At 38.9% G+C, this 239235-nt stretch overlaps 1 protein-coding gene and 2 pseudogenes across 4 annotated transcripts; 2 read left to right on the top strand and 1 right to left on the bottom strand.

Moving 5' to 3' along the window:
* RPS6KC1 (ribosomal protein S6 kinase C1) lies at nt 1413-214047 on the bottom strand. Of its 4 annotated transcripts, XM_013970383.2 has the most exons (16): nt 213801-213871; nt 193840-193875; nt 192201-192316; nt 187835-187955; nt 161683-161798; nt 150540-150633; nt 135767-136129; nt 97629-97744; nt 84463-84555; nt 55184-55231; nt 53855-53987; nt 37238-38815; nt 36877-36966; nt 19517-19599; nt 18360-18455; nt 1413-2758 (listed from the first exon to the last, which is right to left on the bottom strand). In XM_013970383.2, exons 7-16 carry the CDS (start codon nt 136056-136058, stop codon nt 2648-2650), a joined length of 2640 nt encoding a protein of 879 aa, XP_013825837.1. In that variant the 5' UTR covers nt 136059-136129; nt 150540-150633; nt 161683-161798; nt 187835-187955; nt 192201-192316; nt 193840-193875; nt 213801-213871; the 3' UTR covers nt 1413-2647. The 4 variants fall into 4 exon arrangements, with proteins under 4 accessions (XP_013825837.1, XP_013825835.2, XP_017916227.1 ...); XM_013970381.2 differs by lacking the exon at nt 192201-192316 and having other exon boundaries at nt 213801-214047; XM_018060738.1 differs by lacking the exons at nt 135767-136129; nt 192201-192316 and having other exon boundaries at nt 213801-214022.
* LOC102176252 lies at nt 155480-156045 on the top strand (annotated as a pseudogene).
* LOC102176545 lies at nt 162288-187821 on the top strand (annotated as a pseudogene).

Genomic DNA, 239235 nt, shown 5'->3' on the forward strand with positions numbered 1-239235 from the left:
GCCAAATTACTGGCAACCTGCTGGAAAAGCTCTTTTTAAAGAATGTAGTAAAATAAGTCAATGGCATTGGTAATTTCATACAAAAATATAAAATCAAATGAGAGTAAAGACTCAAACAGATGTCTGTACACCAATGTTGGGACACTGCTTACAACAGCCAGAAGGTAGAAATATCCAAATGTCCACTGACAGATGAATGGATAATAAAATGTGTATGTACATATAATGGAATATTATTCAGCCTTAAAAAGGAACGGAACTCTGATATATGATACAGCATGGATGAACCTTGAAAACACTATATCAAGTAAAATAAATCAGACAAAAAAAGAACAGATATTATATGATTCCACTTCTGTGAGAGACCTAGAAAATAAGATTCATACAGAAAGTAGAACAGTGGTTACTAGGGGGTGGAGGGAGGAGGAATGGAAAGTTCTTGTTTAATGGGTTAAGAAATTCAGTTTCAGAGATTTAAAAGTTCTGAAATGCAGCGGTAATGGTTGGAGGAAAATGTGAATACACTTAATGGCATTGAATTGCATACTTTAAGGCAGTTAAAATGATAAATTTTATTATGTAAATTTTGATACAATAAAAAACTAATTGAGAAAAAATATATTAAAAAAATCATGAGAAATAGTAAATGGTAAGTTCTCTGATTTGGATTTTTCTAATACATGTCATCAAGTAAAAACAGACTTGGGTCCACCACCTCAAAGTCATTTATCCTGTGTGTTTATTACTCTATAATTCATGTCCACCATGATTATGAATGATGTATTTACATTAAGTACAAGTTCCAAACACAGAAATAGAGAAACTGAAGCAACGGATTTATGTCAACACAATTCCATCTGTTAACACTGTCCTTTGAACCCAGGGATGAAAGTCATGTGGTAGGGCTGGGAGCGTCACCTTGGCTGTGAAGTCCTACTTTCATGCCATAGGGCACTTCTGGAAGGAAGCTCTGGAATGACCAACTCTGACTACTTGCAGATTTCCTACTAGTCCTACAGAGGAAGTCATTCTTGTGTCTCACCTGCATGAGTTCCTGTTTTGAGACCTGGGGGCTGGCGAGTTGAAATCCAGTTCCAGGGAGTGATGTCATCTCAACTGAGCTATGATCCTGGTGACCTGCTCCCCATCCTGGTGTTGTTGCAGCCCTTCAGCTGGGGTTCAGGTTATAAGGGGACCAAAAAGGAAAATGCGGGAGTAGGATAACAGAACAAGGAAAAATGCTTGCACATTTCCTTCGTTCCACTGAAGCATTTTCTGCTTCCATTTAATGTGATGGGCGGACCTGGCCAATGGCAGCTGGAAGCTGCACAGAGGCTCTCGGGGTGGGGATAGGCTCTGTCACAGATCTTGAAATTACAAAGAATTAAAACATACAGAAAACTTTCATTATGTTTGTGGCACCATTTGGAAACGGTGATTTATTCTTTCATCTTTGGATAAGTTTAAAAAAAAACAGGCATTACCTTAAAAAGTTTGTATTCTGTTGTAAACACAGTATGATTACAGGAGCAATAGTAGCAACAGAAAGAAATAACAAACACAAATGTACAAATACTCACGTTCTTTTGACACAATGTCAAGTAGATGAGAAGGTCAAATCTAGAAATCCTGTCAATACGTAACAAAATAGGATTGCCATTCAATCCCACTGAGATGAGATCCTTTGGTTCTTGGGATACTCAGCCAAAAAACTAAAACACAGTCAAACACAGTAAGCAGCAGAAATTGCTAACCTTTCAAAATGAAAGGAAGAGAGGTCTTTGAATAGAAAAAAAAAAAATTGTAAGCAATTAAAAGAAAGAGAGACTTCAATTTTTAGAGCATTTATTTTACATCATGATTCTTTAATTCTTATTAAGTTGATACAATTTGGGGAAATAAATACTCCCTTCCCTTTTTTGCTGCCTATGTATTAGTAGCGGTAGAAAGAACAGAATATGACAATAGGCAAAGGGTGTAGAAAGTGGAAAGAGAGAGAGAGAGAGAGCTGAGAGCTCATATGAACCCTACTGTTAGCAATACCAACCAAGAAAGTACAGAGTTGACAACACAAAGTGCTTTTTTCTTACATGGACTTCTGAAAGAATGAATATGGGACCACATTTGATATACATTAATTATATAGCATTGTGGTTGAGGTTCCCTATCAGACATGATGCGTATCTTCTTTTTTTCCTCATTTTTTAAGCTTCATAGATGACATTACGTGTGAAGCACTTTTAGTCTATATATCTTGGTCAGCGAAAAGCACAGTCAGCTGCCAAGTAAGGGTCGTCCTTCCAAGTAACACTTCATTCTACACTCGGAGCTTCATCTCAGAGGAAGTTCTTAAAGGGCATTCCTCTTTTAGTTGGGTTTACAACTCACCTGCACCACTAAATGCAGATAAAATAAAGATCACACCTTGGTTTGCATATAACAGCCCCTTGCAAAGGCAGCCAATATCTTGTCCAGACACTAACTGTAAAGGAACTGTTCTCTCGCAGGCCTTTTCTCTCCATTTCCTCTAAAGCTCTTCATCTTAATGCTTCGTGTCCCGTAAGTGAGCGTGAAGCAGAGCTGCCTCCGTGCTAGAGATGCCTTTCGCAGAGGAGGCCAGAATGTGTGCAGAGAACCCTGCGTCTGTTCATCTCATCAGTTCTGCCCAATCCACAGGGGTAAAAAATGGATGAGATTTGATATCTTCAACACCAGCAACTCCAGCACCAAGCCGCTCCACAGGGTTGAACTGTAAGAGCTAAGAAGGAAGGATTTAAGTGAGTAGTGGGAATCTAACTACAGGATCAAAGGAAAATAAAAACAGAAGGAAAGGAAACGACTTCTAAATTCAACCTCAATAACGAATGGACTTGATGACATCCAACTGACTCTATTTCCTTGAAAAAGGGTTATGTCTGTAACACTACTCTAGCTATGGAGTGGTGGGGAATATATCTGAGTTTATGGCTTTTCAAATGATATCACCGTGAGTAACTCACTTTGTTACTATATACTATATAGCTATAGTATATCTAGTAGTATATATCTAGTATATCTATACTATTTATCTATATATATACTATACTATATATCTATATACTATAGGATAGTTACACCTATCAATTTCCTACTCCAAAAGTATGATCATGACATTAGTTAGATATTGCACCACATTCTGAGAGATCCAGCTACTCCTTTCATGGTTAGAAAGTCTGAAAGGCACACTAAGTGTTTCAACCTCTAGTGAATTATATATGCCCCGGGACTAAACTTTATCTGAGGTCTGAATGTGTGTGTTAGCCACTTCAGTCATATCCAACTCTTTGTGACCCTACAGGCTGGGGCCCATCAGGCTCCTCTGTCCACAGAATTTCCCAGGCAAGAATGCCCCCCTCCAGGGGATCTTCCCAACCCGGGAACGAACCTGCATCTGTTATCTCCTGCATTGGTGGGTGAGTTCTTAGCACTAGTGCCGCCTGGGAAGCCCAAGGTCTGAATAAGCCAATTCATATTCCAAAATTGCTTTCTTTCAACGAGCTGACTGAAACACATGTGATCCATGGATCACATGGAACAATCTGATCCAATGAGGGAAATGTGTTTCAACTTCTTCACTAATAGGAATCAGGTCTAAAATAAGTTAATAATGTTATTTGCAACACGATTTGTTAAGAGTGGGAAAATAAAAGTAGTCATACACAATAACAGATGATGCTGGTCATACTGAAAGAATGTGTTGCTTAAGACATTCATGTATCCTCAAATTTTTGTTTTAACAACTTGACTGAGAGATAACTTATATAGCACAAAATTTATCTATTGCAAGCGTACAACCTAATGATTCTTAGCAAATTTGAAGAGCTGTGCAACTATCGCCACAATCTAGCTTGAGATCACTTTGATCACCCTAAAAAGTTTCTTCATGTTGTTTGCAGTCAATCTACATTTCCATCCCGACCCCCAGGCAACCACTGATTTGCTTTCTGTCTCTATAAACTTGCCCCTTCTGCATATTTCATATAAATTAAATCATAAAACAGCTGCCTTCTTTCACTAAGATTAATGTTTGTGAGGTCCATCTGTGTTGTAGGTGTTGTAGAAGGTGTCAACAGTCTGTTCCTTTTGGTTTCTGAAGAGCATTCCACTATTTGGATATAACTACTTGGGCTTCCCTGTAGCTCAGATGGTAAAGAATCTGCCTGCAATGCAGGAGACCCAGGTTTGATCCCCAGGTCAGGAAGATCCCCTGGAGTAAGGGCATGGCAACCCACTCCAGTATTCTTGCCTGGAGAATCCCATGGACAGAAGAGTCTGGTGGGCTACAGTCCATGGGGCTGCAAAGAGTTGAACACGACTGAGCAACTAACACCACTACTACTATTTGCATGTAACATATTTTGTGAATCTGTTCACCAGTTGATGGACATATGGACTTCCCAGGTTGTGGCTACAATTAATTGTATTGCTTTTAACATTTACATATATGACTTCCTGCAGACATGTATTTTCATTTCTTTTAAGGACATTCCTAGGAGTGGGAACAGTCAGTTGTGTGTTAAGTTTATGTTTAGCTTTTTAAGAAACTACCAAACTTTTCTAAAGTATCTGTACCATTTTACATTCCTGTCAGCAATGTATGAGAGTTTCAGTTTCTCTATATCCTCATCAACACTTGATACTATCTTCTTTAGATAGTCCTTCTAGTGGGTATTAATGATATCTTATTTTGGTTTTAATTTATATTCCCTAATGACTAATAACTGTTGAGCTTCACAGTTGGGAGGTTGTGGCTGGATGGCACTGGCTTACCTGTAGTGTTTGTGTTGGGTTTAGGAGACTGTGAAGAGCCTAGGGGGAGGTGAGGTGTGTTTGGAGCCTATAGGCTCTGAAGAAGATTTGTAAGAAGGGTGAGTCGCCCTTAGGCTCCTCCATCAGCCAGCCGAGAGACAGAGGTCATCATAGAACCGACTTCCAGCCCTGGTACCACATCCGAGACAGGGGACTCGGAAGAATACACAAAGCTGCCAGCGTAGGCAGTGTAGCCAAAGTCCATGAGGTTCTGTTGCTTGGACAGAATGAGCTGAATGACAGGGACAAAATGAACAACTTTTGCCAACTGACTTCTCAATATACAGAAAAGAGATCTAAAACTTCTCCTGAAATAGCAACACAGCTTGAACATCAGGAAGTTCACGGTCCACGTATTGCTGAAGCCTGGCTTGGAGAATTTTGAGCATTACTTTACAGGAGCTACCCCACGTCCGAGGTCAGGGGCAGCAGCCTAGACTGCCAGGCTGCGACGGCGCAGTAACGGCCAAGAGGAGCTATCCCGCGTACAAGGTCAGTGGCGGGCGGGAGGAGACACACCGCGTCCAAGGTCAGGGGCGGCCGGAAGGAGCTATCCCGCGTACAAGGTCAGTGGCGGGCGGGAGGAGACACACCGCGTCCGAGGTCAGGGGCGGCGGCCAGGAGGGGCTACCCCGCATCCAAGGCCAGTGGCGGCCAGGAGGAGACACCTCATGCCCGAGGCCAGGGGTGGCAGCTGGGAGGAGCCATGCACGCCCGATGCCAGGGCCGGCGGCGGCCAGTTCGGCCGGGAGGAGCAACCCGGGGAGCGGTGGCTGCGCAGGCGCAGGAAGGCCTAGAGGAGCTATCCCACGTTGAAGGTCAGAACAGCGGCAGTAAGGAGATACCCCTCGTCCAAGGTAAGGAGCAGCGGCTGTGCTTTGCTGGAGCAGCCATGAAGAGATACCCCACGCCCAAGGTAAGAGAAACCCAAATAAGATGGTAGGTGTTGCAAGAGGGCATCAGAAGGCAGACACACTGAAATCATACTCACAGAAAACTAGTCAATCTAATCACACTAGGACCACAGCCTTGTCTAACTCAATGAAACCAAGCCATGCCTGCAGGGCAACCCAAGACGGGCGGGTCATGGTGCAGAGGTCTGACAGAATGTGGTCCACTGGAGAAGGGAATGGCAAGCCACTTCAGTATTCCTGCCTTGAGAACCCCATGAACAGTATGAAAAGGCAAAATGATAGGATACCAAAAGAGGAACTCCCCAGGTCAGCAGGTGCGCAATATGCTACTGGAGATCAGTGGAGAAGTCTAACTCCAGAAAGAATGAAGGGATGGAGCCAAAACAAAAACAATACCCAGTTGTGCATGTGACTGGTGATAGAAGCAAGATCCGATGCTGTAAAGAGCAATATTGCATAGGAACTGGATGTCAGGTCCATGAATCAAGGCAAATTGGAAGTGATCAAACAAGAGATGGCAAGGATGAACGTTGACATTCTAGGAATCAGCGAACTAAAATGGACTGGAATGGGTGAATTTAACTCAGATGACCATTATATCTACCACTGCGGGCAGGAATCCCTCAGAAGAAATGAAGTAGCCATCATGGTCAACAAAAGAGTCCGAAATGCAGTACTTGGATGCAATCTCAAAAATGACAGAATGATCTCTGTTTGTCTCCAAGGCAAACCATTCAATATCACAGTTATCCAAGTCTATGCCCCAACCAGTAACGCTGAAGAAACTGAAGTTGAACGGTTTTATGAAGACCTACAAGACCTTTTAGAACTAACACCCAAAAAAGATGTCCTTTTCATTATAGGGGACTGGAATGCAAAAGTAGGAAGTCAAGAAACACCTGGAGTAACAGGCAAATTTGGCCTTGGAATGCGGAATGAAGCAGGGCAAAGACTAATAGAGTTTTGCCAAGAAAACGCACTGGTCACAGCAAACACCCTCTTCCAACAACACAAGAGAAGACTCTACACATGGACATCACCAGATAGTCAACACAGAAATCAGATTGATTATATTCTTTTCAGCCAAAGATGGAGAAGTTGTATACAGTCAATAAAAACAAGACCAGGAGCTGACTGTAGCTCAGATCATGAACTCCTTATTACCAAATTCAGACTCAAATTGAAGAAAGTAGGGAAAACCACTAGACCATTCAGGTATGACCTAAATCAAATCCCTTATGATTACACAGTGGAAGTGAGAAATAGATTTAAGGGCCTAGATCTGATAGATAGAATGCCTGATGAACTATGGAATGAGGTTTGTGACATTGTACAGGAGACAGGGATCAAGACCATCCCCATGAAAAAGAACTGCAAAAAAGCAAAATGGCTGTCTGGGGAGGCCTTACAAATAGCTGTGAAAAGAAGAGAAGTGAAAAGCAAAGGAGAAAAGGAAAGATATAAGCATCTGAATGCAGAGTTCCAAAGAATAGCAAGAAGAGATAAGAAAGCCTTCTTCAGCGATCAATGCCAAGAAATCGAGGAAAACAACAGAATGGGAAAGACTAGAGATCTCTTCAAGAAAATTAGAGATTCAAAGGGAACATTTCATGCAAAGATGGGCTTGATAAAGGACAGAAATGGTATGGACCTAACAGAAGCAGAAGATATTAAGAAGAGGTGGCAAGAATACATGGAAGAACTATACAAAAAAGATCTTCACGACCCAGATAATCATGATGATGTGATCACTAATCTAGAGCCAGACATCTTGGAATGTGAAGTCAAGTGGGCCTTAGAAAGCATCACTAGGAACAAAGCTAGCGGAGGTGATGGAATTCCAGTTGAGCTGTTTCAAATCCTAAAAGATGATGCTGTGAAAGTGCTGCACTCAATATGCCAACAAATTTGGAAAACTCAGCAGTGGCCACAGGACTGGAAAAGGTCAGTTTTCATTCCAATCTCAAAGAAAGACAACGCCAAGAATGCTCAAACTACCGCACAATTACACTCATCTCACATGCTTGTAAAGTAATGCTCAAAATTCTCCAAGCCAGGCTTCAGCAATACGTGAACCGTGAACTTCCTGATGTTCAAGCTGGTTTAGAAAAGGCAGAGGAACCAGAGATCAAATTGCCAATATCCACTGGATCATGGAAAAAGCAAGAGAGTTCCAGAAAAACATCTATTTCTGCTTTATTGACTATGCCAAAGCCTTTGACTGTGTGGATCACAATAAACTGTGGAAAATTCTGAAAGAGATGGCAATACCAGACCACCTGACATGCCTCTTGAGAAACCTATATGCAGGTCAGGAAGCAACAGTTAGAAGTGGACATGGAACAACAGACTGGTTCCAAATAGGAAAAGGAGTACATCAAGGCTGTATATTGTCACCCTGCTTATTTAACTTCTATGCAGAGTACATCATGAGAAACGCTGGACTGGAAGAAACACAAGCTGGAATCAAGATTGCCAGGAGAAATATCAATAACCTCAGATATGCAGATGACACCACCCTTATGGCAGAAAGCGAAGAGGAGCTAAAAAGCCTCTTGTTGAAATGAAAGAGGAGAGCGAAAAAGGTGTCTTAAAGCTCAACATTCAGAAAACGAAGATCATGGCATCTGGTCCCATCACTTCATGGGAAATAGATGGGGAAACAGTGGAAACAGTGTCAGACTTTATTTGGGGGGGCTCCAAAATCACTGCAGGTGGTGATTGCAGCCATGAAATTAAAAGACGCTTACTCCTTGGAAAAAAGTTATGACCAACCTACATAGCATATTCAAAAGCAGAGACATTACTTTGCCGACTAAGGTCCGTCTAGTCAAGGCTATGGTTTTTCCTGTGGTCATGTATGGATGTGAGAGTTGGACTGTGTAGAAGGCTGAGCGTTGAAGAATTGATGCTTTTGAGCTGTGGTGTTGGAGAAGACTCTTGAGAGTCCCTTGGACTGCAAGGAGATCCAACCAGTCCATTCTGAAGGAGATCAACCCCGGGATTTCCTTGGAAGGAATGATGCTGAAGCTGAAACTCCAGTACTCTGGCCACCTCATGAGAAGAGTTGACTCATTGGAAAAGACTCTGATGCTGGGAGGGATTGGGGGCAGGAGGAGAAAGGGATGACCGAGGATGAGATGGCTGGATGGCATCACAGACTTGATGGACATGAGTTTGAGTGAATTCCGGGAGTGGTGATGAACAGGGAGGCCTGGCGTGCTGCGATTCATGGGGTCACAGAGTTGGACACGACTGAGCGACTGAACTGAACTGAACTGAACTGAATGACTAATAAAGCTGAGCATCTTTTCATATACTTATTAGCCATTTATATAGCCTCCCTGGTGAATCTTTGACCATTTTTATACTGAGTTGTCTGCTTACTGAGTTAAAGGGTTTCTTTATACATTCTGAAAACACATCAGTGCCTGGATGTCAACGTATTTTCTCCCAGTCTGTGGCCTGTCTTTTCAATCTTTTACTGTTAGCTTTTGAAGTGCAAATGTTTTTAATTTTAATGAAGCCCACTTTACCATTTTTTTCTTTTACAGATCATATTTTGGTGTCACATATAATAATTCTTTTCCTAACCCAAGGTCATGAAGATTTTCTCCTATTTTTCCCTATGATTTTATAGTTTCAGCTCCACATATAGGTCTATGAGCTACTTTGAGTTAATTTTTGCATATGATATGATTAAGAGTCTTAGTTCATTTTCATTTTAGCATGTTAATATTTTATTTTTCCAACACCATTTCTTGAAAAGACTGTTTTTCACCAAATTATCTTGGCATTTTTTATTGAAAAATCATGGGATGCAGAGGGGTGTGAGAGGGGGGTTCAGGTTGGGGTACAGTGCACCTATGGCTGATTCATGTCAATGTATGGCAAAAACCACCACCATATTGTAAAGTAATTATCCTCCGATTAAATAAATAATTTTTTAAAAGAAGAATAAGGAAAAAGAATATTTAAAAATGAGTATGGTTAATGCAGGAAGCCTAACATCCAACTAGTAGGTGTTCCAGGAAAAAGAAATACATGGAGGAGTGAAGAACTGTCAAATAAATAATACTTTAAAAACTTTCCAGGACTGAAATAAACACATCTACAGATCAAAAAAACAAAACAGTCTACTACTCAGTTCCAGCCAAAGCCATACATATCGTAATAGAACAAATTTTGAAGTATGAGTATTTCAGTAAAAAATTATCACTATAAATTTGTATTAAGCATTTTAAGTGCTGACTTTTAATTGATAGTATAGTATACAATTTCTCATCTGCTATCAGCTGTTAGGTTATTTCTATAGTCTCTAGACTGTACATACTCTGTACTAAATAAATGCTCAGTTCCAATTGAAAAAAAAAATTGTTTCGGATACTCTAGGTCCCTTGTCTTTTTAAAAAAATAATTTATTTATTTTAATTGGAGGCTAATTACTTTACAATATTGTAGTGGCTTTCCCCATACATCGACACAAATAGCCACAGGTGTACAGGTGTCCCCCATCCTGAACCCCTCTCCCACCTCCCTCCCCATCCCATCCCTCAGGGTCATCCCAGTGCACCAGCCCTGAGCGCCCTGTCTCATGCATCGAATGTGGACTGGCAATCTATTTCACATATGGTAATATATATGTTTCAATGCTATTCTCTCAAACCATCCCACCCTCGCCTTCTCTCACAGAGTCCAAAAGTCTATTCTTTATCTCTGTGTCTCTTTTGCTGTCTTGCATTTAGGGTCATCATTACCATGTTTCTAAATTCCGTAAATATGCATTAATATACTGTATTGGTGTTTTTCTTTCTGACTTACTTCACTCTGTATAATAGGCTCCAGTTCATCCACCTCATTAGAACTGATTCAAATGCACTTTTTTTAATAGCTGAATAATATTCCATTGTGTATATGTACCACAACTTTCTTATCCATTCGTCTGCCAATGGACATCTAGGTTGCTTCCATATCCTGGCTATTGTAAACAGTGCTGCGATGAACATTGGGGTACACGTCTCTTTCAATTCTGCTTTCCTCGGTGTGTATGCCCAGCAGTGAGATTGCTGGGTCATATGGCAGCCCCTCCCTTGCCTTTTTAAAATACTCATTTCTGAAGTCAGCTAAACATTTCCCAATTTTGCTAATCTTTTCAAAGAACCAACTTGAGATTTAATTTGTTTCTTATTTTTATCTTCTAGCCAATGAAGATTTTCTCTTCACTGATTTCTGCTTTCTTTCTTCTGCTTGTTTTGGATTTATTTTGCTTTTTATAGTTTCTCTTTCTAGTTTCCTCAGTTCAAAGGTGAGATTTTCGTTTGAGACCATTCTTTTCCTATATAGATTTCTACAGCCATACATTTTTCTCAAGAACTGATGTACCTGTATCCTGTAAATTTTGATATATTGTGGATTTGTTTTCATTCCATTTAAAACATTTTATGGCTTTTCTTGGGATTTCTTCTTTGACTCAGGCTATTTAGAAGTGTGTTGTTTAATTTCTAAACATCTGTTATGGACTCACCAGATCTCTTTCTGTTGATGATTTCTAACAAAAAATTGTTACGGTCAGTGTATGCTATGTGATTTCAAGCCTTTCAAATACTGAAACTTGTTTTATGGCACAGCAAATGATCCACCACAGAGAATATTCCATGTGCATGTGATAAGAATGTATTCTACAATCACTGTTCTATACATGTCCGAGTTGTTTGATAGTGTTGTTCAAGTCTTCTCTATATCATTGCTGATTTTCTATCAATGATCATGAATAGGGTATTGAAGCCTCCATTTATTATTGGAATATCTACTTTTCCTTCAATTCAATTGGGCTTTGCTTCATATGTTTTGAAACTGTTATTAGAGCATATATATTTATAATTGTTATATCTTTCTTTGTATTGATCCTCTCATCATTATAAAAAATCTTAGTCTCTGCTAAGTCTCATCTTCACATCTATTTTACCTGATATTTAATAAAACCACTTCATCTCTCTTGTGGTCACTGTTTGCATCGTTTATCTTTTCCCACCCTTTTTCTTTCAACCTATTTGTGTTTATTAATTTAAGTATGCCTCTCATACACTGATAATTGGATCTTTTTTATCCAATGAACAATCTTTGTCTTTAGCTTCATATGCTTAGAGATTCACACTGACTGTTATTAACACGGTGAGTTCACATTTGCCATTTTGCTATGCTTTCTACAGTTACTGCCTTTTCTATTGCTCTTTACTGCCTTGTTTTGTGCCAAATACTTTTTACTGTACTGTTTCAGTTCCTCTATTAACTTACTATTTTTTGAGTGGTTGCTATCAAGACTATAATATGCTTCTTGATTTATCACAGTCTACTTCAGATTAATACTAACTTGCTTCTTCCAGTGAAATGAAGAAATTTTGCTCTACTCTGGTTCTATCCCTTCTGCCTTCCTTTGTCTTAAATGTTGTATGGTTGTTGCTGTTTAGTCGCTAAGTCACGTGTGACTCTTTGGTGACCCCATGGAGTGTAGCCCACCAGCTCCCCTGTCCATGTGATTTTCCAGGCAAGAATACTGAAATGCGTTGCCATTTCCTTCTCCAGGGGATCTTCCCAACCCCAGGACCGAACCCAAGTCTCCTGCATTGGTAGGCAGATTCCTCACCACTGAGCCACCAGAGAAGCCCTAAATACTGTATATTATATCTATATGTCATTAAGTACTACATATATAGTCATTGAATACTATATATTACATATGTTATAAACCTACCAGCATGTTATAAATATTGCTTTGCTCAACCTTATGTTTTTTAAAAGAAGTTGAGCAGAGAAATGAGAAAAAAAATATTTAGTCTTCTCTATTAACGCATATTTATCTTTCTAACACTCTTCATTTCTATAAATTTAAGTCACTATACAGTAACTTTCAGCCTAAGGACTTCCTGTATTATTCCTCATAAGACAGGTTTGCTAGGAATGAATGCTCTGTCTTTACTTGGAAATTTCTTTATTTCATATTTATTTTTTGAAGGATAATTTTGCTGGATAAGGGATTCTTGGCTGAAAGTTACTTCAACATTTTAAATATGCCTTTCCACTAACTTGTCTTCCATTGTTTCTGATAAGAAGTTAGACATCAATGTTCCTTTGAATACAAGTTGTTCTTGGCTGCTTTCAAAATTTTCATCTTTGTTTTTGTCTTTCAACAATTGAAAGATGAAATATCCCTATGTGGATCTCTCTGTATTTTCCAACTTAATATCCACTAAGCTTCTTGAATGCATTTTAATGTTCTTCATCAAATTTGTGATGCTTTTAGCTATTATGTCTTAAACATTTTTTGCTGCCCTTTTCTCTATGTCCTCTCTTTCTGGAACTCCCATTATATGTATTTTGATGTATTGGATGTGAGAGTTGGACTGTGAAGAAGATGAGCAGTGAAGAATTGATGCTTTTGAACTGTGGTGCTCGAGAAGACTCTTGAGAGTCCCTTGGACAGTAAGGAGCCACCTCATGCGAAGAGTTGACTCATTGGAAAAGACCCTGATGCTGGAGGGGATTCAGGGCAGGAGGAGAAGGGGACGACAGAGGATCAGATGGCTGGATGGCATCACCAACTCGATGCACATGAGTTTGGGTGAACTTCGGGAGTTAGTGATGGACAGGGAGGCCTGGCGTGCTGCGATTCATGGGGTCGCAAAGAGTCGGACACGACTGAGCAACTGAACTAAACTAAAATATCATCTTACAGCTCTCCATATCCCTGTTCATTTTTCTTCAGACATTTTTAATCTGATTTTCAGACTGAATAATTACTGTCTCCTGGTCTTCAAGTTCTTTGACTTTTCCTTCATCTGTCTCAAATTGCTGTTGAGATGCTCCAGGGAATTATTTTCACCTATTTAATTCTTCATTTCAATTACAGTGCTTTCCAACTTGAGAATTTCTATTTGGCTCTTTTTTTTAAAAAAAATATGATTTCAATATCATTGAGAATCTTTATTTATTGATTCATTATTATCTCAATTTCCTTTAATTCTTTTCTAATTAATTATTTTCAGTTGTTCTGGGTCTTTGTTGCTGCGTGCGGGCTTTCTCTAACTGCAGCAAGCAGGGGCTACTGTCTTTGTCGTGGCACACCAGCTTCTCACTGCGGCGACTTCTCTTGTGAATCACAGGTTCTAGGCGCACGGGCTTCAGTAGTTGTGGCACGCAGGCTCTAGACTGCAGGCTCGGCAGCTGTGGTGCACAAGCTTAGCTGCTCCACGGCATGTGGAATCTTTCTGGACCAGGAATCGAATCTGTGTCCCCTGAATTGGTAGGCAGATTCCTATCCACTGTAACACCAGGGAAGTCTTCCTTTAAGTTACTTATACACAGATTCCTTTAGTTCTTTGAATATAACTATAATAACTGCTTTGAAGTCTTCACTATATCCAAAATCTGGGGACACCCAAGAGCAATTCCTATTGACTGCTCTTTTTCTCTGCCTATTTTGTTTCTGTGAATATCTTACAATATTTTGCTAAAAATGAGACATCTTAGACAATATATTTTAGTGACTCGAGTCATTCTTTCCATGAAGACAGTCACCATTGCTGTTTGTTGGTTCATTCTTTGTTTGGTAACTTTTTCCAGCTAGATCTGTAAATCTGCTTTCCCCCACCCCCATCTCCAACTATAATAAGCAGAGGTTGACAGACCTGCTCATTTTTTTTTCCTTTCTTAATAAAAAAAAGTTTTTTTTTTCATTTTTAAGCTTGGTTTCCTAAGGGTCACTCCTGTGCCTGCATAGCTTAGGGGTCAACCAGTGATTGAAAAGGGTTGCCAAGTCTGTCTAACTTTTTAATTTCCTTTTTTGAGAAGAGAACTTTCCAACCTTCTCATATATGGCTAGTTATTCACATATAAGAATATCCCTAAAGCATATAGTTTTTTTCTTCAGAATTTAGTCAACTGCAATAAAATATCTGGATGATTACATTAGTGGTTCCACAACTGTAGGAAATCCCACTACTCAGATTAAACCTACACATTTGTTTCTTGTTTTTCCTTTATTTCTATTTTTTTTCTTTCATTCACTAATCATTAATTCAATTATTCATATAAAAATATCAGTTGATTTCCTATTGGGTGCCAATCCACTACCTTTCTAGACCTTCTCAACATGTATCACCAGTAGTTGCCTCCTCTTACACTGGCAACCCTACACTATAATTCAGCTACATACTTCATCAAATTATAAATTACTACACGTCATGAGCTCCCAATGCTGCTCTATCAATAATAATAATACAAAGTTTTTATGTGACACTTACTGTGTACTAGGCATTATTCTAATTGCCTTGTATAAATTAGTTCATCGAAGTCACAACAACTCTATGAATAGTTACTATAATTATTTCTGTTTTATAGATGAGAAGATAGAAACTTGTTTAAGGTCATATTAGGCAGTAGACGGCAAGGATACGATCTGAATTCAGGCACTAAGTCTCCAGAAGCCATGCTGTTAACCACAACACTACACTGCCTTATGAGTGTGTGATCTACAAATGCCAAGAATCTATTACTTCACTTTGATATTACCAAATCCACAAGGGCAGTGAAGTATATACTTCAAAAGACTGTACTCTCAGTCTTTTCACTTGACATTATTGTATCCAGCATTCAAAATGAATTTTTATTAAAGTGTATTGAGTACAAAGACTTTTTATATTAGAAGTTGCTAAAGTGTGTTAAGAGAAAAGCTGTTATTATAAAACAAACATCTAAGAACATTCTAACATAGCAAATCCATTTTCAAAATCAGACAATTCATATCTACTGATTGAGGCTTAGAAGGCATCAAACAGTTGAATATAAAACTAAAATACTACACATTGGTAAGAATTAACTAAACGATAGCATGTTTTTTTAATATTTCAGCAAATATGTAAACATGTAAGTTCTCTCTTTCTTGTTACAATTGGTTTTTCCACCCCCATTCTCTCCAAACCATGACCTCATTATGAAATTCCAATGAAAGTTCATATTTTGACTTTTACTAAAGTCAGTTTACCTTAGTTCATGAACTCTTCTATAAACTTGTAAGTATAAATCCACAGGCAAAAATATAACTGTTTTACCCATAACTGTCTTGCTTATTCTGCCATTTAAAATATTAATACTATCCCAGATCTTCTGAGAGATTTCACAAAGATTCTTCTCCTAAGAGAATGTGTTGACCAGTGGCAAAACCAGGACAGTCACTGCCAACTTTCTTTCTCTTAAAGAATAGACAGTAACGCTGAGCAATGGAAGCAGAGAAGTTTGTTTTGATGGTCTTTTTCTCATATAATATCTTTCAACTGACAAAGCAATTGTGTCATAAAAATCTAAATGTACACTGTGAAGTACAAACATACATGCTCTGAGGATCTGTAAATTGTAAATATATATTTTTTAATTGCATTCAAAATGTAACTATGCTTACTTCAGCACCATTCACTTGGACTGAGATGACTAAACCATGGGTACAGGGAATTATGAACTCTAGGAAGAAAGCAAGCAGCTAAAAAGACCAAAGAGAGGAAAATCTCCTCAAAGTGGACTAATTCTTTCCATATAAATCATTTGATGATTTTTTAAAATAACCTCTATGAACTGTGAGGTAGTGGAAGAGGAAAGTCAAAATGACAGATTGCTAATCATGACAAGAGACCTCTTTCCCCTTTCCTGATGATGTTTCCTTAACGTGAGTGGTAGTTTCCTTAGGCAGGCCAGGGACAGAATGCCGCTTTACTATGTAAGTATGCTCTATAAGATATATACACATCTGCATAGGGAAACTTAACATACCCTAAGCTCAGACTCCTTACAATATAAATTCTGATAGACAGGAGCAGCAGATCTTTATTAATTACTGTGGGGAATTCTATTCTCAGTATTTGTCATGATGACTATCTCTTTAAGAAAGAGAAACAAACAACAGCAGTTGCTAGCCTTCCTTAAATTAATAGACAAAAGAAAAAGACTTTGAATTTACCTTGCTGTTCCACAACAAATAAGAGGAAAATAGAGGAGGAGATGTCCTTTCTCTCCATTAGAATGAAATGTTTTATGAGTCTTTACATTACCTCTTAATCCTTGTACAAAGTGCTCAGGGTACTCTCATCTCACTATTTTCAACCTAATTATGTTTCTTTACATTTTACATACTCTGGACAAATGAATCTTCCTGAAGCACAACTCTGATCCTTTCATTCTTTGTGCACAAAAACTTCAAATCTCAGTTTTCTTTACTGAATTAAATACTATCATTCTCCCCTGGTATTCATGATAAGAGAATCCCAGCTTCTCTTTCCACACTCATTTACTACTATTACTCATCCCTATATTCTCCCTGTACTCTAGGTAAACCAAACTTTTGATTTCCCAAATTGAGTCTTTCTGACTCAGTCCTCGCCTTCATTCAAACTTTTCATCCCTCCCAGCTATTCCCCCACATCTAACCTTCTGGCTAAAGCTCCACGAAAGTAACACTCATTACATAAAACCTTCCTTAACACCACCACTGTATCAGTTAGAACACCTCTTTATCCTGACTTGCCAAAGTATTTTTTAAACCTCTCTGATAGCCTTTATCAAATCCATCTGTGATATAGCTATTTGTGAGTCTCAGGTTTGCAGCTTATGACACCATGCCTTTATATATATTTGCTGAATGGAACCAAAATCACTGCCTAAGAAAATACTAGGTAATCTTTTCTTAATATATTATCCCTCCTCCTTTTTTTTCTCTCACTTTTTTTCTTTTTTACAAATTTTGTTTTCCTTTATTTAAAAAATAATTTATGTTTCATTAAACAAAAACTTTGGTTCTTCATCTTTTTCAAATAAGTTTTCCATTGATATTTTCCCAAAAGTGAAAGGGATCGCAGTTCTGACAACTCTTGCTGATCTGTGGTGAGTCTGCCATAAAGCTAGACAAGCATTTTAAATGCAGGGAATCAATTTAAGGAGCTCACTAGAGTAAGCCTACCTCTGGGATACCAAACTTTAATTATCAATAGTCTCTTTCTCCAAAGCCACCAGAGATACACTAACTGACAGCAATATTCCAGTTCCATGAATGGCTCTAAAGTGATTTAACTTGGCAGGATTTTCTACCACTTCTCTCCCAACCAGCCAATTCTTAAGCTTATCAATATGAATCAAAGATTTAAAATAGCCATTTATGAAATGCCGAGACTAGCTCTAAGGAATAAACGCTTCAATAACTTAAAAAAAAAAAAAGGAAAAAAGGAGCCATTCGTATATGGTTATGAAATATAAAGCAGCTACAGACAGGCTTAAAAGCAATACTTAAATCTCACGCCTACACAGATATATGGAATTGACTAAACATTAGCCTGGATTTCAGAAATAAAAAAAAAGTAATACAACTTTTAACTGTTCTCTTTGACATCACCAATACTTAGATAATAACAGAAGCCTAAAGATACACAGTACTAGTTCTGAATGTGCAATTACTAATGGGTCCTTCTTGCCCAAAACTAATTTCTTTAAGGTTTTAGAGGTGTGGGCTCTGCCAGTCTGCATGGTTGATATACTTGGCCAATAGGTCAATTCAATTACCTGTTGAATGAGTGAGCGAGCCTCTTCAGAGACACATTCTGGCATGTTCAAAGTGGTGTGAGTATTTATTCCTGCTGGATGGCACTCAACCAGAGTCTGAAACAATCAATCACATACACTTCTTATCCGAAATAACATCATCTTCTGTTCCATCATAGGGTTTACAGACAGCAAAGACAGACAGCTCAACAACCACCTTCGCCGCAGTGCCCTCTAAGCAGTCTAGGACAAAGGCTATGAGCCTAAAGCACTTATAACTGGAAAAAAGACAGTCATCAAAATCACATCATAAGCTTATGCCACTTGCCCCTTTCCCTTAGATATAAAGAAAACAGTCCATAATAGAAAGATTCCATTGCAGCCAAAACCTAAAACAGGATTCTGTACCTCAGAAATTTTTTAATGTTCTTAAAAACGTCCAAAGTCGAGAATTTGATAATAATAATGTTTTTTATATGTATAGCACCTTATGCCTCAAATGTATTATCTATAGGTGATTTGTATATTTCACAACAATGTTAAGAGCTCAGTATTAACTACATACTTAAGGTAGATGACTGCTTACAAAGGTATGACTGTTCATTTCTTCTATTTTACTCCCAGGAGGCAATCTGCCCAATGCTCTATTAGAATCTATTAACGTCAAATATCTCACTTAAAAGGTATTGATCAGAAAGAGTATGAATTCTGTATTTAAGCCAGAACAGAGAGGAACAATTTAGCGTTGAGAAAAAAAATCATGCTACCTTTAATATCTACATCAATTTTCTAAAGTGCTAATTCCCTCCTGATTTCAGACAGGTGTTTAAAACAGAGAATTCTAACAAATTATTACCCAACCCTTACAGGTTTAACTCTGTTAAAATTGAATCACAGAAAAAGAAGAGAAAGAATGTCTAGTCTTGTATCTCGCTATGTACTAACACTGTGACATAACAGAATTTTACTATCAATTTATTCAATGTAATACAATTCTACTTTTTAAAAAACCTGGAATCTTGATAAATTTGCATTTTTCTGGTGTCCCATCCCTTTTGATATCAAGGTTTTCTTACTTAGTCCCCAACCTAAAAACTAAAGGCAAAGGCTAAATATTCTCAATTTGAAATCAAGGTAGCATCTGGATAAACTTATTAAACCTCCAGGTCACTGCTTACCTTGCCAGTGAGAAGTTCAAAGAGGACAGCACCCAAACTCCACCAATCACAGGCTTCAGTTTCTTCCGTGATTGCTCCAACCTCTAAACACACCAAAAAAGGTTGATATTAAAATTCCAAAGGTCAATTAAACTCTCAAAATTAACATGTATTAGCAAGGTGACCTTTTTAATGCTGAGAGAGCACATACTAAATACTACTGGGCTTTCAAAATTCCTGAAAGTTACTTATCCCTTTGGTCACCTACTGTGGTTGCATTTTTTTTTCCTATGCAGTCATATATTAAACTGAGACATTTGTTCTTTAGCTGATAGAGGGACACCTTCAAGATGCTATACTTAAAAGCTACATGAATCTACTAGATCAGCATTTTGCTTAATTTTTCAAATTTGAGAATATACAGTCAACTCTATCTCAGAGGTCATTTTTTGTTTTAGGAATAAAGACTCTAGGTTTCAGAAGGAACTTCGAAAATTATCTAAACCAGTATTAATTATCCTTTGAGTTACAGACCAGAAACCAGAAAGGTGAAATGTCTTGTCCAATGTCATACAGTAAATCAGCAGCAGAACTAAGACCCAGTTTATAGTATCACCCCTCTCCTATATAATCCATTGTTTTCAACTAAAGAAGGAGCATGTGAAATGCAAATTTGTTATTCAGAAGTACAGACAGATATGGTGTTTCAAGCCACAACTGAAAGTACTGGCTAAGATAAGGGCTTTTAGAATATCTCCAAATTACAATTTTATCTTTGTTATCCCTATCTCTCACCAGCACAAGTTCCTGAAATGTAATCATTTTCAAGTGTAATCTTTCAGGTTTCTCCACAAATCAGCAATAACTCCTCATTTCACCATTTTTGAGGTTTTTAGCTAACTCATGTTTTGATGTCTTCTTGTCCTTTCCTAATAAGATCCAACTAGTCACTAAGCCTGAATGTATCTGCCCTTTCATTTCCATTAGACTGACAAAACATGCTTGATATTTGTCTGCAGGTAGCCCACAACTCACAATAATCATGTTGAAAAGGCTTTGTAAGTAGTCAGGTTAGAACCTGGACAATAATAATAAGTGGAAGAGGTGCTCAGGTGCCCAGTGTTTTAACAGATACTTTAGCGAATCTACTATCAACTATGTCGGAAAATCAAGAAGACTTGTAATACAGCTTGAGTTTTGAGTTTTAAAGTAAAGGTCACAGGCATCAGAAAAAGAGCCATTTCTATACAGAATACTGAAATTATTCCACTGCAGCAACCTTCTTCCTTATCCCTGCCCCATTCTGGGTTGCCAAAGGCCTATGTTCAACTACACCCTCCACACTAGCGCCCACTCAGTTTTTCCCCGAGTTGTGCTATCCACCAAATGACAACCTCTATTCTCTAACTCAGCTGCTCTCAGCTAGGTGGTAAGAAGAAAACATAGATATGTAACTAACTCAAATTATTCTGTGAATGACCAAAAGTCTCCTAATCCCCTGAGAGCCATTTGCATTCACAAAGTAGCCAATTTGTTTGAAAAACTGAGAACTACCTTACTATCTGACAGCAAAGGGTCAGTTACTCATATATTGGCACATCATGAAACATTACCACATAAGCATTTTAAATGATGTATTCACACAAGGTTGAAGTATGTAAGTAAATGTCTGGATATATTAAATTCTAAAAAACAAGCTATAAAACAATAGAATCTTAATTTTTAAAGTATGTATTTTTTTTCTAAGAGACTGGTGAGAAAATACAACCAAATGTTTTAGTTTTTGCCTCTGGGATAGTGAGATCTTTATTTTCATTCTATACTTACTAACCTACACGAATATCTAAGTGGTATAATTTTAAACACATAGTGAAATGACATGAAAACTTCATTCAGGCTTGTTGGAGCAGGACAGATGAAGCTATTATAGGTCAGTCCTCCGTAAGAATCTGTCTGCCTACAGTTTGCTCTTGAACTTAGCCAAAAGCCTGAGAAGCGATCCTCTACTTTAACGTGTTGTAGAACATATTTGAGACAGTAAAAGACTAGGAACCAAGATTCCTGGACTAAGAATCTTGAGAAATTCACTTGATCTCATCCTAACATGAGCATTAGATCTGAGGGCCTCTAGGTTAAATTCAGCTGTATAATCTACAATTCTGACACAGAGTTCCTGAAGGAGATTTTCTTGAGGGACCATTCCTTGGGGGCTCTCATTCAAAGTACTTACACTAGCCCTCCCAGATTCAAATACACGACCCCCACCCCATTCCCAACAACCACACAGAGAGCCACCATCACCTTCAGAAGAGTGCTCTAGAAACTCTGGAAAGGATGTGTGTTCTTAGAAACGTTTGGAAAGTAGAAGAAATTTACCACAGCCCTGTCATCATATATAACCTTTTGCACATTCCCCTCTAGCCTAAGGCAGGCAATGCATTATATCACTTACCTATTCAAAATTCTGAAATGGCTTCTCGCTAAACATTCAGTAACATTCAAATGTCTTGCTTAACCAGGCATGTATACATTCAGGTCTCCATAATGAGGTCTCAATGTATTTGATTCATTCAAACCAACACTTATAGGCAGTACTAACTAGGTCCCCTGCTAGGCACTATTGCTCTGCAGAACTCTGTGTACTTACTACGTTGCTAAATAATGTGAAGCTAAAGTCAGCTTCCCTCCTAGCAGGGTTAATGGCTTTCTTTTTAAATATCTTGCTCAAGAATATGTTACGTCATTTTCTTTAATCCTATAGCAAGTACTATATACTCCTTACTTTTATAAAGGTGTTATATGTTCACAACTCAAGACCCCAAGTTAATGACCAGCCATCTGTTTTGAATGTGGCACCTCCAAGTCTCACTTTCTGTGTATGAATGTTGCTAGTGGGCATGTATTGCAATAATGATGGCTGCAACAATAAAGCAGTAGCTAACATCTGCTGACTGCTTGCTATATGTAAGGAACTGTGTTTAACATTTTACACCAATTATTTAAAATTTCCAAGCATCCTTATGGAGAACTTACTTGCATAGAAAGACTCTGGAGGAGAAAGAATACTATATTTGTGTGCTCAGGCAAAGTGGGAACACCTGATCCTGTCAGCTCAGATTAAGTTGTGAAAATCAGACATGTGTTGTAGGGTCTAACAACATGGCCTGAGGAGCTCTAGACTAGAATCACACCCCAAGCCTCGCTCCCAAAGGTTTCCTGTCACAAATGAGCAAAGGGTCACTGGGGTAAGTCTTCACAAGGTAATCAATGGCTAATACAATTTATAAAGGGACCTTTCAAATTCAGCTAAGGTCCAAACTGCCATCACCAGTGCAGCCTAGACAACCAAGCACTATGTGTTTGCCTGCTTCCCAGATCACTGCTAGGAAGGTGACTGGGCGTGAAATGTTACCACGTGTGGGGATGGGGCGGGGGGAGGGCTCCTTGATGCCACCATAAGAACGGTGCATCTTCCCGAGCATCAAAGATTTTTATGTGTGGGAGGGGGCAGGATGTTGTTTTATTATTAAAAGAAACACAGACCCATCATGGAACAGAATGTAAACCTTGCATGGATTTGCAAGATAAAAAGACTTCAAAGCAACGTCAGGATCACATGACGAGTCTCAGGGGTCCCCATTTCACCACCTCTACAGGCAGAACTACTTGGACAGAAAAGTTTGAGAGGCACTTGTGGAGACAGACACGGTGCTCTGCCTCTATTGGTTTTCCGCAACCTCGCTCAACTAAGGCGTCTAAGAACAAGGTTCATTGGTTTTTTATGCTGCTTTGAAATCTCTCACAATTTTCTGCCCGAGTCCTTAACAGGTAGGTAACAACCAACGGAGCGCTTCGAAACGAGCCTCAGGCTGAATGTGAGACAACACAGACAGTAGCAAGAGACCCAGACAGGCCCTACAGCCAACACACTTCCCACTTTGAGCGGGCTCACTGTACGGTCCAGGATGCGCTACACGGCACCTCGTGTGACCGCTGGCGACACTCTGGCACCATCAACCTTAGTCTACTTCATCTACTCCCCGTTACTTTTCCCCTCTTCCTTCTTCCACAAACAGCCTGCTTCTTTTCCCCTCCCCTAAATTCTCGCTTTCCTCCCCTCAACCCCTTGGCCACCACTGGTTAAGTGGAATTTCTAAAGCACTTGAGCCTAAAGTAACTACTGAAGCCCCAATCTAAGAAAAAGTGTACCTGAAAATCTGGAGGCAGCTAGGCTGAATATCATCTTTAATCTGACTGGACTAAGACAGCAACTTTGAAAAGTTAATTTTTTTTCTCATGGAAACCTGGAAAAAGACACTAAACAATTTTAAATCCATCCCCTTAACAATGCAGCTTGAACGACTTCAAAATGCGTTTATATTAAGCAGGGATTCATTAATTAATGTGAAATTGACATCGTAACCACCTGTCCTTGATTTTAATGGATAACTCTGAACTACAACAGAGTTTTGTATTTAGATAAGATACAAAGAACCTCCCAACGGCTAAGAAAATGTAAATGTTAGAACAACTGGAAGCAGAGAGTTATAAAATTTCTCCTTTAGGGTTTTAAAATAGAATCTCACTTTCTTTTAATAATCAGAATAAAATATTTTGATTGTCTTTTTAACATTCTTTATAGATCGATAATTCTTAGATTAAAATTTTGAAGGTACACTCTGAAATCTCATTGCCAAAAAGAAGACTGAGGTTGTGCAATTGTCAAAACTAATATTCTAAGACTGATTATTTGTAAAGTCTATACAAAATTTCAAGCATTAAACAAGAGTGTCAATTCATATATAAAGCTACATGATAGCTACTACAAACACAAGGTGAATAGGTATGTATATCTAAAGTCAAACACAGAGAATATAAAGAAATATCAAACAAATCTGTGAGGCTTCTTTTAAAAGTTCTTATACTCTTACACTCTTTTAAAGTATAATGTAGTAACGCTGAGAAATTCCTTTAAACTCCCACCTTGAATTTTTTAATTCTCGGGGGGGAAAAAAAGCAGAAAACAAAAAATTTAAAGGATAAATTCTACCACTGCTTTGTCAATTTTCAAAATATCTTCCCTAAAAAACCCAGTGTGTTGAGTTTCCACACGGACCCCTCCCCCGACACTACAGCCTGTATTTGCAGTTTCCAGGGTGGTTGAGCAGTCTCCCTAGTCTCCATAAGTATGGCAGGGCTACAGGCATTAAGCAAAGTGATGGGGTGCGGGGGGCGGGGGGGCGATGGTGGAGGAAGTAAACTATTTCCTATAGAAACAAACAAATTCTCAGGTTATTCCCATGAAAACTCAAACAGTGATATCAAAGGATGCTGGATTTTTGTCTTCCAGTCAAAGAAATGTACCGATGGGGCTCTAGCTCTGTTACTGTTTGAGCCCAGCTGGGTATTTCAGCTTCTCTGAAAATGAGGACAGCCAGACTTCTAACATTCTTTCTACCTGTAATTTTATGATCCTGAAAGTGTTTTCAAAAGCACTCATGAGCCTTTCTCATAACTTCTCTCTCCATTAACCTAAGACGGCAGAAGAGTGGGATTATGCTAAAATGAGCCAGCATTCCACAGTCTTTCTTCTCCTTTCTCTCCACAGTGACTCTTCCCTTCCCCTGAGACCTGATGGTGAGCAAAATGAATCAGTGTCACTAAATCTAACCGCTATTATCATTTAACGTAATGGAGATACAAACTCAGCTCCAGATTACATTTCAACTCATCCAAATTTTTTGGAGGACAGCAAATATCTAAGAACTCTTCAGTAAAATTCTAGAACTCCCATTTTAGCCCTATCAATACTCATATCCTAACAATATAAAATCTAACTGATTCACACTAATGATTCAAACCAAACTTCACAAGTGAAATAAGTTTAAATAAAACAATAAAGATATCACAACATAAAAATTGTGTACCTCTGTTTCACTCATGTTTAACTCACAGAACACTTCAACAAGCTAGGATATTTTTCAGAAAAATAATGCTGCTTTAGTAACCCATATTGTCAAAAGGCTTGCTAAAACACAGAATAAGAGTTTTATAGTTCTCATGATAGTCAGTTAATTGTCTCCTTCTTACAATCAAAAATAATAATGTTAACCTGCCCCCAAAACTGTGTTATAAGCAGCCTCACTCCAGAAAAGTAAGGAAAGCAGAAACCCTGGACTCGGGAGACAAAAAAAATATCTCTACGTGTATAAGAAGAGAAGGGAAAGACGCAAAGAACACACTCTTAGACTATGTGAAGTCTGAGGCACTGGAGAGGCCAGGTGATCCCAACATTACTGAAATCACAACACGTACTGTCTACTGACCGAGGCCCTGCCTTTTAGGGCTATACAATTGAAGCCACGTGGATCTGTCAAAGACATGACTCAAAAGTAACTGTAGCTAATACTAAGCGAGAAATTGTACAGAAAATTTTAAAAGCTAGAAAATGTGTCTCAAACCCAAGCTTTAAAAATGAACACCAACCTTCCTATAAAGCTTTATGAAGAAGGAACTACCTTGCATTTAAACTGAATTCCCAGAGTTAGAATTTACGTTTCTTTAAGAGACACTACTGCTATGGTGCTTGATAAAGAAGGGAATCTGATATTCCACATTTAGGTTTTGATGCATTTGTTAAGGCACATTTTCAGACTGGTGACGTCACTTGATTCTGTTCCCTGGTTTTTCCACTAAGGGAGACCCACACATGTCATCGCATCCTTCTCCTTACCTCTACTGATAACAACAAATAGCTACTCACCCACATTCCAAAAATACTAAGAGACAATTCCTTGACCTCCCTCTGGCAGTATATTCTGTTGCTGCTCTCTTCCATTCAGGATATGATAGGAAATACAGTATGTTCACATATAGAGAAATTCTATTTAAATTTAGAGTATTTAAATATCTCTGCCAAACTCTTTCCCTTAACTACACTTCTTCTTAATAAATAGAATCTTAGACGCTTCATTTCTCTTCACTCTCGAAGTTACAGTAATTCTGGAACTGTTACTAAGAGGTCATATAAAACTCAATTAAAAAGCAACTATTGTTGCAAATAAATAGTCAAACCAATATTTAGATGCTAAAAGAATTAGTCACATAAATGATGGAGCACTTGATCCAAATATCAAAATGATGGAACAATTTTAAAAGTATACACCTATAGAATACATTAAAATGATAATCAATAGTAAGTACACTTTGAGGGGAGGTGGGGGGGAGGGTAAATGCAGTTCTCTAATGTCACAGGATTTTCTTCCCAAAACAATTCTTTAAATTTTGAAGTTAATTATATGACTCAAGGATTCCAAGTCTCTCTTTTGGGGGAAAAAAAAAAAGTAAGAAAAATATATAAGCTTTTAGAATAAAAGAGAGATCTTTGGTGAATAGGACAATATAAAAATTAAGCCACATTCTTACGAACCTTAAAATTAAGCACCACATACACTTTTACAGTATCAAAAAAAAACCTATGGTGTTTAAGTTTCCCATAAATTCTGTTAAGTGTTCAGTAAAATTTAAAACGAATAGTTTGTTAACTTTCTTCCAAAAGAGTCAGACTTCATTAATGGCCTTGGAAATTTTTATTTTAATGTGATCTATCATTAGTGATATATGTGAACCAAGGAAAAGAATATCTTTCTTCTGCAATGAGCATTCCATGTCAGCTAGAGCATGGAAATATTAGTCCTGTGTTTCTACAGACAGTCTTTCCCTGCAGCATCTGTTGCTAATTGAAAGGAACTAGAATTACAAAATTCTAGTCAATTTCTCTCACCAGCTCTTGCTGTGTATAAAGATTTTCTATGCAGGGGCTGAGCATTAGTCTTCCACTACAGATAATGACTAAAGAGCTAAGAGAAACACGGAAGAAAACATTTCTTTTCTCTTTATATATCCAACAATACATGGAACTAAACTGTGAGAAGAGGGACAGCTAAGCATATCCTTTGTTAGCTTGGTAAATTATAATTCTGTAAACATAACTATTCACCTATAAAGTCCATTAGTGTCCTAGTTAACCAACTGTGTATGTCTACTGTTTGGGCTGTCTCTTCACACAAATCTTCAGAAGTAACTGTCAATATCAAACCAAATCTGTCTTGTTTCTAGCTCCGAGGCACAGCACCTGGCACGTGGGCAGCACATTAATAGATGTGTGTTGAACCACTATCTCCACCTCATGTTTTGTAGCACGATGCATTAAAACATCTGCAAAGGCTGCCCTGCATGCATTTTCTTTAAGTCTCATTGAGCACAGAGATCTACAGCAAGTCTTTCTGCATCTTTCATGCAGTAGGCCAGAAAGTTTTAAACGTTATCAAAAGCATCACTCTGGCTGCTAGATGAAACCCAGATTAGAACAAGGTAGAAATGGAGGTCAGTGAGCTAAGCATGAGGACTGCAATAGTCCAGGGAAGAGATGATGGTGGCTTGAAGAGGTGTGGTCAAATGGGCACCCTCCAGGGCTCCCCTCTGCAGAGTGTGACTACAGTCTGTCCTGGCATGGACAGCATGTGGTAAGGAAAAGGGACTGGAAAGCTCTGGGAGTAGGAAGGAGGGAGAGCTGGGAAGTAAACTGAGCTTTCCTCTGCCTGCGTTCAATGGAAGGAATCCAGACACAATTACATGCAATGTGCTGCTAACGGGTCAGCTGGAGATAACCCCTAACTAGAGCCTGGAATCTGCATTTCCTAGCCCATCCTTTCAAATGGGCATTTTGCTCCTTTGTTATTTAATAAAGTTTTATCTGTATTTCAGAAAATGTAAGCTGCCCAGTTATCTGGCTCCATATGCCATAAAGTCCTTCAACACTGTATTCAACTGATTAGTCAAATACCTTACTGTCAAGTAGAGCGTATGAACCGCTTACAAGTTGCTGCTGTTGCGTCACTTGGACTTATTAGAGTGTCACCAGACAAGACCAATGACAGGGGCTGGCACTTTCCAGAGGGGAGAGTTTGCAGCGCCCGGGCTCTATGCTTCTCCTCATGCCCCAGGTGACGGGAGGGAGGCGGGGCTCCTGCCCTCTCTTGGCTCATCCCAGTCTCTAGCCTTGCTTCCTGCCACCACCAGACTAATTCGGGTGGTTTCCAGGTAATGTCATGATATGAAACCCTGGGCCCTGGGTTGTATTGTGGAGACTTGAACATAAGTAACACAGCACACTAAGACAATTCAGGGGAGGGCTGACAGACTTCTGCCTCTCTCACTACCCATATTTTAATTCCTTGTTGTCGTGGCGACCTGGCAACCACGTTCTGAGCTTTTACACAGTTATCTGCACAACTTGGGTCAGGACTCCTTGATTTAACTAGATGCAGCATTCCAGAGCCAAAAATTACTGGTTCAAGGAGTTTATAGGTACCGTTACTATATCATTTTCTTGTGAGATAAAATAAGAAACAGGTAACTACCAGATGACTTCTGGCTGACTGACTGTAATTCTGAGCTCTGTACAGTCCTGCTTACTTAACTCTCACCCTGCATTTCTGGTAGGAAAAAAACCAATAGCATGCTCCACTTTCCATTGATCATATCACAACAACTCCACTCTGAATAGCCATCGGGTGTCACAATGTTACCCAACCAAAGCCATTACAGTTGATTGATGAGAAAAAGGCTAACTGGGAACTGTGACTGTGACAGGCACGGTTCTCCCTCTCGCTGCTGCCCTGTTGCTGTGTCAGGCAGAGCTACATGCACTGCTACGAAGGGAGTTTCAGGAATTCTATTTGCTTTATCATCAATTTTTTAAAACCTTAGGATTTTTAAACATGTATTGGAAGGAAGTATTTATGAATAACTGTTTAGAAGGCATCAGACCTGGTTACTTCCTGGCGATTCAAACTGACAAGACTTTACATGCTATAAAAATTGAGGATTTGGTCAAAGCAGCTTGGCAAGAGTTCTGGTATGTAATGCTGAACTCAGCTTTCATCTTCGTGTTAAGTATCAGGAGTAAAAGACAGCTCCCTGTCTTCTTCAGAATAATATGGTGGTAAGGTCAATTAACTGAACAATTGCCAGAAACACATCTGGTCTTAAAATTAAGAAGCATTACAATGCAGCTATTACTTAAGACCATTTAAGAATCTAATCTCATGTTCCTCTTCTAAAAAAGAAATTTGTCTAAGATCATAAAGAGAAAGATTAGGAGGAAATAAGAGATGAAAATTAACTTTCTTTTAATAATTTGAAGCTTGAAGTAAACCCCTTATTTCCCAATATCAGGTAGTACTAGGAAATGGACAGCGACTTTGTTTTTACACAGAAGAGGTGAAATACAGTATCAATTCGTTTACCCTTATCAATTTTCTAGTTCTAATAGCCAAAGAATTTCTTCTCTTAAGAGAGACTAATAAATTATTTACTCAAGTGCCAAATAACAAGAACTAAACACTCTATTACTCTGTCTCATTTTTACCACTAGATCCAAATCACATTCTGATCTGATAAGAAGTATGGTTTCAAAATGGGTCTATTTCAACACAGAGTGACCTTAACGCAGAGGTGAAGGAGACTGGCCCATGATTAAGGGATTCATGAAGGCTTCAGGATATACCCTGCCTAGGGATTGATCCCAAGGTTCCAGACCCTCAAACATACATAAGTGAAAGTGAATGTCGCTCAGTCGTTTCTGACTCTTTGTGACCCCATGGACTAAGTCCATGGAATTCTCCAGGCCAGAGTACTGGAGTATGTAGCCGTTCCTTTCTCCAAGGGATCTTCCCAATCCAGGGACTGAACCCAGTTCTCCTGCATTGCAAGCAGATTCTTTACCTGCTGAGCCACAAGGGAGGCCCAAGAATACTGGAGTGGGTAGCCTATCCATTTCCCAGCAGATATTCCCAACCCAGGAATCAAACCAGGGTCTCCTGCATTGCAGGCAGGTTCTTTAGCAACTGAGCTATCCACGAAGCCCAACAAACATAAAGTAACCCTTTAATCTTCCTTCCATCAGAAAGCTCTTGCCCTCCTGAACACGGTTAAGACTTAAGCTGAATTGAACCTTTTTTTGCCTAACCTAACATACTCAGGGCACAAGCTTCATCAGTACACAGGGGTACTGGTGGGGGTGTAGTGCACTGACGGAGGGAATTTTCCTCATGTAAAATTTCCACTATTCTATGGCAAACTTGAAAAGATACTGCTTCTCTCAAAGAAGATATAGATTTAGTTTTATAACATTAGGAACTAAAGGCAAAAGATTAAAAGTACTTGCTAATCATTCGAGAAAAACATTAAGACATTTACTATGTACAAGAGAGCTACTGTTGAAGTTTTGCTTAAGGGTAAATCAAACAAAAGAGCTTCTGTTTGAAACATTAATGTTTAAATATTAACCACAGATATTTCACTCTTTTAAAATTACTTCTATGATTCCCTCTTGCCTTTTTCTTCCTTTTCCTATGGGGTGGAAGACTAGACCAGAAATACAGCCATACTTCCTGGTTATAACATTATTATTTCAAAATATACATCTATATTCGTCTGCTTTCTCTATCAACTTCACATGCTTAAAATGAGATTCCTCACTCATGGTGAAGTTACCTAGGACCAGAAATTCTGAGATCTAAATGATCCTTCTTTTAGACAACTTTGTTAAAAATCCTGGCAGTTAAATTTCACAGTATTCAAGAGCTGTCTTGGCTTTTTTCCTCCAAATGAAAATATTTTCCATAAACTCCTCATTTCCATATTGCATATCATTTATGTACAAATGATATATGAGTACAAACAGAATACTTAGAAAGTCCTCCAAGTGAAATAATTTTTTAACTTACTGATGTTAGACAAGAAATCAGTATTTATTCCTCAGGGGAAAAGTTCTTGCCTTAATAAGATGGACTCCAGTTTTGACTAAACTTTGTATAAGAAGGCTATTAGATCATCTGACATCTGGCATCTCCTCAATATTCAATAAATCTACTTCAGGTAGATATATGATAAAGCAAATGTTAATATTATAGGATGTTAACTGCAGAATCTAGGTGACAGATAAATATGGGTGTACAATTCTTCCAATTTTTCTGTATGTTTGAAATTTTTTCAAAATAAAATGTTAAGAAAAAAGTTCAAAAATCTATTTTACTACTGAAATATTAAGGCCTAAAAAGTTTTAAATAATTTGTCTAATGTCATGCAATGAGTTAATGGCTGATTTCAGAATATTGAGTTTTGATAATTCTCAATTCCATCATAATATTCTAAATCTTAAACCTATGACACCCTCATGGTATTTTTAAACCATCCATGTTCTGAGTCTTAGATCTAATTATCAAATACATAACTGTCACACAGAACACCATGCTTAAAAGGCAACTAATCGTGTGTAAAGCATGCTTGTGGAGAAAGGCAGGAGAGACTATGCCCCAAAAACATATTCATGGATTATTTGACAAAATCAGGCAAGAAGAGCAAAGAGTGGTAGTAAATAAATGTCATGCTTTAAAAGTGAATTTTGCAGATAGTTTTCAGCATGGTTTTTCTGTTTCACTTTTCACCGTCAGCTGTGAGCTGTTTCCAAGTGTGAAATCGCCTAAGAGAGGAAGCAAAGCTGTCATTTGACATCTGGGAGCGTGGAGATTGGGCTGCGGTAAAAAGCACTTCAGACTTCTTCAATTTACACACACATTCACCTATAAATTCTCAAGTGTGAAAAGTATTCAATGAAAAATATCAATGTAAATCTCAAGCATTTATAAAGGCTCATAATAGGCTGGAAAATAAAGGTGAAGGACACACTGACAGGATACCATATCAACTTGTTAACACTAGAATGGGAAACTTAAGTGATTATGTTACCATAAAAACTAACATATAAACAAATTTTACTCACTTGTCTTAATTGCATATTAAACTTTCAAATCTAGTCTTTTGTGTTTTTATGTGCTTAATATTCTAAGGACTATTTTCTAGCTGCTTTTTTATGATAAAAGACGAGACCACTAAGAAAAAAATACTAGTAAAAGAAAAAAATATTTGACATTTTATTTTTCCTCTATATTTAAAATACTGTAACAAAAATTTTATTCTATATTATGATAAGCTAATAGCTCCAATGATAAAGCACATAAAATCTTTTACATAAATCTGTGTTTGTAGGTGTGTATATACAAACAAATAAAATCAGAGTAACTATAAGGAAGCCCTCTGGAGAAGAATAACCAATTAACTCCATTTTTTCTATAATACTCCAGATTATTCTAAAATCTCTCCTAACAAAAAACAGGAGACTGATGTATAGCAGAAACCAACACAATATTATAAAGCAATCATCCTTCAATTTAAAATAAATAAGTTTAAAAAAATAGAAGAATCTGTCTAGACATCTCTTAATAAATATCTAAAACTCTTCTCAGATGGGAACTAGATAGTGTTATATTTATATTGTCATGCTATAAAATCTATTCCCACTTTGGAGACTATTTCTTCACTCTTTCTTTTCCTGAACTCTGTTCTGTGTCTCTATGGTATGAAAGGAACCCATTTGCCACGAATGATGTTTATTTAAAATAAAACCTTTCTAGTGAATCATCCTAGATAATCTAAGGATACAAAGTGAATATAAAAGGAATGGCTTCTACTTTGAAAACAGGGCTGGGTTTGATCAGTGAATTCGTATTCTCAAGACCCTCTTGATGGGCCTGCAGCTGCAGCCATTTATTTGCTGGCTTTTTCACAGATGTAGACAGAGAAAGCTCCATGGTTTTTGTCTTTTTGTTGTTGGATTTATTTTCTTTAATATAAAAATGTGACAACTTTTTTTTTAAGGTTTTGTTTCACTGTAGAAACTTGTGCACACCGGACATCCTTGGTAGTATATACATCGTTGAAATAACTATGACTTTTTAAAATCTAAGATCTCAAAGTTGGCAGAAACTATACTTAAATAACAGAAGGTGATCATTTGCATTTCAAAATTTATCTATCTTGCTTTTCCCCTCAATTAGACCAAAACATGTTGATTCACAGGTTTCTCTGTGTGTGTTTTCTTTTTTAAACTTATTTATAGAGCAGAATAATGGCCCCCCTGCTAGTTTGGCATTTGCTCAAGTTTCTGTCGAATCTGTTACTGGAAAATTTTCTCAAAATATAAAGGCACATCATCCACAAGATAAAAAGATACACTGCTGATATTACAGAGTACAGGGCAGGTGGGCAATGTTTTTAGGACAAATGTGTGATAAGGATTCCCAGGAGAGAGGAGTGGCGAGGGAGAGGCTGCACGCTGTTTACACAGAAGTGAGTCGTTCTCATCACAATCTTCCGACAACTTTACTTTCTAACCAAACATCAGCTGCTTAACATGCTTCAGAGTTACTTGGGCAATAATTCTAAGGTCAGAGCTGGGAAACAGGAGGGAAGCGGGGACATGGGAGACGTACTTCAACCCTTAGCACTACAAGGGGCAGATCAAAAGATAACTTGGTACTCTATGTCCCCGTGTAGTCACTGATTTGTGATTTTAACCACTGAAACATCAGCTTCTTATCACTGCTTCCACCCCTCTGAGAAGAGGAGCAAAGTCTACTTGTATTTTTATCAGCAGCACTGCTATTCAGTTTTGAAAGAAACAGTAAATCACAAATTTTTGCTCCTTACAAATGCAACTCCCCTTCATTATAAGCAATGGGCAGGAGTCTAGGTTTCAAATCATCTAAACTAGAACACCAGCGTTACTTTTCAATTAAGGCCATTACTGATCTGAGTTTTATCCTATTGGTAAATTAATAGGTCCAAGGAATGAAGAGACTTCTCACATTGTTCAATATATGCCATAATACAAAACACTTTTGTAACTCATACAGCTTTAAAGTGCAATTCTTTTATACAAATAATTAAAACAAAGCCCTTCTTCAGATGACAGCTTTTTTCAAATGTTAGAGGACAACCTAGACCATGACAGCAAAAATCCATTAATGGTAGACTGCCACCTGCTGGTAAACTTTGGGAACTGTGCTTTCTGGGAAAAGGCTTAAAAATTACAACTTGGAAACTGATCTGTGTTAAATTCAGTACACAAAACTGTATTCAACTGAGCACAGAGCCAAAAGTATGTACCTGCTGATGAACGTCACAGGGTTTTGTTCCACATGTATTAGAATTCTCAGGGGGTCAACATACTATGGATGTTAAACATGTCTGTAGTTTGAAGAAAAATAATCTGCTAGAAAGCCAAAGTACAACCCTACGGATAGTTTTCAACAAGAAAGTGAGAAGAAAAATAGGAAATAAAGAGTCAGTTATAAACATTAAACTACTTCACAAACATCTGGTTTTGATGCGAGGTTTATACTACACTTATACTTAAGGATTTAACAGGTTTTACATTAAAAAAAAAAAAAACCTCCCAGATTTAATGTTGACCCTAAACCCTTGAATCTGAGCAAACTCTAGGAGATAGTGAAGGACAGAGAGGCCTGACATACTGCAGTCCATGGGGTCACAAAGAGTCAGACACTGCTTAGCTACTGAACAACAATAAAACCTTGAAATTCATTATATTAACATACATATTTATATACACTGGTACCTAAAATATTATTTATCATCAAATTAGAAAGGGGGAAAGTCTGTCAAAAAATAAACCAGATAACCATAATAAAGTGATTTCACTATGAAATTTTTTTTGTTATCCCATTAACTAAATCATACTAATAAGATCAACAGCCAGCATAATATTATCTATTTGTGAGAAACAAAAAAATGTAGGCATGTTCTATGCTCTATTGCCCCTGGGAAGAAACAAAATCAAACAATCCTAATTTGGGGGACGAAAGAGGAAAGAAAAGAGTATAACAGTAAGAAGAAAATCTAAATCATTGTTTTCAGGAAATAGTTTGAGGATATCTGCTTGGCATATTGAAAAACTTTTCTATTCCCCAATAAAGAAATAATTCTTAACAATGAAAATTATAACTAAAAACCATATAGCTCTTTCAATCCTAATTATAATCATTTCCCATTATGCAGGGAAACAATGTTAGCATAAACAAAACGCTGGTTTGCTAGTAAGCGTTAAATACTGTATTAATCAACAACTAAGCTGATCATGTCAATACAATCCAGAGTGGTGACGAGTAAAGCAACTTTGGCCATCTAAAGGGGCTGAAAGTGAAAGTCGCTCAGTTGTGTTTGACTCTTTGCAACCCCATGGACTATACAGTCCTTGGAATTCTCCAGGCCAGAAAACTGGAGTGGGGAGCCTTTGCCTTCTCCAGGGGATCTTCCCAACCTAGGAATCGAACCCAGGTCTCCCTCACTGCAGGCGGATTCTTTACCAGCTGAGCCACAAAAGAAACCCAAGAATACTGGAGAGGGTAGCCTATCCCCTCTCCAGCAGATCTTCCCAACCCAGGAATCGAACCTGGGTCTCCTGCACTTCAGGCGGATTCTTTACCAACTGTGCTATGAGGCAAGCCCATACTAGGCAAAAGGTGAACAAACTTTGGATTCAAACACAGCCCCATCTGCACTGATGACAGAGAAAGTAACTCAAACCCAATTCATATGCTTAAGAGACCTGTAATTATCAGCAAAGGACCTAACAACCACAGAGAGTCTCTAATAAATCTCTAATTTTAGAAAACAAAGATAATACAGTAAATATCACAAAGATAATACAGTAGATAATACAAAGATAATACAGTAAATATCTGACCCAACATTTGGGTCAGATATTTGGTTATTTCAAAACAAGAAGAATACGCTTCCTAAAATTTCTCAAATATGGAAAGAATTATTTAAAATCTGTTCTAAAATGTCAGGATGGCTCATTACTGAAGTCACAACATTGTATTTTTTTTTTATTATTTCAAATTTTATCCATTTATAGCCTTAGGAATTTTATTGTTTTAGTCATCTACCTCTCACATCATAAAAATGATCCATTTGAAGAGGTTCAGGAGGACTTCCCTGGTGGTCCAGTGGTTAATAATCTGGCTTGCAACACAGGGGACAGAGGTTCAATCCCTGGTAGGGGAACTAAGATTCCATTGGCCATGGGAAAAACTAAGCCTGCCCGCAGCAACTAAGACCCAATACAATCAAACAAATAATTTTCTTTTCAAAGAGATTCAGGATACTTAAAGGTCTTTTTAAACACTAAGAAGTTAAGACATTTCTACAAATTCATTGCCAGTTCTAAGAGAAGTATAAACCCATTTAACAGCATACACTAATAAATATACATATACACATATGCTATGGACCATATAATGATTTTATCCCCCAAATAATCTTTTTTACAGGGTTAAAGAGATAACCAGATCCAATATTTTATCAATGGCTAGTGAAAATATAACTTTGATAAAGAAATGAGAGCTGCTGAACTACTTTTGCAAGTGAGACATTTAGGAGATGGCTCTAACCTGGGGCACAGTACATTCTCTCTATGGCATCGCTGTCACAGGAATCTTCAACCTCACTCCACCTGCTAAAATACGTTAGCTGAATGTGTCCTAAAAACAAAACGACAGGAGAAATCAAAACATTTTTCTCTTCCATTTTCTGCAGAAGTGAACTGTAATTACTCCTTTTGTAGCTAAAAACAGTATCATTAAGAATAATGGCATCATTAAGTACTAGAAGCTATTACTGGGGGTGAATTTGCTGCACTGATAATGAAGCTCTAGACAGGAAATGAAGATACTAATTACAAGATAAAACGCCTACTCAGTTAATTGGAAGCAACAGCGAATAAAAAGAAATGCATTTGCAAAAGTTCCTGACCTCTATCATTCAATAAGATGTTGTTTGGGTTCAAATCGCGGCACACAATCCCCTCTCTATGTAAAGCATCAAGGGCTACCACCATTTCAGCTGCCCATCTTTGAATGTAGCCCTCTGGGATGTAAAACCTGGAGTTTAGTGCTAATTTTTTATCAAGGTCCTCAAAAATCTGATGTATTTCCTTGTCTCCTTGTGCTAGCCCACTCGCTTGCTTAGGCTCCAAGTCTCTCTGAAATATAGCGGGTTCCTCTTTAGCCAAATCATCAGTTTGATCTGTAAACAGCAAGACTTCTTCAGTTTTTAAAGTGTCTGTATTTACGTTATATTCATTAGCACCTGAGAGTGGGTCAGAAATGTGGGCTAAGCTTTCTTCTGTGCTGTTTGCAGTTCCTGGTGACTCAACCACGCGAAGTCCTGGGAACTTAGACTCTGAACTGTGTAACAAAGACATGTCTCCCGTATTACTATGATCAACAGCTGGTAAAAATAACATCCCAAGATCCCCCTGTATGTAGTGTTTCTCTGTTATACTGTGGGCTTCAGGCCCACAGGGATCACTCAGTTCCTCTGTGCCTTTTTCTTCCTGGGCTTGGCACTGTTCAGTACTAAGCCTGAGGCATAAAACATCAGGGGTTTCCAACAGTTTACTTTCTAATATGCCTATATTAGTCTGTGTGAACTTGGTAGGTCCCATTGCCACGCCATCTTTCATTGGCTCCAGTTCACCAGGTAGATTTACAAGAAGATCAGGCCTTCCTTCATCAGCACCACTGACATCATCAAAAGCAGCATCTTTAAAAGAAATAACGGGGACTGAGTCATCTGAGCCCCTGCTAATAGTGTCCTGAGCTATACACTCTACCTTGCTTTCACTAGTACTAACACTCCCGGGAGTGCTTTCTCCGTCTGACAGAGTGAAGAACGGTTTCAAAGGTTCTGACTTTAGACTATACAATTTTTCTCCAAAATCAAGTCCTAGGAGTTCACTAGTGCTGTCCTTACTATCTATCCTAAAGAATTCCATGGGGATGTTTTTAGATCTACTGAGGGAATCTGATGTTCTTGGAGAACTAGCTGCTTCAAGGCCATCATCTCCAGGGAAGAACTTCAGCTGTCTGCTGGGGCTGTCGCTGTCAGTAGCAAGCTGTCCTGGGAAGTTTTCTATAGCTTTGGTATCAACATCATTCCTTTCAGTCTTCATGAAAGGTTCCTCACTCAAAGACCCTGGTTCAATTTTCTCTTGCCCGTACTCATTGCATAATGTTAAATAACTAGTAGTACACTCTTCTTCGGAACTTGAGCCAGAGTCTGGCCATTTTGGAGAGCTGTCTTGCCCACCATCATCTTGGTTGCTATCATCCTGAGAGCTTGGAGTAAGACTAGTCTTCAAAGGCAGGACTTGGAGCGAGGCTCCACCATCACTTCCTCTGGATTCAAAGCTGGTGCTGTCCTGGGGACTACAAGCCGGCTGTTGCAGATGAACTTTAGCAACTGGAGACTTTTTCACTTCTTTGATGTCAAAGCTTTCTTCAGGACTTCTGTTGAGAAACTTACTGATATATGACCAGAGTTTGCCACCTGTGAACAAACACAACCAAAAAAAAAAAAATTAAGAACCCCAAATTAATGGTTATATATTGAAGCCATTAGAAAAACAAAGAAGTATTCTAATAATCAAAAGCAAGTCAATGATACCCATTAACATCAAGTATGCTGTAAGAAGCATTTTAATTAAAATGCCTTCTTAAAGAACCGTCACGCATGGATTTGGGATTCATGACAACAAAGAGTTTAAATAGAATTTCTACAATGAAAAAAGAAACTAAATATTTTATTACTGGTGAGTACAGTTTCAAGCATATCGCCTAGTATCAATTATTTTATAAATATCAACCTATTTCTTCCTTTGAAGAGCTGGTTATAACAAAAACTAAATATGAAATTTCACAGCTATAATTCTACTTACAAATAATTAACTCTAGAAATATCTATGTTCTGCTTTGTTAATAATTTTTTCAAGCATGGCCACTGAAGCTCTCCTGACAAGAAAACAGTATTACAAAAAGAAAGAAAAAGTCTGATCTATAAATCTTAAAAACAGTAATTATGGGAACATACAAATAGCTGTGAAAAGAAGAGAAGCGAAAAGCAAAGGAGAAAAGGAAAGATATAAGCATCTGAATGCAGAGTTCCAAAGAATAGCAAGAAGAGATAAGAAAGCCTTCTTCAGCGATCAATGCAAAGAAATAGAGGAAAAGAACAGACTGGGAAAGACTAGAGATTTCTTCAAGAAAATTAGAGATACCAAGGGAACATTTCATGCAAAGATGGGCTCAATAAAGGACAGAAATGGTCTGGACCTAAGAGAAGCAGAAGATATTAAGAAGAGGTGGTAAGAATACACAGAAGAACTGTACAAAAAAGATCTTCATAACCCGGATAATCACGATGGTGTGATCACTCATTTAGAGCCAGACATCCTGGAATGTGAAGTCAAGTGGGCCTTAGAAAGCATCACTACGAGCAAAGCTAGTGGAGGTGATGGAATTCCAGTTGAGCTCTTTCAAATCCTGAAAGATGATGCTGTGAAAGTGCTGCACTCAATATGCCAACAAATTTGGAAAACTCAGCAGTGGCCACAGGACTGCAAAAGGTCAGTTTTCATTCCAATCCCTAAGAAAGGCAATGCCAAAGAATGCTCAAACTACCGCACAATTGCACTCATCTCACACGCTAGTAAAGTAATGCTCAAAATTCTCCAAGCCAGGCTTCAGCAATACATGAACAGTGAACTTCCTGATGTTCAAGCTGGTTTTAGAAAAGGCAGAGGAACCAGAGATCAAATTGCCAACATCCACTGGATCATGGAAAAAGCAAGAGAGTTCCAGAAAAACATCTACTTCTGCTTTATTGACTATGCCAAAGCCTTTCACTGTGTGGATCACAATAACCTGTGGAAAATTCTCCAAGAGATGGGAATGCCAGACCACCTGACCTGCCTCTTGAGAAATCTGTATGCAGGTTAGGAAGCAATAGTTAGAACTGGACATGGAACAACAGACTGGTTCCAAATAGGAAAAGGAGTGCTTCAAGGCTGTATATTGTCACCCTGCTTATTTAACTTATATACAGAGTACATCATAAGAAATGCTGGACTGGAAGAAACACAAGCTGGAATCAAGATTGCTGGGAGAAATATCAATAACCTCAGATATGCAGATGACACCACCCTTATGGCAGAAAGTGAAGAGGAACTAAAGAGCCTCCTGATGAAAGTGAAAGAGGAGAGTGAAAAGGTTGGCTTCAAGCTCAACATTCAGAAAATGAAGATCATGGCATCCGGTCCCATCATTTCATGGGAAATAGAGGGGGAAACAGTGGAAACAGTGTCAGACTTTATTTTGGGGGGCTCCAAAATCACTGCAGATGGTGACTGCAGCCATGAAATTAAAAGACGCTTGCTCCTTGGAAGAAAAGTTATTACCAACCTAGATAGCATATTCAAAAGCAGAGACATTACTTTGCTGACTAAGGTCCGTCTAGTCAAGGCTATGGTTTTTCCTGTGGTCATGTATGGATGTGAGAGTTGGACTGTGAAGAAGGCTGAGCACCAAAGAATTGATGCTTTTGAACTGTGGTGTTGGAGAAGTCTCTTGAGAGTCTCTTGGACTGCAAGGAGATCCAACCAGTCCATTCGGAAGGAGATCAACCCTGGGATTTCCTTGGAAGGAATGATGCTAAAGCTGAAGCTCCAGTACTTTGGCCACCTCATGCGAAGAGGTGACTCATTGGAAAAGACTCTGATGCTGGGAGGGATTGGGGGCAGGAGGAGAAGGGGACGACCGAGGATGAGATGGCTGGATGGCATCACCAACTCAATGGACGTGAGTCTGAGTGAACTCTGGGAGTTGGTGATGGACAGGGAGGCCTGGCGTGCTGCGATTCATGGGGTCGCAAAAAGTCGGATACGACTGAGCGACTGAACTGAACTGAACTTTGTCAAGATGTAACTACTGCTTCCAAAAATAGGAAATAATGCACTAAAAATGAAACCCTGTACTAATAAGAAGATGGCAATTTTTTCAGTACATTTTTAAATGTCGTTATTAAACATCATGTAACAAAGGTAACTAAATCTCAGGGAAAATAATCATTGACAGTCAATTATATGTGTAAAAAGTCAATGGAAGCATCCAAAAACTCTTTCTCCTTGGCATTTCACTTCATTTAAAGGACATAAATATCCAACATGGTGCCCAGCACAGAGTAAATGCTATGAAGGGTAGTTGTCATAATATTATTCCTAGGATATTCAGACATCTTCTACCAGTGATTTAGTTTACAGACTTATCCCACTTTTTAAATTCAGAACATTGTGGTTTTTAACTTTTCCCTGTGGCTTTTTCTTAGCTAATCTTCTGTCATCACTAGATTATATGCAAGAGTCTCATTTCCCCATATTCAAACTACTTTAACGATTCATATATGGCTTTGAAATTCACTCATTCACACACAAAATAAGCCATGCATCGATTCCATCTTTTTTATTTCTTTGACAACAACGATGGCATTCCTCTGATCACAGATACCTTCCCTGGGACACTGATAATAACGCCTACCGTGGGACTCTCCTGGTGGTCCAGTGGTGAAGAGTCCACCTGCCAACGCAAGGGACATGGCTTTCATTCCTGGTCTGGGGAGATCCCACATGCCACAGAGCAACTAAGCCCACGAGTCGCAACTACTGAGCCCCGTGCTGCAATTACTGAAGCCTGAGGGCCCAGAGCCCGTGCTCTGCAACAAGAGAAGCCACTGCAATGAGAAGGCTGCGCATCACAATGAATGAATGTGTGCGCACCCCACTCGCCAAAACTAGGGAAAGCTCCGGGGCAGCGATGGAGACACAGTGCAACCAAATAAATAAATAAGCAATGCCTACCCTGAAGCTGGGATTCTTGCGTGAAATCCAAAAAACCATGTCATCTACTGTTTTCAGTCCTCTTAGATGATAACTACCGTAAGGACAGGACCAAGTCTTTTTCATCTTTATATATCTACTGCCGATATGGTGTACAGGAAATGACAGGCATCACTCAATGCTTGTTAACTCAGATGGTTACTCATTCGTCATGAGATACACCATCACGAAGTGGACACGATCCATAGCTGTAACGTTCCAGTAATCAGCAAGGAACCTAATAAAGTTCTTAAGAAAAGCTGCATTTATTTTTAGGCTAATTGGGCTTCCCTAGTAGCTCAGACAGTGTAAAAAAAAAAATCCACCTGCAATGCAGAAGACCCAGGGTTGATCCCTGGGTCAGGAAGATCTCCTGGAGAAGGAAATGGCAACCCACTCTAGTATTCTTGCCTGAAGAATTCCATGGACAGAGGAGCCTGGTGGGCTACACAGTCCATGAGGTCGCAAAGAGTTGGACACAGCTGAATGACTAACACACACATGCACACACACACACACACGCACACACACACACACACACACACACACCCTGGATGAGCTGCTCAAATCTAAAACTGAGTGTGCTTAAATTCTTTATTTTTGCTCCCCAGATCACTTCCTCTTTCTGACTTCAGAGCTACTGAGGCACAAAAACTTTGGACCATCTTGGACTGTTTTCTGTCCCTGTTCTTCCTACATCTGACAAGTTTCAATGTCCTATAAGATCTACACATGCTTCCCACAGTCCTCCTCTTCTTTCAATTCCTCCGATCACTCTGTGTTTCCTGGAATAATGTTACAGCTACAACTAGACCCCTACTGTCAGTCCTTCTTGTGGCACCCTGCCATACTAACTGCTACCCAAGTAAGCTTTTCACTTTAGCACAGATCTTATCATGTCACCTCTCCAAAAACCCCAATCCCCCTGCTGCCCACCTACTGAATGATGTACATCCTCAGTCATTTCAGTCGTGTCTTTTTGTGACTCCATGGACCGTAGCCTGCCAGGCTCCTTTGTCCATGGGATTCCCCAGGCAAGAATACTGGAATGGGTTGCCATTTCTTCCTCCAGGGGATCTTCTTGACCCAGGGATCAAACCCACATCTCCTGCATCTCCTGCATTAGCAGGTGGATTCTTTACCACTGCGCCACCTGGGAAGCCTCACTGAATGATGTACCAACACCATATGGGCATTTAAACCCCTACTAATGCAGTATCAATCCATGACTCGGTTTTCTCCCTCAAATTACTATGGCATTTTACCTGAACAGAATTTCTCCACATATAACCCATGCTGTGTTTTTGCTCAAATGAAAGCTGAGTGCCAAAGAATTGATGCTGTTGAACTGTGGTGTTGGAGAAGACTCTCGAGAGTCCCTTCGACTGCAAGGAGATCCAACCAGTCCATCGTAACGGAAATCAGTCCTGAATATTCACTGGAAGGACTGATGCTGAAGCTGAAACTCCAATACTTTGGCTACCTGATGCAAAGAACTGACTCATTTGAAAAGACCCTGATAACCTGGAAAGATTGAAGGCAGAAAGAGAGAGGGACGACAAAGGATGAGATGGTTGGATGGCATCACTGACTCAATAGACATGAGTTTGAGTAAACTCCGGGAGTTGGTTAATGGACAGGGAGGGCTGGCGTGCTGTGATTCACGGGGTTGCAAAGAGTCAGAAATGACTGAGCAACTGAACTGAATTGAACTGATATTTATACCACTTAGAATTTTCTTCCCTGTTAGTTTCCCCAATATCTGCTTGTCAAAATCCTATCCATTCTTGAAGGTCTTTCAGAATTTGTTTTCTTTCATCAATTTTGTACATGTCCTCACTGGATACAGGGGGCTTCCCTGGTGGCTCAGAGGTTAAAGCATCTGCCAGCAATGCAGGAGACCTGGGTTCAGTCCTTGGGTCGGGAAGATCTCCTGGAGAAGGAAATGGCAACCCACTCCAGTATTCTTGCCTGGAGAATCCCATGGACAGAGGAGCCTGGTAAGCTACAGTCCACGGGGTCGCAAAGAGTCGGACACGACTGAGCAACTTCACTTCACTTCACTGGATACAATTCCTATTTTCTCAGAATCCTCTGTATCACTTCATCCCTCTTATTACATTTACAACATCCTATTTCCTACTAATATTACTTTTATGCTTTCATCAGCTCCTTTACCAGAGTGCAAGGTCTTCATAACTACAAAGAGAGGATTCTGTGTAGAAAGTAAAATAATAGGAATTAAATATTTATTACAGTTTTAAAACAATGATATTTTTACAAATTTTTAAAAATCTTTCAAGGAAAAGCTTATGACACTAAAAATGTCATTTTTTTTGGTCATACTTTCTTCTTATTCTAAAACAGATACATGTCATAGTTTTACTATGAAAAAAATTTAAATACAGAAAAGGACAAGGAGAACAGCAAAAAATTCAGCATATATAATTCAACCACAAACACTATTAACCATTAGTATATTTTTTTTCAGACTTTTCATAACTAACCTCTAATTTTCTAATTTCATGAGAATACAAACTTGAATGCCTACAGAGCATATCCATGAGATAAACAGATAGGTGTTTAAATGTTCCTCTACTGTTGAACATTTGCTTCCAGTCTTTTACTATTAGAATTTAAATACTGTATATTCATAGTTTAACTTATAAATACTTAACACCTCTGACTATTTCATCAGGACAGAATATCAGAAATGAAAGTGGTAGGTCAGGAAGTATGAATATATTTAATGCTCCTGATATGTGTCATTAAACTGCTTTAAAGGCTATGCCAGAATCCCCTCCCGCTACGACGTGTACCGGAGCCATCTTCACGGCATCTTACCTGCACTGAACATTAGCATGTTTACTGATTCGATTAATCAACTATGGTTAGATAAAATTTTAATGTGATTGTTGGCATTTTCTTTACGAAATTTGTTACTAGCCTAAATGAGTACCCTAACACAAAATATAAAAACTGCACGTTCCAGAGAGAAAAAAACTGTTTCAGCTCATCTCCATTCAATGTGGCCCCAGTTAGATCTACAGAATATAATACAGAGCTACAGAAACAAAAATTTGGTCCTATGACATATTTTTTTTTTAATTACAAAATCATGAAAACCACATAACTTACAAAAAACATATTATTCCATGAAGTTCCTGATCCACAGAAGCTGAATGGGTTTTACTTTCTACAGAGTTAAGATCAGGCCTAACACACAAGCTTACACAAACATTAACATTATTATTGTAACATTAATGACATTAACCTAGAAAATCTCATTATTGCTAAATGACAAATATAAATAGAAAATACCTAAAATACTTAATTTTTAATATTCTAAAAATATAAATTATACTTTTTTAAGCCCTGTTGAAGCATATAAAATTGTAGATATTAGCTATTTTACGCTACAAAAATAGTAATCCATAAAGTTTAATAAAAATTGTCTCTCAAGATTTTCATCTATTGGTTTTCTACAAGAGTGCAAAGAAAATCTGTTCAATTTACCTGATCAGAATTGGAATTGTTTTAAAACATATGATAAAATATTTCTGAACAAATGATCAAAAATTATCTTTTGACCCAGAAAGTCTACTTCATGAAATTTGTTCCATAAATAAGCAATAATTTATTATTAATTAATTCAATTTTAAATAAATATTTATACACTTATGTTATTTCATTCAATTCTAATAAATTACTGGTTATTTAAATAATTTATTCTAATAAATAATCAATAATTAGAATAAACTACTATTTAAATAACTCTCAAAACAAAAATGTACAAAGATGTATAGGGACAAGTACTGGAAACAATTTAAACAACAATTGACAGAGGACCACTTAAATCAATTACAGTAAATCAGCACAACCAAATAAATACCCTGTGTCTATTAAAAAATAAATAGAACAAGAATACTGCAAACATGTTCTAGGCACTATTTTAAGTATTTTACATATATCAACTACTTAATCCTTACATCAACCGTATGTAATTATTAGAGTCAACTATGTAACTATTATATAATTCTTATTATGGCTATTTTACACATAAGGAAACAGAGGCATAAAAAGGCTAAATAATTTGTGCAAGGTCACCACTAGTAAATTATGAACCAACCTTCAGTCTAATGTGGTCTGGCTCTAAGATCCTGGTTTTCAATGACTATACTATACCGCCTCTCTGAGTACAGACAACTATACGAGGTACTGATGAGGAAAGATGACCAAAGTACACTATTAGGATGGGGGGAAAGCAAGCCATAGAACAATATGTGAAATCCATTTATTTTTAAAAATCAGAAAGATGAAGAGGGAGTTCAGTTCAGTTCAGTTCAGTCCTGTCTGACTCTTTGCAACCCCATGGACTACAACACGTCATGCCTCCCTCTCCATCAGCAACTCCCGGAGTTTACTCAAACTCATGTCCATTGAGTCAGTGATACCATCCAACCATCTCGTCCTCTGTCGTCCCCTTCTCCTGCCGCCTTCAATCTTTCCCAGCATCAGGGTCTTATTTTTCAAATGAGTCAGTTCTTCGCATCAGGTGGCCAAAGTATTGGAGTTTCAGCTTCAGCATCATTTCCTCCAGTGACTATTCAGGACTGATTTCAATTACAATGGACTGGTTGGATCTTCTTGCAGTCCAAGGGACTCTCAAGAGTCTTCTCCAACACCACAGTTCAAAAGCATCAATTCTTTGGCGCTCAGCTTTCTTCACAGTCCAACTCTCACATCCATACATTACTACTGGAAAAACCATAGCCTTGACTAGATGGACCTTTGTTGGCAAAGTAATGTCTCTGCTTTTCAATATGCTATCTAGGTTGGTCATAACTTTCCTTCTAAGGAGTAAGCGTCTTTTAATTTCATGGCTGCAGTCACCATCTGCAGTGATTTTGGAGCCCCCCAAAAATAAAGTCTATCATTGTTTCCCCACCTATTTGCCATGGAGTGATGGGACCGGATGCCATGATCTTCGTTTTCTGAATGTTGAGGTTTAAGCCAACTTTTTCACTCTCCTCTTTCCCTTTCATCAAGAGGCTCTTTAGTTCTTCTTCGCTTTCTGCCATAAGGGTGGTGTCATCTGCATATCTGAGGTTATTGATATTTCTCCTGGCAATCTTGATTCCAGCTTGTGCTCCACCAGCCCAGCATTTCTCATGATACATATAAGTTAAATAAGCAGGGTGACAATATACAGCCTTGATGTACTCCTTTCCTGATTTGGAACCAGTCTGTTGTTCCATGTCCACTTCTAACTGTTGCTTCCTGACCTGCATATAGGTTTCCCAAGAGGCAGGTCAGGTGGTCTGGTATTCCCATCTCTTTCAGAATTTTCCACAGTTTATTGTGATCCACACAGTCAAAGGCTTTGGCATAGTCAATAAAGCAGAAATAGATGTTTTTCTGGAACTCTCTTACTGGATGATCCAACGGATGTTGGGAATTTGATCTCTGGTTCCTCTGCCTTTTCTAAAACCAGCTTGAACATCTGATGAACTATGGATGGAGGTTCGTGACATTGTACTGGAGACAGGGATCAAGACCATCTCCAAGAAAAAGAAATGCAAAAGAGCAAAATGGCTGTCTGAGGAGGCCTTACAAATAGCTGTGAAAAGAAGAGAAGTGAAAAGCAAGGGAGAAAAGGAAAGATATACCCATTTGAATGCAGTTTCAAACAACAGCAAGGAGAGATAAGAAAGCCTTCCTCAGTGATCAATGCAAAGAAATAGAGGAAAACAACAGAATGGGAAAGACTAAAGATCTCTTTAAGAAAATTAGAGATGCCAAGGGAATATTTCATGCAAAGATGGGCAAAATAAAGGACAGAAATGGTAGGGACCTAACAGAAGCAGAAGATATTAAGAAGAGGTGGCAAGAATACACAGAAGAACTATACAAAAAGATCTTCATGACCCAGATAATCATGATGGTGTGATCACTCACCTAGAGCCAGACATCCTGGAATGTGAAGTCAAGTGGGACTTAGGAAACATCACTATGAACAAAGCTAGTGGATGTGATGGAATTCCAGTTGAGCTATTTCAAATCCTAGAAGATGATGCTGTGAAAGGGCTACACTCAATATGCCAGCAAATCTGAAAAACTCAGCAGCGGCCACAGGACTGGAAAAGGTCAGTTTTCATTCCAATCCCAAAGAAAGGCAATGCCAAAGAATGTTCAAAGAATGCACAATTGCACTCATCTCACATACTAGCAAAGTAATGCTCAAAATTCTCCAAGCCAGGCATCAGCAATAAGTGAACCATGAACTTCCAGATGTTCAAGCTGGTTTTCAAAAAGGCAAGCAGAGAGAGTAGTGTATGTTTATATACAAAGGAAGTTTCTGAAAATACTCCCCCTGTTTCTTGGGCATCAAAGTGAATACGGAAGAATTTTCATTTCTATTTTATAGACTTCCATCTAGTGTGAATTTCTTTCTATATTCATTTATAATATTTTTTAGAAACTAGCTAATAAGAATCATTTCATCCTTTGGGTTCCCAGGTATCTTGAGGAGAAACTCTTTCCTATCCCCCACCTAATTGGTATGTTCATGTTCAGATGCTTTTCCAATCACTTTCTTATAACCTAATCATTCATCTTTTCTTATTCAGTATTGAACAGTTATACACTGAGCACCTTCTATGTACCAAGCATTCCTGTAAGTGTGGGTATCTGTATACACAATGAATCATAACCCTTAATCTTAGGAACCTAAAGTTTTTAATGACACACATAGCCTTGACTGAATATATTTGTTTCTCCCACCTTTCCTTCTTCAAACTGAATTAAAGTAAAAGATCCATTCATAGGAACAATACCTGTTTTAACCCTCTCTCCTAAAATCCTGTCTGGCATTTCCAACTGCCTACTCAACACCACCTAGAAATTTAATATAATAAGCATCTCAAACTCAAAAGGGGCTTCCCAGGTAGCTCAAATGGTAAAGAATCTGCCTGCAATGTGGGAGATCTGGGTTCGATCCCTGCATTGGGAAGATCTCCGGAGAAGGGAAGGGCAACCCACTCCACTATTCTCGCCAGGAGAATTCCACGGACAGAGGAGCCTGGTGGGCTACAGTCCAAGGCGTTGCCAAGAGTCAGTCACTTTCAAACTCAAATGTCCAACACTGAATCTCCAGTTTTTCTCCCTAAATCTACTCTTCCCAGAGCTTTCTTTATCTTAGCAAATGGAAACCATTCTTTCGATTATTTGAGCCCCAAACCATGGAGTCATACAAGGCAGAACCATGCCAGTTCTGTCTTCAAAATACATTCACAATCGAATAACCATTTCTCACCACCTCCACCTCTATGTTCATACCAGCGTCGACTTCTCCTGGATTGCTTCAACAACCTCCAAAATGGTCTCCCTCCTAAATTCTATTTTTCCTCCTAGATTCTGTTTTTCACCAAGCAACCAGAGTGATCCCTACCTTGTCATTTCTCTGCTCAATATCCCCCAGCAACTTCCTATCCACCCAGAATAAAACTATGTTCTTAACGTGTCTTAGGAGGCCATACCAGATCTGTCCACGTGTGTGTGTCCCCACTTCTACGAGACCATTTCCTATCACTCTTCCCATTCTGCTCCAGCCACCGCTGACCTTGCTGTTTCTTGTACAGCAAATACACTCTTGCCTCCAGGCCTATGTGCTTGATCTCTTTGCCAAGATACTCTTCCCTCCCACGTGCACATCTGCTCCCGCTCTCACTTCCCTCAGGTCATTTGCCAAATGTTCCCTTCTTAATGAGACCGACCACTCTGTAAAACAGAAACCCTCAACTCACCCTTCTGGCATTCCCTCATATATTTACCAATGTATTTGCTTATTGTCTGCTCTGCCTCTATACTATTAACTCCGTGAGGGCATATTCTTCTTTTTGCTCATTACCATGTTAGAACTGAGGCTTCTCTGGTGGCTCAGATGGTAAAGAAACTGCCTGCAATGCAGACCTGGGTTCAATCCCTGGGTTGGGAAGATCCCCTGGAGTAGGGCATGCATGACAAGCCACTCCAGTATTCTTGCCTGGAGAATCCCATGGACAGAGGAGCCTGGCACCCTGCAGTCCATGAGGCTGCAAAACATTGGACACAACTGAGTGAGTGAGCACAGCACATGTTACAACTAGGGCTTCCCAGGTAGCGCTAGTGGTAAAGAACCTGCCTGCCAACGCAGAAGGCATAAGAGACGAGGGTTCAATCTCTGGGTTGGGAAGATCCCAGGGCATGTCAACCCACCCCAGTGTCCTTGCCTGGAGAATACCACGGACAGAAGAGCCTGGTGGGCTACAGTCCATAAGATCACAAAAGAGTCAGACACAACTGAACCGACTTAGCATGCATGCACACATGTCAAAACTAAGAGCCCAGAGCGTGCTCAAAATATTTCTAATTGAATGAATTAAAATGTTAAGAAAATTAGTCCATGAGACTCGTGTGAAAAATGAATAGTTCTGTAAGCAAAGGGAAGTTAAAGCCGAAATCATTAATATTCAAACATTTATATTATGGAGAAAACAATTCTTCAATGTTTACTTTTTCAGTAATAGCTACTCATGCATATGAAAGTGGTATTTTTATGATAAATGCACAACCTCCTGTTTCACAGGGTAACAAAGTACCAGTGACACGTAAAAGATAACACACTGTCCAACCAGTTCACATGACTGCTCATGCCAAATCCAGGGAATTATCCTAAATTCTCTCCCTAACTTTAAACCATCACAGGGCCCACTGAAAGTGAAAAGTGAAAGTGAAAGTTGCTCAGTTGTGTCCGACTCTCTGTGATCCCATGGACTATGCAGTCCATGGAATTCTCTAGGCCAGAATACTGGAATGGGTAGCCTTTCCCTTCTCCAAAGGATCTTCCCGACTGAGGAACTAAACCAGGGTCTCCTGCATTGCAGGTAGATTCTTCACCAATTGAGCTATCAGGGAAGCCCACATAGGGTCCCATTGATTACCCTCAAAGCAACGCCATAGTATCCCAGAAGGCCATGCCATCATCATCTCTTGCCCAGGTTCCTTTACTAGCCTGCTCACTGCGTCTCCTCATGACTTTCTATAATCCATTCCACATGTAACAGTCAGAGGGATTTTCTTGAATGTGAACCAGATCTTGTCACTGCTTAAAATGTCCAATCATTTCCCAATGCCCTTGAATGAAAGCCAAAGTCTCTACCTTGCTCCTGCCTGCTTCTTCCGTAACTTCATACAACACCAAAGCCGTCAACTGCTGGATCCAACTGAATGGTCTCCATTCTTGTTCATCAGACCAACCAAGTTTGCTTCTGCCTTCGATTTTTCACACTGATCCCTATACCTAGAATGGGCTTCCACCTTACATTCAAAGGGTTATTTCTTTTGTCATTCAGAACTCCTCTAAAATGTCCCTTTTTTAGAGTAGGCTTCCTTGAATAAGTAAAGTTGTCACGCAGTCACTCGCTATTAGATCTCTCTATGTTAAAAATGAGTATGAGTGAGTGCTAAGTCGCTTCAGTCATGTTCAATGTTTTGTGACCCTATGGACCATAGCCAGCCAGGCTGCTCTGTCCATGGTATTCTCCAGGCAGGAATACTGGAGTGGGTTGCCATTCCCTCCTCCAAGGAATCTTCCCGATCCAGGAATCGAACCCTTGTCTCTGGCATCCCCAGCACTGGCAGGCCAGTACTTTACCACCAGCACCACCTGGGAAGCCCCACAGATGAGTACAGCCCCTGTTATTAACTGATATTATCACTCTTTCATTTTCTGTTTGACTCTCCACAAGAAGAATGTAAGTTAATTTTTCTGTCTTGTTCATCGAAAAGAAAGCCGAATAGATAGTACATACTCAATAAATTCGCTGAATAGTAAGTGAATCCAGAGTCCCTATTTCTACTATAATCTATCTGTATCATAAAATCTTTTTAAAATTAAACAATAAACACCTGAAATAAACTGTCAAAAGCAATTCGTCTCCTCTCCCCACCCCCATCCACCTACCCCCCCTCATTTAAATAATCCAGGACAAATTCCATGGCCACGTGATCGTTCAAAGCCAGGCATGGTCAACAGCAAAGGAAGAGATTTGGTGAAGACAATCTAAAACAGTGAAAAATTTGAAAGCCACATGTCTATGGCTTTAAAGCAGATTATAAACATCTCCTATAGTAACAAGGTAAATCACTTGAAACATGAGCTTTAAGAAGTATAAAAAATGATAAGAAGATGGCATAAGAAAAAATTAAGTATTTGGAGAAGGAAAAGGAAAAACAGGAAGAGGAAGCTTCAAATAGCACAGGTAAACTAGGATTGAAAATTTACCACAGATTATCTCCAACATGAATAATCCACACTGGGTAATAGAATATTGGCTATAATTACATTCATCCTACTGACCTTGTTCTAAATTATTATGGATTATTACTACGCAAGTTATTTTGTTCCACACCAGAGGTGGCTGTATTTCGCTATCAGATGACATGACCTCTAATTCAATAATGTCTGTAATGCACTGGTATCCTCAGATAAAAGCTGTCTATAATGTCTGAACAAAGGTGAATTAGTTATCCAATTCACACACGCAATTAACTCTCTTAATACCTGAGAGACCATGGAGCCCCTTCTGAATTTCCTATTAAATACTACATATGGAGGTCTTCCCTCCATCTGTAGTTATCTTGTGCTGTACTTCATAATAAACAATATTAATAGTTTATTGCCCCTGTCAAAAATCTTACATTAGTTATCATGAGAGACCTCATTCCACAAAGCAATGACTCATTTTCCTAGCAAAATGCATTCAATTCAAATGTTACGCCTATTACTAAAGCACAACAGTTCTTTATTCTCAGTGACATAGAAATAATAACAACACCTTCTTGAAATATGGAAAATAATTTAATTTTCTTTACCATTTAAAAAATATCTCTCAAAACCCAAAAGGTAATGCTTATCTTGTGCATTTATATTTATATGCTGTGTTCATTTTAATAGAAGACTAATTATTTAAACTCAAGTGTTAAAGGGCAAAAACAAACCAAAATGTAGTATTTTTTTTTGCCACCTGTTCCCTTTACTAAGAGCTGAAATCTCATAAAGAGTCTGAAGGCAGAGCACTGCGCCTCTGCTTTGTATCCATATGTGATGCCAATGGCTGTATTCATAAAAACCCAGATCAGAATAACTAGTTAATGTCAAACGTTAAGCAAATACCTACGCCTTCTAAAAAAGGAGGTAATTAATTAATTCTTCAGGGGATGCTTTTCATTTTGTCATCTAACATTAATGTATTTTTTTCAGCAAAGAACAAGAGAAATCCCTAAAATAAAACCTAGTCCTCTTAGCACATGGCCGCATTAAACTTCTCGTCATATTGGACCCATCCTCAGAGTAAGGAAGCAGTTAAGCGTATCTAAGAATGTTCCTACAGTTCAAATGAAATCTGCTGCTCGCCTGGGCTTTCATTGTCCCTCACAACTCAAAGTTGGGGGTGGGGGGCAGGGGGCGAGCAGAGGAATAAGGAAACAGTTTCTTACATGTGTTTCGTATGTTTTATCCACTCAAGTAATGACAGAAGGAACACGGACATTATAGACACCAAAAAGCTGAGAAGGCTGCCCAGCTTTCAGTGCATAAACAATTTAAGCTGCAAACCAACCTTCTGCGTGCTGCAGCACAAGAAACACCGACTCCTCAGAAACGATGTACTTGTGCAGGCACACCATGTTGGGCACGCAGCGGGGGACGATGGTCTTTCTGTTCCTGCTGTATTCACTGCTTTTCCTTAGACCCTGACAGAGAACAAAAAGGTCAGTTGTACCCTCAGTTGCCTTTGGAGCCTGCTGTGCTCTGTGTTTATCAACCAAACTAATCTATCCGAGTTACTCTGGGCTTCAGAGAAACCACTCATCTGCTGCTCTATGCCCCTCGGTCCCTGGAGGCTCTGCTGATGGCATCTGGCGTGAGTCCAGAGCACTGAAGATGCCACAAAGCTGCCATTAAAATCAATTACGTGGGTCAGTGTTTTTATTAGAGATGCTCTCAAACTAAGTCATCAGGATGACACACAGTTATTTCTCTATGACCTTTTCTTAAGTTTTATTTTACTTATGTGTATCTTCAAAGCAGCAGACATCGTGAGATCAATTCAAATTGCTGAGACACAAAAGGTATTCCGAGATTAAACGGGCAGTTTTGAAATTCTATTCCAAAAAAAATACGAAGATCATTTTAAGTTTTCTCCAAAGGAACAAGGTATGTGGAGTTTCTCACGTCACGCCCTGGTTTAAAAACCTGAGGACATAGCAGCAGTAAAGTACACGCAGAGAGAAAAATTTATTTCAGTGTATGTCAATGTGACCTACTGCCATGCTGATAAGTAAAAGGAAAAAATCAGAAAAATATAACACTAATTTGAAATTCATTAATTCTGGATGTTGAGGAAATGCTTAAAATTAGGATACTTTTAGAATATTGCACTAGCAAAATCCACTTCAAATACAATTTTGAAATTAAAAAATTGAGGGGGGTTTCTTCCCTTATTCCCTTAATTACAAATTGAGTAATACAGGGAATCAAAATTGAATTTAGGTAAAAGACACGGCCAGGGACGTAGATAACACTTTTCCAAATACGTTTAACAAAAAAATTTCAGCTCTTAAGAACTGTAATCATAATCAAATGTATGATTGCATGTGGTCTTCATAAATTATGCAAAATATATTAGAGATGTATTTAAATTATACAAGATACATTTAAACAGCATAACATGAGTCTTCAACTTATCCAAAGTATTTCCTCCATACTCTTTTTAAATGTATGCTACAGAGTATTTATCAACTGTGATGGAAGGACACACAGTAAAGTGAATCCAGATGACTGTAAACACATACACAAAAATTCAAACACCCAAAAAAATATACTTTCTTTCAGAAGCATAATTTGAAAATACATTTCTAAACTCATTAAACAGAAAAATTCTACTTACTTTTAAAATAAATGTCTGTTCTGTCCTTGTGTCCATTACAAGTAAAACCTACAAAAAAGACATGAGGAATAAATTATTTACAATACAATGAAATACGAACTCATAACTTTCTAAAACCATACTAAAGGTTTGGGGGGAAAGTATTGAAACTGACTCAGCCAAAACCGATAATTTCTGAGCAGGCTTTTTTTTAAGTCACCAGATCACACAGTGAAAAATCTTATCCAAAGGGTATTTTCTTTCTAAAAATGCCATATTTTACAAACTCTACCATGTTTCCCCAGATTTGTTTTAAAATATAATTCTTAAAAGGAAAAATTATTTTAGAAAAAGAACTTTTCCTTATGAAACATTGAAGTGGCTAAGTAAAAAATAAATAAATAAATAAATAAATTGTTTTACAGAAATTGAAGTCTTAATTTTCTTCCCAAAACCTCAAACGTAGCCACTTGCTACAATGTGATCTCAATAACTCAGGCTCCAACCCAAGGCACCCTTCTGGTGCTACTTCTCCATCTTGGACTCATCCTTAAATCCTCTTTTCTCATCAGCAAATCCTGCCAGCTCTATCTCCAAACTGGATCCAGAATCTGAAACTCACCTCACCCCTTCCACAGGTATTACCCTGAATGAAACAAAGATTTACCTGGATTATAACAATGGCCTCCCAACAGATTTCTCTGCTTCCATCTTTGCTGCCCTATGCTCTATTCTCAAAATAGTAGGGAGGTTTTCTTTTTACAACATTCAGTTCAGTTCAGTCGCGCAGTTGTGTCCAACTCTTTGTGACCCCATGAATCACAGCACGCCAGACCTCCCTGTCCATCACCATCTCCAGGAGTTCCCTCAAACTTACGTCCATCGAGTCAGTCATGCCATCCAGCCATCTCATCCTCTGTCGTCCCCTTCTCCTCCTGCCCTCAATCCCTCCCAGCATCAGAGTCTTTTCCAATGAGTCAGCTCTTCGCATGAGGTGGCCAAAGTACTGGAGTTTCAGCTTTAGCATCATCCCTTCCAAAGAAATCCCAGGGCCAATCTCCTTCAGAATGGACTGGTTGGATCTCCTTGCAGTCCAAGGGACTCTCAAGAGTCTTCTCCAACACCACAGTTCAAAAGCATCACTTCTTTGGTGCTTAGACTTCTTCACAGCCCAACTCTCACATCCATACATGACTACTGGAAAAACCATAGCCTTGACTAGACGGACCTTTGTTGGCAAGGTAATGTCTCTGCTTTTGAATATGCTGTCTAGGCTGGTCACAGCTTTTCTTCCAAGGATTAAGCATCTTTTAATTTCATGGCTGCAATCACCATCTGCAGTGATTTTGGAGCCCTCCAAAAAATAAAGTCTGACACTGTTTCCACTGTTTCCCCATCTATTTCCCATGAAGTGATGGGACCAGATGCCATGATCTTCGTTTTCTGAATGTTGAGCTTTAAGACAACTTTTTCACTCTCCTCTTTCACTTTCATCAAGAGGCTTTTTAGTTCCTCTTCACTTTCTGCCATAAGGGTGGTGTCATCTGCAAATCTGAGATTACTGATATTTCTCCCGGCAATCTTGATTCCAGCTTGTGCTTCGTCCAGCCCAGCATTTCTCATGATGTACTCGGCATATAAGTTAAATAAGCAGGGGGACGATATACAGCCTTGACGTACTCCTTTTCCTAGTTGGAACCAGTCTGTTGTTCCATGTCCAGTTCTAACTGTTGCTTCCTGACCTGCATATAGGTTTCTCCAGAGGCAGGTCAGGTGGTCTGGTATTCCCATCTCTTTCAGAATTTTCCACAGTTTATTGCGATCCACACAGTCAGAGGCTTTGGCATAGTCAATATGTTATATCATGCCACTTTTCTTATTCAGAAAAAAAGCATACATCCAAAAAATGACGTCAAGACCCCTCATAATTTCACACATCACCCCCTCAAACCACCTACTCCCCCTACCCATCTTGATGAAAAGAGTGAACAGAGATAGTAAATTATCCTCTCATATTTACATTTATAGTTTATAAATATATTTGATATTTACATATTTTATATCATGCTCATCTTATCATTTTGGAGACATTACAGCAGAGGCTGGCAAACTATTCCTGGAGAGATACAGACAGTAAATATCTTAGGCTTTGCAACCCATGTAGTCTCTGGTGTAGCGACTGAACTCCACTGCTGTAGCACAAAAGCAGCAGAGTCTGAAATGGGCCGTGGCGGGAGAACTTACACAGAGAAATCTGTAAACACCTGGCAATCTGTAAGCACTGTATACAAGGCCTTCTTTCCTGCCCTCTTCAGTGAGTTGGGAGCCAAGGGTAAAAGAAGATATCAAGCTTGGGGAAATAAAAGAATGCTGAGAAGAAACAGGCAAGTTAAAATGAGGAATCTGTTTAAGACCTGATGAATCTGAAGTCACAGCGACAACTTCATCCTTGACCCCTCTTCTCAGTGCTTCATCGATCCTATTCTGTTCCACCTAATCTCAAACCAATACTTGCATGGATGCCTCCTGAACTCCCATCCTCTTCCCAAAGCCCTCTTCTCACTAAAAACAAAACCCAGTTTCACCTCTTAACAGTATTAAATAATATTATCACCCATGAAACCCCCTAAATCCAAAAGCTCCCTAAGTCCTGTGAGTTCTCCCCTGTCCCCACCTTCATGACCAGTGGCCTAGCAGCCTAGTCAATTCTACCCCCTAAGCATTTCTCTTCTCCACCCTCCACTCTCTTTCGCCGACCATGGTTTCAGTGTTTACTATGTGCTATGCTTCAGTCATGTGTAATCATTGTTAATTCTTTCAATTACCCAGTAAGATAATTTTACCATTCCTACTCCATATGTGAAGATATTACAGCTTCATCTGTAGAAGATATAATGGTGAGGTGAAGTGGAAGTCGCTTAGTCGTATCTGACTCTTTGCGACCCCATGGACTGTGTAGAATTCTCCAGGCCAGAATACTGGAGTGGGTAGCCTTTCCATTCTCCAGGGGATCTTCCCAACTCAGGGATCAAACCCAAGTATCGATTTGAAAAACTCACATTGCAGGCCGATTCTTTTACCAGCTGAGCCACAAGGGAAGCCCATAATGGTGGATAATAATAGTATCTACCATTTGTGAGAATTTCAGTGAGATAATCTTTAAAAGTGCTTGGTACAGCCAGTTGTTACTATTACTGCTGTTACCATTATAGCTTCTTCTCCCTGAAATGTTCGCCCAGACCCTTATCAAACAAACACTCATATTTCCATATTCAGCTCAAATGTCACTGATGCTCTTCTTCTTATGTTTTCCTACTATATACAACACCAGCCTCTTCAATATGGTTTTATTTGGTCACTTTGGTCTATATCCCAACCAGATTTCAAGCTTTTCATCAGCATGTTGTAAGCAGAATAATAGTTGCCAATGATGCTCATACCTTAATCTCCATAACTTGTGAATATGTTATGATATTGGCCAAAAGGACTCTGCAGATGTAATTAGGACACAGACCTTAAAACAGATTACCTTGGATTATCTGAGTGGGCTCAATCAAATCACATGAACCCCTAGAGAACTGTCTCGGTCCAGAACTGTAATGATGCACAAAACTGATGTGACAGAAGGGGAAATCAGAGGGATTCACAGTATGAGAGAGAGGTGCTGCTTCTGGCTCTAAGACACAGAGGTCCACATGTAAACACAGGACATAGACCTCTAAGGAGCTCACAGTAACCATGAGAAGGAACAGGCAGCTTTTAGGCACAAAGACCAACCCTTGGCTGAGAGCTAGCAACCACAGTCCTACAACCCCGAAGAAAGGAATACAGCCAACAACCTGAATGAGCTTGAACGTGGATTTTCCCCCAGAGTCTCTGGGAAAGAAAGCAGCCCTGCCAGCACCTTGATTTCAGCCCAATGCAACTCATGTCAGACCTCTGATCCAGAGAACTCTGACATAATAAAGTGAGTTGTTTTAAGCTGTAGAGTTTGTGGCAATTTGTAATGCAGCAACAGAAAATTAATACAGGGCAGAAACCGTATTTCCTGCAACACATAACCTATCCACCTCCCAAAGTAACTGTTCACTAAACATATGTGAATGAATTTAGGCATAAAGTTTGGAAGGTAGATAGCAATGTGGGAATGGAGTTTAGAAAACAAGTCAGGACTAGAGATGTATATGAATAGCTAAGAATTCTCCATTAAAAACAATAGCTAAGACAGGAGAAATTATCCTACTAGAAGGCTTTGAGCAGGCACTGTGATGGGGTTTAAAGAATCAAGTCACATAATTCATTCAACAATCTAATAAGGAAGGTATTCTTTTTCCTTTTCTCTTTGATCACACCGTGCAGCACGTGGGATCTTCGTTCCCCAACTAAGGATCGAACCCATGCGCCTGGCGGTGAAGTGTGGACTCTTAACCACTGGACTGCCAGGGAAGTCCTGAGCTAAGTATACTTCTATTAATCATCTATAAAAGATGAGAAGGCCTTTCCTGGTGGCTCAGATGGTAAAGAATCCACCTGTAACGCAGGAGACCTGGGTTCAATCCCTGGGTTGGGAAGATCCCCTGGAGAAGGGAATAGCTACCCTCTCCGGTATTCTGGCCGGGAGAAGTCCATGGACAGAGGAGCCTGGCAGGTTAGGGTCTATGAGGGTCACAAAGAGTTTGACATGAATGAGCGACTCTCACTTTCATAGATGAGAAAACAAACATAAAATTGTTAATGTGCTCAAGCTCACAAAAACAATTAGAGGAAAACAATAGAACAGGAAAGACTAGAGATCTCTTCAAGAAAATTAGAGATGCCAAGGGAACATTTCATGCAAAGATGGGCTCGATAAAGGACAGAAATGGTAGGGACCTAACAGAAGCAGAAGATATTAAGAAGAGGTGGTAAGAATACACAGAAGAATTATACAAAAAAGATCTTCATGACCCAGATAATCATGATGGTGTGATCACTCACCTAGAGCATCCTGGAATGCAAAGTCAAGTGGGCTTTAGGAAGCATCACTATGAACAAAGCTAGTGGACATGATGAAATTCCAGTTGAGCTATTTCAAACCCTGAAAGATGATGCTGTGAAAGGGCTGCACTCAATATGCCAACAAATTTGAAAAACTCAGCAGTGGCCACAGGACTGGAAAAGGTCAGTTTTCATTCCAATCCCAAAGAAAGGCAATGCCAAAGAATGCTCAAACTACCGCACAATTGCACTCATCCCACACGCTAGCAAAGTAATGCTCAAAATTCTCCAAGCCAGGCTTCAAGATCACATGAACTGTGAACTCCCTGATGTTCAAGCTGGTTTTAGAAAGGCAGAGGAACCAGAGATCAAATTGCCAACATCCGTTGGATTATCGAAAAAGCAAAGGAGTTCCAGAAAAACATCTATTTCTGCTTTAATGACTATGCCAAAGCCTTTGACTGTGTGGATCACCACAAACTATGGAAAATTCTGAAAGAGATAGGAATATCAGACCACCTGACCTACCTCCTGAGAAATCTGTATGCAAGTCAGGAAGCAACAGTCAGAACTGGACATGGAACAACAGACTGGTTCCAAATATTGTCACCGTGCTTATTTAACTTATATGCAGGAGATCAGCCCTGGGATTTCTTTGGAAGGAATGATGCTAAAGCTGAAACTCCAGTACTTTGGCCACCTCATGAGAAGAGCTGACTCATTGGAAAAGACTCTGATGCTGGGAGGGATTGGGGGCAGGAGGAGAAGGGGACGACAGAGGATGAAATGACTGGATGGCATCACTGACTCGATGGACTTGAGTCTGAGTGAACTCCGGGAGTTGGTGATGGACACGGAGGCCTGGCGTGCTGTGATTCATGGGGTTGCAAAGAGTCGGACACGACTGAGCGACTGAACTGACCTGAACTGAAGAGTACATCATGAGAAATTCTGGAATGGATGAAGCACAAGCTGGAATCAAGATTGCCAGGAGAAATATCAATAACCTCAGGTACACAGATGACACCAATCTTATGGCAGAAAGCGAAAAAGAACTAAAGAGCCTCTTGATGAAAGGGAAAGAGGAGACTGAAAAGTTGCTTGAAGCTCAACATTCAGAAAACGAAGATCATGGCATCTGGTCCCATCACTTCATGGGAAATAGATGGAGAAACAGTGGAAACAGTGACAGACTTTATTTTTCTAGGCTCCAAAATCACTGCAGATGGTGATTGCAGCCATGAAATTAAAAGACGCTTACTTCTTGGAAGAAAAGCTATGACCAACCCAGACAGGATATTAAAAAGCAGAGACATTACTTTGCCAACAAAGGTCTGTCTAGTCAAGTTTTTCCAGTGGTCATGTAGGGATGTGAGAGTTGTACTATAAAGAAAGCTAAGCACTGAAGAATTGATGCTTTTGAACTGTGGTGTTGGAGAAGACTCTTGAGAGTCCCTTGGACTGCAAGGAGATCTAACCAGTCCATCATAAAGGAGATCAGTCCTGAATATACACTGGAAGGACTGATGCTGAAGCTGAAACTCCAATACTTTGGCCACCTGATGCGAAGAACTGACTCATTGTAAAAGACCCTGATGCTGGGAAAGATTGAAGGCAGAAGGAGAGGGGGATGACAGAGGATGAGATGGTTGGATGGCATTACCGACTCAGTGGACATGAGTCTGAGTAGGCTCCGGGAGTTGGTGATGGACAGGGAGGCCTGGCGTGCTGTAGTCCATGGGGTCACAAAGAGTCGGACATGACTGAGTGACTGAACTCAACTTAACTGAACTGAGAGGTGAAATTTAAACCCTATCAATCTGGCTCCAGGGTTCTTCCTCTTTAACTGCTAAACTATACTATTTATGTCTGTATATACATAGCTAGAACACTGAGGGTATACAAGACAATAACCACCATAGTACCATAAGAAATGTACCCCAAAAATGCAGAAAATACAGTAGTTCAGACATCAGGAAAAGAGACTGTAAGACTTTGTTGCTGGGAGGGATTGGGGGCAGGAGAAGAAGGGGACGACAGAGGATGAGATGGCTGGATGGCATCACTGACTCAATGGACGTGAATCTGAGTGAACTCCGGGAGTTGGTGATGGACAGGGAGGCCTGGCGTGCTGGGGTTCATGGGGTCACAAAGAGTCAGACATGACTGAGCGACTGAACTGAACTGAATCACCTGCCTGTGCCAAACAACAAAGAGAAATCATGAAGAATAAGGACTTAGAAAGGACTACAGCCTACGGCAGTTAGGGAGGCACTGATAACTTTCAATACTGCGCTATGCAGTGACCTGGGGACAGAAGCAAACTGCTCTGAGTTAGTAATGGGGGATAAGAAAATGGAGGAAACATATACATATCTTTCCATAGAGAAGTATATCAGAAGAAGGAAAAACACTAAAATGAAAGAGTTGGTAGGATCATCAGGTTTGTACTTTCTCAGAGAGGGTCAAACTGCTCTCCCTTGGAACCTGTATTCACCACCAATCTTGAACCTCCAAGTCAAGGAACTATAGTTAAAGAACCTGAACCTTGACAGTCAAATTAATATCATGAGTGCAAAAGGAGGCACACCCCTGTAAAGGAGAGCTCAATAAACATCTACTGAGTCTGTAAAGACATTCAGTGTTCCTTAAATCTCATTTGTTTTCATATCGGTTTGTGACTCTTTTAAGTCACTCACCAGATTCCAATCCAAAACATTTCACCAGGTAAAAGGTATGGAAGCTGTACAAAGCAAAGAACTTTTTTCTACCAGAAGCTTCTTAATCGACTGGACAATATGTATCTGTGTAAATCAGCAGTGATATCTCTTTGATGGTCTCCCTTAGCCATGAAGCATGAAGTATAGATAAAAAGGCCAAAGTAAGATCGATAAACATGGCTGAGAAGGGCTTCTTTGTTTACATTTACTTTCTTCTCCTACCAAGTTTGTTTGTGACTAGACAATGTTCACATTGAGGCAATAAACACAAGAACATATGTGATTTTTTTTAAATGTGCCCTTTGACTGTCAATTTCTCCCAAACAGGTGTTGGCTAAATGATTATAAATTGGCCTCTGGATACACCTCTTCAACTGAGCCGTACAGGGCTGGTGATAATATAATTAGACCTAAAAACATCAGGCTGGTGAATGCTTTCCATCTGTTTGGCAATAATGTTTAGTTAACAATAGTCTTTAAAAGAAGCACCTTCAACTTTAGTTCTTAAAGTTATTTATAGAGCCATTCTTAACACACCAGCACTCCTGCTAACAAGAGCTTTAGCCACTTGGAAATTATTAGCCATACGGCTGTATACAAAGAGAAACGACTGCATTTAACATCTGTATCTTTCCAAATTTACACGCTTCAACCTCATTTAGAGTCATTTCTTAATGAACAGTGCTATGGCACTGCATTAATATTATAGTTGCATGCACAAAGATCATAAGGAGCCAAACATTTTTTTAATGCCAACAGTAGGCCAATCTGTAATGAAGCTGTCAGCATAAAGGACAAAATAATAGCTTCTTTAACCCTCAAACAGAATTTGTTCATTTGTGGACTAGAACACATCAATTTAAAAACTGCTCATGGGTTTGCTCACCTTTATAAAGACAAAAATCTAATCTAGGACTAATTTGATACAATTGTCTTTCCAATAAAAGGCTCCTAAAACCAGCTTTTATTTCATGATAAAACAAGTTCTATAACTCAAACTGTCATGAAATAATTATCTTGGATGGCATACCTTATTGAGAGAATACAATTAATGTATTTTTCCCTTTCATTTTTCACACTTACTTATCAGCACTATATTAGCATATGGTCTAACAGGAGAGATTACTCCATCTTTGCCCATGGTAATATATAGAATCACTGCTCCTAACTGGAAAAAAAAAAAAAAAAGCAAACAACTTATCCCTCTAGGATTAGCTTCATCTGTTCTTCAATTCCACCAGCACAATGAGACTTGCCTACTTTCCTTTCACAACAGTAGCAAGAAAAGCTCCAGTTGATTATCAGTAAATTTTGTTAACTAGAATGGGGAAGACTTGACATTTAACTAAGTTTAACTAGGTACTGCCTCTGGAAAGAGGGGAGGTAGGAGAGCATATCAAAAGCATCAAATGACAATTAATTTTTAGGCACATGAAAAATAAATTTAAAGAAAAGAAAAGAGACAAACAGCAATAAAGACATGATGAACGTGGTGAGGAATTGCAGAAAGTTCCCTTCGGTGACGATTATATGTCATCTATTTTTGAATTTTTTTAGATACTTAATTTAAATGCTGACATTCAAAGTCTATAAGCCTGTAGAAGTAACTTCAGCTCCAATTCCTTTAAGAAGAAAGATTACCTGGGTAATCCAAGGGAACATCTCTCACTACTTTGGTGCCACTTATTTCACAGAACTCCAAAACAGTTAATAAAAGTGTGTGTGTGTTTTAATGTTTAAGAAAAGCCTACAGAGACAGCCATAGTGGGGCAAACAGCCTTTCCTTTAATGGTTGTCACAGTACTGTTCGTGTTGTCTGGATGTCATCTAAATGGACGTCAGTTGTGCAAGTTATACCATTTAGAATTCACATATAAATACACCAGAGAACAAGGAGATCAACATAAGAAAGAAGGCAGAGAAAATAGAGAAGCCCAATCACACAAGTTAGCCAGTTTTTCTCAACATAGTTCTCAACACTTGACCATTATTAGATTCACTAAACTCATCTTGGCAGCGTTGTAGGTACTCGTAATGTTATTCTTCTGTAGAAATAGTCACAAACCTAAAGTACTAAACCGTTGCTTTCCCCGTCAATACCACATGATGATAATCAAATGTTACTTACACTTATTGCTAAAACTCATCTCATTTCATAGGCTTAGAATATTCAAAATGTATTTTGACTGTTAATTCCATACCTTATTCTTATGCGAGATATCTTATAAAAATTCAACAACCAGAAAACAGAAAGTACTTGGTGAACTTTAATACCAACAATTTTTCCAATTCTCCCCACCGGGGTCTAACTTTCTCTTTCTTGGACATCAGAAACTAGCAGTGCTCCTTGTACCACCGCCCAGCAACTAAAAAACAAAGGATGCTCAGCCTACCACTTTTTTCCATGAGAAACTGCAGCACCAGGGGCGTCAGCATGGACAGTGGAGAGACACTTCTTGCCCTTATGCCATGAAACCAATCTGTTCTTGATGGTCCTGTGCTCACAGAAGTTGTTTCACTGATAAGAACTGAAGTATGAAGAACAGCATTTGACATGGATACTTACAACTCTATCCTAAAAGATGGAGAGTTCAAGGATCTGTTTTCAGTAAAGCATAAAAAGTACCCTTGTGACTGAAAGGAAACAGAAAAAAATTCTTTGGCATCTTATTAGTGTTTTGTTGGTGCTAGAATTTCCAACATAACACAACATCATGAAGTAAGTGAACAAACAATCGAAAAGGATACTGCTCTGTGGATTGATGGCAAAGCCAAAAACATCACCAAGCAGCTTACAGCAAGGTGAGATATCATTTTGAAGTGGGCTGAGTTCTCTAGGCATCTATATAGCCTAGAAATATCTTCAAAGGCAGGAAACAATGGAACTGATCTACCAGGATTATATGGAAGTAATATGCAAGATCCACATTGTTTTCCAGTTATTAAATTCCAAATTATCATAAATAAAAATACAGTTTAAATGTTTATCCAAACACATTTAATTCCCCAAAACATCCCATTTCAGTTTACCTAATTTTCTTATCTGCCTTAACTACAAACAAATTGGGGCAGGAACAAGGGGAAAGAATGACATTAAGACAAGCAAGCAACACAAAACTAAGCTGGTAAATAACTAATTTCTCTATGAGAAAACAACTGATCTTAGACTTCTTTAAATGCCCACACATTTGCAAAGGTTTGAGTATGCTAATTTTTTAATTAAAAGATATTTCAGCAGTGAAAGCTCTTTCATATGCACTACTGATTCTTCATCAAACGTTAACTTTCCAACTTAACACCAGTATAGCCGGTGGCAGCCTGAAGGTTCACCATCTGCTGCTACCCAAAGTCACTATAGCCACCTTCAGAACATATGCATCAAAGCCTGGAGATAAGAGACTGAAGGAATACTGCCTAAGTCAGCATAAGGGCGATGACAAACCCAGAGGCAGGCAACAGGCAAGCTACCAGAAAATTCAGAACATCACGAACCAGCAGTCACCTCTTCGAATACATACCCAAGGTCACAAGGGACTCTAGTGGCTGAACAAACAGCCAAGAGAAATACTACCACTAGTGGAATTTACTTAAGTAAATAAGTGTGATGATTTTTTCCTTAAAAGAGAGGGGATAGTTATTTTTTAAGTCTCCTATAATTTTATTCAAAGCAAGCATATGGTAAATAAAATGAAATATAAAATTGAAGTTATATTAATGAATAATATATATTAATATATATATTAATGAATAATAATAAAGGTATAAGTATATATTTTAGGCAGTCATAAAATAAGGTACTTTGCTTTAAAAGATTTATTTTATTTTCTGTGTACCATCATACCTGCCATTCAAATACTAACAAAGTACTTTGAGATGAGATTTTATAAAATTCACAACCTGGCAATTAAAAACCCTGATTTCTGGCTACTGAAAAATGTCATTTATTTAAGGTAATAATCATATTCACTACAATACTACATATAGAAACATAATATTGTGGTGTCTTTTAAAATACTAAAAAGAGAGAAACTCAAAAACCTGGCTATATTCAATTATAATACTGAATAATTGACATATTCATCTTAAAAGAAATTAACTAATATGAAATTTTCTTATACATCATCTTTCATTTCTACGTTGGTTATTTTGGTTTCTTAAATGTAGTTTAAAAAAAGCAATATAGAAAATATCTTTTAGGGTATATAAAGCATCTTTCTATTCTTAATTTTAAACTGGCAACAGATACATTTACTTAGAATTCATTCTAATCTTAACCCAGATAGTTTAAAATTCTTCCAAACGTCCACAGCAAATTAGTTATAAACTAAATCTAGGGCATTATTAAGCATTCATATACCATAGGAACTGTCATAATGAAGCCCATTTGTCCTGCCCTCTATCAAAATTGAACACAACCTGTTGAGCACAACTATCTACAGCTTCTACAACCGAATACAATAGTGTAGTGTGTGTGTGCGTGTCCCAGGTAAACACAATTCATACCTCTGTATACTTAGTAATTTCAATAACAATCATGATGATTTTTTCAAGGTTCATAGTCTGTCATTGTGAGAGCTAAAAATAGAGTTCAGTTCACTTCACTTCACCTCAATCGCTCAGTCGTGTCCGATTCTTTGCGACCACATGAATCACAGCACGCCAGGCCTCCCTGTCCATCACCAACTCCCGGAGTCCACCCAAACCCATGTCCATTGAGTCGGTGATGCCATCCAACCATCTCATCCTCTGTCGTCCCCTTCTCCTCCTGCCATCAATCTTTCCCAGCATCAAAGTCTTTTCCAATGAGTCAGTTCTTCACATCAGGTGGCCTAAGTATTGGAGTTTCAGCTTCAGCATCAGTCCTTCCAAAGAACACCCAGGACTGATCTCCTTTAGGATGGACTGGTTGGATCTCCTTGCAATCCAAGGGACTCTCAAGAGTCTTCTCCAACACCACAGTTCAAAAGCATCCATTCTTTGGTGCTCAGCTTTTTTACAGTCCAACTCTCATATCCATACATGAACACTGGAAAAGCCATAGCCTTGACTAGATGGACCTTTGTTGACAAAGTAATGTCTCTGCTTTTTAATATGCTGTCTAGGTTGGTCATAACTTTCCTTCCAAGGAGTAAGCGTCTTTTAACTTCTTGGCTGCAGTCACCATCTGCAGTGATTTTGGAGCCCAGAAAAATAAAGTCAGCCACTATTTCCACTGTTTCCCCATCCATTTGCCATGAAGTGATGGGACCGGATGCCATGATCTTAGTTTTCTGAATGTTGAGCTGCTTTAAGCCAACTTTTTCACTCTCTTCTTTCACTTTCATCAAGAGGCTCTTTAGTTCTTCTTCACTTTCTGCCATAAGGGTGGTGAGGAGAGCGAAAAAGTTGGCTTAAAGCTCAACATTCAGAAAACGAAGATCATGGCATCCGGTCCCATCACTTCATGGGAAATAGATGGGGAAACAGTAGAAACAGTGTCAGACTTTATTTTGGGGAGATCCAAAATCACTGCAGATGGTGACTGCAGCCATGAAATTAAAAGATGCTTACTCCTTGGAAGAAAAGTTATGACCAACCTAGATAGTACAGTCAAAAGCAGAGACATTACTTTGCTGACTAAGGTCTGGCTAGTCAAGGCTATGGTTTTTCCTGTGGTCATGTATGGATGTAAGAGTTGGACTGTGAAGAAGGCTGAGTGCCGAAGAATTGATGCTTTTGAACTGTGATGTTGGAGAAGACTCTTGAGAGTCCCTTGGACTGCAAGGAAATCCAACCAGTCCATTCTGAAGGAGATCAACCCTGGGATTTCTTTGGAAAGAATGATGCTAAAACTGAAACTCCAGTACTTTGGCCATCTCATGAGAAGAGTTGACTCACTGGAAACGACTCTGATGCTGGGAGGGATTGGGGGCAGGAGGAGAAGGGGATGACCGAGGATGAGATGGCTGGATGGCATCACAGACTCAATGGACGTGAGTCTGAGTGAACTCCAGGAGATGGTGATGAACAGGGAGGCCTGGCGTGCTGGGATTCATGGGGTCACAAAGAGTCGGACACGACTGAGTGACTGAACTGAACTGAACATCTGCATATCTGAGGTTATTGATATTTCTTCTGGCAATCTTGATTCCAGCTTGTGCTTCCTCCAGCCCAGCGTTTCTCATGATGTACTTGCATATAAGTTAAATAAGCAGGGTGACAATACACAGCCTTGACATACTCCTTTTCCTATTTGGAAGCAGTCTGTTGTTCCATGTCCAGTTCTAACTGTTGCTTCCTGACCTGCATACAGATTTCTCAAGAGGCAGGACAGGTAAATATTATCAAAATAACTTTATCTTCCAAGAAATGTTATCAATATATTATGAATCATAACATTTTTAAAAAAGTAAGCATATTTTGGTGGTCCTAAAAGAATTTGCAAATACAAGTAATGTACGCAAAATTCAAAAACCAGTCATTCTCACACTATTTCATTGCTCCAAAGGGCACTGAAATATGGCTGTCAAAGTGTGTTTTCTTTGACAGTCTAATATCAGGATCAGAAAAGATATAAAGGATTTTAAGGATGTTTCTCTACTTCCCATCTGAAAGTCATTTGGCCAACACCTGGATTATTCATCCTTAAGCAAATAGCTAAACCTAGTCCTGCCCTACAGCAATACAAAACACATGTGATTCTCTGGAAAATAACCCAGGGAGTAATTATTTCAACCACAAATATGAATTTTAAATCTCTTATATTCCTATTAGCCGAATGTCAATGAATGTGAGCCATTCCTCAGTGATATCTCGTATTAGGATGTGAAGTGAATGATTTAGTGAACAGTAACCTATATATATATACACACACACAAACATAAATACATGAAAAAAATTTTACTTTGTATAATTTTTAAAATCCTAGGCCTATACATCTATTACTTCATAAAACATGCTTCTAAAGGACATGGTGTGTCTTTGTAAGAAAACAGGATATAAATACAGCAGAAGGCAGAATATAAAAGACAGAAATCAGGTTTAAAACGGAAAGGCTGAACAGCTAGGAAAAACATCCACTTAAATGCTTTAAAAGCTAGATCTCTACACCTTTGTCATTCTCATTTTGATTGTCTGTCTTCGGTTTTTGTGAAGCAACTTGCCCAAGGCCACAAAGAGATTATGCTAAAGAGAGGTTAAAACTCTGAAGTTCTGGGTTTATGGGCCCAAGTTCAGCTTATGTCATTCAATTCCATAATGAAACCATTTATTTTTTTGGTTTGAATTCTGAAGTTCACTTGGGATAATGATTTGACACTGTTAACTTTAGATGAAAATTAACTCAAAAGTATGATCTGTTATACTTAGCTTTAGATACATTTTTTTTTGTATTTGCCAGAAACATCTAATACTCTAGTGCTGATAAAAAATATCTATGAAAATTAAAAGACACTTACTCCTTGGAAGAAAAGTTATGAGCAACCTAGACAGCATATTAAAAAGCAGAGACATTACTTTGCCAACAAAGGTCCGTCTAGTCAAGGTTATGGTTTTTCCAGTGGTCATGTATAAATGTGAGAGTTGGACTATAAAGAAAGCTGAGTGCCAAAGAATTGATGCTTTTGAACCATGGTGTTGAAGAAGATTCTTGAGTCCCTTGGACTGCAAGGAGATCCAACCAGTCCATCCTAAAGGAAATCAGTCCTGAATATTCATTGGAAGGACTGATGCTGAAGCCGAAACTCCAGTACTTTGGCCACCTGATGTGAAGAACTGACTTGCTGGAAAAGCCCTTGATGCTGGCAAAGACTGAAGGCAGGAGGAGAAGGGGACGACAGAGGATGAGATGGTTGGATGGCATCACCAACTCAATGGACATAAGCTTGAGTAAACTCCGGGAGTTGGTGACAGACAGGGAAGCCTGGCATGCTGCAGTCCATGGTGTCTCAAAGAGTCAGACACAACTGAGTGACTGAGTTGAACTCAACTGAACTCCGTCTTCACCTGTCTGATTTTTAAAAACAAATGGATTTCACATATTGTTCAGTAGCTTGCTTTCCGCCCGTCCTAATAGTGTACTTTGATCATCTTTCCTTATCAGTGCCTCATACAGGTGTCTATATTCAGAGAGGCAGCATAGTATAGTCATTGAAAACAAGGAGCAAAGAGTCGGACATGACTGAGCGACTGAACTGAGAGACTGACAGTGATTCATACTCTGCCTTAATATTTTCATTCGGCTGCTAAATGTGCTGTCAATACACTCCAATAAATTTATAGGTTCTGGAAATTGAAATAAGTTCCTAAAAAATAGCAAATATATGCACATAGTTTGTATACGGTGTTCAAAATTGGAGTAGTGTGTACTCAGCAAATGCTACGTTACAAAGGTAACAGGCTGACACAGAGCCTACATCTTCAAGTCAATCATATGTATCCAACCAAGTTACCAATGTCAGAGACAGCCTGATTCCAATGCAGAATAAAATGCTTCAAGGGCAAGAAAGCTTTAGATGCTATTAAGTGTTTTAAATGGGTTCTGCACTTTTAGAGCAGATGGAGTTGAAATTTTGGTACTGATTAAAATTTAACAGTGTTTTCATATCACCTAGAACATTTATTTAGTTTAAAAATCCAAGTGTTGATGTTCTTAAAAACATTCCAAAATATTTCAAAGCATATACGAAACACAAAGACACAACACTCATTCTCAAACTGACAATTTCATTGACTGCAACTATTTCCCTGCCAACAATCTACACGTGTATTCCGTGAAATGGTGCAAAAGAGAGGGGGATGAATGCTTGGACAGTTTTCAAAACCCCTCTCTTGCTCTGATCCTGAACATGCGGTATAGTTTGAGGTGCAGCCTCACAGAGTATGTGAAACCTTAAAATACACGTATTATTTCTTTTTGTCCCCTTTATAACTATCCAGCAAGCATTTATTAAATCCTTACTGGATAGACAGCAATATATCTAATCAGGCATTATCAAAGACAGAAAGAGAGGTAAATAAGGTCTACTTTCTGCCCTCTAGGACAGGTTAACAATATATTTAAGGCAACTAAAGTGAAAATAAGACACAAACGAATGCTAAGTTTAATTCAAAGAAAGGAAACATGAATATTACAGTTGAGGAGGTAAGCTTTCAACTACATCGTGAAGACTGGACTATACATAGGCAGGCAGGAAGGAAAAAAGGAGAAAATTCACAGTTGAAGAAGCTAGAAAGAAAGCTCTGAGTCTGGCACATCTCTATACTGGCATTCCTTTAGCCTTCTATGAGTAACCCTACTCATTTCTCACGTCTTTACTTTCTTTAAAAAGCCTCTGGAGAGCCCCAAGTTAGGTACCTCTCTTACATGTTCTCATAATACTCTAGTGTACTTCCCTCACTGAAACAGCTTCACATTGTATTCTAACTGCTATTTCCCACTAAATTATAAACTCTGAGAGAGTAGAGATGAAGTGTTTTATTCACCATTATATCTCCAGTGGCTATTACCACATTTGACATATAGCAGGAGCTCAACAAAATCACTGCAGAGGGTGATTCCAGCCATGAAATTAAAGGATTTGGAAGGAAGCATATGAAAAAGCAGAAACATTACTTTGCCAACAAAGGTCCATCTAGTCAAGGCTATGGTTTTTCCAGTAGTTACATATAGATGTGAGTGCTGAAGAATTGATGCTTTTGAGCTGTGGTATTGGAGAAGACTCTTGAGAGTCCCTTGGACTGCAAGGAGATCCAACCAGTCCATCCTAAAGGAGATCAGTCCTAAGTATTCACTGGAAGGACTGATGTTGAAGCTGAAACTCCAATACTTTGGCCACCTGAAGTGAAGAGCTAAGTCACTGGATGCTGGGAGGGATTGGCGGCAGGAGGAGAAGGGGACGACAAAGGATAAGAAGGTTGGGTGGCATCACTGACTCAATGGACATGCGTTTGAGTAAATTCTGGGAGTTGGTGATGCACATGGAGGCCCGGTGTGCTGTGGTCCATGGGGTCACAAAGAGGTGGACACGACTGAGAAACTGAACTGAACTGAACTGAGGAGCTCAACAAATATCTTCTGAATTAATGAATGAATGAGGAAATAGAAATAGAAAAGACCTGGAGAGAAATGGTGAGGAGGTAGGTCAATTAGAATAAATGGTCCCTACCTGTTTTTAAGATAATGTGAGTAGAGAGGTATCATTCATTTATTTATTCATTTTTTTAACACATATTTATTGAGTATTGCTGTTTCTAAGTCACTATGCTAAATGTCAAAAACACAAAATTAAATAAGACATAGTCACCAAGCTGGTATTTGACATCTTATAGAGGCTTCCTCTTCAAAGACACATTATCTTCTGCCCAAGATTTAGACTATCTTTCCTGTCTAAAATTAATAGATGTCTATGATACTGTATCAAAATCACAAAAATGTTAATTTTTAGTAAAAAAATAAGAAAAATACCTGGTATTTGAGGCATGTGAAGGCTTGCTGGAGGAAGCATAGAAATAGTATCAAAAACTACCACACAGGGACTTCCCTGGTGGTCCAGTGGGTAAGACTCTGCACTCCCAACGCAGAAGGCCTGGGTTCAATCCCTGGTCAGGGAACTGGATCCCATATGCCACAATTAAGAGTTCGCATGCCACAGCTAAAGAGCCCACACACCACAATAAAGATCGAGGATCCTGCACACTGCAGTTAAGACCCGGAGCAGCCAAATAAATAAATATTTAAAAAATAAATCTACCGTATAATATGGATGAATGCTATGGCAGAAAGGTTCAAGGCATTAAAAAGACACAGCAAAAGATATTTTAAAATATCACACAGTAGAGGTAAGCAAGGTAGCCTTCCAAGAGAAGATAATAATTCAGAATGAAACAAAATTAAGTGAGGAAGGGAAAAAAAAGTCACTCCAGGTAGAGGGGTACATCCTGTGTAAAACTGTGTACCCTGTGTACCTTACAAGTTCCACAGGGCTGTACCCAAGGAAGCATGCTGAGGTGGTCTGGGAATGGTCTTTGCAGGCTTAGATAAGAAGTGCAAACATTATCCTAAAAATCTATGTGATGGTATTAAAGACTTATTAGCAAGAGAGTTATTAGCTTTAGAAAGATCACTTTTCTAAAGCATCCATTTTATGAATTATTCTGACAGTAGTGTCAACAATGAACTGGAGGAAAATCAGATTAGAGGCAAGTATAGTATGTATTAAAAGGGGGATAAAGAGAATAGTGTATGCCTTTAAACTTACAAGTAACTTGGGATGCCTAAGTTTTGATTTGAAACAGTTGAAGGTTAGTTGTAACTAGCAGTGCTCAGAAGGTATTGGGTCAACTTGAAATAATTATTCTAGCTATATGTCATCTACAGGATTCTTTGTCCTATTTTGGTGAAAAAAAAAATTGTTAACTTGAAAAAGGTCAACAAAGACATGTTGATCAAAATCATGGACACCATGAAGCTGAGAGGTCCACACAATGTGTTAAATTTAACATTCTCTGAAATACAGATCACTATCCCCTATAGAAACTGGCGATGGACAGGGAAGCCTGGTGTGCTGCAGTCCATGGGGTCGCAAAGAGTCAGACATGACTGAGCTGCTGAACGGAACTGAAAGAAAATTTTAAAGCTACATAATAATGACTACAAAGAAAACAAGAGAGGAGATGAGAAAAGATGGAAGACAGAAAAGATAGAAGACAGACAACAGAATGAACCAGACACTACAGACAGCTAAAGCAGGGATTGAAGAGCGGCAGTGAAAACAGGGCTTATATGAAGACCTACACACCAAACGGATGAGGACAGTGGTCCTCCTTCAACCACTGGGCTCCCAGAATCCTGGCTGGTCTAATACTACATCCCTCAGTAAAAGACTGGAAAGTTCTTTTCTAAGAAAACCAAGTAGCCTAAAAGATAAAGACATATAGATACTGAAACTATTAGGTTTCCTAATAAAATATCTGTATCATTTCCCAAATTGAAGGTCACCAAATGCCCAACTCAACAAATTAAAATAAAATAAAATCCCACGTAAAACAAATCACTGTGAAATTCTGAAACAGTAGGGTCAGAAAGAAGAGCCTACAGGCCTCCAGCAAGCAGAAAGAAGGTGGGGGTGGGGGAAAGGTCAGGAACTGGAATTCAATATAGAATACTGATGGAAAGAATTCCCAGGAAAACAAGTGAAAGTGTGATGAGGGCAGCTATGCAGAAGACCAAGAGAACAAACCAGTCCAGACTTGAGAAGAGCAAAGAAGGAATCTGAGAAAGAAGACTACGAGAAAACCACTGATCCAAAGTACTGTCTGAGGCACCGGATGGTACTGAGACATTTTAAAGTTTTATCAAATGGTTTAGTAATAAATGTAAAAAATAAGAAGGACAGGGACATAGGAAAAAATAAGAGGAGCATGACGGGGAGAGAAGGAACCAATCTATTAACCCTAAGGAACAAAAAGTGTGTACAAGGAAAGTCTGAAGATATTTCAAAAGATTGAAATTTTGGTCAAATTTAAGCAAAATAAAACTAGAAGAAACAAAAAGAAAAACAATACCAACTGGAAAGACAACACACTGTCTTGAAATAACTAAAAAATGGTTATTGGAGAAGGGCAGTACTAAGGACTAAAGCAGCAGTACTTGGCTCAAGAGTAAACAAAAAAGCCTTTCTACGAGTTTCAACTGTGTGAAATGGAATGACCGACTGAGACACTGAGTAGCTCAGTCCTTACTCACACTTCTTTATAGTCCTTCCCATGTTGTTTTAGAATTTACATACTGACCTGTATCTCTCCTGCTAGACTAAAAGGAAGAGACAAGTCCTATACAGCACCCAGCAGTGGCTGTCACATGGCGGCATTCAAAAGAAGCTTGTTAAATTAACAAATAAAAAGAGCCTAAAGCTGAGCAGCCATTCAGTGGGGCACTACAGATGGGCCACAAGATCTGTAATTCATTGGGTCAGATGACCTTAAAGTCCTTTCTAACCCTGAGCTTGAATAGCCGTTAGGAGGTAAAATGAAACTAGCTCCTTGATCCCAAAATTACTTAGGTTATCATATTATAAAACTGCCCGTACAAATCTATCCCTAAAAATACATTAAATAATCATACTTTAAGTACAAAAAGAATGAGTTCTTTAGAATAAAAAAATACTCTATTAATCTAATATTAACATTAATATCACAGATAAAGGGTTTTGCAAGTATAGAATTCATTTTTATATATTCAATTACAGTTAAGACATATGTTTCCAAGAGAAAGAACAAGATATTAAAGTAATGAACATAATGAAACAACCAAAATGCATGTGTGTGTGTGTGTGTGTTTATCAAACATGTAGCTGTCCCTTGTTTTAAAAAACAGGTCTATTAGATGTCATTCTTTAAAGATGATATTACTAGCTATAATCAAAGTCTATTTTGATTTCATGTATAAAAACTGTGGCTAAACTACATGCCCTTCAACAATATGCATAAATCAGCTTGTGGTTATCATGTTATCAGCACAATCCAACTCTATTGTTAACTATTCCTTAGCTTCTTGAAGCAGTTTTAGGTTCACAACAAAATTGAACAGAAAGTACAAAGTTTCCATACATTCCTCCTGCCCCCAAACGCCCTACAAGCTCCTCCACCATTATGAACATCTTGCAGCGGTGGTACATTTGTTGAAACTGATGAACCTACAGTGACACGTTATTATCACCCAAAGATCACAATTTAGAGTTCACTCTTGATATTTCAATGGTTTTTGACAAATGTACAACATGTATCCACCATTATATCCAGCAGAATAGTTTCACTGCCCCCCAAAATTCCATCTCTACCTGTTCATCCTTCCTTCCTCCTCTTAATCCCTGGTAATCACTGATCATTCTCCTGTCTCCCTGACTTTGTGCCCTTTCCAGAATGTCATATACTTACAGCCATACAACACGTACCCTTTTGAGGTCTGTATCTTTTACTTGTTTGGGCCTCCCAGGTGGCACTAGTGGTAAAGAGCCCGCCTGCCAATGCAGGAGACAGACGAGATGCAGGTTCAGTTCCTGGGTTAGGAAGATCCTCTGGAGGAGGAAACGGCAACCCACTCCAGCATCTTTGCCTGGCGTCCCACGGAGAGAAGAACCTAGAGGGCTATAGCCCACGGGGTTGCAAAGAGTCTGACGCAGGCAGCACGCACATCTTTCACTCAGTGATATGCATTTAAAGTTCCTCCGTGTCTTCACAGTTTGATAGCTCATTTCTTTTAAGCGCTGAGTCATTTTCCATTGTCTAGATGTACCACAGTTTATTCATCCCATGAAGGGCATCTGGTTGCTTCCAACTTTTGGCAATTATGAATAAAGCTGTTATAAATATACACATGTAGACTTTTGTGTGGATGTTAACTTTTCAGCTCATTTGAGTAAATAACTAATAAGCACCATTGCTGGATTATACAGTAAAAGTATGTTTAGTTTGGTAAGAATCTGTCAAATGTCTTCCAAAGTGGCTGCACCGTTTCGTACTCCCAGCCAGCAATGAATGAGAGTCCCTATTGTTTCACATCCTCGCCAGCATTTGGCGTTGTCAGTGTTTCAGATTTTGGCCATTCTAATGGCCTCCCTGGTGGCTCAGCAGTGAAGAATCTGCCTGTAACTCAGGAGACCTGTGGGAGACGTGGGTTCGATCCCTGGGTCGGGTCAGGAAGATCCCCTAGAGAGGAAAATGGCAGCCCACTCCAGTATTCTAGCCTTGGAAATCCCATGGACAGAGCAACCGGGCAGGCTACACTCCATAGGGTCACAAAGAGTCCCACATGACTGGGCAACTCAACAAGTATCTAGAGGTATTTCATTGCTGTTTTAGTTTACATTTCCCTGATGATGTAGGATGTGCAGCGTCTTTTCATATGCATACTTGACATCTGTATATTTCCTTTGGTGAGGTTCCTATTAAGGTCTTCAGCCCATTTTTAATTGGGTTGTTCATTTTCTTATTGTTAGGTTTTAAAAGTTCTTTGTATATTCTGGATAACATTCCTTATCATATATGCTTTGACAAATATTTTTTCCCAGTCTATAACTTGTCTTCATTATCTTTACAGTGTCTTTCATAGAGGAGAAGTTTTTAATTCTGATGATGTCCAGCTTATCAAATATTTCTTCCATGGATCACGTCTTTGGTGTTATATCTAAAAAGTCACTGTCATACCCAAGGTTATCTAGATTTTTTCCTATGTTGTATTCTAAGATTTTTATACCTTTGTGTTTTTCTTTAGGTCTACAATCCACTTTGAGTTCATTTTTTTTTCAATGCGTCTATGTCTAGGGCCCCTTTAAGGCCTGCGTCTAGGGCCCCTTTAAGGCCTGCGTCTAGGACCCCTTTAAGGCCTGCGTCTCGGGCCCCTTTAAGGCCTGCGTCTCGGGCCCCTATAAGGCCTGCGTCTCGGGCCCCTATAAGGCCTGCGTCTCGGGCCCCTTTAAGGCCTGCGTCTCGGGCCCCTTTAAGGCCTGCGTCTCGGGCCCCTTTAAGGCCTGCGTCTCGGGCCCCTTTAAGGCCTGTGTCTCGGGCCCCCTTAAGGCCTGTGTCTTGGGCCCCTTTCTTCACTGGCTTTGGTGCTTCAGTACCATCTGCTGATGCAACTATCTTTTCTCCATGGTACTGCCTTTACTCCTTTATCAAAGACCACGAGACTATATTCATGTAGATCTATTTCTAACTCTATTCTGTTCCATTTATCTGTCTATTCTTTCACCAATCCCACACCACTGTCTTGATTTCTATAGCTTTACAGAAAGTCTTAAATTCAGGTAGAATCACTTCTCTGAATTTGTTCTTTTCCTTCAATATTATGTTAGATTTTCTGGAACATCTGTTCCTTTATTAAAACTTTAGAATCATTTTCTCAATATCCACAAAATAACTTGCTGTGATTTTGACTGAGATTGTACTAAATGCATAAATCAAGCAGGGAAGAACTGACATCCTGACAGTAACGAATTATCCTACATATGAACATGGATTATCTAGCCATTTATTTAGCTCTTCTTTAATTTTTTTCATTAGAGTTTTATAGTTTTCCTCATATAAAGCTGTATATATTTTGTTAGATTTATGTCTAAGTATTTCATTTTTTTGGAAGTGCTGATATACGTGATATTGAGTTTTTAAATTCCCCTTGTTCACTGCTGGTATCTAAGAAAGTGATGGACTTTTATACATTAACCATGTATCATGCAGCCTTCCTATAATACTATTTTGGGGTGCATTTTTCATATAGACAATCATGTCACCTTCAAATGAAGTTTTCTTTCTTCCTTTCCAATTTTTGTATCTTTATTTCCTTTCCTTACCTTACTGCAATCGTGAGAACTTTCAGTAGGATGCTGAAAAGGAGGGATGAGAAAGGACATCCTTGCCTTGATCATGATCTTAGAGGGAAACTTCAAGATTCTCAGCATTAAGGATGATGCAAACTATAGGAGCTCTATAAAAGTGCTTTATCAAGTTGGGGAATTTTCCCTCGATTCCTAATTTGCTGAGAGTTTTTATCATGAATGGGTATTGGATTATGCCATATGCTTTTTTATAGTCAATTGAGAGGATGATGTGATTTTTCTTCTTTAGCTTGTAGATATGCTGGATAACATTAATTGACTTGGAAATGTCAAACCAGCCTTGCACACTTGGGATAAATACCACTTGGTCATAGTACATAGCTCTTTCTATACATTATTAGATTCAAAATTCCTAATATTTTTTTAGGCTTTTTATATCTATGTTTATGAAAGATACTGGTCTATAACTTTCATTTCTAGTAATATCTTTACTTCTGTTTTTAAGCTAACACTGGCCTCAGTGATTGAGTTAGGAAGTATGACCACTGCTTCGATCTTCTGGAAGAAATTATAGAATTGGTTCAATCTCTTCCCTAAATGTTGGTGGAATTCACCAGTGAATCCATCTAGGCCTGATGCTTTCGACTCTAGAAGCTTATTAATTATTGGTTCAATTTTTTTAAATAGATATAGACCTACTCAGATTGAATATTTCTTGTGTGAGTTTCAGCAGACTATGTCTTTAAAGGAATTGGTCCATTTCATCTAGGTTATCAATTTTGTGTGCATAGCACTGTTCACAGTATTCCCTTATTACCCTTTTGAGGTTTATGCCTAAAGTGAGGTTCTCTCTTACATCTCTGATCTTAAAAATTTGTATCTTTTCTTTTTATTAGTAAACCTAGTAAAAAGCTTGTTGACTTTTTAACAGAACCAGGTTTGAGTTTTTCTTTTTTGAGTTCCTGTTTTTCAATTCTTATGATTTCCACCTTAATTTTTATTATTTCTTTTCTTCTGCTTGTGCATGCCCGCTAAGTTGCTTCAGCCATGTCTGACTGTTTGAAATCCCATGGACTGTAGTCCACCAGGCTCTTCTGCCCGTCGGATTCTCCAAGCAAGAGTACTGGAGTGGGTTGCCATGCCTTCCTCCAGGGAATCTTCCTGACCTGGGGATTGACCTCATGTCTCTTACATCTCCTGCACTGGCAAGAGGGTTCTTTACCACTAGTGCTACCTGGGAAGACCCAGTGTTAGTCACTCAGTCATGTCCAATTCTTTGCAACCCCATGAACTATAATCCGCCAAGCTGCTCTGTCCACAGAATTCTCCAAGCAAGAATAATGGAGCAGGTAGCCATTCCCTTCTCCAGGGGATCTTCCCAACCCAGGGATCGAACATGGGTCTCTTGCATTGCAAGTGGATTCCTGAATCCATGCCTGGTGGACCACAGTTCATGGGGTTGCAAAGAGTTGGGACATGACTGGGCGACTTCCTATTTATTTTGCTCTTCTTTTTCTCATTTCCTAGGATGGAAACTTAGATAACTGATTTTAGATCTTTCTTCAATTTTAATATATGCATTCAGTGCTGTCAATTTCCTTCTAAGCACCACTTTCACCATATCTCACAAATGTGAAATTGTTTATTTCTCCTTTCAGTTATCAGTTTTTTGTATTATCAGTACAGTACTAATAATATACCAAACCTAAATTTGGTGAGTACATGTCTAGGACTGCTACATATTCTTAGTGGATTAACCCTTTGATCATTATATAATTTTCCTGTCTCCAGTTAATCTTCTTTGCTCTGAAGCCAATTTTTACATTTTCTGTCTGTATTCTTTGTTTTTTCTCTTTTCTTTTTCTTGCCTTCCTGTGAGTTACTTGAATGCTTTTCAGAATCCCATTTGGTTTATCTAGAGTGCTTTTTAGTGTCTCTCTCTCTACGTCTACCTTTTTTACTGCTTACTCTAGCCATCAGATACAAACAACATCTCTGCCTACTGGTGTCATCATTCTACCATTTCAAATGAAGTGCAGAAACCTCACATTCCTTTATACTCCTTCATTTATAATTATCGTAAATATTTTCTCTCTACACTTTTAGAACTACATCAGGCCCGCATGAAGCAGGGCCCCCAGGGCTGGTGCTCTGTAACAGCCTGGAGGGATGGGGCGGGGCGGAGTGGGAGGATGGGGGACACAGGCGTACCTGTGGCCTACTCATGCCTATGTATGGCAAAAGCCATCGCAATACTGTAAAGTAATTATCCTCCAATTAAAATAAAGAAATGATTTTCTTAAAAAAAGAACATCAGACAGGATAGTTTTTGTTCAACCATAAAACAACTTAGAATACTCCAGAGGGAAAGAAAAACATCCACTCGTATTTCACTCTTTTGTTCTTTCTTCCTTAATATTTCAGAATTCCTGCTTTTATTATTTCCTTTCTGTTTAGAGAACTTACTTAAGCTGTTCTCTCACAGCAGATTATCAAGTGACAAATTCCCTTAGTGTTGCTTCATCCTTTTCTTCAGCCTTCAAAAGGGCTGATTTCCCCTTCATTCTTGACCGCTATTTTTCAAGACATAGAAACGGGGTTGACAGCTCTTCTCCAGCACTCCAGTGTTGTGCCATGTCCGCACGGCCTTGATGATTTCTGGTGAGAAAGCCACCGTCATTTGAACTGTTTCTCCACAATAAGTAAAGTGCTGCTTTCCTTGCACTGCATTAAAATGAAAGATTTTCCAATCCCAGTTAAGGAACATAAAGTCACTTATTCCTCTTTGAATTCTAGACCAAGACACAACTATGTAATTACTGTCCCTCTGGATAAGGACATCTAAGTGTCTTGAACCACGATACTAGATAGCAGTCTCATGTTATACCAGTAGGTGTCACTCTATATATGATACATTAAAAGTCACTTAAGTCTCAATTTCATCCCTTCAACAAATATTGACTAAGTGTCCATTATGTGCCAGGCATGATTCTGGATGTTGAGATTATAAAGGTGAACAAGAACGACATGATCTTATTTTCATGAAGCTTATGGTCTAGATATTAATGAACAAATCTGCTTTACTTGTTTTCATTATAAAAGCCTGTCAAATTCTATTCCAAAGGAAATTTTATTTTCCTAAGCTATTAGAGAATAACATTTTAAATAGCTCTTAAAGAACGTATCATAAGGAAACAGAATTAGAGAATCTATGTTCAGTACAGGTAAGATTGGGGCTTCCCTGGTGGCTCAGTGGTAAAAAATCCACCTGCCAATGCAGAAGGCACGGGTTCGAGCTCTGGGTCAGGAAGAGCCCCTGGAGAAGGAAACAGTAACCCACTCCAGCATTCTGGCATGGGAAATCCCATGCAGAGAAGCCTAGTGGGCTACAGTTCATGGGGTCGCAAAAGAGTTGGACACAACCTAACAACTAAACAACAGCAGGTGATGATTAATGTATCTAGTGTATTTTCTAGAATTGACACAACACTTCTCTTCCAAACTTTGAAGTTTCTAAAACCCAAATATTAGGTATCCTTCATTTCAATGGAGAAGAATTCATCTTTAAAAAAAATTCAAAGTTTTAAAAAATCTATCTATTCATGTTTTTACAATACAGACTATTACAAATTTTTAAAGATTATTTGCAAAGTTTATTAATTCCAAAGTACAGATTTCTTTATTTCTACTTAGAAAAGTTAAAACGTCCCCTTCTAAACACCAACATACTCCCCCCGTTAACAGAACAAAGATAATAGTGAATTATCATTCTCAGCATAGAATTTAGGGATTCCTCCACAGTCAGCATCCTTATTTGGATAAATATGTGAGACTCATAGCTATTACCAGGACTTAACAGTGACGTACTCATGATTAGAGTCGAGCAATGAAAGGTCATATTTGTCAAAATAAACAGATCTAAGAGAGGGAGCAGACACAGTACCTCAAAAAAGTACATTTGCCTGCACAGAAATCCAAGAACTTTTAATTAATCCAAGAACTATTTAACTGCTATTTTACTTCTCTGAATTCTCAAACAGAATTTTCTCTAATCTGGGAAGGCTAGAAAAAAATATGGTTAAGGAAATATTTCAGGATTAAAAGTTCTATTGCTTAGAATTCTTTAACTTCAAAATTCAGTCAAATAAATTTCTCTGAGACAAACTGATGCTGATAAGAATTTAAAAAGACCACAACAGCTTCATGTAATATCTAACCTAATATTCCTTTTGAAATACCTCAAATTACCTGAAATATATTCCACATTATTCAATTTTAGCTTAGAATCACACACATACTTTAGAACACAAGAAGCAGTGAATGAATGTGAAGTTATAAACACACACTAAGGTGCTTCATAAAGGATTGACTGACATTAAAAAGATTAAATTAATTTCTATCTAATATTAAGGCATTTTCTTTCACTTTGAAAGGTATTAAAATAGTGGCGGCTGACCAAAAATATTTAAAACTGGCTTACGGGGTATGATTTTACAATTACTCAAAAACTTTCTGGCGCCCCAGCACTGTTGTTTGGCATACCTGAGATGTCACCAAATCTGGGGAAACTGAATGGCAGAGACACCTGCTATCGCAATACTTGGATTTCAAATATAAAAATGTGAGTGTGTAAAGGGGGATTTAGTATACAGGGGAAAAACACAGTTCTTGGTGTTACAATGATCCTGGTTTGAATTCCAGTACTATAAATATTTCTATGTGACTTTTGGGGCAAGTTACTTAAACTGTTCTAAACATCACTTTTCCACCAAGATGCAAATAACAGGGTTGAAAAAGGATTATGTTCTTTATACTGTAAACATGCAGAAAACATTGTATTATGTTGTTTATATTACATAAATTGCCTAATACACGGTCTGATACATAGCAGGTACTCAAGAAACAGTATTTATTAGGAGAGCACCATACTTCTTTTTGACCATTAGACTGACTATACCAGTTAATGCTGAACAACTACTGACTCACTAGTGTTTGTAACTAACACACAGTGTATCTTTATCTGCTATAACAGGTTTATAAAATCAAACTCTTTACTAGACTGAATGCCAACAAATAAGCACCTTCTCCTTTAACATAACATATTTTGCATGACCTTACATGAATTGCTTAGATAAAAGCTTTTTCTTTTCTGCTTTTGTTATTTTAAAGTGCAGATGCATTTGAGTCATTTTCTCCTTTTGTTTCATATCCTTAAGATCCAAAGCTTCAAAGACATAATGTCAGCATGCAGTCGATTTATTACTGAACTCTTGAAGAGACACTGAAGAATTACCTTGTCAATCACCCCAAGGACTCTGAAGGCCTTCAGCTCCTCGGCAGGGCTCCTTAGGTTCCAAGGGGGCCTTGAACTTAGTGATCCTGGAGGCTAATGGAAGATATCAAAGATTACACATCAATCAGGGAGGTACTTGAAGGAAGACTGCCTGCTGAAGCAAATGCCAGGCCAAAGGAACTAAATTTATCATAAATCAGAGAATGGAAAGATGAAAGGAGGAAGTTTCTGTTTGTCTGTAATATAAAGTAAAAAAAAATAATAAAATCAAAAATGAAGGAAATCAAAAAGAAAAAGCAAGAAAAAAGTTGCAAGTAAATAAATCATGATAACACTGGAAACAAGATTTTAAAAAGAAAAATTAATGAGCTGATACAGTTTCCAAAGCAACAATTCAATTCAGAACTGTACAGCTATAATGAAACTTTGTAACAAATGGATAACTGAACCGACAATCAATCACAGCCTTATATTTGTCCCAGAAGGCTCAAGAGTAATTTAGAAGAAAAAGACTAAAAAACAATAGATAAACTTGGGGAGAGAGGGAACATAAGTCATTTTCTCTCATCATAAAACTACAGTTCTTTAATGCTACTTTTAAAATATATACTATGTATGTTAAGAGGGATTGGCAAATTTAAGGTCATCCAGAATTGCTAATAATGGTGAAGAATTAAGAAACTCTATCCCATAACCAATAATTATTAGAACTGAGATTGGTTAAGCCTAGAAAAGAGATGATTTACAGCAGAAAATGTCTTTTAAATATTTGAACACCTGTGATGTGGAAAACTTCATCTGTTCACCATAATAAAAAGTGCAAAAAAGATCAATGAATACAGAAGGGATATTTCAGTACCACTTACAATAAAATAATAATCCTAACTTCCCATCCATTGGTCTTAGTTTTTCACTACCAGTCATACAAAACATTAGACTAGATAAATTCCAAAGACCTTTCCATTTGGCATCTACAATCAGAAAGCAATCCTTTATTAACCTTTATATTAAAATGGTGATGCGATGACAGGACACACAAAGCCTTATTATATCTTCAAAACAGACCTTTCTGTTCTCAACAATCTGTTAGAATACAGAGGAAACATTTATCACCCCACTGAGTGGCTACTGATAAATAACCTGGTTAACCAAATGTTATGATTACTGGAGTTACTGAGTTACCATTTTCGATACTTCAAGTCCTAGCGCAGCCCAACATCACTAGACAAGAAGCTCCTTGAGAACAGGAAGTATGCCTTATTCACCTGTATATTCACAGTGCCTAGAATGCTGGTTGGAAGCCAAGAGGAAGAGCAGAAAAGAAAGGAAGGAGGAAGAGAGGAGAGTGACAAGTGAGGGAGGTCACACAGACAAATCAGGTGTCTTTAACAGCTAGGAAAACTATCACTTTGTGCAATTAGCTTTCAAAATTTTTTTTGTTTTTTCTTAGGTTTAGCAAGCAAACACTAACTTCAATATGCCTAAAGAGGTGATATTTTAAAAAGATAACTCTTTACTTTTTAAAGAAACTTGAGAATGTTGGTGATAATGGAAACTCAACAGGGTAATAACAATCTTTTCAAATCTATGTAATTTCCACTTCTAGGATGTTTCAAAAAAATTATATTTTTAATATCTCACTTATATTAAGTGCTGAGCTAGATGACATAAAACACAGATACATCTCTGTCTCCCTAAAGCTTAAAATCCAAGGCGAATTTTTAAGGCTAGAAAAACACTGAGCAGGGCATTTTAATAGAAATAAAACAGAAATACAGACTCTTCTCTCTTAATCTATGTTATATTATTTCATCCTCATACCTCACCCTGGTCTGAGTGTAGTACTTACGAGAAGTTATCATTATAATCCCATTTTACAGATAAATAAAAGGAAGTTCAGAATGGTTGGCAGTTTACAGTCCAGAATGGTTGGCAGTTTACAGTCAGAAAGAGCAGTGAAAGATCCCAGACTAGATCCCAATTCCTTACTTGATTGCTTGCAGTCCTGCTACACAACACATTCTGATGATTAAAAATTCGGCTCTCCCTACTCTATTATCAAGGAACCCTCAAGAACTGCTTGTGATTTTTGTAAAAGGAATGGCTAGAAAACATTATAAGAGGAAAAAGAATAACATGGCCAAACATGTCCAACATCCCTATCTCCTACTCATCCCTCTTATTCACTGATGTCACAGGATCTTTCAGTTTCCAAGGAAAGTTATCAGTTCACTTGGTCAATCTCAACAGCAGCCAGAAAACCACAAGCTCTCTACTGTGTCTTTCAATAAATTACCATGCCCACTATGTGCATGATAACTGAAAGGGATAAAAATCATCAAAAGACACAGTCCCTAGTTTCAAGACATTTACAATTGACTTGAAGAGATAAGCTAAACACATGAAAATTTAAATAACAGTAAAACATTTTTTAAAAATATAAGACAATAGAGATAAGTCATTAGTCAATGTATGATAAACTGCGGTCTCAGAAAGAAGTGAAATCAAAGGGGATTTTAAATGTTATGTAGAAATAACATCAGGAAAGGATATTATACATAGGACTGGGGAAAAAAACTGGCTTAGTAGGGGGAAAAATGTTGAAATTGTAGAACAGAGGAAAATAAAATTACACATTTAAGGTTGGTTGGTTTTACTGCTTTTAACAGGCCTTGAATGCCAAGAAGAAAAGTCTGGACTATGTTCTCCAGAATCTAGAAAACAAGTTTTTGTACAAGAAGCAACTCAACGAAACAGTATTTAGTAAGGTTACTTTTGCAAAGACAGGAATGGTGAAATTGTAATGGGGAAAGACCAAAGGCAAAGTGATCATTCAAGTTCTCTTTCTACTTTAACCATCTATAAAAGTCTAAGATCAGAGAAACGAACAAAGAAAGATCATGAAATAAAATCATCAATAAAAAATCCTGTATTTCTGATATGCAGTGTTTAAATTGGGTAGAATCCCTATAGATCTATTCCTTTTTTTAGATGGCAAAAGGAAACATAAATCCACAGAATTTTAAGAACAGAAGAGGCAGAGATCAAGTCCAACATTCTTTTTTTTTTTTTTCAGATGAGAAAACTGAAAAGCAGCAAGGTTTAGCAATCTGGCTAAGATGACAAAACTAAGTAATAGATAAGAGGGGATTAGATCTTATTTATATAATTACATAACACTGTTTAAAGGAACTTTAGCAGATACTGTTGGGGCAGGGTAAATGGAAATATTTCTAGGCAATATGGCTCATTTCCTTAAGGAAGAAAATAAAAATTTTACTTCTCTGTATCGGCTACAATATCAGAAGATGCCTAGAGAAACAAAAAGTTCAAAACTAAATACAGGAGGTGTGGAAGCAGGGGGGAAACACGAGAATAGGTGATAATCCACCAACTTTCAGAAGCAAAGATGGCACGTATGTATCACGCAACTGCTCCAGCCTATGGCAGACTCTCTTAGTCCACACTCTGTCTTGCACGTGGCGGCCACCACCAGTGGACCAGAGTTATCAGCACACCAGCGAGACCTATTTACTATCACTGTCTGACACTGTCTACATGGCTAAAGTGAAGCTTGCCTTTGTTTTCATTTGGGTTCTTTTTTTTTAAGTTGTTACTTATTCAGCCCAAAGTGTTTTTTACTTGATATTATTCCCTTTTCTGAATGAGATCTATCTCAATTCTTAACGATCTGTTAGTGAGGTACTTTTCAAACTTTAACATGCATGCGCATTACCTGAGGACTTGATGAAAATGGAGATTCAGACTCAGTCCTTCCGTGGTAGAGCCCATGAATCTGCATTTCCAAGAAGCTACCAGGTGATGCTGAGCTGCTGGTCCACCACCTGTATGTGGAATAGGGTTAGCTACTTGTCCTTAAGTAACCTGAGAACTAAGTCAGCATTATCTGGGTGGCAACAAGCAGTCAAAGGTAGAAGGAAAGTTCTACCAAGAACATATCAAGAATCCACACTCTGAAACCATGATAGCTAACTGCACTAGTTTCTGAACTTGGCTTCATCTATAGATTTTTGGCTTTGCTGAGGCTTTCCCTGGCAACCTACTAACCCCCAGTACTCAACCTCCTAAACAAGTCTCTCTTAGGTCACACAAGCATGACTCCTAACTGCAGTCCTATTACTGATCTGGAGCGCACCTGACTGCCACCCTTGCTTTGCCCATGTCTCATTAAGGGTGACACAACACTCGTTCTAAAGTATTTGCTGAAGAAGAATTGAGACATACCAGTGACACTAGTAAACAAAATGTACAACAGTGAAATACCGTCAATACTATAGCAACTATACTTAGACTCTATGAAATACTCAGGAAATGCATACATTCTACGCACAACTGTCCCTGGAACCAATGCACAGGAGACTGATTCCAGGATCCCCATGAATACTAAAATGCACAGATGCTCAAGTCCCTTATGTAAAATGGTGTGGTGCTTATATAACCTACGTAATCCACCCATATATTTTAAATCATCTCTAACTACTTATCGTAGAAGGCAATGGCACTCCACTCCAATACTCTTGCCTGGAAAATCCCATGGACGGAGGAGCCTGGTGGGCTGCAGTCCATGGGCTCGCACAGAGTCAGACATGACTGAAGCGACTTAGCAGCAGCAGCAGCAGCAGCAGCGTTTTGTCTCCCCAACTATTTTCAGTTTGTAGTTGATTTAATCCACAAATGTGGAGCCCATGTGTATAGAAGGCCCACTGTTTCCATTCATACCTTATAACTGCCAGTAAAAACTGCATTCATACTTTAGAAACTACACAGTCTTTCACGTCCTAAATTTAGACCATTTACTTTTTCTAAATTTCATTGATCTTGAGTTTTAAATTCCTAGAGCTAAAAATAGCAAATGAGCTATTCCATGTCTTTTATAGGGAAATCTCCTCTAAAACTACTAACTCTTGAATCATTCAAAGTCATCTACAGTTCAAAAAGAGGAATAAGAAATCCATCTCCTTTAGTTAAAACTGCAACTTTAAGTGAAAGTTTTAGTCATTCAGTCGTGTCCAACTCTTTGCAACTCCATGGACTGTAGCCCACGAGGTTCCTCTATCCATGGAATTCTCAAGACACGAATACTAGACTGGTTTGCCATTTCCTTCTCCAGGGGATCTTCCTGACCCAGGGATCGAACCCAGGTCTCCTACACTGCAGGTGAATTCTTTATCATCTGAGCCACCATATCTTTAGTTTACGCAAAGTTCTTTTTTCTTTTTTTTTTGAGATTTGGTCTTTAAATTTCCTCGGAGCTTTTTAGTAATGAAGAAAAGAAAGAGTAGGATAGTGCTTTTGCTCCTTTCTGTCCTTTTTTTGAAAAAGATATTATCAACAACAACTGGAAAAATTTGGAACTTTTTATTTACTGCATGAGAGTCTCAAATAAATTCAATAAAGCGAAAGCTTGAACCATCACAGAAAACTCAGGTAAAGTAACTCATGACCTAGACTGCCCCAAAGGAAAAACACTGATCAACAAAAAATTCAAAACTGAAAAGGAAAATTCTTTTATTTTCTTAATAACCAGGTTAGAAACAAATGTTTGTTTGTGTATTCAAGAAAAAGATCTGCTCTGCAGAGAATTAAAGACTTGCCAAAAATCATTTAAATCAATTCACTTGTTGTACTGGTTGACAGTATGGTCCAAATATGGTTAAAGAAGAGAAATAAATTCATCAAGCTAATCAAGAACCTCCAAAAGACATTTACAGTAAAGTTCAGACAAGAAATAATCAAGCATGACTCTAACCTAAATAAAGGCCAGGTTTAATAGAGTAAGGGCTTCCCAGGTGGCACAGTGATAGAACCTGCCTGCCAACGCAGGAGACATAGGAGATGTGGCTTCAATCCGTGGGTTCGGAAGATCCCCCTGGGGAGGAATTTGCAACCCATTCCAGTATTGTTGCCTGGAAAATTCTACAAATGGAGGAACCTGGAGGTCCATGAGGTGACAAAGAGTTTCAGAAAAGATTGAGCCACATGTATGCGTGCGGAGGCACACACACACACACACACACACATATTAATACAGTAAAATACAAAAGTGAAAATAAAAAGTAAATGCTTACTCCAAAAGAAAAACACCTTGCTCTTAATTGCCTAAGAACTGGGGGAAAAAATCCTAACATATCAAATCTAACTCACTAGGTACCCCTTTTTAACCCCTGCTGATACAGGTTTTTATTAGTCTACATGGCTCTTACAATTCTAACGTTCATCACCTCAATTATGCACACATACTGGCTCCCCAATTATGCTTTAGGGCAGCGGTCCCAAACCTTTCCGGCACCAGGGACTGGCTTCATGGAAGACAATTTTTCCATCGACCGGTTGAAAGGGGGATGGTTTGGGGACAATTCAAGCACATTACATTTATTGTGCACTTTATTTCTTTTATTATTGCATCAACTCCATCTCAGATCACCATGCATTAAATCCCAGAGGTTGGGAACCCCTGCGTTAGGGTATGCAAGAACAGAGATTGTGTTGAAATAACTCCAATGCACACCTAGTTTGATAGTGTATACACACTGAGTCTTAGATGCTAGTGAATTTATACAATCTAATACAATCAGCTTCCCTATACTAAATCTCTTTTATTTTCATTTAAAGCTATACCTGAAAGAAAATTCTGACTGATACACATCATGGTTCCTTTCTCAAAGTCAAAAGTTACACGGCAGGCTTTATATATTTATTTGCTTAGTAAGTTATTGCCTTATAAAAGTGATTATGGGGAACTGTAACAGAGAATGTATAAACAGGGAGCTTGAATGAGTAAGGATGAGTAGAAATGCCAGGCTGGATGACTCACAAGCTGGAATCAAGATTGCTGGGAGAAATACCAACAACCTCAGATACGCAGATAATACCACTCTAACGACAGAAAATAAAGAGGAATTAATGAGCCTCTTGATGAAGGTCAAAGAGGAGAGTGAAAAAGCTGGCTTGAAACTCAACATTAAAAAAACTAAGATCACAGCATCTAGCCCCATCACTTCATGGCAAATAGCTGGAGAATAAAATGGAAACACAGTGACAGATTTTATTTTCTTGGGCTCTAAAATCACTGTGGACGGTGACTGCAGCCACAAAATTAAGAGACGCTTGTTCCTTGGAAGAAAAGCTATCACCAATCTAGAGAGCATATTAAAAAGCAAAGATATCACTTTGCCGACAAAGGTCCATACAGTCAAAGCTATGTTTTTCTCCAGTAGTCATGTATGGATGTGAGAATTGGACCATAAAGAAGGCTTAGCACCAAAGAATTAATGTTTTCAAATAGTGGTGCTGGAGAAGACTCTTGAGACACCCTTAGACTGCAGTCTATCCTAAAAGAAATCACCTCTAGTCATTGGAAGGACTGATGCTGAAGCCCCAACACCTTGCCAACTGATGAGAAGTGATGACGCACTGGAAAAGACTCTGATGCTGGGAAAGATTGAAGAGGACGGCAGAAGATGAGATGGTAGGATAGCATCACCAATTCAACGGACACGAATCTGAGCAAACTGGAGGACACAGTGGAGGACGGAAGAGCATGGTGAGCTACAGTCCATGGGTCACAAAGAGTCAGACACAACTCAGCAACTGAACGGCAGATACTACTGCAGTGCTACTGCTAAAAAATCACATCTAAGTACACCCGCACTGTCCAAGCCCACGTTGTTCAAGACCAACTGTACTGACATACAAGACGGAGTTAGTTAAAAAAAAAATTAAGTTCATAGAGGCCCATCCTATTTAATATGCTTATCAGTGTCCCCCCAAAATAGATGGAGAATATTCACACTGGACTGCACATAGGGCCAGCTGCCAACTCCACAGAAAATAGGAACTGAATTCAAAGCAACCTTCAGATAAACAGTCCATTTAAAAATGCTTAAATGCAATCCTGCCATTTGCAACAACATGCTTGGACTTAGAGGATATTAGGCTAAGTAAACTAAATCAGACAGGAAAGACAAATAGCATATGATTTCACTTATATAATCTAAGAAAACAAATGTATAAACATAACAACATAGAAACAGACACAGATACAAACTGGTGGTTGCCAGAAAGGAGGTGGGGAGAGTTGAGTGAAATAGGTAAGGGAGATTAAGAGGTAAGAACTTTCAGTTTAAAGTAAATAAGTCAGCACAAGGAATACTGTTAATAGTACTATAATAACTTTATATGGCAATAGATGATAACTAGACTTACTATGATGCATGTTTTGCAATATATAAATATACTGAATCACTATGCTTTACACCTAAAACTAATACAATATCGTTAAGTCACTTATACTTCATTAAAAATAATTTTTAGTTTTAAAATTAGATAGAATAATTCAATAGTAAAGAAATAATAATAGTAAAAGAAATAATATAATTGAAATAACAATGACAGAAAGCAGGAAAAGGTTAGCAAACAGAACAGAGTTATAACCATTAACAATCTGAAAATGACTCAGCAGGTAACTTACTTAAACACACTTATTATGTTAGAAGTAACAAAAGTGTATACAGTTTGTCCTAAAAAGAATGGTCAACTGCTTAACAACAGAAATTCTTACACTAGAAGTATAGTTCTGGTAACTGTACGTTTTAAAGGCCACAGAGAAAATGAAAAGGACTCAGAAAAGCAGCAGAAAAATTTCTAGCGGTCTGATGAACCAAGATTACAGTCTGTTTCTAAACTAGAAACTGAAACCTTTTACAATTTTCAAAAGTATAAAAAGCATTTATAAATGTGCAAAAAGGTATATAAAGTAAATATATGAGGGGAGATGGAAAAAAGGTTAATGCTTATTAAGCTAGTCTTAAAAGCCACCTCATGCGAAGAGTTGACTCATTGGAAAAGACTTTGATGCTGGGAGGGATTGGGGGCAGGAGGAGAAGGGGACGACAGAGGATGAGATGGCTGGATGGCATCACTGACTCTATGGACGTGAGTCTGAGTGAACTCCGCGAGTTGGTGACGGACAGGGAGGCCTGGGGTGCTGGGGTTCATGGGGTCGCAAAGAGTCGGACACGACTGAGCGACTGAACTGAACTGAACTGAAAAGCTTCGCTTATCAGCCAGTCTTTTTACAAGGCAGGCGCTTGATTGTTTACATGAGAGTGTGTGCATGCATCCACATACGTGAGCGATTTTTTTTAACCTATTTAATCCTAACAACAGGGAATTACTATTATCCTCATTATTCACATGTAGAAACTGAAGCGAAGAGGTGGAGTTAAGTATCTTGTCCAATCTTCCATAGCTTCAAGGGACAGATCTGAGACGTAGATAAGTCTGCCTTAGATTAATTAAGAAACATTTTCACTCTAGAAGATGTAACTCTTAAATTGCATCATAAAAATAAAACCTTAGTTTAATTAAAAAAGACAATTTCTTCCAGAAATATGCCACATCTAGATAGATGTAACATAAAAACAATCACGATAAACCACAATGTTTCTAACATTTTAAGTATTCACCTGCTTTCTTAATAAGACTAAGGGTAGCCCCAGATAAACTAAATATCCCTGTTAGAATTATGCCTTTATAATTCCAGGTGATCTCTAGCTGCCACTTGTAGGGCTTATGCTTAAATTATTAGTTTTAGCATGAATCAATAACACTGTATGTGAATGCTAAAAGAATCATAATTTTAAATTTCAAATAAAATAAAGTATAAAATTACTGTCCATCTACACATGGCGATATTAGGGATGGAATTCCTGCCTGGAGAATCCCCAAAGACAGAGGAGCCTAGTGGGCTACAGCCCATGGGGTCGCAGCGAGTCAGACACGACTGAGCGACTAAGCACAGCACAGAACAGAGAGCTAAGGGCCAAGAAAAAGGAGGTGGTGAGTCTCATTTTATTTCATCTTTGGTGGTTTGCTTTAATGCTTTTCACCCATCAATAACTTTTAAGAAAATCATTAATGGAAAAGGTAATGGTAACCCACTCCAGTATTCTTATCTGGGATATCCTATGGACAGAGGAGACTAGCAGGCTCCATGGGGTCACAAAAGATTCAGACATGACTTAGTGAGTAAACAACAACAGCAAAATAAAGTCATAAACAATTAAAATGACAAAATTGATAAAGAGGAACAGTTGTTATATACACCTTGTTTAGACTCATTTCCTTCTTTGGATCCCAAGCCTACGCTAATTACCTTCTAACACTGTGCAGGCCAAAATGAGCAATCAGAGGTCCTCTAAGCCCTTTTAAGAACTCTTTGTTTAACAAAAAAGTTTTCTTGACACTCACAGAGTAAGCTGCTTAAAAGGGACTGATTCAATATTGTCGGTACCAGTGTGAGTGAAGAGAAACTGAACTCCTGGCAAAGAGATGTTAACTTAGAAGGCAGGAAGTTGTCGTCTAAGAAGTACAAATAATTTTGCACTGCATGAGAGAGACGTATATGATGTGATTTACATTCCATTTTATAGATTGCCGGGAGAAGTATCAATAACCTCAGATATGCAGATGATACCACCCTTATGGCAGAAAGTGAAGAACTAAAGAGCCTCTTGATGAAAAGGAAAGAGGAGAGTGAAGAAGTTAGCTTAAAGCCCAACATTCAGAAAACTAACATCATGGCATCTGGTCCTATAACTTCATGGCAAATAGATGGGGAAACAGTGGAAACAGTGACAGACTTTATTTTGGGGGGCTCCAAAATCACTGCAGATGGTGACTGCAGCCATGAAATTAAAAGACATTTACTCCTTGGAAGGAAAGTTATGACTAACCTAGACAGCATATTAAAAAGCAGAGACAATACTTTGCCAACAAAGGTCCCTCTAGTCAAGGCTATGGTTCTTCCAGTCATGTATGGATGTGAGATTTGGACTATAAAGAAAGCTGAGCCCCAAAGAATTGATGCTTTCGAACTGTGGTGTTGGAGAAGACTCTTGAGAGTCCCTTGGACTGCAAGGAGATCCAACCAGTCCATTCTGAAGGAGATCAATCCTGAGTGTTCACTGGAAGGACTGATATTGAAGCTGAAACTCCAATACTTTGGCCACCTGATGTGAAGAGCTGACTAATTTGAAAAGACCCTGATGCTGGGAAAGATTGAAGGCAGGAGGAGAAGGGGACGACAGAGGATGAGATGGTTAGACAGCATCACTGACTCAATGGACATGAGTTTGGGTGAACTCCGGGAGTTGGTGATGGACAGGGAGGCCTGTCGTGCTGCAGTCCATGGGGTTGAAAAGAGTTGGACACAACTGAGTGACTGAACTGAACTGAACATTTTACAGACACCTCTTCAAAAGGAAGAAATAGATTTCCTAATTAGTGTTATTTATGTTTACACTTCAGAGAAGGCAATGGCACCCCACTCCAGTACTCTTGCCTGGAAAATCCCATGGACGGAGGAGCCCGGTGGGCTGCAGTCCATGGGGTCGCCAAGAGTCGGACACAACTGAGCGACTTCACTTTCATTTTTCACTTTTATGCACTGGAGAAGGAAATGGCAACCCACTCCAGGGTTCTTGCCTGGAGAGTCCCAGGGACAGGGGAGCCTGGTGGGCTGCTGTCTATGGGGTCGCAGAGAGTCGGACACGACTGAAGCGACTTAGCAGCAGCAGCAGCAGCAGCAGCAGCAGCAGCAGCAGGATGCTTACACTTAATATTTCACCCTGAACTCTTCTGAATTTCCCCAGGCTTTGGGAATTCGATATGTGAAATTTTGATCATGGTGGAAAAAAGAATGTCTCGTGTCTCCTACTGTCACTGAACTCAACACGATTTACACTTCCAGGCTCAGTAAATGTCTGGTTAACTAGTAAGTAAATACTGTAGACAGCGGTGGATATACAAGTAAGGTAAAACCAGTAATTTACTGTTTATTACAGAAGACAGCTCATCTTTCCTATGGCATTTTTGCACAAATAAGTGACTTTATAACCACTTTGGCCTTTTCTTTCTCAAGTAACCTTGTAAGCTGCTCCTTTATTTTAATATAGGAATAGTGGGAATATAGAGACGTTTTCCATTTTGCATGCTGGGTTGGACAGGAAATTGGTAGAATTGGGACTGTGGAACGTGGGTCACTTAAATTTTTATATCTTGTATAGCCAAATTTTTAATATAGGAAATTACCATATTCCTATTATCTAGTACTTTAAGGGCCTGTGTGTAACATTCTATTTCATTTATCCCAGGTATATTTTCATCCAAAACTCTTTCAAAGGTATATCTTGAAGGTGCTTCTATAAAAGCAGCACTACCTGTATTCATTAAGTGATCTAATATTCCTAGAATAGTTTTCATCTTCTCTTTTTCCCCCCCTAAATAATAAATTTTCATAGAGCTTCTCTTTATTTCTTTGGGTTTTACTTATTTTCCATCTCTTTCATTGTTGCTGCCAATGTAAAACTTCTCTTTTGCTGGTGGAAAAAAAAAGTTTTATTTTGAATTTTAAGTATCATGTATCATACATCAATTAGGCTCAATAAAGTTGCCATTTTGAACTAGAGGTATCCTGTCAAGAGCCTGCCAAGTAGTCTCACTGCTTCCTCTAAGAGCAGCAAATCAGTGATATATCTGCCCAAGCAATATTTTGCCCAAACGTTTGTGAGTCTGATCAATAAACAGAATGGGTCTTCTGTGTCAGAAATACTGTGAATGAAAAACTGCCAAATCTTTCTTGTATATTTTAAACACCCCTACAAACATTTTACCTATCTGTCTTTAATGGTTTCTAAACACATGGCCAAGTTTGATCTGGGTTTGACTTCTTTGGTGAAGAGGATGTCATCAAAACAATTCTAAATAAATGTCTGAATACACGGCTAGGTTGAAATGTCAAAGACTATGTTTTAATTTGGTTTGAATATACTAGAGTGAGCAATTATGATTTCCCTAAGAACAACACAACAAGCTCATATTTTGCTTTTTTCTAACTGAAGATATTCACGTATATATTTTAACCCCAAACGTATTTTAAAAAAATAATAAATGATTGAATCAAAATTCTTCCAATAAAATTTCTGCTAAAAAAAAAGAAAGAAAGAAGGAAAGAAAATCATTGATAAAATTCCAAGGACCAAAATTCTCAAACATCCCAGTTAGAAATAAAATCAAGAGAAAAAAAAAAAAAAACCACAGCAAAAATGGCTAAAAGGAAATGCACAATGAAACATAAGACATACCTGAGACGCATCATCAAGCTGAGGTTTCGCACAAAGGCTAGAGAGACTCTCTGCTCGCATGAGATATTCTGCGGTTCTTCTCTTCACAGCTTCTCGCCGGGTGGGGCTTGACTCTCCTAAAAGGAAAAAACAAAAGTCAGGACATGTGAAAAGTAAACTTTCATTTATGCAAACTGAAGATTAACTTCCTTTTACCCAATTTACCGCCCGTTCACATTTCTAATTGAAAAGACGAGAGAGGCCAAAATTGGAACAGACATCAAAGTCACTAATATCAGCAAGGTCTAAACATTACCCAGATAAATTGCATTTATCTAAATTCTGAAATTCCCATATTTAAATATGTACAGAGAACTTGATGTATTGTATAAGAGGAATCAATATATAAAGAATGTGATATAAAAAGCTCTGTGGACAAAAGATTAGGCTAGTCCAGACAGTATACAGTTGTCCAACTCAACAAATAGCACCAAATGGAAGAGATGTTTAATAAGAGCTGTGGCATGGATGTGAGAGGCTGTAAAGTACCACCAAACCGGAGAATAAAAGTATTCAGGGCAACTCCAATATTTGCAAGTGTCATGGTTTAGTTGTTAATAACAAATTGTCACCCACCTCACAACTGAACACAAGAATGTGACTTCAATTCTTTTAACATATAATTATCTGAAATTGAAATAAGGTCACTACCCTGTCTGGCTCTCAGTTTCCCTGACGGAAGGGTATTCAAAGCAGCCTTTAATGAACTCAGGATCTCAAAGAGGAGGCGGTCCACTCCTGGATCTCTCCTCTCCAGAGAAGGATGATCTGATGCTTTTATCCATTTTATATACTCGACTATAACATTCCATTTGAAGAAAGGATTCTAGGGCTGAAAGTCAAAAAGTTTGACACCACTGTACTATACGATGTCTAAGGTTCCGTTCATAAATACTATTCAATACTGTGCATGACTCATTTTTATCAAAGCACTTAATAATACACAGTACTGTTTTCATAATTCACCCTATGCACCTTCTGAATGAAGCTGTTAACCAAAATGTACGTATCACACAGTGCAAAGTACCCGCGATTACATCCCAGAAACGCTGGTTATCTGAATTCTGGCCCTGCATCTCATTAGTCATGTGTCCAGTGATAAGTCATTTCAACTCTGAACCTCTTCCTCATTCCCTAAAGTGGGAATGCATACCTCAAATGACTACAGAGATTACAGGAGACCAAATACATAAAAGGCGCTACAACAGATCTAGTAGTGAAGGAAGCAATGAAGTATTAAAGTTTTCGATCTTGGTTTTCCTTTCAAAACCAAATCCTATGTAATAATGCCACCTAGTTTACTGAATTAGAATAAAGCAGATATTTCCCCCCAAAAGACTACAGGTAGAAAAAGCTCTTCTTTTTTCTGCCTGGAATAACATCTACTTCTTCTGGGAAATGTCCTTTTCTCCTCCCCTTCAGACCCCTCCATCTCCTGAGAACCACTACCAACTTTTAGTTCAGTTCAGTCGCTCAGTCGTGTCCAACTCTTCCCGACGCCATGGACCACAGCACACCAGGCCTCCCTGTCCATTACCAACTCCCAGAGTTCACTCAAACTCACGTCCATCGAGTTGGTGATGCCATCCAGCCATCTCATCCTTTGTCATCCCTCTCTCTTTCTGCCTTCAATCTTTCCAAGTATCAGGGTCTTTTCAAATGAGTCAGTTCTTCACATCAGGTGGCCAAAGTATAGGAGTTTCTGCTTCAGCATCAGTCCTTCCAATGAATATTCAGGACTGATCTCCTTTAGGATGAACTGGTTGGATCTCCTTGCAGTCCAAGGGACTCTCAAGAGTCTTCTCCAACACCACAGTTCAAAAGCATCATTTCTTTGGCGCTCAGCTTTCTTTATAGTCCAAATCTCATATCCATACATGATCACTGGAAAAACCATAACCTTGACTAGAGGGACCTTTGTTGGCAAAGTATTGTCTCTGCTTTTTAATATGCTGTCTAGGTTAGTCATAACTTTCCTTCCAAGGAGCAAGCGTCTTTTAATTTCATGGCTGCAGTCACCATCTGCAGTGATTTTGGAGCCCCCTAAAATAAAGTCTGTCACTGTTTCCACTGTTTCCCCATCTATTTGCCATGAAGTGATGGGACCAGATGCCATGATGTTAGTTTTCTGAATGTTGGGCTTTAAGCTAACTTCTTCACTCTCCTCTTTCCCTTTCATCAAGAGGCTCTTTAGTTCTTGTTTGCTTTCTGCCATAAAGGTGGTGTCATCTGCATATCTGAGATTATTGATATTTCTCCTGGCAATCTTGATTCCATCTTGTGTTCATTCAACCCTTAACATGGTTTGAATGAAAGCTTCTACCTTATTTCAGATCTCAGCCCCTCCAATCACTACTTGTTAGCCAAGGGTGAGCCTCCCTGTTACAGCAGAGCCAATCAGAACCCCACCCTCCTGGTCACAGTTGGAGAAGGGAGAAGTTGACCCAACACAAACTGGGCCAATCTTCTGTGTAATTGATGCTGGAAGTAAAATGAGTGGGACTGCCAACAGCCATCGTTTCTGTCAAAGGAAAAAAAGACCGACAAGAAGGAACTTGACAGACGCAAATATGAGAGACAAAAAAAGAAACTATAATGTGCCTGGGGCCCATGATTTTAGCTGGACCTACAATCCTAAGGAAGTAGACTGTATCACATGTAAACCAAAGAACCCTAAATGAATACAGACCTCAAAAAAAAAAATGCAGGAAAGCTGGGATTGCAATTTTGCTTATGCGTCTTTCCTTTCACAGCTTTTACCTTACAGTTCCATCTCTTCTCTCCTTTATGGTTGCTGTTGTTCGGCCTCTCAATCACGTCCAACTCTTTGTGACCCCATGGACTGTGGCCCACCAGGCTCCTCTGCCCATGGGATTTCCCAGGCAAGAACACTGGAGTGGGTTGCTATTTCCTCCTCCAGGGGAATCTTCCCAACCCGGGGATTGAACCTCTTGTGTCTCCTGCATTCACAGGCAGATTCTTTAGCACTGTGCCACCTGGGAAACCTTCAGTGTAACCTCTAATAAAACTTCAAAATATTCTTTTTTCAAAAGAAAAAAAATTAACTTGTCTCACAAAGTAATCTGAAATTCAAAAATGTCAAGACTATAGAACACCTATTTAAAGCTAGAGCTAAAACCCTATTTTGTAATCAAATTGCTGCTCTTTAAACTTTTGGTATTTCTGTCGCTTTCTAGGCAGTCACCATAGTAACAGAGAAAAAAGAACCGGAAACTAGCAGTCGAAATGGACTCCTGCTGATGATAGTGGTTCCGCTTCCATGGAAACAACAATGAAGTGATGGAAATACTAGAAGCCTTTTTAAATGTAACCTTAAATATACATACTAGGACTCCTTCCTTATCAGCCCCTTAAAAGTAGGTCACAAGCACTGCTGATCAACAGCAGCAGCCCAGGATGAAAACCACCTCTTACAGACTGCTGCTGCAAGATCCTTGCTGAGGTCTGTGAGTCCCAGAAAGAAAAGATCAATCTATCGATTTCCAGAATAAGTCCAACTAATCACATTATTTATAAATGTGACTTTAAACAGATTTTACTTGATCAAAACTTTTGACTTTAACCTTCTTAATTTCTTAATCTTCAAGACATACACAAAGCTTATGATTATTTTGGGGGGAGACCAGGCTACCTGGAATTTAACTGCTAATCCCACACTAGGTCATGTAATATTATTTCTTCAGTAATCTAATAAATGCTTTTAAAACTGGATCCATATTTAACATGCTAAACCAATACCTTCAGTAAGTTCTCTACATTTCTGTTGATCATTCAGAACAAGAATTTCCACTGTGCTTTGGCAGTCAAGACAGAAAAGCTGCTTCCGTTATTTTTTTAACAACCATTAGGTCAAAAAGTTCTGGTGTCCAATAAAAGACGTTTTGTATATATTGAGTCAACCCATATTTCTTTACCTCAAATCAAGAGAGAGGATAGAATCAGGGTGATTACAGAACACGTGAAAAAAAGAAACTGTAGCTGAATAGAAATGAGGAGAAATTTTGAAGTTGTTGAGGGACTTCCCTGGTGGCTCAGTAGATAAGACTCCAAGCTCCCATTATAGGGGGCCCAGGTTCTATCCCTGGTCGGGGAACTAGATCCCAAATGCCACAATAAAGAATTTGCATGCTGCAATGAAAAAGATCCCACATGCCACAGGGAATTCAGATCAAAGCCCCTGTGGGCTGCAACCAAGACCCTGTTCAGCCAAATAAGTATTTTTTTTTAATTTGTCACTGACAATTTTAGAATCATTGGCCTGCCTATCCTGCATTTCTCAGAGCACCAACTCTCACTCAGCTTCCTCAGAGAAGTTTTTATAGAAGGCACCATCTACAGATAACAGAATTGTGAAATTCTTATTTACCCAAGAGACCATCACCATCTGGCCACTCCCTGATCACAACAGTAAATTCATTTACTGTATTACCTTCTTTTTATAACAAAGGAAATGGAGGCTTGGAGATGTGAAATGCCTTTCTCCGTCACAAAGTTAATTTAAGAACCTAAACCTAAACCAGGTCTTATGCTACCACACTTCACATAATTGAATCTGAAAGATTATTGAGTAGAACAAGAAAAATACAGAGCGCAGAGCAAGTACAATACAAGTGAGTATGGGAACAAAGATGAGGAGAAAATAAATGTAAGGAGTTGAGTCTGAGTCAGAGAAGAGCGAAGAGACTGATGAAATCAGACAGCAAAAAAAAAAAAGAAAAAAAGAAATCAGACAGCACACGGTGAAATCACAGCTATGAAGAGGTACACACATTCCACACTATGTAAAAGAGAATGGGCCTCTAGGAGAAAAACCAGGCTCTCAAACATCCTTCTTACCCAAGCACTTCTTTGGAAAACAAAGGCCACTCATTTATCCGTTTCTTAAAAAGGGCATTTTTATTCACAGAAATAATGAAAATCCGTTTCAAGAACTAGAAAAGTTAATTCTTCCAGTTCTGTTATTCTACGCCTGGACACTAAAAAAAGAATATAGCTAATGCCTCATCACTGAGTCAACAGAAGAAAAGCAATGCTAAAGGCAGAACTGACCATGCTGAGCTTTTTTCAGTAGCCTTATGCATTCATTTTTGGCTGTGCTGGGTCCTCGCTGCCACACCAGCTCTGCTCTGATTGCAGGGAGCAGGGGCCGCCCGCCAGGCGCACTGCATGGGCTTCTCTTTGGGGAGGTTCCTCCCGTTGAGGAGCACAGGCTCTGGCACATGGGCTCAGGAGATGTGGGGACAGGCTGGGCAGCTCCGCAGCATGTGGGGTCAAACCTGTGTCTCCTGCGTTGGCAGGCGGGCTCCCCACCCCTGAGCCACCCGGGAAGCCCCACGTTAGACTTCTTGAAAGCCAGGGTGTCTACATTTGTACTTCATGGGAAATTTTAGGGGATTTTCAAGGGCATTTTGATCATACTTGATCGTCTCCACATGCACAGAATTTAATTCCCATATAAGATTGTCCTTAATCACATCTTACATTCTGATCTCTACTCCTCTACTCCACACTGTCCACCAGGCTCTACGCCACATTACCCTTGGTCAAGGGTGCCTGGTTTTCATTCAAATTTATCACATTAGAAAGAACATCCAAATCAACCTGGGTTTGCTGCAATAATTTTTGTTTGTTAGTGATTCTTTTTTTAAACAACTTCAGTCACATAAAAGAATATGCCTATTTGAGATGGCCTTGGTGGTGAGAGTTTGTTTTTTTTTAAGTGCTGATTTATTATATTTAATGGGTTTTTTTGTTCTTTTCAGGGAAAGCCTACCATTTCTGACTTACGCTAAGTGTTCTGACAACAAAAGGAAACCTTGAGAAGAACTGTAATGTATGGTTCTACACAAGATCCACAAACATGGAGCCATCAGCCTTTCCATGAATAACACAAACCTGGTCAAGAAAGGGAATCTGCTTCCCATTTGCATTTAGCCAACCTTCTACTGATGTTTTTTCTAAGCTCAGTGTTAGGTGAACCCTAGAAGTTCAAAGAGTCACCAAAGAACAGTAAAAGCAAAAGTCACAATAACATTCACACCCAGGCATTGCCTCGATTACAATTGCTTTCAATGTGTTTCACAGTTTTTCTGTCCTTAAAAAAATGAAACAAGCAGCCCAAAATGGAGCCACCTGAGCTAAGCCCATGTCACCAAACCAAGACTGAAGACCTAAACTAACTGTGGCTTCAAACTTCCCCAGGACTGGAATCTTAACCAGTCAGTCTGGAATTTCCAGGTCAGCACCAGGAAGGCCAATAAATATTTTTGTCTCCCGAAGGAAGGTGCCTTGCTCAAATAGTTCTTTTCTGTTTACCACTTCCTTGTCCCATCCCCTCTCTGGCTTTAACAACCTTTCCCTTTCTGGAGTTCCCTGGAGCTCCTTTCTACTTGCTGGATGGGAGGCTGCCTGGTTCATGAATCAACTAATAAAGCCAACTAGATCTTCAAACTTACTAGGCTGGATTCTTTTAATAGATAGGGTGCCAGTGTCAGGATCCAAAGTGAACAAACTTCTGATGGCATTCCAGGACAAGACAGACAGGTTTGGAACCTGTGGAGCCCTTTTTGCAGTTGCTGTCTTTCTTGCTATTTTCAAGGACCAGGGGTAAGTTTCTGTAAATACCAAGCTCCTTTCTCTCTGCATCAAGCTCCACATCTGATTGGCTTTCCTTTACAGAGCAAGACACCTTGAGCTGATGGACACTTCTGCCTGGAACTCAAATCCCTCGCTTTATTATGGATTGTAATTCCCAGGCTTTTGAGCAGAACCCTCAACCCTTAACTCTGTCCCAAGATTCACTTAGGAACTGTTTGTGGTAATGTGCAGTTCCCTATGTATGTGGGGCCCCCAGTCCACCGCCCTCACTTATTGAGATCTGCTGGTTTAATCCTTTCCCCAGTCCAAGGTCCCACACTGGGGCATTGGTGTGGTACACACAGGGCCTCTTCTTGGCTGGAACTCAGTTACCTTAAGGTACATTTTTTTGGGGGGGGTCTTATTTTATGTAGATAAAGGCTAAATGCTAATAATATCCCAGAATTCAAAACAGCCTCAATATTTAAGGTTAAGGATTAAGGATTTAAGATCTGTTAGAGCAACTACCACCTAACTCAAAAGACTCCCAAATTAGGATAAGCTGGTCACAGAATGGGATATTGACACTCAGTCACCTGCTAACCTCAAGAAAATTTCCACACAGAGGTAGACTGTAAAACACTACATAATCCCCAATGCTAGGACACACCCCTCTTAGGAATCAGTTTGATTCCAAGAGATCCAAAGGCTTAGCTAAAATAATAAAAATAATAATGGAATCTTTAAAATCCAGAGTTAAGCAAACCCTTCCGACATACCTGCTGATTTCATGTCTAACAACTATAATCCTGGAAATCTACAAAAGTGGCAAAAATCTTACTGAAAACAACCTAGAATTATGATGGCCATTATGGGGAACTTTGCAATTAGACAAGATCATTCACTTGAGACACACACTTAAGAGTGCCCCAATTAAATTACAAACAGAAGGGGATACATATTTTAATTGGTATGCAGAAGCTTCTAAAGGCTTCAAAATGCCAAAAAGAACTTTAAAGTTTCATTACAAAAAACTAATAAAAAATTAAAGACACAAGAGGTATCTAAAACAAAGGATTATAAGACAGACACAACTCCTACTGCCCCCTATCGACCATTATCTAGTACTCACTCTAGTAGTCCTCTGTTTGAACTGTCTTTCTACTCTGAAGAGACCTACAGGGCCATAAACAAAAGTCTATGAGGTTAATGGCCTTAAAGGTACCCCCCCCCTCCATGTAGCTCTGAAAGAAGGACCCTGTAAAGACCCCTCTCAGAGATGATGAGACCGAGGATTTTCTGGTAAACTGCTACACCATTCCCTTAAACAACCAAGGGGAAGCTAAAATCAAAAATTAATTTTAAACCCTTGACAAATTCTGGTTAACATCAGAGACACATTCTTTCCACTTAAACCCCACTTAGAACCTGCAGATAGGACCTTGGAAATAAACTGGCAAAAGTTAGCTAAGGGGAAGAATTATTATAATTCTTCTGGATCTCTGTCTGTAGTACCCAATAAAGAGAAAAATATGTTTTTCATCCCATTACAGGATGCCTCTTAAGTCCAAAGGGCTGTTCAATACTGTCAGAAATATTTACTGTTTATTCAAGCTGAAAACTGATAAGATTTTATTTTTAAAATTTTAAACAGATCTGTGGTCAAAAGTTGGCCAAATTGGAAGCTGATATACAGAGCCTGGTAAGAACTTTTTAAGGCCTTCTCCCCTAAACTAAAATAATGTACCCAGCAGCAAAGAAAAACTTTCTATAGCCCTTGAAAGGACTTATGGGTGGATCAACTTATGATGTCATTTAAGTAACCACCCAATTCCTTGAGTAGTTGAGCGCAACTGTCCTTATCCTACAAATGTTTGCAAGACTAGAAATGCAGCTCAAGGCAGTCCAAAATTCACCTATTCCTTTTCCTAGTCCCATAACCTCCCTTATTTACTTAAAATTCTTATAACTTGCATTTTTTTCTTATGTCTTTGGGATGTAAATATTAACGTACAAACTTCAGAGAGGTAATTCTTATCAGTAAAAAAAAAAAAAAAAACAGGAGAGGGGAGCTGGGGGTAGGTCATTTGGAACTTGAGTTAGTGAGAAATCTTACATGTAGAGAAGCTATGCAGTCCCTGTTCGCGCCTGTCTATACATTCACATGTGCCTATACCTGTGTTACAGATATATTTTCTACCTCTGGATTGTACAGCCAAAATGAATTTATAGAAGAGCTCTATTTAATTGGCTTACAAAAAATTAAACACTTCATGTATTCATAAAATTCTTTAAAAAACAAGAAAAATTAACTCCAATCCTTTTGAGGTTCACATGATCTGAGATAATATTGAGTAACTAAGCTTATTTTAAGTTTGTTGATTTAATTAAAACAGAAAGACATGTCTTTAAAGTTACTGATATTAAAAATAATGAAAGTATACACCTTTCATTCAACCCAGGCTCACTAAAGATCAAATAAGTTCATGTTATCTATTACAAATTTTTTCAGCAAGAAAAATGGCTTAGAATGAACACTGACATTGCCTAATGTCTCATGAAGCTTTTGTGGGCAGTCTAAGCATAATTGTTAAAAACAAGTAAATGAAATAGATGTAAGGAGGATAAAAGGTTTTTAGGTGAACCGTCTAATAGTGTCTCCAAATCTTTATGGTAACCTGAAATTCCATTAAGTTAAATGATAGTCATTAAATATCCAGATCATTTCCAAACAAGGTAGAGCACTGAAATATTAATTACTGAACACAAGTTTATTTTTGTTTTCTTTTATAGAGAAATTAAAGGTATTTTGTTCTTTTAATAAGCTTGTTTTTGCCACACTGAGAAACTATAAGAAAACACATTTCTAGAAATTTTAAAAGTATTTATGAATCTGCCAATCCATGGAATGCTAATGTGAAAGACAGTTCATAATTGCTTACTTCCCAGTTTTCACTAGAAACAAGTTTAAAAGCAAGGTTTCTAAGGGTTAAAAATTCTCACATTGATAATTAAAACTACTAGAAATAATAAGGAAAAGGAATTTTATGTGTTATCAGGACTGGCTAAGATGGGAATGAGTCTGATTAAGTGAGTTTTAATATCAAAAGTAAGCTGGTATAACATTAGAATTTTACTTTCTCCCTGTTGAAAGGGACAAAGCTTTCTTAGACTATTGGTCTGCTTTTGACAATCAGAGATTATAAAAGGTTTTTCTTTACCTTTTGAACAATCTGCCAGGGAGGAGGTGGAGGACACAAAGATGTTGTGCTTTGTCAAAATAAGCACCTATGTTCCTGTTGTCTATATCAGACCTTTGATTTCTTAAACCTAGTCCTCTCAATATTAAAAGAGCTAATTTTCACTCAGAACGATGTAGTCTATATTTGCCTGTAAAGTCTTTGTCACTTTGGTTAAATACATAAGTACTGTTTCGCAGTGTCCTATGACCCTATGTGACCAAGTATTTTTAAACCTTTTAATATTTTTGACAAACTTCCCCAAAATCAAATTCTAAAAGAAGGCTTTCTGACCTCAAACTAACTTTGGGATGTTTTTAAGAGGGCCCCAAGCATATTACAAAAGATTTCGTTTGCTCTTCTCTTAAAAAGATAGATGTTAAATTAATTAGACTTATTTGATATGTTAAGTTACATGTGAAGAAGCATTAATAAAAATACTAAGCTTTATGTTGTATTTATATAGGATATAAGTACTTTTAAAACTATATGAAGTTCCTAGAAATTAGTATCTGGTAATGTTGTGGTAAAACATTATAATACACATAGTGATATTTTATTTATAATAGTAATATAATAATAACTCTGATAATGTTATCAGTCATAATTCTAGTTACTGTCTTAGAGTGCTATGTATCATAGAAATAATCAAATTTCCCCGTCAACTACACTGTAATGAACTCTAATCAGATCTTTAACCATGGCATTTTAAGTCTTTTGACATTTACAGACAGTTATTGCTTTACTCTGAGGTTTTTCCTAAAGCATTCCTAAGAAGTGTTCTTTCTTCAGCAAAATTTCTAAAAAGCATTCTGACAGGTACTCTAGGATACAAGTTTATGGGAACTTTCAGATCATCATACCAACTGGGTAAGGATTTATAGAACTCTAAGGAAAACCAGATTCATAAAACTGCTAACAAAAGATGAAGATCAAAAACTAACTGCATAGGACTGAATGAACTGATAAAGATGTGTAGAATTTTTTTATGATTTTTTTGTTTAAAACATTGCTGGTTCTTTTATGTTTTGTTTTTCCAGGCTTAAGGAAATCCTCTTTTCTCTTAAAAGCTTTCAGCAATTTGGTAATAATAACATTTGTGAACTAAAGTGAAACATTTATTTTTTCTCCTTACTTGATCTCACCAAAATTCAGAAACTCTTGAGTATTCTTTCCATTGTAATAAATGTCATTATTTGCATAAGTTCAATAAGAATCTGTTCTCATTATACCAGAACATAACTGGAAATACTCGCTATATCACAAAGGCTTTAAACAGAATGTCATATTTGAGAGAAATGTGTATAGACCCAGATATGACCAGACAACTTGGAAAAACTGGCCTAGTCCCTTACTTAACATGTTTACCATCAGCCTTACCAGATGAGTATGGACGGTTACACTTCCTGGCAGGCCCAGCAACCTCGAAGAGAGGAGTTCACTCAGACTGTAGGTGCTGCAAGGAAAATCTTGTGATGATTCTTAGATTGGCTTTCGAGTCTCAAAGGATTTTAAGAGTTCAGTCTGAGACCCCTTATGAAAATTTCTACCAAAGCAGTCTTAAAAAGAACTTACACAATCAATCACTATTCTTGCCGCATTTGTGTAAATAATCAAGCCAGTCTAATGCAAACTAACTAGTTTTACTGTAATTATCCTTAAAAAAAAGAAGTGGAGATTACTGTATGCAGAAAAATTATGCCTGGACTTTTGTCTATTTTAGAGTCTAACCCCATCAACTGTTTTTGAGGTTTTGTGATACATCTAGCAACTGAACTAGACCCTAAATTCTTCTAGTTTCCTCAAATATCTGGCTACAACTGTCCAAACTAACATTTCTAATTCTCTCTGACCCTTCTAATTTAAAATTACCAAAAACAAAGACTGCCCTTGAACCTTCTTGGAAGGGACTAACTGTAACAACCAGGTCCTCTTCCCTGCCCAGATGGCAGTCAGGCTTCAGGCACCTGAGCCATGGAGATGCGTCTCACAGCTGAAGATGGCTCCACCTGACATCTGGTCCTGGACAGGCACAAGGGACCTCTGAATCAACTGTCAAGGGAGAGCAGTAGCTGACATCAGGGTAGACTGCTTCTGCCCATGATGTCAGATCAAGACAAAACATGAAATCCTTTATTCTTCTCTTTCTTTCCTTTACTCTGGAATTGGAAAGACATTTACACATCTCTCAGTCCAGTCCTAAGTAGGGTAACATCTCAGCCTGCTGGGTTTGTCTCTAAAGATTCTGAAAGATCTAAATGTAAGATCAGAAACTATAAAACTCCTAGAGGAGAACATAGGCAAAACACTCTCAGACATAAATCACAGCAGGATCCTCTATGATCCACCTCCCAGAATACTGGAAATAAAAGCAAAAATAAACAAATGGGATCTAATTAAAATTAAAAGCTTCTGCACAACAAAGGAAAATATAAGCAAGGTGAAAAGACAGCCTTCTGAATGGGAGAAAATAATAGCAAATGAAGCAACTGACAAACAACTAATCTCAAAAATATACAAGCAACTTATGCAGCTCAAGTCCAGAAAAATAAACGACCCAATCAAAAAATGGGCCAAAGAACTAAATAGACATTTCTCCAAAGAAGACATACAGATGGCTAACAAACACATGAAAAGATGCTCAACATCACTCATTATTAGAGAAATGCAAATCAAAACCACAATGAGGTACCACTTCACACCAGTCAGATTGGCTGCGATCCAAAAATCTGCAAGCAATAAATGCTGGAGAGGGTGTGGAGAAAAGGGAACCCTCCTACACTGTTGGTGGGAATGCAAACTAGTACAGCCACTATGGAGAACAGTGTGGAGATTCCTTAAAAAATTGCAAATAGAACTACCTTATGACCCAGCAATCCCACTGCTGGGCATACACACTGAGGAAACCAGAATTGAAAGAGACACATGTACCCCAATGTTCATTGCAGCACTGTTTATAATAGCCAGGACATGGAAACAATCTAGATGTCTATCAGCAGATGAATGGATAAGAAAGCTGTGGTACATATACACAATGGAGTATTACTCAGGCGTTAAAAAGAATTCATTTGAATCAGTTCTGATGAGATGGGTGAAACTGGAGCCAATTATACAGAGTGAAGTAAGCCAGAAAGAAAAACATCAATACAGTATACTAACACATATATATGGAATTTAGGAAGATGGCAATGACGACCCTGTATGCAAGACAGGAAAAAAGACACAGATGTGTATAACGGACTTTGGGACTCAGAGGGAGAGGGAGAGGGTGGGATGATTTGGGAGAATGGGAATTCTAACATGTATACTGTCATGTAAGAATTGAATCGCCAGTCCATGTCTGACGTAGGGTGCAGCATGCTTGGGGCTGGTGCATGGGGATGACCCAGAGAGATGTTGTGGGGAGGGAGGTGGGAGGGGGGTTCATGTTTGGGAACACATGTAAGAATTAAAGATTTTAAAATTTAAAAAATAAAAAATAAAAATAAAAAAAATTTAAAAATAAATAAATAAATAAAGATTCTGATCTACCCAACACTAGAGGTCTCCTGGTCCTCCCTGTGACTAATTTCTCTTCTATCCCAATGCCTATGGGAACTATGATCAACACCACCCCCTCAACCTAGAAGTCTCTTACCAACTTCAACTCTTGTGGTCAGAATACCAAATAGTGTTTTTATCTTTCTCCAATTATAATACTTACCCAGTTAGACACAATCGCCTACATTATTTTAGGTCATTTGCACCCCCACATTCCCATGATTATCTAGATGAATCTGCCCCCACTCACTAGGAGATCTCACCAGCAGCACCCATCTTTGCAAGGTAGGTGCCTCTTTCTTTCAGACTAAAAGATTTTCTTTCTGTATGCACTGAAATCCTAATTGACTCCTGGTTTGAACACTAAAAACAGCAATCCCTGTGAATGATCCATTAGCAGCATCCCTTGAACAGGAATATAGTTCGTGCCCCAATAGGGCTAGTCTTTGTTTGTGGTGGTTATAGTTCTCCTTGGGCCCATGAATGCCGAGATGGCTGGCATACAAACCATGTGATGCCTCTTAGGTTATCTAACAGTACCCCTAACTTTCCATGAATGAACAAGTCCCCTCATTGGTTAACTCCCATAGATTTACATCAGAAAGTTAGACAAGGCCTACCAGGAGGTGTTCATGACTCAGAATTCACTTCCTTTGGCAATGCCATGCCTTCCTGGTGAGGAGCAAATGTAACTGAGAATGTGATTTTAAAATTATCCTTAGTTCTTGAAGATATTCAAGAATCTGCTGCTAAAACAACAGCTGTCCCCAAAAAACTCCTCGGACTCTTCAGCCAGAATTGTTCCTCAAAATAGAAGAGCCCTTAATTACCTTTTAGCTGAGCAGGGAGGTGCTGTGGCCAACACAAACTGCTGTGCCTAGATTAACACTTCAGGGGAAGCTGAAAACAATTATGTAAAATCACTGAGCAAGCCACATGGTTAAAAAGGTGACTCCTTCAGGAGGGTTGTTCTTTGCTTTATTTGGTCTCAATTAATTTGGATCCTGGGGACCATGGTTCCAATATTCATTCCAAATACTGGGAATTATCCTGCTTTTGATTATTATAATCATAATAATCTCCCTGGTACATTATACTGAACCTTAAACTTTGATCACATTTCTCAGTTAAGCTAAGGGTTTGATCAAAGGGGGAGAATTGTTTAAAAAAAAGAAAAAGAAACAACATGTCTGGAATGGAGTCACTTGTGCTAAACCCATATCACCAAACCAAGACTTAAATTTCAACTTTCCCAAGGACTGGAATCTTAACCAATAGACCTGGAATTTCCCAGTTAGGACCAGTGAGATAATATGCATAATAAACCCTTTTGGGACTTCCCTGGTGGTTCAGTGGCTAAGAATCTGCCTTCCAATGCAGGAGACACAAGTTCAATCCCTGGTCGGGGAACTAAGATCCCCACATGCCATGGGGCAACTAAGCCCATGCACCACAACAAAGAACTAGAAGAGCCAAAAAATAAAAACAAAAAATCATCCTTTTGACCCCAAAGGAAAGAGACCTCGCTCAAAATAATCCTTATTTTTATTTTAAAGGTGAGAATCCAAAAGACAAATCATTCAATTCCTTCAAAAGAATCTTACCTGGACATTTTCTTTCTGACAATAAACTCTTCTAAGTAAGAAAATAAGTAAATAAACAACCCCCTAAATGTTCCAGAAGATGATAATCCCCTAAGGATTCTGTTCTAATTAAATGACTTCTAAAAGATTAAGATAAAAAGATTAAGAGAAGGAAAAGGGAATCAAGAATTAAAACCAAGGAGTTAAAACCTTCTCTTAAAAGATGGAATAAAAATAAGATAGGAGAAAATTTGGAAATCAAACTCCACATAAACTTAAGAGTTTTTTTATCTGCCACACAGATAAATATGGAAAGTCCCTCAAGCCATACAAAAGCTTTTACTCATTTTTTCACTGCCTATAGGAGACATCTTAAAAGAAGTAGCAAATCTATGGAAGATTCAGTTCAACAACTGTTTTCTTGATGTCATGATATGGAATCACATTTTTTTTCCTTAGATGATATAAAACAATAAACAGAAATACTGACTACAATCTGTAAATTCTTCTCAATTCTAGAAGCTTCACAGACTCTCTTAATGCATCCCACTGGTGGCTCAGGCGGTAAAGAGTCTGCATGCAATGCAGGAGACCCAGGGTCTATCCCTGAGTCAGGAAGATCCCATGGAGAAGGGAATGGCAACCCACTCCAGTACTCTTGCCTAGAGAATCCCATGGACAGAGGTACCTGGAGGGCTGCAGGCCTTGCTATCACAAAGAATCGGACATGACACACTTTCACTTTCACCTTAAAAATTAAATTGATTTAGTGAATACTAGAATTAGAACAGAAGCTATCCCATCTTTCTTCAGACTGATCTAAGGTAAAGATATACATATCACCATGTTTAAACAGTTCAAAGTATGTATAAAGCAATACTCCCAGAATATATCACATGTGAAGCTCATTTCAAGATAACAATGAAAATCCCCCTAGCAACTGGCTTTCTTTAAGTAAGCCATCAAAGTGAAAAAGTTCTCCATATCACTTAGTCCTGCCCTTCCTACCCCTTTCAGAAGGAAAGATATCTACTAGTTACTAATCATATATTACATTCCAGAAAATCATCTCAATGTTTATAGTCATTTCAGTGTTATCACTGAATACTACATATAGAAGACTATCAATAAAATTTTGTTAAACAAATGAATGGAAAAGTAAGTGAATGATTTTGCACCAATAGTACACAGTCTGATAACAATACCTTCCCGCCTACAGATGATCCAACTATAACTTAGTGCCTTTCATAATAGTCATATAAATGCATTTCAGAAATATGTATAATTATTGTCTTTATCATCTGTGTATATAAAAGGAATATAAAGGAATATAGCATAGACGGGCCATGGCTGAACTAAAGAGAGAGTCTGTATTTGGTCTAATTTTACATTATAACTATCAGTGAGGAAAATACAACACAAATATTCTAAGTAATTATAAATCACTGTGAAGTCTATGAACTCTCTATTGTTTGACAATTTTGGAAAATGTGTTTCTTAACAGTTTATAAAAGTATGATATGTCTGCACAGTGATCTGGTTATTTTTTATTTTTCAAATAAACACACTTTGAGACCACAAACAGAAACACAGTGTAATCTTCTGAGAAAAAGCAGAGCTACATTTTTAATACTCCCTAAAAAGGAATAAATAGGCTGAACTTCCATGCAATTTATTAACAGCTCTATGTTTAAGATACAGCTGAAGCTCTAAATTATATAAAAGTACATAACTCAAATAATAACAAAATAATGATTAACTCCTTGCCCAAGTGCCTAACAACCTGCCAGAATTAAAATAGTAGTAGTAGTGTTTCCACCTAGAGTATTTTAGTTTTGTTTGGTTTATTTTAAAATACTCATAGACATATACAATTCTTCCAATCAGAATCAAGGTTCCCCCCCCCCACAATAACCACAGGGATTAAACCAACCCTCTCATTTTAATGTTTTTAAATTGTGTTGCTAAAGATATAAAAATGTGGTGATACTGATGACAGAGACCATCTAATAAAATAAAAAAACCCTTCGAGAATCCTCATCTATCTCACTGATTTTGCTGTGGAGCAGCTGTGCCTCACAGATTCACATGAATGAAAATATTTAGACGAGAAACCACCCACTTAGTTTATTTTCCATATGACTTTCCTGTAATTATTTTGTAAACTGTTCACACAACAATACATAAAAACATCTGCAAAAACAGGTAATTAATGTGTCAAGCCAAACTAATGCATTTTTTATGGTGTCCATGCTTCGTCAACTGTAATTATAACTCTTTTTTAAGCAAATGATGATGTGTTTGTTGCAATGTGCAAGTGGTTATTTTAGATGCTCTGTTTACTCTTCATACAATCTGAATATAAAGCTCCTCAGCTACTTTACCCCACATCGATGCTTTACCTAGCTTTTTGCAGAAGCAGGAAAGTGGCTCTCTTTTCCAAGCTATAATTTCCAGTAAACATTTTTGTCATTAAAACATGAAATTCTAACATAAAAGTCATTACCAAAATAGCCAACAATTCAAGAAATAATATGCCCACAGATGATTCAACAGGACTTTCTTCCTTCAGTTGTAACCACCTGAGAATGCAGCACTTTTTGCCAATTGACTACAGTATAAGCCTTCTGAACATCAGAGATTTAGAAGGTGCATTGTTTTTTGAATGCATAATATTCATTCCATCGAGACCACCAAATATACATATCTTCGACACGAGACCAACAAATGAAGAATCAAATCCTGCCCAGTACACTGCTTCATAATCAATTCATCCTGCTTGAGTTCTAACTATGTGAAAGATCATCTTAATTATCATTATGATTATTATACATTAACAATATTGTTAATAATAATCCTTCTATGGACATTCTTCTAGGCCTAAGGTATGTGATCTGTTAAATTCTGTTTCCAGGGGAAACAAAATCTAAAATTAATGAAGAAGCACAACAATATAAGATTTTTCTGGGGTTCCTTCTTTTCTTAAAAAAGGTAGTTTTGGGGATTTCCCTGGTGACCAGTGTCTGGGAATCCACCTGCCGATGCAGCGAACATGGGTTCAATTCCTAACATGCCACCGAACAACTAAGCCCGTACACCATAACTACTGAACCTGCACTCTAGAGTCCATAAGCTGCAACTCCTGAAGTCCACACACCTAGAAACCATACTCTGCAACAAGAGAGGCCACCTCAATGAGGTGCCCTGCAACAAAACAGTAGCTCCTGCTTGTCACAACTAGAGAAAGCCAACACACAGCAATCAAGACCCAGCACAGCTATAAATAAATAAATAAATAAATATTTTTTTGAAAGAAGAAAACTAATTTTTAAAACATCTATGATTAAAACCCACAGTATTTTTTAAAAAAGGGTGGTAATAAAGAATTCTTAGTACACAAGGTTTTTCTGCTTATTTTCACAATCAAAATTTTGAGAGATAATATAAGAATTAGCCCTTCTGAGTCCAAACTTATATAACTCTTAATCTTAATATAAATATATCTAAACCGAGTTATTCCATTCTTCCCCTGACTATCAGCTATGACAGGTGATATGATAGGTGATATGATACTGTGATATGCTACAGGTGTCTTCTGGAACACAGTGTAGGTGTCTGTCTATCCCTACCTTGTTCTCAAAAAGAACATGAGGAAAATATTAGAGTAAGTCAAATGACAGTTTCCCAGCTGCCAAGCATGTGTTTTAGGCCGAATGCTAATTCTGGACAAATTAGTGAAAGCATTCAGTTGTGTCCAACTTTGTGTGACCCCCCTGGACTGTAGTCCGTGAAATTCTCCAGGCCAGAATACTGGAGAGGGTTAGCCTTTCCTTTCTCCAGGGGATCTTCCCAACCCAGGGATCGAACCCAGGTCTCTCACATTGCAGGTCAGTTCTTTACCAGCTGAGCCACAAGGGAAGCCCAAGAATGCTGGAGTGGGTAACCTATCCCTTCTCCAGAAGATCTTCCCAGCCCAGGAATCGAACTGGGGTCTCCTGCATGGCAGGCAGATTCTTTACAAACAATTTAGGGTTGAGTCTAATTAAAACAGAACAGAGTCCTAGTTCCAAAGATGCTGGGACAGGAAACGTAAGACCAAGACCTGGAAATGTGCCAAGACAAAAGTATATTTATTGAAGCTAGAAATCAAACTTAGGGTCAGATTAGCAGAAACTCTCAATACTGAGTTCTCACCATTTATGTAGCAACAAACATTAATGTAATAATGCATATAATTAATGTCATTTCAAATGGTTGCATTCTACACATTGTCAACCTTTCGGGATAAATAACACTAATGTCTGTGTGGAGTACTGACAGGACAGGCAGAGGTCATTTTAAACCTATCTGACACTTTCACAATCTACCTTAATGCATACTGGCTATTTATTATACATACTTTAAGATTTCACTGAACTATCACCTCTTCCAGAAGCCTTTCCTATAAGCCTTCTCCTTCCCCTTGGTCAAGTGCCCACTTCTATGTATCTACAGAAGCACTCTCATTCAAAATTATTTACAGGGAATTTTCTATGGAAAAGCTACTATGCTAGAAGATACAACAATGAATAAGAAAATTCCTCGCATTCAAGGACATCTACAAGTAAACAAAGAGACATTAATTCAACAAATAATTAGATGAACAAATATTTCACTGTAAATATAAGCACTTGAAACAAAACAGTGTACAATGACCACAAGGTTCAAGGAATCTATTCTGGTCTAAACAGAGGTAAGGAAAGGCTTCCTTGAGGAACTGTCACTGAAACTGCGACCTGATGAACAAGGAGGTATCAACTGAGGAGACACAGAAAGCCGCTCAAACACAGCCCAGCTCACATGACGGTATTAACACAGAAAAGACCTTGCTGCCTGCCAGGAGGCAAAGAAGCCACTGCGGCTAAAGAAGGTGAGGTGAAGAGTGGTTCAAGATGAGCCTGGAGAGGCAGGCAGAAGCCACAGCATCCACAGCCTTGGAGGCCATAATATCTGTGGATTTTGTCCTCAAAGTAATGAGTTTAAGGCACAAAAGTGACATGATTAGACCATTTTTAAAAGATCACTCAGGCTACTGGTAGAGAAAGAATAAATTAGAATCAAGCAAGAGCAGAGCAGGGGAAAAAAAAATCACAGAGTTGTTAGAAAAGCAATGATGGAAGGTGGGACTTCCAGATTATTAGAGAGAGGAACTGGAGAAAACATCTTCCCAGACAAAACTGGTCAAAATTATCAAAAAATCACAGCTCTGGAAACTGACTATAGAGAAACAGAAAATTAAGAAATACGTATGTAAGAAAAAGTGCTGAACTGCAACAGAGAAGCAAGGGTGTTTTAACACGCAGCTACTCCTACCCATCCCTAGCCAAATGCTAATAAGGGATGTGGGGATCAACCGTCTTCCTGATGCTGGAGGGGACTAGTCTGACATCCACTGGAGAAAGCTCCAGGCTATTAAAATCAACAGCAAACAGTGAAAACGGGCAAGGCAAAAATTTAACAGAGAAATCTGAGCAACTAGGGAAGTCAGTGTGCTTTGATAAGCTCCCACATAGTCATAGGGATCCTGAAAGTTATGCACATGCACAGAAGAGATCACAGGGGTCATAACTACCCACTCACTCTCAGTGAACAGGAGACCCTGCAAAAACAGAAAGTAAAACCAGGGAAGACTTACAAACCACCTGAATTTTTAAAGCCTCAGCCCACACACAGTCTCAGTAAATGGCAGAAGCCTCACTAACTGAGGCAGTTTAAGCATCATCTCTACATAATCACTGACTGGCCACAAACAACCCTAGGTAAATGGAAGGGAGGAGGTAGAATCTTAAGAGTTGCTCTGTTATCTAAGATGTCAACTTTTCAACAAAAAAACACGAGACATGCAAAGAAACAAGAAAGGTATGGCCCATAATCAGAATAGAAAGCAGTCAGTAAAAACTCTCTCTGAAGGGCATGCGTGCATGCTAAATCTCCTTGTGACTCTATGGACTGCAGCTGCCAGGCTCCCCTGGTCACGCTATTCTATGGGCAAGAATACTGGAGTGAGTTGCCATGCCCTTCTCCAGGGCATCTTCCTGACCCAGGGATCGAACCAACGTCTCTTCTGTCTAACCTGCACTAGCAGGCGGCTTCCTTACCGCTAGTGCCACTTGGGAAACCCATCTCTGAAGGGACTCATATCTAAGAAGATCAACAAATATCATGGATACAACAAATATCAGCAAGGATAAACGTAAAGAGTCTCACACCCAAATACATAACAGCCAAACTGTCAAAAGCCAAAACAGAAAATCTTAAAAGTAGCAAAAGATAAACATTACTTATCACATACTAGGGGATCTCAACAAAATTTAACAACTGACTTATTATCAGAAAAATGAAAACCAAAAGGCAGTGATATAGCATATTCAACATGCTGAAAAAGGGCATAAAAACCTGTCAAACAAGAATCCAATATCTAGGGAAAGCATCTTTCAACAATAAAGACAAAACAGAGACCTCCCTGGTGGTCCAGTGGTTGGAAGTCCACCTTCCAGGGTGGGACACATGCATTCAATCCCTGGGCGGGGAATTAGGATCCCACGTGCCATGGGCAACCGAGCCCACAAGCTGCGACTAGAGAAGCCACACACGACAGCTAGAGAGGCCTGCACACAGCCACTACTGAATCCAAGTGCTCTGGAGCCCTGCGCCCCGGCAGGAGAGGCCCACATCCTGCAACTAGAAAACCCGCTTCGTGCCACAACTGGACAAACTGTGTGTGCCCTGAGGACCCAGCGCAGCCAGAACTAAAACGTAAAGACAAAATGAACATTCCTACAGAAACACTGAGAGAATTTGTTGCTAACAGACTTGCTTTGGGAAAAATTTTAAAAAGATAGCATATTTCTTCTCATTTCTTCTCCAAAGTAGTTTCAAAAACAAGCAAATTTAATCAGTAATTGTAAAACTGCACTGTAGGGCTTATATAAAGATAATACATATGAAAATACTAGCAAAAGGAAGGGAAGGAAGCTATACTGAAGCAAAGTTTCTCTATATCAGTAGAATTAAGGCAGTTTTACTCTCAAGCAGAAATGTTTTAAGTTAAAAGGCTTATTACTTTAATCTTCAGAAAAAGCATTATGGGGGGAGGAAGGAGAGGGTGGGATGTATGGAGAGAGTAACATGGAAACTTCCATTACTATATGTAAAATATATAGCCAACGGGAATTTGCTGTGTGACTCAGGGAACTCAAACAAGGGCTCTGCAACAACCTAGAGGGGTAGGATGCTGAGGGAGATGGGAGGGAGGTTCAAGAATAAGGAGACATATGTATACCTATGTCTGATTCATGTTGATGTTTGGCATAAACCGACAAAATTCTGTAAAGCAATTATCCTTCAATTAAATAATTTTTTTAAAAAAACCATTATGGAAAATCAGTCAAATCAAAGTCAAAATGATATAGTCTAGGGAAAAAAAAAAGATAATAAAGATAGCCTAGAAATATATCTACTTGCCACAGAGGAGGCAGTAAAAGCAAAAAGAAATGAGACATATAGAAAACAAATAGTGAGACAGCAGACATAAATCCGATGATATTATTAAATACATTAAATGAATATGGGTTAAACATGCCAACCAAAAAGTAGAGATTATAAGACCAATTAAAAAAAATCTAACTACATTCCATCTACAGGAGACAGACTTTTATTCAGACAATATAGGTTGAAAGAAAAAGAATGGAAAAACGTATCATACAAAAAGTAATCATAAGAGAGGTAGATAACTATACTAACATCTATTGAAATAGATTCTAAGAAAAAAAATTTACTAGAGACAAAAACAATGTTAAAGTTAAATTAATCTAGGTTTATTCATGATAACTATTTTATACCAAGATTTTACTTTAATCATGAACTTTTACCCACAGCCAATAAAGCAGGTATGCTTTCATTAATCAGAGAATAACTTAACGACACCTCATATAGTTCAAAAATCAATTTAATTATAAGTTCCTAAGACTAGTCCATAATGGCTGATTATCAAAAATTACAGAGACTACTAAAATGTGGGAAATGTCCTACAAACATAAATATGATAGCCATGTTATAGAAAGTGTCCTGAAACCTTCAAATAAAATAATGTATCAAGCATCCCCATTTCAAGTCCCTGTGTTAGAATGATTAAATAGTATGACCTGGCCATAAAGAAAGTCTCAACAATTTTCAAAAAGTTAAAATCATTCAGACAAAGTCCCCTGGACACCATGGAATTAAGCTAGAAATAGAAGCAAAAAGATAATCAGAAAAATCTCAATTGCTAGGATATTAAATAGTACACTTGATCTTTCCAACCCAGAGACTAAACCCAGGTCTCCTGCATTGCAGGCAGATTCTTTACCATCTGAGCCACCAGGGAAGCCCTAGAAATATATTACTTAGAAGTAATTCACAAGTGCAGCAGGTAGACTAATGGACCCCTAAGATGTCTGTGCCCTAACAAAGAAACCTGTGAATATTCTACTTTACTTGGCTAAACAACTTTACAAAATGTGATTAAGGTTACATATTTTGAGACTGGGCAATTTTCCTGGATTATCAAGGTGGGCCCAACCAAATCACCTGGGTTCTTAAAATCAGGTAACATTTCCTTGCTAAGAATCAAAGTGAGATATAACTATGGAAAAATGACCAGGCAGATACAAAATTGCTGGTTTTCCAGGTAGAAGACATGCAGGTGGCCTCTAGAAGCTGATTTCAGCCTGTAAGATTCATGGCAGATTTCTAACCTAGAGAACCATAAAATAATAAATTTGTGTTATAAATCTGTAGTAATTTTATATAATAGAATCTAACTCTTTCTTGACAAAACCACCCAGAAAACTAGAAACAAATGGGAACTTCTTCAACATTATAAAAGACACCTATGAAAAACCAATAACTAACATCATAGTCAATGGTTAATGACAAAGTTCTCCCCCTATGATCTGGAACAGGACAAGAATGCCTACTTCCCCAATGCTCCTGAACACTATACTAGAAGTTCTAGCCAGAGCATTAGATAAGAAATAAAAGGCAACCAAACTGCAAAAGAATACATAAAACTACATCTATTCACAGATAAAATAACCCTATGTGTAGAAATCCCAAGGAATTTACAAACACCTACCTAGAGCTAACGGATGAATTCAGCAAGTTGTCAGATACAAGATAAACACACAAAAATCAGTTGTGTTTTAACACACTAGAAGTCAACAATCTGCCAAGAAAATTAATGAAACAATTCCATTTATGATAGCATTGAAAAATATAAATATCTAGGAACCTATTTAACCAAGGAGGCAAAAGACTCATATGCTGAAAATCACAAAACATTGCTGAAAGAAAGATCTAAATAAATAAGACATCTATGTTCACAGATTGAAAGACTTAATATTGTTAAGATGGCAGTATTGCCCAAATTTATTTAGATTTAATTCAATGCCCAGTAAAACTTCAATAGCTTTTTTTTGGCGGAAATAGAAAACATGATTTCTACAATAATAAAAACAAACTTTGAAAATAAAATATGTCAATTATATCTCAGTTTTTCACAGTGATTTTCAAATTCATATAGTTATAAGGAGACCCCACAGTAGAAACAACATTGACAATGGAAAAAATTCTCAAAGAAGATCACAAATCAAAAAAGCTAGGAGCCAATGTATTAGATGGCTAGACAATCACGCCACTATTGCTTGTGAAAATAGAAGTTTGGGGATCTCCTTGGTGGTCCAGTGGCTAAGAACCCACCTTACAATGCAGGGGACGCAGGTTGAATCCCTGGTCAAGGACCTAAGATTCCCACATGCTGCGGAGAACTAAACCTGCGTGCCACGACCGCTGAAGCCCCCACATCCTGGAGCCTGCGCGTTGCAACTAAAGAAGCTGTGCACCGCAAGGAGAATTTCCGCATGCCTCAACTAAGACTTGACGGAGCCAAGTAAATAAACAAAATGTTTCTTAAAATACAGGTTTCTGTCTTGTTAGCCTTATAAATATGCTTTGTATTGAACTGGGCAATCCCTTAGAGAAAAAGTGGGCCGAATAATATTTTCGTAAGATCATCAGAGTTAACACCATAAACAGCCAAACAAAGTTTAAAGCTACATATTTTCATTCCTGGAATTCAGCAATAAGAAATCACGTGACTTGCTTCTCTTCATCAAACATAAACTTACTACTACCTTTCTCATATATCCATCCATTCTAAAGCAAAGTTACCCTTTGAGTGTCCTCATATTTGAGTAACTCATTCAAAGGAATAAACTGATGGTCAAAACTATTTTATAAAGCATGTGAATATATATTATTATGACTGCACAGAGACTAGCCACATTCATAGAGCCTACACATGTCCTAGAACCAGCCCTGTAATTCTGAGCTAGTCCAAGTGACTGAAAGGAAACCTAGACATACATGTAGATTTATGATTTCTCCAGAAATTCTATTCCTCACTGTAGGAAGGGGAAGAAAAACAATCAAGACCCAGTAAGAGACCCAGAATGATGTAGTACCTCTACACTAGTTCAGCTTTTGAAATATGTCTGGACATCCCTGAGAGCCTAGCACACATAAACCCAGGGGATGGGTAAACCATGAAAAATGGTTTGGTACTGCTTATTATACCATTTACCAAGAGGAAAACTGCAGAAGACTGTTTGCATCTTTCAGCTGAGTGACAGCATCACAAGCAGTCTCACATGCCAAAAATATCAGCAAGTTTGACAAAAAAAAGACACCAACATCATCAAGAAACTCTTCATCAGTTCATTCACTCAGTCATGTCTGACTCTTTGTCACCCCATGGACTACAGCACACCAGGCTTCCCTGACCATTACCAACTCCCAGAGTTGACTCAAACTCATGTCCATTGAGTCGGTGATGCCATCCAACCATCTCATCCTCTGTTGTCCCCTTCTCCTCCTGCCTTCAATCTTTCCCAGCATTAGGGTCTTTTCAAATGAGTCAGTTCTTCACATCAGGTGGCCGAAGTATTGGAGTTTAAGCTTCAGCATCAGTCCTTCCAATGAATACTCAGGACTGATTTCCTTTAGGATGGACGGGTTGAATCTCCTTGCAGTCTAAGGGACTCTCAAGAGTCTTTTCCAACACCACAGTTCAAAAGTATCAATTCTTTGGTGCTCAGCTTTCTTTATAGTCCAACTCTCACATCCATACATGACTACTGGAAAAACCATAGCTTTGCCTAGATTGACCTTTGTTGGCAAAGTAATGTCTCTGCTTTTTAATATGCTGTCTTTTAATATGCTGTCATAACTTTTCTTCAAAGGACTTTTTTCATAGTGATATTCATAATGCATGCAGGAGACTTAAAAAGAAAAGAGAGGGGAGAGAAGAAGAGGGGAAGAGAAAGGAAAAAAAGGAATGAGACAAAGTAGAGGAGGTCTCATTTTGAAAGGCCATCATTCAATTTTATATTTTTATAAGAAACTACTATATAGTCACTATCACAATACCTGGTACATACAAGTAGTAAAAGCTTGTTGAACGGTCAACTGAATGAACAGATGGCTGAATGAGCAAAGAAATAAATGGGTAGAATGAAGAAGAAAAAAAAACTCGAAGTTTAAAAACATCTGATTGTAAAGAAGATATATGTCTCCATTTTTAAAAGTTAATCTAATAGGAGAGATATATGTGAGAAGTAGCATGGCAAGGTGGAAAGAAGGCAAGATTTGAACTCAAAAGGACCTAGATTTAAATACTGGATGAAACTTTTACTGGTCTGTGCTGCTAATATTTTATATAAGCCTTACTTTTGACTGGTTCAGGAGTGAGAAATGAGTACAACAGGGCTGTACATTGTCACCCTGTTTCTTTAACTTATACGCAGAGCACATCATGTGAAATGTTAGCTGGATGGGTTAAAAGCTGGAATCAAGACTGCCAGGAGCAACATCAACAACCTCAGGCATACAGATGATACCATCCTAATGGCTGAAAGAGAAGAGGAACTAAAGAGGCTCTTGCTGTGGGCAAAGGAGGAGAGTGAAAAAGCCGACTTAAAACTCAATATTGAAAAAAGTAATAAGATCATGGTATCCAGTCCCATCACTTCATGGCAAATAGAAGGGGGAAAGGTGGAAGCAGTAACAGAATTCCACTTGGGCTCTAAAATCACTGCAGATGGTGACTGCAGCCATGAAGTTAGAAGACGACTGCTTCTTGGCAGGAAAGCTATGACAAACCTAGACAGTGTGTTAAAAAGCAAAGACATCACTTTGCCAATAAAGGTCCATATAGTCAAAGCTATGGCTTTTCCAGTAGTCATGTATGGATGTGAGAGCTAGACAGTAAAGAAGGCAGAGTGCCGAACAATTGATGCTTTCAAACCACAGTGCTAGAGAAGACTCTTGAGAGTCCCTTGGAAAGCAGGCAGATCAAACCTGTCAATCTTGAAGGAAATCAACCCAGAATACTTTTCAGAAGGACTGATGCTGAAGCTGAAGCTCCAATTCTTTGGCCACCCTATGCAAAAAGCTGACTCACTGGAAAAGACTCTGATGCTGGGAAAGACTGAAGGCAGAAGGAGGAGAGGGCAACAGGGGATGAGATAGTTGGATGGCATCACCGATGCAATGGCCATGAAATTGGGCAAGCTCTGGGGGATGACAAGGGGCAGGGAAGCCTGGCGTCCTGCAGTCCATGGGGCCATGAAGAGTCAGACATGACTTGGCGACTCAACTAGTTTTCTCCATCTGTAAAATGGGGATTCCAGTAACCACCTTACAAACACAATAAACCAGAAATGTTGGCACCTAGAACAAACTGAACAAAACCAGCTCTCAAATCAATTCTGTAATTCATAATGTAGCCCACAGATGGGTGTTACTAACAATGCTCGCCATCTGGTAGCTTCCTCTTTTAAATAATTATTCTTGCTAACTAGGTGCCAAGCTTTTAGAATCATTATAGTGAATGTTTGCACCCTCTAAATTTTGGTGTCCTTAGAAAAAGCCCAGTATGACTAGCCATAGCTCATAGTAGACAGGTTTGCTCTGAGGATTAAAAATAACATTAAGAAAAACCCGTTGTACAGTGACAGACATGTAATCAATAATAAATTATTGTTATTTAAATATTTCATGAATATCTTTATGTCATCCATTTGCCACTCCACATTATCACAATTATTCCAATAAGCCCACACTAAGAATACAGATTAATCATATCACTCACTTGCAGAAAAACATACATTAGGCAGAAATGAAAGGTTACAGAGACAGAAATGAAAAATTATGAAACATTCTCTTCAAAGAGTCAGTTTGATTCCTTCAATCTTGACTTTTTGGATTTTCTCTCTTAAATCCAGAAAAACCAGAGGACTTAGAAGAGTAGAGGGACCCTAATTTCAACAGCCACTTCCAGACTAAGGAAATAACCGTTGGATTCAAAAGGAGAGTTCAAAGATACCACTCAGTGTGTGCTTTTTCTCTGCTGGATGGGCAAAGAGAACTGCTGCTATTGTGTTCTGCACTTAGTCTCAGCTGTGCAAACACCAGCTAAGTAAGAAAAACATCAAGCCATCTTTATAAGATCTACAAACAACCTAGACAAATTCCTTTAGAAAGCATAGTTAGTTAAGCTGACTAGTTAGTATGCAAAATAACAAAATTTGTCAACTCATAAGAACCCCTGTATAAAGTACTCTTACTTAGCTCTGAAAGATTATTTCTTTGGATTATCAGATATCCAGAAATAGTTATTTTATTTTAAAGCATGTCAATCCAATCCAAGGTCACAGGTAACAATTCTCCAGCAAGAGTTAAACTAAAATGACTCATGTTATAATGATGTCTCAGCAACAGTTTTTCTCCAAGAAAACATCTCTTCTGCTCCTAAATGTTAAGTTAGTTCACAAGCTAGAGCCCCTAGTTTCCCCACAAATAAAAGAACAAAGTCTTTATATTCAACTTCAAACAACAGTAATAAGTTGAAAACTTTTTCTCTAAGATCAGGAACAAAACAAGGATGCCCACTTTTGCCACTTTATTCAACACAGGACTGGAAGTCCTAGCCAGAGTTAATCAGGCAAGAAAAAAATAGAGCAGCGGGGAGAGCATCCAAATCAAAAGGAAGAAGTAAAACTGTCTCTTTTTACAGATGACATGATGTTAGATATAGAAAATCCTAAATTCCTCCCCCAAAACTGTTAAACTAATAAACACATTCAGTAAAAGTGCAAGATACAAAATCAATACACAAAAATCAGTGTGTTCCTACACACTAGCAACAAAGTATCAAAAGATAAATTAGGAGAGCAACCCCACTTAAAACTGCATTAAAAAAAAAATACCTAGGAATAAATTTAACTGGGGAGGTGAAACATAAGTATACTAAAACCGACAAATAACTGGTGAAAGAAACTGAAGAGAATGATGAAAGATATTCCATGCTCATGAACTGGGAGAATAAATAATGTTAAAATGTTCATACTCCTCAAAGTGACCCATGATTTAAAGCAATCTCTATCAAAATTTCAAAAAGCAGAAAAAAAAAAAAAAACTCTAAAATTTATACAGAACCTCAGAAGACCAAATAGGCAAAGTAATCTTAAGAAGAAGAAAAAAGCTGGAGGTCTCACATTTCTTAATTTCAAACTATATTATAAAGCTATAGTAATCAAAATAGTACAGTATTCACATTAAAAAGACACAAACGTCAATGGAACCAAATAGAGAGTCCAAAAAAAACCCCATACATGCATGGTTAACTAATTTTCAACAAAGGAGGTAAGAATATTCAATAGGAAAAGAATATGTACAATAAATGGTGCTGGGAAAGCTGGGCAGTCACTTGCAACAGAGTAAAACTGGACCCCTATCTCACACCATACACAAAAATAAACTCAAAATGGATTACAAACTTGCAGGTAAGACTTGAGACCGTGAAATTCCTAGAAGAAAACATAAACGGTAAGTTCCATGACATGAGTCTTGGGAATAATTTTTTGGACTTGAAACCGCAAAAAAAGGCAACAAAAGCAAAAATAAACAAGTGGAACTACCTCAAACTAAAAAGCTTCTTCTGCAGAGCAAAGGAAACCATCAACAAAATCAAAAGGGAAACCAGAGGGGGAAGGACAGTTGGGTTTGGGATTGACGTGTGTACACTGCTTTATTTTAAATGGATAATCAACAAGGACCTACTGTGTAGCACATGGAACTCTGCTCAATGTTATTTATGTGGCAGCCTGGATGGGAGATGAGTTTGGGGGAGAATGGATACATAAATATGAATGGCTGAGTCCTTTTGCTGGTCACCTGAAACTGTCACAACATTGTTAATCAGCTATACCCAATACAAAATTAAAAGTTTAAAGGATTTTTTAAAAAAATCAAAAGGCAAGCCCAGGATCAGACGGCTTCACAGGAGAACTCTATTAAACATTTAGAGAAGAGCTAATGCCTATCCTTCCAAAACTCTTCCAAAAACTTGCAGAGAGAGGAACATTTCCAAACTCATTCTACAAGGCCGCCACCACACTGATACCAAAACCAGACAAAGACAACACAGAAACAGAAAACTACAGGCCAATATCACTGATGAACATAGATGCAAAAATCATCCACAAAATTTTAGCAAACAGCATTCAGCAACACATCAAAAAGCTCATACACCATGATCAAGTTGGGTTTTTTCCAGGGATGCAAAGATTCTTCAATATACACAAATCAATCAATGTGATACACCATATCAACAAATTGAAAGATAAAAACCACATGATAATCTCAATAGATGCAGAGAAAGCCTTTGACAAAATTCAGCACCCACTTATGATTAAACCTCTACAAAAAATGGGCACAGAGGGAACCTATCTCAACATCAGTTCAGTTCAGTCACTCAGCCGTGTCCGACTCTTTGCAACCCTATGAATCGCAGCATGCCAGGCCTCCCGGTCCATCACCATCTCCCGGAGTTCACTCAGACTCACGTCCATCAAGTCCGTGATGCCATCCAGCCATCTCATCCTCAGTCGTCCCCTTCTCCTCCTGCCCCCAATCCTTCCCAGCATCAGAGTCTTTTCCAATGAGTCAACTCTTCGCATGAGGTGTCCAAAGTACTGGAGCTTCAGCTTTAGCATCATTCCTTCCAAAGAAATCCCAGGGTTGATCTCCTTCAGAATGGACTGGTTGGATCTCCTTACAGTCCAAGGGACTCTCAAGAGTCTTCTCCAACACCACAGTTTAAAAGCATCAATTCTTTGGTGCTCAGCCTCCTTCACAGTCCAACTCTCACATCCATATATGACTACTGGAAAAACCATAGCCTTGACTAGACGGACCTTAGTCGGCAAAGTAATGTCTCTGCCTGTGAATATACTATCTAGGTTAGTCATAACTTTTCTTCCAAGGAGTAAGCGTCTTTTAATTTCATGGCTGCAGTCACCATCTGCAGTGATTTTGGAGCCCAAAAAGATTAAGTCTGACACTGTTTCTACTGTTTCCCCGTCTATTTCCCATGAAGTGATGGGACTAGATGCCATGATCTCAACATAGTAAAGGCCATATATGATAAGCCTACGACAAACATTATTCTCAATGGTGAAAAACTTAAAGCACTCCCCCGAAAATTAGGAACAAGACAAGGGTCACCACTTTTACCACTATTATTCAACACAGTTTTGGCAGTCCTAGTTACAGCAATCAGAGAAGAAAAAGAAATAAAAGGAATCCAGATTGGAAAAGAAGTAAAGCTCTCACTGTTTGCAGATGACATGATACTGTACATAGAAAATCCTAAAGATAATAACAGAAAACTACTAGAGCCAATCAGTGAATATAGCAAAGTCGTAGGATACAAAATCAATACACAGAAATCACTTGCATTTCTACACACTAAAAGTGAAAAATCAGAAAGAGAAATTAAGGAATAAATCCCATTCACCATTGCAACAAAAAGAATAAAATATCTAAGAATAGACTTACCTAAGGAGACAAAAGAACTGTACACAGAAAATTATAAGACACTGATGAAAGAAATCAAAGATGACATAAACAGATGGAGAGATAGTCCATGTTCCTGGGTAGGAAGAATCAATATTGTGAAAATGACTATACTACCAAATGGAGTCTACAGATTCAACACAATCCCTATCAAATTACCAATGGCATTTTTCACAGAACTAGAACAAAAAATTTCACAATTCATATGGAAACACAAAAGACCCCAAAAAGCCAAAGCAGTCTTGAGAAAGAAGAATGGAGGTGGAGGAATCAACCTTCCTGCCTTCAGACTATACCACAAAGCTACAGTCATCACGACAGTATGGTACTGGCACAAAAACAGAAACATAGACCAATGGAACAAGATAGAAAAGCCTAGAAATAAACCCATGCACTTATGGGTACCTTATTTTTGACAAAGGAGGCAAGAATATACAATGGGTAAAGGCAGCCTCTTCAATAAATGGGGATGGGAAAACTGGACAGCTACATGTAAAAGAATGAAATTAGAACACTTCCTAACACCATCCACAAAGATAAACTCAAAACGGATTAAAGACCTAAATGTAAGACCAGAAACTATAAAACTTAGAGGAAAACATAGGTAGAACACTTGATGACATAAATCAAAGCAAGATCTTCTACTACCCACCTCCTAAAGTGAGGAAAATAAAAACAAAAATAAATAAGTGGGACCTGATTAAACTTAAAAGCTTTTGCACAGCAAAGGAAACTATAAGCAAGGTGAAAAGACAACCCTCAGACTGGGAGAAAATAACAGCAAATGAAACAATGGACAAAGGATTAACTTCCAAAATATACAAGCAGCTCATAGAACTCAATACCACAAAAACAAACAACCCAATCCAAAAGTGAGGAAAAGACCTAAACAGACATTCCTCCATAGAAGATATACAGATGTCTAACAAACACATGAAAAGATGCTCAACATCACTCATTATTAGAGAAACACAAATCAAAACTACAATGAGATATCACCTCACACCAGTCAGAATGGCCATCATCAAAAAGTCTGCAAACAATAAATGCTGGACAGAGTCTGGAGAAAAGGGAACGCTCTTGCACTGTTGGTGGGAATGTAAATTGATACAGCCACTATGAAAGATAGTATGGCGATTCCTTAAAAAACTAAGAATAAAACCACCATATGACCCAGTAATCCTACTCCTAGGCATCTATCCTGAGGAAACCAAAACTGAAAAAGACACATGTATCCCATTGTTCACTGCAGCACTATTTACAGTAACTAGAACAGGGAAGCAATCTAGATGTCTATCGACAGATGAACGGATACAGAAGTTGTGGCACACATACACAATGGAATATTACTCAGCCATAAAAAGGGACACATCTGAGCCAGTCCTAAGGAGGTGGATGAACCTAGAACCTATTACACAGAGTGAAGTCAGTCAGAAAGATTAATATCGTACACTAACGCATGTACACAGAACCTAGAAAAATGGTACTGAGAATTTATTTGCAGGCAGCAATGGAAAAACAGACATAGAGAACAGACTTATGGACATGGGGAGAGGGGAGAGAGGGTAAGATGTATGTTGAGAGTAACATGGAAACTTACATTACCATATGTAAAATAAATAATAGCCTACAGGAATTTGCTGTATGTCTCAGGAAACTCAAACAGGGGCTCTATATCAACTTAGAGAGGTGGGATGGGGAGGGAGATGGGAAGCAGGTTTACAAGGGAGGGACTATATGTATACCTATGGCTGATTCATGTTGCGGTTTGACAGAAAACGACAAAATTCTGTAAAGCAATTATCCTTCAATTAAAACATAAATTTTAAAAAGTCAATAGGCAATATACCAATGGGAGAAATATTTGCAAATTATATACCTGATAAGAAGATAATACCCAGGGGCTTCCCTGGTGGTCCAGTGGTTAAGAATCTGCCTGACAATGCAGGGCACACGGGTCTGACCCCTGGTCAGGAGGATCCCATATGCCACAGGTCAACAAAGCCCAAGCACCTCAACTACTGAGCCCACGCTCTAGAGCCTGCAAGCTGCAACTGCTGAAGCCCGTGCTCGGCCACAGAAGAAGCCACCACAGTGAGAAGCCCAGGCACCACAAGGAGAGTGTGGTCCCCACTCGCCACAAACACAGGAAGCCCAGGCACAGCAATGAAGCTGCAGTGTAGCTATAACATTTTTTTAAAGTTAATATCCAAAATACATACAGAATTGTCATAACTCACAAGGAAAAAAATCAACCAGATTAAAAAATGGGCACAGGAAGAGAACAGACACTTCCCCAAAGTAGACATATAAATGCTTAAAAAGTACATGACAAGGTACTTAACATCACTCATCATAAGGGAAACCACATTAATTTCCAAAATATACAAGCAGCTCATAGAACTCAATACCACAAAAACAAAAAACCCAATCCAAAAGGGAGGAAAAGACCTAAACAGACATTTCTCCAAAGAAGACATACAGATGTCTAACAAACACACGAAAAGATGCTCAACATCGCTCATTATTAGAGAAACGCAAATCAAAACTACAATGAGATATCACCTTACACCAGTCAGAACGGCCATCATCACCTCACACCTGTCAGAATGGCTATCCTATCATCAGAAAGACAATAAATAACAAATGTTGACAGGGATGTGAAAAAAAGGGAACCCTCATACACTTTTGTAAATTGGTACAGCCCCTATGGAAAGTGGTATGGAGGAAAAATTTTAAATAGAACTACCATATAATTGAGCAATTCCATTTTTAGGTATATATCCAAAGGAAACAAATCATTATCTCAAAGATATATTTACATGTCCATGTTCACTGCAGAACTATTCACAACAGCCAAGATGACACAAATCAACCCAAGCATCCATCAAGAGATGAATTGATAGTGTGGTGGAATATTATACAACCATAAAAATGTATTTTATGATATATAGTGAATAATATACAGTGGAATATTATTCAACCATAAAAAATAAATTCTTCAGGGTACTATGCTAAGTAAAATTAAGTCAGAGAAAGACAAATACCATATGATCTCACTTATATGTGGAATCTAAATGGAACCAAACTCAAAGAAACAGAACAGACTGGTGGTTTCCAGAGGCAAGGGGTGAAGGTGGTCAAAAAATACAAACGTTCATTTATACGATTAATAAATTCAGGGGATAAAACATACAATATGGGCTTCCCAGGTGGGTCAGTGGTTAAAAAAAAAACCCCGCCTGCCAGTGTCAGAGACTCCAGTTCAATCCCTGGGTCAAGAAGATTCCCTGGAGAAGGGAATGGCAACACACTCCAGTATTCTTACCTGGGAAGTACCATGGACATAGGAGCCTGGAGGGCTACAGTCCATGGGGTCACAAAAAGTCAGACACAACTTAGCGACTGAACAATAACAACATACAATATGGTGACTACAGTCAATGTTACTATATTCTATATTTGAAAGCTGCTAAGAGAATAATCTTTAAAGTTCTTATTACTAGAAAAAAATATATAACTATGTGAAGTGATATATGTTAACTAAACTTACTGCAGTAATCATTTCATAATATATACATATATCAAACCATTATGATGTCATATGTCAATTATACCTCCATAAAACTGGGGAAAACATTTTTCAAAAATAATGTCCATGTGTGGTGAGTGGTATGTTTTAAACAGAATCCACAGACTAGAAACACTGCCCTAACGTTACATTTAAACATGGTTAAATGTATAACTACGTGCCTGAAACAGACATTATTATACATTTTGGTTAAAAGCTAGAATTGTGACTACAGTCACCATGGTTTGTATGAATTAAATTGATCACATTATGGATAAACAATAGAAGGCTAAAAGCAATTACTTGACTATAACTTTTTAGACTTGATGGCATATTAACCACAAAAACTAATCCAGGCAGAAATAGAGATTGCAGTTTCAGAAATATGTTAAGCTAAATAGGAAAAGTATATTTAAATTGTAACATTCCTTAAGACAGAGGTCTAGTAGGTTTACAACTAGCCAGTCTGATCACATGGACCACAGCCTTGTCTAACTCAATGAAACTAAGCCATGCCCTGTGTGGTCACCCAAGACGGACGGGTCATGGTGGAGAGGCCTGACAGAATGTGGTCCATTGGAGAAGGGAATGGCAAACCACTTCAGTATTCTTGCCTTGAGAACCCCACGAACAGTATGAAAAGGTAGGACACTGAAATATGAACTCCCCAGGTCGGTAGGTGCCCAATACGCTACTGGAGATCAGTGGATGACAGAGGATGAGATGGTTGGATGACATCACAAGACTCGACGGACATGGGTTGGGTAGACTCTGGGAGTTGGTGATGGACAGGGAGGCCTGGCATGCTGCAGTTCATGGAGTCGCAAAGAGTCGGACACAACTGAGCAACTGAACTGAACTGAACTAGGAGGTTTGGTATCAAGTTGCAGTGGAGAAATAACTCACCACCAGAATCACAAATAACAACATTATTATTATGAACTAATGAAACAAATGAAACAATATTGGTATTGTTGGTATTTGCTGATATGTATCCATAATTCTCATTTTGAAGAAAAGATTTTTATTTTTCTGGTGCCATCAAGTGGTAACATTATGAAGTGTTCTAAGGTTTAAATACTAATAACTTTTAGACAGAAAAGTAACACACTGATATGTTTTATATATGTCAATTTTGTGTTTTAGCAAAAAATTACATAGAAAGAAAAGGGGGTAACATTAAATCTAATTGTTTGCAACTCATCCCCATTTTAAAACTCCAAATGAGAATTAAGACAAAGAAGAAAAATGAGTAAGTCATTAAGACTGGAATGTTCCACTAGCAGACAAAAAACCCAAAAGACAATGAAACTACTTGAAAAACAAAATTTATATCAAAATTATATATCAATCAAATCATAAGAGATGCTCCCACCTGAAGTTCCATTAATGTGGCAGTAAAAGAAATTATTTTTAAGGCAAAACCTTTCAAGAACAAAAAGAAAGAAAACAACAGCAACCAAATTTTAGAAGCTAAAAAGTAGATGAATGAGTGGTTACTGTGTGATCAACTCAGGGAAGCTGCCTTACTCACAGAGCAATGTCAGTCTCTCCAAAGTTCAGGAACTGGTGGTTTTAGATAGCTGTGGAAGTGAGTGTGAAAGCTAAAACCAAGAAAATTCACCGAAATCCTAGTTAAGAAGTTGTTAGGACTCCTACACACTCCTTCTTCCACTCCTTATGGCCAATATCCATTTTTACATCACTCACACTAGAAGATGGAAAGTTTATACTCGAGGAAGAGTAAACAGAAGGCTCCTGACTACAGTGCACCAAGCAGAGTGAGGGCTGAAGTACTGCAGTTAAAAGGCAAAAACTGTCAGCAATCCAGGAGACTGTGATAATCTACACAGTACTGACAAGCCGAAGACCACAGAACAACAACAACGGTGCTTTTCCTGAAAGAAAACCACTGGAAGAAGGTCCTGTTAACCTCTGACTATTGTGTCTAGGACGTCAGATGATGAATCGCAGTACGCTTCAATCTGCTTCCCTAAGAGAAAGGCAAATGATGAAAAACTGATGCTTAAACATAAATAACAGGCTAAGTTCTACTTACAGACATTTAGCAGCATTCAGCTCTCTATGTCCTGTATCACCCCCATTAATTGGCTGAGAATTTATCACAACTAACAAAAACAGAATAGTAAGCAAATCCAAGAACCCTTTACGTTCTCAGTTTGAAAGCCCATTTCATCTTGCCTCTTCAGGCCATCAAGAGTAAATGTACTAAAGAATCTCTGGGAATACTCCTGACAGAATCAGGTGAACATGGCAGGAAAAAAAAAAAAATTATTATTCAAACAGGGACTTAGAAGCTTGATTTTTAAAAATTCTCTTTGTGTTGATTAATTAATCAAAGCAGAGACTTAAGTATATTGTCTTCCACCACGTAATTAAAAGCTAAATTACCATATTTAGGTAATTTAATCTCCAGTAATTTATTTTCAGTCTTGTTTTTACACAAGATTATACATAAGAAATTGCTACATATGTATGTGTGTGTGCGTGTATTTTCCCCCAAGTATCAACATAAGAACATGCCAAAATATAATAACACAGATAAAATTGTACCTTGAACACCTTCCAGGAGTAAATCAACTCCCTTCCTATAAAAATCAGAGGCAGCTTCATAGTCATCTTCTTCTTCCTTTTTTAAAGCCAGCTTTATTAATTCTCCTGCTTTCTCCAAATAATCTCTCTTGCCAAGCTTGGATTTTAAACTGCCAGGAAAAAGGCTACGACTTTCCCGTTCTTCTTCTGTTTTGTTCTGTTCACTGTCAGAAAAAACAGCCCCTAGTGCTGAAGAATCCGAAGAAAGATTGGGACCAAAAGTCCTGATGGGAGAATTTTGATTGGAAGCCATTCCATCATCCAGCTCAGCAAGAGAATCCACATCAACAGTGAGGGATACCAGATCACTGTCACTGGAGAAACCTAGAAATACGATCACAACAGTGAGCAGATATTAAATTGAGAATCAGCCAAAAGAGTGCAAATCATACTGACTAAACATTTTTTCACACTACCCATGCCAACCAGGAAGACTGCAACTCACGGGTGGAAGTCAGTGTCTAGCAGTTTGTCTCAGCTTAGCTCATTCATTCTTGTACTGTCTCCCCACAGTTCTGGAAGACAATCTCCTGCCTTAACCATCAAACTAAAACTGAAGACAAGTCTTTATCTAGCCCTGTTGTTACAAGAAGCCTTTACCACAGGATCTTGTATTTACAGAAGGTTGATGCTTACATACACAGCTTCTGTGAACAACAGAATTATGATAAAAGGAAAAGAGTAAGTGCTTTAGAATAGAAAAGAGAAGTGCTTGAATCCCAGCTCTTAAAACTTACCATGCGACCAACCACACGTTACTTAATAATAAAACTTATTATGTGGGGCTTTAAATGAGAAAAAGAGCTAATGCATATAACAGGCTAAGATTAAATTATAACTTTTATAGCAATTACATAATAATAATTTTACTATATATAATATAATGTATCCTCAGAGATGTGCTTTTAAGTAACCATCCATATCTGGAAAATGTATGCCATGCAGCACTCTTTTAACTGAATTTTTTGAAATTCCTGTTTCAGCTGCTTCCACAAGCTTTTGGCAAAAGCTTTGGTCAGTATTTGCATCTTAGTTTTCTGACAGAAAATGAATAGTGGATGCTACTGAACATTTACTCAATGAAAATTACTTCTTCCATTTCATATAACTGACTTCATGATACATGAGCTTGAACTACAATAACCATTACTAAACCTGCTCTACTTTTACATTCTTAAAAATGATTAAGGACCTCAAAGAGCTTTTGTTTATATGGATTACATCTGTAAATATTTACTAATCTTGGTATTTTAAAAAGACTGAATTTTTAAACACTTAAAAGTCCATTATATGTTAAATAATTTTTATAAAAATGATTAAGAAGTACCATTGTTACATATTTGCAAACCTTGTTAACAGAAGATGGCCATATTCTCAGGTCTAATTCTGTACTCAATCTGTTAGATGTCATTCTGGTTAAAAGAGTTGAAGAAAATGTCACATTGCTAAGTAACTGAAAATGGGGTATTTTAACAGCCTTTTCAAATAACTATAGCTATCATTTTTTTGATACTATAACAAAACTTAACAAGTAGTAGCTTCTTAAAGGTTAGTTTACATGTGGAATATAAATTTCTATCAATGTCATTTCTGTTTCTGTTACATTCAAATCCATGGGTCTGTCTCACACACAGAGTCTATAACATCACACTCTGGTCATTTTGAAAATATTAGTTTCCTGAGTTACACGGAGCCTCCAAATGGTGATAAATTTCATCATTACAATATCTCCAAGAAAATCACATTTGCTACTTATCACCACCGACCTCGTCCAAAAATTGTTTACGTATTGTGAAACTGTTAGGCTCAAAGTGGCTGATACAGGTTCTCCAAAATTCTATTTTGGTGTTGAGAACTAGAATATCATCACTATTTGGCAATAAATACTGTTAACTGTTTTCCTTGAAGTGCAAGCTTCCTTTTTGCATTAAAAAAAAAATTTGCTAAATATTCAAGTCTGAAAATGAGTTGTCTGTCAATCATTCTCTCAAGCAAAAATGGGGTCCCGGGAAAAGAGTAGCTAGTTTATGGTTCAAATAACTGCAAAGGCGCTCTTTTTTTTTTTTTTCCAAGACAACCAGGGCAGTTCAGTATGTAAAGTGTTTTTTCATTTTCATTTCATCCCACATAATAGCATATAAGAGACATATATCCAAGGGTTGAGAGTCAGTAAAATTAACTGTTTTTACTGCTTTATCAAGGGTCTCCTAGGTGAAATAAGCATTGGTATTACTGTAAGTATGTGCAACAAATACTGTTACAGTCTCATATCACTGTCTTGATTCATGCTCAAGTACAGCAGTTTTACTGACCACTGCTTTTGGATCGTCAGCACAATAGAAACAGAAAATAACTTCCTAGATTATCATAAAAAAAAGTTTCTTACTTGGAGAGTCCCTGAAAAGATCTCAGGAATGAAAACCCAGAGATCTGAAAACTATACTTTAAAAGCCACTGACTTGTATCATTAAATAAGATTCACAACAGGGTTAGGCAAAACTTAGGTTTGGGAACAACTATGTGTTCTACATCACCACTGAATACATACTGACTGCCACGCTTCTCAGGAAGGAAAATACTGGGTTGGCCAAAAAGTTCATTCCGGTTTTTCCATAACTCGAACAAACTTTCTGGCCAACGTAATACATAAAGAAGAAAATGATCTTCCCAGCATCATACACTAAGTCAAAATCAAAGGTGGATCTGAGTGTACAGTTGCAGATCAAGGGTCCGCAAACTTCTTTTCTGAGGGCCACAGGGTGAATTATTTTAGGCTTTTCAGGCCATACTATCTCAGTCACAACCAATCAACACTGCTGCTGTAGCTTGAAAGCAGCCACAAACAACGCCCACACGTCCAAGTTTGCCTGTGTTCCAACAGAGCTTCCTGCATGGAGGCTGAACTCTGAATGCCGCATAATGTTCACGTGCCACAAAATAAGATTCTTTGGAATTTTGTCAACCATTTAAAAATGTAAAAACCATTCTTGGCTTGTAGGGCAGGACATATAAAAACAGGTGGAAGGCCAGACTTGGCCCATGGGCCACAGTTTGTCAACCCCTACTATAGACTCAAACTGCTTCAGTTCAGTTCAGTCGCTCAGTCATGTCCGACTCTTGGCAACCCCATGGACTGCAGCACGCCAGGCCTCCCTGTCCATCACCAACTCCTAGAGTTTACTCAAACTCATGTCCATTGAGTCGGTGACGCCATCCAACCATCTCATCAAACTGCTTACTTCATACTGAATAAAGTTAAGTTGGGATAAAAACATTTATTGGCAGCTAAGCTCTAATTTCAAATCAACTTTAGACACTGTTTTGGCACCCTTGTCAATATATCCTGTTTCCAGGGTTTGGCACTTTTTTTTCCCACAAATCCTTGGAATGCCCATGAAATACTAATTTTGTTCCATGAAAGCAAGAGACTTCATTAAAGCCACGATATCAGATGAAATTCATTGGATCTATTGGAAATATCTTCAATTCACCACAGTTCAACTCTATAGACAACACTTAAAATCAAAATCTCTTTATAGCCGTCTACAAATTTATGTGCTGCTCTGAGAAATATATAAACTTTCCAAGATTTTTTAAAATAATTTTAAATATTTTCTATACTCAATACAAATTTACTTCCTTCAATGGTTATCACTGTATAACCTGGTCCTCCGAAATTAATAAACAGACAAAAAAATGCTGTGGTTTATACAGCTAATCACAAATGGAAGGAAATGCTGTTACGGATCTCTGTGTGCTCTCTGGTGTCTTGTCACCATAACCTCTACATCATCTATCACATCACACTGCTTCATGCTTTGCTTGATTTTCCTTTCTAACAAGAACAATCATACCAAAGGGCAAGAGGGTAAAGTTATGTGTACTCAGTTTCTTGGCTTTTGACCATGAAAATCTCGCCACACAGTCATATTTCCTCTTACTCTTCCAACCTTATTTTATTAGCAAAGAAACCATGATTACATGAAACTAGATCCGAAAAGTCAGATCATAAAACATCTAGGGAAAAGTCAGATAGTAAAATAAAGGTCCTATACAAATGGTTCCCTTTTCAAATTCTACCTAATTCTAAATGAGAAATGTTTCAAAATAAGCAAACAAATAAGAACTAGCAGGTTAGGAAGAGAACATTTTTTAGCCTAAGCAAGAGAAGCAAAAGGAAACAAAATTACTTCTTCTGGTTTATGGAGGACAATTTTAAAATATATGTCAGAGGGAGAGGGAGAGGGTGGGATGATTTGGGAGAATGGCATTGTAACATGTATACTATCATGTAAGAATCAAATTGCCAGTCTATGTCCGAGGCAGGATACAGCATGCTTGGGGCTGGTGCACGGTGATGACCCAGAGAGATGTTATGGGGAGGGAGGTGGAAGGGGGGTTCATGTTTGGGAACGCATGTACACCCGTGGTGGATTCATGTCAATGTATGGCAAAACCAATACAGTATTGTAAAGTAAAATAAAGTAAAAATAAAAATTAAAAAATAAATAAATAAAATAAAATAAAATATATGTCAGATGCAAAAATGCCTATATCTTTAGTCCAGAAATTTAGTAATATATACCAGAAACAATCAGAGATGTAGGAAAAAAAGACATACACATAAGAATATTCATCACAAAAACTAGTGCAATTGAAATAACAAATTTCTAACAATAGGAGAATATGGCATATCCCATGAGGAGGCCTTACAAATAGCTGTGAAAAGAAGAGAGGCGAAAAGCAAAGGAGAAAAGGAAAGATATAAGCATCTGAATGCAGAGTTCCAAAGAATAGCAAGAAGAGATAAGAAAGCCTTCCTCAGCGATCAATGCAAAGAAATAGAGGAAAACAACAGAATGGGAAAGACTAGAGATCTCTTCAAGAAAATTAGAGATACCAAGGGAACATTTCATGCAAAGATGGGCTCGATAAAGGACAGAAATGGTATGGACCTAACAGAAGCAGACGATATTAAGAAGAGGTGGCAAGAATACACAGAAGAACTGCACAAAAAAGATCTTCATGACCCAGATAATCACAATGGTGTGATTACTCACCTAGAGCCAGACATCCTGAAATGTGAAAGTCAAGTGGGCCTTAGAAAGCATCACTACGAACAAAGCTAGTGGAGGTGATGGAATTCCAGTGGAACTATTTCAAATCCTGAAAGATGATGCTGTGAAAGTGCTGCACTCAATATGCCAGCAAATTTGGAAAACTCAGCAGTGGCCACAGGACTGGAAAAGGTCAGTTTTCATTCCAATCACAAAGAAAGGCAATGCCAAAGAATGCTCAAACTACCGCACAATTGCACTCATCTCACACACTAGCAAAGTAATGCTCAAAATTCTCCAAGCCAGGCTTCAGCAATAAGTGAACCATGAACTTCCAGATGTTCAAGCTGGTTTTAGAAAAGGCAGAGGAACCAGAGATCAAATTGCCAACATCCGCTGGATCATCGAAAAAGCAAGAGAGTTCCAGAAAAACATCTAGTTCTGCTTTATCGACTACGCCAAAGCCTTTGACTGTGAGGATCACAATAAACTGTGGAAAATTCTGAAAGAGATGGGAATACCAGACCACCTGACCTGCCTCTTAAGAAACCTACATGCAGGTCAGGAAGCAACAGTCAGAACTGGACATGGAACAACAGACTGGTTCCAAATAGGAAAAGGAGTACGTCAAGGCTGTATATTGTCACCCTGCTTATTTACCTTATATGCAGAGTACATCATGAGAAACGCTGGACTGGAAGAAGCACAAGCTGGAATCAAGATTGCTGGGAGAAATATCAATAACCTCAGATATGCAGATGATACCACCCTTATGGCAGAAAGTGAAGAGGAACTAAAAAGCCTCTTGATGAAAGTGAAAGAGGAGAGTGAACAAGTTGGCTTAAAGCTCAACATTCAGAAAACAAAGATCATGGCATCTGGTCATGGGAAATAGATGGGGAAACAGGGGAAACAATGTCAGACTTTATTTTGGGGGGCTCCAAAATCACTGCAGATGGTGACTGCGGCCATGAAATTAAAAGATGCTTACTCCTTGGAAGGAAAGTTATTACCAACCTAGATAGCATATTAAAAAGCAGAGACATTACTTTGCCAATAAAGGTCCGTCTAGTCAAGGCTATGGTTTTTCCAGTGGTCATGGATGGATGTGAGAGTTGGACTGTAAAGAAAGCTGAGTGCTGAAGAATTGATGTTTTTGAACTGTGGTGTTGGAGAAGACTCTTGAGAGTCCCTTGGACTGCAAGGAGATCCAACCAGTACATTCTAAAGGAGATCAGTCCTGGGTGTTCATTGAAAGGACTGATGTTGAAGTTGAAACTCCAATACTTGGCCACCTCATGCGAAGAGTTGACTCATTGGAAAAGACCCTGATGCTGGGAGGGATTGGGGGCAGGAAGAGAAGGGGACGACAGAGGATCAGATGGCTGGATGGCATCACCAACTCGATGAACATGAGTTTGAGTAAACTCCGGGAGTTGGTGATGGACAGGGAGGCCTGGCGTGCTGCAATTCATGGAGTCACAAAGAGTCAGACAAGACTAAGCAACGGAACTGAACTGAAGATAAAATATTACAGAGTTATTAAAAACTTTTATCAATTCAGTCGCTCAGTCATGTCCGACCTTTCGTGACCCCAAGGACTGCAGCATGCAGGCCTCCCTGTCCATCAGCAACTCCCTCAGCTTGCTCAAACTCATGTCCATTGAGTTGGTGATGCCATCCAACCATCTCATACTCTGTCATCCCCTTCTCCTGCCACCTTCAATCTTTCCCAACATCAGTCTTTTTAAATGAGTCAGTTCTTCATATCAGGTGGCCAAAGTATTGGAGTTTCAGCTTCAGCATCAGTCCTTCCAATGAATATTCAGGACTGATCTCCTTTAGGATGGACTAGTTGGATCTCCTTGCAGTCCAAGGGACTCTCAAGAGTCTTCAACACCACAGTTCAAAAGCATCAATTCTTCGACGCTCAGCTTTCTTTACAGTCCAACTCTCACATCCATACGTGACTACTGGAAAAACCACAGCTTTGCCTAGATGGACCTTTGTTGGCAAAGTAATGTCTCTGCTTTTTAATATGCTGTCTAGGTTGGTCATAGCTATTCTTCCAAGGAATAAAGAATCTTTTAATTTCATGGCTGCAGTCACCATCTGCAGTGATTTTGGAGCCCAAAAAATAAAGTCTGTCACTGTTTCCATTGTCTCCCCATCTATTCGCCTTGTAGTGATGGAACCGGATGCCATGATCTTAGTTTTCTGAATGTTGAGTTTTAAGCCAACTTTTTCACTCTCCTCTTTCATTTTCATCACTTTAGTTCTTCTTTGCTTTCTGCCCTAAGGGTGGTGTCATGTGCATATCTGAGCTTATTGATATTTCCCCCGGCAATCTTGATTCCAGCTTGGTGCTTCATCCAGCCTGGCATTTTGCATGGACATTTCACAGACTGGTTCCAAATAAGGAAAGGAGTACATCAAGGTTGTATATTGTCAGCCTGCTTTTTTAACTTATATGCAGAGTATATCACGTGAAATGCCGGGCTGGATGAAGCACAAAAATTGTTATAGGAAAATATTTAATGCTAAAGTATTCATGCTTTATTAATCAAAACCAACAAACTCCAAAGCAGTATATATAGTATAATTCTAGTTTAAAAAAACACACACACACCAATGGTCATAGCAGCACTATCTACAATAGCTAGGACATGGAAGAAACCTAGCTGTTCATCGACAGATGAGTCTATCAAGAAGTTGTGGCACATATATACAATGGAATATTAACCACCCATAAAAAGGAACAAGTTTGAGTCAGTTGTAGTGAGGTGTATGAACCTAGAGCATGTCATACATTGTGAAGTAAGTGAGAAGGAGAAAAACAAATATCATATATTAATGCATATATATGGAATCTAGAAGAATAGTACTGATGAACCTATTTGCAGGGCAGGAACAGAGATACAGATGCAGAGAATGGACTTGTAGACACAGTGGGGTAAAGAGAAGAGGGGATAGACTGAGGGAATAGCATTGACATACATATACACTACAATGTGTGAACTAGAAAGCCTCGTGGGAGGCAGGTGATAGCAGAGGGAGCTCAGCTCAGGGCCTTATGATGACCTAGAGGGGTGGGAGGGAGGCTCCAGAGGGAGGGGATGTACATATACTTAGAGCTGACTCACACTGTTTTACAGCAGAAACCAACACAACACTATAAAGCAATTACCCTCCAATTAAAAATACATAAAAAATAAAAAATTAAAAACACAAACAGGAAGAAAGGTTAGAAAAGTACACGAAACATTAATAGTACTTCTCTCTGTGTGCTGGAAGTACAGGTGACCCATCATATTTGCTGTATGTGTGACAAGCCCTTAAGACTATGAATGTAAAGGGTATCAAAGAAGACACAGCAAGAGCTGAAACTGGGGGCTTGTTTGTAAATCAAGATATGTTATACAGACGTGATTTATAAACCATAGACCTATGTGAGTCATCCAGCAGCCAGTGCCAAGAAATTTCTAACTTGAGAGAAGACAGAGATGATTATAAAAACAGATCTGTATTAAGCAGACTAACCCTGACACTTCTTCCTTCCTTATTTTCTTCCTTTCATCTCCTCCTAGGATGCACCCTAATGTTTCTGAAAAACCTAGGCACTAGCATAGTTCCTCAACTATACACTGCAACTAACCTAGTATTACCTGATGTGTTTCTCTTCCATACTGAAGCAATTGCTAACTCTCCTTCTTTTCATTGAAGAACTCCCCAACCAGCTCAAGAAGAACATTCCCCATCACTACCTCAACACTGAGTACAAAGATACAGAGAGAGGCACGCAAATACTCAGTACCTATTTTATTCATCTTATATCTTTAATATATCTGCTTAATACAGTGCTTGCCCAACTCCTTGAAACCACGGTCTTGTCATTCAGTCTGTTTTTTATAAAGCTACACATAATGGACACTAGCTCCCTGAAACCCGGAAAGTTAACAAGTAAGATGAAAAGAGCTGCAAGCAAGAAAGAGGTTCTCAGTTAAAGTGAGTAAGAAGAACATTGTGGATAATGCAGGGCAACAACTGACAATACAGAGGCTATTTGTCAAAAGTTAAACCAACCTGAAGTCCATCCATGTTTAAAGGGGCCCTCTGGGCCATCAGAAGAGTAAAAGGTGCATCCTTTACCAACACCATCAAGTCAAAAACCTAAGCCTTTTTTGGAAAGGATGGGGGTGGGGGGGAGTCAAAGGTTCTATGAAAGTGTTCAGCCTCCAGGTTCATATCACAGAGATTCAAGTCTCAGGGCTATTAGAGGACCCCAGGTGACTGGTTAAAAAGCAGCTACAGACATGAGGGGTTTGTACAGCGTCCCAGTTCACCTACCTACCCTCACCTTCTGTGCTTTGAACTGCTCAGAGTAGGGCAGTGTAGTGTAATCTGTCTAGGACACCATCTCTGAAAGACAGGCGCCAGGGGAAAAGGTTGAGTTGCCATAGAATAAATCTTTATACTATAAGCTATCAGAAATCTGTATTTGAAGACCTTCTGCAAAAAGAGATCAGTTTCCTTTAGAACAACAGGTGGTCTCTCATGGCTGACTATGCCTAAAATACATGGCCTCATTATTATTAGCTGATAGCTTTCACTGAGCCCTGAGGTTCAAATATTGCCATAGTCAATGAAAGGGAATTTCTACTTTTCCTAGTAGCGATGACTCAAGCTTCACACACAAAGCAAGGTATCTAGCTAGCAGAACAAAGGTCACCCTGAGGTAGAAGACATACATATCAATCTCCATTAAGAAACAAGTCTTTATTATAAATGTGATTTTAAGTGACTACATAAACCTAAAAGTTGATGTTAGTTAAGATTCCTCTATTTGATCACCAACTCATCACTCAATAATAGCTACTGTTACTAAAAAGAGCCATTCCTCTGACATTTCACGTTTTTATAATGTTTTTGATACATGTCTTGCTTCACCCTTGAAATTTTATAAAAAGAACATCAGAATATTTACTACATATTTGGTTTAAAAAAAAAGAATAAGCACAAGAAAAAACACATCAATCACAATTACAACCCTGGTACTGTTACCTTATCATGAACAACAAAGATCCATGAGCTGGCTTCCATGTTTACTTAATGAACTTTTTATGGTACTCCATAATCTACTCTGCAAATCAAATCTGTGACCAGCACACAGCAGTTCATACTGAGCTCTCTATACCAAATTAAATCTCATTTCAGAATACAGGTCTGGGATTGCTATTAAATATCTGGAGGGTTTTGACTGCCTCAGGCATCTGTCTTAACTTTTCTGAAATTCCAATTTTTACCTATAAAGTAAGGTATTTATCTATATCATTCCCAGTGTTCCTTCTACTCTAAAATCTATTCCCACAACATATCGTGAAATTTTTATTTGCCCCATCAGACTCCTAAACTCTTAATATACAATGTTATCCTCAATAGTCACAGAATTGTTAAGGGTCAATTTTTGTAATTTAGCGTCAACTGTTTTATATCCACGCATACACACAAGGACATGTTCTCATTTCTGCTTATCTTAATAATAACAACTTATTCTTTTTCTATTTATTTTAAACTTCCCCACAAAGAAAATTCACCTAATAATGGACAGTGAATAAAAGTTAAGTAGATAAGCACTCAGGAGAAAAAGGAACTTCAAACTGAATAAACACACTCTGAAGTAGTAGAGAGCACATAGAATTAGCCCAGTAACAAGATTTAGCGTTCTTGTGGTGCCACCTGGTGGACATTTGCTATAAATTCTACTTTAAAGTGAAAATCTTAATTTTGTCATCTTTGTGCTTTTCTATATAATGAAAAGAATTATTACCCTGACACCAAATAAATACAAAAATTTTGAACTGAAAGTGATTTTGAAAAGTTCCCTTACATGGACCAGCAACAGATTCTATTCTCAAAATGTACATCTCATTTACTTTAAAATAGCTAATTCAAGACAGCTTACTTAATAGACCCTTTCTTGTGTCTACAATTGCTACAATGAGCACTTAAGAGAGTTCCCACTCCACAACTTACAGGCAAAAAGAAAAAGGAAAAAGAAAAGGTAAATTTGACTAGTTTAGGAAACATTTAAGAATATTTACTCTTAAGATATGCTACATATAAGAAGCTGATCTCTCAATTTGTATCTGTGGTTATGATCACCTAAATACTTTTTCTTACTTGCTGCATACACCTGGAAAATGTCCCTCCCAAAACTGCAAAAGAAGTCAAGTAATGTACTGCGAAGAGGAAATGACACAGTTTACCAGATGAGCTTACACAAACATCAAAGGCTCCAATATTAAGACCAGCATGCAGTAAAGCAACCTATATCCTTCCGAAAGGCCAACAGACGAGAGAAACATGCCAAGAAGCTCAATTCCCACCCACCACTTTGGCCAGGTCCCCACAAATGCCACAGGAACTTTATGGCTAAGTTTAATTCAACAAAAAGATGGAATTTTAAAAAGGAAGTAAGATGTTAACAATCAACTAAATCTTCTTTCATCTTTGAGAAAATATACGGTTTAATTTCACTGAACAAAAGAGATGAAGAGCAAACCAGCACTTCATTTTAAAAATATAAAACGTTTCCTCTAAAAACCTACTGAAAAATTTTATAATTCTTAATTTCATATTAGATAAAAATACATTAAGCAGTTAATCAGTAAATTGCTGGGTTTTCTAAAACCTTAAAGGGGTTTCCTCTATCACACTATACTATATAAAATACTGAAAGTTTTTAAGAATCCTCGAATCCAACTCTTTATGCTTTCCTTAGAAAACTTTCTTTCAAGGTAAAGACTTGTTGATTGCATTTTATGCTACTAATAAAAATAATGATCACTTAGCCTCTGCATCTGTTCTCTGAGAGCTGATGTACCTGCCATGTGTCATTCTGACTCTAACTGAAGGGCCCTGGCACAGCAGACTATACGTATTAAGACCCGCCCCGCTGGCTCATTCCACTGGCAAACTAAATGACAAGTATGAAAAATGAATCCACCTTCAAAACACCATTTAAAGCCCTGCACTCAGAGGAGCTGTTACACAGTGCAGCACCTCCTCACGCTCTGGCTCTAAATCCGCTTCGCCAGCATGTGCCGCCACAGTCCCTCGACAACCTTCCCTTGCCCTGCACACCTGCGGGGCTCGGCTGGCTGCGAGCTGTCCTGCCCCCTTCCTACGAGAGGCCCTCTCTCTCGGTTGTCTCTGGGACTGGCAGGCCTTTTGGTGTGAAAGTAAATCCTGCACTTACCCAGGATCCCAGGCAATCTCATGGTATTTAAAAGTCATTTTTCCTCTCAAATACCAGCAAATTCGTAAGATGTCTGATACTCAAACCTGTATTTGTTAACAAGGTATCTGGGCAGGATCAATGAGCCATGCAAAGAGGTTTTTAAAGGGAGGGGGTGAAAAACATAAACATTAACGGCTTTTCCAGCTCCCTGTTTTCCATTCTTCATGGAGCCCAGGGTGTTTCAGAGGTGGTAATGCAGTTAGAAAACTAATTTACGCACTGGAAGGATAAAATTTCAGTATTATTTTTAAGTACCATTAAGTCTTTTTCTGTGTTTTTTAACAGAAATGTTGCCCCCAGTTTCTCCCAGAAAAGCATATTCCTAACATGATAATTGCTTCCAAGGAAAACTCATCGTTTTGAAATGTTAAAAGATAAACTCTGAAACAAATACACCCTACCTCTACTGTAGGGAGGGTGGCCCATTCACCCAGAGAGCAGTCCTGGTCTTGGTGAACAATAAGTACAATAGCATCTTCTTTCATTCTCAGAAGTGTCTCAGTTGGGACAATAAATTACAAACTCACCCTATCCTATAAGTTTAAGGTTATAACCCACCTTAGGTTATATCTCCTTTAACATGAATACCTTTTTATTCTGAAGAGCCTTCCACATTTTAAAACACCATCCCAAGAAAAAACTTCCTAATAACAACTCTTCCCCTTCTCTTCTAAACTTAAGCAAAGGACAAAAGATCTCTGCACCACTCCTATCCTTGATTACTTTCTACTAAAATAGGCTCCTGAGACACCCTTCTCTCACCATGGCTGACACCTACCTAGGTAATAAAGACTTATCAAGGATATAAAAGAACAGAGTCATCCTCAGGTCACATACCCTTCAATTCCTGAACCAAAAATCAAAGAGAGGAAAAAAAAGATTCCATAATTTTCAGGAACTGTACTCCTCACTGAACACTCTCCCACAAATCTTTTCTAAGTCTCCTGCTTGGCCTCTCTTGGACATCACCAAATCTGCCAGTTTTACAAGGAGAAAATGTTGACTCCCTGTTTCTCAAAAGTAGGAGGGTGTCTCTGAGGCAACAGCGAGATCAGGTTATCCCAAAAGAGTCATCCTCCAAAGAAACTTGTTCTAAAAATAGTCATCTTGGGATCCCAAGAAGTGGTTAGATTTTTCCAAAGCCTAGCAAGAATTTCAGATCAAAACAAGTCATGGAGAATAGATGTATTTTTCCCCCAAAACACCTGATGGACTGCAAAGTAAAATGACTATCAATATTGTTTTTCTATGATCTTAGCTGATTCAGGATGGAGTTGAAGATACCAAGGACCCAAAGGAGACCCCAGCCTAAGGTCCCCCATACATTACACAGAACACTGGATGTAAGTTAATGGACTGTGCTTTTAAGTCAATGGGAGCTACCATGAAAAATAAAAATTTTTAATTACTTCTCAGTGTGGATTTTCTTCACCAAAAGAAAAACAAATTTTAAGTGCATCAGCCCACAAAATGGATGGGAACTTGTTGCTCCTACCAAACCATGATGAGAATTGACTGCAACAGATCTATGTTAGCGTGGCAAGGTATGATATCAGTACACATTCCAACAAGACCATCACTACAGAGAGATCATGACCACCTCTCATGTCAGTCATAAACCATTCTCCTCTACCATAAATTCTTACTCGTGAAACAGATCAAGAAAAAGCCTCTGGTGTATGATTTTTCTTTTATATAAACCAAACCTAAGCGACTTCAAGCAAATCTAATTTACCTATTTTTAAAGACTCTCCCCAGCCCTGTCCCCACATATATCTTTCTTTTAAATCTAAAATACTTTCTGGAAGAAAACTAAGGAAATTTTTAAAATCTTCATTAAAAATTCAAGAATGGCTTAATAGAGGAATAAAACAAGAGATGACGCATTCTTGAATTAAAGTGATGAAAAGTACAAAAATTGCTTTGGTTTAGACTCATGCTACTATAATGAATATCAAAAATACTAAAACTGCCTTAGATTTATTCTTTCTAGTACATGACTAAACTTTCAAAGTCCCTTTTGAAATTAATTGTCTGAAAGTCAGATCCAGCTAAATAAACTTCAGAAAGGCACTCAACAATACCAATTCTGAGCACTTACTATACCACATTTCAACAAACCTAAGAAGCCATTAATTGTAGGACAAATCATTATTTTATGTATCACTAAGAAAGAAAAAAGCTGTCAATGTATCATCAACCCAATACCATGTACTCAATAGCAATGATGTTAAAATGTGAAGAAAAAAGTACCTTAGAATTAGTGCAGTACTCTCAAACTCCTATATCCATCTGATTTGGGCAATGTAGATATGATTTATAGTCTGCAGCAATCAAAACCACTGAAATGAAAAATATATATATATAAATCTCTTACCTTCTGTGCTGCACTCAGGAAAGCTATCAGTGAGGGAATCCGGATAAGCTTCAACGGGACCGATCAATTCAGAGCCGTCATTGATTATCCCACCCTAAAAAGATTAGAATAACTGTGTTTCATGGTCAGGATGACTATTTTAAAATATCAGTAATGAATGAATGATAGTTATCGCAACTATTTAAAAGAATTACAAAAATGTTCATCTATTAAACTAGATTACAACTGCTTTTAAAAAATCAGCAGGAATAGCTATATTGGTTTATCAAAAGTAAAAAATGTACCACACCAAGGCAAGATGCTAACAACAAGAGAAACTGTGAGGGAGAAAGGTGAATATATGGGAAAACTATACTTTCTCCATAATTTTTCTGTAAACCTATACTGTTCTAAAACTTTTTTAATTCAACAGGAATTTTATGTTTCTAATAATGCGTGGCTTTTTACAAAAGCATGTTATTTGAAATCTATCAGAAGTGCTCATCTTTTTAAAATGCAGAAAAAGAAAAAGCCCACCAGCTAAAGTGGGGGATGTCATTCAGTTTCTTTAGAGTCACTAGTCTTTCTAATTAGTGATAAATGAAGGACTCCATTAGGGAGTCATTTAATTTTACCAAATTAAAAACTACCACATGCCATACAGTACCTCAAGTGATCCAAAAAGTATACTTGAGAATTATTTGAATACAATGCACACAACATGAAATAAATTTATTAAGGAAATTTTTTTTTAATATGTATTTGGCTGTATCAGGTCTTAGATGCAACATGCGGGATTTAGTTCCCTGACCAGGGATCGAACCCAGGCGCCCTGCTCAGGGTCTTAGCCACTGGACCACTGGGGAAAGTCCCTAAGGAAACATTTTTAATAAACATAAACTGATTTATCCGAGTGACCACCATTTTAATTAAATATTTAAGTTTCCAAATTCATGCCAAAAAGATTATCTTACTTTGTGTACAACTAGAGACTGCTCTGTCAGGCAAGTGGTGTAGTGTGATTTTGTGCTGTGGCTTTATGGACTGAATGCTCTAAAGGCTTATAACCCTTAAAGAACTAAATTAACGGGCTTCCCTGGTGGCTCAGTAGTAAGAATCCGCCTGCAATGCAGTAGGCCCAGGTTTGATCCTTGGATGGGGAAAATCCTCTGGAGAAGGAAATGGCAACCCTCGCCAGTATTCTTGCCTGGGAGACACCATGGACAGAAGAGCCTGGAGGATTATGGTCCATGGGGTCGCAAAACAGTCAGTCGGACACAGCTTAGCAACCAACCAACCAACAATTAAAATGACAGCTCTTCTGCTCTTTAACCTTCCACCAACAGTTCTATACCCCCAACCCTATTACCAGGATAGCAAAGCCAAAGAGAAATATAAGCCCCCTATTTCCTCTCTGGTTCGGCACTCAGAACTCAACAAGCATCCTTCCCCCAACTCTCAACAACATCTTTACCTCATCAAGTCTCCCTGCCAGTTAAAGGAAGAGAAATGTGAAATGGTCCCTCTCAAATTATCAAATTTTACTTCCTTGAGTCTTAAGTGAACTGAAACTCTGAAAATGTTTGAATTTTTATCACTTTATTGTATGTACTCAAATATTCAAATAACAGATTACAATTGACTTTTTCTCCAAAAAGAAGAGTATCTATCCGACTCTAAACAACATCCAAACCAAATCCTAAGAAAATCTAAAAGTATTTTTGAGCATTTTAATAGACAAAGTTGATTTGACCTACAATCTCAAGTAACAGAAAGTGCCTTTCAAATGTTAACTACCTCTTCCACTATCAGGTACGTGACTTTAAGTTACCTACCTATAAAACAGAAATAACATGTATATAACTAACTCAGGGATTTCCCAGGACTAAAAGATTTCATGCATATGAAGTGTTTAGAACAATGTAAGTACTCAGTAAATTATTATTTGCTATTATTACTAGCTGATATAAAGTCTGCTTATAAAAAAATTAAAACAAAATACTAAAGAATACAAAAATGTTTTAGCTCATAATCCTATGGAAATTTTACTTACCTAACTTAATAAACAATTTAATAAAAAATAGATAATAAAAAATAAATCTTTAATGAAACAATAACAATAAAAACTGTTCTAGAGGAACTTAAGTAGTAGGAAAATATGCCACAATTCTATTTTAAATCTTCAGTTCAAAAATATTAACCTTTTAGTGTTTCTGAATATGTAGTAAAAAGAAACTCTTATACAGCATCTCAAAGGTTTTGATTAATGAAGAGTCAATTTGGAGGCGGTGGGGAGGGGAGTTCAGATGTGCCAGAATATTCAAATATGGTGGGAAGTTAGCAAATGCTCTCCCTGGAGAAGGCAATGACAAAGCTAGAGGAAACAGTCAAAGCAACCATTCCAGAGCTCTGGAAACTGACAAAAAAACACAGAGCAAATGAATAAGTGGCTACTCATGAAAAACTATAGAACCAAAGGTAAGAACTGTGGGAGTTTGTGGCGTTCTTGCCTGGGGTTGTTTCCATCTTCCATCCCATCTGGGTTGCCATGGTAATCATACAAGGAAAGACAAACCTTAAAAACTAGCAGATTCACTTGCAGATGAGGCTGGCATGATTCAGATTTAAGCAGAGAAAGAGGTCCACTCCAGTGTCATCAACAACAGTAGTAATCTCAGTGCCAAACATGGCAAGAACACAGAAACAGTAGCAGCACAAAGCTGCAGTTGGCAAAGGACCAGACATTTAGCAGGAAGATCCAGAAAATGGCAGAGCTGTAACGGTTCTTATTCTTAATAAACTCTCCACCTATCCATGAAGGAAAAACCAGAGAGGGATCAAGCTATCTGCAAATCCCTGGCAAACCATGAGAGGGTGCACATGCACAGAGGAAATGCAAGAGATCCCAGAGGAAAACAAAAGCCAGAGCAACTTAAACCATGCCGGAACCTTTAAAACACACAAAGAATCATCACCATCAAGGGAGAAATAGAATGAAACACAGTGTACAAGCAAAGAACAATCACTGGCTGACCCAAGCTATGCTTACACAGGGTTAGCCAACGCCAAGCCAGGTTTAAAAATACAATAAAGATATTAGGTTGAGCAGAAATAGTAGCAGTCACACACTGCACATCAAACAGACTCCACAGATTTAGTACAGACATGTTACTAAACACACTGATAAAACTACAGCAAGAACCCTCAGGGGAAACAAATCAGAACACAGATTTGCTATATTATCCAAACTTTTCGGTTTTCAACAACAAAATTACAAGATATTCAAAGAAACAGAAAAGTGTGATGAAGCGTGAATACACAAAATGTGATATATTTATATCCACTTAATAGATATTATTCAACCATAAAATGGATTTAAGTACTGATACATGCTACATATAATACAGATGAACCTTGAAAGCACTAAGCTATGTGAAACAAGTCAGATGCAAAAGACCATGTATCGGATGGCTCCATTCATGTCCAGAATAGGCAAATCCATCAAGACAGAAAGCAGATTAGTGTTTTCTACAGGATAGGGCAAATGGTGTAGGAAGGGTGAACGCTAATGGGAATAAAGTTTCTTTGTGTGTTCAGCCGCTCAGTCGTGTCCCACTCGTTGATTTCCCATGGGCTGTAGCCCACCAGGCTCCTCTGTCCACGGGATTTTCCAGGCAAGAATACTGAAGTGGGCTGCCATTTCCTCCTCCAGGGGATCTTCCTGACGCAGGGATGGAACCTGCATCTCCTGCATAGGCAGGCAGATTCTTTACCACTGAGTCACGTGAGAAGCCTCTAAGGTTTCTTTAAAGGTAAAAGTATTAGTTGTTCAGTCGTGTCCGACTTTTTGCGACCCCATGGACTGTAGCCTTCCAGGCTCCTCTGTCCATGGGATTCTCTAGGAAAAAATACAGGAGTGGGTTGTCATTTCCTCCTCCAGGTGACCTTCCCAACTGTACATAGAGGAGACTTCATTAATGTGCATTCTTTATGGGGTGATAAAAATGTTCTGGAATTAGGTAGTAATAATGGTTGCCTAACCATGTGAATATACTAAAAAAAACACTGAACTGTACACCTTAAATGGTGAATTTTACGTTATGTGACTTGATCTCAATTTTTTTAAAAAGTACCAGATGAAAATCCTGGAGTTGAAAAGTTTAGTAACAAAATTTTTAATTTACTAGAGAAGTTCAACAATAGAGCTGAGAAAGACAAATAGTCAGTGAGCTTGAAGATCAATATAAACTATCCAATATGAAGATCATAGGGAAAAAATGAACATTATAATAAAGAGAATCAGGGAGAGCTACAGGACAATATCAAACATACCAATTTATATATAATGGTAGTACCAAACAGGAGAGGGGAAAAAAGGGCTAAAAAGTATTTGAGGAGATGAGGACAGAAAACTTCCCAAATTTGATTTTAAAAAATCAGTCTACAAATGTAAAAAGATAAACCCAAAATAAAATAAACGGAAAGAGCTCAACACCTAGTCACACAATTGAAAGACAAAGGCTAAATTCTGAAAGAAGTAATAGAAAAAGACATATGCAGTGGAGCCATAGTATAATTAACAGCTGACTTCACATAAAACACAATAAAGGACAGAAGGCAGAGGAATGATGAGTTCAAACTGCTAAAAGAAACACTGTGGGACCTCCCTGGTGGCACAGTAGATAAGAACCCACCTGCCAATGGTGAATTTTACGTTATGTGACTTAAATCTCACATAAAACTCTCACAAGCCAGGACACATGGGTCCGATCCCTGATCCAGGAAGACTGCACGTGCCGCAGGGCAACTTGAGCCTGTGCGCCACACTACTGAGCCAGCACTCTAGAGCCCTCGAGCCGCAACTACTGAGCCCACGTACTGCAACTCCTGAAGCCTGTGCACACCTAGGCCTGCGGTCCACAACAAGAAAAGCCACCGCGAGGCGAAGCCCACATACCACGATGAAGAGAGGCCCCTGCTTCCGGCAACTAGGGAAGCCCACGCAAAGCAACGAAGACCCAGCACAGTCAAAAATAAAATAAAAGAACTTTTTAAAAAAGAAACATGTCAATTGATAATTCTCTATGTCCAGCAAAAAAAGAAAGAGAAAGATAGCGCTACGTTGTGTCCAACTCTTGCAATCCCATGAACTGCAGTCTGCCAGAGTACTCTTTAAAAATGATGGGTAAAGGCACACCCTTGCAAGAGACAGTGCCGTGAGTATGACGTCCAGCATACAAGCTGAATGGACTGCTGCAGTGACCACTGCTGCTGGGACAGCTGCAACTGGTTATCTAGCTTACAAAGGATTTTAAAGATCATCACAACAAATCTAGGGGAAACCCTCTCATCCAGAAAGACAACCCCAAGGTAGTACGTGCTTTTGACATGGCAGATAAAGCTGGGTACTGATGACGCTGCTGAACGTCCAAAACAGTTCCCATTCTGTGTTGGATCTGACACAAAACACAATGAAGAAACCAGAGACAATATGGGGCCTCTGATCATTAAGAAAAAAGACACTTAAATGGATGCTTTTGATGCTGTAGACCAACTTGTCCGGGTGTTTCCTGACTCTTTAACTAGAACGACTACCACTTCTGTCAAATTCAGCTCCTCTGAGTTCTAGATGTGGTATATTGCAAACTACAGCTCTCGTATTCACCACATCTGCCTTGTATGCTAAACCACTGTATGCACAATTGTTGAAACAAAAAAAAAAGGAAAAAGGAAAAGCCAGTCTCATGCCCCAGGGGTTACTTTGGTCCTGTAAGGATCTGTTTCTTTACATTTAAAACTGACATTATTATATAGTTGTATGTCAAAGCTAACATATTAAATTATTCTTAAAATTTAAAAAAAGATGGGGGTGATAAAAACATTTCCAGATAAGGACTAGAGATTCTATTACTAGCAAATCTGCCTTACACACACAAAAGAAAACTACAGTCCTCCAAGCTGAAAGAAAAGAATAACATATGGTAATTCCAATCCACCCAGACAAATAAAGAACACCAAAAAAAAAAAGAGAAACAAGGCAAACAGAAAGACTACATATATATGTGGTCTTATTTTTTCCTCCCTTAACTTTTTAAAAAGACACTGTAACACTGTTTTGTTCTGTTTATATATGAGGTATCAGTTCAGTTCAGTCACTCAGTCCAACTCTTTGCGACCCCAAGGGCTGCAGTATGCCAGGCTTCCCTGTCTATCACCAACTCCAGAAGCTTGCTCAAACTCACGTCTATTGAGTTGGTGATGCCATCCAACCATCTCATCCACTGCCGTCCCCTTCTCCTCCCGCCTTCAATCTTTCCCAGCATTGGAGTCTTTTCCAATGAGTCAGTTCTTTGCATCAGGTGGCCAAAGTATTGGCTTCATCATCAGTCCTTCCAATGAATATTCAGGACTGATTTCCTTTAGGCAGGACTGGTTGGAGCTCCCTGCAGTCCAAAGGACTCTCAAGAGTCTTCTCCAACACCACAGTTCAAAAGCATCAATTCTTCAGTGCTCAGCTTTATTTATAGTCCAACTCTCACATCCATACATGACTACTGGAAAAACCATAGCTTTGACTAGATGGACCTTTGTTGGCAAAGTAATGTCTCCACTTTTTAATATGCTATCTATGATGATTATAATAAAAAAGGAGAAGTAGATAAAGCAAGTTTGCACCAGAAAGCTCTACGTGACTAGAATTTAGTATTCTTCTCAAGTAAATTGTCATAAATTAAAATGCATACATTAATACCTAGAGCAAACAGTAAGAATATAACTTTTAAAAGCACATACACAAGGGACTTTACTGGTGGCCAGTGGTTAAGAACCTGCCCTGCAATGCGGGGGACCTGGGTTCAAAACCTGGTGGGGGAGCTAAGACCCCACAGGAGGCAGAGCAGCTAAGCCCACGCCCATAACTGCTGAGCCTGTATGCCACAACTAAGACCTGGGGCAACCAAACAAATAAGTTTTTTTTAAATAAAAGCAAACACAGGGAAAAAAAAAGAATTTAAGTGGTACAATAAACAATACCTATTTAATACAAAAGGTGGCATAAAGTAGAAATGAAAAAACAAAAAATATGTATGACATATAACAAATAGCAAATGACAGACAAAAATTCAGTCTTATCATTAATTGAATACAAAAGGACTAAATACCACATCAACAACAGCAGTTCTCAAACTAGATTAAAAAAAAATAGGATCAAACTATATATAGCGCATGTAAGAGTACTCTTTAGATTCAATTACACAAACAGATTGAAAGCAAAATTTAAAAGAAAAGTACATGCAGACTGTAAGAAACCTAGACTGCCTATATTAAAATCACACAAAAAAGACTTCAAGACAATAAACATTACTAGAAAGAGGGACATTTCATAACATTAAGTAAATCATTTCATCAGGAAGATAGAACAATTCTAAACATACATGCACATGCCAAAAAAGGCCCAAATTAAAGTAAAACTCAACATAAAAGAAAAATAGAAAATTCAACAATAATTAGAGACTTCAATACCTCAATCTCAACAATTGCTTGAACAACTAGACAGAAAATCAGCATATCATAATGAAGACAATACTATCAACTAACTTGAATTAATATTTACTTCACCTGTATTAATAAATATAATATTCTGACAACAGAATATGTCAACATGTAACATTCTCCAGGGTAGAGCACATGCTAGGAAATAAATCATGTCTCAACAAATTTAAAAGGACTGAAATCATACAATGCATATTTTCTGATCACAACCACAAGAAAACAAAATTAGACTCCAGTAACAGATGAAACTTTAAGAAACCCACAAACATTTGGAAATTAAAGAACATACCTCCAAATAACCAATGGATCAACAGAAAAAATCATAAAAGGAATCAGAAAATACTTTAAACTGAATAAAAGTGAAAATAAAGCAAAAACTTATGAGATGAGGCTCAAACAGTGCTAAGAGGGAAATTTATAGCTGTAAATGCCTATGTCAGACAAGAAAAACCATCTCAAATCAATAACTAAAGCTTCCAATTTAAGGAATTAAAGAATCAGACAAAGATCAAACTAAATCCAAAGCATGCCAAAGGAAGGAAATATAGTTTAGAACAGAGATCAGTGAAATGAAATAGAAAAATACAGGGGAAAAAAAAATCAATGAAACCAAGTCCATCCTTTGAAACGATCAACAAAAATACTGTTAGCTAGATGGGTCAAGAAAAAATAGACACAAATCACCAAAATTATGAATGAAAAGAGAGGACATCACTACCATTCCTACAGGAGTTAGAAACATTGTAAGTGAACAGTATGAAGAAATTACAGGATTCAGATGAAAACTCCTAGTAAAACACAAGTTACCAAGCTGTATCAAGTATCAAGCAAAAAGAGAAAATTAGAATAGACCTATACAAGAAAATTAACTGAATCAGAATTTAAAATCTTCCCATATCAATTCCACTCCTAAGTATATACCTAAGAGAAACAAAAAATGTCCACACAAAAACTTATATGCCAATATTCATAACAGCATCATTCATAGTAGTCAAAGGAGACAACAACCCACATGTGCATCAACTTGATGAAGAGATAAACAAAATGTGGTATATCTATGGATCCACACAAAGGAAAACTATAATTAGTATTTAAAAATAAAGAATTAATGGATACTGGCTATAACATGGATAAACCTTTAAAGCACAATGCTAAATGAAAGAACAATTCCATTCATAATAGCATCAAAAGAATAAAACATTTTGTATTAAATCTGACAAAAGAAGTACCTTATACAGGAAAATCATAAACAATGCTGAGATAAATTAAAGAATACCTAAATAAATGGTGAGTTATTTCATGTTCACAGATTATACTAGTAAGATAACAATTCTCCCCAAATTGAACTGTATACTTAATACAATTCCAATCAAAATTTCATCAGAATTTTGTGCTCACATGGACAAACTTTTGTGCATTACATGGATGTTAAAATATTTTATGAAAATTCAAAAGAATCAAAACTGCTGTAATAACTCAGAAAAAATACAAATAAAGTGGGATAACTTATACTTTTTCATTTTAAAACTTATTATAAAGCTACAGTAATCAAGACAGTATGGCATTAGTAAAAGAACAGGCACACAGATCAACAGAAGTTTATGTTTTTAAGAAACTGCCAAACTGTTTTCCAAAGTGATTTTTACCATTTTACATTCCCCAGTAATGAAATTTTGCCATCTGCAACAACAATGCATGGGCTCAGAGGGTGTCATGTTTGGTGAAAAAAGTCAATCAGAGAAAGACAAATACTGTTTGATATCACTTATATGTGGAATCTAAAAAAGAAACTAATGAATAAAACAAAAAAGGAAACAGACTCGCAGAGAAACTAGAGGTTACAATTGGGAAGAGGGAAAAGGTGAATAGGAAAATAGAGGTACCCCTTAAGAGGTACTGCACAGCACAGGGAATATAGCCAATATTGTACAGTAACTATTAACAGGGTACAGCCTTTAAAACTGTGAATCACTATACTGTACACCTGAAACTTACATAATCTTGTAAATCAACTATAATTTTAAAATATGTACGTATGTGAAAAAAAAAACTTTGTTGTATGAGACAGATAAGATAACATGGTGAGTTTTGCTTTGTTGCTTACTTGGGAGTTAAATAACCTTGTAAGACCATATTTACTCATCTCTACATTAAGAAACTAAGCATCACTGTTATGATATTAAATCAGTATACCTCTCCCACCAAACACACTGCTTAGGATATTTCTAAGATATTTTCCAAGACCAGCTTGACTTTTCTTAAACTGCCCAATTTTTTCTTCCTCTTCTTTTGTTTCTCATTTCACACAACCCAAAAATAAGTGTCTTTCAGCAACAGTTACAATGAGGAGTTCCCAGATCCAAAAGAAACAGAATGAACAGCTTTTATTTAAGTTATTCAAAATCTACGATCTGATCTCTATATTCTTTTTTTAGCCCTTGGTATGTGTTAATTTGCGAGATTGCCTTTCATAATTTCTATAAAGCAATATTCTTCTTGCTTAATAATGCTGTCTTTTTCTATAAGAATAGATTATACAGAAACAGCTATATTTAGCAAATAGCTAATACTGTATCAATTTGATTTGGTCTTTTATCCTAAATATCTGCATTAAGTCATAAGCAGAAGCCAATTCATCATCTCAGCCCAGTTTGCAGAGTAATGAAAAATTAAGCAACAAAGTCAATCAGCAAGAATCTTATTACCACAAACTTTTCTACTATTATTTCTAAATCACAAGTTTGTAATGTCTTTCAAAAGATCAACTTCTTTCAGCAAACTAAAATAGACCATAAAAAATAAATTCCTTCTGTAGATAATATTCTTTTGTATGATCTTCAAATACCTTGCTGGCTACATGTTCTAAGAAATTACATTTATACAACTGAGTAGATTTTTAGTTAAAGAAGAGAAAAAATAATTACGGCACAATCATCTAGCTTTAATCTAGAAAGCTAAATGTAATAGAAAAATTAAGACATTAATACTGAATAAAGACACTGATGTTAACCAACAACTAGCAAAAATTCAATACATAATAAACTAGAATATTATTAGTAAAAATGATAATGAACTCAGAATGAAGGCATCTCATGTCAAGAAACTTAAAACACTAATATCCAAAGATCTCTGGTGATACAGTTTGTACTAGACTACCTCTTTTAAGTTGTACATGAACTATTTTTGTTCTATCTTTACACAAATTAGTCTAATTAGAACAAATTTAATATGGACTTACAGTGGTTTCTGTCCCCAAAAGAAGTCTATTACTGAAAGAAACTTCAAAAAGTGAAGATAACTACTGGAGTTTCATGATATTTAAACGTTTTAAAGTATTTCAATTATGATGAATTAGATAATCTCTAAGCCCTCTGCAATAATTTTCTTAAATCGGTGAATCACAAACTGTATACATTTTCACAAGAGAAACAGAAGACATGCCAGACACTGTTATTTACTATTAACTTCTAGTTATTTTACTAAATAATGAAATTTAAAAGTAAATGACATTTTGTTTGGGGAAGAAAAAAAAAAACTTAAATCTTGCTTTACTACAAATTAGAAAATAAAAACATTTAATAAGATACAAGATATTCCAGAAAGAACAGCAAACCTTGAAAAACTCTTCAAGCTGTTTGCTGTGATAGAGGGCAGGAATGTTGGCAGAGAACTGCAGCAGGTCTTCAGCACACTGTCTCCTCTCTTCAATGACGGTTTCAGCAAATCGCCCTAGAATTAAACAAGAGTCGACACTGAAGGAAAGAAAGACCAAAGCTGGTTTGCAACAGCTGAGCTTCCCAATGAGAAAGCGCTTTGCTGAGATCAGTACGCAGTCTTCTGAAGTCAAATCTAGCCTCCATAACTGGAATCACTCGTGCTCCCACCAGGGAAGAAAGAAACGTTTCTCATAGAACAGGAGGCAGAGGTGGTAACTAGCCAATAAATAGTGCTGTCATAATCTCAAGGCTGTCAATACAAAAACCTTGTCATTTAAGAAGCCGGCAATTTGAAACTAAAGTTGAAAAGAGAATTATAAAGAACTCAAATAGTTTTCTACAGTAATTTAGTACTGCAATTACTCATATCATTTTCCCTTCCCCACTCCTTTTTGATTTATAAAAGGAGTCGAAGAGAGGAAATTATGAGAACATCTGCATGGCAGTGGGGTCAAACACCTCAGCTTGAAGCAAAAAGCTTTCAAGCCAATTTCCACGTGCGATGCTGTCAGTCTACACAAAGCACGCTCGTGAGAAAACAGAGAACCCGCACGGCGCAGTGAGCTCTGGTTTACAAGGTGATCGAAAGGTAGTTTCATAGAAATTTTTTTAATGACATATACAGTTTGAATGCTGATAAGATGTTTTCAAATCTGAGTATACTTTGCACTACTCTCAGATAAGACCACCGGTTGGTATTTGTCGCACGCCAAGTATCATACTGACTGCAATTTAGGTTAAAAAACTACAAAATCAAAAAGTAACACATCCCATACTTGACTGGCTTTGCAAAATGTTAATAAAAACAGAAGCATAAAGAGATTCTTAGTTATAGGCACCACAACTTACTGGAAATAAATCAGCTTCTTAGCAGTTATCACAGAGCCGCAAATGAGTGAAAGGGAGGAAAGAAATAGACGGATTAAAACAGAGCCCTCAGTTGCTTTAGTCAAAGCATTAAATACTGTACATCCGAGAGTACAAAGAGAAAAGAGGTCACTTTTACCCCGCCACACTTCTTCCAAGAGCTTACTAAGTACTTAATATAAGGATAAAGTAAGGAAATCTGTTTTTTAGCAACTTTTTAAAATATCACATCTGTTTTCCACTCACTCAGAAACACAATTAATGATTAAATTTTGGTATGCTAACTAAATTTGTGCCAAATCTCTACTCTCCCTATTGTTTATAGGGAAATTTGTTTCAAAATGCTCAACTCTATTGTGAGAGCACAGAATTACAAAAAAAAAAAAAAAAGATGTTCTAAGCTAGGAAACATCACACACATCTAATCCAACATACTTTAAAACCAGCACTTACATGTAAGATTACACTATCTACCAGCTGACAAACTTAAGATAATAACTAGACTTTGTGGAAAATAACTGAGGTTCAAGCTTGTTGATTTTAATCATGACATCACCTTAAAATGGTTAACAACAGAAAGTGAACAGGTTTTTAAACAGAAATAGAATAGAAATGGTTATATATATATAACAACAGAAATGAGTGTGTATATATATAACAGTAGAAATGGTTATACATATGTAACAATAGAAATAGGTATATATATATATATATATAAAACAATAGAAATAGTTATATAGAAACTGAACAGGTTTTTACAAGTCTATGAAGTGTAAATAAGCAAGGTAGTATGATCACAAAAACGCTAGTCAACCTTAAAAAAAAGAGAGAAAGACTCCTAGTTATACTACCCAAGGCAAGAATTTGAAACTGAACAATTAAATGCCTCAGCTTAATGTGTCTTGAGTCTAATGAAACGTTAACCCTAACTTAATGACAACTGAAAGAAATGGTTTGAGAGATAGACCTGGGTTCAAACTACTTGCTCTCTCACTCGGTAATTATAAAATTTAGGTTGATGATATCCTAATTTACAAAATGGAGAAAATGAACAAGGTACTCAAAATGAATAATTCCATACCAAGCACATGCATGCATGCAGTCACTTCAGTTGTGTCCAACTCTGTAACCCCACGGACCATAGCCCGCCAGGTTCCTCAGTCCATGGGTTTCTCTAGGCAAGAACACTGAAGTGGGTTGCCATGCCCTCCTCATCAAGCACATAATAAGCTCTTAATAAACCAATCATGGTTTCTTTAAATCTTCAAGTACCATTATACTGTCCAATATATAGAATGGGCCAATATATTTTTGTTGACTGTATGAGTAAATAATAAAAACTTAGAAACTCTGTCCACAGAATTTTCCAGACAAGAATATTAGAGTAGGTTGCCATTTCCTTCTCAGGGGATCCTCCCGACACAGGGATTAAACCCATGTCTCCTACATTAAACCCATGTCTCCAGCATTGATAGGCCCGTTTTTGGCCACTGAGCTATCTGAGAAGCCCGGGGGTGGGGGTGGGGGGGGAATAGACAACAATTTCCAGCTTGCCTTGAGGTTACATGTGGACTAAATTCTGGCCAAAAATATATGAATGAAATCTATTTTGCAGCTTACCAGAAATCTCCTTAAGAGATAACTGCTACACACCCTCCTATACACACTCTCCCCCTCCTCCTCTTTCTTCTGTCTCCTTTTCCCCTTCCAGGAAGGACTAGGATGTGGGAGGTCAAAAACAAGACAGAACAAGGCAGGAAGGAGCTTGGATTCCTGATCACTCTGGAGCCACCTTGTCTGCAGCTACATCCAGAGCATATGCCATGAGAAGCCAAAACTAATATTATCCATTATGCTGAATCTACTAGTTTCCAGTTCACACTCAACAACTATATTAAATTCTTCCAATGACAAAAACACGTCTAAAGTGACACTGCTAGCTTACCTATCAGTAATATTTTCTGGAAACAAACTTCTGAGAACAGTAACATGTAACACAAATTCTCTGGCCTGAAAACATCCTAAGATATTCAATCCTGGGGGAAAAAACACATTGGCCAAACAGGTTAAAATGACAGCTAAAAATGTCCATTATCCCTTCTTTTGCCTAAATAAGAATTTGAGTATTCATCAGTGCTTATGATTATTGTCCAGCATATTTATCCTTTAAACAAAAAAGCAAACTGCAGTACCTATAAATTTAGTAGTAGTAATTGTGTGTCTGTAATCTTAGAACAGAAATCCAGAAAATGCACACATTATATTATGTTTCAACCCACAAGACCACCCGATATTATCTTCAAATGAACTAATAATTTGTTGAGAAATATAAATGAAAAACTTCCCCATATTTGATGACATCCTAGAAAAACGCTAGTTTACTAGTTGAAACAAATACATAAAAATTTGGCTGCTTTAATCCTAGTGTGATCAATGACTCACCTCACCTCCCCATTAAAGTAGATTTAAATGCTTAAGTTGTGAGTATATCAACTTCTAAGTAGAATAAACATGTCAAAAGTGCATTTTTGCTCTATTTCTATTGATCTATGCATTTCTATTCCACTAAACTTGGACAAGCAGAGATGAATTAGAACATTTTTCAGAGTACAACCAAAATTAAAGGCTAATGCATTAAAAGGTTCAATTACACTAAATCCTCTCATCAGAACAAATATGATAAAAGAACATGTTCACTTCTTTGTTCCCAAGATATTTCAGAATAACAAAAATAAGAAACAGTATTGGTAGCACAGACAAAGAGAAGCAGATAAATTTTAATGCAATGACTACTGGCTCTAATACATGTAACAAAGCCACCTAATTTGACAATTAAATTTAAAAGTAGCAAGATTCAACAGTAATTCTAATGGGAGACAACGCCCTAGGGGCTACTCTCAAACTGTTAATCTTTTAATATCATCATAACCTCCCTTGAAAGTCAACAACAATGAGAAATTATAAATAGATGCTTCTCTTACAGCCTTTAAATTTCCATTTACAGGAATGGAAATTTTATTTTCTTGTGAAGAGTAGAAAAATTATAGGTAACTTATGATAGAAAATGTAAAACAAATTTTTCCTGAGGTTTATTATGCAGTATTACACATTATGTACTATATTATTTGTGTGTGAGTGTGTATATATTATCTTTAAGTCACCTCTACCACCTCCAAATTACTCCACAATGGTTTGCTATTAAAAGCGGCAGAACGAAAATTAAACCAAAACCTTCTCACAAAGCTGGAAAAGCACTGAAAATACAGTCTCTCTCTTTGATTTCTGGGCTTCCCTGGTGGCTCAGAGGTTAAAGCATCCGCCTCCAATGCGGGAGACCTGGGTTCCATCTCTGGGTTGGGAAGATCCCCTGGAGAAGGAAACGGCAACCCATTCCAGTACTCTTGCCTAGGGAATCCCATGGACAGAGGAGCCTGGTACGCTCCAGTCCACAGAGTCGCAGAGTCAGACACAACTGAGCGACTTCACTTTTACTTTCTTTGATTTCTAAGCTGTCTTTGAATCTTCTCCATTTTTTTTTAAATTATAAAGAACAACTCATGAAAGCAGGATTTACAGCTTTTTAAAAATGCAACTGTCAGTAACCAAAACCCAGTTAAACAAAACTAAAGGTTATCCTTGACCAGTAAGAAACTAGCCAGAGAAGCTTGGTGCTAATTCCTAACTGTATTAAAAACTCATTCACAAGGCAAAAAGCAGAGAGAGGCCGAGTTCTTAGGTGTGAATTCCCTATAGTCAACAGCACCAAGAACGTACCTCTAGTTAAAGAAGTTAGATTTAAGACTCCTTCCGACTAAGAAGAATGTATACTCTGGGGAACCCTGGGGCGTTTCCCTCAGAGGGTGTTAGAGAGGACTTACAGAATTAGAGTTTCTCTTGGCTGCTGGGGGAAGGATTCAAAGAAGTGGGGCTTTGTTTGCTCTTTCAGGAAGTGGGAGCCATTCTAAGATTCTGTTAATTCTATCTACTTCTTCGATTCTACGGTTTTAATAAATTTTACTATGAAGCAAGAAGAATGAAGAGAGGCTAAGGCTGTGATTTATAAAAGAAACTCTGCAGTCACCATGGTAGCCGGGATGAAGCGCAGCTTGATCATTTTTGTGACTTGACAATGTCCATCTTTTTGTCTGTGTTCAGGCATGATGACAGAGTGGTCTTGTTTTACTCTTGCTCCAAAGACACAGGGCGCCCTTGTCTAATGCTCCTATTCTGTGAAACTGCTTATATGCAACAGGAAAACACCACAGCCTAGCTGTGAATGCCAGGCCAACCCTAGTAAGAAACACCGAGGTCGAACAGACAGGGAGTGTCGGGCAGTTCCTTCCTCCATCTGCCAGGAGCTGCTCTTCCCATCCTCACAGGAAATCACAGTGTGAGGGGAGATGTAACAAAACAAACAAAAAACAGGTTTTCATGATCTCAAAAAAGATCAAGATTGCGAAACCTACAAACTAATACTCTTTTAAAATGTCAGAACAAAGACCCAGCACAGCCAATAAATAGTTATTTTTTAAAACAAAAGCAAAATAATAATTTTTTTTAATGTCAAAGTCATGAAAAGACAAAAAAATGCATAAGGAATAATCTAAAGAAACGAACCTACAGATATGATCCTGGATTAAAAAAAAAATTTTAGAATAATTAGAGAAAACTGAATATTAACTACATATTTGACAACAGTATAACATCAGCACTAAATTTCTTGAGTAACAGGGGAAATATGGAAGCAGGGATGAAATGTCACAAAATCTACAACGTATTCTCAAGTGGTTCAGGAAAAAAATGATACACACAGACACAGGAAAATGTGGCAAAATGTTCTTTAGTGAACTTGAGCCAAAGGTATACAACTGTTCACTATATTATTCTTTAGGCTTTTCTGTAAATTTTGCAAGTTAAAAAAATTGGAGAAAAATAAAATGAATTAAGGGTCAGACTGGTGAGACATAGAGCCAGGAGGGGAAAACAACCATCTCAACTATCCCCAAAGGAAACAGAGAACTTCCTAGAAAAGACAACTAGAGCCCTGGAAGGCTAACCGGAAGCTTCTCAGCGGAGCCGGGCAACACTGACGGAGGAGACACGGAGAGTGTGGTGCGTTAGGGGAAGGGCAGACCGAGCGACAGATGAGAGCTAACGGAGCTGGTGTGCACCAAGCACTGAGCTACACCCGCTACCGATATGATCCTCAGGACAGGAAGCTATAATCCCTAACTCCTCAATAACAACACAGGCTCAGATGTTAGTCTGTACAAGATCACATCACTAGTAAACAGTGGAGAGGAGATTTGGGCCTAAATCTGATTCCAAAAGGCATGTTCTTTTCCCTGAAACACTCAAATAGTAACTACAGATCTGATGGTTCTGTAAATCACAAACAGGACTCTTTTGCAGCTGAGGCTCATGTACTAAAAATGTGAGACTAGCTAAAAAGATAGATGATTAACTAAAACTTCCCTGCACACAGCCACAGCTGCTGCCTGCAGGGTTCACTGCAACTATAAGTATTACAAATGGACTGTACCAGTTACTGAAAGAGATAAATTGCTTACTTACTAAGATTAATAAGAAACTTTCACTCTTTAATATATAAGGATGTGTAGAAAAGTTGGAAATAACCAACTAGCAACAGACAATGATAGCTAAGAATCTCAACCAATTCAGAAGCCATTCCCTTGCACCCAGTGACAGCTGATCATTTAATTTGCACAAGATCACAAGCTACTTGGGCACAGTTGAATTCCACAATACAAAAGGTGTAAGGTAGAAAGTAAAAATATCTCTCCACCCACGTCACCACAGGCTGCACACATTAGGTACGTCTTCACACAAACATGAATGTCTATTTAAATACAGATGGGATCTGACTAAACACTGCTATGCAACATTTGTTTCTTTATCTTAAAAATAAATCTTGGACATGTTTTAATATCAGTGTACCACAAATAGCTGCAGAATCCTGTAATTGTCTAAGTTTGTATGGCACATCCATACAATCATATAGTGAGAAAACTCAGCTTCAGTTTTCTTCTGTTGAAGGAGAGGGAGGGAGAAACAGAGAGCAGCGCTGACATACATGACCTACCACGGGTAAACAGCCAGCCAGCGGGGAGCTCCGGTGATGACCCACAGCGGGTGGGCTGCGGGAGCGGGAGGGAGACCCAAGGAGGGGGCATATGGATACAAAAGGCTGACCCACATTGTTGTACAGCGGAAACTAACCAAACTAAAGCAACTACATTCCAATAAATAAAGGGGAAAAAATGCTCCAAGGACACTCATCTGTATACACATATATGTGTCCAGACATATGTTATGTGTTCTCAAAGTGTAGTCCACAAACTGCTGGGGGTCCCCCAAGGGCGTTCAAAGAATCAATAAGGTCAAAACCATTTTCATAATGATACCAGGACAGCAGCTGTACTCTTCACCACATGAACATCTCCACTGGCAATCTAAAAGCGGTGGCAGTAAGCCGCTGACCTCTTGGCATGAACCAAGACAAGGGCACCAAACTACCCTGATTAGTAATCGTCATATTCCTTACTGCCGCTCATATTAAATTCTTAATGCCAGTTTTACATAAGAATGTCCGTGATGAAGCATAAAAACTAACTTTATTAAACCTCAATACTTGAGGCCATTTCTTTTTGAAAGTCTGTGGGTAAAAAATATATAAACTACTATGACTTGGATATCTGACAGATATTTTCTCAAAAATAAACAAAGTGAGCCTAACACTTCAAAGAAAACAACCAATGGCATCATTTTCAGTGATGAAATTCAAGCTGTCAATTCACTATAAGCTTGACAGCTTCCTAATACTTTAAAAAATTTCCTTTAGAGATCTGTGGTGATAGTTAACATTTTCAGATTCTATTTAATGAAAATGGCCAATATTTGCAAAATCTGCATAACTTAGGGAACCAATACTTGTCAAATGATCAATGCATGTCATAAGCTTACACATAAGTAAAAGATACATTCAAATCTAAGACAGACAAATGGATTTTAATACAACAAAGGACCAAAGGTTCATTGATTGAGTGTCAGATTCCATAATGTAACTAAGCCTTTAAGAAATTACTGCTGTCTACCCAGCCATAGAAAAGAATAAAATTTTCCCATATGGAACAACATAGATGGACCTCCTAGGAGGTAGTATGCTTACTGAAATTAGTCAGACAGAGGAAGACAAACATTGTATATTTTCACTTATTTGTAGAATCTAAAAAATAAACAAATGAGTATAACAAAACAGAAACAGATTCAAAATACAAAGAACAAACTAGTGGTTACCAACAGAGAAAAAGGTGAGGGGAGGGGCAATTAGTGGTAGAGGATTAAGAGGTACCAACTACTAGGCATGAAATAAATATGATACCAGGAGGCAAGGCACAGCACAAAAAATATAGCCAACATTTTATAGTAACTTCAAATACAGTATAATCTAGAAAAATATCAAATCACTATGTTGTATACCTAAAACTAACATAATACTGTAAATCAGCTATACTTCAGTAACAAAAAAGAACAAACTTACCACTATCAAGCTTCAGTGTATCAAAGAAGAGTACCCTCAACCATCTGAAAAGCTGTTAAAATACTCCTCCCTTTTTCAACAACATCATCTGTGTGACCCTAAATTTTCTTCATATGCTGCTGCTGCTAAGTTGATTCAGTCGTGTCTGACTCTGTGCGACCCCACAGATGGCAGCCCACCAGGCTCCCCCGTCCCTGGGATTCTCCAGGCAAGAACACTGGAGTGGGTTGCCATTTCCTTCTCCAATGCATGAAAGTGAAAAGTGGAAGTGAAGTTGCTCAGTCATGTCTGACTCGTGGCGACCCCATGGACAGCAGCCTACCAGGCTCCTCCATCCATGGGATTTTCCAGGCAAGAGTACTGGAGCGGGGTGCCATTGCCTTCTCCGTATACTTCATCACATTTCACCACAGACTGGATCCAGAAGCAGATTAGGTATTTTTCTTTTAATCCAGGCATTGAAGATTCATTTAAGTAAACTAATACTACACTAATTTTTCATAAAAATACTCACATTACATTTTTAACTAAGTACAAAAGTATTTTTAAACTTCTAGTGTGATAAATATATTTAATAGCTATAACCACATAAACAAGTTTTTCAAGCTTCAATAATTTTTAAGGGTGTAAAGGAGAATTCTGAAGCCAAATATCTAATAATCAATAATTATCTCCCTGTAGACAAGAGAACAGATGTGTAGTAAAATTTACTAAAAAACAGGAAGAGGTATATTCCAAATTGTCCTCCCCAAACTATGCAAATTTCTACTCTTCCTATATCTATTTCCCCATACTAGTTATAATCAAACTTTTAAATTTCTGCCATGAGACTGATTTTTAATGGTAACATTGTAACTAGTCCAGCTCTTAAACCTTAACTCATTATTTCTGTATTTTTCAAGTATATATATGGTTAGGCATGGTGCTACAAGCTGAAGATACATCTGTAAATAAGAACAAAGCAGTCTCTAAATAACACAGCTCAGGAAAGGCAGAGGAAAAGACAGATATAATACAAGAGAAGTTTCTTTACTTTTAGAATACAAAAACAAAAAACTGTTGGTGTGGCGTTATAAGTGTGATTCTTAAAACTCCTCAGAATAGTCAATTTTTTACATTACTTACACCTTCATAATAAAAGTAGAGAATCAGAAGACTTAAAAACTTGACCGGATGAAAGCCACATCCTAAAGCACTTCTGGATCACGACACTTGCTTCAACTATGAGACTCTAAATTTCTGAGAAGGCAGAGGCTCCAGTCACTGTAAACAACAGTGCCCATCTCTAAAATGTTTCTTGAATTAAATGTGCTCATAAAACCCCCAGATGATTAAGGGTTAAGCTGAAATTAACCATAGAAGACTCTAGTAATAGAGTCTTACATTCATGGCATGCAACCAGCTACAACTTGACAACCTTAAACAGGACAGGTGTCATGAAAAAAAAGGAAGGAACCATAGAGTTTGGATAGTAACTATGAACAGAAAGCAAGAGAAATGTGGAGAACCAATGGGATGTCTAGACTCAAAGACCAAAAGCAAGCAGTCAGAGGTCAACAGCCTACAATAACAAGAGTTCGTGGATCCCCAAATGCTGAGTACAAGAATGTAATGAATGGATGGAACCATCAGAACTAATGGTTCTATGGCAAGTGACCAGTTGCCCACTTCCCTCAATTGTTTTTTTATCTTTCTAATTATGCATCCAAGATACTTCTTGCCATTACTTATATTTTGAAATGTCAGCATATATCATAAATTGTTAATATTTAGCATTTATTAAAATTAAAGAATTGTAACAAGAAGTTTTCAATGACCCCTTTATTCTGGCATAAATGTCACTGATGTTGCTATACTATGTAAGATTCTCTGCATCTTGCGCCCAAATCTCAAGGAGCTGTGAAAACCCACTGAACATCCTGAGGAAGCAGGTGTGAAGCTCAGGAGTACCGTGATCCTGCAATCAAATCAGAATGAAGAAATCCCTGTGCCACGAGAACTCTGAGCCAACAGAGCCAGGATAACGTCATGTCACCCAGAATTCTTCTAAAATCAAAGACAGACAGCAGGGTTCAGTCAAGAGATCAAAATCACACAGCAACTGGAACAGGAAAAATTTAATATAAAGAATTATCAAGCATGACAATGGAAAAATAGAAACTCTAAAGTGAAAAGAAAATCCTAGTGAATACCCCAGGGTACCTAAGGAAGAAAAAACTTGGAAGGGGGAAGCCCTCCCCACGGTTTGATCTCAGATCCTCTTGGAAAAGGTATGGTTACAGCCACTGGATTGGGAAACATATGCTGGGTTCCACGGACTGGTCCACAGTCACCAGGAAAGACCCCCTCCATACTTCAGAAGGGACAGGGCTGGCAGGTGGGCAACAAGAGAATCACAGTGCCGGGAGCCCACGCATAAAGCAAGGTCATGCAAGGCCTGGGGAACACGCTGTCAGGGTCAGCAAGGCCACAGGAAATGACTTTCTGAGGTAAGGAAGGCAGGCCGAAGCTGTCAGACTGGCATGCAGAAGGGGGGAGCATCAAGAATCTGCTCGCCTACAGGGCAATGAGGCCTGAGCTCTAGTATCCTGTCGGAGGGGTACAGAGTGCCAGCGGGCTGCAGCTGAGGGGCAGATACACAGATAGAGTGTGTGTGAAGCCCACTCTCCAACAGGCCTGGAGACCGTGGAGTGCTTAACTAGATGGCCATGGACTAACTGTGGCTACAAGCTCATCACGAGCCTGGTCTCCAGGTGTATGGCTGAGGCAGATGCTTCTGGCAACAGCGCAACAAAAGCAAGAAGAAAAACAGTCCACAGCAGACTGCAAAGAGGGAGAGGAGACCTGACCCTCCCAGAGCGCCCCGCCAGTGTCCCCTACAGTTAAGCATATGTTTAAGTGGAGCTTAACTGCAATACTCACTGTAAAGGGAAACGCTTAAGGAGTCCAGCCTATTCATGTGGAACAGGAAATGAAAGGACCTGAAGGGAATTCCCTGGAGGTCCAGTGGAACTAAAATGGGGGAACTAAATCCCACAAACCCCACAGTGAGGCCAATCAAAAAAAAAAAAAAAAGGAACGGACCTGAAGCTAAGAGGCAATAAATGGATAATGGATAATTGGCATGGCTTCTTGGAACCAAGAAGAACCAACGTAAGAGCCCCAGGAATTCCAAGACGACCTTGCAAGGCAGCATTTCCCCAATGCTGATAAGAAATATAGCTAGCATCAGAACATACTCTATAAAGCCATTATACAAAAATCAACATGGTATAGAAACAAGAATTAATGTAAGAATAGACAAATAAATGCCACAAAAGAAAAAACCCTTAATTAATGGCAATGCATATGAAAAGTATAACAAAGATTTCATTAGGAAAAATACAAATTATTGAATAAGTGATCTGACAACAGATATCTAACCATCTGAAAGAAAACTAAAATGGAGCATCATCGGACATCCCATTCTAACAGAAATTCCACACAGATATTAAAAAGAATTTTTTAAGCTATAAAAGTCATCTTAAAAGCAAATGTAGGTATGGGACGACCTTTCTCATCAGGACCAAAACCATAAAATCTTGGCAAGGAGGTTAGTGGAGGAGCATTCAGGAATAAAACTGAACATATAAAAATTTGTTTGGCAAAAGCTATCATAAAAAACTCTGAAATAAGCACATGTAGGTGTATATATATATCGGAGAAGGTGATGGCACCCCACTCCAGTACTCTTGCCTGGAAAATCCCATGGACAGAGGAGCCTGGTGGGCTGCAGTCCATGAGGTCGCGAACAGTCGGACACGACTGAGCGACTTCCCTTTCACTTTTCACTTTCATGCACTGGAGAAAGAAATGGCAACCCACTCCAGTGTTCTTGCCTGGAGAACCCCAGGGACGGGGGAGCCTGGTGGGCTGCCATCTATGGGGTCACACAGAGTCGGACATGACTGAAGTGACTTAGCAGCAGCAGCAGGTGTTCAGTTCAGTTCAGTCGCTCAGTCGTGTCCGACTCTTTGGGAGCCCATGAATCGCAGCACGCCAGACCTCCCTGTTCATCACCATCTCCCGGAGTTCACTCAGATTCAAGTCCATCAAGTCCGTGATGACATCCAGCCATCTCATCCTCGGTCGTCCCCTTCTCCTCCTGCCTTCAATCCCTCCCAGCAACAGAGTCTTTTCCAATGAGTCAACTCTTCGCATGAGGTGGCCAAAGTACTGGAGTTTCAGCTTCAACATCAGTCCTTCCAAAGAAATTCCAGGGTTGATCTCCTTCAGAATGGACTGGTTGGATCTCCTTGCAGTCCAAGGGACTCTCAAGAGTCTTCTCCAACACCACAGTTCAAAAGCATCAATTCTTCGGCACTCAGCCTTCTTCACAGTCCAACTCTCACATCCATACTTGACCACAGGAAAAACCATAGCCTTGACTAGACGGACCTTAGTCAGCAAAGTAATGTCTCTGCTTTTGAATATGCTATCTAGGTTGGTCATAACCTTCCTTCCAAGGAGTAAGCGTCTTTTAATTTCATGGCTGCAATCACCATCTGCAGTGATTTTGGAGCCCAAAAAAATAAAAGTCTGACACTGTTTCCACTCTTTCCCTATTTATTTCCCATGAAGTGATGGGACCAGATGCCATCATCTTCGTTTTCTGAATGTTGAGCTTTAAGCCAACATTTTCACTCTCCTCTTTCACTTTCATCAAGAGGCTTTTTAGTTCCTCTTCACTTTCTGCCATAAGGGTGGTGTCATCTGCATATCTGAGGTTATTGATATTTCTCCCGGCAATCTTGATTCCAGCTTGTGTTTCTTCCAGTCCAGCGTTTCTCATGATGTACTCTGCATGTAAGTTAAATAAGCAGGGTGACAATATATAGCCTTGACGTACTCCTTTTCCTATTTGGAACCAGTCTGTTGTTCCATGTCCAGTTCTAACTGTTGCTTCCTGACCTGCATACAGATTTCTCAAGAGGCAGGTCAGGTGGTCTGGTATTCCCATCTCTTTCAGAATTTTCCAGTTTATTGTGATCCACACAGTCAAAGGCTTATATGTGCAGATTTGCACATGAATGGAAGTATGTACAACATATGCAGTATAATATGTATGCACATAAATGCACTGTTTCCCAACTACAGCAGCTGAGCGAGCCTTGGAACAGGCTGCAGTGAGCCTGTCTACCGCGCAGAGAGTGAGCATATCTACTGCCCAGATAGAGGACCCTGCGGCAGCCAGAGTCCAGCCAAAAAGTGGAATCCACACGGCAGTTTGAAGAGGGAAAGTCTTATAAAGAATTATTAACTATTTGCACAGGATTAACTACTAAGAAGGAATAAAAGAGAAGTGTAAGGAATATCCTAGGATGGAGGAAAAGAACCGAAGGGAGTCCTAGCAAGGGGGCCTGCTCCCCAGGGCTGGATTCGGGGCTCCTGGAAACAGCGGCTGCAGCAGACTGGCTAAGAGTCAGCTGGGCTGCCCCAGCCACTTGCTCTGCAGCAGGAGGGCCAAAGGTACTGGGCTGAGAACTGCAGGCTGGACAGCCAAACAGGAAACTCTGCTGTGGTATCAGCAGGCCGCAGGTAGAAAGAGGGGAGCCCTAGACAGGAACTAGCAACAAAACTTGCTAGAGGGTGAGAACCACTGGGAAGCCCACACACGTCCACGCCACTGGCAACACAGAGCAAGCAGGAGCAGAAGTCCATCTCCCACAGGGTCCCTCCAACACCTCGACGGATTAAGTTTATACATGCCAGTTGGAAAAGTAGGTCCAATAAGGGGGGAAAAAAGAGGTGAATTTGGAGCTAATTTTATGCAAAAAATTGATAACTAACATAGTTTCTAAAAACATTCCCCACAAAAAGCAACCAGGGCTCTGTGAAGAGATGGCTGATTCCAAGGCTGGAGCATATAAACTCATAGATGAGCACTGAATGTCTTGTTATGCTTAAAAGTAGTAAGTGCTTTAAAAACACAACAACCACAAAAACACTTGATGGTGAAAAGTTTCAAGGACAGAGAAGCCAAAGTAAAGGGGCCCTACTGGTCAAAGCTAGAACAATTTGGGCATCTGGTACCCTGAAAGAAAGAGTGAACATGAAAGTCACTCAGTCATGTCCGACTCTCTGCGACTCCATGGACTGCAGCCTTGCAGGTTCCTCTGTCCATGGGATTCTTGTCCAGGCAAGAACACTGCGGCATTCCCTTCTCCAGGGGATCTTTCCGACCCAGGGATAGAACCCAGATCTCCTGCACTGTAGACAGATTCTTTACCATCTGCGCTACCAGGCAGGCCTAATGAATTCTGAACTTTTTTTGGGGGGAGGGGGTAGAAATTAGGTATATGAGTTCAAATAAATAATGGATAGATGGATAAATGCACAAACAGACACAATACACAAACATGCAGCTATACAGATAGATAACACAGACTCAGGTAAACAGAAGAACAGTTACAAAGACACACAAGTAAAGAGATAGGGAGGATAATCACTAAGGTAGAACCGGTGCTGGAACTGGAAAATTATTATTATGAAGCCATGATGGGAGCTGGTGATGGACAGGGAGGCCGGGTGTGCGCAGTCCACGGAGTCACAGAGTCGGACAGAACTGAGCGACTGAACTGAACTGAAGCCACGATGGAAACACTGGTCTGTGCAAGAATCTATGGATGCCAAATCTAAGGGGCAGTTTTGTAGAAGAGCAGAATATATTCATGGTCTTTAAAGTTTTGAAAAAAAGAAAGGAAGAGAGGGATGGAGAGATAGAGGAAAGGAGGAACTCAAATATATGTGATAGTCTCAAGGCAGCCCCAACGATACTAGGTCCTAATTCCTGGAACTTGTAGATGATACTTTATTCAAAGAGTGTGTGCAGATGTGATTAAGGACCTTGAGAGGCAGAGATTACCCTGGATTATCAGGATGGGCACTAACGCCATCACAGATGTCTTATAAGAGAGGGGTAGAGAGAGATTTCGCACAGAGAAGGCAGTGGAGTACTGAAGCAGACAGAGGTTTGAAGATAAGGGCCTTGAAGGCTGAAGCGATGGCACAAGTCAGGGAACACACCCAGTCACCAGAAACTGAAAGAGGCAAGGAACGCGTTCTTCCCTAGAAGCTCTAGACTCTGCTAACACCTTGATTTCTGCCCAATAATACTCATTTCAGACTTCAGGCCTCCAAAACTAAAAAGAAATAAAATAAAATAAAGCTCTATTGTCTTAAGCCACCACAAAAACAAACCTTCCTCTAATTTCTCTCTCACGTTTCACTAAAAGAAACAAGAAGAAACCACATCAAACTTATTAAACACTTTGGTTGGAAATCTCCCAGCAGCACTACCCTCTTCCCTTGGTACCATCCCTACTTCCCACACCTCTGTACACAACCATGTTGCTAAACTTTCTACAACTATGTCAAAAGGACCCACTCCCTTCCTCTAAGTTCCAGTAACATTTACCTCGTTTTCCTGCAAGCCCTCACCTGCAGTCTTATCAAAGACCACAAGGCTTCTATAAACAGCTTCCTCAAGACAGTGTAAGCCCTCACACTCTCCTCAAAGCCCATGGCTCATTCCAAAGCCACTCTCCACATTTTTGGGTTTTGTCATAACAGCACTCAAACTTCCAGGTAAAAAAAAAAAAATTTAAGTACTGATTGCAATGTAAAAAATTATCCCAAAACTTGGTAGCCTACAATAACAAACATTACTATCTCACACAGCCTCTGATAGTCAGGAATCCAAAGAGGCTAGGCAGGATGTTTCCAGCTCAGTGTCTCTCATGAGGCTGCAGTCAAGCTGTCAGCCAGCACTGCGGTCATCTCAAAGGTCTACTGGGACCGGAGAAATCTGCACCTAAATTCATCCACGCGACTGTACCAGGTTTCACGTGACTGCTGGGTGTTGGTGTTGGCCTCTGTTTCTTTCGGTGTGGGCCTCATCGTGGGCTGTGTGTGTCCTTACAGTATGAAAGCTGGTAACCCTCAGAGCAAGTAATGAGAGAGAGAGAGAGACAATATCCCCGAGAGAGAAGCCACAGCTTTTATAACCTAACCTCAGAAATGACACGCCGCCACTTTTCTTTACGCTACTGGTCACACAGACCAATTGATTCCTGGGAAGGGAATAAACAAATCTGTAACTGGCAGGAGAGAAGGATTGCATATGGCCATCTTGGAGATGGTCTGTCACAAAAGGTACGGTCCAAATATTTAGCACACTAGCGCACAGCATGAATTTGATTTACTGGTGTAGTATAAGGAAAAAAGATCCCATTAAAGTTACATTGTCATAACATGTGTATGTGTGGCTGAGCCCTCCTGCTGTTAAACTACAATACAAAATAAAACGTTTTTAAAAACTTACATTGTCACAGTAGTCATCACAATTAAACTTAACAAAATATAATTGTTACCTGTTTAATGAACAATATTCAGTCATAATGATACAAATATTACCTGATATAATGAACAATATTTACAGTCGTAATGATACTAATATTACAGATGAAGTTGATTAAAATTCCAGATTTGAAAATCATTCTACAGATTAAGTACGAAATCTTAATTACGATTACTGAAAAGAATATAAATATTACCACCTTTGAGAAATGTTAAAATAAGCATACAAGTTTCAAAAGCTGAGTGGTAAAAGGAGCTAATGAGGTAAAAGAGAGGATAAATACACTCTTAGATTCATCTTACAGAGACAAATGGTATTGTCCAGTTATGGAACAAAGAAATACAGACATGGTCAACAGAAGAACTAAAAATATTACATAATAATACAGGGGAACAGGTAAGTCAAAATCTTACCTACCACAGCAAAAAGTAAATAGACACGTCATAAGCTGTTACATCAAAAAACAAAGAAAAAAAACTGCATAAATTTACTATTATTGATACAGAATACACATTCAAGAAATGAAAAATAAAAAAGATAAAAGCCAGTTTTCTCTAGAAGCAAAACTGGGAAGACGATGCACAGAGCAGAAAATTACAGTGTTTTTTGGTGGGTTTTTTTTGAGGTTTATAACCATTTGAACGTTGGTTTATAACAGTAAGTTTCTCATGTATAACATTATAATTCTACTTTTGTACACACCACAGCATGCTCACCACCAAAGTCTAGTTTCCATCCATCCCTATGCACTTGACCCCCTTTAACCATTCTGCCCTATCCCCACTACTCTTCCCCCTGGTAACTACCAATCTGTATCTACCTGTTTGTTTTTGTTCCATTTCATTTCATTTAGATTTCACATGAGTGAAATCATACAATATTTGTCTTTTTCCATTTGACTTATTTCACTTAACATAATATCCTCCAGGTCCATTCATGTTGTTGTAGATGGCAAGATTTCATTGTTTCTTATGGCTTAGTAGTATTTGATTGCATATATATATATACATATATATACACACACATATATGCCGGGAGCCAGCGTAAGGAATTCCACCCGTGACAAGGTCATGCGGCAAGAGCTCTGATGGCAAGGCTAATCAGAGCTCAGGTTTTCCCCCTGGAATTTCCTGAGCATCCACCCCCCAAAAAATAAGAATCTGCCTGCTTTTCCACTCTTCTGATATTCTCTGGAAAAAATTCAATTCAGGGCTTTAGTCTTCTGCATTTGAAAAGGATGTTTCAGTTAAACCCCCTCTGATAGCTCTCTAGCTTGCCTAACAGGTTCCCCAGACTTCTTACAGCCTGTGAATTGCTTACAGCCCCCCAACCGCGAGAGGCACAAAGCTTGAAAGCATCTTAAGATACAGAGCCTTTTTTAAAGAGTTAAAAATCATATTGGTGACGGGTTTTCACTGTTGACTCAAGGATTGCTGCCAGACCTCCATATTCTTTATGTTTTAGGCACCTGGAAGGATATTACTCAATGTAAGCAGGATGTAGAAAAAGATACATAGTAGTTTTGATGTTAGCAACACTAGACTTTTGAGTTAATTGTTTCTCTTTTGCTGTAAATCACTGTACTCCCTCTACTTGTTGTAAGTTGTTATATCTTTGCTGTGTAAGACTGTAACTTTATTTAGTGCTTTCTGAGAGTGGCACCAGACCTTGGGAAGATCAACACAAATAAGTCTTCTGGTTGACAAACCCTTATCAGAAAAAAGGCTGTAAAATGTTAATTGGCCCTTTTGGCTAGAAGATGATGTAAATTACCTAAGACTTGTGTATACAATTAGGTATGCAGAGAGAAAAGCCTGGTTTTGATAAGAGTCTGGACTGCTAACGCTGCATAACTTTGTGTTACCCATTGATCTCCATGTTTTATCAAAAGTATAAAAGGCCTTCTGAACAATAGAGGACGGAGCCAGTTGCTGGACTGGTTTCCCCCGTGTCTCTCTCTCTCTTCTTCTCTCCCTTTCCCTCCCTCTGCTCTTTACTTTAATTTCAGGCTGAATTTCCATCTGGGGCGCAGAGGCTCGCCAAGTCTACTTACTTGCCCTGTCTGTTAAGACTCGTGCGAAAGGGAGCCTAAGGCGAGGCACCCTTAAGATATTCAAGCGAGCGCCGGTGGCCCAACGTAGATGATGCAAATTCCTTGTCTGGAATTTTATTGGTCTTCCGCATAATCCAAGCTATTCAGCCCTCTTCCTCCACTTAATTTTCCTACTACACTATTGTTTCTTAATCTAATCTTATATCAATCAATAAATACGTTTTTCTCACGCCAACGCTGTCCACCCTTCAAATTCCCTGGATCCACCGGGGCTGGACCCCGGCACATACACATACACACACACAAACATCTTTATCCATCCTTCAGTGGTATTTAGGTTGTTTCCTTATGTTAGATATTATAAATAATGTTGCAATAAACATAGGTCTGCATACATCTTTTCAAATTACTGTTTTCATATTCTTCAGAATACCCAGAAGTGAAACAGATGGACCATATGGTATTTCTATTAATTTTCTGAGGAATCTCCATACTGGTTTCCATAGTGGCTGCACTAATTTACATCCCCACTCCCAGTGCATGAGGGTTCCTTTCTCTTCGCATCCTCTCCAACACTTCTGACAACCAGCATTCTAATGAGCATGAGGGGATATCTGACTGAGACTCTGACTTGCATTCCCTTGACAGTGATGCTGAACATTTTTTATGTGCTTTTTGGACATCTGTATGTCCTCTTTGGGAAAAGATTTATTCAGATTCTCTGCCCATTTTTTAATCAGGTTGTTTGGTTTTTTTGTTGTTGACTTAGAGGAGTTCTTCATATATTTTTAATATTAGCCCTTAAAAGGTATATAATTTACAAGTACCTTCTCCCACTCAGTAAGTTGTCTTTTCATTTTGTTAATGGTTTCATTTGCTGTGCCGATGCTTTTTAGTTTGATGTCATCCCATTTATCTCTGCTTTTATTTCCTTTGCCTGAGGAGACATATCTAAAAAAATTACTGCCAAGACTAATATCAAAGAGTGTACAGTCTGTTTTCTTCTAGGGATTTCACAGTTTCAGATGTGACATTCACATCTTTTGTACATTTTGAGTTAATTTTTTGTGTATGGTATAAGACAGTGTGCCAGTTTATTCTTTTGCACACAGTTGTTCACTTTTCCCAGCACTAATGGAAAGACTTTCCTTTCTCCATGGTATGTTCTTAGTTATCCATATGTATGTGTGGGTTTATTTCTGGGCTCTCAATTCTGTTCCATTGATCTGTGTGTCTGTTTTCTGCCAATAACATGCTATTTTGATTAGGACAGCTTTGTGCATGCATGCTAAGTCACTTCAGTTGTGTCTGACTCTCTGTGACCCCATGGACTGGAGCCCGCCAGGCTCCTTTGTCCATGGGATTTTCCAGGCAAGAATCCTGGAGTGGGCTGCCGTTTCCTCCTCCAGGGGTGCTCTCCAGTGTAATTTGAAATTAGCGAGTGTGACACCTCCAGGTTTGGTCATTTTCCTCAGGATTACTTCAGCTATTCCGGATCTTTTGTGATTCCATACAAATTTTATGACTTTTTTGTTCAATTTCTATGAAATCTGTTGTTGGGATTGTTGACAAGGATTGACTCTGTGGATAGCCTTAGGTAATATAGGCATTTTAACAATGTTAATTCTTCCAATCCATGAACACGGGCTATCTTTCCATTACTTTCTGTTTTCTTCAATTTCCTTCAACAATGTTTTACAGTTTTCAGTGTACAAGTCTCCACCTCCATGGTTAAGTTTATTCCAGAGTATCTTATTCTTTTTGCTGTGAATATAAATGGGATTGTTTTCTCTTTCTGCTAGTTCTTATTAGGGTATAAAAATGCAACAGTTTTGTATTTTGATTTCATATCCTGCAACTTTACTACATTCGTTTATTATTTCTAATGGATTTTTGGTGAAATGTTTATAGGGGTTTCTATATATAAAATCATGTCACCTGCAAATAGTGACAGTCTTACTTCTTCCTTTCCAATTTAGAGGTCTTTTCTTTTTCTTGCTTAAAAGCTCTAGCTAGGACTTCCAATACTATGTTAAACAAGAGTGGGCATCTTGATCTCACTGATAAAAGGACAACTTTCAGGTTTTCACCATTCAGTATGCTGTTAACTATCAATTTGTCATATATGGCCTTTATCATGTTTAGGTACGTTCCTTCTATAATAATTTTATTCAAAGTTTATCACAAACAGATGTTAAAATCTGTCAAATGCTTCTTCTGCATCTACTGAAATGATCGCATGATTTTATCTTCCATTTTATTAATGTGGTGTAGAATATTAATAGACTTGCAGATACGGAGCCATCCTCGTATCCCTGGAATGAATGCCACTTCATCATTATGATCCTTTTAGTGCATTGTATTCAATTTGCTTAATATTTTGTTGAAGACTTCTGCATCTATTGCAAAAAATAGAGATATTGGCCTGTAATTTTCTTTTTTGCATGTTATCTTTACCTGGTTTTGGTATTAAAGTAATGATGGCCTCATAAAACGTGTTAAGAAGCACTCCAGCCTCGATTTTTTGGAAGGGCTTCAGAAGAACAGGTATTAAATCTTTGAAAGATTCATAGAATTCACCGCTGAAGCCACGTGGTCCTAGACGTTATGTTTTGGGGAGGTTGCTTTTTTTTTTTTTTTAGTTTCAATCTCTTTACCAGTGATCAGTCTATTCAGACTTTATACTTCTTCATGTTTCAGACATGAAAGGTTGAATGATTCTTAGAATCATTTATCCAATTCTTATAGACAGTCCAAGTTGGTAGTATATTCATTCATAGCAGTCTCTCATAATCCTTTGCATTTCTGTAGTATTCATTGCAACTTCACTTCTTTTCATTTCTGATCTCATCTGAGCCTTCTCTCTTAGTGAGGCTAGCATAAGGTTTGCCAATTTTGTTTACCTTTTCAAAGAGCCAGCTCTTAGTTTCACCGAACTTTTCTACTGTCTTTTAAATCTTTATTTACTTTCACTGTGACTTTTCTTATGTCCTTCATTCAACTGACGATATACTTCACTTGTTCTCTTCTTCTAGTTTCTTTAGTTTAAGGTTAGATTACGAGAGATTTTCTCGTTACTTAAGGAAGGCCTGTGCTGCTGTAAACTTCTGTCTTAGAATTGTGTTTTTGCGGCATCCCATACATTTTGGTGTGTCCTATTTCCATTTTCATTTGTCTTCATGCATTTTTTATTTTTCTTTTGACGAATAGTTGTTCAGTCTCCACATACTTACGATATTTTCCAGCTTTCTTCTTATAGTTTGATCTTCTCTTTTTTTTTTAATTTATTTATTTGGCTGTATCACGTCTTGGTTGCAGCATATAGGATCTTTCCATTGCAATGCAGTAGTTGCAACATGCAGGCGCTCTGCGTGTGGTGCCAGGGTCAGTTGTCCCACGGCATATGGGCTCTTAGTTCACCAGCCAGGGACTGAACTCACATCCCCTGCATTAGAAGGCAGATTCTTAACCACTGGACCACCAGGGAAGTCCCTGCCCAATTTTCTTAAAGAGACTTGTGTCCCAACATACAGTCTATCCTTGAAAACAATTCATGTACCCTTGAGAAAAATGTGATTCCATTGCTTTTTTTTTTTTTTTTCCCCATTGCTTTTGAATGGAATATTCTATATATATCTGTAAGAATGGTCTAATATTTCATTTAAGGTCAATGTTTCCTTGTTCACTTTCTGTCTAGATCTATCCACTGATGTAAGTGGGATGTTCAAGTCCCCTAGTATTATTGTGTTGCTGTCAATCTCTTCCTTTAGGACAGTTAATAATTGTTTTATATATTTTGGTGCTATGTCAGATGTATATATGCATATTAATGAGCCATGTCTTCTGAATGGACAGTCCCCTTATCATCATATAACATTCATTTTCGTCTCTTGTAATTTTTTTGGCTTTAAGCCTATTTTTCTGCAGATGGTGACTGTAGCCAAGAAATTAAAAGACACTTACTCCTTAGAAGGAAAGTTATGACCAACCTAGACAGCATATTAAAAAGCAGAGATATTACTTTGTCAACAAAGGTCCTTCTAGTCAAGGCTATGGTTTTCCCAGTAGTCATGTATGGATGTGAAAGTTGGACTGTGAAGAAAGCTGAGCACAGAATAATTGATGCTTTTGAACTGTGGTGTTGGAGAAGACTCTTGAGAGTCCCTTGGACTGCAACGAGATCCAACCAGTCCATCCTAAAGGAGATCAGTCCTGGGTGTTCACTGGAAGGACTGATGTTGAAGCTGAAACTCCAATACTTTGGCCACCTCATGCGAAGAGTTGACTCACTGGAAAAGACCCTGATGCTGGGAAAGACAGGGCAGGAGAAGAAGGAGACGACAGAGGATGAGATGGTTGGATGGCATCACTGACTCAATGGACATGGGTTTGGGTGGATGCCGGGAGTTGGTGATGACAGAGAGGCCTGGTGTGCTACGATTCATGGGGTCGCAAAGAGTCGGACACGACTGATCGATCGACTGAACTGAAATGAACACATGCTTTCTTTTGGCTGACATTTGCTTGGAGTATCATCTTCCATCCCTTCACATTGAGCCTTTATTTGTCTTTAGAGCTGAGCTGAGTATCCTAAAGGCAACAAACAGTTTTTAATCCATCTGGTCATTCTGTTTCTTTTGAGTGAATTCAGTCTATTTACATCTGGGGTGATTACTGACATTTGAAGACAGTACTGCCATTTGTTTATCATTTTCTGGTTGCTTCATTTTTTTTTTTTTCTTGTTTCTACCACTTTAGTTTGGTGGTTTTGTGATGTCTTTCTTAGTTTCCTCTTTATTATGTATCATGTTTCTGTTCTAGATTTTACCATACTGTTTTTCTTTTATGCTTTGGTCTTTCGGCTGCAAGGCAGGTGGGATCCCAGCTCCCTGACCAGGGATCAAACCTGTAACCTGGACCGGAACGCAGTATTAACCCTGGACTGCCAGTGAAGTCCAATACAGCAGCATTATTTTTAATAGCCAAAAGGTAAAAGCAATCCAAGTGTCCACTGATGAATGAAAAAATAAAACGGTGTACACACACCCGAGGGACTACGTTCAGACATAAGAAGGAAATTCTGATACATGCTACCACGTGGATAAATCTTGAGCAATGATGCTAAGTGAAATAAGCCAGCCACAAAAGGACAAATACTGTATGATTTTACTTATATGAGGTGCTGATCCAGTTTGTTGAATCTATAGATGAGGAACCTGCAGATACCGAAGATCGACTGCACTACACCTGACAAGGAACTTAAGCATCCACAGACTCTGGTACCCACAGGGGGTCCTGGAACTAGTCCCCCAGAGACACTGAGGGACAGCTATGCAAGAATAAGTTAATGTCACCCTTATGTTCCTACAGGGTTTTTCTATTTGCTTGACTGGTTAGAGTTTGAGTTGTTCTGGTGCTGATTTTTTCATGAAAGGGAGGAGTAAATGCACTCTGAGTTAACAAAACCACAGCAAGAACATGAAAAAACAAGTGACCCAAAAGGACTGACGTCTAGCCTGCCATGTTCCTCTCTGTGGCATTTGAGCCTGCAAAGCTAGCCTCACCACCCAGAGGGGAAGATGTATAAGGAATCTGCATGAGACAGCTGTGCAAAATGGAGCTGGAGGAGCCTTATTTGTGCACAGAGATACTCTTGAGAATAACCCAGACACTCCATTTGATTTCATACCAGAAAATTCTAAGAGGACAGAAGCAACTATTAAAAAAAAAAAAAAAAAAAACTACCCAGCAGAGCATAAGGCAGTAGCTGTGCTTCCACTCCTGGATTTAGCCCAGACAGAGTGGCTGGCTGCCCCTCTCTACATGAAAAAGGTTACAGGAAGTTCTGCAATTATCTTCAATGAAAGTATATGAAGCAGCAATTTTTTATATAATGTACAATCCAAAGCCAGTTGTTCAGTTCAGTTCAGTCCCTCAGTTGTGTCCGACTCTTTGCAACCCCATGAATCGCAGCACGCCAGGCCTCCCTGTTCATCACCATCTCCCGGAGTTCACTCAGACTCACGTCCATCGAGTCAGTGATGCCATCCAGCCATCTCATCCTCAGTCGTCCCCTTCTCCTCCTGCCCTCAATCCCTCCCAGCAACAGAGTCTTTTCCAATGAGTCAACTCTTCGCTTGAGGTGGCCAAAGTATTGGAGTTTCAGTTTCAGCATCATTCCCTCCAAAGAAATCCCAGGGTTGATCTCCTTCAGAATGGACTGGTTGGATCTCCTTACAGTCCAAGGGACTCTCAAGAGCCTTCTCCAACACCACAGTTCAAAAGCATCAATTCTTCGGTGCTCAGCCTTCTTCACAGTCCAACTCTCACATCCATACATGACCACAGGAAAAACCATAGCCTTGACTAGACGGACCTTAGTCAGCAAAGTAATGTCTCTGCTTTTCAATATGCTATCTAGGTTGGTCATAACTTTTCTTCCAAGGAAAGAAGAAAAGTTTTTTTAATTTCATGGCTGCAATCACCATCTGCAGTGATTCTGCAGCCCCAAAAAATAAAGTCTGACACTGTTTCCACTGTTTCCCCATCTATTTCCCATGAAGTGATGGGACCAGTTGTTAAGTATCATATTCAAGCCTGCACTACTATGCCTTGCATGCTTTGAAACTTGGACAGCACACTGGAGGCCATTCAGAAAAAAACCTGGAATAAAGGTTGGGGAGGCTACACCTGAACAACTTTTCACTCTTACAGATGTGGAATGTTTAGAAGGCTGTGTAAACTCACCAATGGTTCAAATAAACGACAGCTACTACGAGAATCTGACACCTAAGGATACTGAAGAAATTACTGAGGAACTCAATACTGGCAAAATCCCAAAACCTGGGTCAAGGCGTGGATGTTTCTCATGTGCATCAGTCAGTGGTCTCACCTCTTTGACTGAACCACCTAAGACACTTGCTTTTGGTGTGCAAGTAGGCCTTTAATTTATGTTCAACTGTAAATATAGCACTGAAGAAATAAAACATGAATCTCCTATATTTAAAAAAAAAAAACCATGAGAAAACAACTTCAAGAGCTTGAGGCATAATAGCAATTATCTTAATATGGGGCTTCTGACTTCATGGTACAGTGTTTTAGTGTTCAGTGTATATATATAATTAGCTAGTCATCACTTTTCAAAATCACAATTTCAAAATAATCACTTACCAAACACTATTCCTTTAGCAAATGGAGGAAACAATTCTGAATGTCGAAATAAGTTTTTGTGAATTTGCCATAGTTCTTTGTGCAATTTCTTAAAGTCACTATATCTCTTCCATACGATTATCTAAAGAGAGAAGAAAATTAAATGTATCTCACAGTCAAACCATTTAGGTTCACATATCTGAACAAGAAAAAAAATTTTCATTAAAGTGCTCAAAACTGTCATGCAAAGGCAAACAAAATTGTTCTAACCAATGCAGTTACCTGTCTGAAATCAACTAATAATATTTGCTTTAAAAATATAAAGCAGCAATTCTCCCTCCAACTGTTTTGGTTTTTAAATTTCATTTTAAGAAAGCACTGTTTTCTTCATATTAGAAAAATATTCAACCTAGTACAAAAAAGGTCTACACTACACAAAATGTCACTTAACCTCTTCAAACATTAATTACAATTGCCCTGGAAATGAGTTAGATATCAAAATATATTCATCTCAAAAACAGCATGTTTACAAACACAAAATAATTTAAACAAATTTAAACATAAAGAACATACTCAGCATTTGCCTTGAAGGATAAATAATCTGAAAAATACTGAAGAAGAAATAGCTTTGTAGCAAGTAATTAACCTAAACTTTTGCATTTCATAAAATCTCAGTTAAGACAGTAATAAGATTTCTGGAAGCAAGGTAAATCCTGATCAGAACACCACTAAAATTAGGATATTTCAAAAAACAAAATATCAATCATTTAGATTATATAACACATAAAAGTAAGCTACCTTCATTAGTTTAAATTATTGTCTAAACTTATTTCGATTAAATCAAAAGAAAAAAAAAAAAAAACAATAAAGAAAAAGAATTTAACACACGGTCTTAACACTGATCCAGACCTCAGTCTCATAGGGTAAAACTGAGTTTTAAATTCCATTACCTAGTACATTGGGGCCTTTACTTCTGAAAAATCTAATTATCTAACTTCTAACAAACTCAATAGTGTAATACTAATAAGCAAACATTAGGCCAAACAGGTAACCAAGTGTGATTTAAGAGACCTGTCAAAAAATCCACTCACTGCATATAAGAAATTATTTGCAAAATTCTGTCATGCTATCAAAAATTCCATTATGATTACTAAATGTCATATAAGAAATTCTTTGCAAAATTCTGTCATGCTATCAAAAATTCTATTATGATTACTAAATGTGCTGCTTTTCATATAAGAGACTTGCTTTTAATCCTAGGAGACTAGTCAGACAACATGAGTTAATTTAAACAAATTGCTTGCCGCTGAGCTTTCCTTTTAGTCATCTGCACGTGTCTGTGCTCAGTCACTCAGTTGTGTCTGGCTCTTTGTGACCCCATGGACTGTAGCCTGCCAGGCTCCTCGGCCCATGGAGTTTTTCAGGCAAGAATACGGAGTGGGTTACCATTTCCTCCTCCGAGGGATCTTCCCGACCCAGGGATCAAACCCACATCTCCTGCGTCTCCTGCACTGGCTGGCAGGCAGATTCTTTACCACTGAGCCACCTGGGAAGCCCTTTTTATTCATTTACTCAACAACAATAATAGTCAACAAAGCAAATATTTTCATGAGCATACTTTATGCTAGGCACTGTGTTGGCACAAAGGACGAAGAAATAAGAAACACAGTCCCTCCTTTAAAAGTTTTCTGTCAAATTAGGAAGAATAAGCCAACACAGTAACTATATCACAAGACGGCATGATTGTGCTGAAAGGGTGTTGTGGAAGGAGCACCCACACAGCGTCGACTCAGGTGAGCACACTGAAGGAAGCAATGGCCAGAAAAAAACAAAAAGAGAGGGAGAGAAAAGTGGTCAGGAATGAAGTGTTTTAAAAGGACAGGGAAAGGGCCAAATATAATTACTAAAATTTTGGCTTTTACAACTGGATAAATGGTGGTGCTATATTCCCAAAGGTGAACAGCCAAGGAGAAAAAGCTGTGATGAGATAAGAATGAAGCTCAGTTTTAGATATATTTTATTTAGGTGCATGTGAGGCTAAGTCTAATTGAAGATATCCAATAGACAGGTCAGGAGCAAGAGCTAAAAATAAGGTGTAGTAACTGGGGAGAAGAGAGGTGGAAATAACTCAGAAAAGATTTCTCAGCATTTGTTACAAGATGAGGAGTCTAAACGGCTGAATGATGGGGGTCAGCCAGAAGTAAAAGAAGAGGAAACCAAGGACACAGTCCGTATTGAAGAAGCTCAGCGGTGCCAGGAGACAGGACACCTGGAAGAAGAGGTTTCATATGAAATGGAAATGAACAAGACAAATGCAGACAGTAGAGCATCCACAGTTCCAGCAGAAGACAGAGTAGGGGGAAGGCGAGAGAGTCAAACAACACTTGAAAAGTGAAAGGCCTCAGGACACTGAGATTACAAGTGATTTTCTAATTTTCATATTTTACTTCCCTGCAATTTCTAATCTTGATACATTAACATAATTCTGGTCATGGGAACATAGTGCTATTTCATATTTTTTAAATAGATCAAATTATGGTGGTACCACATCTGCCAAGGGCTTAAGGGCAAACGAGTGCTGGGCTTCTGACAATAATCTTACCTAAGGGAAGTACAATCCTTAAAACTATTATAAATTAGACATGAGAGCTATTCAAAAGACCACAGCTCATGGAAACAAATCTGTAGATAAAATTTGTATTCCAGTTAGGGTCACTGTCAAATAAAATCAGGGCAACTTACGGGGCAAAAGTTAATAATTTAATCACAATAGTGATAATAATGACATGGCATATAAACCAGCAGATAGTCTTTCAGAGCAAAAATTAGGAAATCTGTGTTTCTTCATTATGTCCTAATTTATTCATTCACATACTCACTCACATATTCTCAACACTACAGAAGTGAAATACCCAAGAGCAAATAAAAGCCCTCAAAAAAGGCAGGAAACCAAAGCATCTCCAAATGTCACAAGCCACTGCCTCCCTTTCTTCTTACTCCTTTTAAGCTTGGGCATTTCTAAAAATCTTCAAAGTGGAAAAGTGAACAAAAGCACACCTCCACTATATCAGCAAGTATCAATGTCTGTAACTGGACTATACAAAGTAGTCAAAAGATACATGCAGAAAAACATTTTCTCTAATAATCAATTCTTTCCTATTAGGAAAAAAAAGTTATAATAACTTATTACTCTATTGAATCAACTCTGTAGAAATATCCTATTCATTAAAGTTACTTCTGCATAAAATTTCTCGATTAAATATTCCTCAATTAAAAATTCAGTGACAATCATAACAGACTACAAAGAAAAGCTTAATTTTCATTAAAAACATTTCCTTAGATATTTTTTACATAAAATGAACGCTTTCTATACAGATAATTTCTCTTAACAATACCAAAAAAACTTTAGATCTTTTACAAAACCACTCAATTAACTTTCTCCTTTTTACTCTCATATAATATTTAAAACTTGCTGGGTCCAACTTTTCTGCAATGTCACCACCATACTACCTGCTTATGAATTTTGTTTCCTCCCCTTTTAAAGAGCCTTTTCTTTCCCCTGACACATTTCTGAATGTGCTCAAATAGTTTTTCTAAAACTGTTTTATTTATGAAATGACTTAACAGTGAGAGACTTCGGATACGATATACAGAAAGTTCTATTTTGGTTCTCCTTTCCCAGATTTCCCCAGTGAAATAGAGAGACACAGAGCTACAGGCTACTTCTATTTTAAAGGTGGGGAGTGAAGGACACATCTCTACCTCATTCTTTGCGTCCTATAGTTGCGTGCTCTAGAGAACCTGCTGAACAAAGGTCACGTTAACTGTTGCTGTCCCGCTCCAGAGTGACCCGTGCTGCTCTTAATAAATGAAAACTTGGAGGGAATGTTTAAAAGATAAAAAGGAAAAGCATCCTGGATAATTTTAAATTATTGACTCTATGCAAGTATTCTGGCCTACTTAGGAACAAAACATAACTATCTTTTAGCATGTGCCAAGGTGCGTGTGTGTAAGTGAGAAAAAGAGCTAAATCTCCCCAGTCTTTTAAGGATAGCATATTATCTGTCCTATATTTGATTAGACAAACAGTACATCTACTGATCTTCAACAGCTCTGATGAAGCATAAGTAAATTCTAAGTGAATCAGTTAACAGACAAAGAAGGTGAGAAGAAAGGAAATGGAAACAAATTCTACGTAGTAAATTCCTTTCCTATGTAAGAATTTCAATGTTTAAATGAAATAATACATGGGAAGCTAAAAAATGTTGTTATAACTTCAAGGTTATTCTATCCTTCAAGAAGTCAGCTAGACAGAAGACATTCTTTTTAAGATTTTATACCATTTTTAACAAAGGACCATGCAACCATCTAACTAAAGCACACTTACAAGAGTTTCTGATGAATGGTTCACCAACAGTTGTTATTATAAAAGAGTTTTCCCCAAAAAAGGATTAAGGAAATGGCAGAGAGTATGTTCATGGATAGGTTGGCTCAGGATTCTCCCTGGAAAAGGGGAACATCAAGCTACAAACTATAGCACAGCAATCAGACACTGTATTCAAAGGAAACAACCCATTTTCAATTCTAACAGATATAAGTATTCAGAAGCAGAAAAGCCTGGTATTGACTATTTTTTTTTTTTGGTATTGACAATTAATTCAACAGAATTAATAGAATTCTAAGGAATAGTTCATACTAAATGAACTGACTTAAATAAGAGTATTCTCTTAATCAAAGGTACAAGTTATTTTCAATGCCATTTTGAAAGGATATAGACATATATAAATATAGACTTAGCCTTTTCTTCCAAAATAACAATATTTTCTTTCTGGCTATCAGAGGGGCAGGGAGTGAGGTTAAAACCCCTAAGGAAAACAGTGTGGACTCTTTTTAAAATGTGTCTTTTATCCAACTTTTTTTTTTTAACTCTTTAACAATAGGACAAAAACAATTACCAGATTAGATATAGCAAGAAACAGTAATACATAAAAGTTAAAATATTATCGAAACATGTTCAAACCAACCAGAACCAATCAATTTAAATCTATGAATCAAGACAGGTATGTTTGGTACGCAGTAAGTGGGGCTTGTGGTTAAATAGATAATACATAGCCCACTCGAAGACATTAAAATGCAATTAGGAAAAAAAATCTTGCAGAATAAAGATGTAACAACATCTGTTTTAAACACTTTAATAGGAAGAAAAAATATATATATATAGACTATATATATCCTTCTAGTCCTACTACAAATAAGCAAGGACCAAAATGAAAGTAAGCGTAAAAATGTTAAAAGACGTTAACTCCTCAGTTAGGATTCCTAAAGGTATATAACAAGGACAAAGTAATTACAAATAGAGAATTCTACGGTTCTAAGTAAAACTATAACAAGCTGATATTATTTTAAAAAGAAGGAATTAGTCTGCAAAAGAACTAAATACAAAATTCTAAAAAGAAGCAATTTTCCAGGATGTCAACACGCCAACTCCATATAAAAATGGAAGTAGAGAAGGAGGTTCGGGAGGGAATGGATGTATGTACACGTATAGCTGCTTCACTTTGTTGTGCAGCAGAGACTAACACACACTGTAAAGCATTTCTATGCCAATAAAAACAAATGGAAGTACAGAGAAACCCATAATTTATTATGCTCTTTAAAATTAATACGTTACCAAATACTCTTTTTTATTTCTTTTTACCATACAGGCATCATAATTTGCAAATCAATAGGGGCCCTTAACTAGTACTGAAATCTTATGAGTGGCAATTACCAGAAAAGTTATCACATTATTAAATGGCACTACAATTCCTGAAATTTTTATTTATATAACTTAACACCTACTGAAACTTAACATTGACCTAATAGGTCTGAAATAAGATACTTCAGTTACTGTTCAGTGAATTGAAAACAATTTCCAAACAAGATACAAAGACTGACATACAAATAACTGCTTCCTCAATGAAGCATTTAATTAAATTTTTGTCAAAATGCATAAAATAAAATTTTCATATGGATAAACATGTTACCTCCTGGACATCCTCTGGATTTCTTCGTGAAACAACCTAAAACAAAGAAAACACAGAAATATCTAATCATTATCAAAACTAACTATTTTACACTTGCATGATTACTTTCAACAGCATTTGTATGAAAAATTCAATTTGCTGAATGAAATATCATATTATATCATTTTCACAGAACTCAGTTAAATAACTTCACTATTTGAAACACATACTAAAAAATTAAAACAAAAAGGCAACTAAAATAAAGTCCACATGCTAATGTTCGTGTACTATTACATTCACACGAGAATGCCTCATCCTTTTACTCTTACTTGACAATTCTAACAGCTTATGTACCCCCCTTTCCAGGCTACATACAAATCAGAAGCATAAAAAGGCAGCTGCACCTCAACAAAGTATACAAAGGGACAGCTCTGTATTATTTCTTCTTTTTTATTTTTCATTTTTCCTGTATTATTTCTTACACCCATATATAAATCTACAATTAGCTTAATAAAGATTTCACATTTAAAAAAAAAAAAACAACCAGCCACAATGCTCAGATACACCAATATCTGTTAGAAGTAATCACTGACCTCCTAATGGTGAAAAAGAAAACAAAAGTAACCTGTTTTAAAAAAAAAAGTATACACATCACTCACTGACAAATAATCCTATCATTATTGTCTGAGCAGGGACGGTGGGGGTTGGATTCTTTCAGACTTCTCTAATGATAAAAGCCAAAAAGTCTAACACCATGTACAAAGAATTCCTCACAAAGTGTACAAAAAGCAGGCTGGGTGCTTAAATCATCAAATGCATTGCAGAGTGGGAAAAATCTCATATTAGATACATAATACCCTCTATGCAAATATAAAAGTCATAAACTTGATGCTACAATATGTATTCCGCAGAAACAAACCAAAAAATACATCAAACATATTAAAACCGTGCCTGCGGATGAGAGGAAGAAAAGTCTTTGATGCCAGGTGACAATACGATAACTGGAGATTATGATCAATTCAACACTACACTACTCCTAAGGTCCAAAACAAAAACAAAAAGTATACTGAAGCCACATAAACTTGGGTTCAAATTACAGTTCCTCCACTCACAGGCTTGAGGGCTCTATAGAATGAGGATAATACTCTGTCTGGCCTGGCTGTAGCAGACAGCGAATATGGAGACACAAGAACTCCATGATCTAAAAGTTATCTTTCTCTTACTAGAGAACTTAAGTACCTTGAAAGATCCCACACAACAATTCCGAAAGAAAAGGTTTCCAATTTCTTGCCACTCTACTCTCCAACTTTCAGGACATAAAATTTGGTGAAATCTCTTAGCCATTTTCATTAATTGAGAACAATGCTGTCCAACAGTACTTTCTCTGATGATGGAAGGAAATATCCCCTATTGCCACTGTTCAACGCAGTAGCCCCTGGCCACATGCACATGTGGCTCCTAAGCAATGGAAATATGGCTACGGCAACTGAAGAATGAAACTTTTAATTTTATTTCATTTAAATTAATTTAAATTAAAATAAAAGTAGCCACATATGGCTAATGTTATTGCTAAGTCACTTCAGTCGTGTCCGACTCTCTGCGACCTCATAGACGGCAGCCCACCAGGCTCCCCCGTCCCTGGGATTCTCCAGGCAAGAACTCTGGAGTGAGTTGCCATTTCCTTCTCCAATGCATGAAAAGTGAAAAGTGAAAGTGAAGTCATTCAGTGTGTCCAACCCTCAGCGACCCCATGGACTGCAGCCTTCCAGGCTCCTCCATCCATGGGATTTTCCAGGCAAGAGTACTGGAGTGGGGTGCCATTGCCTTTCTAAACAACACAGATTTACAGTAAGAGGTTAGAACAGGTAACTAACAACAATGTAGTATTCAAAAACTGGATTTTAACTATTACTTTCAAATTCCACCCCCTAAAAAATGTCCACCTTTCCAAAAGCATGGTGTTTCACATAATTAAATGATTTAATTTTGCCTCCTATAAATATAAATTTGCCTCCTAAAAATATAAGAACATCTTTTTATAAAATGTGCTAAAGAGAAGTTAGATAATTAGTCCTCTAATATCCACCCACCAAAAATAAATCAACATGTGATCACTGGCAATAAGATTTATTCTAAACAATACTTTATTGTTTCTTTATTAATAATACTTTATAAATAATAAATAATACTTTATTCTAAACAACACTTTAACACATGCAGATGATCCTTCTGGGACAAAAGAAATGATCTTCCTGCTTGGTGTATGTAGTAGAAGTATCACATTTAAGATTTTCCTCAGGTAAGCTGTTCCTGGAAATCAAATATGTCTGTACTGCATCATCAAAACTACATTAGCCATTCCCTAACAACAACCACAATGTAAAAACAATTTCGTCAGAAATAACCGATCTGGGGCTTCCCTGGTAGCTCAGTGGTGAAGAATCCGCCTGCCAGTGCCAGAGACACGGGTTCAGTCCCTGACCCGAGAAGGCCCCAAGTGCCCCAGAGCAACTCAGCCCGTGCGCCACAACTACGAAGCCCACGCTCTAGACCCCACGCTCACAGGAGCAGCCGCCGCAGTGAGCAGCCTGTGCACCGCACCTGCACAGCAGACCCTACTCTCTACAACTAGAGAAAGGTCACGCAGCAACCAAGACCCAGCACAGCCAAAAATGAGGTTTTTAAAAGTTGGTTTAAAAAAGGAAAGAAATCACCAATCTGGGACTTCCCTTGTGGCCCAGTGGCTAAGACTCCTCACACCCAATGCAAGGGGCCCAAGTTGAATCCCTGGTCAAGGAAACTAGATCCCACATGCTGCAACTAAAAGACCCACATGTATCAACTAAGACCTGGGGCAGCCAAATAAATAAATAAAAATTTTTAAAAAAGAAAGAAAGAACCAACCTGATTATGACTCCTCATCCACACTCTTTGTTGGCTCATGGATTTCTGCTATATGGCTATGATGGCAAGCAAAAGAAAGTGCCTGCCTTCACACCTCCCAGAGCTTACAGTCTGGTGGCACACAGTAGTTGCTAAGCAACAGGTTAAGAATGGCTGCACCTTCAATGTTTTCATGGCAAGTCATTCATAGTTATTATAGAAAAGCAAAATTTACTCAAACTAAGTGGAGATCTTTAATTTTAAGCTCTCAAAAAGAACTTCTCCTCATCCTCACACACTTCTCATATGAAGAGGCAGAGTTGAGAAAATTAGGTCAAAAGTTACTTCCTGAGCATTCTATCCTCTTCCCAAACAGCATAAAAAAAAGCTTAGTGAAAAGCATGTCCGGAAAGTAGAGGGCTATACTTGCTTAATTCTTTTTCCTCGCTGGTTCTTTTGCTTCTCTTTTGTAGGTTTTCCTTCCTCCTACCCTCAACACTCTGTAAGCACTCCAAGAATCAATCCTAACTCTGCTTCTTAGCCTACTTTTCAGTATTAAGAGAGAAAGTCTGAATCTGTGTTAATACTGTTCAAGGCACTGTACTAGGCAAGTGGGAGGGGGAAAAAAAAACTTGACTTCGTACATTTACATTTGCACAGCATTTTATATCAATCTTTCATTTTATTCCCTCAACAACCTATGAATTATGAGGAAGAGGTTATTATGAGTCCCCCTTTTACCCCACAAGGAAACAAGGTCCAGAAACTTGTATAAGGTCCCATGGCTATTCACCTTCAGATTTGCAATTAGAACTCGGATTTTCTGATTCTTGATTCAGTACTCTTTCCACCGTAGTCTATTGCAAAGGTCCCCAACCTTTTTGGCACCAAGGACCAGTTTTGTTAAAGACAATTTTTCTACAGACGGGGGTGGGGGCGTGGGCTTGGGGATGACTCACAAGCATTACACTCACTGTGCACTTTATTTCTATTATTATGACATCAGCTCCACCCTCTGATCATCAGGCATGAGTCCTGCTCTCCTGCGTCCCTCCATTTACCTGCAGTATTTTCTGCAATAACTTTACTTAACTCCACATCGCCCTTCACCACTAGGTTTTATTTACTCTTATTCATTCAACAAATATCAGTGCCTACTCTGTTGATAGGTAGAGTAGCATAGCAGTGAATACACTGGATCTGATTCTTTATAACATTAGAAAAATATAATCACTTGCTAAATACATTACCAAGTTCAACCACTTGGTACCCCACTATAAGGATTCAGTATTCCCATGTGTGCAAACTCACTTAAATGAGTTAATTATCTGTCCTCTGAAATGAAAACCAAAAAACACAATGGGCTGGGATAACATGGTGGTGGTGGTTTAGTCGCTCAGTCGTGTCCGACTCTTGAGACCCCATGGACTGTAGCCTGCCAGTGTCTCTGTCCATGGGATTCTCCAGGCGAGAATACTGGAGTGGGTTGACGTTCCCTTCTCCAGAGAATCTTCCCAACCCAGAAATCGAACCCAGGTCTCCTGCACTACAGGAAGATTCTTTATTGGCTGAGCTATCAGGGAAGCCCCCTCATGGAATAACATGAGTTGAGCCCAAATGTCCTTTAACGGTAACTCTTTCTAACTATGTAATTCTCTTCAGCAGGACTACAAAACTGACAAAAATAAATAAATAAAAATATCAGAACTCTGAGGAAAAAAATATGATCATACTGAAAATGAACAAAATTGAACCCTCAGATTCAGATTTCTATAACTTTTAACATTGTGTTAGCAATTATCTTAATAAGTAGTCAATTCCAAAACAAAAATACTGTAAACTCAGGGACTTCCCTGGTGGTACAGTGATAAGAATCCGCCTGCCAATGCCAGGGACATGGGTCCAATCCCTGATCCCAGAAGATTCCACATACCAGGGAGCAACTAAGCCCACTCACCACAATACTGAGCCGAGTGCTCTAGAGCCCAAGAGCCTCAACTACTGAGCTGGCATGCTGCAACTATGAAAGCCCTCATGCCTAGAGCTTGCACTCCAAAACAAAGAGAAGCCATCTCAACAAGAAACCTGTGCACTGCTACAGAGTAGCCCCACTCACCACAGCTAGAGAAAGCCTGCTTACAGCAATAAAGACCCAGCGTGGCCAAATATAAATAACGAAATAATATTCTTAAAAATACTGTAAATTCACCCTGATGTGGGTTGCTAGCATTCAGTTTTTTTTTTTTTTTTCTGGGTGAATTTCAATATTTTGTTATACAATTCCGCAAAAGTTAGAATTTAAAGCAGTGATTCTTTTCATTTAAAGTTCATAAATTTCCATGGCAAGCATAGACTATCGCCAGCTCAGTAAGTACTATACATATCATGAAGAGCCTTTTGCTATAGAGAATTCTATCACCAAGTCATCTTGAAAATTATTATCTAAAGCAATGCTTGATAAACTGCACTGCATGGAATACAGATATTCTTTAAATCACCTATTTTAAAGGGCTTAATGATCAATTCAGTTTACTTTCATTTAAAAAAAAATTTTTTTTTTTACAGCAGACTTTCTCAAGGCCTCAAGGCCTCTCAACATTATTTTGCCTAGTAAATTTCTGAAAGAAAAACAAATAGTATTTCCCAAGGTCATTTATCCACCCAACTATTAATGCAACACCTATTACTGATAAAATTTGGAACACAACTGGGAAATGCTACTGCAACATTTGTCGTCCATTTGCCTCAATTAATGCCAACAGCAAGTTCTGAATTTAGGGAAACGGGCTCACAGTAAATGTTAACTATCTCTTACTATGCTAAGAAATTAAATATTTTATTACAGTCAATCAACACAACAATCTTGCCTGCTAAGATGAGATAACCAAGGCCCAGGGGAACATATTAGCACTAATCAGATTCATCAGTAATACACAGGACCAGGTCTCACAACCCTCTGGTTCTAAACAAAGTGCTCTTTCCAGGACATAACTAAATTGGCCCTCCTAGAGATTAAAATTCCAAGTAACAGCCCTAATGCCAGTTCAGTTCAATTGTTCAGTCATGTCCAACTCTTTGCAACCCCATGGACTGCAGCACGCCAGGCTTCCCTGTCCATCACCAACTCCCGGAGCTTGCTCAAACTCATGTCCATCGAAGCCATGATGCCATCCAACCATCTCATCCTCTGTCGTCCCCTTCTCCTCCTGCCCCCAATCCCTCCCAGCATCAGGGTCTTTTCCAATGAGTCAACTCTTAGAATGAGGTGGCCAAAGTATTGGAGTTTCAGCTTCAGCATCAGTCCTTCCAATGAACACCCAGGACTGATGGCCCTTAGGATGGACTGGTTGGATCTCGTTGCAGTCCAAGGGACTCTCAAGAGTCTTCTCCAACACCACAGTTCAAAAACATCAATTCTTTGGCGCTCAGCTTTCTTCACAGTCCAACTCTCACATCCACACATGGCCACTGGAAAAACCATAGCCTTGACTAGACAGACCTTTGATGGCAAAGTAATGTTTCCGCTTTTCAATATGCTATCTAGGTTGGTCATAACTTTCCTTCCAAGGAGTAAGCGTCTTTGAATTTCATGGCTGCAGTCACCATCTGCAGTGACCCTGGAGCCCCCCAAAATAAAGGCTGACACTGTTTCCACTCTTTCCCCATCTATTTCCCATGAAGTGATGGGACCAGATGCCATGATCTTCGTTTTCCGAATGTTGAGCTTTAAGCCAACCTTTTCACTCTCCTCTTTCACTTTCATCAAGAGGCTTTTTAGTTCCTCTTCACTTTCTGCCATAAGGGTGGTGTCATCTGCATATCTAAGGTTACTGATATTTCTCCTGACAATCTTGATTCCAGCTTGTGCTTCTTCCAGCCCATCGTTTCTCATGATGTACTCTGCATTTAGGTCCTCTAAATTCTTCCCAGTGCTAACTTCTTTTATCTACTTCTTACCAAGTTATTACCTAGTTTCCTTAAGGAGCCTTCCTGGTAGCTCAGCTGGTAAAGAATCTGCTTGAAGTGAAGAAGACCCCAGTTCTAACTCTGGGTTGGGAAGATTCCCTGGAGAAGGAAATGGCATCCCACTCCAGTATTCTTGCCAAAAATCCTAGGGCCAGAGGAGCCTTTCGGGCTACAGTCCATGGGTCACAAGAGTCAGACACAACTTAGTGACTAGTTTCCTTAATAGTCAAAGTCAAAAGCACTCTTTTCTAATTATGATAATGATTTGAAATCAATCTCTTAACTCGAATACACAAAAGAACTGTCATCTTCATAAGATTAAGAGATGGCTACTGGAAAACAAAACTACAAAATTTATTCAATCTAACCGTTATAGTTCCTACCAAAAATGATCACAAAATAAGTCCCTTCAGAAACAAACAGAAATCATAATGATTTATAATCATATAATCATGATTTATATCACAAATTTAAACATAAATTTTAAAAAGCTACTTTTATGAGCAATTTATAATAATCAGGTCTTCTGACGGCCACTTCACTATCAGTATTCAGCTGCTAGTTCGGGGCAGAAGCAGAGGTAAGAGGATAAAATATTAACAAAAGTAACATATTTTTTAAAAAACTGTCATGACACAATCAAACTCAATGAAAAACAGAGACATGCCCCACACATTTTATTTCTCAAAGATATGACTTTCCAAACGTAGAAGAGAAAAAATAAGGTATACAGAAATGTAAGGCTACACTATACTGAACATTTCCCATTGTGGTGATTAGGCAAACCAAATGGAACATCCATCTGTGTAATGCATGGAATCCTGACTTTCAGACATTTGACTTTCATAAAATCCACCTTCATGTAAACATACTGACATCTTTAAACTGCTTTTCATACACACACACACTCTGGCAAGAGGAACAGCGACCCCAGCTCACAGAGACAAGCATCCCCTTACCAAACTCAACCCCCCTCCCCCTGCCCCTCCATCACCTGCATCTCAGCTCCTCCCCCTCTTTTCCCCACAGAGCTGCAGGTGTCACTGGTTGGCAAGGATACCTGGGTTGGTTAATCACTTGCCAGCCAGGTAGTCAGGACCCAAGAGACAGCACCTGCACAAACCATAATTGCATATTTTACAATATTTTTTTTAGTACTCTGAAGAGAGAGAACTCCCATTAAGACAGATAAGTCAGTGGGGAAAATTTTAGACATTCAACTTTCTAGTAATTGCTTATGATAGTAATATGTTGAAAGTAAGAAATATTTTCTACATTATTAAAATCCCCAAATCTATAGGAGAATAAAGAAACTAACAGCAAGTTACTTTTGCATACTCAATAAACGCTTGCTAAAGTTACTTTTCTCACTTCAAATTCTCCCAATTATTATAGCACTACTCTAAGGTAAACTATCTTCCAATCAAAGTTCAAGGAAAATAAAAATCCGTAATGTTAGTTAACACAGGGACTTCCTTGGCAGTCCAGTGGTTAAGACTTTGCCTTCCAATGCAGCGGATGCAAGTGTGATCTCTGGTCCTGGGAGCTAAGATACCACATGCTTCACAGACAAAACACCAAAACATAAAACAGAAGCAAAAATGTAACAGACTCAATAAACACTAAAAATTGGTCCACATCCAAAAAAAAAAATCTTTGCAGCAAAAATAAAAGTTATAGCAGCAAGTTACCTTGGTATACTCAATAAATGTTTTGCTAAAGTTGCTTTTCTCACTTTAAATTCTATCGATTATTATACTATTGGTGTTCTTCAGTTGTGAAGTTGTACCCAACTCTTTTGCTATCCCATGGACTATAGTCCACCAGACTCCTCTGTCCATGGGATTTCCCAGACAAGAATACTGGAGTGAGTTGCCATTATCTTCTACAGGGGATCTTCCCAATCCAGGGACAGAACCTGGGTTCGATCTCCTGCATTGGCAGGTGGATTCTTTACCACTGTGACACCAGGGAAACAACTATTTTCCAATCAAAATTCAAAGAAAGTAAAAATTCTTAATTATAAAGTTAATGTACTGATTTTCTGGAAGTCTAGTGGCTAGGACTCCACATTTTGAACCCAGGGGGCACAGGTTCAATCTCTAGTTGGGGAACTGCTGCTGCTGCTGCTGCTGCTAAGTCGCTTCAGTCGTGTCCAACTCTGTGCAACCCCATAGACGGCAGCCCACCAGGCTCCGCTATCCCTGGGATTCTCCAGGCAAGAACACTGGAGTGGGTTGCCATTTCCTTCTCCAATGCAAACCCTGGGGTGAGGCCAAAAAAAGAATTAATATAAAAATCTTTAATATTAAAATGTTAATATCTGAGCATATAAGTTGTCAATAAACAAGATGAAAACAGGAATTGTTTACATTTTTTAAAACCTGATGTCAACAGAGTTCTTATTAGATACAGCACAAAAAGCCTATTTTTCCTCCATAAAAGAAAAATATGATAACCTAGACTTCACCAAAATTAAAAATTTTTACTTTGTGAAAGACACTGTTAAGAGAATGAAAAGATATGCTACATACTGGGAGGAAACACTTGCAAACTACATATCTGACAAAAAACTTACATTCAAAAGAGAACTATCAAAAGTCAACAATAGGAAAACAAACCCACTGGAAAAACTAGGCAAAAGGTGATCTCAACAGGTTAATTACTCTGATTCTCTTTATAAAATGCCCTCAAAAGGACAAAAGTATGGAGGGAGAGAGCAGAATAGGAGCTGCTAGGGACTAAGAGGTGGGAGAAGAGTGTAAACCAGGGAACGCAGAGGGAGATTGTGAGGCTGACGGGAACTGTTCTGCTTCCTGATTATGACAGAGGATATGTGAATCCATTCATGTGTAAAGATTCATAAAATTACACAACAAAATATCAATTATACTGTATGTTAATTTTAAAGATAACAGAAAGGAAAACACTGCCTCTTTCCAGCCTTCTCTCAAGTCCCTACTATATCCAGGCTGTGTTAGGCACCAAAAACAGGTTAGAAGACAGTTTGCCCTCAGAGGAAGCAAACAAGTACAATAAGGTAAAGGCTTTAATGGAGGGATATAATAGGTGGGTGAAAAAGTAATTGTGGTTTCCGATGGTGAACCTTAAATCATTGTAACCAGGCTCAAACACATCTTTGTTAATTAAAATAGGAACCATTGTAATCAACATATTTCTGCCAATGAGAAATAAGTTTATCTCCTTAGCATAAAAATCTGTGCTTCGAGATTCGATGAACTCTTGGAAAGCATTTTCTGCCTCCTACTGGTTGTGAAAGCGTTTTCCCTGTAAAAAGTTGTCAAGATGTTTGAAGTGGTAGTCTTTTGGCAAGAGGTCAGGTGAATATGGAGGATGAAGCAAACCTTCGCAGCCCAAATCATTCAACTTTCGAAGTGTTGGTTTGTGACATGCAGTTGGTCACTGTCGTGCAGAAGAATTGGGCTCATCCTGTTGATTAATGCCGTTTGCAGGCGCTGCAGTTTTTGGTACATCTCATCAATTTGCTGAGCATACTCAGATGTAATGGTTTGGCTGGGATTCAGAAAGCTGTAGTGGATCAGAATGGCAGCAGACCACCAGTCAGTGACTATGACCCTTTTCCTGGTGCAAGTTTGGCTTTGGGAAGTGCTTTGGAGCTTCTCCCCAGTCCAACCACTGAGCTGGTCATCACTGGCTGTCATATAAAATCCACTTTTTGTTGCACGTCACAATCCAATTGAGAAATGGTTCATTGTTATTTCATAGAATAAGCAAAGACAATACTTCAAAATGACTATTTTTTAAAATTTTTGGTCAGCTCATGAGGCACCCACTTATTTTCACCTTTGCAATTTGCTTAAAATGCCAAACAACCATAGAATAGTCAACACTGAGTTCTTCAGCAACTTCTTGTGTAGTCATAGAGGATCAGCTTCGATGATTGCGGTCAGTTGGTCATTGTCAACGTCTGATGGCTGGGCACTATGCTCCTCATCTCCAAAGCTCTCATCTCCTTTGCAAAATTTCCTGAATCACCACTGCACTGTATGTTCATTAGCAGTTCCTAGGCCAAATGCGTTGTTGATGTTGTGAGTTGTCTCCGCTGCTTTACTACCCACTTTGAACTCAAATGAGAAAATCATTAGAATGCGCTTTTTGTCTAACATCATTTCCCTAGTCTAAAATAAATATAAACAGATAGCTCAGACAATAAAGAATTTGCCTGCAATGCAGAAGACCTGGGTTGGATCCCTGGGTCAGAAAGCTCCCCTGGAGAAAGGAATGGCAATCCACTCCAGTAATCTTGCCTGGAAAATATCACAGACAGAGGAGCCTGGTGGTCTATAGACCATGGGGTCCCAAAGAACTAAACACGACTGAGCGACTAACTTCACTTTCACTAAGTCATTAACAAGAAAACATAAAGCAAGAAAAGGGCATTAAAATGATGCCTAACATAACCACATTTATCTAAGAATGTATTCCAATATCAAACAGCAAAGTTCAACCATGCAAACCATAATTGCTTTTGCACCAACCTAATACAATACAGAATACAGAATGTGGTCCACTGGAGAAGGGAATGGCAAGCCACTTGAGTATTCTTGCCTTGAGAACCCCATGAACAGCAGGAAAAGGAAAAATGATAGGATACCAAAAGAGGAAATCCCCAGGTCAGTAGCTGCCCAATATGCTACTGGAGATCAGTGGAGAAATAACTCCAGAAAGAATGAAGGGATGGAGCCAAAGCAAAAATAATACCCAGTTGCGGATGTGACTGGTGATAGAAGCAAGGTCCGATGCTGTAAAGAGCAATATTGCATAGGAACCTGGAATGTTAGGTCCATGAATCAAGGCAAATTGGAAGTGGTCAAACAGGAGATGGCAAGGGTGAATGTTGACATTCTAGGAATCAGCGAACTAAAATGGACTGGAATGGGTGAATTTAACTCAGATGACCGTTACATCTACTACTGCGGGCAGGAATCCCTCAGAAGAAATGCAGTAGCCATCATGGTCAACAAAAGAGTCCAAAATGCAGTACTTGGATGCAATCTCAAAAACGACACAATGATCTCTGTTCGTCTCCAAGGCAAACCATTCAATATCACAGTTATCCAAGTCTATGCCCCAACCAGTAACGCTGAAGAAGCTGAAGTTGAACGGTTTTATGAAGACCTACAAGACCTTTTAGAACTAACACCCAAAAAAGATGTCCTTTTCATTATAGGGGACTGGAATGCAAAAGTAGGAAGTCAAGAAACACCTGGAGTAACAGGCAAAATTTGGCCTTGGAATGTGGAATGAAGCAGAGCAAAGGCTAATAGAGTTTTGCTAAGAGAACGCACTGGTCATAGCAAACACCCTCTTCCAACAACACAAGAGAAGACTCTACACATGGACATCACCAGAAGGTCAACACCGAAATCAGATTGATTATATTCTTTGCAGCCAAAGATGGAGAAGCTCTATACAGTCAGCAAAAACAAGACCAGGAGCTGACTGTGGCTCAGATCATGAACTCCTTATTGCCAAATTCACACTTAAATTGAAGAAAGTAGGGAAAACCACTAGACCATTCAGGTATGACCTAAATCAAATCCCTTATGATTATACAGTAGAAGTGAGAAATAGATTTAAGGGCCTAGATCTGATGGATAGAGTGCCTGATGAACTATGGAATGAGGTTTGTGACATTGTACAGGAGACAGGGATCAAGACCATCCCCATGGAAAAGAAATGCAAAAAAGCAAAATGGCTGTCTGGGGAGGCCTTACAAATAGCTATGAAAAGAAGACAGGCGAAAAGCAAAGGAGAAAAGGAAAGATATAAGCATCTGAAAGCAGAGTTCCAAAGAATAGCAACAAGAGATAAGAAAGCCTTCTTCAGCGATCAATGCAAAGAAATTGAGGAAAACAACAGAATGGGAAAGACTAGAGATCTCTTCAAGAAAACTAGAGATACCAAGGGAACATTTCATGCAAAGATGGGCTCGATAAAGGACAGAAATGGTCTGGACCTAACAGAAGCAGAAGATATTAAGAAGAGGTGGCAAGAATACACGGAAGAACTGTACAAAAAAGATCTTCATGACCCAGATAATCATGATGATGTGATCACTAATCTAGGGCCAGACATCTTGGAATGTGAAGTCAAGTGGGCCTTAGAAAGCATCACTAGGAACAAAGCTAGTGGAGGTGATGGAATTCCAGTTGAGCTGTTTCAAACCCTGAAAGATGATGCTGTGAAAGTGCTGCACTCAATATGCCAGCAAGTTTGGAAAAGTCAGCAGTGGCCACAGGACTGGAAAAGGTCAGTTTTCATTCCAATCCCAAAGAAAGGCAATGCCAAAGAATGCTCAAACCACCTCACAATTGCACTCATCTCACATGCTAGTAAAGTAATGCTCAAAATTCTCCAAGTCAGGCTTCAGCAATACGTGAACCATGAACTTCCTGATGTTCAAGCTGGTTTTAGAAAAGGCAGAGGAGCCAGAGATCAAATTGCCAACATCTGCTGGACCATGGAAAAAGCAAGAGAGTTCCAGAAAAACATCTATTTCTGCTTTATTGACTATGCCAAAGCCTTTGATTGTGCGGATCACAATAAACTATAGAAAATTCTGAAAGACATGAGAATACCAGACCACCTAACCTGCCTCTTGAGAAATCTGTATGCAGGTCAGGAAGCAACAGTTAGAAGTGGACATGGAACAACAGACTGGTTCCAAATAGGAAAAGGAGTATGTCAAGGCTGTATATTGTCACCCTGCTAATTTAACTTCTATGCAGAGTACATCATGAGAAACGCTGGACTGGAAGAAGCACAAGCTGGAATCAAGATTGCCGGGAGAAATATCAATAACCTCAGATATGCGGATGACACCACCCTTATGGCAGAAAGTGAAGAAGAACTAAAAAGCCTCTTGATGAAAGTGAAAGAGGAGAGTGAAACAGTTGGCTTAAAGCTCGACATTCAGAAAACGAAGATCATGGCATCTGGTCCCATCACTTCATGGGATATAGATGGGGAAACAGTGGAAACAGTGTTAGACTTTATTTTTTGGGGCTCCAAAATCACTGCAGATGGTGACTGCAGCCATGAAATTAAAAGACGCTTACTCCTTGGAAGACAAGTTATGACCAACCTAGACAGCATATTCAAAAGCAGAGACATTACTTTGCCGACTAAGGTCCGCCTAGTCAAGGCTACGGTTTTTCCTGCGGTCATGTATGGATGTGAGAGTTGGACTGTGAAGAAGGCTGAGCACCGAAGAATTGAGGCTTTTGAACTGTGGTGTTGGAGAAGTCTCTTGAGAGTCCCTTGGACTGCAAGGAGATCCAACCAGTCCATTCTGAAGGAGATCAACCCTGGGATTTCTTTGGAAGGAATGATGCTAAAGCTGAAACTCCAGTACTTTGGACACCTCACGCGAAGAGCTGACTAATTGGAAAAGACTCTGATGCTGGGAGAGATTGGGGGCACGAGGAGAAGGGGACGACAGAGGATGAGATGGCTGGATGGCATCACGGACTTGATGGACGTAAGTCTGAGTGAACTCCGGGAGATGGTGATGGACAGGGAGGCCTGGCGTGCTGTGATTCATGGGGTCGCAAAGTCGGACACCACTGTGCGACTGAACTGAACTGAATACAATACACAGAGTTCTCCATTTAAGAAAGGCTTCCTGTAGAAACAAGCCAGGAGAGGTCACCTGAGACTTACAGCGATTGCCAAGAAAAAATGGAAGCGCATTCCAGACTGAGAAAACCACATCTAACAGAGAAGCAAGGAAGCATGCTTCCCAGTGGTAAAGAATTCGCCTGCCAATGCAGGAATCACAGGAGACGCAGATGCGTGTTCGATCCCTGGGTGGGGAAGATCTGGAGGAGGAAATGGCAACCCCCTCCAGTATTCTTGCCTGGAAAATCCCATGGACAGAGGAGCCTGGTTGGCTACAGCCCACGGGATCGCAGAGAGTCAGATACAGCAGAGCATGCACACATGTGCACACACACAGGAAAACCTCAGTGTACCAGCATACTTAGGAAACTACAGATAATTATCCTTCCAAGCACAAGCAGCCCATACGACAATGTGGTCAGGAATTGAAAGCAGGTTCCCTCCAAAGCTTCCCTGGTGGCTCAGAGGTTAAAGCGTCTGCCTGCAATGCGGGAGGCCTGGGCTCGATCCCTGGGTCGGGAAGATTCCCTGGAGAAGGAAATGGCAACCCACTCCAGTATCCCTGGAGAAGGAAATGGCAACCCACTCCAGTATTCTTGCCTGGAGAATCCCATGGACAGAAGAATCGGCAGACACGACTGAGCAACTTCACTTTCACTTTCCCTCCAAGCAATACAAATAGTGCTTGAATTTGAAGCTTTGGAAGAGGCAATTTTCAGATTCAAGTCAAGCTGAGTAAGTACTTCTATTAATATTTGCTTTAGTAAATATCACTTTAGTAAACTACAGTATACCCACAGCCTCTGATAAAGTGTGTTTAGGAACTCAGCACAGCACTAGGATTAAAAGCACTCTGACAGATAGACTACCAGGGTTCAAATCTAAACTCTACCACTTGTTTGCTGGGTGAGCCTAGGCAAGTTATTTAACATTTAGGTGCTTCAATTTCCTCACGTGAGGAATTCTCCTAATGTGAGAATAATGATGGCACCTACTCACGCACTGCTATGAAAAATGTGCTAATTTATATAACGTGCTTAGAATAGAGCTTGACTCACACTAAGCACCGCAGAAGTATGTGCTATTAATACTCAACAAACGTTAGCTATGTCAAATAGACTTATGTATTCTGATAGTTTGAAAACAAACCCAAATTATGTGCAAGACCTGCACACTAAAAACTGGAAAATATTGCTCAAATTAAAGAGCTAAATAAATGGAAAATTTGTGTTCATGGATTAGAAGATTCAATCTTACTTAAAGACATCAATTCTAAAACTGATATACACTCTCAACATGCGTGCCTGCATGCTCAGTCACTTCAGTTGTGTCCAACTCTTTGGGACCTTAGGGACTGTAGCCCTCCAAGCTCCTTGGTCCAAGGGATTCTCTAGGCAAGAATACTGGAGTCAGTTGCTCAGCCCTCCTCCAGGGGCTCTTACTGACCCAGGGATCAAACCTGTATAGCCTTTGGCTCTTGCATTGCAAATGAATTCTCTACAACTGAGCCACCAGCCACCAGGACAGCCCCACATTCTCAGTGTAACTCCAATCAAAATCTGAGTAGGCATGTTTGCAGTTTAATAAGCTGATTCCAAAGTTTTTCTAAAAATGCAAACAATCTAGAATAGCCAAAACAATTTTGAGAAAGAAAGAGGATTAAGACTATCAGATTTCAGCTGAGTATAAAGGTAGGAAATGGTAACCCACTCCAGTGCTCTTGCCTGGAGAATCCCATGGACGGAGAAGCCTGGCAGGCTACAGTCCACAGGGTCGCAAAGAGTTGGACATGACTGAGCGACTTCACTTACTTACTTACTTGTAAAGGTATAATAAGGCTGTGTGCTATCAAGAGAAACAAAAGCCCACATTCATTGAGACTTGTATATAAATGTCCGTAGTAGCTGTATTTAAAAGAGCCAAAAACTGGAAACAATCCAAATGTCCATCAACCCAAACGCGGAAGGATTAACTATAGGATAACCATACAAGGGAATGTGCATGCTTGCTCAGTCGCTTCAGTCAGGTCCAACTCTGTGACCCGCCAGGCCCCTCTGCCCATGGGATTCTCCAGGCAAGAATACTGAAGTGGGTTACCAGGCCCTCCTCTAAAGAATCTTCCTGACCCAGGGATCAAATCCCTGCTCTCCTGCACTGCAGCTGAATTCTTTACCATTGAGCCACCAGAGAAGCCCGCAAGGGAATACTGGTCAGCAATAAAGGAGAATAAAAATACACAATATAGATGAATCTCAAATAAACCTGCTGAGTTAAAGAAGCCAAATCCCTCCTCCACAAAACAGCACAGTACAACAGAAAGCTGACCAGCAGCTGCCTAGGGACGGGGGTGGGGAGAGGGGACTGCCTGCAAAGGAGCATGAGGCAGTGATGACTGTGGCGGTGGTGGTTACACAGTTACAGATACATGTCAAAACTCGTCAAACTGTACACTTAAAATTGGTGAATCTTACTCCATATAAATTATGCCTCAATAGAAAGAAAGTCATAAGGCAGCATTGTCTTTTAATAATAGAAACAAGATTTTCTTTTCATATTCATGAAAGAATACAGGCAAGAATTACTATTTACTTAATACTGTTAAGAAATCTATATTACCTTATACAATTCTGTAAACTTTAGCATGATGAAACAACCAAAAACACTATGTGAATGGTTCTTTTACATCTGCGTCTCCTTTAACTAAACAATCAATGGAAATCTACAAAAGAATTTTCAAATGCTGAACAGAAGTACTTATTCAAGATGAAAATCAACAAGCAACATAGGATTTAACTAGGAAATCCAGTAGCAAGCTTGTAACTGGCCATAAGGTTATCTAAGCCTGCCAGCTTCCAAAGAACTGGGGGGAAAAGAAAGGATAAAGGAGATTTAAGAACATGAAACAGCTCTTATGCCAACCAATACTTAACAATGGCAATTCCAATGATTCTAATTCTATTCTTACATAAAGAACCTTGCAAGAATCAAGAATATAGAGACTGTTCCTTAAAAATATGTCAGTCAGTAATTGGAAACATAAAGAGGACATTTTTATCTCACAAAGTTCTGTCAGGGGAGCACTACTTACCTGATTAATTCTCCTGAGGTAAAATGTTTTTCTCATTAAGTCTCAAAAAATAACAAATAATTTACTTGTATTTTATACTATGAAGCTTTTTAAAGTATATCTCTTTATTAATCCTCAATCTTTAAAATTAGAAAACAAAATCTGTACCATAAGCAATAAATGAGGACACAAATATTTACAAGGAGAAAAAAAGACAAGTGTAAGCAATTTCCAGTTAAATAACCACAGCGATAACTAATATGCATATTACACATATCTGGTTAGAACAGGCAATGTGCTACTTTATCTTCTAATTGATGTTGTCATATGTTAGTTTACAGCTTGAAAAAAGATATTTAAGATCTCAAATAGATTAACCATTCCTTTTGTAAAGTAAGACTACAAGTAATAATCATATTCAGTTTCTTCTTCAAGTTCTACACACACTCACATATTCCTTCTCTTTGCAGTGCCCTTTCCACTTATCCCACCCATCTAGATTCTTCCCATCTCTCACCACCTATCTTAATTGGTACATGTTCCCTGATCCCTTGAGCCAGAAACTCTGTATTCTGAAACCCCATAGCTCTTTTCTGTAGTCTCTTATAGCATTTAACACTTTCTACCTTGCACTAGACTTCAAGTACAGTAAACCATCTTCTACTAGGAGTATCCTTGAAAAGAAGGACCACACTTTATGCTGCCTTGTCACCCTCAGAGCTCATAGTACCTGAAACTAAACATTTAGTAAATGTGCTACCTAAAACACAGAGGAAAACAATAATTTTTAGGCACTCTGTGCCCCACAATGCCTTGGGAGATATAAAAGGAAATTAACACCAATGATAGTGACCTGCTCTAAATCTGAGAGACAGAGACAAGCAAACAGATTAATACAATATATTATAACTGTGATAAGTGTTATAATAGGAGATGAACAGGGTGCTCTGAAGGGAACATTAGAGCTAGGGCATTAAGTATGTTGAAAATTGTTCTAATTTCACAAACTATGTTAGGAAACCAAGTCTAGGTTTCTGAAGGGCCAAAAGAAGCTTTCAAGGGGGCTATAGTAAGAGCACCTTTAATCTTGAAATTTTTTCTTAAGCTGAAACTAACACTCCACCTATATAACAACCTTACTTGCAAACAGAGAGTAACAATTTTCTCTGTATTCTTGGTACAACCCTCTGCAATAACCAGGCCTGGTCTTACTACATTTACACAAATTTGTCCATCCTATCCTCTTACACTTGTTTGAATTGTGCACCAACTCCAAAAAGCACATGCCATTCCCATGCCCCAAACTCTGCGGATCTGAATCTATTTAACCTCTAAGGTTCTTGTCAAGGCCCACTTCCTGATCTATCCCCCAAGAGTACTACATCCCCCAAATGTATATTCTAATATTACTACTATCTGTACCTCTCTTTTTTAACAATTAATGATGAAGGTAATTCTTAAACATTGTTTTTTACAACTTAGAATTAAACACAATAGAACTCATACCCCAGAGGTGCTACTTCCTTACAATGTGAAGCTGGGCCAGCTACAACACTTTCTTGAACCATAGTTTCCTCTCCATTAAAATTAGGATTTAACTGGGTGATGTGTACATATGCCTAATACACACATACATTCATACTACATATAATACATTAAATATATGTAATTTTAATACTAATTTGTATTTAATATTAATATTTAATTTTATTACTCTTATTTCAAGGAGGAAGATGCAAACTCTAAAACTCAAAGTAAGAGCTATCAAACATGAACAAAGTGGGTACTAAAAACTGTATCAATTAGTCGATGTAAAGGAGCCTCACAACTTTCAAATGTGCTCTCAAGACAACTCACACAAGACACCCTCAGCAGAATTTCTCATGTCTTCTATGGAAAACCACGAAAAATTCACAGGCGAAAAGACACAACCAGTTACAGAGGTCCTAGGATGGTGGCCCTACCACTGACATATTTCCCAAGGGTTTATCTGCCTCTGTGCAACCCAGAAGGAAGGGAAGAAATACCCTCTATTATATAAGTCAAATAGTACATCAATTTAACATTTTTTTTTAAACCTGCATTATCCCTAGGAGACAAGCAAAACCACTTCTGCATATTTCAGCCTCGGAAGAGAAAGTCCAAGTGGGATGGGGCTGAGTCATCTATTAAAAATCATCAACGCCTGCCCCACCCTGGAAAGGGGACACTGTTGAGACCATTTCCAGCCCGATCAGGGACTTCGCACGCTCTGCCCCCACCTCATCCTTTTTGAAGTCCCCACCTCGGGCGCCTGTCCCGGCACTAGGCGCAACCTGGCATCCGGCATCCCCACACCAGGGTCCACGCCGGTCTCTCGTCCCTGGTCAGACTCCGACCCCCGTCCGGCAACTGCACTCACCCGGGCGGTGACCTTATACACCGTGTAGCCCCTCGGGTGTCGCTGGGGCTCGGTGACAGTGTAGAATCGGGCCAGATCGGCACCCCGCTCGCGGGGAGAGGTCATCCTCCCGCCGCCTCTGCCGCCGCCGCCTGCCGGGGATCATCAGTGCAACCCGGCGCCGCCGCGGTTCTCTGAAGCAGCAGCCAGGCGGCGAGGGGGCGGTGGCTCATCGGCGGCGCCTCCGCCGCTGGGCTCTGCTTCCGGGGTCGCGGGAAAGCTTCCGGGTCAGACCCGGGCTCCAATCCTGGGACGGAGACTCCACTTTAGACCCGGACCCCCATCGCCAGCCTGAGCCTGGCAAGTGAACGAGGATCAGGCAATGGCACCGCCCGCGGCGAGACAGAGAGATACCCCAGCCTAGTATCTTCTTTTCTTCCTATTGGCGGCCCATTGGTTTAAATACCCACAACCCCTGAACTCTTATTTCAAGACAAACCCCGTCCATCTGTGCACCTGTGTTTATACCACCACAAAGTGAAAGTGAAGTCGCTCAGTCGTGTCCGACTCTACGCGACCCCATGGACTGTAACCTAACAGGTTCTTCTGTCCATGGGATTTTCCAGGCAAGAGCACTGGAGTAGGTAGCCATTTCCTTCTCCAGGTGATCTTCCCAACCCAGGTCTCCCACATTGCAGGCAGACGCTTTACCATCTGAGCCACCAGGGAGGCCACAAAGTGAAAGTCGCTCAGTGTCCTGATTCTGCGACCTCAAGGACTGTACAGTGCATGGAATTCTCCATGCCAGAGTACTGGAGTGGGTAGCCTTTCCTTTCGCCAAAGGAATCTTCCCAACCCAGGGATCGAACCCAGGTCTCCTGCATTGCAGGCAGATTCATTACCAGCTGAGCCACAGCAAGCCTCCCAAATTTAAAAAAAAAAAAAAAAAAAAAAAAGTTGCCTGTCTGAAGAGGTTTGTAAGGATTAAGCTTCAACCCACTGCACTGTGCTCACTGACAGTACACCCTGAGGGGAATTCAAACTAGGGGAAATTAACACGCATTCCCTGCTTTGAGTATACTAACCCTCGGGTAGTTGCATATCTAAGGGAAAATTTCATAGATGTCGTGGTCCAGGCGTGGGTTGGAAAGGAGTTTCCAGGCATGAGACAGAGTGAGAGGGAAAGTAAAGTTTATTAGAGTGGGAGATGCTGTTAGAATAGCGGGCCTGCTCAAGGGAGAACCTACGTTGAATGGGGGTCCTTAGTCCACTTTTATACCCAGGATACAAGTAATGAGATACGGGTCTTGCAGTCATTTGCTGATTGGATGAGGCACGTATACTGGGTGGGGAAAGAGTAGAGCAAATACCTTCTCCCTATGGGATAGGAGGGGAGACAGGTTATACTGTTCCATTAATACTGTATATATAATATACACAAAGTGAAGTCACTCAGTCGTGTATGACTCTTTGCGACCCCATGGACTGTAGCCTACCAGTTTCCTCCATCCATGGGATTTCCCAGGCAAGAATACTGGAGTGGGTTGACATTTCCTTCTCCAGGGGATTTTCCTGACCCAGGGATCGAATCCGGGTCTCCCGCATTGCGGGCAGACTCTTTACCGTCTGAGCTGCCAGGGAAACCCATATGATATACACAGTATATAGTATATAATATATACTGTTCCATGGGGGAGGAAAGGACGATAAGAGTCTGGTTTTTCTGTTCCTGCATTCCAAGACCCTCCTTGGTTTTATCTGCTCTTTCTTCCTTGGGTCACCACATTCCTCCTATTTTTAGGGCCAGTTCTTTGGCCTCTTTTGATACCCTGCTCATGTCTAACTACCTACCCATTTCACTTCTTAGGTATTTGGGAACCCAGGCTCAAGGGAAAAGGGGCCATGACCGCTCTGGCTTCTTCAGGCTGTACAGGGGCATAGTGGAGCTCTGGGTTCCTTTTGCCTGCCCTCTGTCAGGGTGCATTTACAAAGGGAGATGAAAGTCCATGGAGTGATAAGGCAGCTTGTTTCAGCATCGTCTGGGTGTTGACCAGGGAACATTCTCGTCATACTACCACTTGGAGATTTGTTGTATTCTAGAAGAAACAACGAGAAAGTAAAAGGTACTTGGCCCAGAGATTAACAGAAGGAGAAAAGCTGCTGAGGAGCTAGCCAAAAGAATCAGGACTAGACATTGGTTTGTGACATTAGCGTTTCTCTAGGTATGAGAAGATGCAAGAATTTGGGCTCATAAAATCTTAACCTGAAAACATGTGACTATCTGAAGGCCAGTTCTTGTGGGTTTTTCCCAAGCACAGAGTGCCTTATTTCTGATCTCCACCCTGAACTCCTTTCAGGGGATGTTGAAGGTCAGCAGCTTGCAGTGGTCATGATGTAATCCTTGCAGAGGCAGCTGGCAAGTGCCAATTTCCAGTCAGCAGGGTCCCCTCATAATTGACCATGCTTTGGGGGCATTTCATGGCCATTGTGTCCCACAGTGCTGGGAAGGTTCATTCCCAGGTCTAATGAAGATTCCATTGACAGGCCATTCAGTGTGCTGTTATTGGACCAGGGCTTGCGAGCAGCAAAAGTCTCTGGACCATGCCTGTCTGATTAGCCTCTTGGTCCAAGAAAATATTCCCTCTTATTGCTTCTTCCCATATCTAGAGTTACATTATTACAATCACTGATCTCATATGGAACTGCATATCAGCATTTTATCACAGGTCAGTCACACATTTGGTGATATAAGAAACAATCTTCTGAAACAAGTGACATAGAAAACAATATACCTATACTTAGCAGTTATTAGTAAGGTCATAAGTCAGTCAGATAGGATCATATAAGTCACTGTGAAATAATATATTCACTTAGCCAAAGTAACAAGATTTCAGAGGTAAACATAGAACAGATCACTTCAGAGGTAAAGAAACTTAAAATCCATTATGAAAGGCAGTTCAAGAAATCAAGAAATCTTGTATTTATGCACAAAACTCTTCCCATGAGTGCACTTTCCATCAAACCTTCTTAACACTTTCTGTACCCGTTACTTTGTTCTCCCATCCTGAAACAGCCACTTGTAAGTCAGACTTACTTCGTTTTCCCTTCATAAAATGTAATTTCATTCCTCATGCCTTCTTTACTGAAAACACACATCGTACTTTCCTTAAGCAACCAAGAACTGACCTTTATATTAGCATTCTACAGATTGGTGAACATAAATACCAGTGACAATTTCTAAAAAAATTCTAGAGAACATCTCAGGATGGCATCAAATATTATTCATTAATAGTCCAAAATCTCTAGTTTCTCTGTAAGAGGAAGTTAGTGAAGAAGGCAATGGCAACCCACTCCAATACTTTTGCCTGGAAAATCCCATGGACGGAGGAGCCTGGTAGGCTGCACTCCATGGGGTCACTAGAAGTCGGACAGGACTGAGCGACTTCTCTTTCACTTTTCACTATCATACATTGGAGAAGGAAATGGCAACCCACTCCAATGTTCTTGCCTGGAGAGTCCCAGGGACGGGGGTGCCTGGTGGGCTGCCGTCTCTGGGGCAGCACAGAGTTGGACACGACTGAAGCGACTTAGCAGTAGCAGCAGCAATGAATGTTTCAGAATCTTATTTTATTTGGAAATGATCTAGCTATTCAGTAAATCAGTCACTTAGTTTAGCACAACCCTAGAAATTCAGGGTTACCAAAATCTAGAGGGACTGTTTTAGAGAGACATTTCTAAAGTATAATGATTCTTAATCGTTTATCTAAAAGCTCCTATCTCATTTACCTTTTTTTGGAAGTTTCTTCACTTGAGGTACTTTCCTTGCTGACAAACTTGTAACAGAAATAACAATATAACAATGTTTAACTTATAATTAACCCAGGCACAATGAAAATATGCTTAATATTAATGACTCTTAAACATGTCTATATTAGATTAGCAAACAAACATTAATACTGGATATTTAATATTGATTATTTCCCAGTTTATGTGAATATGAAATTCATTTAGGTTAATTTCTCTTCAATGGCACCCCACTCCAGTACTCTTGCCTGGAAAATCCTATGGACGGAGGAGCCTGGTAGGCTACAGTCCATGGGGTCGCCAAAAGTTGGACACCACTGAGCGACTTCACTTTCACTTTTCACTTTCATACATTGGAGAAGGAAATGGCAGCCCACTCCAGTGTTCTTGCTTGGAGAATCCCAGGGATGGGGGAGCCTGGTGGGCTGCCATCTATGGGGTCACACAGAGTCGGACACGACTGAAGTGACTTAGCAGCAGCAGCAGCTGTACTGTTCTTTCAGTTCAGTTCAGTTCAGTTGCTCAGTCGTGTCCGACTCTTTGCAACCCCATGAATCGCAGCACGCCAGGCCTCCCTGTCCATCACCAACTCCCAGAGTTCACTCAGACTCATGTCCATTGAGCCAGTGATGCCATCCAGCCATCTCATCCTCTGTCGTCCCCTTCTCCTCCTGCCCCCAATCCCTCCCAGCATCAGGGTCTTTTCCAATGAGTCAACTCTTCGCATGAGATGGCCGAAGTATTGGAGTTTCAACTTTAGCATCAGTCCTTCCAAAGAAATCCCAGGGCTGATCTCCTTCAGAATGGACTGGTTGGATCTCCCTGAAGTCCAAGGGACTCTCAAGAGTCTTCTCCAATACCACAGTTCAAAAGCATCAATTCTTTGGTGCTCTGCCTTCTTCACAGTCCAACTCTCACATCCATACATGACCACTGGAAAAACCAGAGCCTTGACTAGATGGACCTTTGTTGGCAAAGTAATGTTTCTGCTTTTGAATATGCTATCTAGGTTGGTCATAACTTTCCTTTTAAATTAGAACTCATTTATAGCTTCAGCAATATTAAAAAAAAAAAAGGACACACACTGAGACATACATAAATCCATACAGAGATCTCATAGTTTGCTTCTTGAGATTTAAAATGTTTCTTTGACCCGCCCGCCTTTTTCCTTTGCTTGAAGTTCCAATTTTCCCGAGGCTGAGGTCTCAGGCAAATCGGGCTGTGTATTTTGAGAACATGAAAGGATTAACCTCAAGTTTTTCCCTAGGCAGGGCTTTTAACAAGCTAGTTGTTTTTAACTACATATGCAAAAAGAACTGGTTTTGTAGTTTCCAAGAAAAAAAAATTCATTTTAACCAGTTTTCTCCAGAGTCTAAAGAAAATCATGGCCATCCTGTGTCAAAAAGTCATCTTTCCTTTTTGTGGTCATAGTTTTATAGCTAAGATATAGACCAACTAGTGCTCAAATTGACTCTGATATCAAAGACAGATCAGCTGATGAAAATCTTGTATTGTCCCTTTGGTGGGAAGTGAGATCCTTGTCCCTTAGTCCCTGAAGGGCTAAGGGAATTTGCAGGAGTGGGGAATTGTGGTCCTTCCCTACCCTGAGAAACAGGAGTAGTTAGAAGAGAATTCTTTAGGATGTTCAGGATTGGGGAAATTTGGTTCCCTCTCCACCTGAGAGGAGAAGGCAATAGTACCCCACTCCAGTACTCTTGCCTGGAAAATCCCATGGACAGAGGAGCCTGGTAGGCTGCAGTCCATGGGGTCGCTAAGAGTCGGACAAGGCTGAGAGACTTCATTTTCACTTTTCCCTTTCATGCATTGGAGAAGGAAATAGCAACCCACTCCAGTGTTCTTGGAGCCTGGTGGGCTGCCGTCTATTGGGTCACACAGACTCAGACACGACTGAAGCGACTTAGCAGCAGCCACCTGAGAGATAAGTGTAGTTAGAAGGGGATTCTTTAAAATGTTAGGAGAGTTTTTGATTCTTCAGGCTTTTGAATATAGGAGAAAGACCTGGACAAAAAGGAACCTCAGAATCCTTTCCTAGAGGTCATGTGGATATGAAAGGTCGAATAGGGGTTGTCTAGGAAATCTGATGGAGAGAGACAGAGGGGGCAAGAGATAGGGAGGCAACAGAAAGACACATGCAGCCTGAGTCCCTCAAGTCTGGATTCTGACTGAGAACCATGAAAGCAACATCTAGGCTCCTATAAGTCAATCCGGACCAAAAGAGAAAGAAGTGGCAGGGAAGAAGGCTGAGGAATCTGCCTTCAATCCTATCGGAGAGATGGTGGCCAGGGGACGATGGTCTCTGTTTTGCTTCAGCCACGGTGTACCTGACTTGGTGCATGGAAATTGTCCTGCTGGGGGTGGATGCCCTTGTGGCCCAATCTGTTCTGTGTCCCCCTTATCAACATGGCAGGAGCCCCAGTGGCTTTTAAGTGCCTGACCCGTGCCTGCGCAATAGCGGTTGGCCTAGTCCTCAGTTGGAAAGGAGACAAAGAACAGACCCTCACCCATTCGGGCGGCAGCTACTGGGGTGCAGTGAGCAGTGGGGCCTTTGGAACACACTAGAGGGTAACCCTGGCCAGAGTCCCTCAGTTGCTTCCACAGCACTTGCCTGTTCACAGAGGGCCCCTATGAAAAAGAAGAGGCTAGGAGGTAGACAAAGAGACCCCAAGGTCCCCGTACGGGCCACCAAAAATGTTGTGGTCCGGGCACGGGTTGGAAAAGAATTTCCAGACATGGGACCGAATGAGAGGGAAATAAAGTTTATTAGAGTGGGAGATGCTGTTAGAACAGTGGGCCTGCTCAAGGGAGAACCAATGTTGAATGGGTGTCCTTAGTCCATTTTATACCCAGGGTACAGGAGTGGGATAGGGGTCTTGCAGGTCATTTGCTGATTGGATTAGGCACATATACTAGGTGGGGAAAGAACAGGGCAAATACCTTCTCCCTATGGGATAGGAGGTGGGGACAGGTTATACTGTTCCGTTAATAGTTGCAACATGGGGGAGGGAAGGACGATACAGGTCTGGTTGTTTTGTTCCTGCATTCCAAGACCCTCCTTGGTTTTATCTGCTCTTTCATCCTCGGATCACCACAATAGACTCTTATATCTTCCACAAATGGAAAAGCACTAAAATCATTAACTGTGATGGCTTTTCTGTAATCAGCAGTAATGTTTCACTACTTCATGTTTTTCCCAGCAAAAAAAAAAGAATCAAATAAAACCTGTCTCCTCCCTTACCTGTTTGGAGCAGTTTCTCAGCTATCTGAGAGGCTATCTCTTGGGCTATTGTTCTCAACGCGGCCCCTGAATAAAATTGAAACTCCTTCTCACACTGCGCATGTTTTTTATTTGACACAACCTATTTCAATTTTAAAATTCACCGATTCATACTCTAAAGCTGGAACCTGTGTCTACTACGAAGACAGAGTTTCTATTTAAATTTGTCCCTATCCATAGCTTGATTCCTCTATCTTCCTTCATCAAGATTTTCTCATTCCCCACAACATTCATTCCAAATGGTTGCCGTTCTCAACACTCTGTTCCTCTTCACCTTGCCTTTTTACCTGTTGGCCCCTCCTTATTTACAGAGGGGGAGAAGTGCTTAGTACCAATCCCTTCATCTTTACATAATTCTGTTTCAATCTGAGACCTACACATATCCCTGCCTCATTTTCCAGGACTAATCACTCTTCCTATGCACTGATATCCATCCTCGTTGGCAGACCTAAAGACCTTGTTCCATCAGTGACATCCCAACTCTACTTTCTGTACCTTCAACCTCTTCCTTGTCACTGGCTCCTTCTTCTCAGCCTATGTATGCAAGGTCTTCCCTGTAATTCAAATGGTAAAGAATCTGCCTGCAACGCAGCAGACCTGGGTTCGATCCCTGGGTCAGGAAGATCCTCTGAAGAAGGGAATGGCAGTCCACTCCAGTATTCTTGCCTGGAGAATCCCATGGACAGAGGAGCCTGGCAGGCTACAGTCGGTGGGATCGCAAAGAGTTGGACACGACTGAGCGACTAACACTATGTATTCCTAAATCTATCATTTGTTTATTCAACCTGAACTCACCACCTATTATATGCCAGTCATCATACTAACTAGGCATTGGAGTTACAAAGTCCCTGATCTCAAGAACCATTTAGGAAGAAAAAGCAAAGAACATTTAAAGTATATTGTTATTAAAATAAATACTATCACAGGTGCATATATGGAGTGCTACAGAACACAGCTAATTCTGTTTGGAAGACTAGCTAAAGTTTTCTGATACTGGGGAAACTATGGTGAATTTTGAAAGAGAGACAGGAATTAGCCAGGAAGAGAAAAGAGTAAAGGAAACCATTCATGTTCTCATCTCTTCTGATTTTTTCTCCTGATACTGAGCAATATCAAGAGAGGGGAGTGGAAAGGGCACTGAAAACCAAGTTCATGAGGAAGCTATGTTCAAAGAGCTAAACACACACACACACAACAAGCAAAAAATGTCTAAACTGCTTAACCAAACTGGTTCAGGAAGAAAGAGGAAATGTTAATCGACCCATAATGAGTGAAAATACTGAATCAGTCATTTCAAAACTTGAACAAATAAAAAGCCCAGGATCAGATGGCTTCACTGGTGAATTCTACCAAATATTTAAAGAAAAATTAACATGAATCTTTTTCAAACTCGTCCCAAAAAAATAGGAAACAAGAAAACAATAACTCATTTTATGAAGCCAGTATTACCTGAATACCAAAGGCAGATGGAGCCGTCCCAAAAAAAGAAAATTGCAAAGATCCCCTATGAATATATGTAAACATATTCAACTAGGGGGCTTTTCTGGGGGTCCAGCAGTTAAGAATCTACCTTCCAATGCAGGGGAAATGGGTTCAATTCCTGGTCTGGGAAGATCCCACATGCCGTGGAGCAACTAAGCCCAAGTGCCAGAACTAGTGAGGCCTGAGTGCCTAGAGCCCATGCTCTGCAACAGGAGAAGCCACTGAAATGAGAGGCACTCACATTACAATGAAGAGCAGCCCTGGATTGCTACAACCAGAGAAAGCCTACTCAGAGCAGCAAAGAACCATTGCAGCCAAAAATAAACACAAACAACAACAACAACAAATCTTCAACTAAATATTAGCAAATAGAATTCCAGAGTATATTTAAAAAGTTAAATAACATGACCACATAGGATTTATCCCAAAAATACAAAGTTGGTTCAAAATATGAAAATAAATCAGTATAATATACCATATCAATGAAATAAAGCCAGAAAGTGAAGAGGAACTAAAAAGCCTGTTGAAAGTGAAAGAGGAGAGTGAAAAGGCTGGCTTAAAGCTCAACATTCAGAAAACGAAGATGATGGCATCTGGTCCCATCAAACAGTGAAAACAGTGTCAGACTTTATTTTGGGGGGCTCCAGGGTCACTGCAGATGATGATTGCAGCCATGAAATTAAAAGACGCTTACTCCTTGGAAGGAAGGTTGTAACCAACCTAGATAGCACATTAAACAGCAGAGATACTACTTTGCCAACAAAGGTCTGTCAAGGCTATAGTTTTTCCAATGGTCATGTATGGATGTGAGAGTTGGACTGTGAAGAAAGCTGAGCACAGAAGAATTGATGCTTTTGAACTGTGGTGTTGGAGAAGACTCTTGAGAGTCCCTTGGACTACGAAGTCCAACCAGACCATCCTAAAGGAGACCAGTCTTGAGTGTTCATTGAAAGGACTGATGTTGAAGCTGAAACTCCAATACTTTGGCCACCTCATGCGAAGAGTTGACTCACTGGAAAAGACCCTGATGCTGGGAAGGATTGGGGGCAGGAGGAGAAGGGGATGACAGAGGATGAGATGGCTGGATGGCATCACTGACTCGATGGGCATGAGTTTGAGTGAACTCTGGGAGTTGGTGATGGACAGGGAGGCCTGGCATGCTGCGATTCATGGGGTCGCAAAGAGTTGGACACGACTGAGTGACTGAACTGAGCTGAACTGAATGAAATAAAGGGGGGAAACACTGGATAATATCAATAAATACCAAAAAAAGAAAGCATTTGACAATATCAAACACCCTTTCATGGTAAACACAAAGCAAAGAAAGAATAAAAAGGAATTTCCTCAACCTGATAAAGGGCACTGAGGAAAAACTCACAATTAACATCATACTCATGGTGAAAGACTAAAAGTTTTCTCCCTGAGATTAGCAAGAAGACAAAAATGAACACTCTTTCCACTTCTATTAAGCATTGTACAGAAGTACTAGACAAGGCAACTAGACAAGAAAAGGAAGTAAAAAGCATACAGAAGAGAAAGGCAGGAATAAAACTCTTCATTTGCAGGTGACATGATCTCATACATAGAAAATTCTAAACACACATACACGCAATAAAACTATTAGAACTAATAATAAACAATTTCCATTTAACTGTAGGAATAAGATCACCACACAAAAGTCAATTTTATTTCTATACATTAGCAAAGAACAGTCTGAAATTAAAATTAAGAAAATAATTCCATTTACAATACCATCAAAAATAATAAAATATTCGGGAATAAATTTATAAAAGAAACATGACTTGTACACTGAAAACTCTAAAAACATTGTTGAGAGAAATTAAAGCATACATAAGTAAATAGAAAGTCATACCCATTCATGACTTAAAATATGGTTAATATGGCAATACTCCCCAAATTTATCTACTGATCCAATGAATCCCTATTAAAATTCCAACTTTTTTTTTTTTCCTTCTTCAGAAATGGTCAAGCTGATCCTAAAATTCATTTGGAAATGCAAGGGACTCTGAAAGGCCAAAATAATCTTGAAAAAAGAAAGTTGGAATTGAAATCTTCCCGATTTCAAATTTTACCACAAAGCTACAGTAATCAAGGCAGTGGTAGTGGTATAAGGATAAACATATAAATAAATGGCATGGATCGAGAGTTCAGAAATAACTTGATATATTTATAGTCAAGTGATTGTCAACAAGGATCTTAAGATTATTCAATGGCTGAGGAGGATGGAAGAGGGTGGGGAGGAGTAGCAGACAGTCTTTTCAACAAGTAATGCTGGAAAAACTAGATATCCACATGCAAAAGAATGAATTTGGATCCCTACCTAACACCGTATACTAAATTTTTTTTCTAATTAACTCCTGCTCGTGGGGCATGGGTCAAAAGAAATGAATCTGATGTTAATGCACATAATGGTCAGCCTAGCTGCCAGAAATCAGTAAATACTCTATGATTCCAAGTTCAAAAACAAAGCCAATCTGTAGTGATGGAAGTCAGGACGGTGGCTCTCCACGGAGGATGGGGATGGTGAGCACATGAGAAATTCCTCTGGGATGCTGGGAAGGGCCATGATCTGGTTAGTAGCTGCATAAGGCACCCCCGCCCCAAACCCCGCCAGTGGTGCAGTGGTAAAGAATCCACCTGCCAATGCAGGAGATGCAGGAGACGGAAGTTCAACCTGCAAGTTCAATCCCTGGGTCAGGAAGATCCCCAGGAGGAATAGTCTAGTATTCTTGACAGGAAAATCCCATGGACCGAGGAGCATGGCGGGCTACAGGCCATTTGGGTCACAAAGAGTCAGACACAACTGAAAATGCATACACAAGTATGTGTATATGAAAACATTTATCACACTAAACATTTATGATTTGTTTACTTTACTGTGTATATGTTATGCCCCAATCAATAAGCTTACTTCTTCATTTATCTATTTTTGGCTGTGCTCTGCAGCATATGGGATCTTAGTTCCCCCACGGACTGAACCTGAGCCTCCTGCAGTGGAAGGCGAAGTCTTAACCAATGGACCTCGAGGGAATTCCCCCAATCAGTAAGCTTTTTAAATTTTTAAGAAAATAAAAGTCCCCTGGTCTCCCTAGACACTTCCAATCCACCTTTCATATTCCCATTAAAACCATCCATTTTAAAAGCTATGGCATTATGTCACTCGTCTGTAAATTCTTCACTGGGTCTTATTGTCATGATTTCTCTGTCATAGATTTTTAGGATCCACTATGTCTGGTCCTTGCTCACCTCATTTCATTTATCTGGGTTTCAATCAAATCATTTGCAATATCACACCTCCAGATCTTCAGATCATCTGTTTCTTTAGAAATTCCCACCACCTCCAACCAGCCTGCAGAAATCAGCTCACTCAAGGACTAACGAAGTCGTCTTTCACAAACCAACCTTCTCTTTCAAGGAATAGTAGGTATTTTGTCTTTGCTATCACCTCTCTATTCTTCATCTGTGCTATGCATCTGGCACAGGGTAGCGATATGTTATGTGGGCTAATTTAGGGCTGAGATGTTTTTATCCCATTATGCTGTGAACTCTTTAAAGGCAGGGGCTGTTTTTGCTTTGTATTCATACCCCAGGTAACTGTTGCAGTGGCTAGAAGGGAAGAGCTATTTGCTAACTACATTAACTCCAAGGTTCTAAAGACTTTTTTCCTGCCAATCCAGTTAAATATACTGTTATAACTATTTATCTTTTTGCCCAAAATAACTGACTTTTAACTACTGATCTGAGCTTCTGACCAGAATAAAATAAAAAATATACTCATATTAAGCTCATATATCAGTCAAAAGCAAGAAACTGTGGTTTTGGCAAACCTTTACTACCTTGTTACAGACTTTTCTTCAATTTCTATTTGATATTTTAAAATATTATAATAATTCAAAGATTTGCTTAAATTTTTTTGACCTCTAGGATCCTAAACTTCCCAGGTTTAGATAACTGTTTATGAATTAAAGATTAATTAAAGAGAATAAAGTGATATGTTACTTTACACCTTGATGTTAGCCTTCATGAAAGACACATACTGCTTTCAACTAAATGCTTAGTTTTGGCATGGCAAAGTCAAAATACTTGGCAAAATACTATAAAATATCACATTATCTAGACAAACAAAAGACACAGTTCCTGTCCTCAAGTGGGAAATAGACAACCATGAAGAGCATTTTTACTCTGTCTTACAGACAGCTTCCTCATGCTCTCCTCTGCTTTACCATCATTCTCCTCTGTATCTAAAGAACCTCTGCTGATATCTGCCCTTACTCTTTCATCAGTTCAGTTCAGTTCAGTTCAGTCGCTCAGTCGTGTCTGACTCTTTGTGACCCCATGAATCGCAGCATGCCAGGCCTCCTTGTCCATCACCAACTCCCGAAGTTCACTCAAACTCATGCCCATCGAGTCGGTGATGCCATCCAGCCATCTCATCCTCGGTCGTCTCCTTCTCCTCCTGCCCCCAATCCCTCCCAGCATCAGAGTCTTTTCCAATGAGTCAACTCTTCGCGTGAGGTGGCCAAAGTATTGAAGTTTCAGCTTTAGTCCTTCCAATGAACACCAAGGACTGGTCTCTTTACGATGATCTGGTTGGACCTCCTTGAAGTCCAAGGGACTCTCAAGAGTCTTCTCCAACACCACAGTTCAAAAGCATCTATTATTCAGTGCTCAGCCTTCTTCACAGTCCAACTCTCACATCCATACATAACTACTGGAAAAACCATAGCCTTGACTAGATGGACCTTAGTCGGCAAAGTAATGTCTCTGCTTTTGAATATGCTATCTAGGTTGGTCATAACCTTCCTTCCAAAGAGTAAGCGTCTTTTAATTTCATGGCTGCAATCACCATCTGCAGTGATTTTGGAGCCCAAAAAAATTAAGTCTGACACTGTTTCCACTGTTTCCCCGTCTATTTCCCATGAAGTGATGGGACCAGATGCCATCATCTTCGTTTTCTGAATGTTGAGCTTTAAGCCAACTTTTTCACTCTCCTCTTTCACTTTCATCAACAGGCCTTTTAGTTCCTCTTCACTTTCTGCCATAAGGATGGTGTCATCTGCATATCTGAGGTTATTGATATTTCTCCCAGCAATCTTGATTCCAGCTTGTGCTTCTTCCAGCCCAGCGTTTCTCATGATGTACTCTGCATATAAGCTAAATAAGCAGGGTGACAATATACAGCCTTGACATACTCCTTTTCCTATTTGGAACCACTCTGTTGCTTCATGTCCAGCTCTAACTGTTGCTTCCTGACCTGCATACAGGTTTCTCAAGAGTCAGGTCAGGTGCTCTGGTATTTCCATCTCTTTCAGAATTTTCCACAGTTTACTTTTTCATAGCTTCCCAGAAAGATAACCACAGGAGCCTGAAGACAGACCAGCCCAGGCAGCAAGACATTTGTCAGAGCTGAGCTCTATTCTGTGATATCTGCAAGTGTCTGCACTGTTGAGACCCACAAATCTGCAAAGTTCCCATTCTGGGACTGAGATAGGAATAAGAAAGGCTTTGGAGGCAGAGAGCAGAGAAGAGCTAATCTAAATTTTATGTCCTGACTGCCAAATCTCTATCATTGCACCTCTGCTGTAAAAGCCTGAACATTAAGATGTTCCCAGTGACAGGAAAAAAGACACAGCTGTGTATAACGGACTTTTGGACTCAGAGGGAGAGGGAGAGAGTGGGATGATTTGGGAGAATGGCATTCTAACATGTATACTATCATGTAAGAATTGAATCGCCAGTCTATGCCTGACGCAGGATACAGCATGCTTGGGGCTGGTGCATGGGGATGACCCACAGAGATGTTATGAGGAGGGAGGTGGGAGGGGGGGTTCATGTTTGGGAACACATGTAAGAATTAAAGATTTTAAAATTAAAAAAAAAAAAAAAAAGATGTTCCCAGTGAATTAAGGTTCTTGCTTCATGGCAAAAGAATTTGAAGACAAAGTGATAGGAAAAAGTGGCGTTATTTAGGGAGAAACACCCTCTACACACAGAGTATGGGCCATCTCAGAAGGTGAGAAGCCCTGAAATCTGGTAGGGTTAGTTTTTATGGGCTGGGTAGTTTCATAGGCTAATGAATGGGAGGATTATTCCAATTATTTGGGGGAAAGGGCAGAGATTTCCAGGAATTTGGCCACTGTTCAGTTTATGACCTTTTATGGTTGGTCTCAGAACTGTTCTGGAGTTCATGGGTGTGTCACTTAACATGCTAATGTACTACAATTAATGAGGCTCAAGGTCTACTGGAAGTCAAATCTCCTGCCATTTTGGACCTAGCTGGTTCTAATCAGTTTGTGTCATGTCCTATGACTGTGTCATTCTTTTAAAGGTTGTGGCCCTGCTCCCTTCCCTCCTATTTCATTCCCCTCTCAGAGATTTTACTCCCATAGTCTTATGGGAAACAGAGGGGTAATCATCTGTCTTCTGTAACTGCTTTGTTTCAGAGAGTTCTTAATTTAATCAGTCCATTTACAGGTTAGGAAAGAAACAAGAGATTCTAGCAAGGGCTGAATGCTATAAAGTGTTCATCAAGAAACACTGCAGAACATATATACTCATGAAGACTTCCATCAACTTTCCAGACCAATTTACTAACTATTGGCTATTGTGAGTGAAGTGAAGTGAAAGTCACTCAGTCGTGTCCAACTCTTTGTGACCCCATGGACATGGAACTCCCTAGGCCAGAATACTGGAGTGGATAGCCTTTCCCTTCTTCAGGGGATCTTCCCCACCCAGAGACTGAACCCAGGTCTCCTGCATTGCAAGTGGATTCTTTACCAGCTGAGACGCAGGGAAGTCCAAGAATACTGGAGTGGGTAGCCTATCTCTTCTCCAGTGGATCTTCCTGACCCAGGAATCAAACTGGGGTCTCCTGCATTGCAGGCGAATTCTTTAGCAAGTGAGCTATCAGAGAAGCCCTGCTACTGTGAGACCATTCATCGACTCTGTCCTGCTCCAAATCAAACCTTTAATTTGCAACCACTCTAGCAGGCTCAATGGCACCCCACTCCAGTACTCTTGCCTGGAAACTCCCATGGACGGAGGAGCCTGGTGGGCTGCAGTCCATGGGGTCACGGAGGGTCAGACATGACTGAGCAACTTCACTTTCACTTTTCACTTTCATGCATTGGAGAAGGAAATGGCAACCCACTCCAGTGTTCTTACCTGGAGAATCCCAGGGATGGGGGAGCCTGATGGGCTGCCGTCTCTGGGGTCGCACAGAGTCAGACACGACTGAAGCGACTTAGCAGCAGCAGCAGCACCAGGCTCAAGTGCAATTTACGCTGGAAAAATAAGAAAGAGCATGAAAAAAGTAAAGGTAAGATTTCATAACCATAAAGAGTTAGGGAACCACTGCACCAGACAACAAAATTCTGCAGGGGAGAGAATTATGTCCCCATGACAACCTGAGATATTTTTATTGGGAGAGTTGGTAGGCTATACAGAAACATTTTCCAAAAATTGGAGTTGAGACTGAAGTATAAGAACATGTGTGGGAGTTGAGAGACACTTCAAGTTTGAATTTTCATCTTTATTTTTTAGCTTTTTATTGCAATCTACATATTGCCAAATCCTGCTTTGTAAGTGCAAAAGGGCAAAAATAATTTTTATAACCCATACTCATATACAAATGTTTTGTACATATGTATATGACTATGCAACTTCAGGAAATAGGGGGTTTTGTTAACAAAAGATACAAGGTTTCTTGAAGAATAGACATTTATATCAATCAACAATTCAAATAGATTATTTAATATATTAGCACATCTATCCTTGACTAAGAAACCTGAGATTATTGGTGGATACCTCATGTATTAAATCTATACTATATTACTTTATATTTGATTTTATAACATTTTAATTTTCTGTGTTTAATTATTTTGTACTGTTTCCCAAAATGTCTGCATAAAGCTGTGTTATGTGTGTCTTGTCTACTTAGTATATGTAGTTTATTTAATCAAGTTTATGTTCACGTTTGTTTTGCACACAAAGTTGATGCAAAATAAACATTTCTGCCTATGTCTCATAACAGATACTTCACAGCTATCACTTTATTTAATCATCACAATATTTCACAAGTAGCATTATCACCTTTTAGAGATGAGCTAACTGTAACCAAAGAGGTGATACGTTTGCCCCATATCACATCTGGAAGTGTCGTGGCTGTTAAATTGCAGGTCTATTTGCCGCTCCCAAGTCTTCCCATTTCCTGTGCTACACCGAATCTCAATGTCCTCATGACTCTTGAGGCATATATTTTGAACTTATAAAGAAATTGCTTCTGGATATTACATAGTACAACATATTTGGACTTCCAGCTAAGATAATTTGTAAGTTCTTACATTGAAATACCCTCTGCTCCAACACATAGCAACGAGAGATAAAATATAAAAAGAAATTAACACTCAAAATCAAACCAAAAAACAAACAAACACGTAAACTACCATGCTCAGAACCAATTTAAACCTCTCTGAGGCTCGAAAACGCCAAAGTTGAGGCCTGCTGGATCCTCCATCTAAGAATTTTGCTCCTGCTCATTAACATGGACTTGAAGTCCTCCCATGAAAGGAAAGAGATGGATTCAGTCTCACTGCAGAAACTGGGGGCTTCTAGACCTATGACAAAAAGGTTGAAAAGGGCAGCAATGGCTGCTTCCAGAGCCATGTCCCAAGTGGAGAAAGGTTCCAGTTTCATATCCAGGACCTAGTCCACTAGCTCACAGGCTGGACCTGCAGTGTTTCTTTCATTTATATATTATTTATTTATTTTAATTGGAGGCTAATTATTTGACAAACATTGTAGTGGTTTTTGCCATACATTGACATGAATCAGCCATGGGTGTGCAGTGTTTCTTAACAACATAACTCGACAAGCCTGAAGCCAGCAATACAAGATCTAATTCTGGTCTGGGATTCCATGGAGGGAAATGGAGGCAAATAAGACACAGCTCAGTGTTGATAACTATATCAAACCCTAAAGTATCACTCACAGAGAAACCAGAATGAAGATATTTATCAGTGACACTAAAAAGAAAAGATTTTATCACCAACAGATATTTGCAAAAAGGAGAAACAATGTTTTAAATAAGAAACAACAAACCCCAGATGGGCTCACTTTGCTAAACCCTGTATCTCCAAATTAAGACTTAATTCCTAACCTAATTGCAGTTTCAGCCTCTCCCAGGAATGTAATTTTAAACTAGTCAATCTGAACTTACCTGGTCAGCACTAGCAAGGTAGTCTACTCAATAGGACACTTGTCCACCAAAGGAAGGTGACCTTCCCTGAAACAACTCATTGTTTTCTAGAAAATACTTTATCTCACCCCTTTCTGCCTCTTTAAAAGCCTTCGATTTTATACAGCTCTTTGGGGCTTCTCTCTGTTTGATAGGATGCTGCCTGATTCATGAATCATTGAACAAAGCCAATCATATCTTCAAATTTCCTCAGCTGAATTTTGTTTTCAACAACAAAGAGCAAAGAAGTTGTTATCAATATGTTAGTGAATGTACTATTAAAAAGCTAATGTTGAGGGCACAAAAATTCAAGAAGTATGAAGTGAAGTGAAGCCGCTCAGTCTTGTCCGACTCTTTGCAACCCCATGGTATGTAACCTCCAGAATACTGGGGTTGGTTGTCATTTCCTTCTCCAAGAAATACGGGCAGCAATGTTTAACGAAAAATTAAAGTCTGCTAAAGTTCTTGTCTTAATCATGAAAATGATAGAGATGACAAAGTTATTATTAGAAATTTTGTGAGGAATTCAAGTGAAATTAGTGTTTGGAGCAATGGAAATTTTTATACATCCCAAAGGAAAGTTCAACCACTCTAGACAGCATTTTGGCAATATGTAGTAAAGATGGAACAATTTTGTGTTTCCTATCATCGGAACAATTCTACTCCGGGAACACATAAAGAAACCTCATAGATGTGAACAGGGAGACGTACAAGAACATTTATTAGTAATTGTAGTATTAGTCATGATAGCAAAAATGGTAAGCAACATAAATGTGTACCAGTAGAATGAAAGAAAAATAAACTGTGACTTGTATTTAGAATACTGTATAGTATTAAAGAATAAATGAATCAGAAAGAGGTATAAATATGGGTAAACCTTAAAATATTATGTTGAGATTAAAAAGCAAGTTGCATAATGATACAGAGTATGCCATTTATATATAGTTTTAATATGTTTTATAAAACATTATATAACGTTTGGAATACTTTCATATATAGAAAGATATAACAGCATATATGGGAATGAAAAGCATGAAAATCAGGACAGGAGTTACATCTGGTGAGATGAAGGAGTTGTGGATGAACTGCCAAGAGGCTTCAACTACATTTTTTAATACATTATTTCTTAACCTGGGTATTGGGATAAATGAATAAATGAAAGAGTGAATGAATCTTAACTGCAAATGTCATTGGAATTCAACTGGTGTAGAGATACAACAATAATAATATCTGGAAAAATTATTTAAATTATAACTTAACAAATTACAAATTCTCTGTTCTTGGTATGTCATTAACTTCTTCCTCAATGCCCCCTATTACTAAGGTATGATTGACAAATAAAAACTGTATATATTAAGGTATAAAACATGTTTTGGTGTATATAAACATTTTGAAATGACTATCACAAGGTAATTAACATATACTATCCATCTCTTCACTTAATTACCATTTTGTGTGCATATGGTGAAAATACTTAGCAAATTTCAGGTACTCATTTTCATTAACTATAGTCACTATGCTGTGTACTTCAGGTCTCAGAACTTTTTCATTTTATAACTGAAAGTTTGCACCCCCTGACCAATATGGTATTAATTTCAGATTCCTCCTGTCCTCTGGAAACTCATGAAGACCTTCTCCAGACATGTAATGTTTCTCTTCCAGTCTATTCTAGATTTTTCTTCTATCATAATCCATACGATCTTGCTTGTATACTGATCCAGTCTGTACATTTCAGACTAAGCAGCCAAAATTGTCAAGCCTCTGCTCAGGGATTCGAAAATAATCTTCAGATAATTCTAGGTCTTTTGCTATTGTTCAAAATTAATATTTTTAAAAAAATTTTATTGGAGTATAGTTAGTTTACAATGTGTTAGTTTCTGCTGTGCACAAAGTCAACCAGTTATGCAAATATACGTATATATGTCCACTCTTTTTCATATTTTTTCTCATACAGGTCATTACGGAGTACTGAGTGGAGTTTCCTATACTGTAGAGTAGGTCCTTATTAGTTGTCTGTTTTATATATAGAAATGTACATGTATCAATCCCAATCTTCCAATTTATCCCTCTTCCTTCTTCCCTCCTGGTAACTATAAACTTGCTTTACATCTGCGACTCTATTTCTGGTTTGTGAACAAGTTCATTTGTACCGGTTTTTAAGAGTCCACACATAAGCAATATCGCATGGTATTTCTTCCTCCGTCTGACTTACTTCACTGAGTATGACAGTCTCTAGGTTGATTCATGCTGCTGCAAACGGCATTACAAAATTCATACTTTTCAGTCTTTTATCTCTGACCACATTTCCACGGCTCTATTCATCTCTATTTCTAGTTGGAAAACCCTTAATTCCCCAGTGAATTTCTCTGTACGTGTGTCACACTGCTAAGTGCCTCCACTAGTGACTTTTTCAGGAGGAGAGTCAGTCTCTGACTTCATGCCACTGCACCTCTCCGCCCTCCCTCCTCCTTGCTCCATAACCAGCCCTGGCAGTTCCGTGGAAGAGAGGGGCAGTCTTACCTCCTTTAGTTTCTGGCAGCAGAACAACTTCCATAGATCAAGATTAAACACAGAAACTCAAAAACTCACCCATCCAGGGAATCCCCTGGCCAAATGGACTCTATGCTTTCACTGTGGAGGGATGCAGGTTCAATCTCTGGTCAGGGAACTAAGATCCCACAAGGGGTGCTACGCATGGACAAAAATAAATAAATAAATAAACTCCATACAGAAAAACAACTAAACGAACAAGCAAAACCTCACCCATCTGTCTTTAAAGAATTGTTCTTTCCAGTGGGCACAGAATTCTTGAGAGTCCTCATACTGTAGAAATGTGGGCTCTGAAGCACTTTTCTTTAAAATATCAGAGCCTCTGGGAGACATTTAACTCACACTTTATTGCCATATTATCTCCTCACTCCTCTGCCCAACTGATTCAAGTTCCTGAGCTTTTAAGCAGTCCCCTTAGTACCAGATGAATCTCCATATGCTTGTCTGAAATATTTGGTTTCCCTTTAGTGCCATGTACCACGTGCTAAGACGCTTCAGTCCTGTCTGACTCTTTTCGACCCTGTGGACTGTAGCCTGCCAGGCTCCTCTGTCCATGGGATTCTCCAGACAAGAAACCTGAGTAGATTGCCATGCCCTCTTTTAGGGGATCTTCCCAACTCAGGGATCAAACCCGTGTCACTTACATCTCCTTCATTGGCAGGCAGGTTCTTAACTTGAATGTTGAGGTATCCCTCACCATTCTTCACTGCCTCAGCCCCTGGCTATCTATACAATTATGATGAGATGGTATCTTGAGATATCAATCAGTGTCTCATCCTACCCATTTCTTATTACCATTCAGTTTAGTTCAGTTCAGTGGCTCAGTCGTATCCGACTCTTTGCGACCCCATGAATCGCAGCACGCCAGGCCTCCCTGTCCATCACCAACTCCTGGAGTTCACTCAAACTCACGTCCATCGAGTCAGTGATGCCATCCAGCCATCTCATCCTCTGTTGTCCCCTTCTCCTCCTGCCCCCAATCCCTCCCAGCATCAGGGTCTTTTCCAGTGAGTCAACTCTTCACATGAGGTGGCCAAAGTACTGGAGTTTCAGCTTCAGCATCACTCCTTCCAAAGAAATCCCAGGGCTGATCTTCAGAATGGACTGGTTGGATCTCCTTGTAGTCCAAGGGACTCTCAAGAGTCTTCTCCAACACCACAGTTCAAAAGCATCAATTCTTCTGTGCTCAGCTTTCTTCATAGTCCAACTCTAACATCCGTACATGACCACTGGAAAAACCATAGCCTTGACTAGATGGATCTTTGTTGGCAAAGCAATGTCTCTGCTTTTCAATATGCTATCTAGGTTGGTCATAACCTTCCTTCCAAAGAGTAAACATCTTTTAATTTCATGGCTGCAATCACCATCTGCAGTGATTTTGGAGCCCCCCAAAATAAAGTCTGACACTGTTTGGCTCTTCAGAAATGGCAGTTGGGCTTTTTTGTTTGTTTGTCTTTGTATCTTTTGGTCTAGAATTAGCCCCAGCTGGGCATGCACACGGTTATTTTTAGTCCCACATAGTTTTTTGTATTTTGTTACTGTAGGAGGCATGTGTCCAAGTCCAAGTTTTGCAGCATTGCAGCAAAGGGTCCCAGGTTCCAGTTGGGGGAACTAAGATTCTGCAAGCCTCTCAATGCAGCCAAAAAAAAAAAAAAAATCCCACATATGTCTATTTCTTTGTTTTCAGATAATTTGGGGAAGTGAAATTCATATACCTCTTTATCTTTACAAACAATTCAGAACAGAGCTCTTTAATAAGCTTTATAATTTTATATTAGTACCATCCAGATGTAAAACATCTCACTTTCACATAATGCGAAATAAAGGTCTTTAGAAATAACAGACCCATGGACACACAGGCATATGGAGCGTTTATGGCTTAAATTCTACAATTTCAGCTATGGGTCAAGAGTAAACACAGAAGTGTGAAATGTAAAACCTCACTAGTTTAGATATCAAAGAGCTATTATACCCAGTAGAGAGAGAAATTTTTTTTAAGATATATTTATTTGTGAGGCTCGGAGAACCACACACTGAAAAGGACACTCAGGGACAGCCTCTAGTGGACTGACAAATTTTATTATCTATCTGTTTGCAGATATATGGTCTCAGGGAGCAGAGCATAAAGCAGACTTGCATGTAGCCTTTTTCAACAAAACATCAAAGCATTCAAGCATAAAATACAGTTCCCACCGCCCAAGCCATAACATAGCTTTGGCGAAACTCTGACAGGAGTCTTATCACGAAACAACAGTCCTTGCTCCCAGAAACAGGTGGTCAGAAGGAAGCCTTCAAACGCCTCAAGGCCGGGCATATAACCCTTCATTATCCGTTCCCAGCCATGGGCACTCGGTGAACGCTCATAACCCTTTGTTATGCTCGTCCCAGCTTCCAACCTTCGTCATGAGTGGAGCAAATACATTCTCAGTATATGCTTAAAGCCTTCCAGCTCCTCTACATTTATTTACTTTTGGGTGTGCTGGGTCTTCATTGCTGCACTTGGCCTTTCTCTAGTTGCAGAGAATGGGGGCTACACTATAGCTGTGGTGCATTAGCTTCTCGTCGCAAAGGCTTCTCTTGTTCGGGAGCGCAGGCTCTGGGCGCTTGGGCTTCAGTAGCTGTGGCTCACAGGCTTCAGAGCACGGGCTCAGTAGTTGTGCACGGATTTAGTTGCCCCTCAGCATGTGGGCCCTTTCTAAATCAGGGACTGAATCTTCCTCCTGCGTCCCTTGCACTGGCAGGTGGATTCTCAACCACTGGACCATCAAGGAAGCCCAGACGCAGAATTCTTGAGCTCAAAATAGACAAAAAGAAAAACCAAACTAAGAAACCACATTCTCTGTCTCTCACTCAACAGAAAATTGATCTCTATAAATCATTAATTCTTTTACAGAGCCCACCGTACAACCAAATTCTTGATCTTGCTGCCACAAGAGGGGAATAACTTATTGATAACGTAAAAACTCTAACTGATGGAGGAGAATATTTCTGGGAGGAAAACAGAGGACCTAAAGAATTCGATAATGTTTCAGATTCACCTTCGGGAACAAGAAAAGAAATTCCTGGATTTAGGTATCCATGAAGTGTATTCCTCTGATGGTGAAGTTCATCTCCTCATCAGATGAATTCATTGGGCATCTCAGTGGGAACACCAGACATTTTAAAGGATAATTCACACACACACAATATGAAATCATATTGTTACCTGCCAGGGTTCTTGGCCTCCCTAATCAATAGAAATTGATAAAAAGTCACACAAGAAATTCAAGCAAGGGTTTATTGGGACTCTTGCTGCTGCAGGAGGGAGCAAAAACAAGCAACAGTTTCCCTTCCTCACTCCTCGAGGTAGGGTGAGTTGGTTCCTTACATAGGATAAGAGTAGGGATGGGCTTCCCTGGTGGCTCAAATGGTAAAGAATTTGCCTGTGATGCGAGAGACCTGGGTTGGATCCCTGGATTGGGAAGAGCCCCTGGAGGAGGGCATGGCAACCCACTCCAGTATTCCTGCTTGGAGAATCCCCAAGGACAGAGGAGCCTGGTGGGCTGCAGTCCATGGGGTTGCAAAGACTTGGAGAGGACTGGGCGACTAAGCACAGCACAGGGATGGGTTCAGAGGCTGGGCCAGAGGGGTGGTTTCGTTGGTCTGTCCACCCGCTTGGTAGTGCTCTATGCAGAGTGTGTGCACAGTACCTTGCTGTTGCTCCCAGCACACTTCTTTTGCTGGGGGTTTTGGTCTTCTTGTGTCTTTTGTTCATAATTTGTCCCAAGTACCCATGAACACAGTTATTTTTAGTCCCTTAGTGTTTCTTTGTGTTTTGTTTGCCCAGGTACAAGCACTGCAGCAAATGGTCCCAAGTCCCAGCTAGTCTCAATATAAAGCGATTTTATTTAACTTATTAATAAGGGAACCAAAGATATGTTACAATTTGTTCAAAGAGAATATAAATATAAACATTTTACAGAACAGGGATATTGAGTGTACAAATGGATGCAAAACTGGTTTATCTACAGAGGAGTTTTCCCTCCATTGGATAGAATTTGTTCACATGTTCACAGGCAACAATTATTTGCATTACCATCAGTTCTCTACAAGTTAATATCTACGAAATTCTAAAATAGTTTAATCCAAGGTAAACATGACTATCTTTTAGGATCAGATAATCCTCCAAATTCCAGCTCCATTGAAAGGATATTCATTAATCTCTGTTGCTTCTTTTCTTTTCTTGTGAGACCTACTGGCTCACTTGCCAATGCAGGAGACTCGGGTTTGATCCCTGGACTGGAAAGATCCCCTGGAGAAGGAAATGGCAACCTACTCCAGTAGTCTTGCCTGGGAAATCCCATGGACTGGGGAACCTGGTGGACTACAGTCCATGGGGTCAAAAGAGTGGGAAGCAAATGAGAGGCTAAACAACAACAACACTGGCTGATTTATTTTCCTGTCAAAGAATATTTCCAGAGCAGTCCCCAGGGATGTTGCTTAAAGTGCTACATTCCTCCTTACAAATCACAAACCAGAGGTTATAGAGTGTATTCAAGAGAAAAGGTTCTGTTAATTCATAAGCCTTTATTTCTGGTCCAGTAAGTGAAAAAGTTGGCTTAAAGCTCAACATTCAGAAAACGAAGATCGTGGCATCCAGTCCCATCACTCCATGGGAAATAGATGGGGAAACAGTGGAAACAGTGTCAGACTTTATTATTTTGGGCTCCAAAATCACTGCAGATGGTGATTGTAGCCATGAAATTAAAAGACGCTTACTTCTTGGAAGGAAAGTTATGACCAACCTAGATAGCATATTCAAAAGCAGAGACATTACTTTGCCAACTAAGGTCCGTCTAGTCAAGGCTATGGTTTTTCCAGTAGTCATGTATGGATGTGAGAGTTGGACTGTGAAGAAGGCTGAGCCCCGAAGAATTGATGCTTTTGAACTGTGGTATTGGAGAAGACTCTTGAGAGTCCCTTGGACTGCAAGGAGATCCAACCAGTCCATTCTGAAGAAGATCAACCCCGGGATTTCTTTGGAAGGAATGATGCTAAAGCTGAAACTCCAGTACTTTGGCCACCTCATG

Source organism: Capra hircus, chromosome 16 (genome assembly GCF_001704415.2).
Source record: "Capra hircus breed San Clemente chromosome 16, ASM170441v1, whole genome shotgun sequence".
Lineage (NCBI taxonomy): Eukaryota > Metazoa > Chordata > Mammalia > Artiodactyla > Bovidae > Capra > Capra hircus.

What these genes read in the sequence shown, in the direction of transcription:
- RPS6KC1 (XM_013970381.2), bottom strand. Translation starts at nt 213,905, where the DNA reads ATGACCTCTCCCCGCGAGCGGGGTGCCGATCTGGCCCGATTCTACACT. An exon ending in TGCTAAAGGAATAGTGTTTG is followed by an intron (nt 161,799 to 187,834) that starts GTAAGTGATTAT and finishes GTTTAATTCTAG; the next exon opens with GGCGATTTGCTGAAACCGTC. An exon ending in CATCTTATTGAATGATAGAG is followed by an intron (nt 36,967 to 37,237) that starts GTCAGGAACTTT and finishes TTTTGTTTTTAG; the next exon opens with GACACATTCAGCTAACGTAT.